The sequence below is a fragment of the Panthera tigris genome, chromosome D1, assembly GCF_018350195.1.
Source record: "Panthera tigris isolate Pti1 chromosome D1, P.tigris_Pti1_mat1.1, whole genome shotgun sequence".
NCBI lineage: Eukaryota > Metazoa > Chordata > Mammalia > Carnivora > Felidae > Panthera > Panthera tigris.
The window spans coordinates 8866618-9154975 of NC_056669.1; the positions used below are offsets into that span (position 1 = coordinate 8866618).

The 288358-nt window shown below is 40.2% G+C and overlaps 1 protein-coding gene and 1 pseudogene across 6 annotated transcripts; both read right to left on the reverse strand.

Annotated features, from left to right (window-relative positions):
- Nucleotides 1-7881: 7881 nt before the first annotated feature.
- ARHGAP20 (Rho GTPase activating protein 20) lies at nucleotides 7882-135363 on the reverse strand. Of its 6 annotated transcripts, none has more exons than XM_042957409.1 (16): nucleotides 135102-135363; nucleotides 116163-116245; nucleotides 58571-58735; nucleotides 49958-50107; nucleotides 46224-46325; nucleotides 43875-43916; nucleotides 42900-42984; nucleotides 39915-39992; nucleotides 37338-37404; nucleotides 34660-34848; nucleotides 22088-22266; nucleotides 20590-20751; nucleotides 16938-17047; nucleotides 14243-14432; nucleotides 12955-13069; nucleotides 7882-12055 (listed from the first exon to the last, which is right to left on the reverse strand). In XM_042957409.1, the coding sequence occupies exons 1-16, from the start codon at nucleotides 135204-135206 to the stop codon at nucleotides 10200-10202; spliced, it is 3678 nt and encodes a 1225-aa protein (XP_042813343.1). In that variant the 5' UTR covers nucleotides 135207-135363; the 3' UTR covers nucleotides 7882-10199. The 6 variants fall into 6 exon arrangements, with proteins under 6 accessions (XP_042813343.1, XP_042813347.1, XP_042813348.1 ...); XM_042957413.1 differs by lacking the exon at nucleotides 135102-135363 and adding an exon at nucleotides 134656-134724; XM_042957414.1 differs by lacking the exon at nucleotides 135102-135363 and adding an exon at nucleotides 127625-127645.
- Nucleotides 135364-231913: 96550 nt separating this feature from the next.
- LOC102960675 lies at nucleotides 231914-232783 on the reverse strand (annotated as a pseudogene).
- Between the last annotated feature and the right edge of the window lie 55575 nt (nucleotides 232784-288358).

Consider the following 288358-nt stretch of genomic DNA (forward strand, 5'->3'; position numbering starts at 1 on the left):
TTTTTTTTTTTTTCCGTAGATTCCTTGGAATTTTCTATGTGGACAATCACATCATCTGCAAATAGTTTTATTTCGTCTTTTTCAATCTGGGTATCTTTATTTATTTATTTTTTTTTTAAGGTTTATTGATTTATTTGGTGGGGGAGAAGAGAGAGAGAGTGTGTGAGGAGGAGAGAGAGGGAGAGAAAGAATCCCATGCAGGCTTTACATTGTCACGGCAGATACCAACGCAAGGCTCAATCTCACAAACTGTGAGTCAATGATCTGAACCGAAATCAAGAGTCAGGATGTTTAACCAATGGAGTCACCCAGGTGCCCCAGGGTATCTTTTTAAATTTTTTCTTGCCCTATCCCAGTGGCTATACCTTCTAGTAGTATAAGAGTAGTAAGAACAGACATCCTTGCTTTGTTCCCAATCTTAGGAATAAGTAAGTACTCTTCCATCATGAAGCATGATAGCTGTAGACTTTTTGTAGATGTGGAGATAATTTCCTTCTAATTTGTTGAATTTCAAAAATCACAAATGGGAGTCAAATTTTGTCAAATGTTTTTGTCTTAATTGATATATTGTGATTCTCCATCTTTAGCTTTTCATAGGGAACACTGACTGATTTTCAAATGTTAAACGATCCCGCATACTTGGAAAATAATTCTACGTGGTCATATCACATAATTCTTTTTATTCACTGTTTTTGGCTTGTTAATATTTTTGTTTTTTGGCATTTAAGTTCATAAGAGACATTAATTGGCAATTTTGTTTTTGTACTGGCTTCTTTTGGTTTCCTTATCAGGGTAATACTGGCCTCATAAATGAATTGCAAGTGCTCCCTTCTATTTTCTGGAAAACATTGTATGTAAATTGGTGTTAATTTTTCTTTAAATGTTTGTTAGACTTCTCCAGTGAAACCATTTAGGCCTAGAGATTTTTCTTTATTAGCTTGTGTGTATGTATTTATTATTATTTTCAGGTGTTTTTAAATTGTGAATTCAACTTATTTAAAGGCTATAGGAATGGTCAGATTTTTTTTTTATCTTGGTTGAAGCTTGGTAATTTGTGTTTTTTGAGGGATTTTCTCATCTCTTTTAAATTGTCAAATTTATGAATGTAAAAATTATTCAGAGTATTCTTTTATTATCCTCTTAATACTGTAGAATCTATGATGATAACCTGTTTTTGTTCTGATAGTGGTGATTTATGTTTTTTTTTCATTTTTTTTGCCATCAGTCTCAGTAGAGGTTTATATACTTTATTTATTTATTTTTAATGTTTATTTACTTTTGAGAGAGAGTGCAAGCAGGGGAGGGGCAGACAGAGAGGGAGACAGAATCCGAAGCAGGTTCCAGGCTCTGAGCTATCAGCACAGAGCCCTACGTGGGGCTTGAACTCACCAACTGTGAGATCATGACCTGAGCTGAAGTTGGGCGCTTAACCGACTGAGCCACCCAGGTGCCCCTATACTTTATTTTTTAAATGAACTTGTTGTTTCCATTTTCTCTATTGTTTTCCTATATTCAATTTTATAGGTTTCTATTCTAATCCTTCTCACTTCCTTTCTTCTGCTTGCTCTTCTTTTTCTAGTTTCTTGAAAAAGTTAGCTTATTGATTTAAGATCTTTCCTTTTATGATGTAAGCATTCAATGTTATACATTTTTCTCAACACTGTTAGCAGTATCCCAACTATTTTGACAGGTATTTTCATTTAGTTGTACGATTTAGAAAAATTTCCTTTAAAACGTCCTCGTTGACCAATAGATTATTTAGAAGTGTGTTTTTTGGCTTCCAAGTATTTGAAGATTTTCCTGTTATCTTTGTTATCGATTTCTAGTTTGACTGCATTGTGCTCAGAAAACATATGCAACATAATTTTAATTCTTTTAAAATGTTAATGTTTTATGGTTCAGGCCATGGTCTGTTCTATGTTCCATGGGCAATTGAAGAGAATGTGTATCTTGCTATCTTTGGGTGAAATGTCCTATAATTGCCAATATTAAGCTTTCAGTTTATGGCATTCATGAGTTTTATATCATTGGTGGTGTTCTGTCTAGTTGCTTTATCAACTAGTGAGAGAGGAGCATTAAAGTCTTCAACTGTAATTGTGGTTTTGTTTATTTCTGTTTTCAGTTTTGTCAGTTTTTGTTTTATATATTTTGAAGCTTTGTTGTTTGTGCATACACATTTTAGGCCTGTGATGTCTTCTTGGCGGACTGAGCCCTTTATTGTTATAGAATGTCCTTGTCGCTGGCAATTTTCTTTGCTCTCGAGTCCACCTTATCCAATTTTAATACTTTTTTTTTTTTTTTTTTTAACATGTTTTATTTATTTTTGGGACAGAGAGAGACAGAGCATGAACGGGGGAGGGGCAGAGAGAGAGGGAGACACAGAATCGGAAACAGGCTCCAGGCTCCGAGCCATCAGCCCAGAGCCTGACGCGGGGCTCGAACTCACGGACCGCGAGATCGTGACCTGGTTGAAGTCGGACGCTTAACCGACTGCGCCACCCAGGCGCCCCCAATTTTAATACTTTTGATCAATGTTTCTTTTGATCAATGTTTGCATGGTATATCTTTTTTATCCTTTTACTTTCAACCTACATAGGTCATTAAATTTTGAAGTAAATTTCCTGTAGATAGGATATAGTTAGGTAGTTTTTTGTTTTGTTTTAAATCCACTCTGTCAGTCTTTGTCTTTTGATTAGTCTATGTAGATTATTTGTGATTAAGGCAATTCTTGATATGTTAGACCTAAAGTATGCCATTTTATTTGTTTTCTTTTCTTTTTTTCTTTTTACTCTGGTTCTTGTTCCTCTTTTTATTTACCTTACTGTGGGTTAACCATTTTTTTTTTAGGATTCCACCATGATTTACTTACCGTGTTTTAGAGAGATAGACTCTCCAAATATATAGTTTCTATAGTTGCTCTAAGTATTAAAATATACATATATATCATATCTCATTTCACTAGTCAACATTCTACCACTTCGAGGGAAATATGAGAACTCCATTTCCATTTAGCTCTCTTTATTTTTCCCACTTTTAAATATCATTGTCTTGAGTATCTTTTTTTTTTGTTAATAAAGTTTACTTATTTTGAGAGAGTGCATGTGCATGCAAGTGGGGGAGGGGCAAAGAGACAGGGAGAGAGAATCCCAAAGCAGGTTCTGCTCTGTCAGCAGAGCCCAACATGGGATCTGACCTGAGCTGAAATTAAGAGTGAGATGCTTAACCAACTAAGCCACCCAGGTGCCCCTGTCCTGAGTATCAAATGATGCTACAATTTTTGTTTCAAGGACTAAATATGATTTATAAAACTCATGAGACTAGTCTATCAAGTACTCTCACTCCTGCTGTCTGCTGTCCTTTTTTCCTTCCTACTGCTCCCAATTTCCTCCTTTTATTACTTTTTGTTTAAAGAACTTGCTTTAGCCAATCTTTAATGGGTATACCGGTTAGTGATAAATTCTTAAGTTTCCTTTCATCTGAGAATGTCCTTATTTACCCTTAATTCATGAAAGACAGTTTCACTGCATACGAAATTCTGGGTTAACAGTTCTTTTCTTTCAACACTTGAAAATTCATGTGCCACTTTCTTTTGGTCTTTGTGGTTTCAAATGATTAATCTGAAAATTAGTGTTCCCGTATAGGTAAGATGTCATTTCTGTCTGCTTTCAAGACCTTTTTTTGTCTTTAGTTTCTAAACATTTAATTAAGACATATAGTTTTGCTTTATCTAGTTTGGGTCTTATTCAGCTTCTGGAATGTGCAGATTGGTCTTTCACCAAATTTGGGCTGTTGTCAGTCACCATTTCCCTGAATGACTGTTTCAGCCTTTTGGAGTTCTTTTTGGAACTCCAAAGATACAAATGTTGGATGTTTTGGATGTTATTACTCACAGGTCCTGGCCTATATTCAGGAGTTGTGGGTCCATGGGCCACTTAATTTTTAGACTCTCTGGTGTCATTGTGATCTGTTCTCAGCCAGAGAAGCCTCTCAGTCCTACAGGCCTTAGATTCCCCTGGCTTGGTGCTTTTCATGGTAGAGGCCTCCTGACCATGCCATCTGGCTGTCTTGGTGTCTTGGCTGGGGGAGGGGAGTCTTATGCCTGCTGGGCATCAGTTTTTCTTTTTTAAAGTTTACTTATCTATTTTGAGAAAAGGAGAGCTAGCGAGCTGGGAACGGAGAGAGAGAGAGAGAGAGAGAGAGAGAGAGAGAGAGAGAGAGAGAGAAAGAGAGAGAGAGAGAGAGATGTTTCCCAGGCCGAGCTGCCTGTTCTGACTGGGTTCCTTTTTCTGTTGTTGCCTGGCCATTCTGGTATCTCCCAGTGGGGAAGAGGGATTTCAGGCCTAGTAGGAAAGGATAACTCTCGCCACGGCCACTTGTTAGCAGGGCATTCATCTATTCCACTTGCGGGTGGTGTCTGGCTTACCTGAAGGTGTCAGAGGGACTCTGGATTGATCATGGGGGAAATGCACACATCTGGGCTGTCTTCTGTTGCCAGGCTGAGAAAGGTAGGCTTTGGTCGCCTTTTTCTATGGGGTAAGGGGATGTAAGATGCTCAATTACTGTGCTGTTTCTCTAGCCCTAGGTTTCTGAACCAATTCACCTTCCCCTTACCACCATTTAGAGTTCTCCTTTGGTAGTCTTTTGTATTATTTCCAGGGTTGGTAGTTGTATTTAGTGGGGAGAAGTAGGGAGACACAAGTCGACACCATTTTCTCTGGAACAAATTTTCAGCTCAATAATTTTTACATTTGTCATAGTTTTCTGAATTAGTCCCAATACTGGGTTATTATTTTTTTTATATTAGATATATCTAGCTGTTTCCTTAACTTTAAATAGAGTTTGGATTGGTCCTCATGCCTATAACTTTTGTCTGCTTTATTACAGAAGAAGTTTTTCTTTTTTTAAGTTTACTTATCTATTTTGAGAAAAGGAGAGCTAGCGAGCTGGGAAGGGGCAGAGAAGGGGGGGGGGGGGCGGGCAGAGAATGAATCCCAAGCAGGCTTCATGCTGTAAGTACAGAGCCTGATGTGGGCCTCTCTCTCACAAACTATGAGATCGTGACCTGAGCCGAAATCAAGAATTGGATGCCCAACAGACCGAGCCACCCAGATGCCCCTGTTGTGGAAGAAGTTTTATTACCATCCCAATTTTAAGGTGAAAAGGTGAGAAAAAAGAGCCCACAGTCAGGCTGATGCTCTAGCTGAATGTACCCACCATACAGGACTACTGTGAGCATTAAATGAAACAATACATAGGATGTATTGATTATCAGTTGCATGCAGGCAACGGTAAGTGCCCAGTGAATATTACTATTAGCTTTCTTCTACACAGCCTAATTTCTTCCTTAGTTGTTTAAAGTTCCTGTCTCTAGGGACTAGAAGAGTACCTGGTAATAACAATTAAACTACCTGAATAGCATTAAATCATTTATGACACCCTCCACTCCCCGCAAGCCTCACTCTTCCCCCTTTTCCAATTTTCTCTGAACTCCTTGTGACTTCAGTTTCTTGCTTTAATTAATGAGCTCATCCACAGCTTTCCTCCTCCTCTCTCCATTTACTGTACCTTCAATAAGTTAGCTTCTCTGTATTCACGTATTTTGATGATTCAGCTTCTCAGTCATCTCATTTTTTTTTTAAATTTAAATTCAAGTTAGTTAACATATAGTGGAATGTTGGTTTCAGGAGAATTTAGTTATTCATCACTTACATATAACACCCGCTCATCCCAACAAGTGCCCTCTTTAATGCCCATCACCCACTTATCCCACCCACCCCACCCAACACCCCTCCAGCAACCCTCAGTGTGTTCTCTGTGTTTAAGAGTCTCTTATGGTTTGCCTCCCTCTCTGTTTTTATCTTCTTTTATTTTTCAGTCATCTCATTCTTGAACAGAGATATAAAATGTTTCTTTTCATCCTGAAAATTTTAGGCGGTAGCAATCACAGCCCCTGTGACCTGGCAGAGTATTTCTTTATACCATCCATGTTACTTGCTCAAAAATGGGTCTATTTCATAAGTTCAGGTTTTTGGCCAATGTATTCACTCTTCAAAGCAGATCAAGAAGCTGCCAGAAGTTCTGAATTTGATTCCAAGTTACTGTAATTTAGAATCAAGCCTATACGTAAATAATATTTAAATCCCTCCCTTCGTGTCTGCACCTTAATACTGCCATGTGAAATAAAATCAAACTCCAGAAAATGTATTTACTTTGCCCTCACAAATTAAATAGGCTGGAAAACGACCCTGAATTATCTACATACATATGTACGCTCTAGTGAACACACACTCTATGAAGTTAGGGACAATATGCATCTAATACCTCCCTCTGTACATGTCTCTTTGAGACTTCACAACACAATTTTCCAAATTATACATCTTCTGCCAATTCTACCATACATCTGACATTATGGAGACTGGAAACTCAAGGAGCTCACTGGATTTTAAAAACCCCACAAACATTGGGGCGCCTGGGTGGCTCAGTCGGTTGGGCGGCCGACTTCGGCTCAGGTCATGATCTCGCGGTCCGTGAGGGCTGTGAGTTCGAGCCCCGCGTCGGGCTCTGTGCTGACAGCTCAGAGCCTGGAGCCTGTTTCAGATTCTGTGTCTCCCTCTCTCTGACCCTCCCCTGTTCATGCTCTGTCTCTCTCTGTCTCAGAAATAAATGTTAAAAAAAAAAATTAAAAAAAAAACCCCACAAACAATAAAGATGAAGGATTTATACTCACAGGTGGCTCAGAAAATGAGTAGGACTCATACTTGGGGTAGACAGCACAGAACTCAAGAGAACTCTTCCTTTCAGCAGGAAACTTAGCTTATGAGATATCCTGATAACCAGAATAGATATTAAAAGAAAGTTAACATCTTACCTAACTTTATTATTCCATTTTTTCTTTGTATTGATCTATGCAGTTTACAAAGACTTCCTCTCAAGCCATTAAAACATGACAAGGTAGGAAAATATCAGTAAAACACTTACTACCATAATTATGATTAAGATACATAATATTCTTAAGAGTTTCTTTTCAACAGACAGAATATGCCAGTAGTTCAAGGATACATTAGATCCTTTCAAATTCAATGTCATGCCATGAAAAGTAGAAAAACACAATGTGAGATAATTCCTTGAATCCAGTTTTCAGTCGACTGAACTCTTTTTTAAAAGCAAAATTATCTGTATTTCTGTAAAATTTAGAGAGAAATTAACATCATTGTCTCTGTACACAACCCAGATATAATCAGTGCCATTTCCAACTGGAGTTGGTAGGTAGTCTTCAGGGTTCCATCAGGGCAAATCACTTTTTCTGGACTAAGGTAGTTTATATTTTTGAATCTCTTTGAAGTGGTGGCTGAACTTGCACAGAGTGAACCCCAATGAATTCTGAGAAGGGAAACATACAGCAGTCATGAGAGACCGGTAGCATTTAGTAAGTTTACATGACTTTATAAGTTCTGATGTCTTGGGGTACCTGAATCCAGACATCTTGGATTGTCTGGATGTGTCTGGGGTCAACTGGGTACTCGGGGCAGAATGGTTCAAATTTGGGTAAGAAGATCTACAATCGATCAAATTGAATTAATGGTTCTTTTGATATGAGAACATAGACCATATCTGATTCCAGGAGCAAAATTAAAACACAATCTCTAAGAAAATGAAGATGATGTGTCTAAAGCAGGACTTATTTGGTAAATGATAAGATTAGGAAAACATAAAAGAAAAAAAAAAAACACCCTCTTTTTCTAGAAAGACTGACCATAGTCTATGACTAAAAGTTCAAAGTTCCAATTCAATATTAAGTACATTTTATAAAATTTCCAAGCTTAAGCAGAAGTTGGGTTCATTAACAATTCTACAAAGGGCAATATTGCTCTGGAGGGACTGTTAACTCTACAGCATGTATATTTTTTATTATTTAATAGACAGCATGGACTTCATACATATCCATTATCAGTGCCTTGAAAACCAAACAACTTTAAAAGTTAGCAGCAGTTTCTGCAAGTACAAAAATACACATTTATTACATTACATATGGTAGTAAAATTTGTCAAGATATATTATACAAACTCAAAGCATTTTAGATAAAGCATCAGTCTAATATATTATAGATTGACAGAGTATAATAAAATGACATGTAGTCTGTCTTCAAATCATACAATATAATACTTTACAGCAATATTAACAAACTATTCACATGAAATATTACAGGAGTATCTAAGGGAACACAGCGAATAGGAATAGTTATTGAAAACCTCAGCATCTATTTTCTTCTATGCTTCAAATTGGGTAGATAATTTTCTACCCACCCATATGAAAGAAAAAAGGACAGAGCTATTATTTTGTAAGTGGAGAAACAATTTCTTCCAGAAAGACACTCCAAGCTGTAAGAATGTCATTCACATCTTGCAGTTCCAACAGTAGTAAGCCCTAAGGGTAAGGGAAATGAATCCCTATTGCCTTTAGATATTATACCACAAAAGATGCATATGGACACTCAGGAGTCTAAATACAGGAGTGGCTGTTTATAAGGTACAATCTACTTCACATCTGTGACTGAGATGGCCAGTGTCATGAAGGAGCTCTTTGGAAACAGAGTTCTGAAAGTTAATTACAATGCTTAGGGCCAACACGGGCCATGTCCCACAGAGGTAGGCAGCACTTACAGCTAATACTGAAAGGACTTCTACTTTACAGAAAACATTATTATTTTTTTTTCTATAACTGAAAAAGGAAACCTTTAGGACAACAGGGAAAGAACATTTGACATGAAAGTTTCCTAGTGGCTAAGAAAAATAATTGGGGATAAGCTAGTTTGTGGGAGAAAGGTCCATCTGATGGTGAATTAGAGACTAAATGGGTTCTAAGCAACTTCTTGTAAGTAGCTGAAATGAAGGGAGATGCACATCCATTCCTGATTCTATCCTTTCATACTGGCTGGGAGGCCTAAGAATCCGTGGAGATAATCCAGGAGATGTACAGGTATGACCTTTAAGGTCAGAGAGGGGAGAAGCATTGATGGATGTGAGATAAACTAATGGGATGTAAACCATGAATCCTCTGGGACAAAAGTATATAAAACTTGTGGAGGTAAGAAAATCCAAAGCCAATGACTGTCTGAGAGGAAGGCCTGACTGCTACTTTGGTGGGGATTCCATTCTGTGACTCTTTGTAAACTGCCAACTTTAAAACCGCTCTCTCAACTGCCAGTGGCCGTCAGAAAGGGGATGATTTACCAGTAATTGTTTCTGGCTGCTAATCAAAGAGGCAGGGCTGTGGAAAAACACCACCCAGCACAGCAAAGAGGAGCCTTCATCGAGTGCATGCTGGCAGCAGCTTCGTGTGGCCCTCTTTGCCTCACTAGGATAGCGGATGAGGTCAGGAGGTCGCCTCCTAATAGGAAAAGTTGCATTTCTGGAGAATGTTCCTAGCACTGGCATCTTTAAAAAGGACCCTGAAACAAGCAACCATTTCCTTCTTCCTCCTCACAGCCCTGTGTCCTGGAGCTTTGGAAGAACAGTGGAACACCAACAGAAAAACCAACCAACACAACCAACAAATAAACTATCATACTCATGGCTCTTGGATATTCTAGTTTATTCCATTCTAGCTGCATCAATGGGCTGACTCCTGGAGTCTTCCTGTGATGGCACGTGACTAGAGAATGTCACAGAAGTGGCTAGTGGCTTGCATTCAGGGAAACGTTTCACATGATTTCCTTCATTACTGGACATACTTTCTTTTTTTTTTAATACTTTGATTAGTGGCCTTTTCTTGCTTAGTTATTAAACATATTCCACGGAACACGGACGTTTCTCTGCACCCTCCCCGTTTCCACAGTCCTTATTCTTCACTTATGATATCCTGGCCTCAGGATATGAATCTCACTCAACACGTAGGCCATATTCTCCCTACAGAAGATGTTTTCTCTGGCCCCCTGCTAGTTATCTCTAAAAACACATGATAGGACCAATCCCATGCTCTAATAAGGAAAAGCCTCCCAAACAGGAGCTGAAATTTGTTAGTCTAAACTTTTTGCCAAATAGTCTCAGTGAAGAGAATTCTTTTGTTGTCCTAAGTGTTAGCAATGATTATCCTTATGCTACCCATCCCACGTATTTTATACAAAGGGGTCATAGTACTCTTGTCTTTATGTCATTATTAGCCCAGTTTCTGCTCTTGTACATATCACGTTCTAACTATGGTTAAACGTCTTTGGTTAAATGCTGGTCCCCAATATCACAAACCACTGTAGGCCCCGAGTCTGGGCTGGGTGCATCATCCACAGTCAAAGAGCTGGGTGAGGATCTCTTACAAGGCAGAGTACCAGGAGAGCGCTGCTCACTGCTCTCTCCTTCCTTGTGTGACTTCACACAAAGCTTGAGTCCATCCTCCACCAGGCTGAATGGAGAGCTACAGTGCTTCTCTGAGTCCTGGCTGGGGTACGAGCTATACCACTGGGCTGTCTGCACAGCTCCAAGTCCTTCCGCTGCCCTTTGGGGCATGTCTTCCTGTGTCTCTTGCAGTGGGCTGGCTTCTGAAATACCAGAAGCATAGGGAGGTGGCTCCATGGGTCCTTTTAGAGAACTTACTTTCTTCTCCTCTGGTCTGGACGCCCTTGCCTTCTTTTTGAGGGACCAGTTTTTCAAACTGGCCACACCATTTCTCAACCATGTGCTTGGGTGAAGAGTTACAGAATGTATTTGTGAGTGCCACTCTACAACATCCTTTTTCGTATACGCCAGGCGGCTGCTGGCCTGCCCTGACGAGGGACCAGGAGTTGCAGAAATGAGGCTGGAATTGCTAAAATCAGAAGCAAGCTCTTCCTGTTTTCTTGGAGCTTGAAAAGTGCAATCTATTGGAGAGGAAGTTTCAGTGGGGGTAAACACAGAGTGTTCCGAAATCTGAGAAAAAGCGCTGTCTTGGGAGCTCACTGACGAGCCAGAGGGGGAAGTGCCTGGGGAGGACAAGCTGGAGTAGCTGGTCCGCGGGCAAACATTTAGTCTTGGGGGCAAGCCCTTCTCGGTGTTCCTGTTTGTGCTACTGCTCTTGCCCACCTCAATCCCCATCACCAAACTCTGGTTAATGAGCTTTTGCCCCTCCATTTGCAAAGACTTGTGCCGCTCCAGATAAGCTTCCTCTCCGTGCAGGAGACCGGCTCCGCAGCTGGTTTTATGCTGTTTCTTTGAATACATTCCCCTGAGATAGGTCAGTTTGCAGTGCTGGTCATCCATGCTGGGCTCCGAGCAGCGCCGGTGCCTCCGCGAGCTCTTGAGGGCATCCGCTGTGTGTGTCGGGGAGTATCCAGATGTGTCTGTGCCGAAGGGCTGGCTCCCGGGATGGTCCTGAGACGACATGTGACTGTAAGATGCCACAGAAATGGCCACTGGCTTGGATTTAGAAAAGAGTTTCACATGATTTCCTTCATTACCAGACAAGCTTTTCTTCTTAACATTTTTATTAGTGGCGTTTTTCTTGGTATCAGTGCCTGTGACTAAACTCTGTTTAAAACATGTCTTACCCTCTTCCTGGAGGGGTTGATTTTGCTTCAGATAATCCTCATCTTTTCGAGAGAGAATTGCATCACAGCTGGACTTGCGTAGCTTTTTCTGATAAAATTCCCTGAGATACGAAAGCTTAGAATCTAGATAATCGATGCTGGGCTCTGAGGAGCGTCGGTGTCGCCTCAGGCTTTTTGGAACCCCTGTGGCAGCTGTGGACAGGTAGCCAGGAGTGCTCAGGCCCGACGGGGCCCGGGCCTGATCCCGCAGTGGGACCTTTGCATACACTCCCGTGAGGTCCACCGGCTTGGGTTCAAGAGGCCGTTCCATTTGAATGTCTTCATCTTTAGAACGGTCTAAGTCAAAGTCGCTCAGGGTTAAGAGGCCTTCCACCTCAGGCTGGTCGAGGTCATAGTCACTGAGAGTTAACACAGAGTCCATGCTTCTGCTACCCTGACCAAGTTTCTTCACCAAGTCACTACAAGGAGCATCGACATCCTCATTTAGCTCATTTTCCAAGCTGTCATAGGAGGAGTCGTTCAGTTGGAAGCAAGAGATATCTGTCAAAAAAATCAAACTATAATTAACATTTTTACTTACCGAAATTGCATGCTGTGTTAAAAAAAGAAAAAAAAATCTATGTTAATTTAATTCTCCTTTCATATAGATTGTTCAAATTCGTACTCTCAAGAAAGAAAGGAACTTTCACTGTCTTCCCAGAATTAAAAAAAAATGTTGCATTATACTAAATTTAACTCAGTTCCTGAAGAAATAGGCTTTCTTAATTAAGATTTCCTCAAAGCAATGAGGACATGTTGTAATACCAAGAAATGGTAAAAAAGACAAAGGAATTCATGCCGGGTGTATCCAGGTTCAGGAGCTGCTTGCTGGTGAGTGCACACGATTTAGTCTCAGAGAAACCTTACTAAGCAAAACTCTTTACCATTCACTACTTTACCTAACCTTCACAACAACCATAGAGGTTAGATATTATGGTTATCTATATTTATAGTTGAAAATATTCATGTTCAGTGGCCTAGAATAACTGGTCAAAGATAACCTAACTAGTAATTCTGGAAGGTTGAATGGTTTCAAAATCGCCCCAGGCCCCACAGTGCTGGTTGTTTCTAAACTGCTGCTTGGCTGGAGTGTCTCTGGGCCGCTCGGAGGGAGGAGGGGGAAGAAGAGCAGGCCTGCCTCTCCCTGCTGGGCTTCTCATGCCAGTTTCAGCCACAGCAGTGGTACTGCAGACATTAGGGACCTTTGTAAAGATTTTTTAAAAGGGCAGAAACATACCAGATGATGCTTCTGAAAGTTTTGGACCTCATCTTACACATTGCTTAACCCCACCAGTGTTAACACTCAGGTGGTCCAGGGAGGAGCAGGGGCCTCCTTCCCTGAGCTGTGGCCCCAAGACAGCCACGGCCCCGGCAAACACTGTTCCAAGCACTCACAGTACCTGACGCATTCTCTTGAGCATCACACCTCACTGAAACCTCTCCTAAGAGGGAAGTGATTTCTTCTCCGAATATCCTACAGCAATTTTCAATCAGAAATTGGATAAGCAGAGAAACCTGCATGAAAAAGGACAAAAACAAAGTGCTGCTTTTCATATATAGCACATCTACTAGTCACATGTCACATATAAATCCTGATTTTGCCAAAAATGAAAAAGAATCCTGAGAAAAATTCATGTCTCCTTTAAAAGTATACAGAACAGTTCCCCCTAAAAGGCAATGATACTTACAAGACTAGTTTTGGCATAGAAATTATTTTTAATTGGTGGACTGAAGTCACCTGTTGCCTTAGCTCAGTGCTAACATACTTATACTAATGCTTGGTCTTTAAAATTAGGGTAACTTAAAACATTCTTCATAGGGCATTTGGGGTGAATAAATAAACTTCATTAAAATTCACAAAGTATCATTATTAGATAAAGACTTATGAAATGTATTTCCTATGTAAAAGGCAGTTGTCAGAAGTGTGGGAATTATGCATCCTCTGTGGGTTTCTTGTAAAGTAGAGAGACAGCTAGAGAACCCTTGCATTCTGCCTCACTAGTCTCTACCTAGGCATTTCCCTCCCTTAGGCTCCCTGGAGGAGCTTGGGGAAGAGGTAAGATTTTACTGGAGAGCTTTGCACCTCCACTGGGATGTACTGGAAACTTTCCTTAGCGTCCTTGCTCCAAGAGACAAGGAAAAGGAGCAGGCAGAATGTTGGGAGCAACGGGCATCAATATCCCTAAGCCCCATGTTAACTACCAGGCACTAGAGGAGTATGATTTGAGGTAACTGAACTAGGTAGTATCACTACCTCCATTTTTTAGATGAGGAAACTGGATCAATGTAATTAATTTCACCCAAGATTGTACATGTGGCAAGTGGTGGGGCTGAGGAATGAACCTTGGCTTATCTAAGTCCAAAGTCCTTTTTTCTATATTAAAATATATCAATTGCTTTCTTATGACTGTAAGGGTGAAGTCGGTCATGGCGTTTTTGCCTCCTTAAAGGGAAAAGAGAAGTAACCCAACTGCTATCACTTTTTTGCTTAAGAGATCACCTTTCTATAATCTACCAGGATAGGTAGGTAGGTATAAAACATAGGTATAAAACACTCAATGCACTCAAATTTCTAAGGAGGTGTATTTAAGTTATTTAAGAAAATGTGTTTCAGAATTAATACCCTGAATTTTAGGTTCGAGATGGGGACTCAATCCCCCAGGGCATAAATATGAGAAACCTCATTACCTTTTTTGTAAATTCATTTTCTAGTTCTGGGCTGCAGGAAGTAGGAGGCCACAGAATGCTTGGAGCTATACACACCGCTAAATTGAATGCAGTCATCTGATTGGACGAGGAACACTGCTCAATGTTGTGTAATATCCCAAAAAGATACCTTAGGAGAACAACATTGGCTCTCGGGAGCTGGTCTAATAGCCTAAAGACAGAAAAATGCACTCTTTAATAAAGACATTCCATAAGAAGCTTGCGTCGATAGGCAACCCTGGGTTTTCACAGGGTACCACGCAAAGCAAGAACCCGGTTCAGATACGTGGGGTTTCAGTTAACATCGCACATGCAAAGTAAGGGCTACCTGTACACAGAGAATGCGAATATGCCCTGGGGATTCATTTATTTATTCCATACACTGTCTTCACAACCCAGCGAAGATGTAAAAGAATGCAGAAAAACAGCTTGTAAAAAAAAATGCTGCCTGAAATATGTACCTGAAATTAGTACAATGTGTTTTAACTCAGGCAGATGCTGTAATGTTTCATGATATTCTCAACCAACCCCCCACCTCCCAAGAGCTTTTTGATGAAATTAAACACTTAAATTTTAGTGGTTCTTTATTTCCAAGTAGCAACACAGGAATGCAGTCCCTTGGTGAGAGCCTAAACCTTCACTACTAAGACTTTGAGATCCATCTGAGAGCTGACGCTCTGCTCCACCAGCTTCCAAGGCCAGATTTCGTCCCAAATATCTTTATCTCATTGGCATCACTTTCACATATATAAGTCAAGCTTATACTAGTACATTTCCTACTGTTTATATTTTGTAATTGATCAGGGATCTTAAGATTATCACTCACTGAAAATTATTTTTACTACTATCCGGTAAAGAGATGTATATGTTGATACTCATGGTTGTTTTTTTTCCCAACAGAAGTCTGAAACCTGGGAGAGAAAGTAAGGCGATCTGACTCCTGCTGCATAAAGAGCCCAGAGGCATTTCTTCAAGTGTGATGGACTGACACTGAGTATGGTTTTGTACAAATTATCAAAGATATTGAAATAAACCAGAAGATTGCTGAGTGTATTCAATGGAGAGTAAGGTATTGTCTAGCATAAGCTTCTGGGTTATCTGATTCCCCAGAGGCCCTATGCCTTTGAGCTATTTTATAATTCTGTAAATTCTAGATTACTGACAGCAATATACCTAACATTTGTCTACGGACTTGACAATTCTGTCTGGTGGCGAGACAAATGATTTATTTGCTTTCTCTTCACACTACAGTAGAAAAAGCCAGTTTTGCATTCATATGTAAATTCATTTCAGCATTTCTGATTCAACTACATAGGTGTGGTAGTCTGAAATCTTTGAACTGATGGTAACATCTTACTGGTTCTCTCATTAATTAAAGAGTTAAATAAAAATTTTCACATGTGTTCATTTTATATTTGTAGGAGTCTTTCTTGAAAAGAATTTTATTTTGTGTTTATTTTTTCAGAGAGAGAGAGAGAGAGAGAGAGAGAGAGACACAGAGTGCAAGTGGGGGGGCGGGGCAGAGACAGAGGGAGACACAGCATCTGAAGCAGGCTCCAGGCTGTGAGCTGTCAGCACAGAGCTTGATGCGGGGCTCGAACTCATGGAACGGACCATGAGATCATGACCTGAGCTGAAGTCAGATGCCCAACCAACAGAACCACCCAAGCGCCCGTATATTTGTAGGAGTCTTAATTTTACCGTTTTTTTTTTTTAAATCATCCTTTAACAGTTTGTAGAATATAAAATTTTAGACAATGGGCAACGAAGTAGAGAAGATGATCTTCAAGATCTCTGAATGGCTTTCACCAAACCATAATGGAAGCATAGAGATAGCATGTGTGATGTGGCTTTGATTTCTAGCATATCAGAAATTGTACTATGTTCTACTGATAGATGTCTATCAATAGCAGTAGATAGGTAATAATTCATATTTGAAAGCCGCTCAAGGAAAAAAAAACTGTACTAAACAAGCAAATGCAAATAAATGATTTTGGGATTCCTGGGTTTTCACAGAACTGGAGTACTGCATTTTGGACACTTCTTTCCTATTCCCTTATAAGGGCAGGAAGCGATCGGAATACCAGCTGTGAGTTCTGCCAGCAACCTCTCTTCGCAGGAGAAAAGACAATGCATTCTTTGTGATAAGACTAAGGCTGTGCAACTCCCTTTTTCTGTGACACTTTCAACAATTAACTGTCTCTCTCCAGTGCTCCCACAATACCTCTTTCACATTTCTCTTATAGCACCCATTATGCTACACTGTGATTCTTGGTTTACCTACCCACTCTACTAGACAGTGAGTTCCTTGAGGGGAGGGAATTTTCTCTGTGTGAATTCAGTTGCTGAATGAGATATACGAGGAGTTGTCTGGTTAGTTAAATATTTACCAAAATTAAGATCACAGATCGTAGATTGAGTCTACAGTATTATTGGTTTAATGGGTTTCAGCTCTATCAGATTCAGATACACAGGAGGTGTACAATGGTCAAGCATTCCATGTGACTAAGATTAGGGGAGAACAATAATAACAATGATAGCAGTTAGCATAAATCTGTTTTCAAACTGGCCCTCATGGATCTGACTTTGCTAGTCATCATTACTTGAATAGACAAGCTTATAAAATAGAAGTTATTTTTTAAGTATTTTTGAGACATGACCAAATTAGAAGAATTACCTTTGAATTGTATTTATTTTCTCTTCATCATTTCCTTGATCCATTACACAGACCCAATGATCATAGAGATCTGATGAAAAAATACTTCCTGGAATATTTCGCAGAAAATCCTTACACAGGAGGAAAAATAAATATTTTAAATCATTATTCTCATGCTAAATATGTACTGGGGAAATCAGAAAGCAAGTGTTTTGTTGAAAAGTTAAGTCCTCCCTTCTTTGGAATATACAGAGCTCTGTGCCCACTCTACTGTCGTGCACACGTAAGAAACACACGCTTTGATTTTTTCTAACAAAAAGCAGAGGCAAATTGGAGTCTGGACCGTAGTGGGAAAGATAAGGACAACCTGTTTGGGCTGAAATCGCCTTTGCATACATGTTAGCATGTGACAGGGGTCTGGCAAACCATCCCAAGTCCTTTTTTCCCTTCTCAAATCTCCAATTCCAAGAAATGCACTGACACATTTGTGAGGTTCAAAACGCCATAGTCCGTCATCCTATCGCTCTACACACATGTGCTCCTGTGTGCCAGGTGCTGTTCGAGGTGCTAGGGATAGAGAGGTGAAGAAAACAAAGCCCAGCTCCATCCAGAGGTACTTAAGAGTTTCCCCTGGCACTCCCTTCCCACATTTGGGGAGGAGGGGAGACAGCATGCCGGCCCAGGCCTGGCCGGGCTCTGGGAGCATGGGGCCGCACCCACATGCCTAGGGACACTAAGCATGTCCCTAGTACATCATCCTTTCTGGCCTTTGAGACTCCCATCTGCTGAGACTGCTGGCAGGGCTGGGTGTGGTGAAACCAGACTATAATGCGAGTAGGATATGACCAAAGGTATTTGTTGTTTGACTTTTGTTTATAAAAAGCTTAAAAATAAATTAAATTTGGTCCTGGTCCTATATTCATTTCTGTTCCCGGCCAACTCTCTCTGTTGCTTTTGGCATGGTATTAACAGGGCCAAGCTTGCAAAGTCTGATCTCTACCTCAGTAAACCTCAGGCAGAGAAAACTCAATTTCATGTCTCAGCACTGCACCCATGGTTGACGAGCCTCCTGCAAGCACCCGCTAACAACACAGAGAAGGTCAAAGTCAGCAACACAGCAATTTTAACTCTGCCTGCAAAACCAAGTCAGAAGCTTCACCCAAGTGCCTACAGAAGGCACACATGTTACTCACGTGCCACGTTTGTTATCACTGATAGGGAGGCTGTGGTATCTAATTGTTACACTTAGGGGATTAGGTGTGCATCTTCCCCAGGATGAGCTCCTCCAGGGCACGGATACACCCTCAACTTCTCCTTGGTGCACCGCAATGCCACACAGTCCCAGACAAAGTAGAGGTCATTACTGAACTGTTGCTAGTTTTCACATGGTCAAATATTGAAAAGGAATAAAGGAAGGCCAACTAACTGTACTTGAGATTCTAAGATAATTTAAAACACCCCTTTGTAGTGATGTTACCTATTATACATTTTTTAAAAAGTGGCTAACAAGTAGGAAGAGATTGCTTCAAAGTCTTTCTCTGTTCTATTACATCTTCCGTAGAAGTGCACCTGCATACGTGTAATTCAGATGTGTCATCACAGGACAGTTATCTCCTTTGGGGTAAAGCTACTGAATTTTCATAATTCCAAACTAATTTTAGTTGCTGCACCTACTTTAAAAGTCAGATTTAGAAGAGGCAAATTTTGTTATTTCAAAGTGGGGCAGTGACAATAGCTCTCTTTTTAAATCTCAGTGGAAAACATACTTATGATCTGTCTTGAAGAAAAACATCATTAAATCTTAAACCTACACTTGAAAGATAATAACTCGTAACATCTCAATGAACTCTGCACAGCTGGCATAACAAGTTACGAAATACGACCACCATCACAGCCGGGAAAGGATGTGAGAGCTGGTTCTGAATTACAATCACCAGCTCACAGCCCTCCAATGAGTCTCCTTCCCTCCAAGAGCAGAGCCCAGGTCATCAGCAGAACTCCCAAATTAATTTGAGATGAGATTTCTCTAGGATTAAAAGGGAACCCTTCCTCAAAGGTTCGAAGGATCAAAGTTACAGTGTCTCAAGCAATTTTCTTCCAATTACAGTTTAAAGAGTTAAGCTTGTATTTAAGCAAAGCCAGCGTAAGTAAAAAATAAAGGAAAACTTAAGTACCACTTCCAAATAGTCTTAAACACAAGAAACAAAACAAACCAAAAGTTGAAAAACTTTTGGCAAAAAGTATCTCCTTTCCTGCAACCACTTGGAAGAAATGAGAGTAAAACACAGTTATGTGATTATAAAACTTCAATTACTTGGAACCCATTTAACCAGATGTTTCAATCATTTGTCTTTTGCTTATTTTGGTACAAGTGTTATTTCTGCAATTGGAGATACAATTTGACTCCTCTAGAATCATATTTCTTGATAAAAGCCTCAAAAATTTAGCACAAAATTTTAAGTGTGGTGCTGTGAAGGAAGAACAGCATGGTAAGGAAAATTTTCTAAAACGTAGGCTTTAACCTCTTAAGAGATGGAAGAAAGCCAATTACATGGTTAAGAAAAAGAAAACTCCTTGTGCCTATCTACCCCGCACACATGCCTGGCTAAGCGCACCACACATACGTGTGTTGTATTTCAGGACTGAAGAGGCGTGACAAACTGTGCAAAGCACATGAGATGACCCTAGCTCCAGCTCTCCAGGTTTTGTGAGTGATGCTTTTTTGCAAAAGCCTACAGCAGGGGCTGAGAGCAGACACGGCTCATGTGCCGGGAAACACGTGACTGTTCCTAAAGTCATGAAGTAAGCAGCTGACCAGGAGGAGGGACAAGGAAGGGTCTTCCTCCCTGCTTGGTCTCTGGCCGGGGCCCCGCTGAGTTCCAGCCGGGCTGGGAGACGGGAGCCTGAGGCGGGGCTGCAGAGGCTGCCGCTGCTGCAGCTGAAGCCTCTGCTCCGAGCTGGTTCTGACTCTAGGTGTTCAAAAAATGTGAGGCGTTTTCAAGAATGTGGGGAGGAAAACATTCTAGAAGAGCTCTAACTCAGCTATGGATGTGAGTTAAGTAACCATGGGGTGAAGGCTAAGAACCATAACAAATGCCAAATGCGGTAAGGGTTTTATAAAAAACCCAGATGTCGGAGTCTTTCCTACTCCACTTTCACTTTAAAAAGGCACTAGGGGACAGGGGAAGCCTTGGTGATTGTAAAAGTGAATGGGATTTTCAGCGGTCTCGGAGAAATTTTTTGTTTTAGTTGTTCGACAGATGTTTATTATGATAAACTCTGCTTCAAAGTTTAATACAGGTTTCTTTTTGAAAATTTGCCTTTATTAGGAAGGTAATGAGACTGTGAAGAAATCATCATAATCAGGATGTTTATTTTGGTAAATATGCCACACGTATTTTGGTGATTTTTAATTTTATTATTTTTGGTATGGGGCAGCACAGTGATGGGGGGAGCGGGGTGGGGTGAGAAGACATACAAGCACCTCTGACACACCAAATCGCTGGCAGTGGCTTTTGAGGGCCAGTGTTGGCTTTGTGAAGTGTTTTTAACACTTCTTAGATTCTAAATCTATTACGGTTCTTTGCAGCTGGGAAAAATGTTGTCATGGGAGGAACCAGTCATGTTTCTCCAGAGCTATGGCAGGGGTAGATGAAGGGAGAACCTTTCGTACCTTTAAGACAGATGCTATCACAAAAATAGATTCACAGTCTAGGTGTACTTCAACTCCAGAATTCAGTTTCTCTTTTAACTCTCTGCAGGATTTCACATTGGCCGACTGTCGGAAGATACCTTTTGTGAGGGGTCCTTTTTGATTAAGAAAGAAAAGCATATCCTATAAGGAAGCAAAGGAAAAAACCAAAATGGCACTTCACACATACAAGCATGGGAACACATACCTGCCCTCTCTGGCTGCCAGCGGTGAGGATGTCCCAGGGGAAGAGTGGTGAAGGAGGAGCTGTAGAAGGACTCAATTGTTTGTTTTTTGGTATCTCTAAATCTTTTCCCTCTGTTTTTTCCTTGCTATATTCAGCATCTGAAATATTTTACTTCACTGACATTGTCTTTTCTTCAATGAACCAACAACAACCAGCCGCTTGAAAATCAAATTTCTCTGACTGCTTCAAGGTCCCTTGTAAACTTGTCTCTCTCTCCTTACCTCACTACCCTTTGCCCTTTATTCTCTAATTCGGACTCTTTCCCTGAATATGGAAATATCCTTGCCAGACTCATTCTCCACTCACTTGTCTTTCTTCCTTATTCTACTTCCTGTATTTACGTCATTCTTTTAAAATTCAGCTAAAAAGAAAAAAAAAAATCACCTTTTCCAGGAAGCTTTCCCCGCTCCACTGCATCATGATCAATGCTTCATTTTGCTTGCTTTCTAGCAAAGAAATTTCCTCTGCTTGCAGTGTAGGAAGGAGGGTGGGTGTTGGGGACAGGCAATTCATGGGACCAGAAACCTGTGTGACCTCTGGTAAACTTGAAGCTTTTATTTTGTTTAATTTGTAAAGCGGGGGCCAGGGTAGTGATACTAACTGCTAACTCTGCTGTGAGGCGTAAGCCCAAAAAGCGGCTAGAGATATGTATGGCATGTTACGAGTGCACAATACAGGGTAAGTGCTATGCATCTTGATAGTGGACACTCAACACAGCGTCCCTGCAGTGATCATTTCACAGAGCAAGGAGACAGGACAGACTCAGTGGTTTCATCTGACCCATTCTATTTCTGGAAGGCAACTAAATGCCAGAGGATGTATATGTGTAAACACCTGAAGCACAAATATGACACACGCCAGATTTTTAACAAGTACAAAAATGGGTAGTTTCTGTTTCTAGGGTGACTAAAGCAAACTTCCAGAACAACGCAGAGTTCAAGAAAGACCGTGAGAGAAATGTGAGGGTTAACGGGACTCTAGCGTGGACTCTGCCTACCGAGCGAACTGTGTTTAGGTGAGCAGACTTGTGTGGCTTTTTCCTGGAACCAGCAGCCGACACGCTCTCTCCCTATTATGTGTTCCTTATGATTCTGCAACAGCTTAATCAGACTTTATTCTATGAAGTAATAATATTCTCAGCCAAAGCCATGGGTGTCTATAATTTTTTTATTTAAGAACAGAGTTCCCTCCCAGAGCTCTCCTTTCCCATTAGTGTCACAGGCCAAAACTCACCAAGACAGGTTTGGGCAGATTGTCGTTCTCACAGATATTTGGCAGAGAAACTCCAAAGAGCTGCCCCGGCAGAGGGGATGTTGGTGACACGGGCAAGTTATCCAGATGAATGCTAGACCCCCGCCAAAAGGCCCAGTTTATGAGAGACCTTCTCCTTTTAAATGTCTTCTGTCCTGAATCTAAGGAAGAAGTGAGATTATGAGAAAAACTCTTTTATTCACTTAACCTTACTTTTATAGTTTCCAACTCATAGTATGTTCATTACTATGGTTCAAAGAGGAAAAAAAATGCTTACAGGTGTCCTTTGTTACTGATAATTCAATCAAAGAAATTTCACTGTAACATTTTATAAATTAAGGAAAAATCAAACATTTAGGTTATTCTCCATCCCAACTTTGGAACATCACTGGTCTGTTTACTTGAGCTTTGGCACTAGACCTTCAAAGACAAAGAAAAGCCTCCCTTATTGAAATATAACAACTTAAAGCAAAAATTGTTTCATATGTACACATATTATCCCATTTTAAAATGAGACCATGCACACAAAGAAGCTGAAGATTAAATCAAACCACAATTAAATGGTGAGAAACAGAAGGGAAGAGGAAGGAAAAGGAGAAGGGAGAAAATGAGAAGGGGAAGAAGGAAGAAGAGGAGGAGGATGGAGAAGAAGGAAAAAAACAAGAGTTGTCTTTATTCAGATGTTCTTTACACATAAATGATGCTTTATTACTTGATGCCCCTCTCTACAGCTAAAAACAAAGACAGGAAGCTAATGCTCTACATTCCCCCCACTTCTTTCCAACTGCAAAGACTTTTTCTAAGGTATCTTTTTAGTTCCTGACTTTAAAAAGCATATTTAAGGCAGCACAGATGGGTGCAAACTTGCGTGAGACTTGCCCTTGCCAAGGTGAAATTGATGATCTAATGGGGGAACAAGTCTGGTGGTGGTGGTGGGGGTGAGCAAGTATATTAATAAATAAAATCTCCTAAGGGAAGGACAAAGCACCAAAGGCATTCAGAAGAATGGTAAAGCACATCTACCCATTAAGAGGGAGGGAGTGATCCTGGAGGCATTTGCATTTGATTTGGATTTTGAATGAACAAAATTTCAACAAGAGCACCTGGCATCACGGCTCGCACCCTGTAAGTACTCAATAAATCATTCTCTAGCAGTAACTGAATTGAGAGATTTAGCCGGAAAGGGACAGCGTGAACAAAACAGGCAGAAGAAAGGTCGACAGTGAATCATGACTGTGAGGTCATAGCGCTAAAACATTTTTGATGTCATCTGTATCTAATTTTACCCTGAAAGTTGATGGATTTGCACACGATCTGATACATAAAAAGACAGCTCTCTAAGGCTCCTTTGGACCCCTCCACTGCGGTTCCCCAACCCCAGCACATTACACATTGGTAACAATGATAAACTCTAGATGAAATTTTAAAATACGATAGCCTACCTAAAGGCAGGAAACAGTGACCAGAAGACAGTGGGTAAGTAAAAGTGTGACGCTTACAAGAGGGGATGGCACAAGACAGCTCTCCCATGTGCACAGCTTTTAGCCTGAGGACAGGCTCCAGGGCGGTAGGGTCACTGAAATCTGTGGAAACCTGCACTCTCGCTGGCTGGAAGAGCTACAGAATGGAGATGGGGGGAACCACAGCAGCTGGAGAGTGTGTGTGTTTGGGGAATCCCAGAAAGGAGAAAAATGAAGAGTGGGAGCCCCAAATATCGTGTCTACGTTCTGCCCTAATCTCTGGCTGGCCCACCAGACACACACGTGTGAGGCAGATTCAAAACGGCTTGTGATTAAGACTCAGAGAACAGAGGTCTGAGGTGGGAGAACCCTCAGGTGGTGCCCACACGACATCGGACGCTATTCTCTCCAGGAAGAGTGCGCGGCGATTAGTCACCTGACTGTGCCGCGGGGCACCACAGCCGAGCAAGCTACCACAGAGGATGGTCAGCTGCTCAACATTGCCTAAGAATGGGACATTTAAAGGGGACTGTCTTTTCAGGGTGGAAAAGGTCGTAAGTGTCAAATACTAATTTCACATATGTGTTTTCTAGAAGAGTTTTATATTGTTCGGCTATTATATCCTCCGAAAAACCAACTTAAAACCAAATACCACAAAAGCCAACTGTGGGAAGACAATCATACAAGTGACATCTTACCAAATGGCCTCAGACCATCGTCCACCGTTGGCTTCCTTAGAATACAGTAAGTGCCTCATCAGTGTACAGATATCCAGGCGCGAAGGTCTGTGGCTCTGGAATCAGGAGCCCAGGGAGACTCCCGGTTCAGATATTTATTTGGGCAAGTTACTTAACCTTATGACCTACAACTCAAAGCCTTGTCAAGAGGATTAAATGTATGTTAAAGTACTGCGTTGCAAGGGTATGGGCCACAGCAGTTTTGATTAAAACTGCAAAGTCCTCCACCTCCTCCCCACAAAGAGGACCCCCTCCTCTTTCCATTATCCATTTAGTGAAACACCCTTTGGGAATGTGCAGACAGAAAGGAATACCAGACTCTGCTTAACTAGAGCACTTCCTGCCTTGACATTCCCAACCTTCACCATTTTAAAGAAACAGAAAAGGAAACCAAACCCATCCTTAAACCCAGGAAGGGGCGGGGGGGGGGGTCCTGTGTTTACCAATGTCAATCTGCAAATGTTTGTTTAATATATATGTTCATATATGTTGAGTAGTTGTACTCAGTGTACTTTCCTTGCATTTAACCTGTTTTTGTTACTTCTAAAACTCTCAGATTTATTTAACTTTTTAGCTTTCCAACTTTTAGGAAAAATTCTTCACCATGAAGTTATATACCCAGCTATCCTATGAGTGTTGACAGAGGATAAAGCAGAAATGGAGTCCTGTACTTCATTATAAATACTTTCAGCTGCGGCCATGCCTTTTGTTATGTACAACATTCGATTTCAGAGTTCATGTTCGCTCTGGGACCGAGAGAAAAACATTTTCATTAAAGTTTATTTTCTTGCAGAGATTTCAATGCATAGCTCTTACTTTCTAAGCGTCAAAGGCTGATGAAAAAACATGCGATTGCTATAAAAAATATAAGGGAGATGTAATTGTAGAGCAAACTAAATTTGAATAGATTGAGCTTTACTGAATAATCCCAGCAATGTCCAAGCTATTGTTTCTTCATGCTTAAATTAGGGATCTGAATGTTAAAAATTACAATTCTTAAAAGTCTGTGCTTATAAATTGTTATAGAAAAATAATTTATTTTTAAAAAAAAAATTTTTTTTAACGTTTACTTATTTTTGAGACAGAGAGAGACAGAGCATGAACAGGGGAGGGGCAGAGAGAGAGGGAGACACAGAATCCGAAACAGGCTCCAGGCTCTGAGCTGTCAGCACAGAGCCCGACGCGGGGCTCGAACTCACGGACCGCGAGATCGTGACCTGAGCCGAAGTCGGCCGCTTAACCGACTGAGCCACCCAGGCGCCCCTAGAAAAATAATTTAAAAGAGCCCTTAGTTAGAAATCTAGCAAGATGGAAACATAGGAAGGTCCTAAACTCACCTCCTCCCACAGGGACACTAGTCTACAGCTAGACATGGAACAACTTCCTCTAAAGAAACCTAAAAATGGCTGGAGCAACGCCTTCATACTGGGAAAAAGAGGGAAACCACATCAAAGTGGGTAGGAAAGGCTGAGGTACGACCTTGTCATAAACTCCACCACTGACATGGTGATCCACAGTTGGGAGGAAATTCAAAATCTGGAGCTTCTCCCTGAGAAGTGCAGCGTTCATACCCCACACATGAGGCATCCCAGCTTTCAAGACTGGCACTTGAGAGATGAGTCCCCAAAATGTGTGGTTTTGAAGACTACTAAGGCTTACACTCACAATACCCACAGGGCGGTGCCCAACTGAGGAATGGCTTTTGAAATGCCCACGTGCAGATTCACCAGCCCCACTGCCCAGTGCAGAAGCGGCTCTTTGTAAAGCACCCATGCTTTATCTGTAAGAGACTCATTTCCTAATTTTAGAGCACTGGTCTGAGGGTTAGGGACCCACCAGGACACTCCAGAGGGATGGAGGCTTCCTGCTCTTCCTCTGCCTTGCTAAAGCTAACAGGTACCATGTATATATATTTCACACACACACACACACACACACACACACACACACACACACACACACACAGTTCCCTTTCCAGCAGGTGCCATCTTTATGATCCTTATGTTCCAGCGGGTGGGCAGCATCTTCCACGCTCTCCCTCTGCCTAACTAAAGCTGGCAGGTGCCATTTTTTCCCCCCTTCCTTTCTTTTTCTTTCCCTTTGCCTTTCCTTCCTTCCTTCCTTCCTTCCTTCCTTCCTTCCTTCCTTCCTTCCTTCCTTCCTCCCTCCCTCCCTCCCTCCCTCCCTTCCTTTTTTTTCCTTTTCCTTTTTTTCTGCTTTTTTGGGCAGGTGCTGTTTTTACACTCCCCATCTGCCTTGCTCCAGCCAGTGGATGCCATTTTCATGCTCTTCCTCTCCTGGAGATACACATGTCTGGTGACCAGTTTTGACAGGTTTTTGTGGATTTCACCCAGGGGATGCCCAATGACTGCCTGGTACTGGAGGCCATGGTGACTTGCATTCCTATGTCTCATGAAACTGTAAGAATCACAGATGGTTCCTGGCAGACTATTACACCCAGAGCACTGAAGACAGCAGACTGAAACACACCCCCATCATTTCTGTGAACGAGGCCTACTTGCCAGTCCTGAAGATTCAGCTTTAGGGACAAGCTTCAGATTTGGCACACATCTAGAGGCCATGAAGGTATTCTCAGGGAACACAGGATGGTGGATACATTTTTGCACTTCCCCTCTGCCTCTTTATAGATCACCGGTGTCTCCCAGAAAGAAGCTTATACTTTTATCTGGAACCCTGACTTTTGCTACTGTTGCCCAGGGGACACCTTCAGATGGCCTGGCTTTAGGGACCAGCAGGTTGTATGCTTGTGGTCCCAAAGGACAGCATATATTTGCATTCTGTAAAAGCTGCTGCCTGGAGGTCTGGCTTCCAATCAGCTTAAATATAGGTGCTGAGTGAGATCCTCCCCCTTTGGAACACTGACTGGTCTTGGAACACCCTCAACTACTGGGAGCTATTGACAATAAGACAGGATGCTTGGACAATCACAAAGGTTTCAGAGACAACGAAGAGCCAGGGCAGGGGTGAATGTTAAGGTTCATCTCCTACACAAGGTCGACACTTAAAGACTGGGGGAAGTAGCTGTATAGAATTTAATCTATAGAAACTTGTACAGAGGGTTAAGCAAAATGAAGAAACACAGGAAGATACTACAAACAGAAGAAAAAAACCTCAAAAAAAATTAATGAAGTGAAGGTAAGTAATGATAAAGAATTCAAAGTAATGACCATTTAGATTCTCACTGAACTCAAAAGAAGAATGGATACACACAGAACTTCAACAAAGAGACAGAAAATACAGGAAAGTTCTAAGCAGAAGTCACAGAGCTGAAGAGTATCATAACTGAACTAAAAAAACACAGTAGTGGAGCAGAGGTGGCTCAGTCAGTTAAGCGTCCGATTCTTGGTTTTGGCTCAGGTCATGATCTAATGGTTGATGAGTTCAAGCCCTGTGTCAGGCTCCATACTGCTGGTGTGAAGCCTGCTTGGGATTCTCTCTCCCTCTGTGACCCTCCCTGCTCTCTCTCAAAATAAACTTAAAACAAAACAAAAGACAATAGAAGGGTTCAACAACAGACCAGAGGAAGTAGAAGAAAGGATCAGTGAACCTGAAGACCAGGCAGAGGTGCTCACCTGATCTAAGCAGCAAAAAGAAAAAGGAATGAAAAAAAAAAAAAGACTAAAGATGGTAAAGGGACTTGTGGGACAATATCAAGCAAACTAATATTTGCATTTTAGGATTCCTAAAAGGAGAGGAAATAGAGAAAGGGTCAAAAAACTTATTTGAAGAAATAATGGCTAAAAACTTCCCTAAGCTGTGAAGAGAAAAAGACATCCACACCCTGGAATCCTAGAGAGTTCCAAATATGATGAATCCAAAGAGACCCACACAAAAACACATAACAATTAAAATGCCAAAATTTAAAGACCAGGAGGGAATCTTAAAAGCATCAGGAGAAAAATCACTTGTTATGTACAAGAGAACCCCCATAAGACTATTAGATTTTTCAGCAGAAACTCTGCAGGCTAGAGGGAGTAGCATGATATATTCAAAGTGCTGAAAGAAAAAAATTTCCAAGGAAGAATATACTACATAGGAAACTTATCATTCAGAATTAAAGAAGAGATAGTCTTCCAGAAAAGTAAGAGCTAAAGGAGTTCATCACTACTAAATCAGCCTTACAGGAAAGTTAAAGGGACATTTTCAAGCTGAAAACATATAAAAATATAGCACATATAAAAATATAACTCTCAATGGTAAAGGTAAATAAACATATAAGATAGTGTATTGATCACTTATAAAGCTAACATGAAGGTTAAAAGACAAGAGTAGCAAAAATAACAAACTATAATAATTAGTTAAGGGTTACATAAGATAAAAAGATGTAAAATGTGACATCAAAAACATAAAACACAGCAGGGTAGAGTAAAAATGCAGAGCTTTAGAAACTTGAGTTACTATCAACTTAAACTAGAATGTTATAAATCTGTTGTATGTAAGTCTCATGGTAACCACCAAGCAAAAATCTACAGTAGATACACAAAAGACAATGAGAAAGGAACTAAGGCATCACTAAAGAACACCATCAAACCAAAAGGAAGAGAGGCTGAAAAGAAGAAAGGAACAGAGGAACTACAAAACAGCCAGAAAACAAATAACAAAATGGCAATAAGCACATACCTATGAATAACGACTTTAAATGTAAATGTACTAAAAGCTCCAATTAAAAGACACAGAGTGGCTGAATGGATTAAAAAAACAAACATAAGAGTCATCTATATGCTACTTACAAGAGACTTGCTTCAGACTTAAGGACATACACAGACTGAAAATGAAGTGATAGAAAAAGATATTCCCTGCAAATGTAAACCAAAAGAAAGCTGGAGAAGCTATACTTATGTCACATTGGACAAAACAGACTTTAAAAACAAAGTTTATAATAAGAAACAAAGAAAGTCATTATATAATGATAAAGAGGTCAATCCACAGAGGAAATAACATCGTAAATATTTATTATGTGCTCCTAAAAGAGGAGCACATAAATATATAAAGCAAATGTGAACAGACCTAGTGGAATTAAATAGATGGCAATATAATAATAGTAGGGGACCTGGATACCCCACTTACATCAATGGATAGACCATCCAGACCAAAAATCAATAAAGAAATACTAGCCTTAAACGACATGGTAGACCAGATGGACTTCACATACATACATACAGAGCACTCCATCCAAACAGAACAGAATACACATTCTTCTCAAGTGAAAATGGAAAAACTCTCCAGGAGAGATCATATATTAGGCCACAAAAGTGGTCTTAACAAATTTAAGAAGCTGAAGTCATATTCAAGCATGTTTTCTGACCACAACAGTATGAAACTAGAAATCAGTTACAAAAAGAAAACTGGAAAATTCAAATACATGAAGATCAAACAAACTGAAAATTACTGAAAAACATGGGTCAAAAAAAAAAAAAATACCACATACCAAAACTTACGGGATGCAGCAAAAGCAGTTCTAAGAGGGAAATTAGCAGAAATAAATGCCTATGCCAAGAAACAGGAAAATCTAAAATAAACCACCTAACCTTACACCTCAAGGAACTAGAAAAAGGAGAACAACCAAAGCCCAAAGTTATCAGAAGGAAGGAAATAGCAAAGATCAGAGCAGTAATAAATGAAACAAAGACTAAAATGACAAGAGAAAAATCATTGAAACCAGGAGCTGCTTCTTTGAAAAGATAAAGAAAATTGACAAATCTCAAGCTAGCTCACCAAGAAAAAGAAGGCTCAAATAAATAAAATCGGAAATGAAATAGGAGGCTTACAGCTGATATTACAAAAATACAAATGATCATGAGAGACTACTGTGAACAATTACATACCAACAAATTGGAAAACCTAGGAGAAATGGATAAAATTCTAGAAACATACAACCTTACAAGCCTGAATAATGGAAGAAACAGAAAATCTAAACAGACCAGGGGAGCCTGGGTGGCTCAGTCAGTTGAGCATCTGACTCTTGATTTTGGCTCAGGTCATGATTTCACAGTTGTGGGATAGGGCCCTGTATTGGGCTCTGCACAGGGCATGGAGCCTGCTTGGGATTCTATCTCCCCTTCTACCCCTTCCACACTCTCACATGCTCTCTCTCCCTCTCTCAAATAAAAATAAAAATAAAAATAAAATCCATTAAGAAAAAAAATAAAATCTAAACAGACAGTTACTGGTAAGGTGATAATATCAGTAATTAAAATCCTCCCTACCAACAGAAGTCCAGACCAAATTGCTTAACTAGTGAATTCTACCAAGTATGAAAAGAGGAATTAATACAAATCCCTCTCAAACTCTTTCACAAAATAGAAGAGGAAGGACACTGTCAAACTCATTTTGTAAGGCCAGCCCTACTCTGATATCAAAATCAGACAAAGACACAAGAAAATAAAATTGCAGGCCAATATCCTTAATGAACATGATGCAAAAATTCTCAAGAATATCATTAGCAAACCAAAGTCAACAATACATTAGAAGGATCATACACCATTATTGACTTATTCCAGGGATGCAAGGATGGTTCAACATTGGCAAATCAATCAATGTGGTACACCACATCACCAAAAGGAAGAGTTAAAGTCATATCATCATTTCAGTAGATGCGGAAAACGCACTTGACAAAATTCCACATATGAGGGAGCAAACTATGCTCCATGGGCCAAATCTGGCCTTACATCTCTTTCTGGACAGCCTTCAAGGTCTTTACATTTTTGAAAGTTGAAAAAAATCAAAAGAACAACAACATTCAGTGACACCTAAAAATTATATGAAATTCTTGCTGGAACACAGCTACATTCATTCGTTTATGTACTGTCCATGGCTGCTCTGACGTCATGCTCAATGGCAGCCTAGTAGTTGTGACAAAGGCCATCAGTGGGGCTCTCACTGATGCTTTGCACTGTTGTTCAACACAATGAACTGCAATGACACATTTACATGTGGATAATACTTTGAGTGCCTTGGGTATCATGATACTGTAAAATTTTAATTTATTACCTGTCATGTCTAGTGTTGAGCTTTTAAGGCACAGAGCAGTATGGATGACTGCGTTATTGCAATAAATCATGCAAGGATATAACAGCTGTGGTAAAAGAATATACTATATGTTGACATAATCACACTAGGAACTCAGCACAATATTCCCAACTCAGAAGAAAGTGATGAGTAGAAAAATGTGGAATATTTAAATGAAATATCTCAGCATTGCAGAATTTCTTTACAAAAATAAAAAAAACAAAAATGAGGCTCCAAAAAATGTCCGTTTCTGAGCGGCTCATTGATGCAGGTAAGGCCATTTACCAGGGGTCAGCTGCTTAAATTTTGTATGCTTCCAGCTGACAAAGAGATGTGTACACAGAAACTACACTTGAGGATATTAGCCTTTTTGGTGAGAACAGCTGCTTGCATAGTTGAGAACATTTGGAGTAACATTAATAGGAAACTAAAAAACAAGGCAAATTATTTTGAGCGACTTTCCTTGGTTCTTGATTAGTTGGCAGATGTTACCAATACTGTTCAGTTGTTTATTTGAGAAGTCAGTGCCTCGTTTGAAGTGACTGAGGTGTTTCAGTCTGCAAGGAACAACTACAGGTAAGAATGCTGTCATAGAATTTGAAAAGTTAATGATAATTCAGTACAACCTCAAGTGGAATCTTCAGATTCCAGAAAAAAGATGTAATTTGACAAATCTGCAAAGCTTGTGAAAATGTAAAGTGTTTAGTATCCAGCGGTATTCAGTGTATAATTCATCAGCAGTACCGCATGGGAAGTATTTGCATCCATCATGGATTACTGGACCAGCAGAGTCCACGGTAAACTTCATTCGCTCTCCTGGACTTACCCATTGCCATTTCTGTGAATTTCTGTCAGAAACAGAAGCTGACTGGCCTGACCTGTGCTATCACATAGCAGCTCAATGGCTCTCCAGGGGTAAAGTTTTATAGTGAGATTTGAGCTCACGGCTGAGATTGAAATTTTTATGAAAGAGAAGATTTTTTTCTAGTAGTGATTGGCTTTGGAAATTAGTTTTCGCTGCAAATTGGATGATGTTTCTTAATGAATTACAAGGCAAAAACGTGTTTAGACATAAAACTTCGGAAAGTTTCATTTTGAAAACAACTGACACTTCATCACGAGTAACGTCAAGGTGTTTCTCCCCTTCTTGTGCTATCAGAAGTTAAAGAAGCAAGATCTCCATTCTCACACACATTGGTAACAGATATATTTTCTGAGCTCCAACTACAGTTGCAGTGCTATTTTACCAACCTCAATGCAAGTGCAAAGGAAATTTCCAGATTCCCAAGATCCTTTAACTGTGCCATTGAGAAGCTTCTGCCCCATCTTCAATTGGAAGTGATTCATCTACAGTGACATGCTCAAAGACAAATATCAAAATTCTACAAATGCCTTCGAAGAGGGGAATATATGCAACTAAAATTATATGCTAGTAGAATGAAAGTAGTACTTGGAACTACCTATGTGAAAAGATATTTTCAAAGACGATAAAATATATAAAATCTCATTACAGATCAGAACATTTTGCATTCAATTATGATGAACTTGGTGCTCCAATTACGCAAAAGGTTATTCCTCCAAAAGAATTCAATTCTTCTCATTACTAGACCTGTATTACATGAAACCGTACTCAATTATTACTATATATTAATTATCATCAATAAAAATGGGTGGCAATTTGTTTTCTCTCTTGTCACATGAGTAGCTACATAATTTCCTCAATTTTGTTTGTTGACCTGCAAAGTTTACTATCTGGCCCTTTATGGAAAAAATCTGCTGAACCCTGATTTAAATTGGTGGTTTCCAAAGCAGCTGTAGCTCTAAATCTTATGTGTTAAAAAATACAGAACTGGTTCAACCGTAAGTTTTTAGTTGCACAGGTGATTCTGATGCCCAGCTTTGTTGGCACCATTGGTCTACAATTACTCCAGCTCTGATCCTCTTATAGCTGTAGCCACAATTATCCTAACTTCCAATTAGGAGAAACAGAGGATTAATAAGCACAGAGTGCCTACAATTTAATTAAGCAAGTCGTTGGCAAAATTGGGTAAAACCCTTAGGATTTTTGACTCCTGATTATTGGTCAAACTAATTAAAATGAAAGTGACAAGGGACACAGAGAAATAATTTTGAAAAACCTGAGAATTAAGGTAGAAGAGCGAAATATTCTTCTCAGCTTATAGAGGTGACATTCCTTTTGCATCTTTAAAGACCAACAAATATTTATTGAGAACTTACTTGTAGGTATGTCAAGCGCTGTTCCAGGTGCTGAGAATAACAAAACAGACCACAATACCTGCCTTCACGGAGCTCACGTTTTAGTGGATGGAAAACTATGACGTCTCTATGATACCCCTTCAAAATGGCCCAAAGATGTGAGCAAACAGCCTTGGAGTCCCCAAAGCTCAATTTACCATCCTAGGAGGGAAGGTGGCCGGCGCACACGCAAGGTTAGGCTTTTACAGCTGTGCTGGCAAGATGGCGCAGCCCCCGATGGAGGGCTTCAGTGGAGTATAAAGTCTGAGGTTGGTCACCACCACAGAGGGACAGGGGGCACGTGCCTGTGTGGGGGAATGCACACAGAAGAGTCGCCGTGTTCACCTGATCCCCCAGCTGGTTCAAAGGGACAAAGGTGTCTAGGGAAATTCGGCACCAACTTTCTGCTCACCCACTCACACTTTCTGTATCATACATTTTCTTCTATTTCCCATACAACCTAGCTTTCAGACTGAGGGCTTAAAGCTCAAACATGGTTTCGGGTAAGTAACGGGCCTCATGTGTTCAAGATCACTTTTATCATTCTAAAGTATTATGGGGTGAGTGAAAGAGATGGCTACGTTGACAGGGAATGCAGATTAGATTAGCAGACTAGGGAGAGATTCCCATGCAGATCACCTTAGTCTTCACATACTTATCTACAGCAAGATCCACAGTCTCCTGAGCCCCGTCACTGACGGACTCCCTCTTATCATGTGACCAGTTAGGGGCACCACACAGGGCGATGTGTTACAGTACAAAGAAGGCAGTGAGGACCTGAGCCACTGCCCGGTGCCTCTGACGCTGCAGCGAGTAGAAGGTTAAAGGGGAAAAGCACAGTGAAGACAGAAGGAACAGCCTGTTCTGCTAACTGCTGAGTACACGCCTACTGCTGATTTATAAAATTATCTTCTAAAACTCCATCTTTCCCTTCAAAACACTTAGCAAATTCAAAAGAAAAAAAAATACCTCATCTGGCTGGAAGTTTGGATCTCTGCCTTTGTACTGACTTTTTTCAAGAATAAAAACTTTTGCTCAAAACAGGCTCCGCGAAGGAGGAGAAGCAACTCACCGCTCAGCTGCTGGGCTGCGGCTAGGCGGCTGGGCTTCAGGATGAACTGGCACTGCAGCTCTCGGGGCAGCTGCTCCATGAGGAAGGACTCCTGGAGGCCGGACGGCGTGCTGCTGTCCTTCGATCCCTGTGTCAGGAGCACAGTGTCCCGAAGATGGCTCATTTTAATTCCATAGGGATATTCATGCCCTACACAGAGAAAAATCTCAATGTAGACTTCAGGCTGACGGGCATCGGGGACATGTGCGCCACATACTACAACGCACTGCAGTTTGCTCCTGGGACTTCGGGAATAAAGAATCCTTTTGTGGACTGAATGATCACTATGCACGCTCTTACGCTTGGAGACCACAGCATAATGCAGGTGGCCCTATCAAAGTAGTTTTAAGCAGGTGGTTGGGGGCGGGGGGCGGGGGGCGGGGAGGGGGAGGTGAGAAAAAAAAATCAAAGGGAAAAGAATCTTAAAAGAATATCTTCTTTGGAATGCACAGATTAGCTTGTGAGTTGCATGATGTTGACTTTTCCTATGTTCGCTTCTGAGAATATTTAAAGGTATTCTAGTTTTCCTTCAACACGAACCGTATCTGTAAATCCTCAGCAAATCCTTGACATCTCTCACCCTTAAATCCATGGATTAAAAAATCACACAGCGATAAGGATCAAATAAGTAAACTTTAATGGTTAATATTATTCAAATAGTAAGAGCAAAGGACTATCTATTTCAAGCATCACTATTATTCAACACAAGATGTCTGTCTGAAAAAGACATTTCATCACTTCTTATTACTTATATAATCAGAGTTACTTCAGAGCATTAAGACTGGTTTGTGTGATTTATGCTTTCCTCCCACTGCTGCCCTCTGAGGGTAGTGTTCACAGGCAATAATCAGAAGGAAGACTGCGGGGTATTAGAAACACAGAAACAGGATTCAAAGAGGAAATGGCAAACACAAACTAAATCCTGGACATCTGATTGCTCTTTAGTCTTCTCGGTGGTTGCATTTCCTTCACTGAAACCTTCAAGTTCCACTGTGCTGTAGATCTGCCTTTTTTTATTTTTATTTTTTTTTTTAAGTACAGAGAATAAGTTCTCTTCTATTTCTAATTTATCACTGGATGTCACCCTGTGACCTCTTCCCTGTCCATCCAGCAGAGGCATGTAATACCAATGTTCCAATGATATCAAGCTCTACAGCTGCTTCCACGGATTAAGGCCAAAAAACGAGTAGCCAGCAGCTACACTACAACCGAAGTTTCCAAGGCACACTGAAATATACAATGGAGAATCGCTGCTAAATCGTGTCCCATGGTTGGTTGGTTGGTTGGTTATTTATTTATTTATTTAGTGTGAGTTAGCAATCAAGCTTGAAGCTGTTTTAAGCCTGAAAGCTACCATCCGAATAGTTTTAATCAATAGATTTTATTAAAACAATTATTTGATTTTTAATCACAACCTCATTGCTGATTTTTACAAAAATGACACCATTAAAAAAGAAAACAAATGCAGTCAATTTTATCCTCAGCTATGTGTATGACAGGTTGCTTTACTTTAAGTCTGAGAATATGTTGGTTTTAGATTATTCAGATCACTTGAAACATCCTGAATTAGAAAGCAGTTATCACCCAGGTAAATGAAAGGATTACATGAGATAATGCATATAATATGCTCTGCACACTTTCTGGCAGCTAGTTAAGCATTTTTTTTTTTATTGGCATAAATCATTATCATCCTTATACTTATTACTGTTATCATCTCAAGATCTGTTACAGATACTGTCCCGTCCCTTATTTGCTCTATTTCTGTTAAACCACCCTGGGTGACCTTACTGATCAAGAAGCATTTTTAGCGGGGGTGCCTGCGTGGCTCAGTGGTTAAGCATCTGACTCTTGATTCTGGCTCAAGTCATGACCTCAGGGTTGTAAGATTCTCTCTCTTCCTCTCTCTCTGTCCTTCCCTCGCTCTCCTCCTCAAAGCAAACAAACGCAAACAGAAACAAAACACCCAAAACAAACAAACAAAAAAGAAGTATTTTTTTTTTTAGCTAAATGGTTTAAACAAGGTGAGATGTAACCTATTCACTTCCAATAATTCCTCAGAACAAATGCTGGAAAATCTTTCTAGAGAAATTGCAAAGTACTGAAGTAGTAGCTTGCTTACAAGTCAGTGAATATTTTTAGGACTCTAAATGGATTAATCTCCTTTTCTTTAGGATGCCTAGGGCAGGGGTTGAATACTCACTGATCAACTAAGAGGCATGACTGGATTACAGATGGTCTTCCACAGAGGCAATGTAGTAGGGAGGAAAGGGAACAGGAAATTCAAGAACTGAAGATGAAAAATATATATAGGGAAAAGGAATACCAATACATGTTGTTTTCTCATGGAAAAAATTTTAAAAAGGTTTGCAAAATAGGTGTTTATAAAGTAAAAAAAAAAAAACAGAAAGAGAAATTTACATTTCTCTTCTCACCTACACCATTAACTGCTTGAGTGAAGAGACACTATTTGCCTAGCCCTTAGGAAATGGTTGATAGGTATTTACTGAATGAATGAATAAATATTATATGAGATATAATATTTGATGGCACTTAAATTCAGGACTCCATGACTAGTTCTCATAGACACTTAGAATTACAATTAAAACACAATCCTATCTTAGATATTTGAAGAAACTTACCAATAAGTGGGTATGGTGCCTCTTCTTTGCCAGAATTGACCCAAAGCTGGTAGTCTCTCTCAGAGCCCTTGGAGATAAAAATATTAACAATAATTCTGTCACGTTTGGTAACTGAATAAGGACATATTTTGGGGGTGGATTTTTATGTTTGGAGAAAAAATGGGGACAATATAAATGCTGTTCAAGTTCATGGGGGTGAATACAGTTTTTGAAGATGGCAATGCTAATTCCTACAATCCATATTCCTGTCTCATCCCTGGCAGAGGACTCAGCAGTCCTGTCCTCTCTTCCTAGTGATGACCAGGGATCCACAGACTGCAATGGAAGAAGGCCCTTATGGTTATGGGTAGCCCACAGAACGTAAAATTATAAGCCCCTTTACAAAGCAGAAAGAAATGTCCTAGTTTTCTAAAAGGCTGATCTCTTCATTAGAGTCCTGACTTCTGCCATGCCTCTGGACTTCTCAGAAAATACTGGACTTAATCTCCAACATGCCCCTGCAAAGACATCCTCGTTATCCAGAAAGCCACAACAATGCTGTGTCTGTGATGAAAAAGTGAAATCTCAAGGGCTGACTGTATTAGCTCAGCAGTTTCTGAGCAGAAGGAGAATGACCAAGAGGCTTTGAGGAGATAGGTGGCTGGCACAGTCTACACTGGTTTTATTTTGGGCAAGTCCAGTCCTGGATACAGAAAGGACAAGAATTCTAGAGAATAGGCCCAGTCATAGAACACAATGAAATTGTTCACAGGCAGAATTATAGCCCAGCAATACTAAAAATCTCACTTGAAAGAAATAATACCAAATTCAATAGACTTTGCTGCATCCTCCAGGACAGGATAAAGGACCAATGTTCTAAATGAAGCTAGAAGAGACTGGCAATATTCAATATTCTTGCCTTTATCTTTGGATTAAAAATCAACGTTCTGACCTTATAATAGAGGGTCCTGGATGCAGAGAATTACTTCTGGCCCCCTCCTCTACCCTATTTGTCACTTCCTTCCCCATTCTCAGCTTAAAAAATTTTATTGCAAATAGGGACAGCAGGCAATATGATAAAAATCCTTCATTTTTTTTGTAGCATCTGAAAATATGCAATAACCCATTAGAAGAGCATAACCAAATAGCCTCCATTCCTAATTATAATGAATAGGAATATTTTTGGTCTCAGGACATGGATTACTTTTCTCAAGGGAAAAGCATAAGTAAAATGAATCCTGTCACTAATCAGTCTCCTTTCCCTTGCCTTAAACTATTCCAAGATATAAACACATGAGCTTAAAAATCAATGCAGAGGCGCCAGCTTTACCCAGTGCACATAAATCTAATCATATCTTAAGTATATTATTAAATGTGACTAAAATAAATGAGATCTCTTACCCTAAATTGTGATTTCTCTGAGTGCCTAGGGGCGTAGGATAGCACTGTGTCCAAGTGAATTGAAATGCAGCTTAGAAGACTGTGACACATCTAAGACGTTTGGCATGTTGCAGCACAGTAACACCCCGCTTTCATGTTCGTAGACAATCTTACTCAAGAAGTGGTGTTGTTCAAGTGCTTCCTCTAGTGTCCGTCCCTCTGAAAGTCACTCCCGTTAACACAAGGCCCACGGTATGCGGTCTATACACTGGCAGGGCGGAGAGGACGAGGATTTTCCAGTGTTCTCCCTACCTCATCCTCAAACACGCCAATCTTCTCCATTAATTAAATTTCAAAAACTCACCTTTGCCCCGCAAAACAGAAAAAAGCAGAAGCTAAAAGTAAAATGGAGGGGAGATGCGGGATGCACACTAAAGCTCTTTAAATCCAGGATCTGATTCAAAGCCTGTTGTGGTTTTTAAAAGTTATTTATTTATTTATTTATTTAAATTTACATCCAAGTTAGTTAGCATAAAGTGCAATAATGATTTCAGGAGTAGAAGTCAGTGCTTCATCCCCTTACTACAACATGCAGTGCTCATCCCAACAAGTGTCCTCCTTAACGCCCCTCTCAAAGCCTGTTTTTCAATTTACCAATTCATTAGAGGTACCAGCCAACTCATCTTCTGGATCTGCAGTCAGTGAACATTGATTCTAGCTATGTGTTCTTCATGTATAAATTCTACTACAGAGCAAATCCTTCAGAATTCACCATCCTAAGACTGGTGGAATCTTGGGATAATAGAATAATGAGGTAGAGGAGAAGAACCAGGAAAGGAGAGAAGAGAAGAACAGTTGTAGAGAGACACGTACATGTGAAGGAGGTTAGAACTTACTCATTAGAATCTTATACCAAGAAAACTCCCCAACTGAATGTGCATACAGCATATACGATAAAAACACATATTATTATCATTCTACCAGTACAGTCTAATCTTACTATGCTTTCCAGCTCAGGTAAGTTTTACAACGGCAGTATAAGAGGAACATCTAACAGTAAGGCTTTCCTGTCCTTATTTCCTCCATTTTGGGGGGGACAAAACATGAATTCGGTATTACCAGTAATCAGCTGTCTTATGATGAAAGGGATAATATTTATATGAACCTACAGAATAAAAAGTTTGCTTTTCACTAAGAGTATGTAGGAGAGTAACTTACAGTTATCCCTAGCATTGGTAGTGACATGTTGATAACTTCATTTGCTGTATCTGAATTCCTTACTGTTATAGTTTTAGACTGCAGAAAAAAAAAAAAAAGAAATGAGAAATATAGTTATAAATAAAGGGTATTAAATCAGGTGAACAAATAAGTACTGTGAAATGATTACCCAAAGGCATCTCTCGATTTCAAGTGTTGACGGCGTAAAGCACTTGACTTAAGGAGAAAACAAACCCTTGATATTCATTTACTTTCATTCCATTATATATTATGGCTTTTGATAAAACACCTATTTCTCTTAATATAAGGAATACGGGGCTCACCAAACAGAAGGCCTTAAACAAGAAAGAAAAGGATTAACTACATATGAGAGAGAGTTGATGGACTACCCTCCCAGCCACAAAAAAGGACCTAGACAGGTTGGTTGACGCATCGCGTCCCTCACACAACCCGTCACGAAGAAGGGAGAGCGCTGCGCCACTTCGCGCTGCGTCCTGAGCGCGGGCTCCGCAGTGCGGGTTTGACACGGTGTGGGTCCCGCTGTCATTTTCTCCACATGGCAAAAAGTGGAGGTAAAATCAGAATAAAAACTGGCTACACAAAGACATTTCAAGTTTAGAATTTTTAAAACCACTCTTCTTTGAAGCACCTTCTATATGTCAAACACTGTGGCTACTGGGATTTCCAATGTTGAAATCTGCAGAGGCCTTAAAACCAGTGGGTCTAGAACTGAAAATTTCACAAAGCTCAATTCTGTTATCAACTCTGCTACTGAAGAGGATATCCGGAATAGCTCTGTGCTAAATTACATTTAGAAGTTACTACTTAAAAATAGAAAGAAAGTTTGCAGCAAACAGAAAAGGGATTAACAAGATTTTGAGATATCTATATAGAGTTCATAGAATTCCAAGACACTTAAATATAGGACAACGCTATGCTAGCAAAAAAGAAATATTTACTATGCACATAGGATTTATGTGTTATAATTATCAGATGAATCAGCAATGAGGGCTGTGTCCCCCATAGGGCTTAAACGGTACAAATAAGTAGTATAAATGGAAACAAAATCCCATAAAAATAAAAATGATATAAAAATAATGCTAAAGTGAAATCCACTGACAACTCACCACTTATCCTTCCATTACAGTATTTTTCTTTCTCTATGAGCCAATTACTCAACATGACAAACTGCCTCTTAAAGTTGTTTGCTAATTGATTTCAAATTGTGCTCCTTGTAACTCCAAGGATTATGCAAAAGTGTCTGAGAACCCAACAGGCAGGGCTTTGAGCACCAATCCCAGTGTCTGTCTTCTACCGGAGTGGCACAGATGTTTTACAAACTGGGCTTTAACCTGAGATATAATTTCATGAACGGCATCTGCCTTTAAAAATTTTCAGTCCAAAAACCCATCCTTAAATTAAATTTTAAAGAAATTCTCTCATGAAGTCTTTTGTAAAGTGAACAATCTATCCTGTAATACTATCTCCCAATGTACCTGGTTTCTAAGATAATGATTTTTCTTAATATTAGACATATGTTCAAAACAGTAATTATAAAAAAAAAAAAACAGTTAATTGTAAGATGTGTGTTTTCCCTGGCATGCCTTTGTGGCAGACAAAACAAATGAATTTCGGCAGATAGTCCTCTCTGGCTAATAAACAAATAAAAAAACCAGACAAAAATGAAAATGAGGATTCCGCCCCCCCCCCCCCCCCACGTTAGCAGAATTCACCGACCGGTTGTATATAACTAAAGGCCGAGGATAAAGAATGTTTTCCATACACGCATGCCTATTTTGGTGGCAATCACTCTTTCTGGAAGCCGGGCCTCCCTGAGAGGAGACTCTTGCCATGAAGTAACTTCAGAGAGCAAAGGATAGTGTGTCATATCATTGAGTTAACCAGGGTACCGTTGATAAACACAGAGCATCCAACCTGACATCTCCTGTCTTTTCTTCCAAAAAAGAGTGGGACTCTGGTCCTTTGTCAAATACATGCTTTCCATATACTGAAAATGTTAAAAAAAAAATTGCAGGGGATTTTCCATGAAAATCCTAAATGTAACCAATTGCCACAACAATTAAATCAAGACCGGCAGAAGGTGGGTTTTTGTTTGTTTTTTGCTACTTTGCTATAGTAGATCTCTGTGTTTCACACCGTAAAAATTTGAGTATTTCCCTCAAGCAGTGACATCTGGCACTCAAGTCAGAACATTTGCATAACTTTGGCCTTTGGCCAAAGCATAACTATTTTGTACTACATCCTTTTCCAGTGTGATGTAGAGTTGTTGTGAAGTATGGCAACGCACAATGTCATAAAAATATCCACAAGTGTCCATTTTATTCGTTGTTGATAACATCTTGGCATTTATTCTCTATTTTAGTCATCAAATTCTACATAATAACGAGGGATAAGTAGACTTAATTTTTATTTGACCAATATGATAAAAACTGTGGGGTAGGAACATGCTGATCCCTTAAAAATGTCATCTCTCCCAGCTCATACATTTATTAAGCCAATGGATTCAATCCCTAAAAACTCAGAGAATGAAAAACTCAAACCACCTTCTACTTAAGAAGTGACAGGTTAGAAAAAATTGCTTAATACTAATAGGAAATACATCCTTGTGGAAATGGCTTTACTACAAGCTGCTGCAGCTGCTACTGAAAGGATCCAGAGAAACATTAATGCCAGAGGGAGGAAAGAGACATCTGACAACCAATATTCTTTCCAAGTGTAAATGTTAAACACTGTTGTGAATAGGAATTTCTCTGGCTTCTCTTTCTCTAGGGTTTACTTTTCACATATACAAAGACATACATATACCCAGAAAAATGCATTTTCCCCACAACGGTACTTCTAAATGTCTACCTTCCATAGCACAAACATAGCCTGTCTATTTGTTTGCCTGTCTCTGTTTTTATCCACAGTGCTCTGCTTTATGCAGGGAGCTGGAATTTAATTTTCTGGCTTAGAAACACTTACGTAGGCACAATTCCCAACGTCCTTGGCGAAGATTTTGAGGGGAATGGTCTTCGGGTAGTCCTTCTCTTTCTCTAGATTGATGTACCTAATCAAAAGCAACGACAACCCAAAACAACACTGAGTCAGATGGATTTCGCTAATGGCTTATCTTAAAATCAATCTATTTTGCTAATATTTTCAGTATACTTATATGCTATTTTTTAAAAGACAGATGGAAAGATTCGGCAGAATCTGATTGCATTATGGGTTGAAAGATCATTTAAAAAAATTCTCAGGACATTAGGTACAGGCACAAAACGAATGGGGGATCTATTTCACTTGAGGTTTGAGGAGCACAGTCAGGTTTAGGCACCTCTGGGTGGTGTTTTATCTTCCAAGTTTTCCTACCTTCCCTGGAGAGGCCTGGAATCTTACTGACAAGTACAGTAACATATATAATACCTTACTGCACCAAACTAAGTGGCCTTTTAATTCTCATTTAGCTCTCTTGTTGAGTGTCTATCTTCCCTTAGGAAGGCAGAGAGGGGAGAAGGGAGGGAAGGGTTATAGAAATAAGAGATGAACCTCAAGTTGACCACTTTTCGTCTGTATGCTCAAAGGTGGAGATCCTAATTGAGTTCTGAGGTGCTCAGAAAACCCTCCATATTTGGAAACTTAATACACGCTTTGAGGAAACTGTTAGCTCCAAATGGTAGGCTCGGGAGATGCGAGAGATTATGGACTAATTTCTGTCTAGAATGATCTAACCAGACCTCAGTTCTCCCTCCTAGGAAATAAGGAATACATGTAATGAAGAGAACATTATTTACAGTAAGTAGTAGCTGGTGTACAGTTCACACAATAGTTTATTTTGAGGACAAATGAATAATTTCTACTAAGAAAAAGGGGAATAGCTTGGGGTATATCTCTGTGGAGAAGAATTTAATTCTTTTAACTACAAGTTAAAGATTAAAAATATGCACATGGAAACAATACCTCTGAAGGAGAGAGAGCCATTTGTCCTTTTGTTCTGGAGAACTGCAATCAAAGAAAATAGGAGAGAAAAATTAAACACACAACACATTTATGCTAACATATCTGAGACTGTCGTTCCAGACAAACTATCAGTGGCCTGTCGCTGGGGCAGCCACATACTCCCACAACTCTGACAGAGCTGCGTTCTGGGGAGTCCTCAGCTGGAAAATCCCCACCAGGAAAAACTATACGATCGAGTTCACTTTTGCTAAAACCTCTTGAGTAGATCCAAGACAGGGCCACTTTCCACTTTATGGCTTTTTTGCAAGTATAACTCTAATTTGATCTGGAATCCAAACACCTGGCTGGTCAAAAACATACACAAGCTATCTGATCACGAGCAAATCACTTCTCATCTCTAAGCTTGTTTCCACATCTATAAAATGGGGCTAGTTGTCTCAGAGTGTTTTTGCAGCTTTAATTGGTACACAAATATAAAGTATGCTCAATTAAAGAGAAATTTGGCATATTGATGGACAGATCTTGGGCCAGAAACCAGTTTCCTGTCAGGAAAAGAAGTATTTATACATGTAAACAGCATAATTTAGCAAACTGGTTCTCATAAAACGTCTCCTTAATTACTATAATCTTCTAAGATCAATTAGTTTACAACTAAATCATTATTAATAATTTTTCTGAGGTTACTGCTTAGCTTAATTCTTAAGCTAAGAAATAATTCAATGTTTATTTCTATATGGTCTTGTTACTCACTATCTTGTAAAGTCATATTTCTAATCTTCTTAACAAACTTGGAAACCCTAGCTCTTCTGTTCCAGAAAAATACACTTAACAAATATTTGTAATTTGTTTCTAACTCTGTTGCTTAGCAATTTTCTCCACCCGCAACCTCCTAAGATCAGTTATCAGAAAGTGTATGACATCTCTTTTACCACTGACCATACAATTTCCATCTTCCACAATTCTTTACAACCTTTTGATGTATTCACCTTTCTTAAACAGAACATTTTCTACGTTCATTTGTGTCAAATCTTAGACTTATTTACAAAAAACTGTGTTGAAAAACAGGTGAGTTTTCCTTAGACCTGTGAACTTTTTTCAAAGCAGTTAAAGAAAATTGCCCCTTTAAAACACTTAGTATTTTTTGTTAACTTTTAATTTTTTATTGATGTGAAAGGCACAGAAAAAACTATATAATGCTTAAGTGTACAGCTTGAAAATTTTTTACAAAGTGAACACACCTGTGTGATTGAAATTCAGATTACGAAACCTCGGGAAGACTCTGTGTGCGGCTAACTTCTAACAGAACTGGATAGTTTTGTTTTCTCTATTATAAATGTAACCAAACAATATGTACTATTTTGTGTCTGGCTTCTTTCCTTCCACATTATGTTTATGAGACTTAGGTATATTACTGTTCTTAGAACATTCATTCTCACTGCTGTATTGCGTTCCATTGTTTGAATATACAGCATGAATTACTTCAAAAATGAACAGTTTATGAAGTGTGCAAGTTAACTCACTGAGATTGATTTATATAGTATTCCTGTGTTTTCCCCTTCACCTAGCCTGTGTAAGAATCCAGACCTTCTCTTTCTTCAGTGATTTTTAATCTCTGGCACTTCTACAGAAATAAGAACAAAGTTATCTCAGAGTTTCACAAACACCTAAGCTCATGTGATAAGAGCAAGAAGAGGAGAAAAGAATTATATCTTAGAGAAGGAGAAATGGCAGGGCAGCCTGGACAGATTCTCTCAAGTTTGGGAGGGGACAGACTCTGTTATCCTTGAGAGTGCACAGGGACCCGGATGTTATTTGGTTGAGGTGCCTCAGGAAAGAGAAAGACCCCACAGGAAATGACTGCTGGCAGTAACTGGGGAGGCCTGTTCCTAAGTTTTTATATCCGTGAAAACAGCTGCATCCCACACGCGGCAAGGAGTCAGAGCATCTCTGAATGTAAAGGGCGACTCTGGGCACAGAAAAAGATAATGTCAGCAGTGACCACAACAGACCAAAGGTCAAAACCTTTCATCTGTTTGGAAGACATCACAGAAACCTCCTGCATTCTGGTTCTACTCTAAGAAAACAGGGTTCCAGTAAAGAAGAAAATTTGATTTCCTAACAGTCTGGCAAATGGAGGCTCAAGGTGAGTTTTAATTTGATCTATAAATAAACAGGCTTTTCTTGACTACCTGAGTTTGTAGACTGAGATCCACACTAGGTGCTTAAGTTAAAATATTCTTCCTCTGATTCTTCTGACAGATAGATCCATGTCAGATTTAAGTACTTCCTGTGTCTTTTGAATAATGTTCTCATTACTGTGTAGTTATCTGTAATATCAAGGCACGGTACCTGTTTTTCTGGTGGATATAGATCCTAGGTTTGAGGATCAGGGTACAAGAGATATGAAATTCCTTCTGGTCTTTTTTGAGATGTGATGATGTACTCTGTCTCCTAAGGTAAAGCATGAAAAGTTCAGTGTTGGCTCTTCCCCTAACTTGACACAACTGGGAATTCCTCACTGATTCTGGCAGTTGTCAGTCCTAGATTTCAAAACCAACAGTCTTTACCTTTTGGTTTCTTTACAGACGTTATAGTGACTGGCTAGGAGAGACTGCTTCTTGAGCTGCTAGCCTGATGGTATTTTAAACTGATCATGACCTAGATTTTTCTTAATATTTATTTGATATATACCATTTCTGGCATTCTTCAACCCTTCCTAAAGATCCAAGCTTCCCTCCAGTATCATTTCACTTCGGGCTGAAAAACTTCTGTCAGCATTGTTTTTTTTTTTTTTTTTTTTTTTTTTTGGAACAAAGTTCTGCTGGAATAAATTTTTAGAGTTAAAAAAATCTCTATTTTACCTTCATTTCTGAAGGATATTTTTGCTGGACATAGTATTCTAGTTTGAGAGTTTTCCATTTCCATTCCACTGTCTTCTGAAATTACCCAAGTTTCTGATGAAAAAACCACAGTGGTGCAAATCACTGCTCCCCTAAATGTAATGTGCTGTTTTTCTCTGGCTGCTATTAAGATTTCCTCTCATCTTTGGTTTATAGCAGTTTGTCTATATAACATAACTAAGTGAAATTCCCTTCATATTCCTGTTTGGGGTTCAATGATTCTGTACGTTTGTATCTTTCACAAAATTTGGAATGTTTCCAAACCATTATTTCTTCAACTATTTGTTCGGTCCCATTTCCCTTCTCTCCTTTTCTGGAGTTCCAATTACATGTGTATTATATCTTCTGGTATTTTCTAACAAGTTTCTGGTGCATTTTTCATTAAAAAATGTCTTTGTTTTCTCTGTTCTGCACATTGGACAATTTGTATCAATGTATCCTCAAATTCACTGACTCTTTCCCCTTTCATTTCTATTCTGTAACTATTAATTTAAGATATTGCGGTTTTCAGTTCTAAAATTTTAATTTGGCTCTTTTTTATATTTTCTCTTTCGCTGTTGAGAAATCTTTTCATTCATTTCACTTGGCTTTTTTCCTTTTACCTAGAGAGCACAATATAAAGGTTGCTTTAAAGTTCTTTTTGGGTAATTCCAACATATGGATCATCTCAGGATTGGCCTCTATTGGTTATCTTTTCCCTTTTCTGATTCTTTGTATGTCAAGAAATTTTATACTGTATTCTAGACATTATGAATATTTTGTTTTAGAGACTCTGAGTGCTGTTATATTTGCAAAAGAGTATTGGTGTTTTTGTTATTAACAGGTAACTAACATGATTACACTGAAGCTGCAAATTCTATCTTACTTGTGGTGAACAGAACCTTGGTTCCATTCTTTGATCCTCAGATTCAAGCTGTTTTGAGTCTCTTCCATGCATGTTGGTTCAGCAATCAGTCAGAGACTTGGGTAGAGTCTGTCCGCAAAATCTGAGCCTTCCCTTCTCTGATACCATCCTTTTTGAGACTCCTTCCCTCACGATCTTGTGGCTGTGGCTGACTCAGGCTCTTATTCTGGTTGTTCAGCCAGAAAGACTGGGGGTTTCTGTCAGTTTAGTTGCCCTGCACCATGACAGGACTGTAGCCTGCCCTTAGGCCAATGCCTTAAACATAGGAAACTCACCCAATGCTGGTGCCTCCTTCCAAGTTTCAATTCCTCTCCAAAATCTGCCAACTTTTGTTCACTTTCCAGACCCTTTAGGTGGTTGTTGTCTGTATTTTATTCAGAGTTTAGAGTTGTTATCTGTATGGTGGTCAGTCTATTAAGACCTCACTCTGTCTGCTGTATCAGGGACAGAACTCGTCAACACAACTTTTTTAAATTTTAAATACTATTTTAAACTTGAAATAAGTTTAGACTTTCAGAAAAGTTGCTATGATAGTACAGAGGGTCCTTGTATACCTCTCACCAGTTTCAGTTTCCTAAAGTTATCCTCTTATATTATCATGGCACACTTGTCAAACTAAGAAACCATTACTGGTACGTTACTATTAACTAAGTTCTTGACTATTCAGATTTTACCAGTTTTTCCATTAATGTCCTTTTTCTGTTCTGGGACCCAAACCAGGATAACACATTGCATTTAGTTATCACATCTCCTTAGTGACTGGTCTATGACAGTTTCTAGGTCTTTTCCTGCTTTGTTTTTTTTGGTTTGTTTTTGTTTTTTGCTGTGATAATCTGGAGGAGTGCTGGTCAGCTTAACCTACAGAATATCCTTCAATCTGGGCTTGTTTGATGTTCATCTCATGCTTGGACTGGGACTATGGGTTTTGACGAGGATAATACAACGGTGACCTGCTCTTCTCATCACATTCTATCGGGGGGCACATGACATCATTAGTCACGTTAACCTTAATCTTTCTGGGTAAGGTACTATACTTTTTGAAGAATACAACATACGTAAAACTTGTTTATACATCTGTACTTCTTCTTATAACAAGTTTCATAAAAACCTCTTAATTAAACACCTCATGTAGTCTTGTCCCTCTCTAGAAATCCCTTCCTTTCACCTGTAACTCCAAGGAGATTAGGCAACGGAAAATGATACTATCTAGAGAAATCTGTCATGGAAAAGAAGATATGCAGACAATGATATACAAACATGTTTCTTCCAAGTAAGTTCTTAAAATCTTGTGGTAGGCCAATAATGCATAATAGAACTTAATGACATGCCTGTTTTTTATTAGAAGATTAACAGCTTGGAAATTTTGAGTTATCTGGCTTTAGGATGATATCTGACATGTCTGGTGGTAGAGGGGAAAGAAGAGACCAAGAGAAAAACGTGTGCATGTGATGAGCCCAATTCTTTAAGTGTAAAACAAATACCGGACGTGAGGGTGCAGCTGTTCGAAATCACTGGTGTGAGGTTTTGTATGCTCACCTGGACCTGAGAAGTGCCAATGTGGCACGTTAGGGTTAAGAGTACAAAGATTCTCTATTTATACATTCTCCATCCCCATCCCAGTCACAGGGTGAGTCTTAGGAAACTAACTTTTACTTCTTGGGTCATGAATTCATTTTTGATTGTCACATCTCTATGCCAAATCAGAACCTGATTGTACAGTTCAGGTACCCCCATTATTTCACAACATTAATTTTATTTCTATCATTAAAAACTATTTCGTTAGAAAATCTGGGAGTATAAAAGTTATTCAAGCTTAACTGGACGATTCTATACAATTTTTCAGTAAAAGTCTATTTCAGTGGGTTGAAAAGATCAAGTCAAAAGCTCACTATGTAAAACAATACCTGAACATGAGCAAAGGGGAGGTTGGAGAGTGTGGTCTCTGCGTGAGCCTCTATTCCTCTCCCCCAGCCCCGAGGTCTTTTAGCAGAGCCCCTCTAAAAATCACTGGTCAAACCAAGATAGAGGACTCCAGTGTTCTCACTATTTACCATTACTCTCCACATATTTTAATAAGAAGCTCTTGGGGAGAAACACAAGGCATACGAGTGTCTTTATTGGGGGCATGTCAAAAGATGACTTCAGAATAAATCAGAATAAAATATTTCCCTTTGAAAAATCAATAGAACAAAATTGGATTAACTTTTTCTTTTTCATCCTAGAAATTACCTAGTTGACTGCATTTAACATGTAAATACAGGAGACGCTATGGTTCTTACCTGAAAGTGGCCACGAAGTTCACTGTGGGCCAGCCCAAGACAAACGATTTCAGGGCATTGGTGTTGCCTTCTCCCACTTCGTCCACACAGCTTGCTGTCCACATGTCACTTAATTTAATTTTATTTTTTATCTTAAAGTTGTTGTTATATCTAGAAAGATAAAAACCACACAGGACTTCTTGTTGTTTTGTTTCCTAAATTTTATGAGAGCTCTTGTACTTGTGACAAGAGGACAGTTTCCACTAATCATAGGCAAAGAGTGTCTTATTCACTGTTTGTGACTTCAGTGCCTACAGCAGGAGACTGTAAGATGGCTGGTTACCTGGGACCCCAAAGGCTCTGGAAACATGTGTTGTATTAGTCCTTATGCCTGCATTTATGGGCAGCAAACGGCCATAAACTATCTATATTTTTTTTCTAAGTTGAGCATTACATTTGGATCAAAAATCTAATTTTAAATTTACTGCTGTACTAAAAAATTAATGCACTGATTATTTATAACTTCCTTACTTCCAAAAAGATTTGAGTGGATGAACAAAAGGTTAAAATACACATTACTTATTAAAATATTTATAAAATTTTCACCTTAAGAGAGAGAGATGCACATAAAAATTATAATCTGGAATTAGAGGACTTTGCAGCATATTTCCAACTGAATGCTTACAAGTTTTTCTAGTCTTTACAAGCAAAGGTTAGTTAAATTTCTTTAAAAAAAATGTTTTTTCTGGGATGCCTGGGTGGCTCAGTCAGTTAGGTGTCTGACTTCAGCTCAGGCATGGTATTGTGGTTCTGGAGTTCAAGTCCAGTGTTGGGCTCTGTGCTGACCGCTCAGAGCCTAGAACCTGCTTTAGATTCTGTCTCCCTCTCTCTATCTAACCCTCTCTCACTCAAGCTCTCTGTCTCTCAAAAGAATAAACATTAAAAAATTAAAAAAAATTTTTTTCTTTTAGAGAGCAAGAGAATGAGCAGGGGAGAGAGGCAGCAGGGGAGACAGAGAGAGAATCGCAAGCAAGCCCCATGCACAGTGCAGAGCCCAACATGGGGCTCAATTCCATGACCCTGGGATCAAGGACAGAGCTGAAGTCAAGAGTTGGATACTCAACCAACTGAACCACTCAGGTGCCCCTAAATTTCCTTTCTTAAAAGTTTGTTCATATCATTTCCCCTTGTATTCTGGCTAAAATTGAAAAACTCTAGCTAAAAACAGACCCTTAACTAACCTGGAAAAAAAAAAAGGCAGGAAGTACTACACTTAAGTGGAGTTAACGCAATTAATATTTATCTCCAAGGACCCAGAAGGTAATCTACTTTAAGTTAGCATTGAAATCGCTTCTTGACAATTTCTACCTAATCTTCCTTAGAACCTAATATTGAAACCACCGTTATCTCTTGACCTAAATTCACAGATTTCATGCTCATAATGGACCTGAGACTTAGTTAGAAGGCACTGGGAAAGATAAAGAGAATGCTTAGGGAAACTTGGACACTTCCTATCACTCAGAGCCATTTGTGGAAACAGAAAAAAACTGACATGAAATCAAAGACACTTCATATGGCAGTATTCCTAAAACTCCTCCATGGAATATTTAAAGCCAAAACTCTTCAGTTGGATTTATGAAATGAAAAAGGATCTTGCAGGAACTACGCATGAAGGATAACCTAGATTCAAAGCTTCATTTATACTTCCTGTGGGGCACACTCACTGTAAGTGTAACAGAAAAGCACCTTGTGCCATAATAGCGTTTTTCTATATTTCATTTCAATATTTTTTTCATCTCGTTGCTACAAATCTTTGGATTAAAAAATTTTTTTTTAACAATTATTTATTTTTGAGAGACAGAGTGCGAGCGGGGGCGGGGCAGAGACAGAGAGGAAGACACAGAATCCAAAGCAGGCTCCAGGCTCTGAGCTGTCAGCACAGAGCCCGACGCAGGGCTTGAACTCACAAACCGTGAGATCATGACCTGAGCCGAAGTCGGACGCTTAAGCAACCGAGCCACCCAGGCAGTCCCCAAAACTTTGGATTTTTAAAAATCAAATAGACACCGAAGATAAAATTTTATTTCCTTTTTTAAAAATATTATTTTTTGAGAGCGACTATTTAGGTAATCTAAAACTGAAAGTACACATGTTTTTCAAAGAAAGGTATGTTTCCGTATCTCTTGTCACACAGTTTGTGTTTTCTAATGCAGGTCTCTCTCTATATCAGATACTTCAGATACCAGGTGGGAGCTGTTCACATTTACGGCCCTGAAGAAAAGTCATTGCGATGATTTTTTTCCCTAAATCAATAAAGTGCCAAGATTACCTACCTTCTGACACAAAAAATAAGTTGCCTAAAAGTGTAAACAATCACTTCCATTCTACTAGCTATTATTTACTGAGAATTTCCCATTTGCCATCCAGTCATTGTGGTAAACACTTTACACATATTATTAGTTTTATCCTCAGTTTACAGATAAGGAAAAGGAGTTATGGAGAGATTTAGCTAAGTAACTTGCCAAAAGTCACACAGCTTAATTAGCATAGCTAGAATCTGAACTTGAGCAGTGTTGACTTCCTAGCTAATTTAATGCTCTTAACTATGTATTTATAAAAAGCCCTGGATGTTGTCAGTCTTATAAAGCATCTGGATGCAAGTATTTTACCATGAAGTTCCCTTCAGCTTTTCTATCTTCAGCCTGTTTTTTATCTCTCTGTACCTCCATGGTTTTCTGATGGGACTGTCACTACAGAGGTGGAGAGGAATCTCATACCCACTCATGTCTGCAAAGATAAATGGAGTAGTTTCAAAATATTTAAAACCTGTGTTAAATAAAATTTTTATATTAAGATGGATAGTTCTGGGGTCATAGTGTGTTTCTTCAAAATTTTCACTCTCAATTTCCAATAGTATTAGACTATTCTAATAAAATTTACAAAGTAACAACCCAAAAAGCAATTCTTTATTTCCACAGTGTAGTCCCTTACTACAAATTTATTAAGATGAGAGATGTATGTCCTTGTTTTTCTATGCTCCAGTCTTTGTACTAGAAGGAATGCCAGGAAACTGCTGAAATACACAGGATTCTAGGGAGATGGCCCTCCAGTCTAAGATGGAGATGTTTTACTAAATACGTTTTGGGGTAGAGAACATGGTATATTCCACAAGAATCTGATGATAATTCTACTGATAATGAATACATGATCAGAACTTTTTTTTCTCATCATCTTTGTGACCTAAATAGAACACATCATTATTTCCCTATTTATATAGGAAATTAATATGAGAAAAGCTATGGCTTAGGAAGGTACAAAGTACCTAGTCACTTCCTTTTAGTAAATTCCAAATGGCTGCTCTATAGTTATTAATGCAATATTAACTTCCTTCTAAATACTTTAAAGTTTTTAAACACTGCCTTAAAAGATGGAAAGCCATAATTCTATCAGAAAAATAGCTTTTTATTTAGCTTTTGAAGGAATATGAAAGTAGTCCCTAAGGTCCCATTCAGTTTTAATACTTGTTCTAATTGAGTATGGAAAAGAACGACGACAAACTCAAGGTAATTTTAGGTAAACATTGTCAACATTCAGCATAAAGTGAATAAAATACCTTAGCCAATAAAAGTACAAAAATTAAAAACCATTTGTATTATTGCATTCACTAAAATCACTTAGTTTCACTAAATAAATATAAATAAATACGGAACAGCTGGTCAACTAGTTACCCCACCTGAACTTATTTCTACAGCATCAACCTAAGGGCTGAAAGCAGTTCCCAAATGGAGCCTGAAGATGAGCTGAAGTAGTATTGAACTTGAGGTAGTGAATTTGTTTACTAAGCACTAAGTAACTCCTATCATTTCAACAAATGAATTGATTGAGGGTATAACCCCATCTTCTGTCACAGGGTAAAAAGTGGCAGAGATCTGGTATTACAGGGGCTGGTTCTTCTTGGTTGCCGTTTATTTCAGGAAAAAGTATTAAGTTCTTATTAAGAAGGATCTGTGACTATATCAAATGTTATCTACGAGAATGACCATATAATGATAAATTGTGGTCAGAATTTCTGCAAGGTGGCAGTATTCACAAACCATGATTATCTTCTCAAATCCTTATGTCCTCTCTATGGCAAGGGTCTTGGGCTCATGCCCCTCGCCCCAAATTAACTTTGATCACTCACACTTTTTAATATCCTCAATAAATGTAGAAAGTACTTAAAATAATCTTTCATGAATTGACTCTCTTAAATAAAAACAGAATTAAATCAACTGTTACTAGATTTTGTCACTTAATAAAAACATTTAGGTAGACACAGACAGGTATCCCAAAAGCAGTAGGTGAAAAAACATGGTGTATATCTTATGCGAGAAAGGGACAATCAAAATAAAAAGTCAGCTATACAAGTAGATGATGGGCACAGATTTGGCAGTATATTTAAAACAGCAATTTTCTAGTGGTAAAGAAACTATATAAAAAATTTTTTCAGCAAAACACTATATAGGTTACATAAAACCACATAATGTCTACATTAGCAATAACCAGAACAGTAAGTGACAGGTAAGAAAACAAGTCTTCTACTCTAAATATTATCATAATTGTTGAGGGAAAAACATCCAAAAAAGGTGAAGGAAAATACTTTCCTTCACAAGAACTGAATACATGCTATAAGTAAATAGTCTCTAAGATCCTAAAGTATAGGAGATGGATTACTGTAGTAGGTTTTTGTTGTCTGCTTATCTCTCTGCAGGCTGAGCACAAAACCATGCACATAATGAGTAAAATGGGGAACAGTACAAAGGGCCACCCACTGGAAATAAGGCCTAGATTAAAATCCCAGTCCACCACAACTCCTGTTACATGACTTTGGGACAAACCCCCGAGTCTCAGTATTCATGACCTAAAACAACTCTTATCTTGCAGGATTGTTAGGAAAATGTAATAAGATCTTTGTGACCCTGTTAGAGTATCGAGCATACAGAACCCATCCAATACATTTTATGTAATGAAACGGCAACTAATGTACATTAAAAAAATGATTTGTTCCTCATTTGACAGCACATAGCTTCGAATGGACCTAATACAGAGGCTTCCATGGACAGACTTTCCTTTCTCTATATTGTTATATTGCTATCTATAACAACAAATCCACTTCCAAAACGACATCTGTAGGCATCACTTGTATTCAAAATATGTTTTAATCTTTGCTGATTTTGAGTTTCATTCCTCTGTCATCATAAAAAATATGTGGTAAGATTTCAACCTTACTAATTTTGTTAAGACCTGAGCTATTGCTGGTCAGGAGGGCTTTTATTTAAAAAAAAGAAACCAAAAAAACAAAACAAACGCAAATGACAAAAAGACAAGTGTCGGTAAGGACATGGAGACACTCCAACCCTTGTGCATTGTTGGTGGGAATGTGAAATAGTGCGGCCACTATGGAAAACAGTATGGAGGTTCCTCAAAAAAAATAAAAGCAGATCCAGAAATCCCACTTCTAGGTATTTATCAAAGAAGTGAAATCAGGATGTTGAAGAAATATTAACACTCATGTTCAGTGCCGCACTATTTACAATAGCCAAGGTGTGGAAAGAGCCTAAATGTCCACTGGTAAATGAATGGATAAAGAAAATGTGGTATATACGTACAATGGAATATTATTCAGCAGACTTTAAAACGAAGGAAATCCTGCAATATGCAACAATGCGCATTAACCTAGCGGACATTGTGCTAATGAAATAAACCAGTCACAGAAGTACAAATACTGTGTGATGCCACTTACAAGAGGTATCTAAAATAGTCAAACCCATAGAATCAGAGTGGAATGTTGGTTGCCAAGGGCTGAGGGGAGAGAGAAAATGAAGAGTTTTGCTAATTAACAAGTATAAAGTTTCAATTATGCAAGATGAATACATTCTAGAGATCTGCTATACAACACTGTGCCTATTAGTTAACAATACTGTCTTGGACACTTAAACATTTGTTAAGAGGATTTCCTGTTAAGTGTTCTTCCCATAATAATGAAAAAATACATTCTGAAGCACATTCCGAAACAGTTTTCTTATCTTTATCCTTGCCTCGAACTTTCAAAAGAAAATATCAATGGTTCACTAAGCATTCTAGCGAGACAGCAGAACACACACTGGTTAAAAGCAGACTCTGGGGGCATCTGGGTGGCTCAGTCGGTTAAGTGTCTGACTCGAAACTCGGGTCTCGATCTCAGGTTTGTGGGTGTGAGCCGTGCATTAGGTTCCATGCCGGATGTGGAGCCTACTTAAAAAAAAAAAAAAAAAAAAAAGCACAGACCTAGGTTCAAATGTGGGCTCAACTAATTACTAACTGTGATGTTGCTGAAGTCACTTAACTTCTCTGAGTATCAATTTCTTCTTCAAAAAGAAAAAAATAGCATCTGCCTGACAGAACAGTTATACAGGTTAAAGTCTCTAGAAAAATCCCTATTATACAATAAGATCCAAATAAATGTGAGGTCTCTATTGTTGTTAGCACCACTCAGACTAAATACACTGCTTTGCAAACTTAGTATTGAGCCTTGTCCATGTCTTCTTTACGACATGGTGTAACTTAGGTGTATGAGTGACAATAGTAGAAAAAACTATTTACTGTTCTCTGGTGACTAAAATCTCGTTAATGTTACTGGATTTACTGAAACACTCTGATCTTTTATTAGGTTCGGTAAACAATGAGAATGGAGGATGAAGCAAGGAGCAACCACCAGGTCGCGGGGGCACTTAGTATTGAGCAGAAAGTCAATTCTTCCGGCTACCTGTGACATACATTCCAAGTATGTGTGTATCCTTCATTTAAGTGCCACTTCCCCACATAAACCCTCACTACGTTTCATCAGGACTACTATAACCTCCTGTCCAGTCTGCTTGCTTCTCTTCTCAGGCCTACCCTCTAACCCGTTACCTATCACAGCCAGAAACAAGATCTTTTTTTTTTTTAATTTTTTTTTTTTTTAACGTTTATTTATTTTTGAGACAGAGAGAGACAGAGCATGAACGGGGGAGGGTCAGAGAGAGAGACACACAGAATCTGAAACAGGCTCCAGGCTCTGAGCTGTCAGCACAGAGCCCGACGCGGGGCTCGAACTCACGGACCACGAGATCATGACCTGAGCCGAAGTCGGACGCTTAACCGACCGAGCCACCCAGGGCCCCCCTTTTTTTTTTTTTTTAAATTAAGTTTATTTATTTTGAGAGAGAGAGGGAGAGAAGGAGGGAGGGAAAGAGGGGGAGAGACAGAGAGAGAGAGAGAATACATCCCAAGCAGGCTCCACACTGCCAGTGTGGAGCCCGACACGGGGCTCCAACTCACAAATCATGACCTGAGCTAAACCGAGAGTCGGGTGCTTAACTGACTGAGCCACCCAGGTTCCCTTTCAGAAACAATAGCTTAAAAATATGAACTCCTCTAACTGAAATCCCTTAGAATAAACCCAAAGTCCTTATCACAGCCTCTGTTGTGGCTGGCCTCCGAGAGGCCGCCAGTGATCCTGGCTTCCTGGCATCCACACCGTCGCACGGGTATCTCCCATGCTGCACTCCCGTGGGTCTGTGTGGCCAACAGCACGTCAGAAATGGCAGCACACCACTTCCAGGATCGGGTTATGAAAGACTGTGGCTTCTAGTTTGGGTGTTCTCTCGCGTGCTTACACTGTGTCCCGCCCTCCTTTGAAGGAAGCGATACCCTGTTACGAGCAGCCCTGTGGAGACACCCACGTGGCCAGAACCTGCAGAGCCTGGCCAACAGCCAGGGAGGAACTGAGGCCTGCCAGCGTCCACACGAGCGAGCGGGGAAGTGGATTCGCCAGCTGCCATCAGGATGTCAGATGATTCTAACCTGGTCAACAGCTTGACTGCGACCTCAAGGGGACTTTGAGCCAGAACCACCAGCCAAGCCCCTCCTCAGTAGGAGAGTGCTACGGATGACGTGAGTCTTCCTGAGTCCTCGATGTGTGCAGGTATAAACTGGTTTTGGGTGACTTGTTACATGGGAGTAGATCATTAATACAGCCCAAGAGGGTCCCGACAACCTGGTCCTCATCGATTTCTCCAGTCTCGGTTCACAGTCTCCTGCCCATTATGCTCAGCTTTCCTTTAGCTCCGACAAGGGGCCAAGCTCTTCCCACCACCTGCTCTTGCGTCTCCCAGAATGCTCCTCCTCCTACCGCCTGAATGGCTGGTTGCTTTTCAGCCCGAGATGATTTTTCCCCCGACTGTACCTACCAACATATATCCTGTATTTTACCTCACCCAGCACCCTATTTTCTTCACAGCACTAACCACAATCTGCAACTCCTCCACATGTTGGAACAAAAGCGCCAAAAACACAGGGACCGTACCTGTCCCATTCTTCACCATATTCCCTGTATGTGTTCAGAACATGGCACTGAGGGGGGCCTAAAATGAACACTTGTTGAATGAATACACAACAACCGAAACTTTTTCTTTGCAAAAATAAAACAAAAAAAACATAAAAGTTACTTCAAATATTAGCTCTGGTAACAGAAGCCAGACATTCTTTACAGTAAGCACTGGACAGAAAGGCTACCCTGTTAGTGGGAATGCAATTGTATAAGGGTAACTGGGAGAGAGCTCACGGTGTACTTACTTGATTTTGGCCACAACAAACAGATCATTGAACAGGAAAAGATGCCGCTCCTGTCTCTGCAGGCCTCTTTTGAGTTCTACCCGGCCATCAATTAGCAAGGTCCTACTGGAGCACACGAACGATGAGAGAAATGTACACGTGTCCACGCTGGCAGAAGGGCTTTCCCTGTCACAGATCAAACACCACAGATCTTTAGTCAAATGATCAAATACAGGATGGAGTTCTATAAAATTATAGCTTCTGGTTGTCAAAATAAATAAATAAATAAAGCTCTCTGTATCTTTTTAATGCCATGACAGTTTCCTAACTGGTCCCTCAGTCTCTCTCTAACACAGTCGTCTTTTACATTTCATTATGAAAAATTTTCAAACATAAAGCAAAGTGTAAGTTGTATAATATACCCCCAACCTAGATTCTACCATGAAAATTTACTGCACCTGCTTTATCATGCATCCATCGAACTACCCATCCTTCTATCTGTTTAATAATCCGTTCCATTTTTGGCCTTTCAGTGTTAACTGAAACACAGCAGTATGTCTCCCCTTAAATACTCCGGCATGGAGGTCACTGACTAGGGTTCAACAGTTACTAACAATTTAAAAAACATGAATGCACAATGAAATGCACAAACCTTAGATGTATATTCACTGAGTTCTGACAAAGGTATTCACCTGTATAGTCTAAACCTTATCAAGATGAGAACATTATCATCACACCAAAATACTTCCTCTTGTACCTTCTCAGATGTTTTATATATTAACTGAAGATGGCTTCTATGAATTGGCTTTTGGGTTGTTCATTTCTTCACTGTAGGCTGAGACCCATCAGCTCAAAAGTCTACTGGCACCAAACTGAAATTTTTATACACTTGATTATTTAAAGAATAGTCCAAACAAGCAGATTCTTAGCCACTTGTAGCTTGCCTGCTTTGCATATGCCACGTAACTACACCCAATATCGGCTAGCCTTGGTAAGATAGAGTCTAATGATTCTAAGACTCTAAGACTTCCCTTCAGAGTTCTCTGACCCAGAGATTCCCTGCTGCACCAGGGACCTGCATCCCTGGACAAGGAATCCCCAGAGACACTCTATGGTCTCCGCCACCTCAGGAGCTCCTTTGCCCTCCTCTCCTTCTGGTTGGTGGTCTTTAGGCCCCAAACCTCAAGACAGTCTCATGTTATGAGGGACTTCCTTTCTGATGCAACCCTGCCCAATGAGATCTTTTTCCTTGTTTAGCCCCTAAGTCTCACAAATTCCTTACAACAGTCTATCCCCACCCCATCACCCTCAAGGCAACCACTATTATGACATTTTTTTTTTCCCCAATGAAGACGAGTTTTGCCTGTTCTGCAATTTCACATGGAGCTACCATATGTACTTCTTTGTGTAAGGTATTTTTTAGTTAGCATACTTTTTTTTACATTAACCAGTAATCTATTGCTTTCATATGGTTGAATAGTATTCCGTGACATAAATATATCAAAGTTTGTTTACCCATTCTCCTATTGACAGACCTGGACTCTTTCCAGTTTTCAGCTATTATATAAATTAAACATTGTCCTGGTCTTTTTGTGACCTATGTTTTAATTTCTTTTGAATAATACCTCAGAATGGAATTGTTGGGCCACAGAGTAGGTAGATGTTTAATTAAACAAATTTTATTATTTAATAAATAATAAATGTTTTTATTTATTTTTGAGAGAGAGAGAGAGAGAGAGCGAGCGTGAGACAGCACGAGCAGGGGAGGGGCAGAGAGAGAGGGAGACACAGAATCCGAAGCAGGCCCCGGGCTCTGAGCTGGCAGCACAGAGCCCGATGTGGGGCTCAAACTCACAAACCGTGAGATCATGACCTGAGCTGAAGTCGGATGCTTAACTGACTGCGCCACCAGGTGCCCCGGTGGATGTTTAATTTTAGAAAAAAGTGCCAGTTTTCCAAAGTGGTCACCCCAATTTTTATTGCCAAGAATATTTCTGGAGAGGTCGGTTGCTCCACAGCCCTGCCAACATGTGGTGTTGTCACTCTTTCAAATTTTGGCCATTCCAGTGGATACATAGTAGCATCTCATTAAGATTTTAATTTGCACTTCTATGGTGACTAATGATGTTGACTCATGTTCTTTTTGGTCATTTGTGCATCTTCATTTGTGAATTATCTTCAAATATTTTGCCTATTTAGAAAAATTGGGTTAGGTATCTTTTTGTGGATGAGTTATAGGAATTTTTTTTACATATCCTGGATAAAAGTCCTTTGTCAGGTATGTTTTGCAAATATTTTTTTTTTCCTTGCCTGCTGCCTGTACGTTTTCTTAATTGCGTTTTTGATGAAGTTTTTAAATTTTGATGAAGTCTAATTTATCATTTTTGAATGGTATTTATTCTTTGTGACCTTTCTAAGAAATCCTCACCTACTCCCAAGTGGTTATAAAAGATATTCTCTAATTTTTTCCACTAAAATCTGTATAATTTTAGTTTTTACTTCTAAATATATGCTCTATGTCAAAATAACTTCTTTATGGTAGAAGGCAGGGGCTAAGGTTCATTTTGCTTTTCTATATGGATACCTTATAATTCAGCACTATGTGCACAAAAGACTCTTCTTCTATGGATTGCTTTGGCACCTTTGTTAAAAATTACATGAGTATAAAGCATGGGTCTATTTCTGGGCTCTCTGTTCTGTTCCACTGATCTATTTGTTAATTTTTATGCCAGAAACACACTGTCTTACTATTTTATCTTTATAGTAAATCATGAAATTAGGTAGTATAACTCTACCAACTTTTTCTGTTTTGAGATTGCTTTGGATAATCTGAGTCCTTTGTCTTTCCATATACCTTTTAGCAAGTATAAACATGAAGAACACAAGAGAGAAAGTCTATTGAGGCTGGGGAAGAAGAACTGAGCTCAGTTTCAAATACACTTTGTTTGAAATTATCAGTGGACTAGATGGCATGGGGAAATGAGGCAGGCAGCTAGCACTCAGAAGAGGGGTCAGAATGAGATGTAGAACTGGTGATCATACAAAGACACGTGCATAAATAATACTATGGGAGTGCTAGAACTGCCTAGGGAAGGAGCACAGTATATGAAAGAAAAGAAAAAAAGGCAGAAACAGTTCCCTGAGAAAAGAGGTGATTTGAGGTGGCGAGGAAAGGAGAATCTGTGAAGGAGATGGAGGCTGGTGAAAAGCAGCAGAGGAAGAAGAATGAAAAGCAGAGGAGGTCTGGGGTGCTGACACTGGTAGAAAGGATAACGGGCTGAAGCTTGAAAAGATGTCTGGGAAAAAAAAATCAGTTGCTCATTAAGACTTTCAAGAAAACAGTTCCAGGAGAAGGGACAGTAAGGTTCTGCAGAACTCAAGTGGCCTGGGGCATGAGGAGCTAAGGAATGAAAAGTAAAGACTTAAAGGCTGGTTCTGGTTATTTGTTAGCAGCTAAACGCTAGAAGGCGACTTTAAGAGGAAAGGCAGGAAGAGTTGAGAAACAATCAGCCCTGAAGGCAGGTGTTATTATCCCTCATTTTACAGATTTGGAAGCTGATGTTCAGGGCAGTTAAAAAACACAGCTGCTAAGTGAAAGGGATTTACAAGTAAGCATGGTTTCAAAACATGTACTTAAAAAAATTCCATGTAGTCTTTCATTCACGTTGACTCATCTCTCATCCACCCATGGTAACTGAGCTCAGCAGTTTAGGACTTAATGGGGGTGGGGGAAGAAGTGGGCTAATCCAAGCTTTTCTGCTAAGTAGTGTAACATGGGGAGTTACGTGGTTGCCTCAGTTTCCTCATCTGTAAAATAAAGTCAGTTGGAGTAAAAGACCCTTAAATTGTTTTTATAATTTGTATATGGGACTAAGTATACAAACCTGTACTCAAAAGGTGGAATTAAGATTACTGATGAGAAGGAAATAGATAATGGATATGGTTAGCAAGCAACCCTAACCTACAGTTTATAAATACAGGGATAAGCATACTTGAGAGTCGCCTCAGGGAAACAAGCTGGAACTCAAATAAAATAAAAACCAAAAAACAGTAATAACAAAAATAGCAATAAGAACTGAAAAACACTTCCTTATTAGTCTAATTTTAAAAAGGAGCTCAGAGAACAAGAATTTGTCAAGGTCTCCCATCAAAGTATCAGGTGGAAGAGGCCATGTCCTGTCATCCTGAGTATCTGGTCCATGTGGTGGCCAGCATAGGTGGGGATTCTGGGTTATCCACATTTCTTGGGTTGGGACAGTGTGGCTCATGGCGTCTGAGCTCTCCTGGGTACACTAAAAACCCGAGTACGCTCTGAGAGAATGTCCAAGTGGTCAGCCGTCCCTTCCCCTGCTACAGCTGTCCTCAAAGTGTGAGGCCGGCAAGCAGCATCAGCCTCTTAAAAATGCAAACTCTCAGGACCACCTCAGACTTAAACAGAAGCTTGCGGGAGGGGGTTGGCTCAGCATTCTGTATTTTAGCAAGTTCTTCAGATAATTCTAATGCACACCGAGGTTTGAGAACCACTGCGCTCCAAGACCCTGTAACACACTCTGGTTCTAACCTTAGAAAATTCTACAACTCTGTGTTCAAAGTAAGTTAAGTATTAGTAGCGTCTATACCTACATTTCAGGTAAGGTGAGCTTCTGAGAGCTGTTCCATCTTTTCCTGCCATTTTCGGGCCACCGTTACCTCTCCGAAGAAGTGAATTCCATTATGCTCACTAATTACTATTTAAGCACATACCATGTGTAATTTAAAGACACGTGTAAGTGAGGAACAAAGCAAGTAAACCAAAGACCTTTGAAAGAGAAGGAAAAGGAAGCTTCTATGTTTAACATGATAGACTGAAATTAGGCAGTGAGAAAAGGCCCATATTCACCATCATAGAAAAAAATCCTTTCTATTTCAAATTCTTTTGGGATGGGGAGTGGGAGGAGACATAATGGTATCTTTTATCATCCTTTATTATGTAGTGATTTTCAAGTTTACAACAAAAAAAGAATGAAACTTCACTCGCTGTTATGAGAATTGAGCAAGGACAAGGCTAGCAAGCCCTGGACAGATGAAGGGATGGTTAACACCGCATTCTACGTAGCTGTAGTTCTGTTAGTGCCCGACAGAAGCTCTTCTCCGGGAGAAAACTCATCTGTGGCATTTTAGTTTTAGGTTTAATAACTAACTGCTTTTCAATTATAATTATAAACCATTAGAGAGCAGTATGGCTGAAAATAGGGATGTTCAAACTACTACTCAAAGGTTCCAACAGTAAATAGTTTAGGCTTTGCGGGCTCAACTCTGCCATTCTGGCTCAGAATCAGCCACAGACAATACCTACACCAACAGATGTGGCTGTGAGCTGCTTATCTGGGTCATGGTTTGATGACCCCCGATTTAAACAATAGTTCTAAAACATTTAGTTTTACTTATTTATTTTTTTAAATGTCCATTTGTTTTTGAGAGAGAGAGAGAGAGACAGAGGATCCAAAGCAGGCTCTGTGCTGTCAGCAGAGAGCCCAAATGTGGCCGGAACCAGCGAACCATGAGATCATGATCTGAGTCTAAGTCAGACACTTACCCGACTAAGATACCCAGGTGCCCTAGTTCTAAAACATTTAAATACTTATAAAGGCTAATATGAAACAATTAGGGAATTAGAATTGTCTGTTCGTTTGGGATTAGTGTAGGCCAAAATTTAATTAGGGCACTAAAAAAATGTTTTGCATTTTAAAGCAACTCCGAAGGATTTTCACATGTAATAATTCATTTTCCACCTTACAATAATACTTTCAAATAAGTAGATTTGATAGTGGTGTGGAGAATCCACAATGAAGTTAAAATATTTTTCTTTTTCAGTGTGGATTTATCCACATACACGTCTGCAGTCTGTCATTTTGAAGATCCACATGTAAGTATGGCACGAGATACCTCATGACTTTAGCAAGCTAAGCGTTGGTTAAAAAGAAAAAAAATACAACCAACATTTATGCAGTAGTCTAGGGTAAAGATAAACATCTCAGTACTCACATAATTTAAAATGAAAAAAATCTGTCCCAGAAGGAAACAAAAGCACAAATAACCTTTGTGTTTTTAAAACTACAATCTTAATCAGTGTTTCCTACTTAAAAATGTATTTCTCAATTATGTGAGTCTGAAGTGTTTATTTTTATTCTGAGTGCAATGTAGATGTGTTTATTTTAGTCTTTTAGAGTATGGAAATGGGGAGGAGGGCAAGACTGTAACCTTCTATTTAGCCTCTTAATATAGCCTGATTAGGATTTACAAGTTATAATTAACAGAACTCTAAAATGATCTAACAAATACAAGCTGAGTCTAAGAATTAACCTGCTGCCGGCTTCTTACGTATGTATTAACATTCCATTTTCAAATATGTTTGTGAATCCATTTCTAAAAGGCAAAAAGGAATTTTTTAACCTTAGTGATTTTTTTACTAAAATTAGATAATAGCTTTCATGAAACTTGGGTCACCGTAATACCTCTTAATACTTATTACTAGGGCTCATTGTAAAAGTGAGTTTACTTTTAGGTACAGTTTTAGAGGAGGTCGTGCTTCATCCTTAATCACAGAAGAAAATAAACTAAAATTCAGAATACTTCTTGAAAATTTCTATGTTTATAACCGGTAATTAATTAGTGATTATGATGACAAGTACTAAATAGGATCTTGATAACCTCAAACCCTAGCACATGGTCACCGCTCATTCCAAATGCCATCTCTTCCATGAAAATTTTATTCAGTTGAATTCTTCATTGGTATCTCTTATCTGATATCTAGGACTTATATCCTGCCTTATACCTCTTAAATATTCTCATTCAACATGTATTGGGTCTATGATCACCACATGACAAATTATTACAGTGATAAGGGTCGCCTTTGGTGGGTGCCTGCCATGGACCAGGTGCTGGAGATAGGCATGGTCCCTAGAGTCAGGGAGTTAGTGCTACAGATACATCAGACAAGTAAACAATGATAAACTAGACAGGTAAGTGCCACTAGAGAACTTCATAGTACAGGGGCACCGAGAGGAGCAACCATAAGAGCCCCTACGTGAGACAGGACTGCTTAGAGAAGTTTCTTGGAGGAACCAGTCTTAAAGGATGGACGGACGAAGGCTGATGGGCAGGCTATGCAGAAAGAGCACAGCACACGTGCCGGGTGCTGTGAGTGCCCGGGGGAAGTTCAGGAAGATGGGTGACACAGGTCTGAAGAGGAGCAGCAGCGGATGAGGAAGGGGCCACATATTGGATGTTTCTTCTATCACATTTGACTTTATGTGAAAGCACTAAGAAGTGTCAAGCGAGACATCGTGTCTTGTAATTTCCTGAAGAAAAGAGACGAGGGCAAGCTTAGAGGAAGGGAGACCTTCAGGAATTCACTGCAGTGATCTAAGGCAAGAAAGGTCATGGACCAGATTTGGCAGTGAGGAAAGGACAGAAGATACAGGAAAAAAATATATTAGAGAGATATTAAAAATACACATTGTTGAAATCTGCAAAGTGATTAGTTATGGGGGTGAGACAGAGATAGAGCTAAGAAAAAAAATACTAACTTAGCACCCAGACTCTATTTATTTATTCATTTTTATTTTTCATCCAACAAATGTCTGCTAAGCCTCTGTATGTGTCGGCTAGGCCTGCTGCTAAATGTGAAGAAATGGGGTAAGCAATCCTCTCCTCTGGTGAAACTCTCAGTCTAGTTAAACTGTCAGCTAGGTTCTTGACATCACCCATCATTTTTTGCTCAGTTCCGTTTGCAGCAGAGGTTGAAAACCACAGGCCACAATCGTATTTTATTTGGCCCACCCAGAGGCCTCAACAACATTTAGTTTTGAATACCCAGTTCACCACATTCCCTCTCTTTCCACTTTTTCTCCCTCTGTTTACTGCACCTCTCAGGGACCTGAAAGCATTTAAATCTGTGTGATTTGTGTCCTAGTGTTACTTTCTTTTACATGTTTATAGCTTAATTTTTAGTTTTTTTTTTTTAATTACGGGAAAACACACATAAAAGTTATCATTTAAACCACTGTAATAAGGTATAATCCAGTGGCATTTACTATATTCGCAGTGTTGTGCAGCCATCACCACTGTCCAGTATCCTCATCATCCCCAAAGGAACACCTGTGCCTATTAAGCAGTCGCTGCCCGTTCCCCACTCTAGTCAGTCCCTGGCAGAGACTAACATCTTCCTGTCTCCATGGACTTGCCTGTGACAGACATTTCCTATCATATGACACATGGCCTTTTGTGACTGGCCTCTTTCACTTGGCATAATGTTTTTCAGGTTCATCCACATTGTAGCATCTATTGGTACTTCATTCCTTCATACTGATGAATAACATTCCATTGTATGGACGGATCACACTTATTTATCCATTCATTAGTTATTAGTTGATGTTCATTAGGGCTGTTTCCACCTTATGTCTACTGTGAATAGTGGTGCTCTAAAAATTCATGTACATATTACACTTGAACTCTGTTTTTTTAGGTTTTTTCTTTTTTTTTGAGTGTAAACCCAGGAAGGAAGCTTCTGGATCATACAGCAATTCCATGTTTAAATTATCAAGCAACTGCCAAACTCTTTTCCACAGTGGCTGTATGATTATACATTCCCATCAGCAATGCATAAGGGCCCATACTTTTGACTGTTCCCTCTTTGGTCTCCACATAGAACCACATCTTACCTTCTAAGGATATTCAAACTAAAAATAAAATCTTCTGAGTCTAGATGCTCACACCCTCTCCTACGGTTTGTAACGAACTCCTAACTGAACTAACTTCCTCGCTCTCCCTTCTTCAATCTATACCACCAGCTTCTAACTTCCATCAAATCAGTCTTTCCAACGTACATGCCAATGATCACACACGGCATGGGCACTGTCGAAAGAGGCAGCCCAACTCATTAACCTAGCTTTCAAGTTCTGACATCTGTTTACCCCACCTGGTTGATGGAATCTCAGGTTGGAACTCTCTATACTGCCTGTGTAAAAGTAACCCTGGTGAGTCTTAACAGATTAAATTAGTCCAGAAACACTTCAGAACAAAAAGAGATGACTGTTGAAATGAAGCCACAAAAACCACTATCGACATCAAAATTTTATCTTAATCAGCAATAAAAATACGTCCATCAGGCGCTCATGACTATCTCAGATGTGTCAGCATTGAAAGCACATCTTTAGGAAACCTAGTCTGAAGCAATAATCTGTCTTACTGATAGGATAAAACATGGGAAAGCACTATGACACTTCAACAGTCATCATCTAGGAAAAAAAATCACATCCAAATTACCAAAGAAAACTGCATACAGATTCTAACATGATGTGGCTGTACACAGTAGGTGCGATCATGTCCACTTCACATTAACATTAGAGACGCATCATGTAGCTCATGTTATACAGTTGAATCCTGACTTGGAATTATAGAACGGAGCCTAGTGATAACGTTAATGGCAGGATCAAAATGAACTAAGCTAGGACAAGGGTTTGTAAGTACATGAATGAATGGTTGGATAAATAGCGTGAGCAAGGCCTTAAAAACAAGAAATACACAATGGAGAACTTTTAAATTACCAAAATGCTGACTGGAACATGCAGCACAAGTGGTGTAACAGCAGTCTTATAACATCAGTGTTAATATTTAAAGAGCAAGCAGGGGTGCCTTGATGGCTCAGTCAGTTCAGCATCTGACTCTCAGTTTCAGCTCAGGTCATGATCTCACTGTTTGTGAGTTCAAGTCCACATCGGGCTCTGCACTGACAGCACAGAGCCTGATTGGGAGTCTCTCTCTGTGCCTCTCTCCCTATCCCTCCCCGACTTGCATTCTCTCTCGCTCTCAAAATAAATAAATAAAACTTAAAAAAGACACAGAGTAATGAAAACATAAACATTACATAAGCAAAGACAGAACAGCAATATGGAAGGAGAGAGTGAAGGACCGAGAAGGACACTAATGAACATTACACTAACAGCACACGATCATACACAAAGAGACATTACTTCCAAAAACGGGACTGAACTACATAACTTCTTTAGAGCCTTGACAGAAGATGCTTAACATCTATTAGGAATTCACTTAGGAAAGTCTTGACAAGTCTTGTCCTTGACAAGACATTATAAGGAAGGAGAGAACAAGATCACACATTTTAACTTTGAGAGTTAAAAAAACAAAACAAAACAGTTTACATACAAATGATACACAATGATGTAGGCCCGAGTGGAGAAAAACCTGAGTTTTAGAACTACAAACACTCCAGTGAAAACGGCAAGTCTTTGAGAACAAATCTACTTGATTATGAAATAATCAGTAGGAACAGAGAGATTCCAACCAAGGACTGGAGAAACCAATTTAGTCACTTGTGTGGCTTATTGACTTAAAAATACTGTATATCTTAATTGCCAACTAAAATTGGTTTGGGCCATCTTGAATCAGATACGAATGCTGAACATATTTATAAGCTACTCAAGGAAATTTATACGTGTAGTGATTACAATGTGATATGCTTTATATGTTGTTTACTGATTCAACAATGAGCCAGGTCACCAATACGCTGACTGGGCACTCCAGTGGCTTGACTAGCTTGATTCAGGCAATAATTATACAATTGTACACTGAAAAGAACAAAAGAATCATACCTGAATAAAGGCAGTTCTATCTACAATTTTTGGATCTGCTAAAGTTAAAAAATATCATCAGATAATTTCTAGTTAGAAAATTAATATAATATATTAATTATATAAATATAATATATCATATTATACCGGTGAATTAGAAAGTTCTCAATGCAGTAAGCTAAAGGCAGTGACTTAAGTTATCTGCTACCTCCAGCTCACTTATGCCAAAATGTTAATATTGTTATTAATATTCTGTTAATACTCATTTAAGTGAGTTGATTCAATTAGCTGATTTATAACTAATAGAGAAGTGTTAGCTTTGATAGCAAACTTTGTTACCAAAATACCTACATATTTTGGAGTAAGAAAGAAACACACAACAGATACTTGCTTTATCACTTTATTTTTTATTTTTATTTGAGACAGAGAGAGAGAGAGAGAGAGAGAGAGAGAGAGAGAGAGAGAGAGAGAATCTTAAGCAGGCTCCATGCTTAGTGCAAAGCCTGACGTGGGGCCTGATCCCATTCCTGGGATTATGATCTGAACTGAAATTGAGGGTCAGACACTCAACTGACTGAGCCACCCAGGTGCCCCAGGACTTTTTTTTTTTTTTTTTTTTTTTTTAAGATACAGCAGTGAGGGGGTGCCTGGGTGGCTCAGTCAGTTAAGCATCCGACTTCAGCTCAGGTCACGATCTCACAGTCTGTGAGTTCGAGCCCCATGTCGGGCTCTGTGCTGACAGCTCAGAGCCTGGAGCCTCTTCAGATTCTGAGTCTCCCTCTCTCTCTGCCCCTCCCCTGCTCATGCTCTGTCTTTCTCTGTCTCAAAAATAAATAAAAACATTTAAAAAAATATTTAAAAAAAAAGATACAGCAGTGAGTTGAATGAGTTGAAGTCTCTTAAAGAAAAAAAAACTCATGAGAAGTTCTGCAATAAAATTTTGAGCACATTCTTGGTCTTGATAAATTTATTTCAAATTAAGTCAATTTGGGAAATAAAAGAGAAAACAGTTTTTTTAATGTTTATTTATTTTTGAGAGAGAGACAGAATGTGAGCGGGGGAGAGGGGACAATGAGAGAGGGAGACACAGAATCTGAAGCAGGTTCCAGGCTCTGAGCTGTCAGCACAGAGACTGATGCGGGGCTCGGACCCACGAACTGTGTGATCATGACCTGAGCCAAAGTCAGATGCTCAACCAACTGAGCCATCCAGGCACCCCCCAAAAATAATGTTTTGAGTGGATGCTAAATAGTTCAATATTAAAGGAATATTTTAATCCAACGTATTGTTTTTCTATATTGAGATGACAGAACTATTTGATGAAGTTTAACCTTTATTTTTTAAATCCTCAATCCTACTTCATATTTACAAATAATTTGCTCAGTGACATATTAATGATTGCCTGCAGTGTATTCAGCACTATTCAAGGCACTGGGGATATAACAGCCAGTGAAGTAGCCACAGGCCATGCAAGAACTTCACCTTTCATTCTGAGTGACACAGGAAGAGGGGATGGTTTAGACAGAGAAGTGACAGAATCTATATGGTAAAGGGAACAGAGGAAGACAAAATTGGAAGCAAAAGTTGAAGCATATAATGCTTGCTTAAAGAAAAATTTTAAAAAAATCATAGTAATGAGTAGGCTGAAGTTCCTTAAGTAAAAACTCATTAGAGGCTTTTTGAAAAGTAGTAACTTAGGAGAGAAATAATGGTGGTTTGGTAGTTGTGGAGGTGGTAACAAATAGTTCTATTCTGGAAATACCTGGAAAGTAGAATTTAATAGGATTTGATGATAGACTGATTTTTGACATAAGCAACTGGACTAGGACTGGGATAAGGAATTTGCTTTTGGATATGTTAAGTTTGAAATTCTTATTAGATGTCAAAATGGAGATTTTAAAGCCATGAAAGAGATCAGGCCATCTAGGGAGTTAATATAGAGAAATGGCTCAAGTACTGAGCCCTGAGGCCAGCCAACTTTTAGAAGTTTGGACAGAAGGAGAAACCAGCAAAGTAGAATGAGCTGACTGTCAGTGAACAGAACCAAGAAGCCTAAGGAAGAAGGGAGAGACTGGAGTGACCAATGCCAAAGAACGGTCAAAGAAGGTCATTTGACCATTGGACCTAGCATTACGGCATTCACCAGTGACCCTGTCAAGAATAATTTTGGTGGGCATTTATGAAGAAATGACTCCAGTCTGGTTAACATCAGATGTTTGGTAATTGATGATTCTGCAGTCACTGTCTAACCTGTCCAAAAGCACATTCAACATTCAACTTTTGAAAGAAAACAGTTAAAAAGATATCAAATAAAACTGAAAACACACAAAACAAGTATCTAAACCCAAGGAAGTACTTATAAAATGGTCTTGGTCATTAGTTGGGAGGACTATCACAAAGCTCCAACAGTAGGCTCTCACTATAATAGATAACACAGCTAAACTGAATGGAACATATAAGCTATCTCATAATTAGAACAGATATTTTCATATGTTCCAGAAATTTCTCCCTCACAGCGCTAAGAAAGTACTTTCCCTCTGAGAATGCAAAGCATGCTTTCTTGTGCTTAGTGGCAGTAAATTCTATCAAACACTAGCAGCTTTTCATAAAATTGGTACTTAAGTCAAGGATCTGTTAGTATGTTATAAGGAAAAGATGTCAGAACTTTCTTTGACAGGCATTTCAGTTTACAAACAGTATGTTTTAAAACTACTCTGTACACAAAAGGTACCTGAATAACTACCAAAAAGCCTGGGATGCTGTTTCATTCAACTTCTGGGACTGAACCAAACTCTGTCCACCAAACTCAGTCATACAGATGACTGAATCCTTGAAAACAGGATTTAACAATTGGTAAGGACACCAGTAATTATAATTCCAAAAAAAAAAAAAAAAAGGCTCAGAAGTCCCATGCCATAACATGAAATGATTCTTAACTAAGTACATCTCTGCTGTTGGCCTGCAATAAAATATTCTCATTGGTCTCCTTTCGATAAAAGTACCCAAAATTCAAGTAACTGAGCTTTCCAGGTGACCTGATTGTTTATTTTACTGTACTAAAACCTTACTTACTGCACAATAAAAACAATAACATATTAAAAAGATGCTGTGGTTTGTGGGAGTTAGGGCTGACTTAATATATCTCAAGTGTTTCATGCAAGCAGATGCTGGAAAATCTCATGTTGCTGTTACTAACCTTTTATTTTTTTTATTTATTTATTTTTTTAATGTTTATTTTATTATTTTTGAGACAGAGAGAGACAGAGCATGAACGGGGGAGGGGCAGAGAGAGAGGGAGACACAGAATCGGAAGCAGGCTCCAGGCTCTGAGCCATCAGCCCAGAGCCCGACGCGGGGCTCGAACTCACGGACCGCGAGATCGTGACCTGAGCCGAAGTCGGACACTTAACCGACTGAGCCACCCAGGCGCCCCTGTTACTAAACTCTTAAAGCATTCAAATTCTAACATACCTTCCAATTTCAAACAAAAGTAAACCCAAACCATAAAATAAGCTTTATGTAGAACACAATATTTACTGTCAACAAATGTTGTGCTACATTTTTTTTTTAAACAAAGAGACACAGGTATTGTGTTTACTACTGCATAAGAAACTATCTATTTTCCAACTACTGATCCTTTTCACCTGGGACTCTCACCATCGGTACAAGTATCTGAATGAAATATGATGTAACATACTGTTACATATTGAAAGGCCTGGTATTTTAAATAAATCCTTTCATCTGGTGCAATTTTAACATCTGTCACCAGAATAAGAACGAAGACAAACGCAAAAAATCCTCTAAATTGCCCAGGGGTATTTTGATTGACATCTAAATGCGCTGAAAACAGTGTAATCAGATATAAAAAAGATGCAACAAAAGGCCACAGAAAAGAGGTATAACCTCCAGTATTAAGGGAGTTTGGGAGTCAGGAAGTGTCCTTCAAGACAATGAAGTAGCAGAGAAGGAAGAAGAGGGATGCGCAAGGAGAAAGACATGAGACTGGGAAAAGTTTCACAGAGGAGTCAGCATTTGATTGGAGGCCTTTGGAGAGTTATGTTTTTGACAACTGAGAAAAACTTCAGCATAAAAAGATCAGGTGATCTGCTAAAGGTCACAAAGCTACTCTTTGTAGAGTCAGGCCTGGGAAAATGGTTTCTCAGTGCCCAAAGCAAGTAGGCTTTGGACTAGGCATTAAACTTGGGACAAAAGCAGCAGTTTTGGTGGTACTTTTCACATAGTTCTTCTCATAATAAATGATCTTTACCTACTTCCTGTTTTTCTGGCTGAAATAAGTCACAATAAGAAAGGTATTAGCAAACATTTGGCAAAAAGGACACCGAGAACAGGAAATATTTGTTTATGTAATTTACGTGATAATCCTCTTCTCTAAACACAGAAACTATATGAAACCTTTTGTAAAAATGTCAGTATCCTGGTAGGTTAGCAGTATCTGACTCATAACAGGTTATTATAATTATTTGCTGACAGAACGTACTACAAATGTGCTACATGGCACTTAATTATATATTATCTTTTGTGCCCTCTACTTATTTCCTATCTATATGCCATGTCTCCCCAGCTGGATGGCAAGCTCCTAGTGAGCACTTTATATCCTGCATCAAGGTAGGATCCGTGTCTTATTTTTAATCCCATTTCTAGAACTGTGCCTCATACAGAAGCCTCAGATGTTTTCAGGATGAATAGTTAAATAGAATATCCTTAGTTTCTTAATTTCTTCTCCCCCTACAAAACAAGTTGAGAAATCACTCAATTTATCTGGATCATTCAGAAATCAAGACCAAACCCCAAAACCACTTTGCTCTGAATCTGCGTTGTTAGTAATGCTTTTCAGCTGGAGTAGGGTAGGGGTGGCTTCTGGCTGATGGTTATCACGGTTCCAGTAGCCCAGTGGCCCAGGGGAGCACTGGGTAAAGAACGAAAGTGACTCTCTTGAGGGGAGGCAGACCCATTTGATTGTTTGCTTCTGTTCTCTACCTTACTTCATGATTGCAGTCACACGCCACTCTATTTCTGGAATTCTCTTCCATCAGTGCTCCTAAATTAAAATAAAAGAGGAGGGGGAAAGAATTCCAGAAAGATGAATATTTGACTTCACACAATTTAGTTCAGAGTGGTGGGGCTTTTTTCCCAGTGATCAAAGCATTCCAAACAGTGAGAAAAAGCTAAAAGCTATTAGAAATAACCTAAGCCAACTGTCTCTCTTGCCCAAGTTCACAGACTCTAACTCAAACTCAGCCACTCCAAGACTTGGGCTGCGGTGCACATGTGCAAAAGCATGCACTGTGATGCTCAGCATGGTTCTGAAATTCTAACCCCTGATGCAAGGGCAGACTTTTCAATTTTGCTCTTTACAAAATACAAAGCCTGGCATACACTCAACAAGTGTTTGCTGAACTGAAACCCAGAGTAAACTAGAGACACCCAAGAAACATTAAAGTACTCTCTAAACGGATCCCAGTCATGGGGAACCATCTTATTAAAATCATATTAAAAATCCTCTTGTCCTTCTCAAAACTTTTTTTTTTCTCATGTTCAAGTTATCAAGAGAGGGCTCACAATGTTCATAAATGAATGCTGAATAACACATGTCTTCATTTCTATTCCACTCGAAGTCTTTAAAAATGTTAATAATCAATGGAACCCCCAAAAATGCCTGCTGGTGTGTGTTAAAGTGTGAAACCGACATAGTAAAAGCTAGACAAAATAACACTCGACAGCTCAACTAAAACCACACCACATTTCAAGTCATTTTTTGCATACCTAAAGTGACATCATTGCCTTCACAAAGCAAAAAGCATGCACTGCGTCTCTGTTGGTTGAGCTGAGCAAACGCACATGTGGCCCGATTTATTTGCAGACTGTGAACATTTTAGTGCGCTGCTAGAAGGTGCCTTCTCAGACCGATGGGCACAAGTGCTTAAGCAATACGCCCTGTCAGAGAGGCCTTACTGGAAGCAGAGGTTAGTGGGAAGTGCTCTACCGTTTCCATCATTCCCAATAAAATTACATTGGAAAAAAATTCCAGAGGGTTTGGAGAAGACTGGAGAATAAATTTTGAAGTAAAACGCGATTAAATTCTAATGGAAGTGTCATTCTCCTGATTCCTCAGAAAAAGCTTCTCCACTGAAACTCAACTCTGGATATTTACATAAAGTGTTAGTATTCCACAAAAACAGAGTCGAATTAACTACATTTCTAGAGCTGCCTAAATTCTATTCTCCTTTTTATAACCAGGAAGCTAAGTAGATTGACTCTTTGGAAAGAGAAGAAAACGGGTGGTGATGGTAGGGGTGGAGGAGAGAGGGCAAGACTTCTTCTCTTCTAGAACCAGAGCTTCATATGCCCCAAATACTCAGAACAAAATCAGGGTCCCTGTCCTCCTTGAGGGCAAGGGTTTCTGTCTGTCTTGTTCACTGCTATGTTCCCGGCAGTGCCTGGCCCCAGGAAAGCCTCAATAAAATATCTGCTAAATGAATTATGATGATGAATGCTCATCTTGTTATGACTGCTATAGACAGTTGTGGGGCTTTTTTGAAGGTGGCATATATTGTCAGGTTTAGTGATGTGGGAAGGAGGCAGGTCTCTGAAGTGGGCCAGAGTGCCCAGCTCTGCCTTCTCACTTTTTCTTTGATCTGCTGTCTTATAAAAGAGCTCCTTGGGGTTGGCACTGAGATGACCAGAAGAAAGGGAGGAAAGAACAAGTCCTTACTTACAAATGATATTTTCTGATGGGATGATGTTGTCTTTATTTCTTTTAGAGCCCAGCGTTTCTCTGAGTTATCTCCCATGGGATGTTAACAGGTGTCCAGCTCAGGGAAGACTGCTGTGAGTACTCACCCTAGTTACTCCCTCTCTAACTGCCCCGTTTTGTCTTCTCATACAAGGTACTAGTTTATTTTTTTCTTTTTTCCTTTTTTATTATTTATTTTTTAAGTCATCTCCACGCCCAATGTGGGGCTCCAACTCACAACCCTAAGATCAAGAGTCACATGCTCTACTGACTGGGCCAGCCAGGCTCCCCCTGGGTACTACTTTCTAATACTCTCATTTTTTATATTTTGCTATCCACATCCCCACCCCCCCCCACTAGAATGTAAACTCCGTGAAAGCAGGGACCTTACAGCTATATCAGGCAAATGCCTAGAAATGCCTAGAAAGTGTCTGATACAAAGCTGTCACTTAATTATTTGTGGAATGAATTAACAATTGCTAGGCAATGTTCTAAGAGATGACACCAACAAAATGCCTGTCTCTTCTCGAGTTTATTTCCCATGATGACATAACATCAGGAAAAAGAAGCCTGAGGGAAACACCGGATTGAAGATGTTTCTTTACATCCCTATTTCACAGAGCTTTTACTATGCTATACATACAGTGTAAACTGATGAAAAACCTTTCTTCTCCCCAACTGAACCTCTGACAGGAGAAATGCTTCCCATTTGCATTGACACACGTGAGAAATGCAGCCCTGTGTCTTGCTTAGGTAACCCCATTTAGACTTCCTTGGCTGTGGGGCTGGCTCTAAGGAAAGATCCCTGGATTTCCTCTTGGGCCAGTCTTATGTGGTGATATCAGGGATAACTGGGGAGAGATGCTCCATGGTGTTTGCAAAACAAGGGCTAAGACTGAATTGAGAGTTCCAGCTGTCCCTTCCCCACTTGGATATTCTCCCTCCACTACCAGTGTAAGACACCCTGGGTTTTATTTATTTAGCTTGAGAGTTTCTGAGGACCTTCATTAATTTTGTAAAATTCTTGGCCATAATCTTCAATTATTTTTTCTACCTCATCTGTCTCTCTTCTTGGACATAATTACATGTACGTTAGACCACTGGATATTGTTCCACAGCTCCTGGATGCTTCACATTTTTCTCCTTTGTGTTTCTCTTGGGAAAATTTCTACTTATCAATCTTCATGTTTACTGATTCTTTCCTTAGCTGCATCAAGTCTGCACATAAACATATTGAAAGAATTCTTCACCTTTGGCATCACATGTTAATCTCTAAGATTTACATTTGACTCTTTTTCTGTTTCTTTCTCTCTGCTAAAATTTCCCATCTGCTCATGAATGCTGTTCATCTTTTCTACAAGATCCTTTACATATTTTTTAAAGTAATCTCTATGCCTCATGTGGAGCTTGAATTCATGACCCAAGATCAAGAGTCTCCTGTTCCACCAAATGAGACACCCAGGCTCCCCTAGATCCTTTGTGTATTAATCATAGTTGTTTTCATGACCCTGACGGAGAGTGCCAACATCTAGCTCATTTCAGTCTGGTTGGTGCTTTTTTTTTTTTTTATGTGTAAAAGTAGCATTCAAAGAAAGTTTTAATTTCAATTTTAGTTAACATGTAGCATTATATTAGTTTTAGGTATACAATATGGTGATTCAATAATTCCATATATCACCCAGTGCCCATCATGACAAGTATACTCCTTAATCCTCATAACCTGTTTCACCCATCCCCTCACCCTCCTCTCTTCTGGTAACCATCAGTTTGTTCTCTACAGTTAAAAGTCTGTTTCTTGATTTGTCTTTCTCTTTTTTCCTTTTCCTCTGTTGTTTCTTAAATTCCACATATGAGTGAAATCATGTGGTACTTGTCTTTCTCTGACTCACTTATTTCGCTTAGCATTATTCCCTCTAGCTCCATTCATGTTGGTGCAAATGGAAAGATATCATTCTTCCTTATGGCTGAATAATATTCCATTGTATGTACATACCACATCTTTATTCATCCATAGACGCACACTTGGGCTGCTTCTGTATCTTGGCTACTATAAATAATGCTGCTATAAACATAGGGGTGCATGTATCCCTTTGAATTAGTGTTTTTGTATTCTTTGGGTAAATACCCAGTAGTGCAAATGCTGGATCATAGGGTAGTTTTATTTCAAATTTTGTGTAACCTCCATACTGTTTTCCACTGTGGCTGCAACCCCTTTGCATTCCCACCAACAGTACATGAGGGTTCCTTTTTCTCCACATCCTCCTCAACATCTGTTGTTTCTTGTGTTGTTGATTTTAGCCATTCTGACAGGTGTAAAGTTATCTCATTGTAGTTTTGATTTGCATTTTCCTGATGGTAAAGGTATGATGAATATCTTTTTACGGATCTGTTGGCCACCTTTGAGAAACATCTTATGTCTTCTGCTCATTTTTTTATTTTTTTATTTTTATTTTTTTTTTTTTAACGTTTATTTATTTTTGAGACAGAGAGAGAGACAGAGCATGAACAGGGGAGGGGCAGAGAGAGAGGGAGACACAGAATCTGAAACAGGCTCCAGGCTCTGAGCTGTCAGCACAGAGCTGGACGCGGGGCTCGAACTCACGGAACGCGAGATCGTGACCTGAGCCGAAGTCGGCCGCTTAACCGACTGAGCCACCCAGGCGCCCCTCTGCTCATTTTTTTAATTGTATCATTTGTTTTTTGAGTTTGAGTCGTTTAAGTTCTTTATATATTCTGGATACTAACCCTTTATTGGATATGTCATTTACACATATATTCTCTCATTAAGCAGGCGGACTTTTAGTTTTGCTGATTGTTCTTACACTGTGTGGAAACTTTCTATTTTGATGTAATCCCAATAGTTTATGTTTGCTTTTGTTTCCTTTGCCTCTGGAGACATATCTTGAAAAAAGTTCTACAGCTGTTGTCACAGAAGTTACTGCCTGTGATCTCTTCTAGGATTTTTTGGTTTCAGGTTCCACATTTAGATATTTAACCAATTTTGAATTTATTTTTGTGTATGGTATAAGAAAGTGGTCCAGTTTCATTCTTTTGTATATGGCTGTTCAGTTTCCCCAGTATTATTTGTTGAAGAGACTGTCTTTTTCTCACTGGATATTCTTTCTTGCTTTGTTGAAGATTAACTGACCATATAACTGTGGATTTATTTCTGGGTTTTCTATGCTGTTCTACTGATGTGTCTATGTGCCAATACCATGCTGTTTTGATGACTACAGTTTTGTAACATAACTTGAAGTCCAGAATTCTGAGGCCTCTAGATGTGCTTTTCTTTTTCAAGATCATTCTGGCTATTCGAGGTCTTTTGTGGTTCCAAATACATTTTAGGATTGTTTGTTCTAGTTCTGTGAAAAATGCTGTTGGTATTTTGATAAGGATTGCATTAAATGCATATGTTGCTTTGGGTAGTATAGACATTTTAGCAATATTTGTTCTTCCAATTTATGAGCCTGGACTGTCTTTCCACTTCTGTGTTACTTCAGTTTCTTTCATCTGGGGTTTTTAGTTTTCAGAGTACAAGTCTTTCACCTCTTTGGTTAGGTTTATTCCTAGGTATCAATTTCTATTGTTTTTGGTGCAACCGTTAAGGTTTTTCTTTTTTTTTTTTTTCTTTAAAAAAAAAATTTTTTTTTATGTTTATTTATTTTTGAGACAGAGAGAGACAGAGCATGAACGGGGGAGGGGCAGAGAGAGGGAGACACAGAATCTAAAACAGGCTCCAGGCTCTCAGCGGTCAGCACAGAGCCCGACGCGGGGCTCGAACTCACGGACCGCGAGATCATGACCTGAGCCGAAGTCGGACGCTCAACCGACAGAGCCACCCAGGCGCCCCACGTTAAGGTTTTTCTAAATTTCTCTTTCTGCTGCTTCAATACTGGTGCATACAAAAGGAACAGATTTCTGTACATTGATTTTGTATCCTGTGACTTTACTGAATTTGTTTATACGTTCTAGAAGTTTTTTGGTGGAGTCTTTCAGGTTTTCTATATAGAGTATCATGTCATTTGCAAATGGTTAAAGTTTTACTTCTTCCTTACCAATCTGGATGCTTTTTATTTTTATTTTTTTGTTGTTTGATTGCTGTACTTCTAGTACAATGCTGAATAAAAATGGTGAGAGTGGACATCCTTGTCTTCTTCCTTACCTCGGGGGAAAAGCTCTTAGTTTTTCCCCATTAAGGATTATGTTAGCTATGGGCTTTTCATATATGGCCTTTATTATGTTGAGGCATGTTCCCTTTAAGTCTACTAGTTTTATCACGAATGTATGTTGTGCTTTGTCAAAGGCTTTTTTTTTGGCATCTATTGAAATGATCATATTGTTCTTATCCTTTCTCTTACTGATGTGACGTATTACACTCACTGACTTGCAAATAGTGAACCACCCCTGCAACTCAGAAATAAATCCCACTTGATTGTGGAGGACGACTGTTTTAATGTATTGTAGGATTCAGTTTGTTAGTATTTTACTAAGAATTTCTGTATCTGAGTTCATCAGAGATACTGGCCTGTAGTTGTCTTTTTTAGTGGAGTCTTTATCTGGTTTTGGTATCAGGGTAATACTGGCCTCATAGAATGAATGTGAAAGTTTTTCTTCCTTTTCTATTTTTTTGGATAGTTTGAGAAGAATAGGTACTGTTTGGTAGAATTCACCTGTGAAGTCATCTGGTCCTGAGCTTTTTGTTTGTTGGTAGTTTTTTGATTACTAATTCAACTTCTTTTGCTGGTCATCTGTCAAAATTTTCTTTTCTTTTTTATTAATGTTTTATTTATTTATTTATTTTTTTAAATTTTTTTTTTCAACGTTTTTTATTTATTTTTGGGACAGAGAGAGACAGAGCATGAACGGGGGAGGGGCAGAGAGAGAGGGAGACACAGAATCGGAAACAGGCTCCAGGCTCCGAGCCATCAGCCCAGAGCCCGACGCGGGGCTCGAACTCACGGACCGCGAGATCGTGACCTGGCTGAAGTCGGACGCTTAACCAACTGCGCCACCCAGGCGCCCCTGTTTTATTTATTTTTGAGAGCAAGAGCGCACAAGCAGGGGAGGGGCAGAAAGAGAGGCAGACAGAGGATCTGAAGTGGGCTCTCGCACTGACATTAGAGAGCCCAATGCAGGGCCTGAACTGTGAGATCATGACCTGAGCCAAAGTCAGATGCTCAAAGATGCCTTAGTCTGTTCAAATTTTCTGTGTCTTCCGGTTTCAGTTTTGGTAGTTTATATTCCTAGGAATTAACCACTGCTTCTAGGTTGTACAATTTTTTGGCATATGGTTTTTCATTATATTCTGTCATAATTTTTCATATTTCTGTGGTGTTGGTTGTTATTTTTCCCCTTTCATTTGTGATTTTATTTCAGTTTCTCTTTTTTTTTCTTGAGAAGTGTGGCTAGAGGTTTGTCAATTTTATTGACTTTTCAAAGAACCAGCTCTCGGTTTCATTGATACGTTCTACTGTTTTTGTTTTTTAGTTTCTGTTATAATTTATTTCTCCTCCAATCTTTATCATTTTCTTCCTTCTGCTCATGTTAGGTTTTGTTTATTGTTCTTTCTTGAGGTAGGTCTGTACTGCTATAAACTTCCCCTTTAGAACTGCGTTTGCTTCATCCCCAAGGTTTTAACCATTCATTTTCATTTGTTTCCAGGTACTTTTTAATTTCTTCTTTTATTTTACGGTTGACCTCTTGACTGCTTAGTAGCATGTCATTTAATATCCATGTATAGATGGTCTTTCCAGATTTTCTCTTGTGGCTGAGTTCTAGTTTCATACTGCTGTGGTCAGAAAAGATGCATGGTATGACTTTTATTTTCTTGAATTTTGCTAAAGCTTGTTTTGTGGCCTAATATGTGACCTATTCTGGAGAATGTTCCATGTACACGTGAAAAGAATGTGTATTCTGCTGTTTCAGGATGGAATGTTCTGAGTATGTCTGTTATATCCATCTGGTAGGGTGTGTCATTCAAAGCCATTATTTCCTTGTTGATTTTGTTTAGATGATCTGTCCACTGATATTAAGTGGGGTGTTAAAGTCCTTTACTATTACTATATTATCATCAATCAGTTCCTTTATGTTTGACTGCCTTATGTATTTGGGTTCTCCTATGTTGGGTGCATAAATATTTACAACTGTTATATCTTCTTGTTGGATCGTCCCCTTTATTGTTATATAATGTCCTTCTTTGTATCTTGTTACAGACTTTGTTTTAAAGTCCATTTGGTCCAATACAAGTATTGCTACTCTAGCTTTCTTTTGACATCCATTTGCATGGCAGATGTTTCTTCATCCCCTCACTCTCAATCTGTAGGTGTCTTTAAGTCTAAAATGAGTCTTCCCTAGGAGTATACAGATGGGTCTTATTTTTTTTTTCCAATCATTCTGATGTCCTGTGCCTTCTGATTGGAGCATTTAGTCCATTTACATTCAAATAAATTATTGACAGATATGTATTTATTGTCATTTCATTATATCCTATGGTTGTTTCTGTAAATTTTCTGATCCTTTTTTACCTTTCTTTTATGATTTGCTGATTTTCTTCAGTGATATATTTGGGGTTATTTCTCCTTCTTCTTTGCAACATTAGTGGTTTTTGGTTTGTATATACCATTTGGTTTGTATATAACATTTTCTGTATAGAGCAGTCTGTATTAAGTTGATGGTTAAGTTTGAACCCATTATTTACTCCTCTCCTCCCCACATTTTATGTATATGTTGTCATATTTCATATTGTTTTATCTTGTCAACTGATATGTTTTAGAGAAATATTCATTGTTACTGCTTTTTTGTTTCCTACCTTTATACTGTCACTTTTGGTCTCTCCTTTTCACTCAAAGAGTACCCTTCAATGTTTCTTGCAGGGCTGGCTTAGTGGTCATGAACTCCTTTAGTTTTTGTTTATCTGGGAAACTATCTTTCCTTCTCTTCTGAATGATAGTCTTGATGGATAGAGTATTCTTGGCTGCAGGTTTTTCCCATTCAGCATTTTGAATACATCATGCTTATTGCTTGGAAAATTTCTGCTAAAGAATGCCCTACTAGCCTTATGGGTTTTCCCTTGTATGTTACTGTATTTTTTTCTTTTGGCCTTTAAAATTTCTTATCATTGTATTTTGCCAGTTTAACCACAATATGTCTTAGGGTGGATCTGCTTTTGTTGTTTCTGATGGGAGCTCTCTGTGCCTCCTAGATCTGGATTATCTGTTTCCTTCCTCAGATTAGGGAAGTTTTCAGCTATTAATTCTTCAAATAAATTTTCTGCCCCCTCTTCTTCTTCTGGGACTCCTATAATACGAATATTACCATGTTTCATGGAGTCACTGAGTTCCGTAAGTCTATTCTCGTTTTGCATAATTCTTTTCTCTCTCTTTTGTTCAGCTTGGTTACTCTGCATTACTCTTTTATGTCATTAATTTGTTCCTCTGCTTCTTCCAGGCTGCTGTTCATTCCATCAAGCATGTTTCTCATTACATTTTTTTTTTAAATTTTCTTTAATGTTTATTTATTTTTGAGACAGAGAGAGACAGAGCATGAATGGGGGGAGGGTCAGAGAGAGAGGGAGACACAGAGTCAGAAGCAGACTCCAGGTTCTGAGCTGTCAGCACAGAGTCCGACGTGGGGCTCGAACTCACGGACCGTGAGATCACGACCTGAGCTGAAGTCGGATGCTCAACCGACTGAGCCACCCAGGCGCCCCTCTCATTACATTTATTGAGTCCTTTATTTCTGCCACGTTGTTTCTTATCTGTGTGTAAAGGGTCTCAGTCATGTCTTCTGTTCTTTTCTCAAGTCCAGTGAGTATTATTATGATCATTGCTTTGAATTCTCTGTCAGGAATGTTAATTATATCTGTTTCGCTTAGATCTCAGGCCATGCATGGCCTTGTCCTGTTCTTTTATTTGGGTTCAATTTCTCTCCTCATTTTGTCTGCCTTTCTATGTCTGTTTCTGTGTGTTAGGAAGGTCAGCTATGTCTTCTCTTAGAAGTAGTGACTTTATGAAGAAGAGGTCCTGGAGTACCCTGCAGGGAAGTGTCCCTTTTCATCAGAAACTGGCACTTCAGGAGAGTATCCTATGTGTGTCGCTTATGCCCTGCTGTTTTGTCTGAGTCACTTTTCCTTTCAGTGCAGTCATCTGCACTGACTTTCTGCCTGTTGTGGGCTGTATTTGCTCTCTGTGGTGTCAGTGGGACCCAGGCAGGCCAGCTCTGTTGGGGCAGCATGCTTGCTGGGGAACTTGGGAAGTGGGCAGCAATGTCAGCAAAATTTGCATTGGGCCACTAGTCTTACGCCCGATCCCCTGAAGTGCTGCGGTGGGTTGGGGCTAGGTGCCAGGGCACCTGGGGGGTGTGAGGCTGGGCATGACAGGCACATGATTTTAACAAAATTTGCCCTGAATCCAGGGCAGAGGTTAGCAGGCTTGGAGTGGGCAGATCCTCAGGAGAACTCATGGGTGTGGCGCACTCGCTAGAAGGTCAGGTAGCAAGGGCCTGTGTAGTTGTGCCTCCTTTGTGGCAGAAGGCTTTGTGTTTATGCTGGGGGGTAGGGGAGGAAAATGGCACGCGCCGGCTCCCTTGTTTTCACAGAAGTCCCCAAACACACTCTGAAATCAGTATGAACATATCTGCCTCCCATTTGCCTCTGGTATTGTACAAACTGCCATTTTTACGTTGCCTCTCCATGCAGGCTGTTGTCTCTTTAAGGGCAGTAACCCAGCCGTCACTGGCCTTCCGTCACTGGCCTTCCCGGCTCACCCAGTGCTGAGTCAGCTGACTTCAAGGTCCAGGCTCCAAGTCCCACTGGTTATACTCAAGGAATTCAGCCCCTCTCGTTTTCAGAGCCAAACGTCATGGGAATTAGTTCTCCCTGTGTGAGCTCCCTGGTACAAGGGTCCATTTCTCTCTGCTGTCCATGCGCACGGCTCCCTCCCTCCTGTGGCCAGCCTCCCCTCATCTTTCTGATCTTCCTACCCTTTCAGAGGCAGCTTCTTCTCTACACTTAGTTGCAGAGTTTATTCTGCCAGTCTTCAGATAGCTCTCCGGTTTATGACTTGGAGGTGGATGACATCTAGTCAGAAACGTGCAATGGGGTGAGCTCCGGGCTGTCCTATCCCGCCATCTTCCCAAACTCCTCCTGACTTCTTCATCTTGTGTCAGTGGGTTTTTTTCTTACTACGTGATGTGTTGGGACATTTTGCCTGAACACCGGACGTTGTGATAGAAGAAGAAGGGAGACTGAGGTAAACAGTATGTACTCATGGAAACAGGCGTGCCTCTTCTTCTGCGAGGACGTTAGCATGAGACGCTGTGTCCACTTCATCAGCTGTTGGGCTGGGTTTGCATCTTGTTGTTGCCGTCTTCGAACCTCAGTGTGCCACAGGCTGCAGATCCGTCTGGCGGTGGACTACCGCTGCCTTGTGCTTGGTGCGAGGCTGGAGTTTATCTCACGGTCCCTGCTCTACTTCCAGCTTTCAGCAGTCCGTGAATGCCTGCACTACAAGGGGGTCTCCTGCCGAGTCCTGCTCTTGCCCTAGCAATAGAATCCTAGTGCTTGTTACTTAGCATTAGGCAGAGCCTACGCACCCAGGCCTCTACAGCGGGGTTTTAAATTTCTGCCCCTCCTCAATCTCCACAAAGGCCAAATTCTGCCTTGAATTAGTGACAGCTCTTAGGCAGAAAGAGTTCCCAGGTTCTCCCCAGTGGTGGCAGACCTCTGGTTTTTATTGGTGCAGAATCCTGGGACCAACAGGTGTTTCTGTCCTTCCCATGCAGGCAGAAGGTCCAGAAGCAGTGGGTACCTGTGAGGTGTGTAAGTAAGAAGTTCCTTTCCAAGAAGCAGACGGGGTCGGCTTCTTCCCCTCCTTAGGAAGCAGTGGATCTTCACTTGGGCCCTGGGAGTGAGAGGGTCGCTGACCCTCCCCTTGTGGCTTTAAGGCCTTTGCTTAATGCAATAGAAGATTCTGATGAAGAAGGGGGTGTTTCATGCCTGTCTCCTGGAGACAACCAACCAACTCTGGCATACCTGTGGCACTCATGTGGGCTCCTTTCTATCTCCTGACCTACCTCTAATCTTTCTTGTGAGAAAACCAAAGGAGGCCCACGAAAAATAGCCAGCAAGTGAATGGGAACCCCCTCTGTGTTCTGAAGGTGAAACAGCTTGTGTATCCCATCTCTGCTCAGAATGCTCAACACTCTGGAATTAAATTCACTTGGTTGTCTTACAAACTCAGTTCACCAACTTGTTCAAGAAAAGTTATAAATTGAAGATTTTATGGCCTTTACTCATGATTATGATGGGAATGATGGTCGCCTGAGTATTGATTTTACTAAGGAAAGCAGCAGTTATCAGACATTTGGTACTTCTTCAACCCCAGTCCTTGAAGATGTGAGTTACATCTTTTCTTTTTTGTCAAGTCTCTTCCACTTCTAACTTCGTCAGATTCTGAGACTATCACGGAAGGGAAATATAAATGTAGGCTGGAGCTATGAGGAAAGAGAATAAGAAACTAAATCTGGCTCTGAGGTAGTCACTGGCCATTGAGAGACACAGACACCTAAAAAAAGATCATGTTACAATGTGTTACAATGAGAAAGATACAAACTAGCTTACATGGAAAATCATGATGGGAACTTAGTGCGAGGAACTGGGGGAGGTTGGAGAGGGAAGAGGAAAATCTGGCCAGGAAAACTGTAACAAGGTATAAATTGAACTGAGTCTTGAAGTAGTTGTTTAGTGAGGAAGCAGGAGAGAAGGATATTCAAGGAAAAGAAAGGGAAATACACCACAGCAGGGTTTAGGACCGGTGGTGTGGGGAGGGAGTGCGGGGAGTCTGAGGAGAGGAACAGAGGCTGTGGACTCACACACACCTGAGTTTGAAACCTGGTCTGCTATTTCAAGACCGTGGGACTTTGGACAGGTGGTAAAGCCCTTTAAACTGCATTTCCCAGTCTGTGAAATCAAAGTATTCATGCTTACCTCTCAGGTTTGTTGTGAGGATGAAATGAGATAATCCACCTACAGTCTAGCTAAGCACATCTGGAACGCATCTGTGCTCCATACATAACGGCTGGTCATTTAGGACTTTTCTAGAAGTCTTACGAAGCCTAGAGGGTCACCTGTTTTAGGAAAACAATTGTCTCCATGTGGCCTGAGTATAAAATCCTCTTCTTCCTTAAGACATTACAGTTCCTATCTCCTTTTTGGCACAAAAGCCAGAATACATATTTAAAAGTAGCTCAGAGTCCCTCCTACTGGAAACCACAAGTAACAATTTATGCCTGGCAAGCGGAAGAACTACTAATTTCATCGGTTTCACTGTGTCGACGTAGGAGGGAAAACAGATTTAAAAAAAGCACGCACTCAAAAACCATTCTTATGTACAGGCCAGAGTTAAAACTCAGGTTCACATAGCGCAACTAGAGCGAAACACAGATATACTGCTCAGCAATGACTCCATTCCTGTACTCAAAACTAAGGATTAGCCCATGTCTACAACATCCAAGACTCAAGCTGTTGCTGTTTGTTTGTCTGCTTTTGTCTTGGGCGACCAGAGCCTGCGGCAGCTCTCTGCAGACATTTAGGAATCCCGAAGAGGTCTGGAAATTGCTTCCCTAGTGTTGCTAAGAATTAACTATATTCCGTGAATTTCACTCCCTGGGCTATACTCCCTGGCTACAGCTTAACCGCATCATAGAGTAGGACTTCACCTAGAGAAAGGCCTAGGACAGTGCTTTTCAAAGTTTAGCCTGTATCTGAATCATACGTAGGACTGGCTAAAACACACGATGCTGAGCCCCGGTCCTGGAATTTCTGATTCATGATGGAATGGGCCCTCGAATTGGTATTTCTAGAACATTCCTAGGTGATGCCGATGCTCCGGGTCCCAGGACCACACTTGGAGGACCACTGCCTTCAGAAGTTTTTGTCTTCACAGAAGGGGTATCGTCTGCTTGCCTGAGGCATGTGTTTTAAGAGTCCACTGTCACTGGCTCATCGAGACAACTGTACCAACGGGATACAGTGAATAAATAACACAGGGCAAGGCAAGGGCAGAGAAGAAAGAGAGGTCAATTGTTCTTCCATCAGTTTTTAAAAGGGGCTGAAACCTGAGGCTTAACTTTGAGGTTGGTGGAGTGTTGGTAGGTCAGCCTTTTTTTTCATATTATTTTTATTAGATCTGGGGGCACAGAACCAATTTATCCAAGCCCATTAACATTTGTTCCATCCTACTTAACACACCGAAGTGTAGTGGATAGTCTTAGGAACAAAATCACTAAGGCCAATTATCCCCATCTTTCCCCAGAGGTCACTCCTCTCAGAACTAAGAGACTTTACTCACATTTCTGGGTACCTCTTTTAAAACAACCAGGGACTTCTGATTTTTTTTCTTTCTGACTGCCCTGTGCTTGATTACATGGGTCTCTTTTACATCCACTTTCTTATTCGTGAGGTCAGATAGGAGAGAACAAAGGAGCTAGAGCGGGGACAGTGAAGGCTTGGGTCCTAGCGCCAGCCCCAGCCCCAGCCCTTACTCCCTTGACTGCGTAAGTCAATCCTTCTGACTTTCAGCCTCCTTATTCCTAAAAAGAACTGGTGGTGGAAAGAGCTATAGGATTATTTTAGAAAAGTCTTTCCAATTCTGAAACTCCAAGATTCCATATTTCCTTCCCAGTATGAAAAGAGGGATATTTGTATCTGAAATGAAGAGACACAATAAAGGAACAGTGAATTCTATGTGACTTTGTAACGCATCGGCTCAATGCGGTACCTCCTAGCCACACATAGAACACTTTCCTCATCACTAAAATACTACTTGTCAGCACTGCTTTCAAGGTCTAATCGTGAAAGAGTCAACGGTTCTCTTTCCTTTTCCACTGAGGCACATTTCTTTCCTCTTTTCTCCTTCCCTCACTCCCACCAATAAAAACTCTGCCTGGAATCATTTACACGTTTGCCTTAATCTTAACTTTATGTTATAGTTGTAACTACAACTATACATCAGAAATATGTAACTTTATAACACAATTCTATTTCCAGAATAGAAAATGATTTTTGCCAAGAAATGAGTTCTTTAGTAGTACAATAGCCTCTAGAAATCCTTAACACAGCACAGCTTCTCATCTGCCTAGAATAGTTTAGGTATGATTCTGCTTTGAAGCTAGGGATACCGCCTGTAATGTCACATATCTGAGGCATAGATAACAACCTTCAGAGCTTACCCCTCGTACTTCAGGGTTCCCACCTGTATCTTCAAGAGACTTCCTTTCAACACCTTGTGTAACGGTCTCTGTAAGTTCTCCCTTTCTTTCTATAAGCAGTGCGGTCAAGAACATGGGTTCTGGAGTCAGATAAACCTGAGTTTAAATACCGGCTTTGTCATTTATTAGTTGTGTGCCTTAACATTTAAATTCTAGGAGCTTAAACTTTTCTATGAATGGGGATAATTAAGAGGACCTATCTCATAGCACTGTGGAAGTTAAAATGAAGAAATGTATTTAAAAGCACTAAGCAGGTAACAAATGCACAAAAAAAGTTAGCTACTGCTATTAAAGATCACATGAAATTCAAATTCTTGCCCAGAGAACAAGACATCTGGTAAACTGTCCAAACTATCAACTTGCAGATTACTTTCTAATTGCACCTTTACAAAGGATATCAGATCGCCTTGGTCACATATGACAACATGACATTATGTACTTCCTGAAGTGATGCAGTATGAAATACAGATTCTTGCACAAAATGATGACTTGGGTACCATCAAGCAGTTAGACACAACTTCCAGTTTCTAAGAAATATGGGTGTAATAAAGGAATAAATAAAATGATAACACAAAGAAACGAGACAAATTTGGAACATGGGCTATAGTGGCCAGGCTCTAGGTTGGCATGCCATGATAGCTGCCTATTGGTATTTATACCCTCTTATCCCCTTCCACACTGTATTAATGTTGGTTCTTATGACCAAGGTAATATGGCAGAAGTGACATATGTCACTTCTAAGACTATGTTATAAAAAATAATGTAGGTTTCATCTCTTTTGTGTGTGTGTGTGTGTGTGTGTGTGTGTGTGTGACTTTCTCTTGGATCACCTACTGTGGATGGAGTTAGAGGCCAAGTTGTTTGCAACCCTATGGAAAGATCCACATGGCAAAAACCAAGGCCTCCTGGCAATAGTCATGTGGGTTCCCGGTGGTGGATCCTAAAGCATCAGTCAGGCCATAAGATGACTGCAGGGCCAGCTGACGTCTTGATTACAACCTCATCAGAGATTCTGAGCCAGACACACTCAGCTAAACTGCTTCTAGACTTCTCATGCTCAAAACCTGTGTGAAATAATGTTTGTTGTTTGAAGCTTCTAGGTGTGGAATAACTTGTTACACAGAAATAGATAATAAGTCAGCTGTCCCATAGACAAAACCAGAAGTTAGGACTAGTTCCTTAAAAAGTTAATAGGAATTAAAAAAAAGACAGTTGCAGGTACTTTTCTATATTACAAGAAGGTAAATACACATAACAACCAAATTGTGAACTCTGATTTAAATCCTGGTTTAAAAAACAGTAGCTGTTAAAAAATGTACTGACTGTTAGGGTGACTCGAATATACACATGTGTTAGATGATATTAAGGAAATTTTAATTTTCTCAGGTGTGATAATGATTTCGACTTTGTATGGAAGAATGCTCTATTGTTAAGAGTTTTGTGCTATTTTGCTGAAAGCACTATGTCTGCAATTTAATTTCAAATGCTTCATAAAAAGTATAGCTTATACAGGTACCTAGATAAATACAGATGAAACAAACAAGGCAAATGTTAACAATTATAGATAAAATACAGGTAGTGGGTATGTAAGAGTTCATTGTACTACTCTATTAACTTCTTTGTTTACAATTTTTCCTATTTTAAAATGTTAAAGAGTACTGGAATGTCCCCCCTGCCCCCATTATAGATAATTGTCTTTAGATTAAAAAAAAAATTCAGCCCTATGGGAACGGAGTCCAGATTTCTACACAACAGACTGATATTCAGTTCAAACGTTTGCACAATTCCAAAACAAGCATATCAGAGGACTATTGTTGAACCAGTCGTTCCACTTAAAAGTTGCCCTATCTGTCCAATGTTTGCTGGAGGTTAAAAAATTAGAAGTTGGTACTGATTACTTTGTCCTCTTTTCCTGTTTTCATCTTACTTCCTTTCTCATAAAAAAAGCAGACAATTACGAAGTCCAAGAGGAATTAGTCCATTTCAGTATCCAGGTGCACAAACATAACCATAAGCTCACTTTTATATAATAAATGAAGAACTTATGTGTTTATCCAAAACACAGGGGGGAAAATCACAGCGGGGGAAAAACAGCAGGAGGACAAGGAATTCACATCCAGAAGTTAACTGAAAAAGGTTCTTTAAAACCAATGAGTTAATCTGCAAGTTAAAAAATTTTTATTACTGTAATATTGATATGAAAATATTATCTGGGTGAAATTTTACTTACTGTAATACCAATATGAAAATAGAAAATATTACCTGGGTAAGCTCTCAGTTAAAGAACAATTCACTGACACTCTCATCATCAACACATCCAAATTATACTTAAAAAACTGACATAGCCACTTTATAGTCAAAATAATTCAGCATTTTTTATGTAAAGAACATTTTATATTTCTATACTGCATGACGAGTTTTGTTTTTATGTCATACACTTCTAATTATGCTTCCATGGCAGAGTAAATATTTTAAAATTTACTTCACATTTATTTATTGTAACATACAATTTAATATGTAAGTTTTACTTCACACCAACAGAAAATTAAATGAAAACTACCCTGATCCCAGCACATGTACCCCCATGTCTATAGAAGTGCTACTGACAATAGCTGAAGTATGGAAAGAGCCCAAATGTCTATCGACTGAGGAATGGATAAAGAAGATGTGGTATACATACATAATGGAATATTACTTGGTAATCAAAAAGAATGAAATCTTGCCATTTTCAACAATGTGGATGGAACTAGAGTGTGGTGTGCTAAGTGAAATAAGTCAGAGAAAGACAAATATCACCCGATTTCATTCATATGTGGAATTTAAGAAATACAACAGCTCAACATAGGGGAAAGGAAGGAAAAATGCGATAAAAACAGCAGGAGGCAAACCATAAGAGACTCTTAAATGCAGAGAACAAACTGAGGGTTTCTGGGGGGAGGTGGGGAGGATGGGCTAGACGGGTGATGGGCATTAAGGAAGGCACGTATTAGGATGAGCACTGGGTGTTATTTACAAGTGATGAATCACTAAATTCTACTCTTGAAATCATTATTACACCACATGTTAACTAACTTGGATTTAAATAAAATTTAAAACATTAAAAAAAAACCCAAACTACCCTGATCCCTCACATCAACATACACTGTTAGCGAGGCTGTGGCGAGAACAGGAACTCATCTACCTCACTGGGGAGAACAGAAACAGTACAACTTTTACGAAGGGAAAATGTGGCAATATCCAGCAAAATTATGCATGGCAATCCTAGTTCTGATAAGTATCAGATTTTCACTGCAGGTTCATTTACAGAAAAAGAATGGAAACAAAGTAATCAATCATTCATAAGTTAAGGGACTGGCTTATGGTACATATAAGCAATGGTTTACCAGGAAGCTGTAAAAAAGGAAGAAAAATATATCTATATACAAGTACAAAGTGATCACACAGATATATTTTTATGTAAAAGAAGTGGGGTAGAAAGCATATAGTATATTATTGTTTCAGAAAGAGGATAAATAACATATACATTCACATTTGCTTATATTGGAGTTTTTCAAAATTACTAATGGGAAAGGGAAAAAAAAACAAAGTTGAAAGAAACTAAAGAAAAATAAACTAAACTTGTTTGACTATATCTTGTCTTAACAGATTCAACTTGTGCCATGTAAATATCTATGTAATTATAAAATTGTATAAATGTATAAAAAGTTCGTTTTTATACAAAACTATAAAATGGTAAAATTGTAATATATAAAACAATAAACATTTTGTAAAATTATAGTTTTAATTTATAATAAAACTTTATGAAATAAAAAAAAATAAAATTAAAACAAATTAGCCAAAATAATCACCTAGAGAAAAATTATTCCAAGTTATTTTAAAAAACAATAACTAACTATCACTGCTGGGATATGCCACAAAGATAAGGAGTCACACTATTTTCAGTAATCTGAAATTACTGAAGTAATTCTGAAACTGTTGTATATTTATATATTAGAAGATAATGTGATTATTCGATAATCTACTTCCTACATTCCTGGAGTCACTGGGAGTGGTATTATCAGCATGAAGGAAAGGAAACATGAATATTAACAGCAACTATGTTAAGTAAAACACCTGAATCTGAGTTGGAAACTGACTTATATTCAGTTACTACATATTTCGTCTCTAAAGAAGATACAGTTTTCTTATGATATCCATTGAAAAAGACCTAAAAATGAAAAATGATGACCAACCTAATAGCAATGTATGTGCCAAGTGCCCAGATTATAGTCTTGAAGAAATACCTGATTCTGCGTCTGAAGCAGGAAATACACAAGATATACCAGGAACATCTTGTCAAAACTGAAAACCACACCTTTTTAAACAACCCATTTATCAGAGGAAATAAGTCAAAAGGAAAATTAGGAAGTGTTTTCAACTGAGAAGGAAAACACTGCATATCAGAATTTGTGGGATGCCACTGAAGTAGCACTTAAGGAGGCATTTATGCTGTTCATTGCCTATGTTAGAAGAGAACAAAGATCTTAAGTCAACTACCCCAACTTCCACCTTAAGAAACTTAACAAAAATAGCAAATTGAACCCAAAACAAGAAGAAAGTAATGATCAAGATCAAAGTGGAAATCATTGAAATATAAAACAGAAAATTGGGAAAATTAATGAAGCCAAAAACTGGTTCTTTGAGAATACTGATAAAAATTGTTAAACCTTTGGTAGGCTGATCAAGAATAAAAAAAAGACACTAATATTACTATTATATAATATACTAATATTAGAATTATTAGTATCAGAAATTTGAGAGGAAATATCACTACAGATTCTACAGATGTTGACAGAATTAATAAGGAAGGGTTATGGAGAATTATATGGCTATAAATTAGACAATGCATGATGAAATGGAAAAAATCTTTAAATTACATAATCTACCACAGTTTACTCAAAAAGAAATAAATAACCTAAATAGTCCTATTAAAGACATTGAATATGTAGTTGAAGCCTTCCCACAAAACAAAATGTTATGCCTATGCAGCTTCACAGGTAAATTCCCAAACATTTAAGAAAGAATACTAATCCTACACAAACTCTTCCAGAAAAGTAAAGACAAGAAAGATCCCAACTCAGTCATAGAGGTTAGCATTACCCTGATACCACACACACACCAAGATAGTGTAAGAAAAGGAAACTAAAGACCAATATCTCTCATGAACACAGATGCCAACATTTAAAAAATACTCTTCGGCAAACTGAATTCAACAATATCTGAAAAGGATGTTATATCATGACCAAGTGGGGTTGATCTCAAGAACGCAGAGTTGCTTTAACATTCTAAAACCAAGCAACATAACTCACATATTAACAAATTAAAAATAAAAAAATCATATGATTGTCTCACTAGATGATAAAAAAACGTTTGACAAAACTTAATATTCTTATAACGAGTCAGCAATTTAGGAATAGAAGGGAATTTCTTTTTTCCTCCTAATGTCAGGAATAAGACAAAGATGTCCACCATCATTACTTCTTTTTAACACTGTACTCAGGCTTTGGCCAGAGAAATCAGGCAAAAAAGGGAAATAAAGGGCATCTAGATTGGAAGGAAGCAGAACTATCCTTGTTCACAGACAACATGATCATCTTTGTAGAAAGTTCAACAGAACAAACAAACAAAAATCTATGAAAACTAATAAGTGAGTTTAGCAAGGTTGCAGGATAAACAATGCACAATGTATGACAATCAATTGTATTTCTACATACAGGCAACAAACACTTGAAAAAAATAAAAAAAACACTTTATAAAATATGAAATACTTAGGGGCAAATATGACAAAATATGTAAAACATCAGTAAACTAAAAAAGATAAAACATTGCTAAGAAATACTAAAGAAGACCTAAATAAATGGAGAAATACATATTCTTAAAACATCAATCCTGTCTTGATTGATCTATAGATTCAAAATCTTCATTGGTAATTTGCAGAAATCATACAAAGAATGTTTTCCAATTACCACAGAATTAAAATTGCAATCAAAGACAGAAAAACACTGGTAAAGCCCAAAAATACATGGAAATTAAATAGCACAATGTAATAACCATGTGTCTAAGAAGAAATTACGGGGAAATTGAAAAATATTTTTGAACTAAAAGAGAATGTAAATACAACATATCCAAATTTGTAAAATGCAGCTAGAATAGTGCTTAGAAAAAGTTTTTCATTTTTAAAGGATGAAAAGGTTAAAAATCACTAATCCAAGCTTCCATTTTAAGAAGTTAGGGAAAGAAGAACAAATAAATTCCAAAATAAATGAAAGGAAGGAAATAATAAAGTTAAGGGCAAAAGTCATTAAAGTAAGAGATTTCTGTTCTCAACCATGCTAGAAAAACTGAAACCACTTAAAAAAAAAAAAAAAAAAAAAAAAAAAAAAAAAAAAAAAAAAGCAAGCAAGCAAGCAAGAAAAAGAATGGAAGAAAGAAACAAACCGACAACCATTTCAGAAGTGGACAACAGGAGCACAGAACAGTGAGCCCTAAGAAGAGAGAAACAAATGAGGTGAGTTCGAAGGTTACCCCAGACCTCTGAATAGAGATCTAATCCACAGTGCAGGGAAGAGGAAGGCAAACTGACCCCCGCTTGAAGAGAAAGAGTTAATAATTCAAGTAGGCCACAGTGGCTAGAATTCACAAAGTGGAGGAACCAATGAAGAAAGAGCTGTCTAGGGACAGAGCTCAGAGATCTGCTAAGGGTTCCGCTCAAGTTTTCATATGAGAACTGACCAAAGCATATGTGTGAGGAAGTGACCTGGGGCCAGGGAAATGATCACCAGGAAAAAGGAGGTAGAACTAATACAGGGGTAGAAAGAGTTCATGTTTCCAATGGCCAAAGCAGAGGAACCTCATTAATATAAGGGGCTTTGGGTGAAAGATGGTATGATTATTTATGGAGAAAGTCCTAGTGAATCTACCAAAAGAGTGCTATTGGAACTAATAAGAAAATTTAATAAGGTTGCCAAATACAATTACTATGTGATTTTTCTATATATTAGCAATGAATAATTGGAAAATTAAAAATTTTAAACTGTACCACTTATAACAGCACCAAACAATTTACAATTCCCAGGGATAAATTTGACAGAATATATGCAATACACTGAAAACAATAAAATATTGTTGAGAGAAATAAAAACAGACTGAAATAAATGAAGAAATATTATGTTTATGGATGGTAATACTCAATATTGCTAAAATACCAATTTTACCTATACTGATATCAATGAAATGAAATCAGCATTAAAATTCCAGCAACGCTGCCTACAAGAGACTCATTTTAGACCTAAGGACCTGCAGATTGAAAGTAAGGGGATGGAGAACCATGTATCATGCTAATGGCCATCAAAAGATAGCCAGAATAGCCATATTTCTATCACACAAACTCGATATTAAAACCAAGACCGTAACAAGAAATGAAGAAGGGCATTATATCATAACTAAGGGGTCTATCTACCAGGAAGATATAACAGTTGTAAATATTTATGTCCCCAAACATAAAGAAACTCATCGATGATAATACCATAACAGTAGGGGACTTCAACACCCCACTTACAGCAACGGACAGATCATCTAAGTAGAAAATCAACAAGCAAACAATGGCTTTGAAGGACACACTGGACTGGATGGACTTAACAGATACATTCAGAACATTTCATCCTAAAGCAGCAGAATACACATTCTTTTTGAGTGCACAAGGAACATTCTCCAGAATAGATCACATACTGGGTCACAAATCAGCCCTCAACAGGTACAAAAAGATCGCTATCATACCATGCATATTTTCAGGCCACAACACTATGAAACTTGAAATCAACCACAAGAAAAAATTTGAAAAGACCACGAATACTTGGAGATTAAAGAACTCCTACTAAAGAATGAATGGGTTAACCAAGAAATCAAAGAGGAAATTAAAAAGTACATAGAGCCAATGAAAATGAAAACATGACAGTCCAAAACCACTGAGATGCAGCAAAGGCAATCATAAGAGGGAAGTATATAGCAATCCAGGCCTTCCTAAAGAAGGAATAAAAGTCTCAAATACATAACCTAACCTTATACCTAAAGGAGCTGCAAAAAGAACAGCAAATAAGGCCCAAAAGCAGCAGAAGAAGGGAAATAATAAAGATTAGAGCAGAAATCAATGGTATCAAAATTTAAAAAAGAAAAGATCAATGAAAGAATTAACAAAATTGATATACCCCTAGCCAGATTGATCAAAAAGATAAAAGAAAGGACCCAAATAAATAAAATCACAAATGAAAGAGGAGAGCTCACACCTAATACCACAGAAATACAAATAATAACAAGAGAATATTATGAACAATTACATGTCAACAAATTGGGCAACCTGGATGAAATGGACAAATTCCTGGAAACATATAAACTACTAAAACTGAAAAAGTAAGAAATAGAAAATTTGAACAGACCCATAACCAGTAAAGAAATTCAATCAGTAATAAAAAAATCTCCCAATAAACAAGAGTCCAGGGCCACATGGCTTTCCAGGGGAATTCTATCAAACATTTCAAGAGTTAACACCTATTCTTTTGAAACTGTTCCAAAAAATAGAAATGGAAGGAAACTTGTGAACTTATTCTACAAGGCCAGCATTACCTTGATTCCAAAACCAGACAAAGATCTCACTAAAAAGAACCACGGACCAATTTTCCTAACGAACATAGATGCAAAAGTTCTCAACAAGAGACCAGCAAACTAGATCCAACAACACATTAAAAGAATTATTCACCACGATCAAATGGGGTTCATTCCTGGGCTGCAGGGCTGATTCAACATCTGCAAATCAATCAATGTGATACATCACATTAATAAAAGAAAGGACAAGAACCACATGATCCTCTCAATTAATGTAGAAAAAGCATTTGACAAAATACAGCATCCTTTCTTGACAAAAACTCTCAAGAAAGTAGGGATAGAAGATACATACCTCAAGATCATAAAGGCCATATATGAAAGACCCACAGCTAATATTATCCTTAATGGGAAAAAAATGAAAGTTTTCCCCCTAAGGTCAGGAACACAACAGGGATGTCCACTCTCACTGCTGTTATTCAACACAGTGTTGGAAGTCCTAGCCTCAGCAATCAGCCAACACAAAGAAATAAAAGGCATCGAAATCACCAAGGAGGAAGTCAAACTTTCACTCTTCACAGATGACATGATACTCTACATGGAAAACCCAAGAGACTCCACCAAAAATCTGCTAAGTCACAGGATATAAAATCAACATACAGAAATTGGTTGCATTTCTACACACCAGTAAAGAAGCAGCAAAAAGAGAAATCAAGGCATCGATCTCATTCACAATCACACCAAAAACCATAAAACACCTAGTAACAAACCTAACCAAAGAGGTAAAAGATTTACACACTAAAAACTATACAAAGCTTATGAAAGAAATCGAAGAAGACACAAAGAAATGGAAAAACACTGCATGCTCATGGATTGGAAGAACAAATACTGTTAAAATGTCAATACTACCCAAAGCAATCTACATACTTTAATGCAATCCCTATAAAAATAACACCAGCATTCTTCACAGAGCTAAAAAGAAACATTTCTAAAATTTGTATGGAACCAGAAAAGACCCCGAATAGCCAAAGTAATGTTGAAAAGAAAACCAAAGCCAGAGGCATCACAATTCGAACTTTGAACTAAGCTGTAATCATCAAGACAGCATGGTACTGGCACAAAAACAGACACTGGCACAAATGGAACACAATAGAAAACCCAGAAATGGACTCAAAATGATATTGGTCAACTGATCTTTGACAAAGAAGGAAAGAATATCCATTGGAAAAAAGACACAGTCTCTTCAGTAAATGGTGTTGCGAAAACTGGACAGCATCATGCAGAAAAACGAACCTGGACCACTTTCTTACACTATACACAAAAAATAAACTCAAAATGGATGAAAGAGCTAAATGCAAGACAAGAAGCCATCAAAATCCTAAAGGAGAAAACAGGTCACAATCTCTTTGACCTCGGCCATATCAATTTCTTACTTGACATGTCTCTAGAGGCAAGGGAAAGAAAAGCAAAAATGAACTACTGAGACCTCATCAAGATAAAAGCCTTCTGCACAGTGAAGGAAACAATCAGTAAAACTAAAAGGCAATCAATGGAATGGGAGAAGATACTTGCAAGTGACATATCAGATCAAGGATTAGCATCCAAAATCTATAGAGAATTTATCAAACTGAACACCCAAAAACCAAACAACCCAGGGAAGAAGTGGGCAAAAGACCTGAACACTTTTCCAAGAAGACATCCAGATGGCTAACAGACATATGAAAAGATGCTCAATATCACTAATCATCAGGGAAATACAAATCAAAACCACAATGAGATACCACCTCACACCTGTCAGAATGGCTAAAATTAAAAACTCAGGAAACAACAGATGTTGGCAAGGATGCGGAGAAAGGGGAATGTTTTTGCACTGCTGGTGGGAATGCAAACTGGTGCAGCCACTCTGGAAAACAGTATGGAGGTTCCTCAAAAAACTGAAGATAGAACTACCCTATGAACTAGCAATTACACTACTAGGTAATTATCCAAAGGATACAGGAGTGGTGATTCAAAGCGGCCCATGCACCCCAATGTTTGTTTATAGCAGCACTATTGACAATAGCCAAAGCATAGAAAGAGCCAAATGTCCATCAACTGATGAAATGATAAAGAAGATGTGGTTTATATATACAAGGGAATATTACTTGACAATCAAAAAGAATGAAATCTTGCCATTTGCAACAATGTGGTTTGGAACTAGAGTGTATTATGCTAAGCGAAATAAATCAGAGAAAGATAAATATAATCTCATTCATATGTGGAACTTAAGAAACAAAACAGATGAACATAGGGGAAGGGAAGGAAAAATAAGATAAAAAGAGAGAGGGAGGCAAACCATAAGAGACTCTTAAACACAAAGAACAAACTAAGGGTTGCTGGAGGGATATTGGGTGGGGGGATGGGCTAAATAGGAGATGGGCATTAGGAGGGCACTTGTTGGGATGAGCACTGGGTGTTGTATGTAAACAATGGATCACTAAATTCTACTCCTGGAATTATTCCACTATATGTTAACTAACTTGGGTTTAAATTTTAAAAAATCCCAGCAACATTCTTACAGAAATTGTCATACTGATTAAAAAATTTCTATGGAAGCTTATAGGACCTAATACCAAAGCAATTTTGAAAAATAAGAACAAAGTTGAAGAACTCTCACAATCTGATTTAAAAACATTTTAAAGCCACAGTTACCAGGACAGAGTGATACCAGCATGAACAGTGTCCAGAAGTGGACACAAATTTACATAGCCAAATGATTACCTGACAATGGTGCAAAGATAATTAAGTGGGGAAAGAAAAATCTTTTCAAAACTGATGCTGGAACAACTGGAGAGCCATATGAAATAAAAGTATTGATGCTGATCGCATATGATATACAAAAATTAACTCAAAATAGATTGTCGCCCTAAATGTAAAATCTGAAACTATAAAAATTCTAACATAACACATAGGAAGAGATGTGGACCTTGGGTCTAGGAAAAAAAACTCAGTAGTACACAGAGTGCACAAAAGTGTAAAAGAAAAAGAAATGATAGATTTCATCCTAATTTGAAACTTGGCTCTTCGAAAGACATTGTTATTGAAATGAAAAGGCAAGCTACATACTAGAAAACAATAGTCACAAAACCTAGGGCTCAACAAGGGACTTACATTTAGAATGGTACTGACAACTGAATTTTCAGAGATTAGGGAAATACCTTGTTATCTGCACTAACAGGTAGCCACTATTCATATGTGACTAAGTGAGCACTTGAAATGTAGCTGCTGTGACTCAGGAACTGAATTTACAGTATTCAGTTTAAATTTACACTGCCAGTGGCTCCCGGCTACCATACTGGGCAGCACAGATCTGGATTTTATAAAGAATACTTAAAATTCAACAGTAAGAACCCCCTCCCCCCGCCCCCGCCAATGAAGTGATGTGACCTGACACTTTACCAAAGATGATATATATGGATAGCAAATAAACTCGTGAGAAGATGCTCAAGTTCATTAGTAATCAGGAAAACACAAACTGAAACCACAAAGGGTAAAATATATTCCATAATGACTAAAATTTTAAAAAATGACCATACTAAGTGTTGGTGAAGATGTGGGACATCTGTAACTTTCATATACTGCTACTGGGAACCTAAAATGGTATAACCCTTTTGGAAAACACTTGGGCAGTTTCTTACTACATCTACCATACAACCAGCCATTCTACTTCTTGGTACTTAGCGAAAAACAAAAACATATGAAATAAAAGTACACACAAATACTGTACATAAATGTACAAAGCTTTATTTTTAATCACAAAATTGGAAAATACCCTACGAGTAGATAAAAGGGATATACAACTTGTGGCATACCCACATATGATACTGTTACGATACTGCTCGGCAATAAAAAATAACAAGGTATATTTATATAAAATCTGCAGAAATGTAAACTAACCTATAGTGACATCAGGAAGTTCCCTGATTGCCTGAGGAGAAGTCAGCAGGGTAGCAGGAAAGTATGAAGTACAAAGGCACATGAGGAAGCTTTTGGAAGTTATGAAAATGTTCATTATCTTGATTGTAGTGGTGGTTTCATGGACATAATATGCAAAAAACTCATCAAACTGCACACTTTAAATATGAGTACTGAACTGTACATAATTAAACTCTAATGAAACTTTAAAAACAAAAAAAATCAATGAAATAAAAAGTGAACACACAGTAGGGAAAAGCAATAAAACCAAAAGCTGGTTCTTTGAAAAAATAAGTAAAATTGTCATGGCCCTAGTTAGACTGATCTAGAAAAAAAAAGAATTCAGTAATTACTAATATCAAAAATTAAAGAAGTAATATCACTACAGTTCTTACAGACATTAAAAGCATGAAAAAGGTTATGAATAACTGCGGTGAATAAGCTTACAAATGGGATGAAATGCATACTTTCCTTGACTTTTTAAATAAACAAATTAACAAAACTAACTCAAAAGGAACAGAATACCCAAATAGTTTTATCTTTGGTAAAGAAATTAAAATCATAATTGAAAGCTTTCCTCCCCAAAATACCTCAAACCCTAGACAACTTTACTAGTGAATTTTACCAAGCGTTTTAGGAAGATACAATGGCATTCCCTTTCACACCCTTCTTGAAGGAAGAAGTAGCACTTCCCAACTCATTTTATGAAGCCACCATTACCCTGATGCCCAAACCACACAAAAACGGTACAGGAAAACTGCAGACCCCGTCTCTAATGTATATGGACTAAAAATACTCTATATACTCTTTCTAACTACACATAACCCTTTCTTACTATAAGAAAACATCAGACAAACCCAAATTGAAGCACTTTCTACTAAATGCCTCAAAACTGTCAAGGTCATCTGGGGCACCTGGGTGCCTCAGTCAGTTAAGCCGCTGACTCTTGATTTTGGGTCAGGTCATGATCTCATGGTCATGGGATCAAGCTCTATGTTGGGCTCTGCGCTGACAGCATGGAACCAGCTTGGGATTCTCTCTCTCCCTCTCTCTCTGCCTCATCCCTGCTCTCTCTCTCTCTCAAAATAAATAAATAAACTTAAAAAAACTGTCAAGGTCATCAAAAACAGAAGTCTGTTCTTCTGTCATAGTCTAGAGGTGCTTAAGGAAGATGTAATGACTAAATCTAGTATTGTATTTGGAATGAGATCCTGAGATAGAAAAAGGACATTAAGTAAAAATCTAATAAGTATGTCCTTTAGTTAATAATAATGTATTAATATTGGTTCATTAGTTGTGACAAATATCCTGTAGTATTTTAAGATGTTAACAAGGAACACTGAGGGTACCCATAAACTCTGTAATATTCTTGTAACTTTTCTGTAAATCTCAGATCTATTCTAAAATAAAAGTTTATTTTAAAAAAATCAATGTCATTCACTATATTAAGACTAAAAGAGGAGAACAACAACATATGAACATTTGTTTTTGAGAGAGAGTGACCACTCATGCAAGTTGGGAAGGAGCAGAGGGAGATGGAGAGAGAAAATCCCAAGCAGGCTCCATGCTGTCAGCACAGAGCCTGACGCGGGGTTCTAGCTCAGGAACCATGAGATCATGACCTGAGCCGAAATCAAGAGTCAGATGCTTAACTGACTGAGCCACCATGGTGTCGCATCATGTGATCATTTCAAAGTTGCAGCAGAAGTATGTGACAAAATTCAATTCCCGTGCATGATAAAACACTAAAAAGCTGTTAGAATAAAAGGGTACTTCCTCAATTTAATAAAAGACATGTACAAAAAGACTCTGTAGCTAGCTAATATCACATGCCATGGTGAAGGCTAAGTATTTTCCTGCCTAAAATGAGGAAGAAAAAAGGTCAAGTCTCCTCATACCACTTCTATTAAGCAATGTACCAGAGATTCTAGCCAGTACATGAAGGTAAGAAAATAAAATAAAAACAGATCAGAATGGAAGAAGTAAAACTCTCTTTATCCACAAAGGAAATGAATGTGTATACAGAATATCCTGAGAAATCTATATTAAAACTAATAGAATTTTTTAAAAAGCTAACAGAATAAGTGAATTTAATAAGATCAAAGGATTAAAAGTCAACAAACAAAAAATCAACTGTCTTTCTATATATTAGCAATGATCAAATGGAACATGCAATAGAAAGTTATAATATCAACAAAAACCATAAAAGACTTATTACAAAGTTCAGTAATGAAAATTTTATAGTATTGGTAAGGACAGACCTATAGACTGATGGAAAACAACAGAATTTAGAAGTAGATCTACACAAGTTGATTTTTGAAAAAACGTTCCAGAATGAAGACCTATGTCCTTTTTTTCCCAATTGGCAAAAGAAACTCTTTTCAATCCTTGGTACTGCTACAACTGGATATCCATAAGTAAAAGTGATAAACCTATACCCTTCCTTTATGCCATATATAAAAATTGATCATAGGCCTAGTAGAGAAGAAAACACAGCATACTATCTTTGAGACATTCAAGTATTCAAATATTTCTTAGATAAGACACATAATATATAAGCTGTAAAAGAGAAAATATGTTAAATTAAACTTCATCATAACTTAAAACTTTTGTTCTTCAAAAAGCACTGTTAAGAAAAATGAAAAGACAGATTTAGAGGAAATATTTTTACTATATGTATCTGACAATGGACCTATCTACCTAGAACATACAAAGAACTTTTATAATTCCCTAGGTTTACAAATAAAGAAATGTGCAAAAGATTTAATCAGGTCACTGCACAAAGAAAAACAGGCAATGATTACATGAAATGATGCACAGTATCTTAGTCTTCAGGAAAATGCAAATGGAAACAATGGTGAGATACCACTACATACCCACTTACCAAAATGGTAAGGATAACCATTTTGAACAGTCAATGAGCAAGTTTTGGCAAGGATGTGGAACAACTGGAACTCTCATGCATTGCTGGTGGGTATGTAAAATACTATAAACACTTTAGAAAATAGTCTGGAAGTTTATTTTAAACTTAAACACTTAACTATAGGATCCAGTAATTTAACTCTTTGGTATTTACCCAACAGAGTGAAAACATTAAGATCCGTATTCAAATGTTCACAGCAGTTTTCTTCATAATAGCTCTAAACTGCAAACAACTCAAATGTCTACCAACACTAACTAAGGAAGCTAACTGTGGTATATCCATATGATAAAATATTGCTTGGCAATAAAAAGGAACAAACTTTTGATATATGTAACATAGACGAATCTCAAAAACATTCTGTTGAGCCAAAGGAGACAGGTACAAAAGAAATAAATAGGACAAAAGAAAGGTATTTCCACTTGATGAAAGACAGAACTGTCCTGAGCTTTATGGACCTCACAATATAATTTCAAAACACATAAAGCAAGAAACGAATACAGTAACATGAAGAAATGTACATATCCACAGCTGAAGTGGGAAATACTACACAGCTCTTTTAGGGAGTGACAGAACAAGAGGACAAAATACTAGGAAGGGATTGATGATTTACATGGCTACATATTTTTCAACATACATGTAGTGCTTCAAAAATCTATGTATCAAGTCATAAAGAAAATTTAGAAATCATATACCATACAACCATATTCTCTGGTATAGGCCATAAATTTAGCTATTAACATTAAAAATTATAGTCAAAAATAAAAACAAAACAAAGTTATATAAAATGTAGTATATAATATTTCAACTTCCTGCTTTATACCAGAAAATACCAAAGCTAAAAGGTAAAAAATACCCAGATGTTCATCAATTGATGAGCAACTAAACAAAATGTCTCCAGCTATGCTTTTTTTTTTTAATTTTTATTTTTTAACATTTATTTATTTTTGAGACAGAGAGAGACAGAGCATGAACCGGGGAGGGTCAGAGAGAGGGAGACACAGAATCTGAAACAGGCTCCAGGCTCTGAGCTGTCAGCACAGAGCCTGACGCGGGGCTTGAACTCACGGAGTGCGAGATCATGACCTGAGGTGAAGTCGGCCACCCAACCGACTGAGCCACCCAGGCGCCCCGATCTCCAGCTATGCTTCTAATGGAATACTATTTCACTATCAAAAGTAATGAAGTACCAACACAGTTACACTGTGAATGAGCCTGATGCTAACTGAAAGAAACCAGCCACAAAAGAGCACACAGTGCACGACTGCTTTTATATGAAATGGCCAGATGAGGCAAGCTATAAGAACAGAAAGAGGGAAGTGGCTGCTTAGAACTGGAGACAGGGGAAGATGGGACATGGGTGATGAGAAAGGACCTCTAGCTAATGGTTATAGGGTTTTTTGTAGGCAGGATGAAAATGCTTTAAGATCAAGGTAATAGCTGCACAATTCTGTGAATATATTAAAAACCACTGAATTGTATATTCTAAGTGGGTGAATTAAATGGTATAAACTGTGTCTCAATAAAGCTGTTTAAAGAAAAAAATGATGTCATCTGGCCCCCTTCCCAACAAATTACATGATCTGGAAAATGAGCGTTTTCATTTACAAATGGAACAGGTTTGTTTCCATCTTTTCACTTCTAGCTATAAGAATACATAAAAGGTACATGGGAGAAACATTCTAGAAAGTTAGTTTCATAAACTGAAGATGACTAGTGGTTATCTATCGCTGCATAACAAACTACTCCGAAACACAGCATCTTAAAACAACAAACATTTATGATCTTGCACAGTTTCTATTGGTCAGGAAGCAGGGAGTAGCTTCGCTGGCTGGGTCTGGCTCAGAACTCTTATGAGGCTGCAGTTAAGCTAGGCCTGCAATCCCTGAAAACTTGACTGGGGTCAGAAAATCCGATTCTAAGCTCACTCATGTGGTGGTGGTTAGAGGCTTCAGTTCTTCCCCTATATGCTGCTCCATGGGACCTCTCAGGACGTGGTTCCCTCTGACCCAACCCCAAGCAGGTGATAATAGAGACAGAGAGAGCATGAGTGCAATCAAGATAGAAGCTTGGCCCTTTATAATCTTAAAAGTGATACGCCATCATTTTTGCAATATTCTACTGAATACACAGATTGATTCTGATATAATGTGGGAAGGGATTAGACAAGAATGTGAATACCATGAGGTGGGAATCACTGGGGCCATTATGGAGGCTGGCGAGCAAAATAACATTATGACAATAAACAGACCAAAGATCCCACACAAGCAAACGTTTGACTTGTACAATGAAAGGGGACAGACGGGATACATATTCCTTTGCAGTATGACAGATACACCCTTGGAGATGGAAGAGTTGTGATAAAAAGGTTTGCAAGGAGCATTCATACCATTTTCCATTTTCCATGTGGTGGAGTTAGGATTAGCGTAAAGAAACAAAACTGTGGAGTCAGGGACTGACGGAGGAAGTACGTAAATGATCTGACTTAGTCAACCTCACTCTCTCCTCCTCCCTACCACTGACAGATGAACAGAGTCCAGGTTGCAGAAAGGCAAGGTGACTCTACCAGGGTCATATGCAGTGATAGAGCAGGGACTAGACTCCATTCTCTGTGTCTTAGTACACCAGGAGCTGTACATCAAAGAACCAGTGGCAGTGAGTCTTAGTACAGATGGTATGTTACACAAGCGAGCATTAAATCCACATGCATTAAACAGCTCGTCACTCCAGAATTGGTATTTCTTTGTGTGGTCTTTTGACGCCGGCTGCATTCCTTGATCAGGCAGTTGTGGACTCTTACCCTTCTTTCCACTCCAACTGAGAGTTGCCCTACTTAGCTGGGGGAAGGAAGGAATCACTCATTCAGCTCAGCTAATATTTAGAGTATCCGTTCCACACCCAGCACTGAACGTGTACATGCGAAGAGCAGCAAACATGGTCCCTTCACTCAAAAAGCAGTCAGGTGGAGAAAACAAGGCCTAAATGTGGACTACTAAGACAATTACACATCACATGACAGGGCGGCACAAGGATTTATGTATTTTAACAGTTTTATTTAGCAAGAAACTTCTATAATACTTACAGTGTGCCAGATACATTACAGTATTAACTCTCTGAATCTCCTATGAGGTTATCCTCATTTTATAGATGAGCAAAGTGAGGCCTTAAGAAGTTAAGGAACTTGTCAAAGTTCTCTCTCCTGGTAAGAAGCAGGGCCAGATTCTAAGGTAGGATGGCTGCGGGTCCACACTTTCGTAACCACGATACCATGAAGCTTCTCAATAATAGTGACAATCATTCTTCTGCCTCCCTCATAAAATCTTTTCTCAGGGTTCTGAAGGAGAGTCAGTTCTGAAATTCTGAAGCTCCTCTGTGAAATCCTAGCTTTCAAGCTGTACAGGGGAAAGGGATGACCTAGCCCAGTACAATAAGGATGTCTCAGGACAGCCGGCTCACCCTGTGGAAGGGGTGAGGAAAGGCGAATAAACATTCACTAATGAGACAGTGCTTTCCTGGTGTCAATATGAAAGATAAAATTGAATCATAACTGCAATTAGCAAATTAGGCTATAGTTGGAATGAAGAAACTAAATGGATGCACTGTTTTGCAATTGCAAAACTAAACTGATTGACCCTGTCAAAGCCCACTAGAATGTGGACAGACTTAATATGATCTTCCAATGATTTTCTCCAGGAATCATGCCATAGGAAAACAGCACAATACACCAGGACCAGATGTATTTGATCATTTTTAAGGAACATGAAAAGCAGTTTGAAAAAAAAAAAAAAAGTGATCTGTAGGTCTGGGAAGCCTTTTGCTTAACAAAGCAATGAATTCAATTTTGGTAAAAATTTGTCAACTTTGCCACTTTATAAAGCAATAGCTGTCTCTTTCCTTTACAGTTGAATTTTACAATTTTAGAAAATATTCCTCGCAAGGAAACAGAGATCTTTCAGGCCACTGGCAATCTTCATGTATTAAATTTCTACTTTGTTCTTCTGATCATATACCTTGAATTATCTATGGGTCTCTCAATTAAAACCCAAGGATGTATTGTCCAAAACTGTAAGAACAGGCCTTATGTAGAGCCAACTGGCATATAATGCCAGGCAGCACAATGGACAGTATTTGGCACAGGCTTTTTTTCTAAGATAACATGTCTATATAACTTAGTATAATTTTGTAAAAGTATTAAAATTTTTTTCAAAATTCCTCTAAAATTCAAGTTTTTATTTCAAAGTCTTGTACCAAGAAATTGTACCTAGGTGTAGAAGGTTTGCAGAATTCCAAAAGAAAATCTAGTAACTTCTCTTTCAAACTGACCTTTCCATCAAATTATATCAAAGTGCTACCACAACTATCTTAGGGTGTGCAGTATGAGAATGGCCTTCATAAGGTCATTCAATTCATTCCAGTTACTGTATCTGGAAAGTTCACATTAAACCATCACAGGTAGAGGTGGTTTTCATATTGTGAGAGTAGATTTGATCACAGTCCTCAGAAAACTACTCCAGAATATAAATATACTCCTTGCATGTGAAGGTACGATAAGTTATCATCTACTTTAGACTAGTGTTAAAATTATAATGCTAACATAACAGAGAAACAAGGAAATGGGATGATGAGAAATTTGTAGAACACAATGGGGATAGCCTAAGTAAGGCAACGTTGGCATGTGTGTGTGTGTGTGTGTGTGTGTGTGTGTGTGTGTGTGTGTAGTTATGCACGACAGGAGTGAATTGACCAAAAGGAAAGCCAGTTAGCAAACAGCTGCTTTCCCAGTTCTCCAATGCCCTCTGATATGGCTCTGTCACCCTAGCATCCTTATTCCAAACTAGCCAATTCTACCTGTGCCTTCCATTGACTCATAGCTTTGGCACATATGGATCTCCTAGAGACTCTTTGCCTTGAGGAACTGAGCAAACCAGGTAAATCTTCCCTGTTTCAGGGCCTTATTTTCCAGAATCATTCTAGGTGTACTTCAAACTTCTGCCTACAGAGATATCAAGAGTTGTCAGGGTCTAACAAGAATAAATCCAAAATGTTCTGAGCTAACCATGCTTCAGGCCAGACCTAGAAATATAACTGTCTTGCTAAAATGAATTTAGTATTAGAGTCTAGCTGGCTTTTATATGGCATCTTTCATCCTTTTTATTTCTAATCTGTTATGCTCCTCAAAGAGTCTTTCTGTGAGGATTATGTACTTCTATTTCTGTTGTTACTATTGCTACTACTACTAGTAACAATAATAATAGCCTTCATACATATAGCACTGACTATGTGTTAGCAATTACATTAAGAAATTTACATGTGGAGCGCCTGGGTGGCTTGGTCAGTTAAGTATCCGGCTTTGGCCCAGGTCACGATCTCACGGTTTGTGGGTTTGAAACCCACGTCGGACTCTGTGCTGACAGCTCAGAGTCTGGAGCCTGTTTCAGATTCTGTCTCTCTGTCTGTCTATCTCTCTCAAAAATAAAATAAATATTAAAAAATTAAAAACAAAGAAATTTACATGCAAAGACCTATTTAGTCTTCCTTACAACCTTATGAGATAGATTTTGTTATTATCTCTGATTTATAAACTTACCAAGATCACACAGCTAGTCAGGACCAGTATCGGGATTTAAAACTGCCAATTTGGCTCCAGAATCCATGCTTTTAGACACTTTTGTTTACGTAATGCAAAGAATATACCATGAAGACCAGGGGGACTGGGGTTCCAGTCCCGTCTATAAAGCTATAATAAACTGTGTGACTTAGGGCAAGTCTTCGACTCAATTTCCACTATACAATAAGCCAGGCTCAATGATTTGCTCCTGGTTATACAATGCTTTGAAGATAAAGTTGATGCTTTTCATTAACAAACTTGAGTTTTCTGGATGAGTCAGGAGGTTTAAAGCTTGAAAAATGAAAAGTGTCTGAGGGAAGGAAAGAGGCAACTAATAATAACTAAGTCAATCTTCTGAGAATTTTCACATTCCATATTCCAAGCATGAGATTCAGATTTTACAGAGGAAAACATGGAGTCTCAGAGATTAGGTGATTATTCCAAGGTCACACAGAAAGACAGGGTGGAGAGCCAAAGCCCAAGCACTTCCTGTCTCACCATCCACCGTGCGTGCCTGGCGTGGCCTCTCCTCTCAGCAGCACTGAGCTGACGCTTAAAGGTAACATATAAAGTACAGAGCACAAAGTCCTGCGAACCACACATAAATTAATTTGGAGGTGAGGAGATAGGTGAATATGAACTTAAAAGTGCTAACAGATTGTAACTTAAAACAAAAGTGGGTGGGTATATTTTTGTGTAACTTCTACAAGGTGGGTTGGGTACCTATCCAAACAAGTGAATTTCTGGAGGGAAAGTCTGGAAGACTTGAGTGTACCCAAGTAAAGGATGAAGAAATACCACAAGCTATTCATGTGGTATTTCCAGACCACATACATGGGTTCTTGAGGTATTCTGCTGCACGATATAACCTCCTAGCAATAACTCAGAATCATTTTGTCAAAAGGAACCTACCTTTCTCCTTAGCCAGAATTTCACAAATAATGCCAATAAACAAGGAAGGTCTCTTAGGTATTGGATACTGAAAGGAGGGCAGCAAAGTCAGAAACTACTATGCTTACTTACTAAATTCCTATTTTGGTTTGGAAATGGGAGTCACTTGTTCTTTCACCAATCATCCAACAATAATAAATGAACACCAGGTATGTACAAAGCATTATTTTATCAATCAAAGGCACGGACATTAAAGGGAACATGACATAAATGGTGATGCCAATGCAGTGGCATGAGTGCTTAGGATTACAAGAAACACAAGGAGCTCCGGAAGCATGAACGTTATTTATGATGGGTTAGAGGAGTGCCAGAAGGAGGTGACACCTGAGCCAGCGGTAGAGTAGAGTGAGTTTAGGAAAACTGGCTATAGTTCAGAATGATCAGATTTCAGAGCATGCATAAGGAGATCTGTTGATTTACTGAATTTCACAAATCATAATTATGTAGCTATAGAATTAGAAGGGTTTTATTGGATAATAAGTTCGACACTGTCATTTTACATTTAATGAAACTAAGCCCTCAAATTAGGTGCCTAGTGTCCTACCAAGGACGTCTACTGCATGAGGTGAGGTTCTCTTTAAACACAGAACTGAACAATGTGATGTTTGAGAATAAGAACAGGTAAATGCAGCCATGCTGGCAAACCACTAACCTCAGTGTGAAAGAGGTCTGTCACCTGCTATGCCACATAATAAAATAATTACTTAGAGAAATCACCTCCAGCTGATCTGAATGGTATCCACATACAAAAAAGAAAAGTTACAATCTATAAACCACCTCTCCTTCTGTACTGTATGTGCTGATCCACGAACTCTGGATATAAAACTGTTTAACACATAAATACAGTTAACTCACCAACTAACCTAAGTCTTCCCTCTCTTTTAAACCTAGCTCTTGTTCATTAAATTCAATAAAAATTGAGGTGCAACAGCTGTTAAGCGAAGGGATTCTTTTAAATCCCCTGTAGATGTTTGCTAAACTTTGGATAAAAACTTTATCATCATTAATTACTAAGCAACACCTTATCAGGAAGTCACAAGAAGAAACATCAAGGTTCTATCACAAAGCCAAAATCAAGTAAGGGTATAATTCAAGAAATATGCAATGTTATGATGATTGTATTTCATCCAAGAAATGTGAAATGCTAAAGTACTCTATTCTTTAACAAGTTAATTCCCATGATATTACGTGTAAAGAAATAGTAAAGATTCTTTTTAGGTACTAGAATTCTGTTGTACAAAGTTCTACTTGAAACAGGTGTGCTATCAGCTTGGACTTTAGAAGTTTTTCATGTTTTCTGGGTCTGATAGAAAAGCCAAATTCTTGAATTATGAAAATGAGTTATTTTTAACAACTTTGGAAAAAGAAATGATTCACTTTATAAAAAAATTCACTATAGGATTTCTTTAAAATAGCAAGTTCGTTAATAGTCTGATTCATGTAACTTTTCAAGAACATACATTATATATAGGTGGACAAAATTCAAAGGCTTTCTCAAATGGTTGGTATAACAGGATTTGGTCTCTAACTACAAAAAAACCCTGAAGACTTGAAAATGAAAAGAACTTATACAATTATGTTAAAGTGGGAATTTAAACAGTAAGGAAGCAAATAAACATTCTAATCACATTTGCATAGACAAGGGTTTAGAGGGACAAACAAGTGATTAATAGTGGTTACTCCTGAGGAGCCTGTAGGGACTTTGTTGTTTTATAATGTCCACATTGTTTGTTTTATAAGAAGTATATATTGCAATTCTGTACTTTCTTAAAATTCAGTTTCAATATTCATTTTTTAAAAACATTCTTTTGGGGGGGGGGGAAAGGATTTTTTTTGTAGCTTGCCATAGTGGTTTTCCTTCAAGAGTGTATCAGAATCAGCCATGAAGAGTTTCTGACGATTATGCAGCTACTTGGGTACCTCTGCAGAACATTAACTTAGAAAGCTCTGGAAACCACCAGACCAGATGACCTTTATGATTCCTTCCAGTCTGGAGATTTCATTACCTACAAATACTCTGTACACATTCAACACCCAACAGCTTTCTTTTCATACACATTAACCGCCCAACACTGCACAGAGGACAAGCATTATTTCTATAAGATGGGAGAAGGCCCTCCTCCCCGGCTCTGTGCACTCACTTTACTGTCCTAGAGAAACTCATAGGAGACAAACTGAAGACTAAAACACGTACAGCTTCAACTCCAATAAACTTTTTTCCTGTGGCTATTTTAACACAAACCCATCATATTTCGCTATCTCAGGCATAAATCTGGGAACTGGCTCTAATGTAAGCACCAGTTATTGCAGAGGTGATGGGAAGACAGGAATGGGGAAGGGCATGGCTGTGTACTAACATTATTGGTTCTCAAACTAAAAACAGTCCCATAAAGGGGCGCCTGGGTGGCGCAGTCGGTTAAGCGTCTGACTTCAGCCAGGTCACGATCTCGCGGTCCGTGAGTTCGAGCCCCGCGTCAGGCTCTGGGCTGATGGCTCGGAGCCTGGAGCCTGTTTCCGATTCTGTGTCTCCCTCTCTCTCTGCCCCTCCCCCGTTCATGCTCTGTCTTTCTCTGTCCCAAAAATAAATAAAAAACGTTGAAAAAAAAAATTTAAAAACAGTCCCATAAGGTGGGTAAGTGTTACCATTTTCTCTAGCCTGGCACTTCATCTCTGTCAGTTCTCAATCCTATTAGACCCAATTCCCCTTTGTTATATTAAAGTCTACACATATATATTCATTTTAGTTCCTCCTTTTCTATCCTGAAAAGAAATTCACAGATGTTTAATAGAATTTCAAAAAATATCATCAAAATACCCTAACAGCAACATAAAAGAAAATGAAATAAAAGTAATTAATAATAAATTATGTATTTCAATATGCGTATGTCCTGGCATGACTATACTAAAATACAATGAAGTAGTCATATGCTTACACTACTTACATTTAATATATTTAAATTTAACAGAAGCTGGATGATAAGAAACTATGACATACAACAAATATAGGAAAATGAAGTAAAGTCACGTGATTTTCTGAAATGGTTCCAAACAATATAAAGTACAGCTATCTTTGATATGCAAGATCGTGGCATTTCTGGAAAATTTAGTGTTTATTAAAACAGATAAAAATATGTAAAAATATTTTGTATATAGAGTTAGGTTACAGGCATGGACAATCATATAAAGTTTTCTAGTCCCCTTCACAAAAATGCCATACATGTGATATTCAAGGCTATGTAGGAACCACACAATTCTTTTATATGTAGGATGCCCTGTGCATTACAGGATGTCTCCCATCTCTGGCCATGGTCCACTAAATCACTGAGACAAACTCAAATGCTCCACAAAATTCCAAAATGTCCCCTAGAAGTTAGTGCCACCCCAGTGAGAATCACTAGTATACATGAACTTCAAATATCTACATGCATAATATTATAGGTTCTCACACTGGCCTAGGGGGTAAATGGGCCACTACTGACCCCTGATCTTGGGCTAAAGATTCTCTGATATAAGGGCTACTTGTAATTGAAAAGCCTAGGATACATCTATCCCAGAAGCTTCCAGTAAGAAATTATACCTAAAACTTTTTTTTATCTGTATTTTTAAAAGTAGATAATAAAGCTATTTTTACATGTAGAGTATATCCATATACACAGTTGTACTAATAATTCTGTCTCTTCTCTCTACTTTCCCTGAAAAAAATACTTTCTCCTAAGTTTTCTAGGTAGTCAGGGTCAAACTGAAAATATTACCATTCCCTTTTTTCCATACTAATGCAGAGATACATTAATGAAAATAATCCAAAAGTCATTTACAAATGGCACTGAAATGTATTATTTATTTGGAAGAAGAACATCTTCCTACTTAAGTTTTGATTAGGCATCTATTAAAAGTTATTTTCATTTCCTGATCAACCCAACGACTAAAGCGTGTCTTCTGGTGGCAGGCTGAGGAGTTGCCTGAGTCTGAGAACATGATGAGTCCTAAGAGAGAGACTGAAGTATTTTGAAATTTTCACTAACTGGGATTTGGTTATATAATTTCTTTTTGGCACTGAAAAAAATTCATGCCTCCATACAGATTTTATATTAAATTAGCATATCATTCACAGAAATACCAGATATACCCTCACTTTAAGTAAAGGGGATGAGGACTTCACTTTATATAAAAGGATTCACAGATTAGAGGAAATCATCACAGGATTCTTTTGAACATAAAAACTCCTGGTTAAAATGCCATTTAAAGATTAACGAATAAGTTAATGATGAAATATTCATTCAATTTCTATACCTTATTAAAGACTTTCTTAAAATGTCTATTGAAACGGTATTTAGCCTCAGTAGGTGAAATGGCCCTTTCAACAGCTAATTAGCCTGTTTTTCCACTTCAAATTCTGTTGATTAATTCACTAATTAATTTAATAATGCACACAAGAAATCAGCATTCCGTTTTTTATAATCTCAACTTGGGTTATCTTTCTTCATACCTAAAATTGGTAAAAATTTACCTTATGCCCATACACAAGCATCACCTTATTATAAAAAAAAATAAGCCAAAGTTCATGTGTTACCAAAGATATATGGTGATTAAAATAACTCATCTTTTAGTATTCTGATCGCTAATTGTTTCTATAAATAAACTTTACCAATACACGGAGGCCTGCACATTTGTGTACTCTGTGCTGTGAGATTCTTGCATCTGATCACAGACCACCTCTAAAAGGCTTTATGATTCACATAAAATACAGACCTTCTTAAATAATATCAGAACAGAAGTCATATTTTCTATTATTAAACAGAGAATTCTGGTGCTGATAAAAAACAAAAAAACCCATACATTAAAAAAAAAAAGATAAACGTAGCACTTGCCAAATGTGTACTACAGAGCTATTTACTTACTTGGTACTGGGCCTTTTTTGTAGGGCTTTATCCAGGATAAGAGATGGCGCACTCCTCCTCCTTTCTGCTAGTGTTTTCATTTTCTGTTGAGAAAAAAAAAAATCAAAATGAAGACCGCGTGACGTCTAAAGCAAGTAAATGCCAACTTTCAAACCAATCCAGCAAATTTTGTATTGCCGATCCTTGCCTCTCCAAGAGTTTGCAGTCTCATTACAGAGATAAAATAATCACATCTAAACTAGAAGAGTACGTGTCAAGAAGTGGAACAGGCAGTAAATATTTTTTATGAATAGACAATAAGGAGGTTAAATGTTGATCAGAGTATTTGATCATAACCATTATCATCAATTGCAGCTAACAGACAATATTACTTATTATGTACCTGGCCCTGTGCTAAAAGCAGGACTGGATTATCTCATTTATACCCCTAAATGTCATCTGAGTAGGGAGGTTCCACTATCTCTATTTCATAGGCAGGGTAGGCCCCAAACTGGGCTTCAAGGGGAATCAGGATTTGAAAAGGTCAAGTAAAGGGAGGAAAAAAAAAATTAAAGCAAAAGAGACTAGATTCTTACACATCTCATAGACCTTTAAATTTAAATATTTACACATCTGGGAATCCCTTCTTCCACACAGACTTTTTTTTGCTGGAACTTAAAAAAAAAAAACCAAAAGAACACTTTTTTTCTTTTCTAAGTGGTATATAAACATAGGATTAACTGGATAATTCAAGTACTCTGTTTCAAGGACCTAAAATTTATGGTAAATGGGGATTTATTCAACTGGGATTATTCAGATAAGTACCCTCTAAATTCAGTCTTTTATATTTAACAAGTCTAGATAGAGTCAGAGGGCGTGCTGCCAGATACGGATGAGTAAAATCACCAACAGAGTCATAACGAGCCATAAGCAAGGCACAGGCTGTGGACACTCTTCTGTTCCCCGCCCCGTCCTGGCCAGAGGGCTCACCGACTGCTGGAGGACCCAGGCCAGCCATCCTGGGAACTGGGTATGCTCCAATAGGAACCATAGAAAACGTAACTGGCTCAGTGGCAGTACCTCATTACATTATTCATAAAGGAACTACTTCTTAGCTAGTAAAATAAAACCTAGATCCTAGCCTAGGAACACAGGAAGAATAATCCAGTGAGAAGGGGATACAATTCTTATCCCCCAAATTCACCATGTCCCAGGATCTCTCCCCAGTTACTGTTGTCACGAGTGTCATGCCTCAGTGTTGCCGATCCCCCCCCCCCATTAATCTTTTGGTTCACATGTGGAAACTCTATGCCAAATCCTCCTTAATATGGCTCAGATAGCAACTGAAATAATAAACCATGAATAAAGGTAAAGGACAGGAAACAAATGGGTAAGAAATATAGAATACCATTCTTCTCAATCAGAAGTTACTAACCATGAATGGGTTTCAGGGAGGGTTAAACTGTTTAATTTTCTTTTTTACACAGTATGTATATAGTGCCTTCCTTCTGGAGAGAAAGCCCACGATTTTCATTAGGTTCCCAGAAAAGTCTGTGATTCTGATAACCTACTTTCTATCTTAAGCTGTAAGCCCCATCCCACTGTTTCCATTACTCACATCTCTTGGGAACCTAACTCTCCTGAATCCACCATTCCGAGGCCAGTGTGACCGCAGAGGTGGCAGGAAGAAGGAAAATCTGGGAGACAAGTATTTGTGCCATAAGGTCCAGTGGCCTGTCCTGATGTGAAGAGTCTCAATAGTAAAAGACTGGTTGATTTTACTAAGAAAGGTAGCAATCTGTTCACATGCAGATTTTCCACAGGATTCTATTTCACCTTTAGGTCTGGGCTAGATTCATACTCCCAATCTTCCTGACTCCCTTTATTCAGTATCTATTTACCATGCTTCGAACTTTGAAATGTGCCCGATCCTTTAAGTTTTACCTGTGCTCCTTATCCTCCGTTTTGACCTTAGGGTCTGCCTAGTCTACCTCAGTGGGAACCACATTCCTGTATTTATCTCAGCAGACTTACTTCTGAGGCCCCTAACCCTCTGACACCACTGTCCCCAGATCCAAGCTCCTAACAAAATCTTCATTAATAAACGATTTCTCATTCTGAGCTCCTTGCCTTTCAGGTTTACAAAGAATTTGGAAAGGATTCAAAAGATAGCCATAAATATGATTTAAAATGTGGGGGGAAGAAGAATCTGTGAGAAAGGCTAAAATGACCTGAAATTCTTCATTTGTAAACAGTAATAATCTCCAAATTAATGCAGTCATAATACAGAGGATAGAAAGCATCATCCAAGGAAGATAAAGCAAAAAGAAATCCAGTTTGGTCTTGGGTAGTGGTTCTTTGAGGAATTTACAAAAGCTGTGAATTAAGTTCTGAACACAGTTTTTCAAGGGGTTCAGCAACCCACATAAAATGGATTCCTTGGGGATTCATGGACCCCAAATTTAAAACCTTCTGACATAAGGAAATCTTCCTGAGAGTGATGGCTGCTAAACATGAGAACGAATAGTCAAAGAAGGGTGACAAATTTTCTTCCGTGCTTTTAAAATAGGAGTTTTTCATGGAGACTTAATGTAGAGGACCATTCATACACACACTAATTATACTGTGTTTTCTTAGTCATAAAATTGTCAGATGTATGAGGAGTCCAATGCAGAGTGTGTCCACCTCATCTAGTGGATTCACATGCACAGAGTGTGATCAAACCACAGGAAAAATATTATTTTTGAGATCCAATTGTTTGTAGTGAGACTCACTCTACCGCTATTGAGAAATGCAACATCCAAGGCAATTCAGTCACTCCTCTGGGCATTTCATTTCCCAATCCAGAAAATCAGAAAATCTGGACTACATAGGTTCTTAGGTCCCTTCTATTTTTGACATTCTCATGTTAAGTGTCCACCAAAGATTTACCTTAGATATGCATGGAAGTAAACATCACATTTGCCAATTTAAGATTCACAGGATTCATTCCTCTTGTAAGTAATTAAAAATCTTAAGAATGGCCAATATGAGCTTAATAGATAGATTTAGGTATCAATTAGTTAAAAATACACAGATCTCTTTCTTTGGCTCAAAAGTGTAGCAAAACAAAGGGCCAATGGTGACTTCAAAACAAATTCACTTATCTATCAGAGACTCTGTTCTCAGGCAATAAAGACTTGGATTTTCTTTTTGTTTATAACAACTGCGTGAAAGACAATGCATGGAAATAGAATGAGACTACTGACTCCTTTACAAATAGATTACAGTGCAAACTTGTCAGGACAGGTTGAGGCTATACTTACCCAACATCAACAAATTTCAGTTGTTCAATGACAGGAAAAACTATGATTCTTTGCCTCACAGAAAACAGGGTAGGTTTAAGACAGTGCTTTTTGTTGTTAGCTTAAAAATCACAATTTACAGCATGATTTTTCAGAATGCCCACGTGCTTGATGTTCCTATCATTATGATGACCTCATAAATACTGGATGTCATTCTGAAAGTGAGTATTGTAAAAAGGTAATCTTTTGGGGCGCCTGGGTGGCTCAGTCGGTTAAGCATCCGACTTTGGCTCAGGTCATGATCTCACAGCCTGTGAGTTCAGGCCCCGCATCGGGCTTTGTGCTGACAGCTCGGAGCCTGGAGCCTGCTCCAGATTCTGTGTCTCCCTCTCTCTGACCCTCCTCCATTCATGCTCTTTCTCTGTCTCAAAAATAAATAAACATTAAAAAATAAACAAATAAAAATAAAAAGGTAATCTTTTTAAAATATAAAATACATATTAGGTTAAAAAATAAACTGCATTAATCTTTTAGGAATGATTTTCTTGATAGTGTACCATTTACCTAGTATTCAAGAGCCCAAAAAACTAAACAAGAATTTTGTATGAGCTAAAAAACAAACAAACATGAAGTAGCATTTATTTACCCCTCCACCTCTAATTGGGAAAGATAAAGAGGACCTTGTGAGAAATTGTAAAAGGGAAGAAATGCAATTAAATTTTAAAAATGGCTCTTTTTACTAACAGCAATTAGGGAAATATAACACGAACACAAGAAAGTAATTAGATCTTTGGTTTCCTAAGCTGTCTCCTCTACAGTTATATTTAGTAAAAAAGGGAAAAATCCATTCTGCCAAAAGTGAAATAGAGATCATAATTGAAAATAAGAACCAAATGCCTGCAATTCATTTTTTTGGTATTTCAATAATGCACAACATTAACAGCTAATCTACAAGTTGCTTTCCATCTCAGTTGGATTCACTATGTGTTCAATTCTGTGTTCCTATCTTGCTTCACATATTGCACCTCAGTTATGGCATCTCGTGTTATACTATTTATCTCTCTGCCACTTTCTAGAGGGTAGGGATTATAACCTCTTCCCAACTTTTTCCTGTCCTTCAACAATTATTTACTGAAATTCTGCTCTGTGGTAGGTCTATCTCTGCATTCCCCAAGCCTATTACAAAGCCTGGCACAAAGTATGCACTCAATAAATGAAAGCTTTATATGAATTTTAAAACCTACTATTCTCCATACCTATATCGCTATCCCTAAATACACACTCGCAGAAAAACAAATAAACCTTTAAGGGGCTCTGCTGGAATGCTATCATCAAGCAAATGTAAGCATTTGCTGTGAGCTGTATAGTTATGAGCCATCCTTATACAACACAAACTACATCTTTTGACATAGTGTTGTTGACGTACCTCTTTGAGCTACATGGTAAACATCTGCTGATTAAAGTTATTTACCTGCCAACAAAAGGTACAAAGACACCTGGCTATGCACATGCAAAAGAATTAAGTTGGATCTTACCTCATACCATATATAAAATTAACTCAAAATGGATCAAAGATCTAAAAGAGCTGAAATTGTAAAAAATTTTAGAAGGACACATGGGCAGAAATATTTGTGACTATGGATTGGGCAGTGGTTTCTTAGATATGACACCGAAAGCACAAACACCAAAAGAAAAAGAACAGATAACTTGGACACTGTCAAGATTAAAAACTTCTGTGCTTCAAAGGTCACTGTTAAGGAAGTGAAAAGAAAACCCACAGAATGGAAGAAAATTTGACAAAGGATTTGTATATAAAGAATTGTTACTGAATTGCCACAATTCAATAAAGATAAATACTCCAATTTTAAAATGGGCAAACAATATGAATGGGCAGTTCTCCAAAGAAGATACACAAATGGCCTATAAGTATATGAGAAGATGCTCAACATCATAAGCCATCAGGAAAATGCAAATCAAAACTATGAACTATCATTTTATACTCATTAGGATGGCTGTAATAAAAAAGACATAAGAAGTGCTACTGAAGATGTGGATAAATTGAACTCTCATAAAATGCTGGTGGGAATGTAAAATGGTGCCGTCACTTTGGAAAATAGTTCAGAGGTTCTGCAAATGGCTAAACACAGAGTTACCATATGATCCTGCTATTCCTCCAGGTACATACTCAAGAAAAATGAAAACAAATCCACACAAAACGTGCACGTGAATCTTCACAGCAGCATCATTTATAACGGTTAAAAAGTGGAAACAACCCCAGTGTCCATCAACTGATGAATGAATAAACACGATGTGGTATATCCATATAATGGAATATTACTTGGCAATAAAAGATGTACTGACATGTGTAACAACATGAATGAATCTTAAAAACATTATGCTAATTAAAAGTCAGGTCCCAAAGGACCACGTATCGTATGACCCCATTTATATGAAAAATCCAGAATAAACAAATCTACATACTTAAAGTAGATTAGTGGTTGCCCAGAGTTTGGGGACATGAGGTGACTGGGATGTGATGATGAAGGGGCGTGGTGTTCCTTTTTGGGGTAATGAAAATGTCCTGAAACTGACTGTAACAATGGATTCACAATTCTTGCAATAGACTAAAAGCCACTGAATCATATACTTTAAATGAGTGAACTGTATGGTATGTGAATTATAGCTCAATAAAACTATCAAAAAGGAAAAAAAAAAGAGCTAAATACCAAACTACTAAAACACTGGGTTCCATCCCAGCAAACTGGTTCACAGCCAAGAGCCATAATTTTCATTTGTATAAGAATCATCCGTAGTAGCATATAAGAAAATGAAAATTGTTTGCATTTTGTACTAACTGTTTGAGTGGCTTTCCATTTGAATTCCTCAGAGATCTGAGGAGTATGCCCACCTGTCTACTGGGGTTTGCCTCTGGCCCTCCCCCCCTCCTCTCCCCTCCCCTCCATGGTGCCCTAGCCTTACTCACTATTTTCATGCAGTAAAATTTCAGTAGCAGTATCTGAAGTCAGCGACTTAACACTGCCTGCATGAGAGTTCAAGGTGGTAATACAAGCATGTCTATGTAGGAAAATGAAATTGTAAACAGGTAACTGAAGAAAAAAAGTTCTGTTCTTTTATTTTCAACAACTCAGAAAACACTGTTTACATAAAAACCTGCATGTAGTCCCTCACTTGAAGTTTAACTTCATATCAACCAAGAGATACCGTATGAGTTTTGGACCTCTAAATCACTCCGAATCTGGTCATCCTTAGTTCTCACAGAGATTACAGGAAAAGAATGCCTTTCAAAAGAAAGGAGCAGGATGAAAGATTTAAGTCAGATAAACTGCAAGTTTTCATACTTTCTTCTGTGACAGTCACTTTTATAATGAAAAAATCCAAGCATTTCCACTGAATTTAAGTCAAATGTGAAGTCACTTTCAAACATTTAAAATGACCATAGCATCAAAACAAGGGCTTTGAGGAAAGCTTTTAAAGAATTTAAGTTTCAAGGCTAGAAAAAAAAATCAAGTTTACAAATTAGCTTATTCGAATTTGACAAAGCTAATCCTTTTGTGAATGGTCTGTACAATTTTGCAAGCAATAAACAGTTTCTTTCTGGTCTTCCCAACACACAGGCAGCTTTTAATTTGTGGAGACGTACCTCAAAGACACTGGCTCTGCAAGGAAACAAGAACATTAATTTTAACCTTCTGCCTTGCTTCTAGGTCCTAGTATTACAACCATGTTTTGACCGCTGGGTGAGCTGAAGCTTCTCGCTACTGGCAGTTTGGTCTCTGATGTGAATGACCTTCTATTTACTCATAATCATCCTACCCAGAACCAATGTGAGCATTTGATTAAAACAAATGTCATCACGGTAGACTGTTGTACAAGAATAGAAGCTCTTTTCAGAGATTAAGTAATGTTTTTACTTTTGGCTATATTTCTTCTTTCTAGGAGACAACCACTTTGAAATAAAACAATAAACATGAGAAGCTATGTAATGTAGAAGAATGGGCTCTGAGTTAGGAGGCACTGGACCTAAATTCTGCACCCTGTTTCTAGCACTTAACCTCTGAGTCTTCTCTGTAAGATGACATAACTGTCCCACCTACCACAAAGAACAGAATAAGATTCTATGTGCGAGACCTCTGATTGGAAAGCACTGTGATGTGACACTGTAACATATAGAGGAGTGCTTTAGAGTGCATACGTACTCTACATACATAAATATGAGGACGGCAGGACTCCCCTTACACATTATTCTTTGTTCCTCTGCCTCCACCGGACCCATAGGGCTTCTGGAGTATCAGTGAGGGCCCTGAAGTTGGCTGGACATTCTTTTGTGGCAAAGTCACCAGTTTCAACCTCTGGTCCGACGCATTCCTTTTCGGGAGCATCCCGGAGTAGACAGGGTCAAACACCAATGCCCTCTCCCTCATAACCCCTTACAAGGCAGGGCTTCACTACATCTTTTCCATACATCATACACATCATGGCCCATACAATGTGATATTATTTACACATCCATGGCACACTGTGGTAAACAAAGAGGTTCTGCGGATGCCCTGGTACCCATCTACCTGCCCAAAGGCTAAGGGGCTGAGGGTATCTCACACAGCTCTAATGGTTGGCTCTACCATTACAGCCTCCTCTGACTTTTCTCATGCACAGGGGAAGAGTATAGTAATCAAGTCCAAAAACCATCATAGTAAAAACAAAACAAAACAAAACAAAAAAACCAAGAATGTATAAAATGAGAATAGGAAACAGGCCCAGGTCTATCTAGATTCAGACAGAGAATAACCAGGTAATGACTATTGCCAAAGCTGAGGTTCAAGAAGACGAATGCAGGGGTGGAAGAGAAAATACAGACACTCTCCTAGGTGTAAATTAGGACCCAGGTAAACAAGGAAGGCAAAAGGCCACAGAGCAGCTGGGTTTTCCAGATCTCTGAAATGTGAGCTGATGTGGGCACACATATGTTCCATTTTCAGAGTCCCTACACAAGTGACCAAACATCCAGAAATAGGTGTTACCTTTCAGTTGTGCCATGTGACAGCTGTCCGTCAAAATTAGGTCAAGGCTGCCCAGCACAGCGCTGACATACAGCGCTGACAGGCCTATTTCTGCTGCTGGTCGGATGTTTCTAATCTAAACTTGTCCTAGATAAGGAAAATCAGACTGAAACAAAATTATAAAATAAACTGGGCCGTGTTGCCTGCAAGCCCCATTATTGGTGGCTGACAGGGGGCAGCTTCCTCTGCTCCCTTTCCAGCTCCCACGCTGTAGCCAAGTCTTCATAAGTAAACAAAGGCTGAACCCCACCCCCATCCAAGGTTGCTTCAGAAAAACCGCTGCAGTTGCTACTACCGAACTGAGCATTCACCCCGCAGGCTTTCTGCACACACCGGCATCTGCAGAGTCCCTGTGATCTAGAACACTTGAGATACCAACAGGAAGAGCGGGAGAGCAGACGTTCCTCTCAACAAAAGTTTATCTTAGAGGCAGGATGTTCAGGATACTATAACAAAATAACATAGACCTGGTGGACTGAACAACAGACACCGATTTCTCATAGTTTTGGAGGCTGGGAAGTCCAAGGTCAAGGTACCAGCAGATTCAGTTCTTGGTGAAGACCCTCTCTCTCTCGTTTGTAGAAGGCTGTCTTCTAGCTGTCACCTCATATGGGGAGACAGAGAAACACACAGAGAGAGCGAGCTCTCTGGTCTCAGTAGGGCACTAATCCCATCATGAGGGTTCTGCCCTCGTGACCTCATCTAACCTAATTATCTCCCAAAGGCCCCGGTGTCTAATCCTGGGGGTTAGCCTTCAACATGAATTTGGAGAAAGGGCACAAACATTCACCCTGTAGCAGAGGTTTTTGCTAAATGCTCTGGAGACATGAGAGGTATGAGTCATGAAACTCCAACAGATCACAGTAATGTGATGCACATACATTTCTTCAAAGCACTACGTACACGAGTGTGTGTATACATGCACATACATAACCCTGATGCTATATACCCACTTATTTTTGTGACACTGTAGTTTATAACACGTTAGTGGCAATTTAAATTGAAATCTAGTACATTTTCAGCTACGGATAACTTCCAGGAAGGCAAGCTGTATAATCACATATTTTGGTTATGTTGTCACGTGGTCCTTTAAGGCAGAAGATATCTTTACTTTGCAAAGCACAGCCACCAAGTCCTGGAGGCAAGATAAGAACTATGAAGGAATTCAGACACCTCGGTTACTCAAGTCCCATTTTCTGCAGGCGCCATCAGCCGTCTCACCTCTCCTGGTCCACGGAACGTGTTCCACCTTCTGTCCACACACATTCCACCAAACCACACCCGGGACAAAACGGACAGTGAGAAACTGCTTCACAACAATCTTCACTTCACTACTGAAAGCAACAACTGCACTATTTAGGTATCTGTGACTTGTGAATACTCAAGTCCATTAAGTTGCAACTCTCCAGATTGACTATTTTACTTTAAATTGGTAATTACTTTTTATATCAATGTGTAAAAATAAGATTGTCCTAAATTTTATTCCATAAAAACATAATTTATTCTGTCCTAACTACGAATGTTAGATTCAGAAAAAAAATAATTTTTCTTTTGCCATGTCAAATTGCAATATTGTGCTCACATTTTAAATAAAAACAACTATAGAAGCATAGTTATAGGAAGCATATGAAATGGAATAACCAGAAAGCATATGGAATGTCTTCCTATACTCAAGATTCAGGACATAAGGGGCTCCTGGGTGGCTCAGTAGGTTCAGAGTCTCACTCTTGATTTTGACTCATTGGATTTGATCATGATCCCACAGTCTGTGGGATGGCACCCGGCATCGGGCTCTGTGCTGATAGCATGGAGCCTGGTTGGGATTCTCTCTCTCCCTTACTCTCTCTCTCCCATACACATGCTCTCTCTCTCCTCTCACTATGCCCCTTCCCTACTAACATGTGCTCCCTCTCTCTCAAAGTTAAATAAACATTTAAAAAACGATTCAGGATATAAAATGTTTTCTGAATTGAGAGAGTTTCAACTGGGTTTCCCAAACATGTTACTGTCCATAGTGGAATCATCTGAGGCACAGAATTCATTGCACCCACACATAACTTGGAACTGCAGTTCTAGAAGTTTGGGGAATATGCCAAGCTTTCCAACAGTGAGCAAGACTGATAGATCAGTGTGGCAAATAGGCCTGGCTGAGGAACTCCGGAAGTACAACAAGTGCCTTAAATAAAACTTCTGAAAATGACAGCTACCAAGGCATAAAAATTACACATTTCCAACGTAATCAGACCAATGACTGTAGCATTGATTGTCACTATTGGTTCACATTTATTGTGATGATTTACTTTATCAGTCAACTTGATTGTCCACAGATTCCCAGATTAAACATGTCTAGGTATGTCTGTGAACTATTTCTGGATGAGATCACCATTTATCTCATTGGATTCAATAAAGCACACTGCCTTCCCCACACTGAGTGGGCACCATTCAATCTCTGGAGGGCCTTCATGGAACAAAGAGTGGAGGAAGGAGAAATGTGCCCCTTTTTTACTGCCTCACTGTTAAGCTGGGACATCTCTCCTCCTCTTGACTCAGGAAAAGACAGTGGTGAATTAAACTACACTTTTCTGGGTCTTTTGCTTACAGATGGCAGATCATGGGACTTTTATTGGTCTGTTTCTCTGGAGAACCCTGACTAATGCATTTACCTAACGTTTACCTAAGGCAGCAGTGAACATAACATTCAATGGTAGATGGAAAAACTGGAGACAGACTCTGCTCCCCAAAGAATGAAATTACCTCTCAGGATAAAAACCTCTCAAATGTGCTTTTCTCAGCTGGTTACATAGAATTCAGATCTACTCTCTCTTATATCTAATATTATAAATAACAACAACAGCACCTATAATCTAGTTAGGAAGAGAAATAGAGTTTGAAGATCTGGTTCCAATTTCAGCTTTGCTGCTTACTACATGTAGCCTTGGCAGAGCTCAGCTCCTTCTTCTGCAGAAATAGGTTAATAATTCTTACCTCATATCATTGATGTGTATTATATACAGTTAGGCATTCACATAAAGAGGTTTTAAAATTTTTACTATCCCATACATTATAAACATTAAATTCTTATCTTTCTGCTCAAGTTTCCATCTTATTTGACATTTATGACCTTCAAGGGTGACTCCTTTGAAAGACAGTGTTATGGACTGAATGTCCATGTCCCCCTCAAATTCAGATGTTGAAGCCCTAATTCCCATTGTGATGGTATTAGGAGGTGGGGTTTTGGGGAGGTGATTAGGTTTAAAGGAGGTCATGAAAGTGAGGCCCCTGTGATGAAATTAGTGCCCTTATAAGAAGAGACCAGAAGTAACTAGTTCCATCCTCCTCTCTCTTCCTTTCCCTGATTCCCCCAACCCTTCCCATGAAGACACAGAAAGAAGATGGCCAATCACAAGCCAAAAGTAAACTCTCACCAGGAACTGAATTGGCCGACACTGAGTTCATGGGAATTCGGAGCCTCCAGTACTGTAAGAAATCAATGTGTGATGTTTAAACTACCCAATTTATGGCATTTTGTTATGGCAGCCTGAGCCCAATAAGACAGCATTCACTCATTTGCATGTAAATATTCTTGTATTAAATTCAATGAAATAAAACTCTTTTTATTGCTTTACCCCTCCTTCCACCTGCTAAAAGATACTAATTGGCTTCTTCAGTTTTTTCAAAAGTGCAGAAAATACTTTCTTCTTTTGACCCATAAGAAACAACCTTGAGATATACAAGACATGGATTATCACCACCATTTTACAGACAAAGAAACAAAGTACATTCACAAGTTCAGAGTTCACACCAGTGATAACAGAGGCCATTTTTCATTAATCTAATTCAGATCTTGATACTTCCAGACTCCTCTCAGCCGAAACCACTTCATGTACCTGATTTTATGAAATTCACTTTGTGAATAACACCGGAAAAGGCTTCAGTAGGATCCTGGTTTAACCACAAATACAATATTTTCTCAGTATTACAGAGTAAAACTAAAGCTTACTCACCAAGATGTTTCATTCAAACCCCAGCATAAGACACACACACATGGCCAAAGTTGGCTCTCGTGGGTGTTCTACCATGAGCTGCTATAAACAGATCTGGACCCAGAGAATGCAGAAAGAAAAGACAGAATGAAGTGTACAACAACAGCTGCCACATTTTAAAATGTTGGAGCTATTTTAAAATCCTATTGCTTTGACTGACTTTCTGCGCCTGTAAGTCTGTCTTCTGTATCCCAACACCCATCTTATTTAAGAAGTTTTCAATTAACACATGAAACCCAAGAGGGTGCTTGAGTATGACACAAGTGATCCCTAACCAAAATTATTCTAATATGTGCTTCCATTTCATTTCATAAAAACTGCTCTATCCCAAATGTAGATATCTTTAAAGATACATTACCCAGAAGATTTATACAGAGTTTTATCGAGAATTCATTATCCAGAAGCATTATATATATATAAGTATATATATACATATATATATTTCTATTATCTTTTAGAACCATATTTTTAGAAATTACTATACAAATCTATTGTGTGTCTTCTGAAGAGCCTAAGTGACAGAAAATCCTTGCTTTCTAGAAGTAATCAAATTATCTGACTAGTGAATAAAGGTGGATAAACCAGGTAAGAAATTCTGCTTCAGGTTAAAATAATAAATGTGGCTATTAAAATAAAGAGAGTAGCTTCTAATACAGCATCTACAGACTGGCTCCTGAAATGCATCAGACTCTTTCCTGCTTCAGGATCTTTAAATAATTGCTCCCACTTTTTGAAATCTTTTTACAGCATCTCGTTTCCACTCATAAAAGAGTAAAGCCTCACTTAAAAGAGGCTTTCCCTGAAACCTTAATTCTAGAGTGGCCTACCTGCACATCCATGTTTGTCTAAATTGGCATTGCATTTGTTGTTTTAAATAACAGTTATCACCATTTATTAATTTGTTATTATTGTTGTTTTTGTCTCTTCCTCTCAACCTGTGCTTTCCAGTATATTCTCCACTAGACTCATGTGGCAACTTGAATTTAAATTCAAATAAATCATAAATAAGTAAAATTAAAGAAAATGACAAATTAGGATTTCATCAAAATTAAGAACTCAGTTCCTTGAAAGACACTGTTAAAAGAATAAAATGACCAGCCACAGGACAGGAAAAAAGCATTTATAAATCACATATCTGACAAAGAACTTGAGTCCAGAATACACAAATAACTCTCAAAACTCAATAATATGAAAACTGAAAATCCAATTAAAGTTAGGCAAAATATTTGAATAGACACTTCACTAACAAGAACACATGGATGACAAGTAAGCACATAAAAAGATGCTCAACATGGGTCATTAGGGAAATGAAAACCAGAACCATAGTGAAATACTACATTATACCTTCTAAGATGACTATAATCAAAAAGATAATTAAGTGTAGGTAAACATGTGGAGAAATTAGACTCATACACTGTTGGTGGGAATGTAAAACCACTTTGGAAAACAATCTGACAGTTTCTTAAAAAGTTAAACATACACCTAAAATATGATGCAGCCATTCGACCTCTAAGTGTCTACCCAAAGGAAATGAAAGTGTAGGTCCATACAAAGACTTGTACATGAATGTTCACAGCAACTTTATTTGTAATAGCCAAAATGTGGAAACAACACAAATACCTATTAACAGGTAAAGGGATAAACAAACTGGTTTCTCCACATGATGGAATACTACTCAGCAATGAACTGAACTGCTTACATATGCAAAGACATGGATGAATCTTCAAATAATTATATTGAATTAAAGAAGCCACACCAAAAAAAAAAATACATAGTATGATTTCATTTATATACAATTACTGAAAATGAAAATTAATCTGTATTGACAGAAAACAGACCAATGGCTGCCTAGAAATGGGGAGGAAACTAAGGAATTAGAAAGGGGCACAGATGTTAGGGGATGATAAATATGTTCATTATCTTGACTGTGGTGGTGGTTTCACAAGTATACACATATGTCAAAGGTTATGGATTTATATACTTTAAATGCGTATGGTTTATTGTATGTCAATTATAGCTCAATGAAGCCATTAAAAATTTTTTAGTTCTTCAGTTGTACTAGCCACATTTCAAGTGCTCAACAGTCACATGTAGCTGGTGGCTATCAAACTGGACATCGTAGATCAAGAGCAGTTTCATCAGCACAGAAAATTGAACAGCAATGATCTAAGCCAGGGGTCAATGAAAAAATCAACAGCAATGATCTAAGCCAGGGGTCAGCAAACTATACACCAGGGACCCAACCACTTGTTTTTCTAAGTAGAGCTTTATTGGAACACAGTTATGCCCACTCAACTACATACTGTCTATGGCAGCTTTATCTGCTATAACAGCAACGTGGATGGCTGTAACAGATATCTTACGGTCTACAAACCTATATTATTTACTATCTGGCCCCTTAAGAAAAGGTTTGCTGAGTCTGGTCTACATAAAAAACTCTGAACACAGGGGCCATATCTGTCCTGTTCATGGTCGTACATAAACCAACTAATGTTTATTGAGTACCTAATATGTAGCACTGTCCTAAGCAATGGAGAGGCAGCCTTGAACAACACAAGTAAGAGCCTTATTCTCATGGTTTTCACAATCTGGTGAAGGGATCAGGTAACATAACAAGAAGTAAGTAAGCAAATAGGTAAGGATGAATGCTAAGATGACAATAAAACAGAAGGTAGAGGGGTGCCTGGGTGGCTCAGTCAGTTAAGCTTCTGACTTAAGCTCAGGTCATGATTTCGTGGTCCATGAGTTCATGCTTCACGTCAGGCTCTGTGCAGAGCCCGGGGCCTGCTTCAGATTCTGTCTCCCTCTCTCTCTCTGCCCCTCCCCCTCTCAAAAATAAACACTAAAAAAAAAAAAAAAAAAAAAAAAAAAAGCAGAACAACAACAACAGAAGGTACACAGAATGACTGAGAGGGAACTTCCACTTAGGCAGTCAGAACAGGCTTCTAGGACCTAACACGTGAACAACATGAGGAAGTCAATATTGCAAAGACCTGTGGCAGAAGCAGAGGTAATGAAGAGGAATGAATATGAAGGTCTGATGTGTGAAAAAGAAGATCCACGTGGCTGCAAATACACAAGATAGAAAAGGTAGATAAGGTGGGAGAAATAGAGAAAGCTAAGAAAAGGAGTCTGAATTTTATTCTAAACATGATGGAAAGCCACTACAGAACTTTAAACAAGTGAGCAATACAATTTATGTTTTTAAAGTCCTGGCGCTGCTAAGTGGAAATGGGGCCAGGGAAGAACAAGAAAGATGTTAGACAAGGTTAGGGAGTTTCTGCAAAGGTAGAAGGGAGAGATGGTGGTGGTTTGGCCTGGACGACAGCGGCAGCAGTAGATGTGAGGTGGAGAAATTAAAGATAACGCTTTGAAATAACAGTTGACTGGCCTTTCTGAAGGTTGCTGTAGAGTAAGGAAATGAGAGGAGTCAAACATGAATCCGAGATTTTGGCTTAAACAAGTGTCACACAGTATACTACAAATTTGGGAGAAACTTCAATTAGGGCTAATACTGAATGCTTATTATATGACAATATTCACTCAATTTGACATTTAATATTCCCAACAATCTTGAGAAGGTAGGTACTAACTATTGTTATTTTCATTTTACAAATAAGAAACTGACGGTTAAGTTTAAGTAATTTTCCTAGGTCAGAAAGATAGTACCAACACAGTAGAGACTTGAACCTAGGTCAACACACTCCAAATTTCACCACATTGTATGAAACTGCCTTCTTGACAGTTAATTTCTGGGAATGTGAGCCATATTTTAGGCAATGCAGTACACTGGATTAAAAGTCTCTCAGGATGACTAGCATGCAAGATGCTATTGTTTTGTTTGTGCTCTTATTCAAGATCACCTTATTTTCATAGAATAATGGATACAATTTCCATCTATATGCTTTTCAAAGCAGTTTCTGCACCATTACCCTTTTGATTCCCATTTTACAAATGAGGACAACGAAACAAGTTAAGTGATTTCCTCAAGATCATTAAGAGAGCAATAGAACTAGAAAGAAAAGCCAGGTGAACTGATTCCCCACAGTGATTTGGCCAATAAACTTGTCTTTAAAAATTTTGACCAATTAGAAAAAAACACATTTTACATTACTACCCAAAATACATATACATGTATGAAATAGAGAAAAAGAAGTACTACAAAACTGTACTTATCATTACTAACTTGCTACCATTTTCCTAGTTAATGTTTTATAATGTTGATTGTAACTGTCAATTTAAACAACATTGATCCAAGCCTTGGAAATTAACACTACAACCGCAGAGTAGACTTTTTTAGAAGACTTGTGACTCACTAAAACTACCAAACACCAAAAAGGCAAGATGAAACATAAAAAAGATCAATCTGTTGGATATTTGGGTTACATGAAGACTGGAGTCCACAACAGTATAAATGGCAATGATTCTATGAGCTACATTTTGGAAATGTTTATTATTATTATTCCTTTCTATTGCTAACATGGAGGTCTGGAATCAAGGCATGCCTGTCACTATTTAAAATATGCAGAGATGCACTTTTCTGGAAAAAAAAAATTAAATGCAAAATAAAACAGTTCTTCAACCTCATTTCTGCCCCAAAGGGAGTAAAAAGCTGTAGAATGACCAGGTTAGCAAAATCTATTTCGTTTAAGTTAATAAAGAAAAAGAAAAGAAAAAAAAACTGCTGGTAATGTGACAACCCATTATGATGTATAATGAAGGACAGCATCTTAAGGACAATGGCTTAAGACTGGAGGCAACCTTTCATTTCTTCAACAAGTACTACTTGATAAATGATCAAGCTACTCCAAAGCCCTTTGCCAGTATGCTTAATTTCCCTTAGTAAAAAAAGGAAGACAACTGTCCAGGAATATAAATCTTCGAATTTTCCCAATTCCTTAAGTTTGCAAGAATAAAAAAAAAAAAATGCTTTAAAATCTGTGTCAATTACTTTGAACATTCATTTACCTTCCTGAACGTGGCGCTAGCCTGGTAAATTCTCTCTCTCTCTCTCTCTCTCTCTCTCTCTCTCTCACACACACACACACACACACACACACACACACACACACACACACACACGCTATCCCGGTGTCTCATCTCGCAAGGGGAAGAGCGACAAGGACAAACCATAGCCTCAATACATCAAAGGCTGGCCAGCTCTACAGCCCATACATAAATCACCAAGTTCATGGGCACTCCTAGGTGGCTCCGCGACACGGTCAACGTCCTTGGCAGCTCCCATTCCCTTCGATACTCCGGAGCACCACCTCAGCTCTCCTCAACTGACCTTCAGCCAACCCAGGACCCTGCTGGGCAGACTCAGGAAAGGCTGTGAGATCCGCACCAAAGGAAGGCCTGAGCAGCCCCTCCAGGCTCTAATATAAATGCAATGCCTCCAGGCATTTCTCTGGGAAGAGTTCGGCGATCTCCTCTAATCCCCGTGTGTTTCCACAGAAGCTGGGAGGGCACCACCGAGACACAGGGCAATAAAAGGCCAAATACCAGGAGGTCCTGGGAGGGGGGAGGAGAGGAGGGCGAGGGCTGCTGCCAGACACCCCCAAATCCAGTCCCCGGAGAGCCTTGCAGCAGAGGCCGGGGGCTCGAGGCCACGTGCACTTGCTCCGGGGACCTTTCCAAGACGCCGGGCCGGGTCGGTACCGGCACGCAGCATAGCGGCCGGGTGCGCGGGAGCGGAACGCCACAAGTTGTCGCCCGCGTCCCCTCCCGGCTCTGGCGGGGCACCCCCGCGCCACTCCACGCCCACGCCCGGGCCCCACTCCGGCCCCGCCGCGGCCCGGGGAACCCGCAGGACGAAGGCCCCTGTGCCCGGCCCCCGCGACCCTCCCCGCAGCCCTCCGGCCCCACCCAGTCCGGTTCCAGGCCGACCCAAACCACCGTGTCCCCGCTTTGCAGACCGTTAGCATCCCAACCATACCTGCGGGTCTGACCACCAACCACTCCACGGACCCGGAGCCGCGGCGGAAGCTCCGCGCGGGGCGCAGGAACCGACCCCCCCCCCCCTCCAAAAACACCCCACAAAACCCCGCGCAGCGGCCGCGCCTCAGCGTCCAGGTGAGGGGCTGAGCGCCGCAGCCCGCCCTCCTACCTTCCTCAGCGCGGGCCCTGACGACTCGAAGCTGACCCGTCTGCTGGCGGTGAGCGGCCGGGGGGGGTTTCGCGGGGGGGGGGGGCGGTGGACGGGGGACAGGCGGTGCCCCAAAGCCGGCCCGCGCGCCCCGACTGAAAGAGCAGCCGGGCCGCCAACCCCGCGGCGGACGGACGCGGGGAGGGAGGCTGCGGGGCCGCTCCGGGAGCGATTACGACTCTAGACGCTGAGGGCCCGGGGGGTCTCGGGGTGACTTGGGAGACGGCGGCGCCGTGAGGGCGGGGAAGGCGGGAACGTCCCGGGACACACGCAGCGGGCCGCGAGCCTCGAGCGTTAAATCCCCGAGGCGGTCGGCTCGCGCGCGGCGGTGGCGGCGCGGAGGGCGCGCGCGGGGAGTGGGGCGGCGGCGGCGGCGGCGGGCGGGGGGCGCCGCTCAACGTCCTCACCTTCTTGGTGCCGGGGCCTCCCGCGATCCGAGACACTCCTGTCAGAGAAGAGGAGCGCCCCGGCTGCCCCCCTAGAGTCTCCTGCTGGGGGGACATCGCTTCCATGAAGAAGACTTTCCCGCAGAGCCCAGCCCAGGAGGAGGCTACGCGGTCATGTCCTCGGGACGGCGGCCAGAGCGAGGACGCGCGGGCCCGAGGCGGCTGCGGCGCTCAGGCTGGGAGCCGGGCTCCGGGTGCGGGCGGCGCGCCTCCCGTCGGGGCCATGCACCGCCGCTGCGCTCACCACCGCGGGCTGCAGGCGATTGCGGCGGCGACCGCCAGTCCGCGCCGCGGCCCGCCCCGCCTCGGGCCCGCCCCCTCCGCGCCGGGCGCCCCGCGCGGGGACCCGCCCCCGGCCGCCGTCCCCGGGCCGCGGCGCTCCCAGCGGCTGCCTCGGACTGCGGCGCGCGGGGCCGGGCGTCTTTCTCTGCAGACACGGCTCTGCTAGGGGTACAGGCGACCGACTGACCTTGCCAGCCCGCGGGAGCTCACCGGCCCGTGTCACGAACGGGGACCTCTAGGGCACGGACACGCGCCTCTCCCGCCGCCCGGCCCACGCGCACCCGACCCCCATTCCTGTCAGCGCTGCGCCCGCGGGGGACCGCGACGCGGCGGCGCGTGCGGCGGCGCAGTCGCGGCGACCTCAGCCCGAACGGAGGAGTTGCGGTGACTCCCGCCTCGCTTTCGGCGGACTGCAGAGGGGTCGCCCCCACCCGCACCCCCACCCCCACCCCTACTCCACCCGCAAAGCCTCGGGATGGAGCTGCGCGTCGCAGGGTGCCGCGTTCGCGCACACTGAGCAGCCCCCGGTGTCGCTTAACCTCTGGAGCAATCCCGAACGTTAGCCTGTTCGCGTAGCCCTCGTTGGCTTCTGCAGCCGCAGGTCAGCAGACCCTGCACAATTTGCACCGGCGGTTTCCGCTGTCTGCGGCTGCAGAGACACTGGCATTCCGAACGTGAAAGCGCAGTTAAGGAACATGCAGGCAAGAGAGAGCACTCTGAAATTTGGCTTAGCCCTTGAGAAGGCTACAATATGTGGAAGTGTTTATCAGATATCTGCGCCGAGAGCATAACTTCCTGACAGCCCAAATAGTGGCAAATTTTTTTAAGGCCAAAGAATAATCAGAGGGAGGGGATTTGGAGCCGACCCGGGTCGAGTTGAGTGTTGCTGCACTTTGCAGGACCAACTGACTGGTGCGGATGATTCGGTAGGTGGCATTCTTCCCTTGGAGTCAGGACTACAGAAAGGGCGGATTAGTAATGAAGGACACCACTACATGATACTATGTGGTTGAAGGGGGTTTATTTGTTTTTGTGGTTAAAAAAAAAAAAAGATCGAGGTTCCTGTGGGGTTGGGCTGTTATCAGGACAGGTTGTAGAAGAATGGGGCTCTGGCCGGCTCTGTTCCAAGCAGGAGATGCTATCCAAAACACAGACACACACACACACACACACACACACAACCCCAAACTCCGGAATTGTTTATTATGGAAGTAACAGGGAGAGAATGTTCCAGCCCATTTTAAGGCTTGTCCACATCACATTGTTCAAAGCAGACTTATACAGGCTTTATAAGTCTTGATTTATATAATACATGTGTACATAAATCATTCTAATATATATATGGATATATGTGTGCACAGACACAGTTTTTCAGGGGTGGCTCCCTGCTTAGACCCATGTGTAATGCCGACTTCACCCACCATAGAGTTTGTCATGAATTTTATATCACAGAGGGCTTTGCAGTCCTTTCATTCCTGGTTGAAATCATGCTGTTGTGTTTCCTATCATGAATGGACAATCCCAATTTTCCTTACTCTGCTTCATTTTTTAAATTTCAATAATACTTATCCCCTTCTAATATTTCCTTAAATAGGAAATAGTTATATTTATGAAAATAAAATATTTACGAAATATGCATTTCATTTAATATTTCATTTATTATGTTTAATGTGATTTATGTTTGTCTTCCAGGGGTCAGAAATCTTGTTGTTTATTGTTGTATCTCAAGAGCCTAGAGCCCTGTCCAGCACAATAGATGTTTGTTAGTTGAATGAATGAGTGAGACACAGAAAGGATATGAGATAGATCCAGAAGGGCCAGGCCTGAGTTGGTTATTTTAGGCCGAGATAATATCTCATGCTCCAATCAAAGTATTATTTATACTGCACATGTGGAAAACTCACTTTCAGTTCCGAATTTGTAAGTGCTTTTATTTCAAATTCCATGAATTTTGATTTGCATAAAAAATACCATTCCACTCAGGAGTTTTGAGGGAGGTCTCGCTTTGTGAAGAAAATTGTGTTTGCTCAGATTAATATCACCAGAATAATGTTGTGAGAACACAAATCTGATCACAGTCACTCCCCAGCTTAAAACCTTCCTTGGCTCCTAAGTCTATGTAATCAATTTCAAATGCCACAGTGTGACATACAAAGCTGCCTACAATCTGAGGCCTCAATCCCACTTCTTTGTCTTCTCTCCTGCCCTACTTCAACCCTCACTCACCCTGTTCTCCCTCACACTGAACTATTTGCACTTCCAAGAGCGCCTGGACCTCTCACATCTTCATGCCTTTGAACCTGCTGTTCCCATTGTCTAGGAAGTTTTCCATCTATATGTTCCAACCTCTGTTGTTTTACATGTATTCATCTAGTTCCTGGTGTATAGTAAATACCTGATAAGAATTTGTTGAGGAAAGAAATCTTTATGTCAATAATTACCTCCGGAAAATCTTTCTGAATTTACTTCTCTTTACCTAGCTAATTTTTAAAAATATCTATTTAATTATTTGGGGGGGGGGGAGGGGCAGAGAGAGGGAGACAGAGACTCCCAACCAGGCTTCGCGATGTCAGTGTGGAGCTGGACACCAGGCTCGATCTCACAAACCAAACTGTGAGATCATGACCTGAGTTGAAACCAAGAGTCGCACGCCTAACCGACTAAGCCACCAGCGCCCCTGCCTAGCTACTTCTACACAGCAACCACACACACAGGGTTAAGTGTACCTTCTGTGGTAGTAGCATGACATTTATTGAGTGCTTACTTTATACCAGATACTAATCTAAACATTTTACACCTACTAATTCACTTAAATCTTAATAGTAATCCTACAAGGTAGATTCCCTTACACCCCATTTTACAGTTGGGAAAACCAAGCCACAAAGATGTTAAATGACTTGTTCAAACAGATGGTAAGTAGTGAGACCAAACTTGGAAACTGGGAGCTGTGTTCCAGAACCAGTTCTCTGTCTCTCTCTCTTTTTTTTTAAATTACAGTTTATTTTTAATTTATTTTGAGAGAGAGAGAGCACACAGGGGTGGGGAGAGGGACAGAGAGACCCCAAGCAGGCTCTGCACTATCAGTTAAGAGCCTGTCGTGGGGCTCTATCTCACATGACCTGATTCGAAATCAAGAGTCAGATGTTCAACTGACTGAGCCACCAGGCGCTCCCAGAACAAGTGCTCTTAACCCCTTACATATACTGCCTTTCCCGTGTGCCTCCTTCTCTTCATAGCACACATTACATTACACTATTATCATCTATTTTACCTGCCTTTACATGCTTATGCTTCTTGAAATTAAAGGTTGTGCTTTGTCTTTTCTTCTTTGTGCCAAGCAGAGTTACACTCTTAATGATTTTTTTTCAACAACTTTGCTTTGAATGAATGAGTGAAGTAGTAAAAACAACCATTTTCATTAAGCTATACAGTTGAAGGAAGATGCTCTGATGGGGGAGAAATAACCGTGGACTAGTCCTATATCATTCCTTAGACCGTGAAAGAATTTTGCCTGCACTGGGAATGTTATGTTGCAGAAAAGGATGATGCCAGAAAATAAAAGTGATGACAAGGCATTTTAAGGAGTGTGATGACCATGTCTGACACAAGCAGGATGCATCCAGAATATTTTGAAACAAACTGTAAAGCAAAGTACTAAGAATAGCAAAGTGAAGCAGCTGGGAAACACCAATAGCAGACCTTTAACAGGAACTAGTCTAAGAATGAAACCAAAATGTTTAGCCAACCATTAGAATGAGTAACAGTGAATAAATTTAACTATGAAAGGGGATGTCTGTGCAACTCATTCATCGAATGTATATTTATTGTGTGCCTGCTATGTGCCAGACACTGTGCCATGGGCTTGGAATATGGTCAAGTTGAGTCCTCAAATGTGATCCTTGTAAGCCCCAAGATGCACACAAGAATCATGGGCAGTGCTATCTGAATTTTCTAGAGCAAAGGTTGCAAGCTGAGGGGCCACAGAGTGAATTCAGGTGTGTTTTTCAACATATAAACCTTTCTTCTTTTTTTTTCAAATTTGTTGCCAACCTTAAAAATCAAGATATTTCACATAGAAATCTGGGTGAAATTTCTCCAAGCAACAGTCAGCTAAAACTGAGTTGCAGCTGCGTTATTACATTTAATGCTCATGACAACTGTATGGTTGTCATAGTCACCACTGTCTCTAGTGCTGGGTAACTACTAACAGTAAGGTAGTGGAAGATGAAAAACTGGCAAGAGAGGTAAAGAGACCAGAGAAGAATGAGAAACACCAAGTGAGTGTGTATGTGTGTGTGTTTTAAAGTGATACAATTTTTCAGGAAGAGAAAAAGTTGACAGTGTCTTATTGCTGTAAGAGATCAAGCCGTCCCCAAGGTGACTATGAGCCTTGATATAAGAGAGGTTTTGGCTTAGTTAATTATCGGGGTCAGATACAGGGGCTTCCTTTCTCATCCCTTGCCTGGAATCTCAAAGGGGGTTATTTCCTTAAAGAACAGAATCCCAGATTTAAGAGTAGAAGTTTTATGAAGTGGGAGAAGTTAGGGAAAGCAGAGAAGGAAGAAAAGAGGAAGGGGAGCATAGAAGGAGGATGTTAAGAGCTGAGGCTGGCAAAAGAGCTTGGCCAGACTACAAAGGACCTTGGATTCTATGGTAAAATTTGGACATTGTTCTCTGAGGAAAGTGGTAAAAATGACTGGCATTTGTTGAATGCCTGCCATGTGTTAGATGTACATTACATGCGTTATCTCATTTAACCTCTACTGTCACCAAAGACGTTGGTGTTCTTATACTCATTTTAAATATGAAAATCAGGCTCAAGAAACTAGCAACTTTCTGAGGTGACATAGCCAAAAAGTGATGGAGCCAGGAATTGAACCCAGATCTGACTGAGTTTAAAGGCTATATGGTTATGATGTCACCATATTATAATAATAATAGCTATCATTCATTGGGAGTTAACTTTGAAGGATACGGAGATATGTATTTGGTCATCAAACACTAAGCTAAACACTTTACACACTGTCATAATCTTTGAGACAAGCCTAATGTTTTGTATTTTTATGCCTACTATACAAATGAAGAGCTCAGAGAGATTAAGCTACTTATCAAAGATCATATGGCTACTGAGTCCAAGAGCCAGAATTAAACCCAGGACACCAAAACTCATGCTCTTAACTCCTGCACTTGATGGTCTTATTTTTGTTCCTTGTGACTGAGGAGTATCATAAATTGTGTTCCATTCATTTCATGGGAGATAAAACCAGATATGACTCTAAACCCTTCCACTCAGTTCATGGTAAGCTTGCTTGCTGGTCAGAGGCTTAGCTTAATTATTTTTAAAGTGTAAGTTATATTACAAAACAACTTGATATTTTAATAAGAAACAGCAAAAAGGAGAAATGTCTGTTTTCCATCAGAGTTTTAGGTTGCTCTGTGAGTCAGATCACATTAATTAACTGATTATCATTTATTTTCTACCACATGCCTTATGCTCTTGCCCTTTCTTCAAGGGTAAGCACAATCTGTGCTATCTCTCCCCCCACAAAGCCCTTTAGGTTTCTTTTCCTTTTTTTCTTTGTTTTTCCTAGGCATTTCAATTGACATGTTTTTAGCTCTGTCTACATGTTTATGTTACAATCTTCCCTGGACATTTGTGGAAACTAGCTCTCCTAACTGTGCTCCTGTTTCACGGCTGTATCTGCTGCGAGGTGATCATTGTCTGTGCTGATACAGTACATGAGTAGGTTCAGTAAGTTGTGCAAGATTACTCAGCTAATAAACGGTGCAACAGTGTTCCAGTCCAGTTCTAACTCTCAGAAGTATGAAACTTAAATCCTTCCCCTTAAATCTTATGTAAATTACATATGAAAATCAATTATTGCATACTTGCCATAGGAAATAACAGAAGATGATATGGTAATAAAACAAAAATATGTTGATTGCAACATTATTTATAGTAGCCAAATTATGGAAGCAACCCAAGTGTCCATTGATAGATGAATGGATAAAGAAGATGTAGTGTCTATACAGCGTGGAATACTACTCAGCCACAAAAAGAATGATATCTTGCCATTTGCAGCAACATGGATGGACCTAGAGGGTATTACACTAAGCAAAGTAAGTCAGTCAGAGAAAAACAAATACCATATGATTTCACTCATACATGGAATGTAAGAAACAGAACAAACGAACAAAGTAATAAAGAGAATCTCCCAGACTCTCAAATATAGAAAACAAACTGGTGGTTGCCAGAGGGGAGGTGGATGAAATAGGTGGTAGAGACTAAGAGCATACTTATCATAATGAGCACTGAGTAATATAGAGAATTATTGAATCATTATATTGTACACCTGAAGCTACTATATAACACTCTGGTAATTCTACTTGAATTAAAAAATAAAACAACAAAACCAAAAAAAGCTTTATTTTTTAATAGTGTTTATGTCAACTAAAAAGAAGTTAGATATAGAAATTCTAAAAAAATTTTTATTTTAAAGCATATTTTCCAAAGCATGTTGTATGCAACACTAGTCCCTTAGGATTAAAAGGAGGGGTTCTATAGTCAAGGGTTCTATGGGAAATACCACTAATGTAATAATGTACGTATAAAATGTGGTATAGTAAATCTTTGATGAATTCTGTAGTTAAGAAAAAAAACGTGCTTAATCTTTTTCTGCCTCTCTGCGCTCAACATGTTAATACAGCCCTGTAAGAACATTGCTGGGTATGCAATGAATTGTAATGCAGTGTAGATGGGAGAATGGGGCCTGTTACTCTTTAGTCACGTGCTCTCCACGGTTTCTTTCTCTAGATGTACAGTGCACTCACATCCTTACAATTTTAAAATAAAACTTTCTTCTATCATGCTTTCTTCTTGAAGTATCACTTACTACCCTCCCCTCGCCTTTCTTTTTTTCCTCATTACCAGATTTTGGAGAAAGGAATCCATATAAACTACCTCTGCTTTTTCATTGCCTTCCCTTCTTGCATCTATGAGATCCCTTTCATCATTTCCCAGTGAACAAACACAATAGCTTCTATTATCAGTTCCAAGATGACACTTTGTAGCATATGTCCTGCCACTCTTCTCTTGGCAGCCATGACACTACTCTTGCATTCATTCATTCATTCATTCATTCATTTTACCAATATATATCAACTACCTAGTTATGGTGGGCACTGAAGACACAAAATGAACAATTTAGACATGCTTTCTACTCTTCTAAAGCTTATTTTCCAGTTACTCTATTTTTCTGAATTCTCAAAGTCACCTTCACTGGATCCTCTTTTCCTACTCACATGTTTAATATATGCATCTCTCAAGGCCCTGTCACTTCTCCTTTCCCAGCACGCACTTGTGTGGGCAGACACACACACACACTTAAGGTGTTGAAGAGAAGAGTTGTGACTTTTGATCCCACAAATTTTGAATAAGTGACTTTATGATTTTCCAAATACTAGGTATAACTATAACACTTATACTATTATTTTTATTCAAAATAAAGATTGTTCTATCACGCATGAATGAAATGGGAAGTTGATGTTTTTCCTCTGATAAATAGGTGTGTGTTGAATGAAGGAAAGAAGAAGTGGATTTCAGAGGACTGCATCATACATATGAAAAAGACACATAAGCAATTAGCAAACAGTTACTGAGAACTTCTCAATTTTATGTTAAGCAGTGATTAGGAAGATGGCAGGTTAAAATTTTACCATACCATAAAATCTTACCATCAAATTTCTCCTGAAATGCATATCCACAAAATGAACAAAAAGAGTTTTTAAAAGTCACCTACTGCCACCAGAGAAGGAAAGGAACAGAACCTAAGCCTGCAGTTCTCAAGCTTAGTCTCAAGCATTGAAAAAAAATGTTTCACCTTGGGAACCTTTCAACATAATATTGGGGCATCTTCTACAGAAATTCTAATTTAGTTGGTCTGGGGTGCATCCTAAATGTAGAATTTTTTTAAAGCTTCCTACCTGCATTAAACAATACTGCATTAGGTTAAACAATACTGACCTAAGTAAAACATTCCAAAACATGTTGTTGGAAGTTGGGGAGTGGGGAGTGTGAAAAAGTTTCCAGAGAGTAGTAAAGAAGAGTAGTGATGGTTTATGTTCCTTATGTCACTCAAATCCTGGAGGGCAAACTTTTCTCCTTTTCTCCTGATCAATGATTAGCAGAACTGCTGCTAAAAAGAAAATGGTGATAATGAAAGGAACAATGAAGCTGCCTCTTTCTTATGGAAAGGGGGACTTTGGAGCTACAAGTCAAGAAATGATCTAAAGCTTGAAGGTCTTCCTTTATTGAATGGTGTACCACCCTCCACCCCAGCTACAAGCAAGCAGAGAGAAGCAGAGAGTCTTAGTATAGAATATATAATAAAATCTCAGAAGAGATAGCAGGGAATGAGCAAGATGAAACATAAACATGTCATAAAATGACATGGCAGTGATGGAAAAATACTATAGCACAGCATGGAAGCCATGCATTGCATGCAAAAGATAGAGTCTAACCTAAATGAAAATATGAACTAAAGGAATAGAAAACAATTTATAAATGCTGCATTCTGTAGAACATAATGAGAACCTGTATTGAATGAATAGGAACTCAAAGCTGAAATGACAGATGAAGAGAGGTTGTAAGCTTAAAATGAGAATCAAATCAAAGTCATTACAAAACAAATAAGCAAACTAGATGCAAAAACTTAATTTTAAGATCAAAAGAACATCCTATGTTCTTGGTGAATTAAAAACAGAATAACTAGCACAAGGATACACCCTTAGTAAACTATTAAACTTCAAGGTTCTGCCAAAACGTAAGTTCTGTGAAGCCATGAGTTTGTTTTGTTCACAGCTATATTGTTAGTGCCTAGAAAACGTTGGGCAAGTTACAGGTGTCCAGAAAATATATGTTGAATGAATGAAAGCGTAAAGGAAGATTACTTCACTTATTCAGGCATGAAAACCAAGTTATCTAATTTCTAATTCCACTTATAAGGAGGTTGGAAGTCGCCAACAGAGCTTAAAAAGTAAAAAGCTGAACAGACTGAAAAATTAACCATTCTTCTTGGATCCATAGGATGGGAAGACACAGGGCAAAGTGCTGCACCTAAGGTTGGAGAGACAAGCAAATACAGGGAACCTGGGCTTACTGACGTGGAGACTCAGAAACAGAAGCTGTTGCAGCCCCAGCATGGGAGAACCTGAACTGTAACTGATGAGTTGCTGGAGGCTCAGTGTGGACAACTTGAAAGTGAAAATCTCCAGGGGGACCCAGACATGGTGTAGGGGGTGTACCCCAACATTGTAAGATTTCTAAGGTACTAAGTAGTGGAGGAAAATCCCTAGGTCTTCCAACTGAGACAGGGGGAAAAGAACCATTTTGAAATACACCAGAGCATTCTGTTTTTCTAATTAAGGCCTGCTCTTCAGGGAAAACTAGTTCACCAGAGTTTAACCTGGGGTATTATCAGAGCTTAAGTGACCTGGAGAAAGGAAATATCCAATCCCGGCCCTCATTAGCCATCCTGTCCCACCCAACAGGGGAGAAAAAAAGCTGAGAAATCCTTGTAAAGTTCACAGTCCAGGAGCATAGGTTCATGAAAACACAGACCTAATCATAGAACTATCAACCCCTGTCCCTTCTCCCACACCTCACCAGCACATTATTAAAGGCCTATTTATAGAAGTTCCTTTAACCTAGTGTCTCATGTCTAGCTATCAAGATAAAGTTATAAAGCGTAACAAAAGGCAAAAAAAAAAAACCCACCACAATTTGAAGAAACAGGGTAAGCATCAGATAATAGCCATTAGATTTATCAGACTGGGAATTTAGAACAACTATGATTAATATAATAAAGGATATACTGGATGAAGTGGACAGCATGCAAGAACAGGTGGACAGTGTAAGCAGAAAGATGGAAATTGTAATGGAAAAAAAAAAGAAATGCTAGAGATTAAAAAAAAAACAGTAACAGAAATGAAGAATGTCTTTGATGGGCTCATTGGTGGATTGGACATGGCTGAGGAATGACTCTGAGCTAGAGGATATATCAACAGAATACCTGAAAAGACCAAAAAGCAAAGAGAACAAAGGCTTACACATAATGACAATACTCATGAGAATACCCAGTGATAAGGAGAAGAAAGAGAAAAAGGGACAGAATAAATGGTTTGAAACAATAATGATGGAAAGTTTCTCCAAATTAATGTCAGACATGAGACCACAGATCCAGGAAGTCCAGAACACTACATAGGATAAATAACAAACAAACTACACCTAAGTGTATAATTTTCACATAACAGAAAATCAAAGATGAAATAAAAAATAGTGAAAAAATCTAGAGGTAAAAAAAACCTTACCTAAAGAGGAGCAAAGGTAATTACATGTGACTTCTCAGAAACCATGCTAACAAGAAGACAATGGAGTGAAATATTTAAAGTGTTGAGAGAAGGGCACCTGGGTGGCTCAGTCGGTTGAGCACCTGACTCTTGATTTCAGCTCAGGTCATGATCTCATCATGGTCGTGGGATTGAGCCCCATGTTAGGCTCTGCACTGGACACGAAGCCTGCTTAAATTTCTCTCCCTCCCCCCTGCTTGCACACTTGCTTGCTCTCTCTCTCAGAATAGAATAGAATAGAATAGAATAGAATAGAATAGAATAGAATAAAACAAAATAAAATAAAATGAAGTGTTAAGAGAAATAAAAACATCAACCTAGAATTCTGCACCCTGAAAAATTACTATTAAAAAGTGAAGGAGAAATAAAAATGTAGATAAAAATTGACAGAATTGCTTGCTAATAGACCTGCCTTGCAAGAAAAATTAAAAGAAATCCCTTAGAAGGAATATAATACACATTAGAAACTCGGATCTACATAGAAAAAAGGAAAAGCATCAAAACAAACAAGTGAAGATAAAATTTTTTTTCTTATTCTTAACTGCTCTAACAGATAACAGTTTGTTAAAAACAATAATAGTGGCCAGTGTATTTAGTTATGTATACATATGTATATGTATACACACATATGCAACTAATATAATACTTAATGGTGAGAAACTCAAAGCTTTCCCACTAAGATCAGGTAAAAGACAAGGATGTTCCTTTGCATCACTTCTTTTCAACATCATACTGGAAGTCTTTGCTAATGCAATAAGGCAAGAAAAGAAAATAAAAGGTAAGTGCACATGGGTGGCTCAGGTGGTTAAGCATCCAACTCTTGTTCTTAGCGCCAGTTTTGATCTCAGGATTGTGAGTTCAAGTCCCACGTTGGGGGTGAAGCCTACTTAAAAAAAAGAAAAAAGAAAAGAAAAGGTATACAAATTAGAAGGAAAACATAAAAGTCTTTTTTCTTTTTTTTTCTTTTTCATCTTTTCCTTTTCCTCATTTTTTTTTCTCCTAAATGGCACAGTCATCTATGTAGAACATTGAAAAAAATCAAATAACTCCTGGACCCAATAAGTGATTATAGCAAGGATGCAGTATACAAAGTTAGTATACAAAAGTCAATTGCTTTCCTATGTGCCAACAATGAAGAAGCGGAATTTGAAACTAAAAACACAATAACATTTCCATTACCATCCAAAAAAATAAAATACTTAGATATATCAAAATGTACAAAAGATCCATACGATGAAAACTATAAAATTGTGACAAATGATATTAAAGAGGAACTAAATAAATGAAAAGATATTCTATGTTAATTGATAGGAAGACTTAATGTTGACATGGTATCTATTATCCCCAACCTGACCTATGGATTCAATGCAATCCCAATCAAATCCTAATAAATTATTTTATGAATATTGATAAACTGATTCTAAAATTTATATGGAGAGGCAAAAGACCCAAAATACTCAACACAATATCAAAAGTGAAGAATAAATTTGGAGGACTGATGCTACCTGATTTCAAGACTTACTGTAAAGATACAGTAATCAAGAGTGTGATATTGGTGAAAAGCAGTCATATAGATTAATATAACAGAATACAGAGCCCAGAAATAGACCCTCAATAAATGCAGTCAGGTGATCTTTGATCAAAGTGCAAAAGCAATAGAATGGAGTAAAGATAATTTCTTCAACAAATGGTGCTGGAACAACTGGACATCTGTATGCCCTCTTCCCTCCTTCTACCAAAAAAATGAATCTAGACACAGACCTTAAACCCATCACAAAAATTAACTCAAGATGGATTATAGACCTAAATGTGGAATGCAAAACTATGAAACTCCTAGAACATTGACATAGGAGAAAACCTGGGTGACTTTGGTTATGGTGATGCATTTTTAGATGCAACACCAAAGAAATTACCCATAAAAAAAAATTAATAAATTTAAAACTTTTGCTCTGCAAAAAACATTATCAAGAGAATTAGAAGAGAATATACAGATTGGAGAAAATATTTGCAAAAGACACATCTGATAAAAGATAGTTATCCAAAATGTACAAATAACTCTTAAAACTCAACAATCAGAAAACAAACACACTGGTTAAAATATGGGCCAACAACCTTAAAGACCCCTCACCAAAGAAGATACACAGATGGAAAATAAGCATAAGAAAAGATGCTTTGCACCATATGTCATCAGGAAAATGCAAATGAAAACAATGAGATGCCACCACATACCTATTAGAATGGTCAAAATTCAAATCAGTGACAAAACCAAATGCTGATGAGGATGTAGAACAGCAAGAACTCTCAAGCATTGCCGAATGGGAATGCAAAATGGTACAGCCATTTTGGAAGATAGTTTGGTGTTTTCTTACAAAATTAAATATATTTACCATAGGATCCAGTAATTGTGCTCCTTAATATTTACTTAAAGGAGCTGATACCGTATGTCCACATAAAAACATGCGTGCTGACATTTACAGCAACTTTTTCATTAATTGCCAAACCTTGAAAGCAACGAAGATGCCCTGCATCTTGACTGGATAAATAAACTATAATACATGGAGGATCAAGACATGGAAGAACTTAAGTGCAGAGTACTAAGTGGAAGGAGCCAGTCTGAGAAGGCTGCATACTGTATGATCCAACTCTATGACACTCTGAAAAATACAAAACTACAGAAACAATAAAAAGATCCGTGATTGGCAGAGGGGTTGGGGGAGGGAAGATGACTAGACAGAGCAAAGAGGATTTTTAGGGCAGTGAAAACACCCTGCCTGATATTATAAAGATGGATATATGTCATTATTCATTTGTCCAAACCCATTGAATGTACAACATCAAGAGTGAACCCTTAGGTAAACTTTGGACTTTGTGTGATTATAACATGTCAATATGGTTTCATCTTTAGTAAAAATGTACTATTCTAGTGAATGACATTGATCATAGGGAAGGCTATATATATGGGGGGCAGAGAGTATGTGGAAAATCTCTGTACCTTCCTTGCAATTTTACTGTAAACTTAAAATTGCTCTAAAAAAATAAAACCTTAAGGGGCGCCTGGGTGGCTTGGTCGGTTAAGCGTCCGACTTCGGCTCAGGTCATGATCTCATGGTCCGTGAGTTTGAGCCCCGCGTCGGGCTCTGTGCTGACTGCTCAGAGCCTGGAGCCTGTTTCAGATTCTGTGTCTCCCTCTCTCTCTGCCCCTCCCCTGTTCATGCTCTGTCTCTCTCTGTCTCAAAAATAAATAAACGTTAAAAAAAAAATAAAAAAAAAAAAATAAAACCTTAAAAGAAACAAAAACAAATTACCTACAAGGGGAAAGAGTTGAGACTGGCTTTAGGCTTCTCCATAGCTAGAAGAAAACACACTAATAACTGCAAAGTTGTAAGAGGGAAAGTGACTCAAGAGTTTTACCCAGCCAAAATGGCACTGGACCAGGTCCTTTGCACATTATCTCATTTAGTCTTTTTTATTAAAAAAATTTTTTTTTAACGTTTATTCATTTTTGAGAGACAGAGATGGAGCACGAGCAGAGGAGGGGCAGAGAGAGAGGGAGACACAGAATCGGAAGCAGGCTCCAGGCTCTAAGCTGTCAGCACAGAGCCCGACGGGGGGCTCAGATTCACAAACCACGAGATCATGACCTGAGCTGTAGCCAGACGCTTAACCGACTGAGCCACTCAGGCATCCCTATCTCATTTAGTCTTAACAATGAACCTATGACAGAGGTACTATATTTTTTCCTGTTTTTAAAAATGAGGAGTCTGAAGTTCTGCGACATAAAATCACTTGCCACGATTCTGTGAGCCCAGAATCCAGGCATTCTGACTTCATATGCCTTTATAGTAATTCTCTCATTTAATTCTCATCATAATTCTCTGGATGATTTTCCCCCCTGCTCAGATTAAAAACAAAACAAAACAAAACTTAAGTACTAAAAGGTGAAATAATTTTCCCAAACACCTGATAGGGCTTTAATTCAGGCCTATATAATTCCACCAGTCATGGGCTTTCCAGTGTGCCAACCTTTAGAATTTTGTGTGTATGTTCATGTGTGTGTTTGTGTGTGGGCTTAATTATTAATTTCATCTGAGTCTACCCACTCCCATCTCCTCTTCACCTTTTCTTGGAAAACATGCTGTATAGAGAAGTCCTGATTCCTATGACTCACTTAACTCGATTTTATGATCTAGTAAACATGCCCTTGGCAATTTTTAATTCAAGATCAGAACTGAACTTTGTGGCTACAGAGCTTATGTTCCAGATGTGCTTCAGAAGCCAAAGAAATTAGAGCAGGGCCGAGAGTGGTGAGATTCTCACAATATAACTAAATACTATTGTTCTACTGAATTCCTTCGCCTGGAAACAAAGTTTTCCTGAGGAAAACAAAACAAGTCTATAAGCTCTAGTTTCTCTGCCTGTTAAGATAGTTCCTTACTTGTCCTTTCTTTTCTTTGTTTTTTCTTCTTCTTTTTTTTTTCTAAGGATATATATCTATATCTATATATCTATATCTATATCTATATATCTATATATCTATATATCTATATCTATATATCTATATCTATATCTATATCTATATCTATATCTATCTCTATATCTATATCTATATATCTATATATCTATATCTATATATATATTGCTTTAGAATGAAAGTTCCCAGTTATGGAGTTACTGTGAGATGGTCACATGTGGAGATGTTTTACAATATGATTCTATGAAGCAATCGCCAAATACTTGTGTTCGTGAATTAGAAAACAGAAAACCTTGAAGGAGCAATTACTTTGGCGTGGGTTATGTGAAAAGAAGTATTTGATATGTGTGCAGAAGTATGTAACACTTCAGGGATGAGCAACTCAATTAGTATAGGTTTTATTTTTGTGTAATAGACCACATTGTCAGTAATTTATGCCCTGATTTTATTCTACTGTGTTATGAACTCACATTCTGAGGTAGTAGGCTGTGGACAGAAGCTTCTATCATGCTTTGAACTGAGCTTTTAGTTTCTTAGATGGAATGGTATGCCCTGTGAGAATCATGGAATCATGGATGAAAAAAAATCCATAGATGCTCCTCTGAAAATTTACAAACACAAGACACCCTTTTAAAAAAGTTCCTCAAGCAAAATAGTACGTTTTAGATTATCACGTAACAGATCCAAAATGTAGATAATCACAAACCACAAATGAGGCAAAAAGTAATTTATAATTAGTTTAAGAATGTGTTCACTGTGTTTGGTAATATTAGTAGGGGTCTTTTGTGTATACGTTAACTGTACCATATTTAGGGTAATGTTACAATTGAACTAATTTCCTAGAATAGTAAATGTTGACTGGGTGATTCAGGGAGGCCACTGGTCTAGGATTATAGCTTTGCAAATGTATCTGTCTCTGGGTAAGGAACACTTAAATAGCACTTAATCCTGAATCTGTTCTCTTCGTTCCTTTTATGCCTAGGTTGGGTTAACAAATCATTTTATGGGATGGCTATTTGAAGGAACCTTTTATAGTGGATTATTTACAGTATGAATCCTAAAAGCTGTTTTATTCCAAGAGAATCAGGAAGACCTGCAATATTTATCCAGGGAAGAGCAAGTAGCTGCTCCATAAAAATATTTTAATCTCCCAAGCATATTTACATTATCTTTTGTGCTCACTTTATGTTTCTGGCATTTTTAAAAAATGTTTACTCATTTTTTAAGAGAGAGAGAGAGAGAGAGAGAAGAGAGAGAGAGCAAGTGGGGGAGGGACAGAGAGTGAAGGGGACAGAGGATCCGAAGCAGGCTCCAGGCTCTGTGCAGACAGCAGAGAACCCCACTCAGGGTTTGAACCCATGAACCACGAGATCATGACCTGAGCCGAAGTCGGATGTTCAACCCACTGAACCACCCAGGTGTTCCTCCTGGCATTTTCATGCACAATGTGAACATCCCATAACTCGACTACCTAGCATTGTATTTAAAGTGGAAACTAATTTATTCTTAAAAATAGAAAGTAAAGAAACATCTAAGATGGGTGAAGATGGCCAAAAAGTACAAACTTCCAGTTGTAAAATATTAAATCCTGGGGCTGTAATGCATGGTGATTACAGTTAATAATACTATAATGTATATTTGAAAGTTGCTAAGACTGTCATAGGTCCTAACAATGCTCATCACAAGAAAAAAATTATAATTGTGTGGTGATGGATATTAACTACACTTATTGTGGTGACCGTTTTGCAATACACACACATATAGAATCCTTATGTTGTACACCTGACACTAATTTTGTATGTCAATTATATGTCAATTAAAAAACCTTACCTAAATGTATGAATTTGCTTCTGGTACTTCCTTTAAGAACCATTAGCACAAAGTATGGAATTAAGCGGAGAAATTCCATCTGGAGCCAGGGCTCTAAGTTTGTTTCCTGGCTCCACTTCCCAACTGTGTAAATATGAGCAAACTCTGAACTTCAATTTAGATACATTTAACACTTACTCAAGGGTTTGCTGGCTTGGCAGGTATGAGATGTAGGTAAAGCATGTCAAACCATGTAAAGCACCACAGAAGTGGTATCTATTGTTCTCTTCAGTTTAGTTCAGACATGAGATTCCCTGAACCTTTGCTCTAAGGTGGGAGCCTTGGGTTAATTCTGGAATTTCCTGACTCTCTAAACTTGGTGACAGGCACTGACCTTTCCTGAGAGGACAGAGAAGAAGGGAGTGGAGAAATGGTTTTTCCATTCATCTTTCCCAAGCCATGCAAAAAAGGCCTTATAAACCAGAGACTATGCAAATAAGAGTGAAACAATAGGAATTCAGTGCCCTGTAAATTCAATTTGAGAAGAGTTTTCTTTTCTGTGTGAGCTGATCATTAAGGCACTGAAAGCTGTTTTCATAGTTTCCGTGATAAAATATTTCAATCTTAAATTACTGAATGATGCCATAACTCAGAACGGAGCAGGAAGAGGAGAGTGAAGAGAAAAGAATATGCTTATGTTGACACACAGAAATGCTTTAGTAATCAGCAAGGAATGGAAGGGAATAAAGTGCACATAAATGTTTAATGGGGTTTTTAGGCAATTAAAGTTTGCAGAAATGTGCTTTAAGCATGTGGCATTGCTTAAGGGCTAGCCCCATCAGGTCAGGCGATCAGTCTTTTGTTTGCACACTGTGTGTGGCAGGGAAGGGAGAGAAATACATATTGGTTCTCTGAGGAGCGTGTGATACATCTTTCTAAGTCTTTTGGTTAAGAGGAAACATGAGGCACCAACTACACTGGATCCAAGGACAAGGTGAGAATATGATGCTTTCTAGAAGGAAAACACCAAGTAAAGATCTCTCCAGTGTATCACAGACTGCGTTGCTAAAGGCGTACTGTTGCTCTGTAGGGGGATATCAAGGGGGGACAAGATAAAATTACAGCTGATGCTGCATTTTTATGTTATCTTGGCAAGAATAGCAGCAGGGCTTAGCTTAACAAAATATTAATACTCTTCCCAAATGCTAATGAAATACAACTAGAGAAATTGGGGGAATTCTGAATTTAAGCATTTTATTGGCTGATGCTTTTACACATTTGTGTTGTGTCTTATTTACGCAGGCACAGACGCAGAATTGGAGACAAGTGTCTCCCTGGCCCACACAATCACATTGCATTAACTGTCATAGTCAACTTGCTGACCTTCAAACATCCAGATCTGTGTTTGGGAAAGACAGGGAGAGAGAGGGGGGTGGAAGGAGGGAGGGCAGGAGGGAGGGAGGGAGAGAGAGAGAGAGAGAGAGAAGAGGAGGGAAGGAGGAAGAAAGGAAAGAAGAGAAGGGAAGGAAAGGAAAAGAAAAAACGATAAATTGTATGCAAAAAATTTAGATTTACCAAATCTCTAAGAAGTATGTGAAGGACTTACCTAGGACTGGGAGGTAGAAAAACATTAGGCCTTTCACTGCATTCGATAGAAATACCTTATGATGGAGAAGAAACTCACCCAAGTTCTTATACCACCTATACAGTGTGTTGTGCAAATTGATTAGAATAACTTTTGTAACTACTGTGGCCACCTTTCCTAAGGAAGGAAATCTATTGCAGGTAAATAGCTTAATGTCCTAAAAGAACATATGAAAGAGGGGCTCAGCATAATTAAATTTTTTAAAATTTTATTTATTTTTTTAAATTAAATTAACTTTTTTGAAATTTAATTCCCAAACTGTGGGTGGAATGAGGAAAGTAATTCATACCAGAATACACTGACTTGATTGAATTGTCTTATGGAGTCATTTTCACATAGACTGATCTGGTTTGGATGCCTCTGATAGCTGTATACTATTGAAAAGTCTATTTTTTTTTCTCTGCCAAATAAAGATATTCTACTTTGACTTCAGAAAAAAATTTTTTTTTTGAGAGAGAGAGAGAGGGAGAGAGAGAGAATCCCAAACAGACTCCATGCTTTAGCACAGAGCCCGACACGGGGCTTGATCTCCTGACTGACCGTGATCTGAGCTGAAATCAAGAGTTGGATGCTTAACTGACTGAGCCACGCAGGAGCCCCCAGAGAAATACTTTTTTTAAGAATCCTTTGAAGCAATGGTCTAGTATGGTAAAGATTTTCTTACTCATTTTCTAAGTCTCTCTACCTGGTAGATTGTACAAATAGTACCAGCCCACTTGACTTTTTGAAAGAACAGAAAATGTTATAACGATTGATCATCTCTCAGAGCATTCCTGCTAACAGGCCTCAAATCTGGAGTGGGAACGATGAAGAGAAGAAACTCTGACATTCTATTATCCTTCCATTTGTAGTCTGGTGAAACTCACTCTTTGTGACTTCATAGGACTTGTGTAAGAAAAATCTATGAACGAGGATCACTGAAGGGCTGACTCTGCCCACTCAATTTAGATGTTTTCCATTAAATATTTTATTGTAACTAGATTTCCTTGAGGCATACACTCAAATACAACACATTTAAGTGGGACTCTTCCTCTTCCCCATTATACTGTTCCCCTTCTTTCTCTCAGTTGTACCACCTGTTTATCAGTTGCCAAAAGTGAATGTAAATCTCTATCTCCTCCATATGAGATTTCTGTATGGATTGAAGGAGGTGTACCTACATCAGGGAGGGCAACTTGCTTTACGTAGACTATACGTTTCGATGTTATTCTCATCCAAAACCACCTTCACAGAAATGCCTAGAATAATGTTCAACCAAATATTTGGGCATCCCATGGCCCAGTCAAGTGGACACATGAAATTAAAGATCACTTATAAACCTTCTTTTGTGACATGGCATCTAGTAAAATTTTTTGTATGTTTTAAATTTGGGTTATCTTTTGTTATTGATTTGTACCAGTTTTTACATGCTCTGGATAAAAGTCTTATACACACACACACATATATATATATATAATGTTATATATATATCAGCTGAAGTATATGCTTATTTTAAAATAATGTAATGATGTTTCTTTAGAGCAAAAGTTTTGTATTTTCATGAAGTTTTTTTTTTTTTTAAAGTTTTGTTACAGTTAGTGCTTTTGCATTAACTAAGAAATCTGTTTAAGAAATCTGTTTATATCAGGGTGCCTGGGTGGCTCAGTTGGTTGAGCATCTGACTCTTGCTTTTGGCTCAGGTCATGATCTCATGGTTCATGAGTTCGAGCCCAGAGTTGGGCTCTATGCTGACAGCATGCAGCCTGTTTGGGATTCTCTCTCTCTCTGCCCCTCCCCTGCTCTCTCTCCCTTTCTCAAGATAAATAAATTAATTAAAAAAAGAGAAATCTGTTTGCATGAAGTTGAAAAAATAATCTCCTATGTTTTCTTCTGGAAGCTTTGTAGTTTTAGCTTTTAGATTTAGGTGTATGATCTATCTCCAATTAATTCTGTATGTAGTGTAAGGTAGAGGAATTGAGGTTGTATTTTTTTTTAATGTTTATTTTTGAGAGAGCACAAGTTGGGGAGGGGTAGAGAGGGGGGACAGAGGATCCGAAGTGGGCTCTGCACTGACAGCAGTGAGCCACATGGGGGGCTTGAACTCATGAACCGTGAGATCATGACCTGAGCTGAAGTTAGTCGTTCAACTGACTGAGCTACCCAGGTTCCCCCGTATTTGTTTTTTAATATATGGTTATCCGATCGTATGGAAGATTTTCCCCATTTAAACTGCATTAATATTTTTGCTAAAAATCAATTATTATTATATATGTGGGCCTATTTCTGGATTCTTTAATTTGTTACATTGATCTATTTCTCTATCTTTATGCCAGTAGAACACTGTATTGACTACCATGTCTTTATAGTAAGTCTTGAAATCTTATAGATAAACCTTTCAATGTTGATTATTTTCCAGATTTCTTTGACTATACTAAGTCCATTGAATTTCCACAAAATTTAAGAATTAGATTTTCATTTTCTTTTTTTTATGTTTATTTATTCTGAGAGAGAGAGAGAGACAAGAGTGTGATCAGGGGAGGGACAGAGAGAGAGGGAGACACAGAATCCAAAACAGGCTCCAGGCTCTGAGCTGTCAGCACAGAGCCCGACGCGAGGCTTGAACCCACAAACCGTCAGATCGTGACCTGAGCCAAAGTCAGACGCTCAACTGACTGAGCCAACCAGGCACCCCTAGATTTTCATTTTCTAACAAATAAACAAACCCTGCCTGGATTTTAATTCCAGTTGCATTGGACCTATAGATCACTTAAGGAGACTAGAATTAATCTTTTAATAATCTTAATTCTTGCAATCCATGAACATGGTGTTTCTTTACCTTTATTTGGGTCTTATTTAATTTTTTCCCGGAACATGTAGTTGTTTATTTATTTATTTTTTTTTCAATTTCAGTATAGTTAACATACAGTGTTATATTACTTTCAGGTGCACAATATAGTGTTTCAACAATTCTGTACATTACTCAGTGTACATCATGATAAGTGTGCTCTTAAATCCCCTTCACCTATTTCACCCATCCCCCACTCCCCTCCCCTCTGGTAACCATCAGTTTGTTCTCTATGGTCAAGAGTCTGTTTCTTGGGGCGCCTGGGTGGCTCAGTTGGTTGGGCATCCGACTTCGGCTCAGGTCATGATCTCGCGGTCCGTGAGTTCGAGCCCCGCATCGGGCTCTGGGCTGACAGCTCAGAGCCTGGAGCCTGTTTCGGATTCTGTGTCTCCCTCTCTCTGACCCTCCCCCGTTCGTGCTCTGTCTCTCTCTGTCTCAAAAATAAATAAATGTTAAAAAAAAAAATTTAAAAAAAGAGTCTGTTTCTTGGTTTGTTACTCTCTCTCCCTTCTTTTATTTTTTCTAACCTTTGTTTTGGTTCTTAAATTCCACATATGAGTGAAATCATATGGTATTTGTATTTCTCTGATTTATTTCACTTAGCATTATGCTCTCTGGCTTCATCCATGTTGTTGCAAATGGCAATATTTCATTCTTTTTTAGGCTGAATAATATTACTTATATAATATATATATATATATACTGCATCTTCTTTATCCTATTCATTAGTCAACGGGCATTAGGGCTCTTTCCATAATTTGGCTATTGTTGATAATGCTGCTATAAACATCAGGGTGCATGTATCTCTTTAGATTAGAGTTTTTATACTTTTTGGGTAAATACTCAGTAGTGTGATTACTGGGTAGTTCTGTTTTTAACTTTTTGAGTAACCTCCATACTGTTTTCCAGAGTGGCTATACCAGTTTGCATTCCCACCAACAGTGCTAAAGTGTTCGTTTCTCTCCACATCCTGGGAAGCACTTGTTGTTTCTTGTGTTTTTTAGGCATTCTGACAGGTGTGAGGTGATACCTCACTATAGTTTTGATTTGCATTTTCTGATGATGAGTGATTTTGAATGTCTTTTCGTGTGTCTGTTGGTCATTTGGATGTCATCTTTGGAGAAATGTCTGCTCATGTCTTCTGACCATTTTTTAATTGGATTATTTGGGTTTTTTTTTTTTTTTTTTTTTTTTGGTGTTGAATTGCACAATTTCTTTATATACTTTGGATACTAACCCTTTATTAGTATATCATTTGCAAATATCTTCTTCCATTCCATAGGTTGCCTTTTAGTTTTGTTGATTACTTCCTTTTCTGTGCAGAAACTTTTTATTTTGATGTAGTCCCAATATTTTTGCTTTTGTTTCCCTTGCCTCAGGAAACATATCTAGAAAAATGTTGCTACAGCTTGTGTCAGAGAAATTATTTGCCTGTGATCTCTTCTAGGGTTTTTATGTTTTCATGTCTCACATTTGGTTCCTTAATTCCTTCATCCATTTTGAGTTTATTTCCATGCATGGTATAAGAAAGTGGTCCAGTTTTATTCTTTTATACCTTGCTTTCCAGTTTTCTAAGCACCATTTCTTGAAGAGACTTTGTTTTTCCCATTGCATATTCTTTTCTCCCTTGTTGAAGGATTAATTGACCATATAATTGTGGTTTTATTTCTGGATTTTCTATTTTGTTCTCCCGATCTATGTGTCTATTTTTGTGCCAGTACCATACTGTTTTGATTACTACAGCTTTGTAATATGTCTTGAAATATGAAATTGTGATAACTCCAGTTTTGTTCTTCTTTTTCAAGATTGCTTTGGCTACCCAGTGTCTTTTGTGGTTCCATACAACTTTTAGGATTGTTTGTTCTAGTTTTGTGAAAAATGCTGTTGGTATTTTGATAAGGATTGCATTAAATGTGTAGATTGCTTTGGGTAGTACAGACATTTCAACAATATTTGTTCTTCCAATCCATGAGCATGGAATGTCTTTCCATTTCTTTGTGTTGTCTTCAGTATCATTCATCAGTGTTTTATTAGTTTTCAGAGTACAGGTCTTTCATCTCTGGTTAGGTTTATTCCTAGGTATCTTATTTTTGGTATAATTGTAAATGTTTTCTTAATTTCTCTTTCTGCTGCTTCATTATTGGTGTATACAAATGAAACAGATTTCTGTACATTGATTTTGTATCCTGCAACTTACTGAATTCATATATTGGTTCTAGCAGTTTTTTGGTGGAGTCTTTTAGGTTTTCTATACAGAGTATCATGCCATCTGCAATAGTGAAAGTTTTACTTCTTCCTTACCAAGTTAGATGCTTTTTATTTCTTTTTGTTGTCTGATTGCTATGGCTAGGACTTCCAGTACTATATGGAATAAAAGTGGTGAGAGTGGACATCTGTGTCTTCTTTCTGACATTGGGGGAAAAGCCCTCAGTTTTTCCCCCTCTAAGGATTATGTTAGTTATGGGTTTTTCATATATGGCCTTTATTATGTTGAGGTATGTTCCCTATAAGCCTACTTTGTTGAGGATTTTCATTGTGAATGAATGTTGTACTTTGTCAAATGTTTTTTTGGCTTTTATTGAAATGATCATATTGTTCTTATCTTTTCTCTTATTGATATGATGTATCACGTTGATTGATATGCAAATATTGAACCACACTTGTAGGAATAAATCCCACTTGAGCGTGGTGGATGATTATTTAAATGTATTATTGGATTTGTTTTGCTAGGATTTTGTTGAGGATTTTTGCATCTATGATCGTCAGGAGTATTGACCTGTAGTTCTCTTTTGTAGTGGTGTCTTTACCTGGTTTTGGTATCAGGGTTGTACTGCACTCATAGAATGAATTGGAAGTTTTTCTTCCTTTTCTATTTTTTTAAATAGTTGGAGAAGAATAGGTACTAGCTCTTCTTTGAATGTTTGGTAGAATTCACCTGTGAAGCCATCTAGTCCTGGACTTTTGTTTGTTGAGGTGTTTTTTTTTTTTTTTTTTTTTTTTTAACTGACTCACTTCTTTGCTGGTTATCATTCTGTTCAAATTTTCTATTTCTTTCTGCTTCAGTTTGGTAGGTCATATGTTTCTAGGAATTCATCCATTTCTTCTAGGTTGTCTCATTTGTTGGCTTATAGTTTTTCACAATATTCTCTTACAATTATTTATATTTCTGTGGTGGTGGCTACTATTAGTACTCTCTTGTTAGTAATTTTGTTTACTTGAGTCCTGTCTTTTTTTTTATGAGTCTGGATAGAAGTTTATCAATTTTGCTGATCTTTTCAAAGAACTAACTCATGGTTTCATTGACCTGTTCTATTGTTTTTTGTTTGTTTGTTTCTGTATCATTTATTTCTGCTCTACTCTTTATTATTTCCTTCCTTTTGCTGGGTTTGGGTTTTGTTCGTTGCTGTTTTTTCTAGCTCCATTAGGTGTAATGTTAGACTGTTTATTTGAGATTTTTCTTCCTTCTTGATGTAGGACTGTATTACTCTAAACTTCCCTCTTAGAATCACTTTTGCTGCATCCCAAAGATTTTGGACTGCTGTGTTTTCATTTTCATTTGTTTCCATGTAATTTTTTATTCCTTTTTTGATTTCTTAGTTGACCTATTCATTGTTTAGTAGCATGTTATTTAACCTCCATGTATTTATGCTCTTTCCAGATTTTTTTCTTGTGGTTGATGTCTAGTTTCATGGCATAATGCACAGAAAAGATGCATGGTATAACTTTGATCTTTTTCACTTTGTTGACACTTATTTTGTGGCCTACTATGTGATCTGTTCTGGAGAATTTTCCATGTGCTCTTGAAAAGAATGTGTATTCCACATTCTTTAGGGTGGGATGTTCTGACTACATCTGTTAAATCTGTCTGGTCCAGTGTATCATTCATGGCCACTCTTTGTCAATTTTTTGCCTAGATGATCTACCTGTTGATGTAAGTGGGATGTTAAGGTCCCCTATTATTATTATATTATTAGCGATTTGTTCCTTCATGTTTGTTTTTATCTATTTTTTGTATTTTGGTGTTCTGTGTTGGGTGCATAAATATTTACAGTTGTTACATCTTCTTGTTGGATTGTCCCCTTTACTATTATAAGTGTCATTCATTGTCTCTTGTTACAGTATTTGTTTTAAAGTTTACTTTGTCTGATATAAGTATTGGTATCCTGGCTCTCTTTTGACATCCATTTACATGACAAAGTTTCTCCACCCCCCCCCCCCACTTTTGATCTGCAGGTGTCTTTTGGTCTGAGATGCATCTCTTGCAGGCAGCATATAGATGGGTTTTTTTTAATCCATTCTGTCACCCCATGTCTTTTAATTGGAACATTTAGTCCAGCGACGTTCATAGTCACTATTGAAAGATACGCATTTATTGCCATTTTGTTACTTGTTTTATGGTTGTTTTTGTAGTTTTTCTCTGATACTTTTTTCTCTTTCTCTCTTTCATGGTTTGCTGGCTTTCTTTAGTGATATACTTGGATTCCTTTCTCTTTATTCTTTGCATGTCTATTACTGGTTTTTGATTTGTGGTTACCATTTGGTTTGTATATAACACCTTCTGTATATAGCAGTCTATATGAAGTTGATGTCACTTAAGTTTGAACTCATTCTTTACTCCTCTCCTCCCCACATTTTAGGTGTATGGTGTTACATTTTATCTTTTTATTTTGTGAATCCCTTGACTTATTTACACATATACTTATTTTTACTGCTTCTGTGTTTACTACTTTTTATACTCTTATTTATCATCTTTCCTTTCCACCAAAGGAATTCTCTCTAACATTTCTTGTATATTTAGTTTAGTCTATGAACTCCTTTAGTTTTTATTTGTTTAAGAAACACTTTATCTCTACTTCTATTCTGAATGATAGCCTTGCTAGATAGAGTGTTCTTGGCTGCAGATTTTTCTGTTTCAGCACTTTAAATATGTCATTTCCACTCCCATCTGGCTTGCAAAATTTTTGATGAAAAATCTGCTGATAGCCTTAGGGGTTTCCCCTTGTATGTAATTGTTTTCTTCTCTTTCTGCTTTTAATGTTTTTTCTTTATCACTACTTTTTGCCATTTTAATTACTATGTGTCTTGGTGTGGACGTCTTTGGGTTGATTTTATTGGAGGATCTCTGTGCCTCCTAGATGTGGATATCTGTTCCCTTCCCCAGATTAGGAAAGTCTGCAGCTATTATTTCTTCAAATAATTTCTTCTGCCCCCTTTTCTCACTCTTCTTCTGGAATCCCTGTAATGTGAATGTTACTACACTTGATGGGATTACTGAGCTCCCTAAATTATTCTCATTTTGCATAATTCTTTTTTCTCTCTTTTGTTCAGCTTGATTACTTTCTATTACTCTGTCTTCTAAGTGATTAATTTGTTCCTCTGCTTCCTGTAGCCTGCTCTTTTTTCTATTGAGTGTATATTTATTTTTGTTTTTAATTTTTGTTAATGTTTATTTATTTTTGAAGGAAAGAGACAGAGCATGAGCAGGGGGAGGGGCAGAGAGAGAGGGAAACACACAATCCAAAACGGGCTCCAGGCTCTGAGCTGTCAGTGCAGAGCCCAATGCGGGGCTCAAACTCACAAACCATGGGATCATGACCTGAGCTGAAGTTGGTCGCTTAACCAACTGAGCTACCCAGGCGCCCCTAATCGAGTGTATTATTAATTTCATTTATTGTGTTCTTCATCTCTTATTGGTTCTTTTTTATCTCTTTGTTAAGGGTCTCACTCATGTTTTCCACTCTTTTCTCAAGTTCAGTATTTTTATGATCATTACTTTCAATTCTCTATCAGTCATATTACTTACATCTGTTTTGTTTAGATCTCTTGCTGTGGTTTTGTCCTGTTCTTTCATTTTGGACTTGTTCCCCTGTCTCCTCAATTTGTCTAACCGTCTGCATCTCTGTAGGTAGGTAGGAAAGTCAGCTCTGTCTCCCGCTCTTGAAGGTAATGGCCCTATGAAGAAGAGGTCTTGTAGTGCCCTTTGTTTTGTGTCCCCTGCGGGACCTGGCACTTCAGGGGGTGTCTGCTGTGTGTGTTGCACGTGCCCTGCTAGTGTGTCCTGGCCGCTTTTCTCTTCAGTCTAGTTGTCTGCAGTGGCTCTTCTTGCCCGTCGTGGGCAGCGTTTGGTCCCTGGCCAGGGTGGTGTGTGCAGCTTTACCAAAGGGCGTGCTGGTCTGCTTGTGAGATGAGACCTGCTGCTGCAGCCAGGCCTGGGGCTACACGGGCCAGGTGTGCGCTTTTAACAAGGGGTGCCTCAGCAGCCTCTGCTGCGCCCGGACCGATCGATGCCCCACAAAATGCAGGCCGGAGGGGACACAGTTTTGGCCATGTCTAGGCGGGTCTTCTGGGGGAGGGGATGTGCCGCTCTGGGCCTGAGGCAAGGGTGATTGGAAAGGGCAGATCTGCTGAAGCGGGATGGAGTGTGGTGTAAGCAAATTAGGTAGTGTCTGCACTGTGCTGGTTCCGCAGGTGGCTGGCTGTTTATGCTGAGGCGGGTGGCGAGGAAGTGGCACCTGCTAGCTCCTGTGTTTCTGGAGGGTCTCCCTGGGATACCCGCCTCTGGGAACATGCTCTGAGATGAGTAAATACCTGTGCCTGCTGTACACCCCAGGCACTTTTCAAACTTCTACTTTTTTGCTGGGTCTCCATGGGCTGTTTGTCATGCTGTCTCTTTAAGAGTGGGGACTCAGCTTCCAAATGCCCCCTGGGCTCTCCCAGGGCAGCCCTCTGATTTTTTAAATTCCAAGCTTTAGGACTCACTGGTCATCAGAAATGGTGACATTTGCCCCCTTTTGCATTCAAAGCCAAATGTTTTGGTGGTGTATCTTCCGGTGCACAGGTTTGGGCTCCCTGAGTAATTGTCTGTTTATCTCTCCTCTCCATGCCCCCAGGCTGTCTCCTGGCCACAGACAGCTGGGGCCCTTTTAGCTCCCCTGCTGTGTCTTTGCCCTTCCGACCCTCTTGGATGTGGCCTCTTTTCTACCTTTAGTCGTAGAGTTTGTTCTGCCAGTCTTTGGGTTGGATTCTGGGTTGTGTTTATGCTGATGTAAGTGTTATCTAGTTGTAGCCAAGGGAGGAGGTGAGCTTAGCGTCTCCTACTCTGCCATCCTCCCAGCTTCCTTCTACAACATGTGGTTTTTATGTTACAGTTTTTATTCTTCAAGTCTTATAATATTTTGTTAAATTTATTTCTAAGCATTTCATTTTTTGTGCGACTGTAAGTGGTATAATTTTTTTTATCTCTTTTAAACTAATGGCTGCTACTATATAGAAATACAATTGGTTTTTGTGTTTTGACCTTGCATACTGTGACATTGCCGAATTTAGTCATCGGTTTTGGTGGCTAGTTTTAGGATTTCTTTGGATTGTCTATATGCTCAGTCACGTACGAATTAAGTTATATGCCTTCATTTTTAACATTTATGCCTTTTATTTATTTTATTGCCTATTTCACTGGCTAGGATCTCTAAAAGAAGGTTGAATGAAAAGTGGTGAAAACAAACATCCTTTATTTCACCCTGAACATGGGAAGAAAGGGTTTGAAATTTCATCATTTTTTCTGATGTTATTTGTCGATTGTTTCATAGATGCCCCTTATCAGATTGAGAAAATTTCTTTCTATTTCTAGTTTGAAAAAGGTTTTAAAGTCATGAATAGGTATTACATTTTGTCAAATGCTTGGTTTTTCTTTTTTTCATCTTTTGAGATGATCACATCATTTCCTCCTTTATCTTTTATGTGGTAAATTATACTTACTGCTTCTTTCAACAGTAAACCAGTCTTGTTTCCCTGGGGCAAATTGCACTATGTCATGATTTATCTTCTGTCTTATTGAATATTTTTAATTGAAATTTAGTATTTCCCCAATTATGATTGTAGGCAATAAACCATAGTAATATTAACAATACTTGTGATATATTCACCAGTACAAATGAGATATTTTCATATCTTATTACTGTTAAACATATCTTAAATATTGTTTACACTCACTATGGCACCAAAAAGATGGTGGTTACTAGGCCCTCTGCTATATCATATTACTCAGTTAAAAAAACAGTACCTTTTATTAAAATATCATAGGTATTTTTTATATCTGCTAACTGGGTTTCAGTAAAACTTATTTTTTTGCAATACTCCGTATTTTTATTTTATACATTTAAAAATGTTATCCTGTGAAGGGGTTCCTAGGCTTCATCAAAGAGGTTCAAGGCACCAAAGTTTAAGAATTCCTGAACTCGGGCTAGAAATGTCAAAGTCTTTATCTTAAAGCATTTGGGACTAGATGGGACCACCTAGAGAGTGTACATAGAGAGGATTAGGAAGTGGAGGACAGAATCCTATGCAGTGGAAATGAAATTTGAAAATTATGTATTTGCCTTGTCCTCAACATTTGGTATAGTTTTCTTCCTTTAAATTTTTTTTTGTGGTAAAATACATATACCATAAAATTTACCAACTTAACCATTTTTAAGTGTATAGTTTAATGGTATTAAGTGCATTTATTTTATTGCTGTGCAAACATCATCCCCATCCATCTCCAGAACTCTTTCAACTTGCAAAACTGAGACTCTATACCCGTTAAATAGTAACTCCCCATTCCTTCCTTCTTCAGCCCCCAGTATAGTTTTCAATTATTTCTAAGAATAAACAAGATAAACTAGTACAAAGGTGACACAATCAAATAACCAAAACTGTCCATTTTTACCCTTGCCCTGTCGACATCTGGCTACATTACTTTGTTTCATTTGGATTTGGGGATTGCATCCTAACTCTCATTTTATATAGTTGTGTTTTCTTCTAGATTCAAATCACCTACAAACTGTTATTGTTGGTGGTAATGGTGGTGGTGGTGTGGTGTATTGGGTCATCTATATGTTGGTAAATAGGGCTGAAGAAATGCCCCAGGGCCGGCTCTCTCACTGTGCTGAGATCCTTTGTAATGAGAATCACAGAAGCTTGAAGCACTCACAAAGGCCAACACTCCTAAATTGGCTTGGGGGAATGCCCCCAGGACTGCTGGCCTCCCAGGCTGGTATCACCAGCTCCAGTGAAGGAAGAAGCCTCAGCTTGCTTGAAGGCAGTGTAATAATTTTATTCTCTTCATGTCCCTGGAGGCACTTTGCACAGTGCCTGGCCTATGCTTGATGTTCAGAATCATGATCTTTAAGTCAAAATGAATTAAATACAGACTAGGGACTGTAACTATTAGCTCTTTGGAAAAGCATGTTAACTTTCTCAAATTTATCTTGTATTTCCTTATAGCAATAATACTCAAAACTCTTAAAACAAGAGGATTTGTGTACTAGTCCCTAGAAATAACAAAAGAACAGTGAAACTGCATTTTACTCTGTATCCAGTCTTTTTTTTAATGTTTATTTAATTATTTTGACAGAGAGAGAGAGAGCAGGCAAGGGGCAGAAAGAGAATCCCAAGCAGGGTCATCCTTGAGCTCGACTTGGGGCTTGATCCCACAAACCATGAGATCATGACCTGATTCAAAATCAAGAGCTCGATGACTGACTGAGCCATGCAGGCACCCCTACTCTGTCGCCAGTCTTGAATGAAGAAGGGCATCATGGAGAAAGTGAATGGTGGTAGAATTTAACTTGGTAGGTCAAGAAGATGAAAAAATATATAAAACTGGTAGGATTCAAGAGGTTGCCAAGAACGTATCCTCTACCACGATAAATGTGTCGAAGGGACAGTCAGGGCCTTTGCCCTAGAGCCAGCTACTGGAAATCTCCTTGTAAGTAAGATGCTGGCCCCTTAATAAGTCCTCTCTGAATATGATTATTTAAATGGTTCCTTATGGGCTTCCTTAATCTTATTCCTCAAGTTATAAGAGACCTTGTAAAATAGCCTGCTATTGTCCAGATTTGCCATATTTTTGACACTATGGCTACATATTCCTTTAAAAAATTTAATAGGTATATTTAGAAATATTTACCCAATAATTAGTGAGTATATATGGTTGATTCTTGTTATCGGTGGTAGTTATGGTCTATAATGTCCCAACAACTCTTTTTTTCCATTTAAAAAATATAGATCGAAATAAAATTGACATACAATGTTATATTAGGTTTCAGGTATGCAACATATTGATTTGACAATTTTATACATTACTCACTGATCACCACGAAAGTGTTGTCACCATCTGTCACCATAAAATGTTATTGATTATATTCCCTATGCTGTACTTTTCATCTCTATGACTTATTTATGTTATAACTGGAAGTTTTTACCTATGAAAACCCTGTATCTATTTTGCCCCTACCCACCTACCCTCAACAACACTTAATTAGTGAATACTGGAATCATTGGTCCAGGGAGAAATACAAGGATAAGTTCCTGTAAGCCTCTGATCTGACATTTTTATCGTGATCAGAGGCTTACAATGATCAACAATACATAACCTTATTTTATATGTATTCTTTTTAAAGACACCTTATTTAATGTAAACTGTTGACTCATTAACACTAAGCTCAATGCCAAAAGCATTCTAACTCATACCTGAGTGAAGCTTGTCTCATGCATGTGTTTTCTCCATAAGGCACATGACAGCTTTCTTGTACTTAGAGACTCCACACAGTACTTTGGCACCATGGTCATAGGCCATGTTAGAGAGAAGGATCACCCTCAAAATGCACAAAAATACAAAAATGTGACACTAAACAGATTGTGAAAAGGACACTTCTTGAGAGTATGCGAGCTGAAAGAAAAAGGCAGGGTGTCACCTTGTTCGACCTCAATTGAGAACATGCACATTGGGAAATTCCCATTTTTCACTGCTATGTGAGTATCCATAAATGAATGCATAAGCACCATAAGTATTGAATTTGGCATTCCAAATAAAATTTTAGTGAGTAGGTGAATTCACAAATATGAAATCTACAAATAATTAAGATCAACTATGTTTTTCTTAAGCACACAAGAAGAATTTACACATATTGAGCACATTCCAGGCAAAAAAAAAAAAAAAGGCACCAAAAACCAAACAACAAACCTCAACTATCAAGGGATCATGTTCACCAATTATATTATGTGTCTACAGTATAATTGAAGTATAAGCTAACCTTTCCCCCAAAAAACTTAGAAAATACTTAGAACTAAATAGTAATGAAAATAATATGATTCAAAATGTGGGGGATATAGGTAAAAAAGTGGGTATAATTTTATAGTTTTAAATGCTTTTATCAAAAAAGAAGAAAGTGAAATTTAATGAGCTAAGGATAAAATTTAAGTTAGAAAAGGAACAACAGAATTAATCTAAATAAAATAAAAGCAATGAGATAACAAAAGCAGAAACTTGAAAACAGAAAATAAATATACCATCATTTAGATCAATATAGCCAAAAATTAACAGGCACAACTTTGGTGAAAGTGATCATGAAAAAAGGTAATACTAACTCTTAGGAATGAAAAGTGCTCATAATACAATACAGCAGACTTAGGTAGAGAATAATATATTTACATTTTGCCCACAAAATTTAAACATATACAAAATGGATATACTCCTTAAGGAGAAATAGAAAACCTAAATAGTCCTATAATTTTAAAAAAATCCATCAGGGGACTCCTGGGTAGCTCAGTTGGTTAAGCGTCTGACTCTTGGTTTCTTCTCAGGTCATGATCACACAGGTTTGTGGGTTTGAGCCCTGGGTAGAGCTCCACCCTGACAGTGTGGGGCATACTTGGGATTTTATCTCCTTTACTCTCTGCCCCTTCCCCATTCATGCTTGCTCTCTCTCTCTCTCTCTCTCTCAAAATAAATAAATAAACTTAAAAAAAAATTCCATCAGTAATCAACAGCCTTCCTAGGATAAAAACATTTTGTAATGATTTTATGAGAGTTTCATCAAACTCTAAGGAACAGATTATTTTAGTCTTACACAAAGTCTTCAAAACAAAACAATGGGAAAAATAAACAATAGGAAAAAAATTTCCAACTCATTTTATAATATTAAATAACCTGTAAAAAATATTACATAACCAGGGCACCTGGGTGGCTCAGTAGGTTAAGTGTCTGATGTTGGCTCAGTTCATGATCTCATGGTTCAGGAGTTCAAGCCCTGCATCAGGCTGTGTGCTGACAGCTCAGAGCCTGGAGCCTGCTTCAGATTCTGTGTCTCCCTCTCTCCCTGGCCCTCCCCCACTTGTGCTCTGTCTCTGTCTTCTGTCTCTCAAAAATAAATAAACATTAAAAAAAGTTTTAAAAATATTACATAACCTTTATAACAGTAATAACCAAATCTAGACAAAGAGAATAAATAAAATTAAATTAAATGACTATAAGTAAATAAATAAATCACTAATCCACTTTATTTCCCCTTTAGAAAATTAGAGTGCTATTTACCTTTACTTCTTATAGCTGCTAAAACTCCTTCTCTACTTTAGAGTTCACTAGTATGGGCAGTGATTTTGCCTGCAAAATTTCTGACTTCCCTGGTTTTAATCCACTGGGGAACTTGAACTCACTAGGAGTAGGCACATGATTTCCTATAATCTCTGTATCTACCTCACCCATTTTATTCTATCCTTTTCAAATGGAGATAATTTTCCCTGCAAAGGCAAAAGTAAAACAGAAATCATGCTCTATATATTTTTTTGTTATCCATTAACATTACACCATCATTCTTAAGTTAATGCCTGGAATTATTATTATTATTATTATTATTAATAACCCATAACTTAATAAATTCCAAAGTGTGATCACATACTTGGCAGGGAATAGTTGTTGCAATTTAGCAAAGAAATATCCTGGATAAAACTTGAACCAAAACCAAGTAGGACAGATGGTTTCATTCATTTATTCAACAGCTATTTATTGATTGTCTGTTATATGTCAGGAATTATGCTAGGCACTATGGACAAAAAGTTCTGACCTAGGAGAGCTCAAAATTTAGGAGGTGAGAAGGGTGCGGGGAATGGGGATTTGGAGAGATGGGATAATCATTAGGCATTTTATTTTATTTCATTTCATTTCATTTCATTTCATTTCATTTCATTTCATTTCATTTTATATTATTTGAGAGACAGAGAGAGAGAGAGCATGAGCTGGGGAGGGGCAGAGTGAGAGGAAGAGAATCTTAAGCAGGCTGAACACTGAGCCTGGAGCCCGACACGGGGCTCCATCTCATGACTGGGAGATCATGACCTGAGCCAAAATCAAGAGTTGGATGCTTAACTGACTGAGCCACCGAGGCACCCCCTATTAGGCATTTTAATACTAGAAAAGAAGGTGGTGATTGTCAGGAGTCAGAATGAACCATGAAAAAGGATTTATTTCCCTTCTCTGATAGTGTTATTGAACTAGTAGAGCAGGGAGTACTATACAGGGAGTAAATGTCTCTTGACTTTAACAAAATACTCTAGGGGCACCTGGGCGGCTCAGCTGGTTGAATGGCCAACTTTAGCTCAGGTCACGAGCTTGTGGTTTGTGAGCCCCACATAGGGCTCTGTGCCGACAGCTCAGAGCCTGGAGCCTGCTTTGAATTCTGTGTCTCCCTCTCTCTCTGCCCCTTCCCTGCTCTGTTTCTCTCTCTCTCTCTCTCTCTCTCAAAAATAATAAACAAATGTTAAATAAAGTTAACAAAACACCATAGTTTGTTACCCAATATGGCACCTCAGTTACATATTCTGGTGAGCAAAACTGGAAAACATGGACTGAATGATCCCACAGTGAGGTAAAACTTATAATTGGTTGCATTTCAAAAGGGTGATTAATAACTAGGTATTAACATGAAAGGATATCTTTCATGGTGCCATGGGGCTCTGTACATGACCTTGTCCTCTTCAATAAACCTAGTGAAGATATGGAAGGTATGCTCATTGAATCTACCAAAGACAAAAATGGGAGGGAGAGTGATGGCACGCAATGATGCTTAGCTTTAAACCCATCCAAAAGAGTTGGAATAATATACTTAAAGCAGATGAAATATTATGCAGAAGAAAAAAAAACACATAAAAATTTGATTGCATAGTATAGGAAGGAGAAGACTTCAATAAGCAATGATTCCTATGACAAAATCCAGTAGGTTTAGTTGACCACAAGCTCAATTGTAGCCAGTGATTGTATGGCTTGTAAAAAGTTAATACATTTGTATGCTACACTAGAAAAGTATACCATGAAAATATGGTTGTACATACTGCTAATTATTTGTTTAGTGTTTCTTCTGCTAGATTGTGAAATATTTAAATGTAGGGATTGTAAATTGTTTATTTACATATTCCCAGGATTAGCTCAGTTCTTGGAATATACTGAATGTTGAGGAAATAACTGTTGAATGACTAATGAATAATAATTATGTGTAGAGACTGCCATAAACATTTTAATGTAATTACCTCATTTTATCTTCCCAATGTACCTATTGAAGAAAGTATTATTATTTCCACTTCATAGATGAGGCCTCAAAAGTGGTTTATGAAATAGGGAGGCTAGAGAAGCAAAATACACAAAAACTCTCAAAATCTCAACATAGAAAATAGTTTCAAACTTCTCTTTTCAGGGCTTTTTCAAGACACAAGTAACTTGTCCACGGTCACATGCCTGTGAGTGGCAGAGGTGAGAGTTGAATCCCTGAAGTTTAGCTCTTAAGGTTCAGTTCTTAACCTTTCTGCTTTACTGTAGTGTCTACATAATAATATGCGATTGGACAGCACAGCTTAGAGCATAAGGTCCAAGGGTTAATGGGGATTCTCGTCCTTCCCTTCTTCCTTTTTCCCTCCTCTTTTCTTCCCTCATTTTGCTTACCCTTTTATCAAAAAGATTTAAATGGGCTTATAAAAATAAATGTAACAAAATGAAAAAAAAAGCAGAAATTCCAACTAAGGGAAAAGAAGGGTAGATAAATAAGATGAAGCCATGATAAGGTTAGTACACAAAACACTTACAGTGAGGTCCCATCTCCATGAAATTCTCTGTGACTCCCTGACTATATTTATAGCCCCTTTCTTTCACCTTCTAGTGCATTTGTCTACATGGTGCATTTGGCACTTTATAATGGACTTCTAATAATTTTGTGGGTATAACTTACCCCCTCAGTAAGACTGTATACATCTTGAGGTAAGGACCTGGTCATATTATCTTTAATATTCTTTTGGCCGCAAATAGAATGCTACATTTATAGTAGATTCTGTAGAAGCAACTACTGAATTAAAAGAACTTTCCGTTATTGGGGTTAGTGCCTACTTCTGGACTTTCCCCAAATCCTTGTTTCCTTTCTTTCTCTTTCTGCCTTTCTGGAACCCCACAGTGCTCCTGCAAAAAGCAATGCTCTTTATATTTCGACCCTAATACTTTGACCTACCACTTATGTGTCTGTTGCCACCTGTAGCTTGTGATCTATTTTTGGACATTATTTGTGTTCATATTCCACTCTGAAGTTAGTTCCTAGTAAATCATAGAATTCACTATATAAATATGGGAAGGAAGGAAAGAGGAAAAGTGGAGAGGAAGGATTCTTTTTTTCCTTTTGTCCATTTGCTTGCTCATCATCACCAGAAAGATGGTAGGAGAAAACACTTCAGTGACAAAACTGCATCTGGAAAGAGTCCTAATGAGGGGGAAATGGTTGAAATTACTGTTATCATGAGATTTTGGAACTTGAGTCTTTTGCTTTCCCATGCCCTGTTTCTGTGTTTCTGTGAATGAAGAGCCTAACAATTAAGAGGACAAAACCGTACTATTTGGATTCAAATGCTAGCACCACTACTGCATAGCTGTACGACCTTGGGCAGGGCATTGATTTCTCTGTGCCCCAGCCTCATCATATATAAAAATGGGTTTAATAAAAATACCAACCTCATAGTGCTGTAGTATGAATTAACTAAGTATGTGTAACCAGAAATAATTTAGGATGGTGCCTGGCACATATCTAGTACTGTGGAAGTGTTTGTTATTATTGTGATCCCTGTTTTTGAAAGATTGAATTTCTTGTCTTGTAAGTTTGGAATGCCAGCTACTACTAAAGCATCAATTTCCCTGCTAGTACTGGAAGATTCCAGGACTCACTTTCAGCCAGGGCATTTGGTACTTCCTAGAGCAACGCTGGCTACAAAAAGCAATGCTCGTAGAAGATAATGAAGTACCGTATGATTGCAAAGTCAAGAATGTCTAGCCCCCAGGAACGCCCAAAGAAACTTGGTTTCTATTTGTCCTATGCTCGAGAGCATAACTGGCATGACACAGGCAAAGGTCCAACTAATGGGTGGCCCAGTGCAGGGAGAGGAGATCCTGGGGACGGGAGCATGTCCCACAGAACACCCTGACTCAGCTGTGATGTTCCTGACAGCTGGACTTAGGAGCTGTCTCCAGGATGTGAATCCAAGTTCAGAAATATTTTAAATTAAAAGAGATGGAGCAGAGGCAACTGAAGCCATGCTTCATTTTTATCCTTATCACACCAGCTTAACTTGGTGTAGTCTTTTGAAGTTTGCAAATAGTCTTTCCAATACATTCTCTAATGAGCTACCCCCTTAGCCTCGCTGCTCAAGCTACTCACCTGTGAGGAATAAAGGCCAGATATCTTCATTAAAAGTTCATAACATTAAAGTAAGTATTAAGGGGAAGATACAAATGCACTTATTACCTCCAAAGTCATTTCCAATCTTTCTCCTCCTACAGTTTTTCTTAAAGAGATAGCACCCTGAGTCTAGAAGTAGAGAAACAAATTTGGGCAAATGGGATCAGTGAAAGGGTCATCTCTGCAGTCATCTAGGTAAGAAGAGGAGTAGTGACAGGAGAAACCTGGCTCAAATGTCTTAATCTGCCTATACACCCTCAGCCTGTACAGAAGGTCATGGCAGATACAATTCCTCCAATCCTATGGTTTGCTGCTTCAACTCCATCCAAACTCTTGATTGGAATCCGGTTCAGATTCCCACTTGCCCAAACTGCCCAGCTGTGCTCAATCCAGATAATCTGAGTAGGAGGTGGTAGTTGAGGGGCAAATAGGGCAGTTAAATTGAGTTCAACATATATTTATTGAGCTCCTTATAATATGAATTACGTGAATGTGCTAATCTGTACAAATGAACTAGGTTCAGGGTTAGAGACTCAAAGAAATTAATCAAAGGTATTCCTGCCTTCAAGGAGCTCACAATTTAATGAGATAGACTTACATAAAACTATCAGTAAGGACTAGACTGCAGGGTGTCTAATAGGAGACATATTAAATGAGCTATGAGCGCAAAGAAGAAAGTGGTCATTTTTTATGGCGAAGACAAATGCCCTGGAATACAATATCTCATTTAGTCCTGTGAAATCCTTAATGTGGAAACTGATTATATTCATTTGAGAGATGGAATAAGTAACTGAACCTGAGGCCAGTTGCCCAAAGTTATGCAGGAAATAAGACAGCAAACTTAGATTAGAACTCAGGTCTCCAGAAGCTAACGCTTGTATTCTGTTCCACATGTTTCGCTGATTATCGTAATGTGATTAGGGACCTGAAACTCCCCTTGTAGGACTCCTGGGCCCCCACATATTCCATGGGGAGCCAATACCCTGTCCGTGGATGGGTCAGGGACTACCCTGATGTTATGGTGAGCATTGTAACATCTCAGTGGACTAGTACAGCTGGATTATCAAAGGCTAGGTGAGGGAAATATGTATCCATAATTGGAACATACCTGATGAGAGAGAGGCAGAGAATCCCAGAAATCAGCCCAGGAGTGGGCTCCACTTCCTGCTCTTACACAGCGCTTCTGTATCTGCAACCCCTGGGGAAACCCCCAGCACAGCGGCAGCCTGGGAAGTGATTTTTCTCAGGAACAAAGGCGTACTGCCGAACTGTGACTGTTCCAGAACCATCGTTCTGCAGACTCTTTATTTGCAACACTCACCTTGGGAAGCTAATGCTTCTAAATGATGCCTAGGCAAGCTGCCAGTTGTTTTTGCTTACCATTAATATGTGCTGCGGATCTGGTTGCCATGGTTACAGGAAACTCCAGCGTTGGCTTACACTCAAATCAAGGGTCCCATCTTTTATCCAGGGTGAATGTGGAACTCTGATCCAGCATTCCAGTCTGGTCCCATCCAAACGGGGGCCCACATCCCTGTGTGCTGTAGCATACAAGGGCAGGCGTTCGGGTGAGGCATCCTTATTATTATTTTTTAATGCTTTATGGGGTGCTTTTATAATTAAAAATGCTACTACTCCCTGAAAGGAAAGCAGGATATTTACTCCTAATAGGAGCTTGGGACCTGCCTCAGGTAAGGGCCATTTACCTCCAATGAGCACATTCCCTCTAAAGGGAAAATGAGTTTTCCTTGCATTCCTCCCCCAAACTAATCAGAATTCAACAGAATCAGTCTCCTTCATCCCTACATAGTGGGGGATCCCAAGTATCATGATTGGTCTCGACTTTGTCTACCACTACCCAAGGCAGAATCACCAGCAGCCTGTGAAATTACTTCCCACGTTGGCGGGATGACCTTTGGAGCTGCCAGTCTTCAGGAAAGTGCCTGGGGAAGCCTCAGCCCATTCCCCTGATCCGTTGCCTAACTGCCTCTGCCTGTGATAAATGAGGCACTCAGAGGGCACCAGCTAACATACTGTGAGCCTTAAGAGAGGCATATACTTTACGCATCCACAATCAGCTTCCCCCTTCGCCCCTCTGTTCAACCCGCTCACACAGGAAGTTGAAAATCGTTGGTAGGACCACTAACGTATTCCCTGCCCCCTTTCAAATCTGTCCCTGACATTAATTTTTCACCACTTGCGTCTGCACACAAGTGCTGGGTAGCACAGGTAAAGGGGCCAGTTAGAATGGTTCCCGTCCCAGGACCTACCATTGGCTCTTTGGTCACAAAAAAAAAAAATGCTCTTTCTCATCATACATATTATTCTGATTCATACTGTTTGCAGTGGCTTCATTTTGTTCTTTCTGGAAAGGATTACAGAGAATTCTTTTACTCTGGGTCTTTAAAATAGGAACCCTTTATTCGGCTCCCCTAAAACCCAGGCAGCAGGCAGCGCTGGCAGTCCCCCAGAGCAAATAATGACTCGGTATTTCAATATTCATTCTGAGCACTGTCTATTCCCCCGGGCGGCCAGGCACATGGCCCTCTGGAAATCAAACAGCAATAAAATCCAGTTTGAGCTGGTCAACGTGAAGACATTTCAGGGAATTTGGGTTTGTTTTTTCTGCAAGCATAAATCTGACCACACCACTGTCTGTAGCTTCTCCTCGAGGACAACAAGTAAAGTTGCCTATTCAGGGAGGGATCTGACTTACGAAAAAGGGTTCAAATTAACTATGTGCTTGCTTGATAACCAAAATGTTCCCCATAGCCAGAGTCCCCTAAAGGATACCTAAGGAGGAAAGAATAGGTAACAATTCTTATTCGCTTGCAATTGGCGTACTGGCTTCAGCTGGAGAAAGTTTAATTTAGTGCTTGTGTGGGTGGGCATGTGCAAATTTGCAGAATAACTCACATTAACTGTTTATTTACTTGTCCTTTGGAATTTGGCATGCAGCCTGGCAGCGAGTCACTAGCCAACACTTAGCAAAAGTGGAGAATAAGGAAAGTTTATTTTAGACAACCCTACTGCCTCTTTCTCCTTCGTTCCACATCTGCGGCTTCCCTTCCCCCAGACACCCTGAACTATTGTGTTCTCTCTCTCTCTCTCTCTCTCAAAATTTGCTCTGGAAAGAATCTGAATAACTCATTTGTTCTAAGTTATGAGACATCATCCCAGTAGGGCAATAATGTCCTTTTTATTCAGCAGTATTAGAAAATGAGTCATAAATAAAATATATACATAAATAAAATTTCCAGATAAATGAAAATTATATGTGTTAAGTGCCAATTAAAAGAATTAATTGGCTTGGATAGAAGCATTTAAAAATGCATTGTGTGTATCCCCATCTTCATATGCTGAGGATATTAGAAATAATAATTGACCAATTGTGCCGCATTTTACACATTACACAGTGCTTTCACATACATTTCCTCATTGATTTTGACAGTTTTTAAAGGAAGACATTGGGCTCATGTTCATAGTGTGGGAATCATTGTTTCAAGTACAAGTTACTATAGTATAATTCATACCACACTGTGATACGATGATGTATTTCATGCCCATTCATGGGTCAGCATCAGTTGCCTCTTGTTAAGGTCCTCATTTGTTTGCAATGCTTTCTGGGCCTTTGTGTCTCCCACCTCTGCAGAGACACCTCCTATTTCTCATTGCTGGAGAAGCTGTATCCAGCAGTTTGAGCTATCCAACCTGGCTTACTCTTCCCCCTTCAACTAACTGCTTCTAACCTCTTGTGGGCTGGGACGCCAGATGATTAGCCTATTAGAAAAGTGTCTTCAAGTAAGACCAAATAATCTATCCATTTTTGTCAGCTTGGCTTTCAGAGTGACTTTATTTGCAAGATTGAGAGCTTTGAAATTCTCCTCTCTCACCACATTTTTTGAGACCACGACCCTATTCTGGTTTTTATATACTTCCTTATACAGACTGGATCTCATTGTGAGCCAAGCCTATGACACTTACATTAGGATCCCCACATCTCTTCACTTCTGGGGAAGTCCACTGATGAGGTTCCTCTGATCCTGCCCTTAGGCTGCTGAACGTTCCCAGAGAAATTTCGGAAAACACGTTGAACGGCACATCAAAATTTTAAAACTTTGTAAAAGTAATATATTATTTATAGACATGTGAAAGACAAATTTTGAAATGGTCTCTTTCCCAATAAAGGAAAGAAATCACTAACCACCTACGATCCTGTTCTCGAAAACGAGCTCTGTTTGCCAGTTTTTTTCCCCCTCCAGTCCTTTCTCTATGTGTGTATGTACACACCCATGCGTGCTTGTGTGCATTTAGGTAACACTTTTAATCCTGCATTCTTCTTTTTTCACATATGTGTATATCATTGGCATGTTCTCTTGTCATTGTATACCTATTACAGCCGTCATATTTAATGATTTAGCAATATTTTGTCAAGTGGTTATAATCACAAATATTTTCAATGTTCATCATAATTCTATTATTATATATTCAATTTCTTTCCTTTATTACGGTTTGTGAAATTGTAAGTAATGGCACAAAAAAAAACCCTTTTATATGTATACATTTTCTCTTATTAGGATTATTTCCTAATTAATTCCTAGAGTTAGAATTGCTGATGAAATGGCAAGAACATTTAAAAAACATGAAGCCTCTAGAATCTAAAATCTTTCCTTCTTCATTTCAATTTTTATCTTTTCCTATTAAATATGCTCACTAATCGAGCATTTATCTTGTGTCTACTTTGTGTCGGGTGCTGGAGAGACCAAGAGGAATAACACATGGTCCCTAGCCTCAAGGGATCCTCAGTTCAAAGTGATTCTGTGATTGGTGCCACAGTGAGGTATTTTCCTGGTTTCTGGTGACACAGAGAATGACTAACTCTTGACAGAGGAGACCAGATGTTTGCATTAAATTTTGAAGAGCGAGAAGCAATTCACCAGGCAAAGGCACAGGTCCCCGAGAAGCATGTTGTGCTCAGAAAACTGCAAGCACTTCATTTTCATTTGAACTTAGTGGGGGACGAATAAAATAAGAACACCTGCTACAATTTATCGCAAGCTAGGTATCGAGTACTCACTAAATGTTTTATAGACATCATCTCCATCAGTCTTCACAACAACCTGTGATGTAGGTATTATTAGCCCCCTTTTTGCAGAGAAAGATTACTTAGTCACTGAATACTGATAAGCGGTGGAATGTGTATTTGAACTCACATCCACCTGACGGTACAGCCAGTGACTCTAATCATCATGTTTCATTCTCAGCTGGATGCAAAGGAGAGCAGTATGGGAGATGAGGTAAGGAGAGACCGGCTCACAGAGGTCTTTATAACTATGCTAAAAGAGTATGGCTTTTTATTTTTCATGGAGCTGGACTGGTTACTCCCTCTTGTGTGCTCATGTCAGACCTATATACCCTTTTCTGCTTGTTTGTGGTGTTTGTTTGCAAGTATGTATATCCCATTAACCTGAGATCCTCGGGTGGAAAGCCTATGTCTTATTTATCATTGTCTTCTCAGTAACTAGCTCAGTGCCTAGCAAAGTGCAGAGATGAAATCAATGTGAACGAATGATTGAATAGATGTGGGAATTTTTAAGTTTGATCACCGAAATGCTGCTGCAGCAGGCTCTTTCTGGCTTGCGGTTACCAATCATTACATTTTCAGGAATTATGTGAACTTGTTAAACACAACAGTTACTAAAAGTTAGAGTATATAAATTTACAACTAAATGCATTATATTACAACAAAAGAAATAAATTGTCGAAACTGAAACTTTTTCATTATTTTACAGTATTTTACTATTTTTTAATGGTTATTTATTTTGAGATAGCGTGTGCACCTACTTGAGTGGGGGTAGGGGCAGAGAGAGAGGGAGAGAGAATCTTAAGCAGACTATGCACTGTCAGCAGAGCCCAGAGGGCTTGATCTCATGGGCCACGAGATCATGACCTGAGCCGAAATCAAGAGTCGGACGTTTAACCAAATGAGTCACCCAGGTGCTCCTACAGTAGTTTACTATTATATATGCTATTGAGTTTATTTTATCTATTGCCTCTGAGTGGAAATATTCTATAATGGTGAGCTTCTCTTCCAACTCTGCATTCACACTGGTAACTTAAAATTGACCATAGCTCTGACCTCCTCTTCTCTTTTGAAACTCCTCCTTAGCTTTTGTGATATTCACTGTGTCGATGTCCCTCTTTTACTATTCTTCTTTCCTTTGCTTGTTCCTGTCTATCTTCCTGTCTTTTAGAAGTTCTTCCTTTGACCCTCTTAAATTGTACTTTTTGTGATTTCACCTGCTTCTCCATAGAACTGACTTTCGTTTATATCTCCAACCTGAGCTTCACTTTTTGACTCTGAATGCATTCTCCTTTCCAACTATCTGCTGGTATGCTGACCTAGGTATTCTAGAATAAGTCTCATACAGCACCCATTACATTCCTGAGACAGCCCGCCTGCTCCTACCCACTCCCCCATGGCCGTTCTGATTTCCATGATTGTATTGACGGCAACTTCTTCATTTTTACTTAGTTACCTGGGCGTGAATACCTACAGCTGTCTTTGTTTCCTTCCTCTCATTTCCCCTGACATTTTCCTTAAAATCTTCACCTGATAGTAATCTACCTTAAGTTCTCCTTTCTACTAAATGTTGTACAGTTGGGTTAGCTAGACCACATTTTGCTTTGTACTTCATTTATTTATGCCCTTGTCTTTTATTTCTTAGAGAGTGAGTCTTGTAAAAGGCAGGAACTAATTTTTAGGCTTCTTGGTATTCCTTAGAGCATCTAGTAATATTATATATAGTAAATGCTTTATCTTTAGTCATTGAACTTAATTGAGTGAAAGCCTGAGGGAACTCTCTTATGATTAAATTGTATGGACTTTATGAATATATTTTGGTGCCTTATTTTTTGACTGATTTCCAGTTCTCTGCTAAAGCTTGCATGACTGAGATTGACAGATAAATAACTTCAAAGTTAAAGTTTGTAAGTACAGTAGGCTGAATAATGCCCTCCCCCAAAGATGTTTACATCCTAATCCCCAGAACCTATGAATATGTTATCTTATGTGGAAAAAGAGGCTTGACAGATGTGATGTTAAGGATCTTGAGATGGAGAGATTATCCCCACACTGGATTATCAGTGCATCCAATATAATTACAAGAATCCTTATAAGAGGGAGGGAGGAGAGTGAGGGTCAGAGAAGGAGATATGATGACAGAAGTAAAAGTTGGGGTAATGTGGAGCCAGGATCCAAGGAAAGCAGGAATCTTCTAGAAGCTGCAAAAGACAAGGAGATGGATTCTCCCCTAGAGTCTCCAGAAGGAACTCAGATTGGCTGACATCTTGATTTTAATATACAGAGAATAATTTTGCACTTGAGACCTCAAGTACTGTAAGATAGTAGAGTTGTGTGGTTTTAAGCCTCTATGTTTGTGGTAATTCCTTATGGTAGCAGAAGGAAATTGATACAGGGGATTTTGCTGGAATGTACATTTTAATATTAGGCAAAGCAAGGAATCAATTCTTTAATGTTTATTTCTGAGAGAGACAGAGACAGAGTGCGAGTGGGGGAGGGCAGAGAGAGAGGGAGATCCAGACTCCAAAGCAGGCTCCAGGCTCTGAGCTGTCAGCACAGAGCCCGATGCAGGGCTGGAGCTCACAAACTGTGAGCTCATGACCTGAGCTGAAGTTGGACACTTAACCAGCTGAGCCACCCAGGCGCCCCAGGAATCAATTCTTAATTGTGGAATTTCAATTATCTGTAAGCTAGTTGGAGGGGGTAGGCTTTGGCTGATACATCGAGAGGTTATGAGGCTGGTTGGCCCCATGACAAGTGAGTCCTAGTGAAGTGTCCAGGGCAGAAAGTATTCAAGTGTACACATGATGTTCAGATATGGAAAACACTCATCTTAACCCCAGGAGTCAAATTAGCCTTCAGAGAATGAGAAATCCAGGAGCCACAAGCTTCCCAGATAGGGCTCTTTACTGTAGAGATGGAGACAGCAGAGACAAAGTGTGTGAAGTTAGCCTACGGTGCAGCTCCCCCATGACTGTTCTGGGAGCAGAGCCCAGGTTGCTTCAGCCCTCACCAGCATTCTCTCTCTCTTCTTCACCTGAGCCACCATTGGTGAAAAGTTTCACCTTCCATTCTTTAACCGGATTTGAGCTAATGTGACCGTGTGAAGTAGTTATCTTTTGCTGTGTAACACATTACCTCAAAACCTAGTGACTCAAAACACGTTTATTGGTTCTCACCATCCCGTCAGTCAGGAGCTCAGAGGTGGCCTGACCGATTGTGTCTGGCTCATAGTCTCCCACGTTGTAGTTGGGGTGTTGGCTGGGTTTGCAGTCATCTGAGCGTTGAATGGGGCTGGACTATGCACTTCGAAGTTGAAGTTAGTACTGGCTGTTGGTGTAAGGCCTCTGTTCTTTCCAGAGTCTGCTCGAGTATCCTCATAACATGGTGGCAAGCTTCTCCTAGATCATGAAATCCAAGAGAGAGCAACAGGTAAAAGCCTTCCATTTTATAGTCTAGACTCAGAATTTGTCTAGCATGACTTCCCTTGTATTTGACTTAATTAGTAGTGATTCACTAAGTCTGGCCTGCATTCAAGGGGTGGAGGATTGGATTCCACCTTTTGGAAGAAGAGTGTTAAAGAATTTTTGGACATATTTTAAGACCACTGCATCATGCCTTAAAAACATGATAGTTTAAGCAATTATCAACAAATATATATGACATTTTGCATGTCATGATGTATTTTTATATACACTATCTCAATTAAACCTCACAAATGCTTTGTAAAGTGTTATTATTATTACCCCAATTTTATAGAGAAGGAAAGTGAGATTTAGAGACCCGAAGAAGCTTACCAAATCTAATCTTTGTGGCTTCAAAACTAGTCTAGTGCTCTGTTTCATCCTCTATTTTGACTTTTTGTTTCCCAGTACCAGTGTCCCTAGGAAACAAACACAAGAAGGATATAGAACATGTCCCGGTTTTTCTACATACTTTTGTAGCTAATTAAGAAGAAGCATGCATCAAAATGTAATACTTTCACTGAATGGATCAACATAATTTTGATATTCAGTCCACTTCCCACCTTTACCTTATCTTGTTCTCCTGCCCTTCAGTGCACAGATGTTCCAGTGAGATGGTCAGGCAGAATCTTGCAACAGCTTTCAACTACTGGAGACAAGGAGTATGCTTATTAACAGGGCACCGAGGCTTCCTCCCCCAATGCACAGATGTGCCTGGTGAGAAATAGATATTATCGCCATTTTAATTCACGTGGTCACCTGCCTCTCCTTAAAGTCCAGTGACTCTATCAAGGGTGAAGAAAGGAAAAGCAATGATTATTGATCATCTGATACATCCCAGATCTGGTGCTAGTTACCATACGTAGTAGTGAGCTCCTTGAGGGTGAGACTTACTTATTTCCATCTATTCCTTCTCATGTCCCAAATTCTAAACAGTGGTGTTCTATTGGGCTTGTTTTATGTACTTCTTTTCTTTTTGTGCGCTAACTCGTGGGTGATCTCATCCTCTCTTGGCTTTACATGCCATCCCTATCCTGAAGGCTCCCACATTTATATCAGCAGCTCTCATCTCTCCCCACAAGTCCATGTGCACATACCCAGATGCCTACTGGATATCTCTGTTTGGTGTCTTCAACCTAACCTGTACAAAACAGAACTGTTGATTTCCTTCCCCTTACCAATCACAGTGAGTCATGCTAATGTTCAACCACTTGCTCTGACTGTAGTCCTCTCACACCCGTATCCAATACCTCAGAAAATTCTACTAGTTTTATCTTCAAAATCTACCTCAGGTCTTGTGACTTCTCAGCACATCTGTCACTGCTCCCTAGTCCTAGTCCTTGTCCTCTCTCCTAACCTGTCCTAGCTTCATCTGCCTCTGTTCTCATCTGCTCCCTTCCAGTCTATTCTCCATGCAACTCCACAGTGATCCCTTGGTGATATAAATCCGTATCTTGTCATTCCCCTGGTCAAGACCCTCTGGTGGCTTCTCACAACTCTCAGAACTTATTCTGGTGTTTCTAAGACCCTGCCACACTCACCCTTGCCCACTTTCCTTCAGCTGCAGGGGCAGCGAAGCTTTCGCTTGAACATGGCAAGTGTGCTCCCACAATAAGGCACACATCTCCTCTCCTCTGTGCTGGGATGCTCTTCCATGAGATAGCTACTCGGCTTGCTCGTTTATTTCATTCCAGTTTCTGCTTACATGTCCTCTCCTCAGAGAGATCTTCCCTGGCTACTCTATTTAGAGAAGGCCTACACCTCCCCACTCAGTCTCTGCCCCCTTAGCTCTGTTTTTCTTTATAGCATGGATTAATTGTGCTATAAACACATTGGACATATGTGTTGGGTCGTGTGTTTTTTCACCTATATCCTTCAACAGAACATAAACTGTTCTATTTTATTCATGAGGCTAACAGTAGGTACTCAGTATGCATTTTCAGAATGAATGAGTGAGTGAATGAATGAATGGATTCATCTTTAAGTCCTCGGTATCTAATTACAAATCTGGAACATAAGAGCTGCTTAATAAGGTCTACTTGAGTTATCTCAATTAATTTTACTAACTTGAGATGTAAATAATTTTCTCATTTTGTAGAGACACTATATAATTGGCCTAAGGGCACCCAGCTGAGCAGAAATTTGATTCCTGGTCTCTTCAACTTTAGAACCTCTGTCATTTCCACTTTCCCCTAGGGTTTCCATTTCCTTATGCTGCCTCGGAGGTCTTGGAATGGCTCAGATGACAATGCATTGTATTTGTATGATAAAGGTTAGGGGAACTCTGATGTGTGTGATCTGGGTCTCCACAGTAACCCAGAAAGACACTCTTGGCATATTGCAAGTACCGTGTCTTCTCACGAGTGAGGGCAACGGCATTCTTGCCCCTTCCCTCCTCTAAGAGCTGTTCCAGAGTGTGTTCTGTGAGTTTTTCCTGGGCAATCGTGTGTTCTGTGAGTTTTTCCTGGGCAATCAACAAAACACCCAAAAATAGTGGTCGGAGGCCAAGTCTAGAAAGCTTCAGAGCCCATATCCTGTGGCAGTTCTCCTTAGGTCTCCGGAGAATAGATGGTAGAGACACAGAGTCAATGTTAAATGACACTCTGCATTACCACATGTGCCTATTTCAAAATCCTTAGGAAACTGTGGGTGGGAACAACTGTGGTTCTTCATATTTATAGGAAGCGTTAGTGAGCCAAATCGGTTACTCTTCCAAAGGTCTTCATGTCCATAAGCCTTGCAAATCAGGAAATTTAGGGTACCAATCATTTCCTTTGTAGCTATTGTTTTCAAGGCTACTCAACCTCAAGGGCTAGTTTCTCCATAAAACTACCTTTAGTTTACTGCTGCCCCAAATAATCAATCCATCACTGGCTTCTGGTTTTCTGTTTTGTCCTTCAATTATAAAGCTTTTCCATGCTGTTCATGACTCTTTAATGGGTGCATGGCTTGGCTCCCTAACAGGATTATTAGCTCCTTGAGGGCAGGGACCAGAGCACATGTCCCTCTGTTGTCCCAGAGCCCTTTCCTTCCCCTTCCTTAGTCACTGTAGCCAATGAAGAAGCCCATCTCTGTGGAGGTTCCTGAGACAGTCCAGGCCAAGGTAAAGGGTGCATTAGGAGACTTCCTACCCCACTGCCCTATATCCCATCTCAACCAGGTTTTATATTCTAGAATTTATTGTGCTACATTGACACATGAATGACCTGCCTGGAGGGAGCTCTGGGCACTTGCCCATTTAGCCCATAATCTTCCCTGAAGGCGTACTACATGGGTCACATCAGGAGTCAGACTTGTGCTTTGGTTTCCTGCTCAATAGTCCATTTTCCCACTGGGACAGAATCTCCTTCCTGAAGCCTAGTGCATAATCCATGGCCAGGCTGGCCTCAGTCCTCCACTTTACCCAACTTCTGAATGGGATTCTGAATTGACAGAGCTGGTTTGCTTCTACCCAGTTGAATGTAATAGGACCTCTAGCTGGATTCCCCTGCCACTGGGCCCATCCACTGCTTTGGTTCTAGAGTATCCTGTATTTTTGAACACTGGCGTTGAGACAGCAAACTCAGGCCTCAGTCCTGGTTTCCATTTCCCACCTTTCTCCTTGACCTGTGTGACTTGGTTCCTTGTATGCCTTTCATCTGAGCTCACAATTATGACCGCAATGAAGCACGTCCTCAGTAGTGCTAAGAATAAAGAACATGCATTTCACTCTCCAATCTTTTCATATAACAAGAAATATTGGTGATAGAGATTGATGATATGGGCTTCACTCTACAGAAGAGAAACTAAAGCTTTCCTGAGCAGAGAAAGAAGAACGCTAGAGCCATCAGGATCCACGCTCTGCTTCCTGGTACCCTGTTGCCGCCAAACTCATCCACACTTCCAAACCTTTCAATGCCTCTGACTTAAGGCCCTTAGAGGTCACCTATCAAGGTACTTTAGATCTTCATAGTCGAGAGTGTCATGGAACAGTTAAGATCAGACTACTTAGGCCGTGTTCACTTATTGTCTTTCCTCAGAACATACTGCCATTTAAAGCCCTTTCCAGAGGTATTAAGTGATGACCATTCTCTCATATAAAAAGTATAGCTTGGGAAGTTCACATTTATAAATAAAGATGGTACTCCTGACCTTAACAGGAGAATATGTACTTAGAGTCACCTCTCCAGGAAGTCTGGTCTCAGCTCCATACATTGTCTCACCCAGAAGTCTGGGGGTAAGGAGAAAAGGACCTGTTGTTACAAGACTTTGGCCTGAGGTCCAGTTCCCTTACTCACTGACCCTATAACTTTTGGCAAGTCAGTTAACCTCTCCTCCAGTGTCAGTTTTCTCTATCTCTTGGGGCTGTTGGTGAAGATTAAGTGATGCCGTGTATATTGAAGAACTTGAATATAAATTTGCTTACTATATTTTTAGATATTTATAAGGTAATAACAATAACCAAGATTAATAAGATAGCTACATGTGGTAATGAAATGGAGTTTTTATTTTGTGCAAAGCTAGCTGGCTCATCTGGACATTGAACCCTAACTGGTATAGCATAAAGGAAAACTCTCAGTGTGGATTTTTCTGTGGAAGTAATCCCTAAGACAAGGGTTCAAGTGCAAATGCTGTATGAGGGAGAAGATCCCATGAGACACCAGCAGGGGAAAAAAGGAAGTGATACAGGAAAGGGAAGGCAGTGAAGAACGGATGTGTTATTAAGCCAGCTACCAAAGTGGGTGACTGAAGCTTATTCTCACGGGAAAACTCTAGGAAAAGTATAAAACACATGCCTCAGAATTATCCCACTTGAGAGTTGAGGGAACTGGGGATTTTATGCACTCATTCCTATCGCTCATTGCTTGAAGACTGTGAGGAGTTGGGTGGGGGTGTACTTCCAGCCTGTTTCTGTGTGGGTGAGAGGGTGTGGTGTGTGGCTACCAGTGCAGCCTTCTGGAAAAGTCCATCATGGGTGGCAATATTGTAATTTATAATAAGAAGTATGTATTTGGTCTTCTTCCCTGTTTCTGGCACAGAACTCTTAAATCGATTGGAATTTCCTAAGTACTGAGAGTGATTAAGGTGTCTTTTGTTATGTTAATTAGGTGACTTTTGGATCTTACCTAAGTAACCAGAGGATGGGGACTGGTCACTAGTGGATCCAACCACATGATTGGGGAGAATTTTTAGTCGCATCCTCTAACCCTTTCTGGGGAGGAGGTGAGGCTGGAGGTTGATTCAATCACCAATGGCCAATGTTTTAATCAATCATGACTATGGAATGAAGTCTCCATAAAAACCCAAAAGGACAGGATTTGGAGGACTGTTCTTGAGTTATATCCTTTCATAATGAACCAGTGATCTAGTAAGTAAAATGTCTCTCTATGCTGTGAGTGGCTCTAGCAAATTAGTTGAACCCAAGGAAGGGATTGTTGGAACCTTCGCTCTATCTATAGTTGGTGAATCAAAGGCACAGTTGACAACCTGGACTTGCGACCAGCATCCGAAGTGCAGGGGGTTGGGTGGTGGGGACAGTCTTGCGGTACTGAATCCTCACCTGTGGGATCTGACACCCTCTCCAGGTAGATAGTGTCAGATTTGAGCTGAACTGTCACCCAGCTGGAGTCTGAGAATTGCTTGGGGGTGAGGGGAACACCCCCACATTGTAATTGGGAGCAGATTCTTGTTAGAGGTTGTGGGGAGTAGGCCAGGCAGGATAGTGACAGATTCTGCTATGGAATTTATTTGAGGTACTTGCATTCTCTGTCAGGCACAGTATTCAGTATTTTCACGTACAGCACTCTAAATCACTGATGAAGGACCCACGGCTCAGTAGGGGTCATATCTAGTTTTGTCCTGAAATACAGTCCTCTTGGGATGAGAGATTGTTTCCTTTAAAAAATTTTTTTTAAATATGAAATTTATTGTCAAATTGGTTTCCATACAACACCCTGGGCTCATCCCAACAGGTGCCCTCCTCAATACCTATCACCACCCTCTCCCTCCCACCCCCCATCAACCCTCAGTTTGTTCTCAGTTTTTAAGAGTCTCTTATGTTTTGGCTTCCTCCCTCTCTAACCTTTTTTTTTATGTTTGTTTATTTTTGAGAGAAAGAGAGAGCGTGAGCAGGGGAGGGGCAGAGAGGGAGGTAAACACAGAATCTGAAGCAGGCTCCAGGCTCTGAGCTGTCAGCACAGAGCCCAATGGAGGGGTCGAACCCACGAACGGTGAGATCATGACCTGAGCCGAAGTTGGGTGCTTAACTGACTGAGCCACCCAGGTGTCTGGAGATGAGGAATTGTGACGCTTATCTCGTAATTCTCCACGCCAGGCTTTGGACTCCACACCTAATGGAACTCCTAACTGTCTGAGCTCAATAGTTATGATGATAATTTACACAAAGTCAGGTGGTTATTGAATGAATTAGGAATCATATTTTTATATTCATTATTTAATTATGTTTGAGTCTCATAGTAACTGTATGAGTTACTTATGAGGAAATATTGTTATCATCAGCCAAATTCTACAGATAAGAAACCTGGCATTAAGTTATGGGGTAGAATGATCTATATAAATAGCAGAAAAGAAAGAATTAACTCTTTTGATCTGGAATGCATAATTTGAAGAAAACTTAGAGTAATGCTAAAAGTTAATAGGTGGTTAGTTAAAGAATAATATAGTCAACAATGCCAGGAAATGAGAAACAAAACTCCTTTTTATTTAGTAAAGGGCATTTAATGTAACTTCAAAAAATGGTTATATGTGTGCTAATTGTTCTTAAATTGTTTTCAGAAAACTTTTGCTACATTTCCAGTATTTTTATGGAAGCTTGAAGGGAAAAAATTACTCTGTGAACTTTTTTTTTTTTTTTTTTTTTGCTGAGGCAAATAAATAAATAAAGATGAAACTTTGTGCCTGCCTCTGAACCCCAGATAAGGGTTCCTTTGTGACTCTCACTAATATAGAAAACTCTATTTAAATTTTCTCACTTCCCCTTTCCTTTCAAACCTGATCCAGTTAGCCTTGGCCCCCACCCCCTTTCCCCAGTTATAAAACCAAATGGAATGTTTGTACTGAAGGGACAAGTCTGTGCCGTGACTCAGAGGAAACACGCGTTTATAAATCGTGTTTCCCTAAAGCCTCAGCACAAACATGGCTGTGGCCCAATTCCAGATTGGCCAGGGCAACACTCAGCAGTGTGGCCCCAGCAAAGCTGAGCATTGGAGGGGTCCAGCCAGAGACCAGGCCTGAGCTACACGTGGCCTTGAGGCAGCTCCACGCCTTGGAGATCTTTCATCTCCAAGAGTCAACACAAGAATGGCCGAAATGAAGTCAAAGAAATGTTTGGGGGTTTTGCGGGAATGGACTGTTCTCTTCGAATTGTCAATGTAGTTTGGTCTGGCTGCAGCTTCCTTGCTGCACAAGCTGTCTTCTTTATGCAGTATCTTTGCCCTAGAGCCTAGGCTGCCCATATCTGCCTGGAATACATACAAGGACAGTTTGGTTTTAGTTCTGAAGTCAGTCAGATCTAGTTTTGAATCCCAACTCACTACTTCGTACTTTCACTTGACAAATATTTACTAAGGGTTTATTCTGTGCCAGGCACAGTTGTAAGTGCTGAGAATGTGGGAGCCAACAGGATAGACAAGGGCCCTATTCCCCTGGTTTTCTGTTCTAATTGGAGGGAATAGTGAAAAACAGAAACAAAAATAGAGATGATCTCAGAGTGATGGCAATAATGTCATGAAAATAAATTAGGGAGGTAGATTGGGTGACCAGAGAAAGTCTCCACATGATGGTGAGGAGAGGGGCTTCTATAGAAGTGAAATTAAGGTGAAACGTGAATGACAAGAAGGGTCCAGGAGTTAAGATCACTCCTGGCATAGGCACACATAAAGTTCTGAAAGAGGAATAACCTTGTCCTATTGGAAGAACAGAAAGAAAGCCTGTGTGGTTAGAGCACTGTGAATGAGAGAACAGTAGGACCAGGGGAGGTTGGACAGTTTGGCAGATAAAACCAAGATGGCCGCCCATTCTTTGGGATGCTTCCCGTAGAGAGGTAGGTCTGTTTCTCTTCCTCTTGGATCTGGGCTGGCCTCTGACTGTTTTGACCACCAGAGTATGACAGAAGTGACAGAAGCACCTTGCTGTGCAAGTTCTGAGCCTAAGCTTTAAGATGACTAGCACTTCTTCCTTGGTCCTCTGTGGTCCTAAACTGACAGGTAAGGGGGCTGATCACCCACTGAAGAGACCACAGGGAAAGGCCCTGAGAATACATAAAAAGGATGAGACCCAGCTGAGTCCAGCAATTGTCTTTGCTAAGGTACCAGACAAGTGATCTTGGACCAGCTTAGCTCTCAGCTGAATACACCGAGTGACTCCCATAAATGCATCATGAAACAAAAGAACCATCCAGCAAAGCCTTTCCTGAAATCCTGACACACAAAATTATGAGTTATAATTTTATCTCCTCAATTTTAAGCCACTAAGTTTTGGAGTAGTAGAGACAGAGTAGAGTCAGGCTACTTTGACCTTGGGCCAGGAAAAAGAGTTTGGCTTGAGCTGGATGAAGTATCATGGGAGGGCTTACACAAGAGGTGTAGGGCTTATAGGAGCTACATTTTACAACTAACCTTGACTGCTATTTGTTTCTGATTTCCTAGTTCTTTGCATTGTACAAGTAAATGGAACTATCCTTGGTTTCTAACTGTAAAATGAGAAGAATGTCTACGTCATAGGATGGTTTTGGGATTGCACACTATAAAATCATTAACATAGTGCCTAGCACCCAGGTAAGGGCTCAAGCAATGGTAGCTGCCATTGTTACTCTTTTTCTGGCTCAGCTTCCACCTGGGGAACTGAGGAGTATTCAGCTACACTCAAATTCCTCTCACCTAATTCAGGAAGCCCTTAGGAGAATTGTGTATATATTCACTTATAGAGTCCTTTGACATTCCAGTTTGTGCCTCTCGTATCCGTCAGAATTGGTCATCAAAGCTGCCACTTGTATCCTCCATGGCCACCTCTCCTCCTCTGAGGTTGGTCCCATGGATCCTCCAAAATAACAAGCCAACTGGATAGTGGCCCAGACTCTGCAGTCCTCTCCATGGCTGCTCTGTCCCCTTCAGCATGGGATGTGCCAGGCCTGCTGCCTCTCAGGCTGTCAGTTGGTGGCCTCCAGCCATGATCATGGTCAAGGGGGCAAATAGCCTCACTTCCTCCTCCTTGGAGAAGAAACTGCCAAAAGAGTGATTCTTTGACCTCCTGGATTCCTGCAGAACTTTCAGTCATAAAAGTATATTTGGGTGCCTGGGTAGCTTAGTCGGTTGAGCATCTGACTCGATTTTGGCTCAGGTCCTGATCTCACGGTTTGTGATATCAAGCCCCACGTTGGGCTCTGTGCTGACAGTGTGGAGCCTACTTGGGATTCTCTCTTTTTCTCTCTGCCCCTTCCCCCCCATAAAAATAAATAAATAAACATTAAAAAATTTTTAAAGTAGGGGCACCTGGGTGGCTCAGTTGGTTAAGCATCCAATTCCAGCTCAGGTCATGATCTCATGGTTTGTGGGTTCAAGCCCTGTGTTGGGCTCTGTGCTGTGACAGCTCAGAGCCTAGAGCCTGGAGCCTGGTTTGTATTCTGTGTCTCCCTCTCTCTTTGCCCCTCCCCCACTCACACTCTGTCTCTCTCTCTCAAAACTAAATAATCATAAAAAAAATTGTTAAAAAAATTTTTAAGTATGTTTTGCTATGTAATATATTTCACTAATACCTATTATGAGGTGACTTAGTCTATCCACAAATGACTGAGCAAGCTTGCTCAGACCCCCAGAGAAGCTACCTTCTTGGCATCGGGTGCCCTTCCCCTCCCGCAGACTCTGCTCTCCTTGCCCAGACTCTGCTTCTCCAGTTTGTCCATTAGATTGGTTTTTCTCAACCCCGTGTTGGAAGACCTCAGTTTATCTCTTAAGACATTCCCCATAAAAAGAAAAGTGTTCTCCATTAAAGACCTTCTTTCCACCTCTCCATTTCAGAGACTCGGGGTGCATATCTGTGTATTAAGACTCTCAGACACACTCCAGCAAGAAACTCTGTCTCACTTGGCTTAATCCAGTATTTCATAAACCTATTTAATCATAGAACTGTTTTGAGTTTCTCCTATGAAGAATCTCCTATAAAGGAATGTTTGAAAGATGCTGTATTTACTTCCTTTCCTGCTCCCAGGGACTGTAAGCCTTCTTTTCTTTAGGTTTCACCCTGCCTTTTTCCATTATAGCAAATGCCAAGTGCCAGAACTTTTTGTTCTGGTTATCCAGGCATTAGTTTTGTTGCGTAATGAAAGTAGACTGCCTGGGTTTGAGTCCTGAGTTTATTACTTACTAGCAGCATAACTTTGGGCAAATTAATGTGTCTGTGCCTCAGTTTCCTTATATGTAAAATGAAGATAATGACAGTACTTACCTCAGTAGGGCTGCTGCGTTGATTACATGATCTCATGCCTAAGGAGTGAGGTCCATATTTTCTGCTCACAAACATTAGCTAATATAATATAGTTAATGGAATATAATTAATGTGATAGAGTTATTACTACTATTACTGTTATTTAAAACAAAGAAGCCAACAACGAGGGTCTATACATCTTGCTTTTACATACATTTGTCAGGCTTGAACTGAAGTCATCCTGTTCTGTTTGGATCACCACTGCTCTACAGCAACGTGTGACTTTAGGACAGGTGTCCACAGGTACTATATCCCCGACATCAATATGATACGTGTGTTAACCAAATGTTTTTCTTCTCCCACTCCTAAATCTGTGTAATACTTCATAATAATCACGTTTGCTATCTTATTAGTGCTAATGCCATACTAGGAAAACCCACCATTGATAGTATCATTTAAAATGTAGTCATATGTGTTTAGTACATCTCGGCCATTAGACATCAAATATCCCTGCAAGAAAAGTTATTGGGGAGGTGGAAGCCTCATGTTAGAAAATCATTTCTTCTAAGCATTATGAGTTTTCTCAGCTCATCAGTTCTCCCTGCGTTTGGGAGGGCCTTGCATGATGTGGTGAGGAATCATCATTGATCCCGTTTTCTAAGTGAGGCTTTCGAGGCATGTGGAAATTTTATTTTTGTATTTCTTCTGGTGGAACCAGAAAGACACAGGCTAGCTATCAGGATGGAGGACAGCATGATTAGGGCCTTTCTGGGATCAGCAGACACTATTAAGTGGCTTTTGTTTGAGCGGTCAGAGCCAGCCTGAGGAATGGGACCAGCATCCCTCTGATTCTAGTCTCTGGGGAGGGGGTGCAAAACGGGATCTATTGACTTCATAAGGGAAAGTTAAGGCCAGTGTTTGCTCTTTGAAGTGAAGTAGGGAAGATCAGAATTGAACTGAACAGAGATAACTACAGTTTATCATAAACTAAGGCTTAGTGATAAAAAGAAACCCCGTGTTAATGGGTTCCTTCGATCTTGTTATCCATAACAGTTTTCCTTAAATTATATATATAATCAATAGGAAAAAGTGGGCTAGATGCTCTGTTCAGCTTCCCACTCTTTGCCCTGCAAACAGCTCTCCCAATAAGGATTCTGTTTACGGGAAAATAATTCTAGAAGACTGTCCTTGAAAACTTGGGCTCACACTAATGGCCAGTGTTCATAGTACAGTACATTTAACAATCAACTTTACTGACCTTGAAGCCTCTCAATTTAGAAGCAGTGAGCTTTCAGGCACATCTTTTGACTAATGTAATGACAGAAGTGATTTTATAATGTAAAGCACAAGCAGTCCTTACAGAATTATTATTATTAACATTATTTCTGGAGGCTTTCTTGCTTGCATTCTCTCTATTCTTGGACAGAAGATGATTTTCTTATAACTGGGAAGGGTGAGAGTCCTGAGAAGGTCATTTAATAGGCAGAGGGTGGGGCTCTGCCCCTTGTTCCCCACTGTCTGTTCAGGGCCGAACACGGGCCTGGTACCACGGAGTGTCAGGCAAGAGCATTTGTTGGGTGAATGAATGGAGGAGTGAGATTAGAAGGTGTTTTCCCCTTGAATTATCCAAGCAAGCCATTTAGAGTTCAAATCACTGGATACACTGTTCAGTTCTCCACTCTGTTCTGGCACTCATGAGTGCTTTTTAAAAAGTCAAAAATCAAAGTGGAGCAGTTTTCAAGAGCAACGCTTCCTAGAATCCAAAATATGATGCCAATATGAAGAGATGTCTCTTTTCCTATCCATTGTTGTCTTCAAGACAATTTCATATGTTGCCAAAAGCAAGAAGACCAGTGTCTCTCACATGCAATGCAGACAAACTATCTACTGCTATTTAATGAAAAGGAAACAAAATTGATCTCACTTCATACTTTTATATAAATAAAAATATTTTTTTAAACCCTTAGGCCAGAAAACTTCCCTAGAGCAATACTGTATGATTGCTTGGCATTTATTTCTTTACAAAAATATCAATACCAGCTTTCCAGTGTATGGGTTTTCATCCTATTTTGTGCAAAGTCAAACCATAGAGTAATTGTTAACGTATATGATAAACATAGCCTCTTTTTGCTGGGGGATCATCTCAAAAACTTGTACTCTTCTATGTCAAAGTGAATAGAAATAAAGTTTTGCAAATATTTCTATTGGCAATATATTTTTTCCCGCTGTCTCCCAGGACCAAAAGAGTGAGAAAAAAAGATTCACTGAGAATGCATATGCTAGTAATTTACACATACAGTGTCTTGGAATATTTTTCCTACAGATGACTTTACATTGAGGATGAATCTTACTACAGCTTCTAATTCAAACCAAGTGTTTTGGATTTGATATTAGGATTCACTCTCAACTATCTTGCTTGAGGGACAGGGAACAGATCAAGGATCCCTCTAATAATACTATAATGTAATTATGAAAAGAAGAATCAAAGCCAAGAGAAAGATGTTGCCATAGAATTCAACATCGGTCATATTGGTATTAGGCTTGTTGCCCTGAATGTCTATGAATTCAGGTTAAAAGGTTTGCTCTGAAAAAGAAAGAATCCTTAAAACCCCAAGAAAAACCTTATTTCCCAGCTTTTTTTTTTTTTTTTTTTTGCTTTGTCTGATTTGTTTTCCAAATCAGAAAACATAGAGCTTATGGAAAAAAAATAGGAAAGTTAGTGGGAAACATACTGGTTTTAAAGCAATTTTCTGTAACGGTATTTTTCTATTTCTTACCCTCTCATATGGAAAGTGTACGTAAGCCTTCCTTAAAAATATACCAGGAGCTCACTTACTGAACCCCCATTGTGGACCCGTCATGGGCCGTGTACTGCCTTGGGCCCCGTGAGATCTCTGTGAGATCCTGGTGCTCAAAGAACTCCTGGTCTGTTTGAGGTGAGTGGACTTACAGAGAACACTGGCGAATGGCAACAGGTGCCAAAATAGGAGTCAAATGCCAAAGACCCAGGTATAATTTCGAAAGGTGTGCTTTTCTGCTTCTCTGTCCTCACTCATGCTTCCCCCGTCCAACCTTATGGAATGCCATCTTTGTCCTCTGGAAATTACCTTCATTAGAATCTGGCCCCTTTAGGAAGCCCTTCCTTACATTCTAGTCAGAACCGGTCTCTCTCAAACTTGGAGTCCTACATCATTTCCCTCCCCTCCACCCCACCAGTACTGATCCTATTGGAGTTATCACATGAAGGTTCACATTGTAATTATTTATGTACCTTAAAAAAAAAAAAAGAAAAAAGAAAGCTGTTCCTGAAGGGCACAGACTAGATCTTTTGTGTCTCTGGATGCTCCAGGGCATGGATGTAGAACAGTGTCATCCATTCACTGAATAGGTGCTCAGTATATGTTTATTGAGTGGCTGACTGAATGACCAAATGACTGAATCACAGGATTTTGCATGAAAGCTCTAAGGGTATTTGTATTGTATATTGCAGTTTACCAAGACCTTTCCTGTACATTTCCCATAATTCTCTAAGGCACTTATTATCATCATCACCTTACAGACTATTAAACTAAGGCTCAGACCTTTCCTTTCTTCAGAAAGCAGTTGTTTGGCCCTTCTTTATCTTACATTATAGGCATTTCTTTCAAAGATCAAACTGATGTGCACTAATTAAAATGCTCCCATTATTTAATATATTGGTTAATTTTGTTATAAACAAGGCTCCGTACTACAGCTTTTTTTTTTTATTGTATATTACAGTTTTCTAAAATTCATCAGAACAATGGATACCTATAGATGCCTTACAATTCAGTTTTGGGTTCCCTTTTAGCTGCTGGCTACAAAATAATGATGTCTATCTACTTGAAAGGTAATCTGGCAAATGGAAAAACAGCTTGACTTGGAGTCAGAAATTGTGAGTCAATTATCCTTTCTTTCATTTAAACTAGCTGTGTGATGCTGGGCAAATCCTTATTGTATGTGGGTTTTAGTTTCTCCGTCTGTTAAATGGGGAGATTAAAAGTCTCATTTCAGGCTTCTTCCAGCTCTAACATTCTAGGATTCATTTGGTCTGTTGTTCAGTAAGAAAGCCCCATGCTTCTTAATGATTATAAGAGGATTAATTTTATACAATCAAGGCATCTCTGCCATTGACTACCTAGGTGAAATTGAATAAGTCACTTGAGCTCTCCCTTGGTTTACTCACTTGTAAGGTAGGGATAATAATAAATACCGTGTAATATTTTAAAAAGACAATTTACGAGAAAGACCTTTGAAAACTTCAGTCTACTGTACAAATATCCTTGGACCTCTGCTACTCAAATGTAAAATGTTATTTTCTGATATAAACAATCTGGAGCTATCAAGGATGACAGTTTTCACAATTCTTCCTGTACTAGTTTTGTAAATTAATTATTATATAAATTTTGATAAATTTATGAATTTATGAAATTCATGAATTTTGATAAATGATGATAATATACAATAATACGTATGTAACATATGTTTAAATTTTGGAGTATAATAATTAAATGAGCATCTACAAACCCACCAACCATTCTAGGTACTAGAACATTCTTGATGTCCTTGAAAAAACCCTTCATGCTTTTCTCTGATTCAACTCTGCTTTCCCTTTAGAGTTTGTGTTCTTAATTTTTTAAAATAGTTTTACCATATATGTATATATCCCTAAACTGTATATTGTTCAACAGTTTTGCTTGTTTTTGAGTTTATAAAAATGACACCATACTATATATAGTCTCTTGAGACTGCCTGGTTTTTCCCACTTAATGTTATATTTTTATTATTAAAATTATAATGTTAGTGTATTAACATTATAATATTAATATTATTAGATTAAATACATATAATTTGTATATTACTATGTACTAGTTCTATAACTTACAGATTTATATAATTTATGTTATGTTTACATATAATTGTATTAACAAAATTATTACTATATTAATATACTTTATTAGAAAAAGTATATAAATAATACATATATTTATAACATATAATTAGTGATATATTTTAAATTTTAATTAATATATAAATTACATATACATTACAATGTTATATATTAATTATACTATTCATGTTGTAGCTTACAGTTTTGCTATTGCATAATGTTATATTCTATGAATATGCCACACATCATTTATCCATTTTCATGAAAATGAACATTTGGGTTGTTTGCAGCGGTTTTATATTAAAACTACAAAATCAAAGCATCAATGAGCAGTCTTATATTTTCCTGATGTACGTGAATAAGAAGTTGTTTCCTCTTTCATGCATGCTTAATTTTTCTCCTTAATATTTATCACTAGCTTGTATTGTGCGCGTGCACACGCATGCACGTGCACACACACACATGTGTCTTAATTATTACCTGGATCCTTGACTGGAATGTAAGATTCTATTTTTTCAATGCCATAGCCTCAGTACCTAAAAAAGTGCATATAGGAAGGGCTCAGAAAATATTTGTTGAATGAATGAATGAATGAGTGAATGGATGAATAGGGTTTTATTGCTTGTTTGTTAAATAAATTGTCCTGTCTGGATTTCCTATTGATATAGAAATCAGTGCAGAATGTTGAAAAGAGACTGACAACACTATTCTGGGTTCTGATTCTAGATCTGCCACTAACCACTGTGAAACTTTTGGGAAAGTTACTAAACTTTTCTGATTCTGAGTAGCAACATTTATACAAAGGGAATAATAGTAATTTCTGGGTGTTATTAGTTATGTGGTGCTTATACAAACATTTTATAAACCACACATTCATGAATATATGCTAGTAGTCATTCCATTTGGTAAAAATTCCACACATTTTTACAGAGATTCAACCAAAAATGAATAAAACATAAAATTATTTGTTTTGTATCAAGAATTTGTGAGGTTTGGTAGGGAGCCTGAAAGAAAATAACAGACTAGAGAGAGTGAGAAAGACCAGTTCTGGGACATAATCAGATACTTTCTATGTTGGATGTGTGGTATTAGGCTTTTGCTGCAAAATCAAGCTATTTTTAACCTCAAGAAAGCATAAAGAATCTCTTTTTAAGTAGGGCAACCCATATAGGGCGTTACCCTTTTCAATCAGCTTGCGTAAATGAAATATTCATTTTTGTGTCAAAATAACAAGGGCTATGTATAGTTGGACACTAAGAAGGGATGGAGTCATCTGAAGGTAAATCCTTACAGCATCCTGGATATAAAATAACTGTAGCAGAAACATCCATTTATATTGAATCAAGGTTCTATATTCTAGAAAATCAGTATTTTCATTTTTCTTCTATCTTGGTCTCAATGGACGGGCAAAGACGGAGGTGATGCCTGGGGGAAGCTTTTCATCCACCTGTGTCCAGAGTGGCATATTGGAAAAGATTCCTGGATTTGGAGTTGGCTTCTCCCTGTGTTGTCCAAAATTTATAGCATTGGCCTCTGTTTTATCTGTAAAATAACAGAGTTATTAACAATATTGTCCCACTTTGATGGTTATAAGAATTAAGCATGGTGAGTGAAAGTCTTTGTAAACTATAAAGCATGATGTTGATGTTACAAGATTTGTGTTTTAAGGTTTAGTGTCACGAGACTGAAACCCAAGGCAAAAGTGTTTGTGTGGGGGCGCCTGGGTGGCGCAGTCGGTTAAGCGTCCGACTTCAGCCAGGTCACGATCTCGCGGTCCGTGAGTTCGAGCCCCGCGTCAGGCTCTGGGCTGATGGCTCGGAGCCTGGAGCCTGTTTCCGATTCTGTGTCTCCCTCTCTCTCTGCCCCTCCCCCGTTCATGCTCTGTCTCTCTCTGTCCCAAAAATAAATTAAAAACGTTGAAAAAAAAAATTAAAAAAAAAAAAGTGTTTGTGTGATCAGAACTAGACCCTAGGCAAAAATGTGAAGTGAGCAGTTTAATTTTGCCCTCTTCTTGTCGCTCCCCCGATGTTTATTATGTGTTCTTTCTTCCTCCCTAACCTTGTCTTTCTCATGGGCTCTCAGCACTCTTGCTCAGAGGCTGCGGAGATGAACTGGGACAAACATCCCTGTGCCCTGCACATCCGTCCTGTGTCCCCTTCCCTTCTGTTTGGGCTCTGCCCTCTCCTTCCTAAAACAGTTCCAAGGTTTAGCAGAGTGGCAGGAAAAAAAGGACTATTTGGCTTCACGTTCATGTAGAGCCTCAAGGCCTGAGTTTTGTTCTGATCTTTGGATGAGGTTTATTTGGTCACAGAGAGATCCACTGACAGGACCGAAGAATAAAAGGCCCACTGGGAAGCTTTAACTTTTCTATGACTTGCCTAAAGGTGTTTTGACATTTTTACATATACCAGGAACGCACTGGAAAAAGCACAGACCTTTCTCAACCTTTGACAAAATCTGGGTGACACAGTTAATATGAGATCATTGTTAATAGATGCTCATGGAGTAGTATCTATGGTTTTAATTCTGTGTTTCATATCCACAGTGAGAGTTTAAATGGGTTGGTTAGGAGAAGAAACTTAGTGAGTACCTTAAGGAAAAAAGAGTCATTTATAATTTTTTAAAAAATTAAATATATGACTATGCATGGATTGGAGCCAGAACAGAAAACCAGTTCTAGAGTCTTTTTCATCTCCTTGTTTCTCTCTTGTGGCCTATTGTATAGTTTCCCTCTTGTCTTAGTTTCTTTGCACATTCTTCTCCATTCCCTTCTCATTCTTTCCAGGTCAAATCCCGGAGGAACTTCGCTCGGCTAGCTTGGCTCACCATTACTACCTTTGTTGGGTGAGGCTCTTTGAATTAATGCACCTAGTGGGTTTCTCGTCCACTTCACCTACCATTGATTCAACTGGCAGCCAGTGCTTTGCAGAGAACAGCCCAGCTCTGCCTCCCTTGGCAGGGGCAGGTCTGCAGGTTCCCAGCAGAAGAGAAACTTGACTGACAGATCCAGGACACCTAAGTGTCAGGTGTGTGAGTATGAGGGAGGGAAATTGCCTTGAGCAGATCAGTGGCATAGCCTCAGAGGCCTCCTATGCTCTCATAGTTGCAAAACCCCCTCATCATTTTACCTTTACTATGAACAAGATTTTCTCTCTCATATATATATGAAGTGTATATATATCCAGTTCCTCAGAGACTCCAAAAAGTAGTAGCAAAGAGTTCTGGTCTTGGGGTGGGGTGGAAAGGCTCATAAGGGCAAAGCATTTCAAAGGATTTCTCTTAAGATTGTTGAAATTTGAGCCTACAGTTGAATTTCATTTTCCTTCTCAAATCCCAGATCCCATTCTGCCACTTACCAGCTGTGAGACCTTGAGAAAGTGTATTTTGTCTCTATAATGGACATAATGCTCCATTATATCTACTTCCACACTTTGTGAGGATTAAATGGGCTAACATATGTAAAGTGCTTAACCCAGTTCCTGGCACACAGCAGAGGCTCTGTATGTTTTAGCAATTTTTGTATGCAATTACTTGATTGCTGTGCACTTACTTAATCAACGTTTATTCAGAGCTTATCCTGTGTGAGATATTTCTCTAAAGTACTTAAGGTACCCAAAATGATTTAAAATTTTAAACACTGAAGTGATACTTAAAAGTTTAACAACCATCCGAGTTATACTACTAACTTTTTGAGCAAATGCCCCCACAAATGCAGAATCTTCTAGGATCAATGAGTTTGGGTATTGTTCTAAGCTACAGACCAAAGAAATTCTTTCTAAAAAGTTCATGACAGTGAATTGACGTAATTGAGGTGGAATTTTTCTTGAAAGCAAATTTTTAAGTAATGATTAAAGTTCATAGTATTTAAATAGACTGGGAAATTAGGCCAAAAGAGACACCATCAAGCTTCAGAAACCATACACTGCTTAAAAGTTTTGAAACTGAATAATTTTTTACATGACATTTCTTTTCAAAACAAACATTTTTCCCCCTTGAATGAAAAATGCTATGCTAACTCATATCCTCCCCAAACACTCCTTGCCCTGCAATAACTTATCAGTGTGTGCACAGGATGGGGAAAAAAAAAAAAAAGCTAAGGAAGTAGTTTTCAGTTTCAAGTTTCCAAAGGGTGATTATAAATAACAACCAGTGTGTTTGAACAATGGTGTTTTCTAGTTAATTTAATTTTTTTGTTTACTTGGGAATTAACTCTGATACCCTTTCCATTTTGATCCATGTTGAAATTTACTGTAGGATGGTGAATGGTGCGGGGTCATGAGCAGGGCTGTTAATTCTTACACAAGGCATTCGAGAAACATTTGTTGAGTGTACTGAACTATAGATGTACACGGTATAGAGGACTGGGCAGATGTGTTGACTCCAAGATATGCTCGAGGAGTCTTCAACCCCTTTTATAGCAACCCCCAGTAAAAAGATACATTTTATATTGCAAACCATTTACCAACACACACACACACACACACACACACACACACACACACCCATATAAATAGTTGAAAGAAAGCTTTTGCAAACCTGTACTTACCAGCTGCAATGCTGTATTATTTTTACACTAATCTATTTCCTTTTTGAAAAGAATGCTATCTGTGACCTACCAAATTGATTTCATGACCTGTCATTGAACTATGATGTATAGCTTGAAATACTCTGTTTTGAAAAACAATTCTCTTATGTTGGCCTGTTTTGTTGTCATTTGCATAATTCACCTAAGCATAGTACTCAGGAGGATAAAGCTTTTCTAGTTATTTCCTTTCTCTTTAGAAAAACTGAACCAAATTTCTTGTTTAATGCTATGATTTCAATTTGGATTAATTTAGCTTTTGGTTACTATTACTTCAGTGACAGCCTATTCCTGAAGATTTGACCTTAAAGAAATTGCTAAATTTGATTTACCAAAGTATCCAAAACGGAGAGGATTCAATGGTTAATGAAAATTTTTGAAAATAAGAAATTGTAATATTACAGTAAAATAACCTTGAAGCACCTGACATGAAATTAAGATTTAAAAAGAATCTAAGAAAGAACGCCCCATCAAGCCAATGAATGACCTGAATACATTCTAGAGTCCTTTCTTTTGTGGTCTACTCATTTTTGCTTTTTCCTGGCATCAGGAATCATTACTGTGATATCCTGGTACGATTCCCTGTTACGGGATATGCAGTGCATATGTTTTTCAAAAGAATTTTTTTTAACACAAACCCAGTATGTCAGAGCCTTGAGATATGGAGAGCTTAAAACCTCATATATGGACAAAAACAGCTTCTTCCACTTTCTTTGGCTCTTTGATTAAAGGCTTAATTTGTCATGGGTGGGGAGGCGACGGAGGGGTGGAACAGAGGTGGTTTTCACAAGCAATGATGTGGCTAGTTGTCCAGGGTGGGAATGTTCTATCAAGCAGGCAAGCTCCCAGGTATTTATTGAGTGCCTGCTGGATTCTTAGCCAGCCTCATGCTGCTAAAACCATTAAGTGCTAAACTGTCATGGTACACATTGCAAAACCTCCAATTTCTTTTCCTACAGCTGCCGTGTGGCTCTTTATATAGCCCAAGGGGCGTGTTGTGCAACAGAATCTGGCACTCCAGGCATTGTGTTCCTGGTGCCAGAGGAAGCGATGGGGCAGACCTGAAGGATCATGGAAGCAAATATTCAGTCCACATTTATTCCCAGTCCTGACTCAAAAGGGCTGTGTGATTTGAGGAATTACCCCAGCCGTGCTTCCCTATTCCCAGAGCGTCAAACCACAGGGCAGTTGGGCTGATGTGTTTGCACCTGCGTGGTGTCTGTACCATTGTTACTGTCACCCTGAGTCACTGGGCGTTAGTGACCGCCTTGTGGGCTGCAACAGTGTAGGTGGGGGCGTCGGTCGCCGTAGGGCTGGGGTGGGTTGACTTTGGTTCATATTTTGATCCTGCCACAGCACACCAGCTCTGTGACGCCCGACACTTCACTGGAGTCCACCAGGAACTGGTTTCCCTAGCTATAAAATGGGGCAACAGTACCTACCAAGTAAGGTTGTTGAGAAGTTAAAAGAAAATTAAAAATATGAGTTACCCTATATCTAATGCTTACTCTGTGCCTGGCTGGCACAGTTCTGAGGGCTTTTCCCATTACACGTATGAGCTCACTCAATTCCCAGCCTGACCCTATGGGGAAGGTATTATTGTTTCCATTTTCCAGAGGAGGCTGAGTTGGATTTGTGCAAGATGGCACAGGCAGGGAGCAGCAGAGCAGGGATACGAACCCAGGCAGCCCATCTCCAGAGCCCACACTCTTCACACAGAGTATTGGTGTGGACCTCAGGAACACAAAACTGTTTTGAAAAGGTTCCGCGGCATCCCAGATTCATTCCGTGAATAGTCAACACAACTTTCCTCGGTGCCACTTGGGTGTGAGGCCCTGTGCTGGGTGCTGTGGGAAAGCCCAAATAGTACGTTGTTGTCACATATAATGGGTTTCCCTCTAAGGGAGGGAGCTAAGTGGAGATGGCTACATTAATTTTGGGGATGAGCAGGGACTGGGAATGAGTGGTGGAGGCTGCTGATTGGCTAAGGGTGAGGTAGAATGAAGGGAGGACTCAGGGATACTGCCGAGGTGTCAGGCTTGGACGTTAAGAGAATGGAAATGCCATTAACGGCATGGGGAGGTGCAGTGGAGCCTAGCACCCTGGGGAGGGGGGGAAGGTAAGGGGAAGGTGGTGCTGGTCACGGTGACCTTACTTCTAGTGTTGGTTGTCAAACAGAACATGCAGTGAACACATTTGTTCCTTGTTAATTTACTCCACAGATGTTTAATGAGCATCTATTTTGCGTCATGGGCTCTTAGGCAGGCTCTGAAGTCCTTCCCATCCCAGAGCTCACATTGATTGTGAATTTGTAGCAAAAGGCTTTAAAACTGTTAGTCTTTTGTGTGTGATTTCCCCTCTCAATTTTATTTGCTGTCTCTGTCTTCACTGATAGCTCACATTAGCACCTGGGGCGAGAGCATAAATAGGGGTCTAGGTACTCGTCATTGCACACCCCTTAATTTTTTAAGTTACAGTCAGGATAACAAACTGTTAGATAAAAGACATTCTATCTTCCTACTTGGACAAAAGTACCCCCTAAGCACTTGGGAGGCCAGGTTTGAGTTAACCATAGTTACTCAGCTTGGGGTTTTCTGTACTGTTTAGATAGCACAGGCCTGTGGCCCCTCTTCCTCCCTGCCTCAGGCACTAGTTGTGCGACCTTGGGGGCACACAAGGGGACGTCCTTCCTTCATGTTTAAGCCTTGTTCACCTCCCACATGCCACTAGTAGCCACTTGGTGGCAGTCCTTTGGGCCTAGCCCAGTCTGCCCTCAGGAGAACTGACCCAAGAAAGAGCTGCAACTGGCCCCAGAAGTGGGATTGAGGCCATTGGTTTAGGAAATTCTAGAGTTCCAAGAACCTGGAAGTAGGGACACAGGCTCTGTGGACTTTTTGCCTCGTGCGGAGGAGCCGATAGCAGAGGCCTGAACGTAGCCTCTAAGGTGTGGAGCTGAAGACAGGACCCCACCTGCCTTATGTCTGGGATGTTATTGCTTTATTAGGATCTTGTTGTTTGTGCTTTGATATTCTACCCGTAAACAGCACAAATATGTTCCTACAAGATTAGTGTGAGCCCTTATCTAAACTTTAATGCCTGTCATAAAATAAAGTTTTTCAGATATTTATTTTTGTAAACCTTGCCCAGAAAGCAAGCAAACAAGCAAGCAAGCAAGCAAGAAAAAGAAATGGAGGGAGGGAGGAAGGAAGAGAAAGAAAGAAAGAAAGAAAGAAAGAAAGAAAGAAAGAAAGAAAGAAAGAAAAGGAGAAAAGAAAATAAAAGAAAAGAAAAGAAGAAAAAGAAAAGGAACAGCAAAAAGGCATTCATGACTCTGGTCTTAGTTTTAGCAGCTGCTAAAAAAAACGTTCTCGGGTATTTAACAACCAAACCAAACTGAGACAGACGCTGCTCCCTTTGCTGTAACTTCTGCAGACGTTGTCGTTCCACATAAGTTCAGGGAAGCCCCTGATTTGCATTGTTGCAATTTTCCGTTTACTGCAATTTATCTCTCTCATGATTCCTCCTAATAGTTAATTTCCTACATTTGTAATTTGTTGCCCGTTATCAAAGCTGCTTCACAGCACCTCATTGTTTGCCGAGATTTCAGTCTGAAAATCAGAAAGCATCACCTTTAGATGTTGTTAACGAAGAGTTCATTAGTTCTCTTAAGTTCAAAACCATGCACTCCACCCATTGTGCCAGATTTTGTGTTTGCCCGTAGAAAGAGCTGAATGGCTGGGACCTGGTTCCTCCCTTTCAAGAGCTCACAGGCTGGTGGTTGAGACAGACGTGTGAACACATCAATTACAAGAACACACAACAAATATTACTACAGGGGGAGCTCTGTGGGGAGGGAGGACTACGGCATTGACACTTAGACCTGGGGGATTCTGAGAAGATCTCACTGAGGAGTGGGCATTTCCGTTGGGTCTTAAAGATGAGTAGGAGTTGGCCGGACAAGTAAGACAATCATTGTTGTCCATTTTCCTTTTGAATTATTATTTTTTTTTTTCTACTTGTATATAATTCATGAGATGTCTGGATCATCTAATGCCGTTGCTCATGAATTAGATTTTTCTGTGTTTTCTTATTGTTCACCCAGTGTCTCACGTATGGAACAGAGTTTTGTGTATAAGTGTCAGTGTTATCATCTATAAAATGGGAACAACTAGTACCTACTTCATATAGTTGTTTTGACGATCCCCAAAAATATGGTGTGTAGGTGCTTAGCACTGTGTCTGTGTGGGAGTTAGACTTGTGTTTGGTTCCTAGAGCTCCAACTCTCATGGCTTAACCAAGTCGGGGTTTGTTTTCCTGGCGAATTAGGAAGTCCCGGGGGAAGCAGTGCAGGGCTGGTGTAGAGACTAGGATAGTTCCAGTGTCCCAGAATCCTGTGAACTTTCGTCTCTGTCTTCCTTAGCATATGGCTTCCTTTTTTATGCTTGTTAAGTCATGATAACAAGATGGCCACTCCGCCTCCAGCCTCATGTTCTATTCAGGAAGAAGGAAAGAAAAAGGAAAGGATAATGCCTGTATCGGGAAAGCCAAAACTCACCCAGAAATCTCTACGAGACTTCTATTTAGATGTCACAGGCCAGAACTTTTCTCATGGCCTCCCCTGACTGTAAGGGAATCTGAGAGGGCAGATATTTCAATCCACCCATTTTGACATCATAAGCAGGATTGAGGGTCTCATAGTAAAGAGAAGGACCGAGGATATTGTGCAAGAAGCCAGCAGCCTCTGCTATCCTCAACAGTTGCTATTACCTTGCAGAAGACTCTCGATAAGTGTTTGTACAGTTGGATTAAGCCATCACTCTTCCATTCTGGTCCAGGTCGCCATCATCTCTTGCTACGGTAAGAGTGTCCTAACTGATCACTCCCACCTCCATTCTTCCCTTTCTACAGTCCATTTCTCACTGGGGGTCAAAGTGATCTTTTAAAAATGCAAGTTGAACCAAATGTAAGAGCTAAAGCTATAACATTCCTAGAAGAAAAAATAGCGTTAAAGCTCATGACGTTGGATTTGGCAGTGATTTCTTGGATATGTATGACAAAAGCATAGACAACAAAAGAAAAAAAAACAGATAAGTTGGACTACATTAAAACTAAAAACCTGTGCATCAAAGGGCATAACTGAATAAAAGGCAATTACAAGAATGAGAGAAAATATTTGCAAATGATATATCTGATAAGGAGTTAATATCCAGAATATATATGAAGAGCTCCTACAAGTCAACAACTAAACACCAAACAACTGAATTGAAAAATGGGCAAAGGATTTGAAAAGATACATCTTCAGGGATGATATACAAAAGGCCAACAAACACATGAAAAGCTGCTCGATCTCATTAACCATTAGGGAAAAGCAAAGGAAAACCACAATGAGACCCCAGCTTACGTTCATTAGGATGAGTGTGGAAAAATAGAAAATAACAGGTGTGGTGAGGATATGGAGAAATTGAAACCCTCACGCACTGTTGGTGGGAACGTAAAAATCATGCACCCGCCATGAGAAACAGCATGGCAGTCCCCAAAAATTGGAAACAGAGTTACTTATGTTCCGGCAATTCCGCTTCTGAGTATATACCCCAAAGAATTGAAAGCAGGGTCTTGAAGAGATATCTGCACACCCATGATCGTAGCAGCAATATTCACAATAACTAAAAGGTGGGAGCAGTTAAGTGTTCATCAGGAGATGAATAAACAAAATATACACACAAGGGAATATTATTCAGTCTTAAAAGGAGGGAGATTCTGATTCAGACTCATGGTGCAACAAGGATGAGCCTTGAAGACATTTTGCTAAGTGAAATAAGTCACAAAAGGATAAATATTGTAGTATTCTATTTATATGAGATTAGGTATCAAAAGTGGTCCCATTCATAGAGCCAGAAAGTGCAATGGTGGTTCACAGGGGCTGAGGGAGGGAGGCAGGAGGAGTTTTTTGTTTTTTGTTTTTTTAGTGGGTATAGTTTCAGTTTTGTGATACGGAAAAGTTCTGCAGATTGGTTGCACAACAATTGTACACTTAAAAATTAAGACGGCAAATGGTGCATTTTGTGTTATATGTATTTTACCATGAAAAAGTAAGTCAGATCACAGCATTCTTGCATAGAATCTTCTAGTAGGTCCTCACTGCACCAGCATAAAATCCAAATGACCCCTTTTGAACTATAGGCCCCACTGACTTGTGAACTGCCTACCTCCATGGCCTCATGTAATAGCACTGTCTTTACATGGAATGTGCCAGTGTCACTGATCATCTGTCTCATAGATCAGACCTGCTAAACTCCTTCCCGCCATAAGGCTTTTGCTCTGCTTCTGTCTTTGCTTGGAACATTCTTTTCTATTTCCACACAGTTGGCTCCTCACCATCCAGATGTAGGGTCAAATATTTCCTCTTCAAAGCAATCCTTCCCTAACCCTGTCTAAGGGAGCCCTCCGTCACACCTTAGTCACCATCTATCATATTGCCTTGTTTAATTTACTCATAGCCCTTTTTTGCTGTGTGAAATTATCTGATTTGTTTATTACCTGTCTCCTTCAGCAGAATCGTAAAGCCAGATGAGAGCAGAGACTCTGGTGTGCTGCTGCATTCTCAAGGTGGACACACATAGGCCCTGAATAAATATTAAGCAAATAATTGAATTCAACTAACATTTATTGGGTTCTCATTATGTTCCAGGCAGTGTACTAGGCACCAAGCAAAAATAAACATTATGTGATTGGCTTCACAATGATCTAGCAGTAGGGTAGAACTTTTCTTAAGACCGGAATCTCAAGGACCACCACCTGTTGAGGACCTGCCTTAGAAAGAAAGCAGACCTGTGTGATGTAGGGAGACCCCGATGGCTCAGTTGAGTCCCTGTTTCAAGTTTCATCCGTGGTTAGCACCCTTAGACTTTTTAATTTCATGAGCCCTTAGATTCCTTTGTATGCTTCTGCCAGTGTGAGCTTGGTTTCTGCCCCTTGCAGACCAGAGTCCTGACCCATAAATATGTAAGAGAGTTGTTGTGAAGAAGAATGGGTTCTGTGCATTGTGAATGTAAGTGGACGTACATACAGAGATGGAGACAATTGTATTTTCTAGTTCCTCTTAGGAAGGACACAGCATTTATTTGAGAAGGAGAGAACTGAGATAGAGAGTTAGAAGTTGAATTTCTTTACATGTGAGAGAAAAGAATCCCCTTATTAATCCAGTAGAAGAGGAAGGAGGAAGAAGAGAGGAGGGAAGGGGTGATGTTAGAGGTCATGAGATGCTGAAATTAATTCAACCTCATAATCCCTACATCATCAATAAAGTCGTTAAATCTTCAATGCTTGGGTATAGGCGGATTTGTATGGGTGGGAGGTCCAGGGAACATGTTGCAGGGGCTGGACTTTGTAGTCTGGGTGGACAGGATATAGGCAGTACAAAGGGAGGGGTAGAGGAAGGCCTGATGAAGGACGTCCCAGAAGTCATAGAAAATGTAGAGGAGGCGTTGGAGCCTCTCCAGGCTGTGGATTTGGGCTCCTGTTACGTTGCTCAGGATCTCCCAAGAAAGTGCGAGGGGCCCAAGGTGATGTCTATGTACATGTTTTTTGCTTCTATTAAATATATTCTCAGTACCCTGTATTTCATTCATGTGCTAACATAAATAGTTATGTATATACATATTACAGTCTTTTGGCCGTATGTTTATTTTTTATTTTATGCAGAACTTTTCTTCCAAAGCCTTTCAGGCTCTTTTAGAAGTTTCAATGTATTTTATACATTTCAACCTATTTTAGAAGCTCCATCCTTCTGTTCTGTGATTGCCATAGGGTTGCTGTGATCATCCCACTTCGAATGCTTTCACAGGAATTTGTTTTTCTTCTAAAAACATGGCCCCCTGCCAGAACCTGATTATAGAAATCTGAGCCAATGGTCAGTGTCAACTCCAGAAGGAAATGTTATGAATTTCCAACATATTGTATAATCCAGCCTTTCTGAAATGAATGATGCCATTTTAAAAGCAAAAAGTAATCACAGCACATGCTGTGCTCTGTGGCTCATCATCATCGTGGATACGAAGACAGACCCTGGACGGATCTTGTACCTGGGACCCAGTCAAACAGGACCCGAGGACAGAGCTGCTGTCCTCCGTGAGGAGAAGCTCATGGCCCTCGGGCTGGAGGATGGCAGTGCCTAGGGATGCTGGTCACACTGCTCTCACATCCTTGTCATTCGGTCCTTTTGGCATCTATACCATTTGCTACAGAGAGTAAATAGATGGAGGTGATAGGAAGCAGTTAAAGATAGGCTCTGGTTCAGTCCTAGTTTCCTCTACTTGAAGCCTCTTTCCTCTTTAAGCCTCAGTTTCTTCATCTGTAAAATTATGCTAGTTAACACCTGTCCTGCAGAGTGTTGTAAGGATTAGGCATGGATATGGCATACAAAGCACTTAGCCTGGGGTTCGTACTTAGAAGCCTCTCAAAGGGAAGCCATTAAATGTTCTTACTATCATCAGTGCATGGAGGAAAGTTTTCATTGGTGTGAAAAGGCAAATGTATGGAAATAATGAGAGATTGGCAGTAAAAACAAACAACGGGTAGCAGAAACATCTACACAAAATGGGTTACTTTACTAATAAGAAAAAGAAAATTGATTTTGAAAAAAATTCAGTTTACTAAAGCATCTCTGGGGGCGCCTGGGTGGCTCAGTTGGCTGGGCGTCCGACTTCAGCTCAGGTCAGGATCTCACTGTCCGTGGGTTCGAGCCCCGCGTTGGGCTCTGTGCTGACGGCTCAGAGCCTGGAGCCTATTTCAGATTCTGTGTCTCCCTCTCTCTGACCCTCCCCCGTTCATGCTCTGTCTCTCTGTCTCAAAAATAAATAAACGTTAAAAAAAAATTTAAAGCATCTCTGGTGGCCTTATAGCCCATAGTCATGACTCTGAAGATGTATATTTCTTCCAATATCTGACTGCACTAGAACAGATGGTTTGAAAACAATACAAGCTAAATTCTAGGAAATTCTACATATTTGGGGGATGATGATGTGCAACATTTTGAAATAACGGGTAACAGTGCTCACCTGAAACGACCTTGAAACTTGACAAAGCATTTAAAAATAGACTGAACCAAATTTTAATGTTCTGGAAATATGCAGCATTATGAGGCTAGAACAAGTTGTTCGCGGATTAGTTTCATGTCCTGTTCTGGGACTTTATCTATTTATTTTTTTGCACTTAATACTACCAAATGGTAACTTGTGTTATTCTCTAGTGGTATCATGTGTTTTCATTTTATCACAGGACGAGATTATGTTGTCCTTCAGAGCAGGGACCAGGTCTTAAAATTCTTTTGCCACGGTTATAGTACCTGACTGTGAGAGAGTTCAGTATGTAGGAGGCGCTAAGTAAACACTTGAAAGAGAGATGTTTCATCTTTCTTTCAGGCTTATTATCCAATTAATTCATTCTCATTCCACATGAAAACCCTAAAATGTCTTCATTATTGTACTAGGAGATAAAGTGTAGAAGGAGCTGGAGAATTCTTAATCTCAAAATGTTTAGTTATTCCTGCAGATTAAAAAATAAACCTAAGCTTCTCTTCCATAATCAGATATAGATGTTTATTACTCAAAAACAAAACAAAACTTTCTCACTGATTTAGTGGCTGACAGATCTCACACTCTATGGTGCTAATTGCCCTATTTATGTCTGTTTTTTTTTTTCCATTTGAAACAGAAGTACTGAAGCAAATGCATGACCAGACTGAAGGATGGCTGATTTCTGTATCAGTTGCTATACTCTGATGTCTTCTAGAAGAGAGGAGAGTGAGACAGGAGGCCACTGGAGTATCTCCAACAGGTAAAGCCCATGTTCTGATAGGGCAATGGTGGTGGAGATAAGAGGTGGGGCCAGTTTCCAAATCTGGATTGAGTTTGTTTGGTTGGAAAGACAGAATTTGTCGATGGCTTGGTGCGAAGGAGAAGGAAGAGTGGAGGGTGAAGCCAAGATTTCTAGCTTGGGGGACAGGAGACTGGAAAGACCACCCACAGAGTCAAGGACAGAAGGAACAGGTTGAAGCATGGTGAGGAACTGGGTAAAATAATTCATATAAGGACACGTTGGGTGTGAATTCATTCTGAGACTTCTGTGGTGTGTGAATACCCCACCTCTTGGTTTTCTCACCTGTAAGGGGTATCATCCCTCCTCGGGCTTTCCTCCACACTCCTCCCAGAGGGTGGAGCCGAGCTCTGATCTTAGCATCCCTTGATTTTTTTTCACTTGGCTTGAGTGTCTACTTTCTTCATCTTCAAGATTTATTAGAAAGATTCCAAATTATCTGCAGCCTCTTCCTAAGGACATTATCTTGGAAACAATGTTAGAACATCTGTTTTTCCAACTCAGTATGTGATCTGAGTATCTTCTATTTCCATCTACCTGGAAAGGTTTCAGATTGTGCTTACGTTATGACCTCCTTGAAGGCAGGAAGACTCTCTCTCCTGACAATTGGTTTGAAAGTCTTGCAAGCAAATGGAAATTGTATTCCAAATCAGGGGAGCATTTCATCGAGATCCTGGGGCACGAGAATAAATCCAGTGCTGTAATAGGCAGACCCCCAGAGTGAGGCTCAGAATAATCTGATTTATTGCAGTTGCTCTGCTTCTAATTAGTTGCTTAAATTATTTAATCTCTCCAGGACTCAGTTTACTCAATTATAAAAGTAAGGGACAAGATAATCACAAAAAAGCCCCAATATAGTTAATATGTTATAGTTAATATGTTAATAGTTCTATGTTATAGTTCTATGTTAATAGTTAATATGTGTATAGATTACTTACTACATGATAGGCACGGTGCTAAGCATATACATGATCTCACTTTCTTATCAGCAACCCTTTGAAGTGGGTACTATTTTCACTTTCCAATTGCAGATGAAAAAACTGAGGCTCAGACAGTTTAAACAAGGTACTGAGGTTCAAAAGCTAGCAAGCGTTGCATCTGAATTCCAATCTGGATCTCTCAAACTCCCAAGCCTTTGCCCTTATCCACTGGATCACTTTTTCTCAAGGTCCCTACCACTTCCTTCTGACATTTTCAAATTTGAAACAACAACAACAAAATTGCAGTGAACAGAATCATGGTGATTTCTTCTCCCCTTGCCCAAATCTAACAAGACTGCTGGAGAGCCAAAAAGTCTTTAAAAATGTGAACAAGGCCAGTTCTCGATTTTAATTGATCCTGTAACATGTCGGGAGCCTAGCCCTGTACCCAGGGGAAGATGGGAACCACACACCTCCCTTGTTAGCTCTGAAGGCAGGCCAGGAAGTGCATGAGTGTTTATCATAAGCTGCCACTGTCCTTGCCTCCACGTACCGCTGTGATTCAGAGGAAAGCACTGTGGACAGGATGTAGATATCATAGCACTGCTCTGAAGCTTCGGTGGGTGCCCTGGTGACTGAGAACTGTTGCCTTGGGAACATTCCCGAAGTGAGTTTAAGACATTGCTTGTAGTTACTTGTTGGATGTTGGTTAATGATACCTGCTAGTGCAATAGAGTCTAACGTCTGTGTCGAATCAGTAAGTTTAGAAAAACCACAACACCCTCCCCCCACTATTAATGCAATCCCTAAGCACCTCCTCGGGACCAGTCGCCGGGTAGGTATTGAGGACACAAAGCTGCACTAGACATTGAATGTACCCTCGGGAGCCGTGGGGAGGAGACAGACACACCAAAAATACAGCCCTGCTGAGGGAAGCACAGTGCACTGAGAACAGAGTAGGCTGAACCTAAAATAATTCCATGGAGGAGTTAAATTTGTGGCTGAAGGTCCCTAAATAGAGGTTCCGTGTCCCCTTTCTGGATACTCATCACTGAACTAGATACAAATCTATAGCAACTTTTATGCTGCTATCTAAGAGAGAAGCTGATGGATAGATGTGGCTGGAAAGTGAAAAATATGCAATCAAACCAGAGAAGACCCTTCAGGGTCTTATGAGTGCCCGTGGAAGGCTTTCTGTCAAGAACCATGTATTTTCAGAAACTAGGCCACAAACACTGGCGATTTTTAATATAACAAGACTGTAGAAATGGAATGCAGGACTGTTACCTCAGCCTTGTTCTTCAGTCTGCTACAGCATGTAGCGAAGCGCAGATAGTTCCAGGTGGGTCCGAGGACTGTGCTCTGCAAATGACTTAGAGGCCAAGGTTGATGGAGGCTCCACCCCCTTTAATACATACTTTCCATCATTGTCCCGGGCATACATATCTGGCCAGGGTAAGGGGAAAGAGCATAGGGGATATTACATAAGAGGATTTTACAGGCTAGGCTGACCGGGAAGTGATACAAATCACCTCTGGTCACATTCAGTGTCCAGGCTTACTGCTAAGTGGCCAACGGTGGCTGGGAAAGGCAACCCACCCATTCATGATCCCAGGAAGAGAGGAAATAGTTGGTGGATAGCAAACAGTTTTTGCCACAACCATGAATGGGGAATGGAGAACTAAGCCAGAGAGGCTTCTGGAGACCCACCTGAGAGAAGAAACAGCTGGAGGGAAGAGAACAAGATACCCTCTGCTGAAACAGTTTGTGTTCCCCACTTCCTCTCCCAGGGAATAAGGCCGAGTCAAAAAGCAGCAAATGCTTCCAGAATTTGCAGCCTGAAGTCGTCTAGAAACCTGTGTGTCTATATGCAATTTATACCTTTAGTGTATGCTATGAGTATTACATGGTGTATTCTGATTATTATGCTCCTTGTTAGGAGTTCAAATGTCACTCATCCCTTAACCATAGCCATAACCATAACCATAACCAGAAGAAGAAGGAGGAGGAGGGGGAGGAGGGAGAGGAGGAGGTGGAAGGAGAAGAGGGAGAGGAGGAGGAGGAGAAGGAGGAGGGAGAGGGGAAGGAGAAGGGGAGGGGGAGAGGAGGGGAAGGGGGAAGAGGAGGAGGAGGGGGAAGAGGAGGAGGAGGAGAAGAAGCCATAACCATAACCATAACCATAACCAGAAGAAGAAGGAGGAGGAGGGGGAGGAGGGAGAGGAGGAGGTGGAGGGAGAAGAGGGAGAGGAGGAGGAGAGGGAGGAGGGAGAGGGGAAGGAGAAGGGGAGGGGGAGAGGAGGGGGAGGGGGAAGAGGAGGAGGAGGAAGAGAAGAAGAAGAAGAAGAAGAAGAAGAAGAAGAAGAAGAAGAAAAGGAGCTATTAGATATTGAACTGTCATTGGCCAAATTGAGTTTTCTCAACAAAACAATCAAGTAGCTACTATTATTATAAAAATTTTGCAGATGGGGGCGCCTGGTGGCTCAGTTGGTTAAGTGTCTGACTTCAGCTCAGGTCATGAGGCCGCAGCTTTTGGGTTCGAGCCTTGCGTTGTGCTCTATGCTGATAGCTGGGAGCCTGGAGCCTGTTTCAGATTCTGTGTCTGTCTCTCTCTCTCTCTCTCTGCCTCTCCTCCACTTGCACTTTGTCTCTCACTCTCTCAAAAATAAATAAACATTAAAAAAAAACTTTTTAAATTTTATATAAATAAATAAAACAAACCTAAAAAAAAGAATTTTGCAGATGAGGAAATTCAGGCTTAGAAAAGTTGTATTATGAGCGGTTAATATAAATCAGATAATGTTACTCTTATGCTTAAAAAATTTAGTGGCTTCCTGTTGTAATTAGAATAATCCAGCCTCCTTACTTTGGCCTCCATGCTTTCTATAATATGGCCCAACTTATTTCTGTCATTCCTTTCCTTCTTTCTCTATGCTCTAGTCTCAAGGGGCTTCTTTTTGTGTGAAACCCCAAATTAATCTTGCCTTAGAGCCTCTGGACTTTCTTTTCCCTTGGCCCCGGATTCCTCAAATGCCTAGATTGTTTTTGTTAATCGGATTGCAGGTCAAATCCCATATCTTGAAAAAGGCCTTCCCTCACTATTCTATTTAAATTAGCATTTTCTTCTCCCGAATTGTTCTCTGTCATCTTCCTCTGTATCATTTTCTTCATGGCATTTATCTCCCTGCAACTATTTTGGTAGTACATCTAGTTTGCTCTCTCCCCTCTCACTGTAAAGCCCCCAAGAATGATGCCCCTGCCCATTTTGTCCGCTGCTGTGTTCCCAGAGCCTAGAACAGCACCTGGCACAGAGGGCACCTAGTAACTATTGCTGAATGAATGAAGAAAAGAGTAATGCAACCCATGTTATAAGATTAGCAAGGGACGGAGCTGGTATTCAAACTCTGTTCTTGCTTATGTTCAAAGCAGTTTGTGACCGTCTACTATAAAGCCCGCTAGGCATTCAGTAAACACTTGTTTGGACCCAGCAGCAAGAGAACTTGACACATTTAGCGCCATTAGTGACTGCTGGTCAGGATGCCCCATTTGCGGGCTCTGTCATTTGCGACAAGCTACACAATCCTCCAAGTCTGAATTTCTCTGTCTATGCAAAGGGGTAAAAATACCACTTACCTCATCCGTGTGGGGATTAAATGAGACAAGCATATGAAAACTTCTCTGAAGACTTTAAAACATGATGTGAATGTTTATTTTTGTCAGGAAGAAAAAGAAATACACATTGTCTTTCTCAGTCCTTTCCATGGCATGTTGTAGGAGGGCAGGAGGATGTGGTGGGAGGAGGAGGGGGTGGGAAGGGAGACGCTGAGCTCTATTTGGACCATCTCAGACCAGACGGGTGCACCGAGGTTGGGGCTGAGTACAGTCCTGTCGCAGCGTTCACGTCCGCTGATGCTGGCCACAGTTTCCGTGGGGTAGACCTGCCGAAGGGAAAATTAGTTTCCCTGAGAACATGACCCCACCAGTGGTTCACTCCGTAGTTGGAAGAAGCCTCCATGTCCCAGTGTGCAGACCCAATTGCGCCCAGTAGGGATATGCTATGGGGAGGGTAAGTGATTGCATTTTGTGACACCAGGTTCCGGTTTACCGCCACACAGCTTGAAGTGAAATTGGTTTTTTTTATTTTTAAAAATGTTGTTTATTTAAAAAATGTTTATAAATGTTTATTTATTCTCTGAGGGAGAGAGGGGTAGGGGGAGAGAGAGAGAGCAAGAGGGCCTGAGCAGGGGAGGGGCAGAGAGAGGGAGACACAGAATCTGAAGCAGGCTCTAGACTCTGAGCTCTCAGCACAGAGCTTGACGTGGGGCTTGAACCCACAAATGGCGAGATTGTGACCTGAGCCCAAGTCGGATGCTTAACCAACTGAACCACCCAGGCACCCCCTGAAGTGAGTTTGTAATAGCAGTGAAGGCGATACAGAGCGGGTGGGATTTTGCCAGATTTCTCTAGCGATTCTTTGAAGACTTCAGTACACTGAATTGTCTTTGCTACCTTTTACAAGTTTGAGAATACACAAGCAAGGTGATTAATTTCTGCTTTAAACAGATTCTTAACTTGTTTTCCTGTGTGTTGAGGGGGAGTGGGCAGGGTCCTAAATGATCTCTCCCTCTTGCTTATTTTACAAAGAACACAATGAGATGCTTGTCTAAGCTTAGGAAGCTCTTTGGTGGCAGAGTTGGGACTAAGACTCAAGTCCTCTGACTCTCAGAACAGTGTTCTAGCCACCACATACACATATGTTCCACTAAATGTATGTTGGAACACAGTGGGTTTTTTGAGCTTGGACTTGTTCCCTTATTTGTCTCCTGTCACATGCGGTTCTTCAGTTTAACACTGCCTCCGGCAGAAAACTGTGGACACCTCTGTCTTGTAAGCCTCTGTGTATTCCCGTTTCTGAAAATCATCACAGATTTAGAGGTTTGCTTGAAGAAAAGTCCAAAAGTTTTGGAGCTGCTACAGAACTGGGGAGCTCAAAGTGTAAGTGGAAAATATGCTAAGTTTCTCCCTAGTAGTGCTTTTCAGCTGAAGGAGGCAATGACATTTTATTTTTTTTCTATTTGTTTTTCCTTTTTTATTTTAGAGAGAGAGAGTGAGAGAGTATGAGTGTGGCAGAGGGGCAGAGGGAGGGGGAGAGAGAGAGAGAGAGAGAGAGAGATTCCAAGGCAGCCTCTATGCTCAGTGTAGAGCCCAACGCGGGGAGACACCAGGACCCGGGGGTCACAACCAGAGCCGAAATCAAGAATCAGGTGCTCGGGGCGCCTGGGTGGCTTGGTCGTTTGGGCGTCTGACTTCGGCTCAGGTCATGATTTCATGGTCCGTGAGTTCGAGCCCCACGTCGGGCTCTGTGCTGACAGCTCAGAGCCTGGAGCCTGTTTCGGATTCTGTGTCTCCCTCTCTCTCTGCCCCTCCCCTGTTCATGCTCTGTCTCTCTCTGTCTCAAAAATAAATAAACGTTAAAAAAAAATTAAAAAAAAAAAAGAATCAGGTGCTCAACTGACTGAGCCACCCAGATGCCCTGAGGCCATGACATTTTAAAGAATGACTTCATATCTTCTATAAGCTTGAGTTAATAGAATTTCTAAATTATTTGCGTTGTAGACTTTCTTTCTCCTGCATGAATTGAGAAGCTAGTATTTTTTTTCAATTCAAAAATTCTAATTGTAGTAAAATACACGTAACATAAAATTAACCATTTCAAGTATACAATTCAATAGTGCCAATTATATTCACGTTATTATGCAGCCAATATCTAGAATGTTTTCATATTGCAAACCTGAAACTCCATACCCATTAAATAGCAACTCCCCATTTCTCCCTACCCCCTACCGCCTGGCAACCACCTTTCCACTTCTGTCTCCATGACTTTGACTACTCCAGGTACATCATGTAAGTGGAATCATACAGTATTTGTCTTTTTGTGACTAGCTTATTTGACTCAGCTTAATGTCTTCAAGATTCTTATATGGTATAGCATGTGACAGAATTCCCTTCCTAAAACCGAGTAAGATTCCATTGTCTGTGTATAACACATCTTGTTTCTCCATTCCTCTGTTGATGGACACTTGGGTTACCTCTACCTCTTGACTATTGTGAATAATGGCTTCTATGAATATGGATGTATGACTATCTCTTCAAGACCCTGCTTTCAATTCCTTTGGGTGTATACTCAAGGAGAGGAGTTGCTGGGTCATAGTTAACTCTCTATTTTATATTTTTGAAGAACTGATAGGCTGTTTTCCATAGTGACTGTACCACTTATATTCCCACCCTCAGTGCCAGGGTTTCAATTTCTCCACATCCTCACCAACAAGTATTTTCTGTTTTTTTGTTCTTTGTTTTTGTTTTTTTTGCAAGTAGTCATCCGAATGAACATGTGGTATCTCACTGTAGTTCCTATTGTATTTCATTAATGACTAGTGGTGTTGACCATCTCCTCATATGGTTACTGGCCATCTGTATATCACACCTAGAGAAACATCAACTACAGTCTTCTGCTTGTTTTAAAATCTCGTTATTTATTTTTGTTGATGTTGACTTGTAGGAGTTTTTTATGTACTCTGGATATTAATCCTTTCTCAGACATATGATTTGCAAATATTTCTCCCATTCTGTGGGTTGCCCTTTCACTCTGCTGATTGTGTCCTTTGATGCGCAGAAGTTTTCATTTTTCGTGTGATCCATTTTATCTATTTTTTTCTTTCGTTGCCTGTGCTTTTGGTGTCCCATCTAAGAAATCATTGCCAAATCCAATGTCATGAAGATTTTCTTTGGTTTACTTCTAGGAGCTTTGTAGTTTTAGCTCTTAGGTTTATGTCTTTCAATAATTTTGAGTTAATTGTTGTATAGAGTAGAAGGTAAGGATCTACATTCACTCTTTTGCATGTGGATCTCCCAGTTTTTCTAAAACCATTTGTTGAGACTGCCCTCTCTCCATTGAATGGTCGTGGGACCCTCATGTAAAGTCATTTGACCGGGGCACCTGGGTTGCTCCGTTGGTTAAGCGTCCAACTTCAGCTCGAGTCATGTTTTCACAGTTTGTGGGTTCAAGCCCTGCATCAGGCTCTGTGCTGCTGGCTCAGAGCCTGCACTCCTGCTTTGGATTCTGTATCTCCCTCTCTCTCTGTCCCACCCCCACTCACGCTCTGTCTCTCTCTCCCTCAAAAATAAACATTAAAAAAAAAAGGGAAGTCATTTGACCATATATACAAGTATTTATCTCTAGGCTGTCTGTTCTATCCTATTGGTCTATATACATATCTTAGGCCAGTACCGTACTGTTTTAATTGCTGTAGTTTTATAGTAAGTTTTGAAATCAGGAAATGTGAGGCCTCCAACTTTGCTCTTCTTTTTTCAAGATCGTTCCCATCTCCTCAGAGTCCCTTGAGATTCAACATAAATTTTAGGATGGATTTTTTTCTATTTCTGCAAAAACGCTGTTGGGATTTTGATAGAGATTGCATTAAATATGTAGACTGCTTTGGGTAATATTGACATCTTAACAATAGTCTTCCAGTCCATAAAAATGGATTGTCTTTCTGCGTCTCTGTCTTTAATTTCTTACAGCAATTTTTGTAGTTTTCAGTGTATCAGTCTTTTGCCTCCTGGGTTAAATTGATTTCTAGATATTTGTGTGTATGTGTGCTATTATAAATGGAATTGTTTTCTTTTTGGATTGTTCATTGTTAGTGTATAGAAATACAACTTTTGTGTGTGTGTTGATTTTGTGTCTTGCAACTTTGCTTGGTTTATTAGTTATAATAGTATTTCTGTGGAATCTTTTAGTTTTTCTACAGATGAAATCATGTTATTTGCAAACAGAGATCATTTTGTTTCTTCCTTTCCATGTTGGACACCATATGTTTATTTATTGCCTAACGGCTCTGTCTCGAACTTCCAGTGCTATGTTGAATAGGAGTGCTGAAAGCAGCCATCCTTGTTACTGAATAACACAATTATCCTGTGTCAAAGGAAATAGCAATATATAGCACACTGATTTCAAAGGAGAATATTGAAGCTGATAAAAGCCAGACAGAGGGATTTCTGTAGGGATGTTCTTAGACTCACATTGCTTTTCACCTCCCTGTGTGCTCCAGCAGGGGCAGTGACCTAGGCCATAATCATATTCATCAAATATTCATGGGTGAACACATGCTAATCTAGGCAGTGAAGGTTTCGGGAATAAGACATAAAAGTCCCTGCTCTCATGGGGCTTACAGTCTAGTTTGGGCATATGTGTGTGAGAGAAATAAACTATAAGGAAAACTTGGGAAGTGTTAAGTCCTACAGAGAACATGCAGTGGGGTTGATGAATAAGTAATGACTTGGAGGCAGTTAAGGGCATCTTATTTGGAGAAGTGACACTTGAGCCACGATGTAAATGAAGCCCCTGTGGCCTTGTGACAAGCGGGAGGCAGCGTTCTAGACAGAGGAACCACAAGTGCATGAGTTTATGGCAGGAACAAGTTTGGCATGCTTGAGCAGGAGAAAGAAGGCCAGTGAGGCTGGCACAGAGTGAGTGAGGACAAAGTGACAGGAGATGAAGTCAGAGAGGTTGGCTGGAGCCAAGTCCTGGAGGGCCTTGTGGAATAAGGGAAGGATTTATTCCTAGAGTGGTGTGATTGGAATCTACATTTAAAAAAATTTTTTTAATGTTTATTTATTTTTGATCCAGAGAAAGACAGAGCATGAACAGGGGAGGGGCAGAGAGAGAGGGAGACACAGAATCTGAAACGGGCTCCAGGTGCCGAGCTGTCCACACAGAGCCTGACGTGGGGCTCGAACTCACAGATCATGAGATCATGACCTGAGCTGAAGTCGGACACTTAACCGACTGAGCCACCCAGACGCCCCGGAATCTACATTTTAAAGGTGTTCTCCATCCATGTGCTGCCGTACAGAGTGGGTATGAAGATAATGGATCGTACCCATGTTGTTCTCACACCTTCCCTTGCCCAGTCGTTGTCATTCATTGAGCACAGGGCCCTGGCCCAGACAGAGGCTTGTCTTTATTCTCATACCAGGCATGAATTTCCAGCCAGCTTTCCAGGACTGCAGGGGTGATGAGAGAAGAATGGAAACAGAGACAGTGAAGAGGGAAGACCAAAACTCAGTCTTCAGACTTTCTTTGACTAGAGGTGAAAATACAGTCGACACCGTCAGCACCTTGTCCGGAGGCCCTTAGCCCGCACCACCCTGTGCATTCCAAGAGCTTCATGGACTTCCCTTGACTGAAGGCAGGCCAGGGAGACATTTGCCAGGAAGCAGCCCTCTGCCAATGACCGGATGGGAGTTTCAAGAGGAATATTCAAATTTTCTTGTCTTTCATGTGGGAGAACTCAGATGTGTTGTATCTGGTTTTCAGAATTCCCCAGCAGGATTGAGCCCCAGTTGCCTACAGAAGAATCTTGCTTGATATATGCCATTTCTGTCCCATTTCCTACATCCCTGGCCCTCATGTTCTTGTCTCAGACTGTGCTTCTGGGGTAACCCAACCTATGATAGAGGATATCTGGCCTGAATCCTGCTAACAGTTATTACTTTGGCTATTGGGATCATGTCAGAGGATCCATTTGTTACATGCTTCCTGAACATTTTTTCTATGAACTTCTAGACATGGAAGCTTGAAAGCTTTAACTTGTGAAGAGATTTTGTAAATTACAAACTGCTCCTGCAGACTGGATACAGGGAAACAGAGTGAAATGAAACATTTTCTTAGTTTATATCTCCAGCATTTAACTCAGTGTCTGACTCTAGTAGGCACTGGAGAAATATTTATTGAATGAGTGAGGTAGAAACTATGGCAACTATCCGAGATGAGATGAAATGTACATACTTTGGTATTTCTTAGATTCTTGGGAAATCCAAGGTAGCAGAAAACCTTCCTTGATTCACTTTCCTTTTTTTTTTTAATTAAAAAAAACTTTTTAACGTTTATTTATTATTGAGAGACAGAGAGACAGACCATAAGCTTGGGAGAGACAGAGAGAGAGGGAGACACAAAATCCAAAGCAGGCTCCAGGCTCCAAGCTGTCAGCACAAAGCCCGACGTGGGACTGGAACCCAGAAACCGTGAGATCATTGCCTGAGCCGAAGTTGGATGCTTTGCCGACTGAGCCACCCAGGCACCCCCTTTTCAAAAAAAATTTAATGTTTATTCATTTTTGAGAGACAGAGATGCAGAGTGTGAGCAGGGGAGGGGCAGAGAGAGAAGGAGAGACAGAATCCAAAGGAAGCTCCAGGCTCTAAGCTGTCAGCACAGAGCCTGGCGCATGAACTGTGAGATCATGACCTGAGCCGAAGTTGGACGCTCAACCGAGCCACCCAGGCGCCCCAGTTGATTCTCCTTCCTTTTATCTCTCTGCACGCAAACTACAGCTAGGAGCTGGGAATGAGGTGTGCGTCGGGCTGTAACATTCACTTAATTTTTCACTGCTAATTTATCTGAGCTTAACTTTCATCTAACTTATTAAACCAATATTATCCAAAACCTACTTAAATGTCAGGTACTCCAATGAAATATGGGAATACATAGCGAAGAGAGACAATTGCTTCCCTCTGGGAACATAAAGATTGTGGGGGAAAGACACTGCACCATTTATTACATCATCTACTTTTTAATTCTAATCGTATTAAGTACTATAAAGTAAAAGTACATTGTGTCATAGAGCATACAACTAGAAACTTGATCCAGTCCAGAAACCTAGAAGGAGTTTATTTGAGAAAGGGACATTTAAACTGAAAATTACAAAGTAGAATGATTGAATTAAATATTTTGCTGTTTCCTCTTTGGCTTTGAAATCCTGGGACCATATTTCCCCTTTAAACACTGTTTAAATTCTTATGCCAATCTCTGGGCACAGCGGTGGGTTGTGGCTTTAAGCTCTGAAGCCGACTTCTTGTACCACAGACGACTCTGTCACGAGAGGCACACAGGTTCCAGGCCGAGATCACCCAACACTGTTCCCAGCAAGAATGTCTTAAGGATTTTAAAGACACGAGGTCATGGTGTATCTGTACTTGTTCAGTCAGTTTTTCTAATTTCCTGTGTATTCATTCTTATTGGCCTGCCTTGCCTCTTCTGTTAACCCATCACCACATCTCTAGTTTGAATACTGAAAGGATATGACGGGGGACCAAATGCACACTTTTGGAGATGGAGACAAACATGATTCTGAATTTGAAAGAACAGGTTCAGAGAATTCTAGTGGACAGTCTCCATGTACTGGTGAAGATTCAAGCAGCTGTAGAATATGTCACTTTTCTGGACTCCCTTTGTGTGTGTGTGTGTGTGGGGGTGATCACACAGTATTCACCATCACAGTAACTGGAGGACACTAAATTCTTCATCTGCAGATACAGCTCTTCTATTTTTTTTTTTTTCAACGACAGAGAGAGACAGAGCATGAACGGGGGAGGGGCAGAGAGAGAGGGAGACACAGAATCGGAAGCAGGCCCCAGGCTCCGAGCCATCAGCCCAGAGCCTGACGCGGGGCTCGAACTCACGGACCGCGAGATCATGACCTGGCTGAAGTCGGACGCTTAACCGACTGCGCCACCCAGGCGCCCCCAGATACAGCTCTTCTAGATCTATTCTCCTCCAGGGCCCGGGCAGTGCAGCCTAGAGGTGCTGTCCAGCAATTGTGGTGAATCTTCGTGGCATTTTGTTATGAAATCTTGGAAGAATAAGGTATCTTAATCCAACTTTCACGGATTTTTAAATTTTCCTTACAATTTGCTGACGAACCAGTACTTCAATAAGCCAATATAGAAAGCTCATCGCCTCTGAGGCAAGTGACTCATTCCATTCTGCCAGTGGCTCTATCCCTGTGCTCAACTGATATCTGTGTCCCTATATTGCTTTCTCCATTGCTCCTGTGTATTCTCTGTATTCTGCTCAAACTTGGGTCATTTTACGCGTGGCGTTTGAACAACACTGAGGTCTTCTCTCCCCTGGCATGGTCATGCCTAAAACAAACAGTCCGTCCACACAAATTGCGCAAACAGTAACTGCCTGGCATGCTAGAAAAGTGCAATGAAAAGAAGCAAAACAAAAACAGAAATAAACAAAAATCACCACAAAACCAAAAATACCACCTCAAAATCACCAGAAGAACGTGCCTTTTCACTGCAAATATTTTAACAGGGCCTGCCTTCTGCCCAACGGCAATCTTAGGGAGCCCTATGTTCAATGCCCAGAGCAGATCGAAACCATGCATGGTGAGCACCGAACACAGTGGTTAGTGGAACCAAAGAGAGAAAGAAAAGCCACATGTGGGTATTAATTATGCTGAACTGGCTGCCCTCCTGGGGTCATGGTGCAAGCAGAAAGAGAGGTACCCTTCCTAGGAGAAATAACTAGGGCAAGTGTCTTTTTAAAAGCAAGAAGATTCTCTCTAATGTCAGTAGGAAGTAAAAGCATGTTTGGTGAGAAATAATTAGCTGTGCCAAATATAGGACATACTATACAAATGCTCGTACTTCAGAATGGCTGTCTAAATACCGAATGTACATTAAGTGTAACCATTAAAACAAGAAAGTATAGAAATAGAGACAATAGGGGGCGCCTGGGTGGCTCAGTCAGTTAAGTGTCTGACTTCGACTCCGTTCATGATCTAACGGTCACTGAGATCAAGCCCTGCGTCAGGCTCTGGGCTGATGGCTCAGAGCCTGGAGCCTGCTTCGGATTCTGTGTCTCCCTCTCTCTCTGTCCTTCCCCAGTCACGCTCTGTCTCTCTCTGTCTCAGAAATAAACATTAAAAAAAAATTAAAAAAAAAAAGAAAGTAGAGTCAGTAGATGCCTGTGCATTAAATATAGCTTAAGAAGTTTACTTTTTTGAGCAATCTAGCTCCTCAGCACTAGAGGGGCAATGTTTGCACTGTAAACACCGGTTCTTCAAATGAATCTTTGACCCATATGGCTGTTCTGAGGATCGTGTTAATAGCTAGCAACTATGGGCTGATATCTTTACACCATCCCATTTAGCCCTCAGCCCCAAAAGGCGGTAGAATCGTTTTCTCACTTTATAAAGGCGGGAACGAAAGTTTTATGAAGTTAAGCAAATCGCTCAGGTTCACAGGATCAGCAAGTGGCACAACCAGACTTTGAGCTCAGGTGAGGTGACTCAGAGCTCAGGTGTGGGATATCCCTCCACATCCAGTTGTCCAGTGAGTAAGGGAGACCAACGGGAGGAGGGAGGAAAGCAAGATGAGGTGGACCCTGCGTCTCTTATAAGGACAAACTTGGATCTGAAGGGAGTGGCATCTGAGATGAGATGTCCTTTGAAGGACAAAGAGCAGTGAGAGAGAAAAGTCAGATACTGGTGGGAGCTAGAAGACAGGGGAAGATGCTCCAGTCAGGGGAAAAGTACGTGTAAAAGCATGGAGGAAAGAGAGTGTATGTGGCACTGTGATGCATCTGTACGGATGGAGCACCGTTATGAGGCTGGGGACGCAGGAGTGATGTCACATCTTCTGTCCTGCATGCTCTTCTACAGCTTTTCCACAGCCCCCATCACCAGATGGGGTCTCCTCCCCTCCCCCCCCCCCGAATATGGCGGCTTGTGACACCTTGTACTGGTATCAAGTGACAGAAGTACCTTAAGTGCTTTCTGTGACTAGGTCACAAAAGGTGGTGCAGCTTCTTCATTGTTAGCTAGGACACCCACCCTTGGAGCCCTGAGCTGCCTGGTAGGAAGTCCAGGGACCGTGAGGTTGCCATGCCGTAAGGAAGCCTGGGCCCATGGAGAAGCCATGTGTAGGTGTTCTGACTGAGAGTCCCAGATGAGATTACAGCCAACAGACACGTGGAGATGGAGACACCAACCACTAGACATATGAGTGGAGGTGCTTCCAGGTTATTCCATTGTTCAGCTGTTAAATCACTCCAGCCTTTCAGTTCTCCCAGGTGAAGCTCCACATGTCATACAGCAGAAACAACTGGCTTTCCTGTGCCCCGAGCTCCTGACCCAATCCATGGTTGTTTTATGCCACTCGGTTTGGGGGTGACTTGTCACACAGCCTTACTCACCGGGACAGACGGTTGTGTTGTGCAAGCAGCTGACGAAACATGTCTGCAGTTCAGAAGAGACATTATGGCTAGTGATATGGCCCCCCAGGTTTTCTGCATTGTAGATGATGGGGGACACCCTGGGAAGTCATGGGGCGATCCAGGGCAGTGTGTAGAAGTAGAAGAGGGTTAGGAATGTCACTCTGGGACATATCCACACTGAATGCTGAAAAAGGACAAGGCATGAGAAGGAGGCCCAGAGGGAGGCATCGGAGGAAGGAGCAACACCAAGGGAGAGGGTTATTAAGGAAGGCAAAGGGTGAGCAAATTTTATGAAACGTGCCGAGATCAGTGCTCTCAGATGCCACGGAGAGAGCGCTGGGAACAACAGACAGGTGCCCTTGTCCAGAGCAGTGAGGGCAGTGAGGATGAAGGGTAGACTGAGGCGTGCTGAAGAGCGGTGGCAGGTGCCTAATAAATGTGTATTGAATGAATCTGAAGTGATAAAATAGAGACAAGTTGGTTGTAGATGGAAGAGAGACATAGGTGACAGAAAGTGGAGGGCCTGAGTCTCAGCGAGGGGGGGGCGGGAAGAGAAGTTGATGAAGCCTGTGTGACGGGAGCTGCTGCACATTCCTCCCCCAGCAGCCTCCCTTGCTACCCTGGGCCACCCTTGTCCAGAGCCCGTCGCAGGCACCCCACAGTGGCCAGAGCTGCTCTCTGCCTCCAACCTGGGGCTCTTTTCGGCCCATCACAGCACGGTTGGGATGACGGGGCGTGGCTGCATCGTAGCCAGTACTTTCCAGAACCTGCAAGTCTTTTGTTTAATAAGAGCGGGGAGGAGAGAGCAGTCAGCCAACTATAAAATAGGTCACAAACTGTGGACTTATATACAAATGCCACAGAGAGAGTGAAGTACAGCATCTTTTATTCTGACAGCACCTTCCTTCTTCCAAGAGCCTGTAACACTTTATAATTCAGATTCGTTCCCCTCAATCACCCAACCCAGCAGAAACATGCCATTTCCTTTCTGAGTATCCTGGAGGGGTCAGGAAAAGGGGGGAGGGAGGCAGGGTAGTCCTTTCAGACGATTAATATTCTGATTTTTCACTTATATCCAGGTTTAGAACCAAAGACCTGTCTGTCTTTCCCCCGTAAGTCTGGCTTTTTCACTGACTTTATGGTTTCTGTTTTATATTGTCAATTTAAGCTGGTTATGAGATAAATTTGCCTGCCGCAGGTTCTTGACAAGTGGCTTAGGGATGAGTTATGTCAAAAACCTGATGTTTACTAAGTAGAGGGAATCCTTGTGTAAATATACCTGGTCATGCAGCATTAAAGGGGTAGTACAGTGGCCCCCTGAACAACGTGGGGCTTAGACATGTCATCCCCCACCCCATGCAGTCAAAATTCTGCACATAACTTTTAATTCCCCCCAAAACTTAACTAGTAGCCTACTGTGGACCAGAAGCTTTACCAACAACATAATCGGTTGACTAACATGTATATCGTATGTTATATGTGTACATACTGTATTCTTACAATAAGGTCAGCTAGAGAAAAGAAGATGTTATCAAGAAAATCGTAAGGAAGAGAAAATACATTCACATTACTGTACTGCATTTATCAAAAAATAAAAATAAAAACCCGTGTGTAAGCTGGCCTGCCCAGTTCAAATCTGTGTTGTGCAAGCATCAACAATCTTTCAGTTCAGTGGGCATTCAGGCTCTCTGCTGGTTCTCTGTTGGGCTGAGGTCTGTCCCGAGCTGGAGGAATTCTAGGTCAATGGAAAATTATGATTGCTTGAAGCAAGTTAGGAAAATGAGTGAATTATGGATCTTTGCCAAATCTTGTGCCTAAGAGGCCAATTCAGACAAACCAGGACAGCAAAAATCCTTTAAAGAAATGATCATTGAAGGACCCCTGCCTTACATCGCTTGCCAGATCTTGCAAGGGGATAGACTCCTTTAGGCTCTTTTATTCGGAAGCAGCTTCTTAATGAGAAATGGTTAGAGTATCCATTAACATCAAATAATCAACTTGTTCTAAAGAAAAGTCAGCCTTTCAGTCTTCTCCGTGCCCTGGGACCTTATTTGCAGATGAATGTCTGAAACTGGTGTCCTCTTATTATGCCATTGAAGCCAAGTCAAGAAGCTGTCAACAGCCTGCTGTTTCTCCTGCCAAATCATTGTGAGACTTGTTTCCAAGTTTGCCTCTCCACATCTCCCCACATTTATTAACCAAAGAACCTAAAAATGCTCCAGAACACTTTTTTTTTAATCCTTTCTATATTTCTTCCCATATGGACAATGGCTTCATTCAAGAGGAATGTTAAAGTCAAGTCTAGGGCTTGTCAGAGTGGCCTCAGCCTCAGTCATGTTGGGCTCCAGAATGGGCTCTGGACACCTGCTGAGATAGGCTCCAGTTTGTGTCTGTAGTGACATGCTTTCAGAGGCACACCTGCTGAGAACCTTCCTGCTTCCTCAGGCCTTGTGATGGTTAACTGTATGTGTCAACTTGACTTGGTCAGGGGGCGCCTAGATGCCTGGTTAAACATTTTTCTGGAGTGTATCTGCAAGACTGTTTCTGGATGAGATTAACATTTGAATCAGTGGTCTGAGTAACAGATTGTTGTCCTCTATGTGGGTTGAGGTCCACTGAAGGCTCCAATAGGACAAAAAGGCTGCGTGAGAGAATTCACTTTCTCCGCTTGAAGATCTTCAAGATGGGACACCAGTCATCTCCTGAATGTGGACTCAGACTCAACCCGGGACTTATAGTATCAGCCCTCCCTGTTCTCAGGCCTTCGGATTGAAGATCTTAGGAATTCTCAGCCTCTATAATCATGTGAACCAATTCCTTAAAATAAGTAAGTAAGTAAAACCTTGGTCTGCGAGCATAATTTGTTCCAGAAACATGCTTGTAATCCAAAGTGCTGTATATCAAAATGAATTTCAAGAACCATTGGCTCAGTTGTGATCATGTCACATTTGGTGTCACATACTACTCGTGTTGCATGACATAACTTATTTATCAAGTTAAAATTTGTTAGAAATGTTTGCTCGTCTTTCAGAACACTCCTAGAACAAGTTACTCGCAATCCAAGGTTTGACTGTAAATAAATATCTCCTATTGGTTTTGTTTCTCTGGAGAACCCTCGTTGTTACATGCCTCTTGTCGTGCTTTATCCAGGTCCCAAAATTCAGGTCACACTAAAAGACAAGATGGATATCCTGACAAAGTCATTGTCTGGAATTGCGCATTGCGACCTCATGTTTCTCTCACATTGGGACGCTCTCTCATTGCACTGAGTGGGTGCTTCTCTCCTGTAACTCAGATGGTTGAAAATGGTGGGGGGCGTCACGTGTTACCTGATAATCATATCACCCCTGCCCTCTCTCATCTTTTCTTGGAGAAAATAACAGTGCAGAGCAGATGACCAAGAAATATTTCTTCAAAGCAATTTTAAATTCTTGACAATCCTGGGTCTGGTTGGCTAGTTTGCCAATTAGTTAGGCTCTTTAATACCAATATCTCCAGCTCTCACCTGCCTGCTGGTGATTTTAGTGCTAGTTCACAACTCAACTGGAAGATGGTCCTGGAAAAGAATGAAAGTTGGAGTGGTTCATGTTACTGCTCTCCTTCCTTCTGGTTTGATGGGGGTAAGACTGGGTTCAGAGATTATACCTGGGTTTTTTGGTGCCTTTTACTGGGAGCAAAAGAATGGGATATGCCCCACCTCAAAACATCGGTTCCCACTCCTTTGTTGTCACCATTTAGGAGGCATGCATGTCAGCAAGTTTGTTAAAAATGGCACCTGGTAATTTTGTATATCCAAAAAGAGCTTGAGTAGAGAGCCTTGAGTGAGCCTTCAAAGGAAGGATACAGTTAAAAAAATACATGGCTCAGGTACTCAAACACTTAAAATTTATGTGGAACATATGAAATATTTCCACCAGAAAGTTTAAATAAACCTCATAATAATGATCAGACTGACACAGACTGATGTAGTGGGTAGAAATCACAACGAGGAACTGGGAAGATGGGGCAGTGGTCTTATTTTTGCTGCAAACTTGCTGTATGGTCTTGGGCACATCCCATCACCCCTCTGGGCTCTAACTGTCATGCTATCACATGAATAAAATGAGAAGATGTGTGGTTTTCAAACTATGTCATGGTGTCCTGCTTTCTGCAGAGGTGAGGATAATCTGAGTGAGGTTCTGAGTCCCTGCTTCAACTGAGAAGTTCTATTTTGATCAATTTCATGTACACGTAGGGCTTCCATGTAAGATTTCATTTGAAGAAAAGTGTCCATCGCTTTAAAAAAAAACAACAGAGCTTACAAACCTTTGACCGGATGATCTCTAAATTTCCCCTCAGTGATGACATTTTGTGTAATTATTTCAGTGCTCTTCTCAAAGAGGGCGATCCCTGATCTGTCTGTGGGGCTGGGGTGGGAAGGGAAGAGACAAATCTACGTGCTTACAGGTGGCTGTTTTTTGTGTCCACTCATATGCACACTTTCCTTTTTCACTCACTCACCCTACTCCCAACTTTATCATATATTTATATTTTTCTTCATGATATTTCCCCCCACTTACTTTGTTAAATGGTTGACTTTATTCTGTAGTATCCAGAATGCCCAGATGGGATATTATTTCGTTCAGAGAAAACATCCCAAAGATCCCCAAATCAAAGGTAAATGTTGCGGATTTTTTTCTTCACCATTTGGCAAGCTAGTTAGCACACGTGGGAGCCAATTCACAGAAACTTTGTCTACAGATCCCAAAAATCACATCTTGTACACAGTGTCTCACTGGGGATAACTCAAGATCCTCATAAGCCTTCTCTTCTCCAGGTGGGGTTAATCAAAGTGCTGGGTCTTGCTGAAGGGCAGAAATCTAAATCTTATCTTGCCTGACTTTTTCTTTCTTTCTCTCTCTCTCTCTCCTTTTTTTTTTTTTTGCCATAAAAATACTTTAAGATGTTTTAACAAGTGCAGATTATTTTAACCTTGGTGTCTCATCCAGTCTTTATTCTGTTGAAGTTTATTTCTTTTAATGTGAATACAGTCTGTTAAAGAAATGGATCATTTTTTAGGGTCTGTAAAGCCAGGTCTGTGTTTCCAAAGGGTGCTTTCAAATACATAGTGCCAAATGACACCACTACCTAAAAAAATAAGAATTAATCTTGTTGTTGTTGTTGTTGTTTTAGCAAGTGGTTAGTATTTAAAATATATTTTAATGCGAACACTTTCTGTCTTTAAATAAAAATGATTTACATTTTTAGGGGCGCGTGGGTGGCTCAGTCGGTTGGGCATCCAACTTCTGCTCAGGTCATGATCTCACGGTCTGTGAGTTTGAGCCCCGTGTTGGGCTCTGTGCTGACAGCTCAGAGCCTGGATCCTGCTTCAGGTTCTATGTCTCCTTCTCCCTCTTCTCGTCCCCTGCTTGTGTTCTCTCTATCAAAAATAAATAAACATTACAAAAAAATTTTTTTAAAGAAAAAAATGATTTACATTTCTACATATGAAACTGCTCTGGCATTAGGACTTAACTGCTTCCTGATCCACAGGATTTATTAGATGCCACCACACCACTAATCCCCCAGTGCTCTGGATGCACATGTCAGACATGTCCGCCTCTGTCGGAAGTCTTTGTGGCACCTTCAGGGGATTGATTCTTACCAAATGTTTAACCACTTTCAGTCTTGCACTCCCTGAAGGGATATCCTTGTGAACTTGAGGAGTATGTGCTTTTTCTAATCCAAGCATCTTTATATCTTTTCCCCAATATGGACGTCTCTTTGTACTCTTTATTCTGGTAACAATACATAGTTTATGAGGGTGCTGTGGATCCCCACCATAGTTTTCATGATCTGCAGGTGAAGGCTGAAATAGTTGATCTGGAATTCTTGGTAAATTTGTGACGAATCCGGTCTGTACAAATGAGAGACTCCACACCTTTCGTTACAGTTTGGAGTCCATCTGGGGGCCTCTGAACTATTGAGCTATTGAGCGCAAAATCCCTGCCATGACTGTGGTGACTGTTCTCTTCAAAGGCGAGGGAAAGCAGAGCAGACGGGAGGCCACATCGTTGTTATTTTTTTCAAGTACCCTAGGAAAAACTCATAAGGTAAAAATGTTAGATTTTGTCCTCTAGTCTTTTAAATGATTTTCCTTTTTACATCCAAGATTCTATGATACTGTGCTCACTAACCAGGACAAAAGTGGGACAGATTCCTATATGCGTAGTGAGGGAACTACCTTTTATCTGCTTTCAGTAAAGTTTGAAGAACTCTTATGCCAAATGTCTATGAAGGAAATTACCTAGCAAGTACTTAGTCAAGCATGACTGTCGATAGACCTGTTTTTCTGGCTGAAACCCTCATTTTCCAACCTCATAGCCATGTCCATTGTCATCAAAGTAGTGGAGACCAAAGCTTTATTTGCAAAGGCCACTCATCAGCAAAATTAATGTGGGACAGGGCATTCGGTATCTACATCTACATCTATATCCACAGCTCCACCTACATCTGCTTCCATACCCACATCGACAATCTATCTCTGTCGATCTCCACATCTATCTATCTATCTGTTTGTCTATCTATCTATCTATCTATCTATCTATCCATCTATCCATCCATTTATCCACTGTACTGTAAACCCCCAAAGCAGAGGGACTGTGTTTACTCATCACTGTGTGTCCCACAGCACGTCACCAGGGAATCAGACAATTTTTGAAGAATGAATTACATAGCATCCTTTTCCACATCTCTAAAGACCAATGTCCAAGGTACAGAGAGATAGCCAGTAGGTTCCTAAGCCCCATTGTCACCCTTTCTAACCAGATGAATTAAAACAGATACATTCCCAAGAAATTATAGCAATCATAACAAGCTATCACTTGTACAAGTTGCTACAGTTTTTTAAAAAGCAGGACAACAGACTTTACCATTTGATCTTAATACTGTGGCATGAACATCATCCTGCTCATCTTACAAATGAGGAATCTGAGGCTCAAAAAGATTAAGTGGCTGGTCTTAGATTACACAGCTAGTGGGTGCTTAAATCAGGATCATCTGCAGACTCAGTGTTCTTATCTGCATAATGCCCAAAATGAGATAAGGGGAAAAACAATTCAGTCAGTGTCTTCTATGGTCCCAAATCCATATAGATATCTTACTGATATAATGCTTCCTTCCAAAAGTCTGGGCATCAGAAAACCAACGAGTTTTTCTGAAGTCGATAAACTGTGAGCATAGACGTTTCTGTGGGGATCTGTGGCTCTGCAATAATTCTTCACTCATGAGTGTCTGTCTGGCAACATCCTAGGACTTGGCACATTGCAGCCTGTCTACTCTCTTTACCATTTCCTTCCGTTTGGAATTCTGCAGCGACTGGAACCAGATTGAAAGAGGTTTGGACTTTTGTAAAAGTATCTGGAAGAGCCCTGCTTCCTGGAACCTAGACAACATGGCTGTATGAAAGCACACATTCCTTGGGGCGCCTGGGTGGCTCTGTTGGTTAAGCATCCAACTTCAGCTCAGGTCATGGTCTCATGGTTTGCGGATTCGAGCCCCGCATCGGGCTCTGTGCTCACAGCTCAGAGCCTGGAGTCTGCTTCGGATTCTGTGTCTCCCCCTCTCTCTGCTCCTCCCCCACCCGTGCTCTGTCTCTCTCTCTCTCAAAAATAAATAAACATTAAAATATTTTTTTTAAATGTTACACATTCCAAACTTCTATTAGGACAAGACAAAACAAACAATCTTGGAATAGAGGGTTGATTCTCTTGATTCCTTAAGGAGATAAGTGGCTACCAAAAAAATATTAGACCAGTAGTTAAACAGTAGCTAAAAAGAGAAAACAGCAGACAAATAGAAGTACCTTACTCCAAGAGAAGAGAAGGTGGCCCCTGCACCTTCCCACCACACCATAGCAGTGGAGCTGGACTGCTCTTGGGTGTTTGGGCTGTGGTATTAGGAAATCTATTCCTGTCTAGGTTTCTCATGGAATTTACTGTTTTCTCAATGATGTGTCTTAAATTTTGGCACAAGTAGACTAAACTAACTGACCAGTCAACTGAATATTTAACTGAGCCTGAACTTGATTTTTAAAGACTAGGAACAAAGGCAAACGGGACAAAGGATCTTGTAAAGATCTTCCTGGGGTGACTTATTTCAGTTCAAGCAAAAGACGAAGCCTTTCAGCCACACTTCTTCCATAAAACAACACTCTGCTTCCTCTATATGGTCTATGCTCTCTGCTTTAGAGGATTAACCTCTGTAAATATTCTCCCTGACAGAACGGCCACTGGGACTCCATTGCCCCCGGAATAAAAGTCAAATTCCTTCACAGAGCATTTTAGGTTCTGTGCTTCCAGGGCTCAACCTACCTTCCAGCCTTATTCCCCCTTCCTTTAGTCATATTCCAAGCAGAAGAATGATTTTTATTCTCCACACAGGCGCTCCCAACCCCATACATATCGTGTGTGCGTGCCTTTGTTGTACTGTTCATTCTGCCTGAAAATACCACTTTTCCTATCTCTGTATCTCTAGATTTCTACCTTTTCTTCAAGACCCGCCCACAGCACTTCTTGATGAAGGCTTCCCTGATTCCCAGGCTGACACTAACCTACCTACTCACCTGTACATTGGAAATTCTCTCCTCCATCTGGATTCTGTTATTTTTTATTTATTTATTTTTTTTTTTATTTTATTTTTGGGACAGAGAGAGACAGAGCATGAACGGGGGAGGGTCAGAGAGAGAGGGAGACACAGAATCGGAAACAGGCTCCAGGCTCTGAGCCATCAGCCCAGAGCCTGACGCGGGGCTCGAACTCACGGACCGCGAGATCGTGACCTGGCTGAAGTCGGACGCTTAACCGACTGCGCCACCCAGGCGCCCCTGGATTCTGTTATTTTTGTACATGTTTTATCTTTCGGGGCCGGTTGTCTGTTTGCACCACCCCAACCTTCACCCAGCTGCACTCTGTGCCTTTCTCTACCTTGTTCCATGCTCTGGGATACTGATCCTCAAACACTTTGTCAGCTGTTTCCCTTGTTGGCCAGCTTCCACTTGACTTCAGTTCGTGAGAGGTACCATTAGGAAGATCAAGGTTGGAGAGGAGTGCCCTTCCTTCTCTCTCCCTGCATTAGCACTGCATCTGTGCCACTAGCTGCCTCCCTCCAACATTGCAGCTTCTGCCAAGTGGCCCTTCTTTTACTCCTCACCTGTCATCAGGCTCCAGTTACACTCCTTCCTCCCTTTGCTCATTCAGCTGTAGAACTAGTGCAAGTGGCTTACCATTTGTTGCTGCCGTTTGGATGCCTCAAAAGCCCTTGTTAATTCTTGTAACACACTCACACCTCTGTATGTAGTCTTTCCATCAAAATCTTTTCATATGCACCATCTAGAGTGAGTTGTGTTTCCTCCTGGGACCCTGACTGATGGACTCCTTTACCTGATACTCATCTTGAAGGCACTGTTTGCACAGCACGGGGAAGGGCCAGGGAGCAGGTGTTTTGCGTTGCGGTCCAGCCCTGCCTTTTACTCCCTGTAGAATACTGGACATTCCCTTCCCCTTTCTTTGCTCCCATTTCATAATTTGCGAAAAGGCAACTACACAAGTAATCTTGCATGTTTGTTTTGAGGATCCCGTGAGACTGTATGCAGGAAAGCACTTTGTACATCTCTGTACAGGATTCGGTGCTATTATGACTCATCTTTTAATCCTCCGTGATGTAGTAAGTGCTTAATAAGTGAGCCATTTCATATTGATCTGTTGGATGAATGGATGGAAAAGATCATTTTCCATGTATTTCTCAGGGTCAGCTCTCCAGACGTGTAGGAAGCAGGGCATCCACTTAGCAAGGATTCAGAGTAATCGAACGCCAGCATGTGTTACACATAGTCAGTAGAGGCCCGAATAGGGAGTTTGCTGTTCCAAATCTATTTTGTTCACATGTTTTGTAGCCGTACTAATTTTTAATCTATTTGTTCTCATGATTTGCAAGAAAGAAAGTATTGCAGAGATCTGTTTTGAACTTCAATAGTGGAGGAAGTGATAGAAAGGAAGAGGCCTCTGTATGTTGACTTGGCCTGGGGTGAAACTAAACGGGCTGTGGAGAAGTCTTAGCCTTCACCCAAACTTTGAAACCAGCTGGATCCATTAGGGAGACTCTGTTGCTGCCCACAGAGACCTCTTAGCTAACCTGTCCCAGTTTTAGAGCCACCAGCATCTCTAGCTCATTTTATCTGCAAAGACCACACACACCTTTCTCCGTGAGTGTGCAGAGCCAACCATGGCAATTTGGTACCAGGTCTGCCTTGGGTTCAAAATGGCCATGTGATGTCTATGGTGAACACGTGAGGGTGAGTGTCAGTTGTGTGTGGAGATTTGTCATCAGAATGTGGGATGTAGTGAGTTGAACGGTGGCCCCCCAGAGAGCTGTGTCCATGTCCTAATACCCAGACACTGTGCCTGTTACCTTATTTGGAAAAAGAATATTTGCAGATAGAATTATATTAAGGATCTTGAGGTAAGATCCTCGTACATTACCTGGGTGGGACCTGAGTCCACTGATGAGTGTCCCTGTGAGGGACAGGAGAGGAGAATAGACACATACAGAGAAGGCACATAGGCTGAAGATGGAGACTAAAGGGTGTGAACAGCCACTAAAAGCTAGAAAAGCCTAGGACAGATTCTCTCCAGAGCCCCAGAGGTGTGCAACACCACCAGCTCCTTGCTTTTGTACTTCTGGCCTTCCCAACTGTGAGGCAATACATTTCTGTTGTTCTTAGCCACCAAGTATATGATAATACACAGAGTAAATCATGTTTACAAAAACCCCAGAGGAAAATCCACGAAAAGCCATTGTCCTCAGGGAGGGGAGGTTTGTTGGAACAATTTAGACCATGAAGAGCACCATTTTGTGACCTCCTCAAGGACTCCTGAAGCTCAAGAGCGTAACGACTGCTTCCTTCAATCCCTTGGGCAAACAGGAAAGAGAAGCCACCCTGAGTGTCTCAGGGAAGAAGACTATCAAAACAGTGCAGGGGACGTGGGGCACAGAGAGGAGACCAGACCCTGCTACCAGGGGAGAGAAGTGGCCGTCCTGTCATTTGGGAAAGGTGGCTTCACAAGCTACTTACTTGGACGTGTTTCGTCGTAAAATAAACAGGCTTGGGAACTAAATGGCCCTGCAAGGAGAGCTGAAACCTTTGAGGAACACCTGAGCTGAGGGACCAAAATGAAGGCGAAACCATCCTTTAAGCATCTGGAGAAGAATGCCCCTGAACACTCAGGGCCGCTCTCTTCATGGACAGGAAGTGCTAACATAGTGCCTAGTAAGAGCTGGAACCAGCAGCTTGGCAGTTTATCATTTGTGTGGAAAAAAAAAAAAAAAAAGTCCCAAGCACATTCCACTGAATGTCTCTAGGAAGGTGTTTTGTGGTTTGGAACCACTGCAGTTTCTGGGCATATTTCTTACTTCCAGGGGAGAGCTAAGAAACTGTCTGTCATTTACACCTCCTCAGTCTCCCTCTCACAAGCCAAAGATAATGCCTGATGGGATTTAATCCATTTCCCCCTGCAATAATTTACCTTTAGAGAGCCTCAAATATTCCTTTGATTGAATAGCAATGCTCTGTAACAAATCTGCATCTGTCCAAACCTCTTCTATTAAGACTTCTCAGTATTGACCCATCCGTGAACAGAAGCCTTTCTTCTTTCTTCTTTACCTTCTCTTTGAAATTCCTGGTCTTCTGAATTCATAACCAAGACACCAGTGTTGTTGTGTTCTTACTGTTAAGCACATTGGAAAAATGGCAACTTCGAAGGTGTATCTGGAGTCAGGGGTGGGGTGCGGAGGCATTGAGTCTGATTCTCCCTTGTAGGGGACTGGATCAGGGGGCATCCTTGAGACCACGATTGGTTTTAAGGACACTGGTCAGCCAGGAGTAGATCCAAGTGGAAGCTCATGTGAAAGTCTGCTGAAGAGAAGAGTGGAGGATTTACAGTCAGGAAAGCCATTCCCGGCATTCAGTCTGAAAGCGGAGAGCAGGGCAAGGGTTCAGGGGCTACATGAGGGCCTGGAGAGGATAGAAGCTTGAAGCGAGTTGAGAATAGGGCATCCAGGACTCATTTTTATTGGGGGCTAGCTGTGTATGAGCAAAGTCAGAGCAAACAGGACCAGATCTGGGCAGTGTCCTGTCCTGTCTGCGTTCAAGCCTCACACAGTGAAAAATGATGCTTCTTTTTTTTTTTTTCTTTTAATTCGCTGGAGTATCTGCTGTATTAAAGATTGATTAAGCAACATTAATTAATCGACTTCTAAACTTTAAGCAATAAATGATGCCTGGTTTGGGGACTAAGATAATAGAATTCATTTAATTTTTTGAGAATTCATAATCCATATGGTATCATTCAATTAGGGACATACAGTTAATGAGAACTACCTACTAAGTGACATCATTTACTTTCCAGGCTAGATCATAGGTGCCTACTTATTGTTATTTTACAAGAGTACTTTTAAAAGCTCTTCCCATTTTGCCTTTTTACGTAGATCATCTTTGAATTCTAAGTAATGGCCAACGAATCTTGGCTGATTTCTTTTTTAAAGTGCAAAATCTCTCTCAAACCCCCAGACAAAAAAATGCTTTGTGTGACACCAAAAGATTCTTTTACTATTGCTGTTGTTACCTTTGCCACATGTTCTGACCCTGACTTTCTGCGTACCTTTGAAATGTGATCACCTCTGACACATCAGAAAAATAAAAAATCAGGAGACATCTCATCTATGCAGCCTATTCCTGAAAGGTTCCCCAGAGACACTGAGCATGCCTAGATCCAGATGGGGATATATCATCTGAACTGCCGGTGAGGCCAGGCATGAATAGATCAAGCAGCAAAGAGAAGGCAGCTAAGCAAAATGATTCATGACATGTGGTAGAGAGAAGGCCGTAGCGGGGGCGCCATGGGGCGTCGCACCCTAACTGCTGGAAGCTGCTGTGCAGACCGCAGTTACTGAAAGAAAGCAAGGTGTCAGATCAGACCCACAAGCACAAACAAAAGACAAAAACAAAACCCCCATTCCTGGGTGGAGGTGGGCGGGTAACACTTTGAGCTGTAGAACTGCCTTAAGCAAAAGAGAGTTAATGAAAAAGAAACCTTCTGGAGCTGAGTTATCCTAGGCAGGATTTCACACGGAGGCACCTGCAGCGAAAAGATCCCAGATATTTCTTTGGATTTCATATTCCAGAGGTCTGGATGCCCTTCAGTTGAGTTAGGTCCCGAGTCTTACAAAACCTAAGGACCCGATTATTAGAGTGATTATTAGAGGACCCGTCACTTGGCTTGCATAGCACCCATTACAGTATTGGCAGAGGCAGTGGCTCCTTTGTGAACAGTGTAGGCAGTGTGGTATTCTTTAAAAAAAAATGCAGTAAGCACCATTGAATGCCTACTATGCACCAGGCCCCGGGCTACACTCTGGGAGTATAAGTGTAAGGCATTTGAGAAGCTTGTAGTCTGGAGCAGGGGAAACACAGAACAGGATATTAGAGGGAGATTTGCTTACCCTAAGAGGAGGTACAGAGCGGAAAATCAAAAAGCAGACCCCGAAGCTACATTCCTGGTCTTGCGTCTGGGACTCTATCACTTTTAAAAGGTAAATTTCTCAACCTCTTTGGACCTCAGTTGCCTTGTCTGTGAAGTGGGGATAGTAATAATACTTCATATAAGCTGGTAAAGACAATGGATGAGTTAATGCACATAAAACACTCAGAACATGGCCTGGCACATAGTGAGCATGTAGATGTTAGTCTGATGGAGTTACAAATGGGTGTCATGGAAACACACGCGAGGAGGCAGAGCCCTTTGTCATGTGGGTGTCAGGGAGGGCTTCCTCCAAGAAAGTGACATCTCAGTTGAGAGCAGAAGGGAGGAGGGGTTAGTGGGTGGGCGGGGCGTTTGGAGCCCGGGGAAGTGGGGAGGACGTGTGTAAAGATGGAGAGGAGGGTTGTTGGCACACATCCCCTTAAATAATTTAACGTTCTCATGTTGCCTGATTTGTTTGGCAAGAAAAACAGGTTCACAAGTTTGCTGCCTTCCCCAGATGACAGATTATCATTTCTCCAACACCTCTTCTGTGAATTGTCCCTGATAAATTGGGTTCGCCGCTCTCCTTGCTGTATTTCCATATCCCTTAGTGACACTAGTCACATGACACTGCACTTGTTGACTTGTCTGTCTCCCCGATCAGGCTGTCAGCTCCAGGATGGCTGTATCTGCTTCTTCCTCCTACATCCTGGTGTTTCCAAATATCTAGAACAAGACCTGGTTTATAATAGGTGCTTGGGGTGGGGGCGGGGGGAAATGTACTGAAGAAACAATGTGACTTTGGGACAGGACAGAGACTCACTCTGAAGTGCCATGGTTTCTTGTAGCCCTTCATCAGAACCTAGTCTTAGTTTTTCCCCCCTTCCAGATGCTCTCTTCTTTCCAGATAGAGCATTTATTCTTTGAATTATTGCAGGTACAAATGTGTGGCGGACACAACTTTTCCATCCAAAATTAAGCAGCTAATTTCTTTTGCTGCAGTGCAATGAAGTAAGCATTATGAAAGAAAAACAATTAACATACCTGATATCAACAGATGCCGAAATCCTGCGAAACTTGCCATTCACGAGGAGATTCTCACTGTGCAGCAGCAATGCAAAGTAAACCCCACACTGAAGCCTCTTGTTAACTTTGCCATCAAATTTGGGACCACTCCCTCAGCATTTCTTAGGTTTTTCTCAATTAATTTCCATTATGCACTTTCCAAAGGCCTGTGCAAGAAGCCCATGGACAACTCGCATGGGCATTTATCTTCTTAGTCCTTCTCTGTCCGCCCTCTTCATGAGGCTGGAGGTTGGGAGTTGCAACATGCATTGCACTGCTAGCCAAAGGACACTTTTTGCCTCACTCAGAACCATCAGCATCTTTTTCTTTAAAAATTTTTTAATGTTTATTCAGTTTTGAGAGGGAGGGAGGGAGGGAGGGAGAGAGAGAGAGAGAGAGAGAGAGAGAGAGAGAGAGAGAGAGAGAATGAGTGGGGGAGGGGCAGAGAGAGAGGGAGACAGAATCCGAAGCAGGCTCCAGGCTCCGAGCTGTCAGCACAGAGCCCGACACAGGGCTCCAACTTGCGAGCTGCGAGAGCATGATCCTGAGCCGAAGTCAGCTGCTCCACCAACTGAGCCACCCGGGCACCCCAGAACCACTCAGCATCTTTACATGGTTCCCTGAGAGATCATCTGAAGTGCAGGGACATCCCTCATGCATAATTTCGAAGTCCGTTTCCACATCATAAATACCAGATCTGGTGACATGGGAGCAGGACACATACTTGACTTGTTGACTCTTTGGACATGCACTGAAACAGGACAGGAAAAGACCCTCTAAGACCTTGGAATGGGAGGCTTGGGGACAGGAAAGTTAGGTTGTCCATGCCAATGTCCTCCAATATCATGTGGAGGACCCCTCAGACCTGCCATGGCCATGGCCTTGAAGAATTCATGGAACTCCATGGAATACACAAGAATTATTGATTCATTTGTTTAGTCAACAAGGATTTATTGGGTGTGTACTCTGTGCCAGACATTGAGGATATAGCATGTACAAGATAGACAGGAGCACTGTCCTCATAGAGTTTACATTATCATGTGGAGAGACAGACAACAAACAAGCATGGAGATGAAGAAGATAATTCCAGATAGTGGGCAACTGCTCTAAGGACAGGAAAATAGTATAGAGAATGATTAGGCTGGGAAGGTCAGGGAAAGCCTGTCTGTGGGGATGACATTGCACTTGAGGTGGAATGTTGAGAAGGATCCAGCCATGGGCAGGAGGAGAACGTTCCGGCAGAAATTAGCGACAGATCAAGGGCCAGCTCTATGGTTTCCCTATTCCTGCAAGAGTCACCAGTCACACCAAAAAATAAAGAAAAAAGAAAAAGAAAAAAAATCACCACTTGGTCACAGGGCCTCTGTGCAACATAAGTCTGTGCACACTCATGTACACCACACTCTGATGCCTCTTCCTCCTTTCTGAAGGGTGTGAGAGCAAAAGGTGTAAGGCAAGAATGGCCACCTTGTTGGAGGACAGAAGAGAGGGCTGTTGTGGCTGGAGCAGAGCAAACCTGAAGGAGTGCAGTTTGCTCTGCTTATTATTGTCAGGACACAGAGCGTAAGAAAACTAGCCAACGTCACTAAGTCTGGTTCTCTTAAATGCGTTATCTTACTTGCTCTACAAAGTAAATGATGTCATGTCCTCCTTTTGTAGATGAGGACACTGGAGCTTAACAGAGCTCAGTTGTTGGCCCCAAAGTCACAAAGCTCCCAAGTGGTGGGGTCAAATCTGTGTGTGCCCCCTCCAGAGCCCAGTCTGTTAGGTGTTGTGTCATACTTTGCTTTTGAGAGGTGCTGAATATGGGAGCCAAAGCCTCAGCTCCTTAACATCCACAGGGGCCTGGATGGAAGAGTGAACATCAGCAGAGATCTGGTTGTTTACATGTTCCCTCTGGCCATTCTGGAAGAGGAAGAGCAAGCAAACTGATTTTTCAGGGTGTCTTTTCCTCACCAGTAGAAAGAAGGAAAGGGTCTCCAAAGACCATTAAGAATAAGAAGCAGAGTTTACGGAGCAAAAATGGGAAGACCATGAAGAAGCAATTGCAAGTCATAAAAACAGTAAGAGTCCTGACTTGCCCTTTCATTCTGAGTTTCTGAAAGTTCTTTTCCTCTCTAAGAAGGACTTTCCTTTAAACTAACCATTTCTGTCTTGAAGCATGGGAATGAACCAGGGTGGATTGCACTTCCTGACATTTGATTTGATGGCACTGACAGGATCCCACACAACATTTTTTTTTTTTTTACCATCTTTGAACTATATATGATCCTGCATAGTGAACCTCAGGGGATGTCACTTTACTGGAATGGTATGATTGGAAAGAACTCCCATCGGATCGTTGAAGGGGTGATTATTCTGTGTCATTTGGTTATGCATTTTGACAGCTGACATAGGACCTTATCTCGGGAACCCTAGCGTTCCTCAACCCCAAGTTTTCTTTTTACTGAAGGGGAGCTTCAATTATAAGAAAAGACCACCCTCTAGACTCCAAGAGCATGTGGACTGCATGCCAAGGCCCAACCTCACCGTAGAAGGATCTGGAGGGCTCTGGAGGTGCCTGGAAGCAAGAAAACTCCCAAGAAGTTGCTTTGATAAACCTCGATAAGGACTCATCCACGTTTAACCTCTGATGAAAGAAAAGGATTTCGGGTAACCAAATGGCTTGGCCAAACTCTGGCCTCGACTTGGGACAAGGACATTCCACTGGTAGCCCTTAACCTGTAGCACTTTTGCCGCAACAAAGGAGAAAGTGAGCGTCAAAGAGCTGCGTACAAGAATTTTAGCAGGAGGAGATGCCATGGGATGCGTTTCTTCTCGTCTTACATTTTTAATCATTATTCGTGCATGCTTTAATTAGTGGTCCTTTTCGCCTAACTTACCAGAGCTACAGGAACATTAAAAAAAAAAGAAATGAAAACTTAATTAAACTCTTTCAAAGAGCATATGAGATTGAGTTTAACCAGTCTGATGCTAGAGCAAATTAAAAATTTTATTTTAATTCAAATAAATATATTTGCTTACATGAGTAGACTTATTTACCTATAGAAACTCTTTTCTGCCTTCAAACACTGATTGATTTGAAATGATTTTTTTCTTATTTATGCAGCATGTTTTACTCATTTCCCCCAGAATGCCTCACATGTAGCGGGAAATTCTCAAAAGAAAAGGAAAGCTAAAAGTGAGTCCCGATGCTTGAGTGACATGCTTTCTGAAACTGCAAAACCGGGCACATATTTATATTTATGTAAATTATATATACTAATTCTTTTAGCTTTCATAGCTCCTCTATGGCATGAGATTCTTGAACCCATTTTATGGATGAGGACCCGGAGACTCGGTGGATTCCAGAATTTTTCTGAGCTCTCACAGCCAGTAAATGGTAGAGCCAGGATTTCAGGGGGCGCAGTCTGGCTCCAGAACCTGAGCCAGCCATCAGTATATGAAGTTGCTTCTCAATGTCATTCCTTCTCTCTCTGCTCTACCACCAAAATATTTGACATTGTGCCTCTCCTAGACTATCTGGAACGTATTGCCACACTACTGAAATCCTTGCCTTAAAAAAATTTTTTTTAACATTTATTTATTTATTTATTTATTTATTTATTTATTTATTTTTGAGAGACAGAGAGAGACAGAGCACAAGTGGGGGAGGGACAGAGAGAGAGGGAGACACAGAATCCGAAGCAGGCTCCAGGCTCTGAGCTGTCAGCACAGAGCCCGACTCGAGGCTCGAACTCACGAACCGTTAGATCATGAACTGAGGCGAAGTCAGACACCTAACCGACTAAACCACCCAGGTGCCCCACGAAGAAACAATTTTTAAAGGATTTTACTGGTGATGGATTTGACTGTTCATTTTATCTATGTCTTGTTATTTATTCCCAGTGATTATCTGACGATCTTGTTCCCCTTTGGCTGTCCCTCCCCACCTACTGTTTCTCACTGTCTGGACTGCCTTCTGCAGACGACCTGAGACTCCCCTGCTGAGGCAGTGACTAGATGTGGTCTCTTTCTCACCCTTATCTTGACGGTTCCTGAAAACTGAAGACCACGTGGGTGTTGTGTATGACGTGGATGTTTCCTCACCGTGCAACACAGAAACTGAACTGAGGAGGCTCATATGAGATCACATCCAACACCGCCACACGTTTCTAAGCAGGGGGAGTTTGCTTTTGATTGACATTTTGATGAATTCGCTGGAAAGTTTTAGTATTTTAGAATCAGAAGACATCTTAGAGATAATCTAATACAAACCATTATTTTACAGATGAGAAAGCACACACTCAAAAGCAATGCAGAGGAAGGAACACATCCTTGGGCATCAGACAGATAGAAGTTTGCATCCTGTCTCTGTGTGCAACTCGTTGGCTATGCAGTCTTGTCAGTCCCCTGACATCTGCTGAGCCTCGGTTTTCTTTTCTATAAACTGCAAGGATCATTACACTTTACCCCACTGCCACTGCCACCGCTCTTTCTAATCTAAACCACTGTAATCCCCTGTGTGGTTTCTGAATAGCCTCCTGACTTTTACTCCTTGTAATCTGTTCTTCACTCAGCAGCCAAAGTGCACTTTCCTGAAACGTAAATCAGATCAGACTTTCTTTTCATGAGTTCTAGGGTGAAATACTACAAAGCCCAGCATGAGCTGACCCATCCCTTTCTGGGCTTTGCTTCATTTCTTGGCTCCCCTCCAGCCCTCCAGAGGCTTCCGTTCTCTTCCAGGAACATGCAAAGCTTGCTCTGGCTCGAAAGCCTCTGCATTAGCTGTTCCTGTGTCTGGGATACTGCCCATGGGGTTCTTCTCTGGATAGTTGCATTTCATTCTTCATGTCTGCTTGAACACCCACCACGGTCACTCTATAAGAAAAAGCCCATATATTGGCCTTTGTATATCACATAGCACCTGTAAATTTTTTTCCCCACAGCATTTATCATCATCTGTAATTATCTTGTATTTACTTATTTAAATCTATTATTTTATTTTATTTTTTGTCACACTTTGTTGAAGTTGCATTTATTTTTAGTGCTTCTTTGAAAACTACAAATGTTCCTACACCTGTAAATACGAAAATAATACAGAAGTACAAGAACTGGAACATCCAAGCCCTCTTTACTGCCCGGCAATAACCAGCATTAACAGTTTTGTATCTATATTTCCAGACACACATAAAAACATTCACATACAGACACACAGTGTTTTATTTAACCCAAATGTAATTATGCTGTAATATTGTTCCTGCCTTTTTTTTACTGTCTAGTTTATCTGTACATGTGGACCTATGTAATTTTTTTGACATCTTAATCATATTATTTAGCTATGTCATAATTTGTTTAAACCATTCCCTTACTGATGGATACTGAGCTATTTCTTCTTTTTTGCTTTTACCAACAACGCTGCACTGAACATCCATGTACACATATATCTATCTGTGCATGTGCCAAAAAACAGTCTGGAGGAGAAAGAATAACATAATTTCTGGGCCGAGGAGAATAAGAATTTTAAATCTGAATAGATATTGTCAAATTGCCTTTCATGTAATTATCTTGCCTTTACAAGAAAATGGATTAAGCTTAAATTATCTGTATCTCTTCCCAAAATATAAGATCTGTGAAAATAAAGTCCTTACTTTGCTAGAACAGCTTCTGACACACAGGAACATTTCTCAAAATGACAGATATTTTTATTAGTAACAATAATGGCACACCTATGCATTTGATGTGAAATCATAGAGGGTAGCATCTTGTGGCCATGGGATTTCCTTTGGGCTAGCAGAGTCAAACGTTAGGCTTTTTCTGTCCGTGGGACTGGGCAGACCAGCTCAGGGTGGAGAGGGGGGAATGCCAGCTGGGAAGATAGAAGGAAGTGGGCTGGAAGAAGTCTGGTGGGCACAGCCAAGGTCAAGAGGGTCAATGGCAGTCATGGTGAGTACTGCCAGGGTCTGGAGTCTGAACTGTGCTCAAACACTGCCTCATCCCCAACTCTACCCCAGAAAGTTAGACATGCAGAGGACACTGCAGGACCGGGAAGGCTAAGTATTACTGTCTGGGGCTCTCAGTGACCAGGTGCTTTTGACTTTGGCTAGCAAAAGGTGTAGGCATCTTTCTTCAGGGCACATTAGACCCTGGGACTCTATCACCAAGTCACCCAGGAGGCTTGTCCAGAAAGTAAGAAGAGTCCCAAAATAGCACGTTCATAGAACACAGGAGCTTTTGAACTCCTCTCTGCCTGCTGTAATCTCTACCCTCCAGCACTTTGGTGACCCAGTTGCAAGTCCTTGCTCAAGCCTGACCTCTTCCTGCTTAAGCAGGTCTGAAAAAGTAGTTAGCAAAAGCAGAGAAGAACTGCTCGACCCAGGGCAAAGGCTGGCAACCCCAGGATCTGGAGGTAGGCAGTAGGGAGATGCCCTGTTGGCAAGAGGACGGCCTGTTCTGCACCTTCGGGTTAGGCGCTGACCCTCAAGGGTTGGACACATCCTCCCCCCAACCCCAGCCAAGTTTCACTGAGATATGATTGACATAACACGGTAATGTGTCAATGTGATGTAAAATGTAAATATGTAATGATTTGATATATGTGTATATTGCAAAATGATCGCCATAGTGCATCCAGTTAACACCCATCACCTCACATACTTACAAGTTGTTTTTAAATTTACAAAGAGAACTTTTAAGATGTACTCTCTTAGCAACCTTCAAATATGCGATACAGTATGATGACTGTAGTCACCATGTTGTACATTACATCCTAGAACTTCTTTCTCTCATAACTGGAAGTGTCTACCCTTTGACCACCTTCACCCATTCTGCCCACCCACCAACCCCACCTCTGGAAACCACCTATCTGTTCTGTATTTATGACTTCATTTTATTTTGTTTTGTTTCATATAGATTTCATGTATAAGTGAGATTGCACGGTATTTTTCTTTCTCTGTCTTATTTCAATTAGCATAATGCTTTCAGGGTCCATCCATGTTGTTGCAAATGGCAATATTTCCTTCCTTTTTTTTATGGCTGAGATGTATATGTATCTCCCATTTTATTTACCCATTCATCTGTTGGTGGGCGCTTAAGTGGTTTCCATGCTTTGACTATTGAAAATAATGCTGCCACGATCATGGAGGTGCAGACATCTCTTTGGGGTAATGATTATTCCATTCAAATATATATGCATAAGTGAAATTGCTGGATCCTATGGTATTTATATTTTTAATTAAAAAAATTTTTTTTAGTTTATTTTTGAGAGAGAAAGAGAGAGAGACAGAGCATGAACAGGGGAGGGGCAGAGAGACAGGGAGACACAGAATCCGAAGCAGATTCTAGGCTCTGAGCTGTTCAACACAGGGCCCCACGTCGGTCTCAAACTCATGAGTCATGAGATCATGACCTGAGCCGAAGTCAGACACTCAAGTGACTGAGCTACCCAGGTGCCCCTATTTTTAATTTTTTGAGGAACCACTGTACTGTTTTCCATAGTGCCTATACCAATTTACATTCCTACCAACAGTGCACATCCTCACCAGCATTTGTTGTCTCAATTAAAAAAAATATTTTTAAACATTTATTCATTTTTGAGAGAGAGAGACAGAGTGCAAGCGGGGGTGGGTCAGAGAGAGAGGGAGACACAGAATCCGAAGCAGGCTCCAGGCTCTGAGCTGTCAGCACAGAGCCCCACGTGGGGCTCAAACTCACAAATCGTGAAATCACGCTGAACCGAAGTCAGACACTTAACTGTCTGAGCCACCCAGGCACCCCTGATATCCTGAGCTTTGACTTGTTCTTGACTCTCTCTTCTCTCCAGTGAAATGTGACTGCCTTGAGACTCATTCCCACAGAGCCTTAGTTATTGCTATCAGGCAATGCATGCTAATGGATTAGCAAACATAAAATAATTCAGACTTACACCTCCCCCTCACACACACAAAGAACGCTCAAGTCTTTGGAAGGCCCACAGATGAGACACTAAGGACAAAGATTCCATTGATCATGACCTGCTGGTGAGAAGACACATCTTAATAGGCAGGCTCATTGGTGTACAAAGTAAGCTCTCAGCAAGAGTTACAGTGGCAGATAACACTTTGAACGCTAGGTACTAGGCTCTCTAAATGTCGGATAGGCACAATGACTTTTTTGAGGTGGGTCTTCTTATTCACATTGCGCCTATGACAAAACAGAGGCTCAGAGAAGTTAACCAAAGTCACACAGCTAATAAGTGGCCACGCCAGGGTTTCACTACAGGTCGTTAGACCGTCTCTTGTGGAGGATACCAATGATACTTCCTCCCAGGCTGCACCGTAAGTGTTCGAGTGCTTGCTGCTCTTGAGTCAAGTACATGTTTCTGCCTAAGAGCAAAGCTAATTTTAGTAATGTCTTCAATTGCTAGCGAACTGACAGAGGAATAGGGAGCTTTATCTCAAGACCAACCTAGTTTTCTATAACTAAAATCCGAATGGACTTGATGTATCCAAGACCACATAAGGATATCTTGGGGGTACTCTGAGTATTTCTTTCTAACTTAATGTCATCTTTTGCTTTCAGAAGAAATAGTTCCAGAATAGCTTCAAAAAAAAAGTTCTCCTGCCTTTCTAAAAGTGAAAACTTTTATTTTTTTGTTTATTTTATTTTTTATTTTTTTTTTTATATATAATTTATTGTCAAGTTAACTAACATACAGTGTATATACAGTGTGCTGTTGGTTTTGGTGGTAGATTCCCATGAGTCATCACTCACATATAACACCCAGTGCTCATCCCAACAGGTGCCCTCCTCAATGCCCATCACCCATTTTCCTCCTCCCCCCATCAACCTGTAGTTTGCTCTCTGTATTTAAGAGTCTCTTATGATTTGCCTCCCTCTCTGTTTGACACTGTTTTTCCCCTTCCCTTCCCCCGTAGGCTTCTGCCAAGTTTCTCAAGTTCCACATGAGTGAAAACATATGATATCTGTCTTTCTCTGACTATTTCACTTAGCATAATACCCTCCCTTTCCATCCACATTGTTGCAAATGGCAGGCTTTCATTCTTTCGCATCGCCAAGTAGTATTCCATTGTATATAGAAACCACATCTTCTATATCCATTCATCTGTTGATGGACATTTGGGCTCTGTCCATAATTTGGCTATTGTTGAAAGTCCTGCTATAAACATTGGGGGTACATGTGCCCCTAAGGATCAGCACTGCTGAACTTTTAAATTGACTTAGGTCACATTAGAATCATATCACTTCTCAACTACTTAAATGTCACATTCTATTACCATCTCTTCAGTCCTGTTTCATTTCTTTTTACCTGGATAATGTTGGCCTTAGCTCCCTGACACTTTCATCTCCAAGGTGAAAAACAGGACAAGTAAAAAAAAAAATCGCTCTGTAGTTTACCAGCTTTTCCCCATGCCTGTTGCTCCTCAAAATTCACATTCTACAAATCTCATTTCCTCTCTCTTTTTTTTTAATGTTGAGTTTTTATTTTAGGGGGCAGAGGGAGAGGCATTTTTCAAAATTGTGAAATGCAGGGACCTCTCTATACTCTCTTTGCAACTTCCTCTGAATCTATAATCATTTCAAAATGATTTTTTGAAAACCATGAAATACACACATAAAAGAGTATATTAAAGGAAAATGTGTGGCTTAAAGTTAATACACATGTGCCTGCCCCCCTGATTAAAAAAAATAATAACATCTCCAGTGCATTGGAAGCCCACCACCCATGGTGCCATGTTCCCCTTTCTTTTTTTTTTTTTAAGTTAATTTATTTATTTTGAGAGACAGAAGGAGCAGGGTGAGGGGCAGAGAGAGAGAGAGAGAGAGAGAGAATCTCAAGCAGGTTCTGTGCACTCAGTGCAGAGCCCAGTGTGGGGCTCGAACCCACAAACCATGAGATCATGACCTGAGCCAAATCAAGAGTTGGATGCTTAACCAACTGAGCCACCTAGGCATCCCCAAAGTACCCCTTACCAGTTGTATACCCTTGTCTCTTCCCCAGATGTACCACCTTCTTGACTTTTAATGTTTACCATATTTTTTTCTTTACTGATTTACCAAAAATGTTTGTATCTCTAAATAATGTTGCATGTTCATTAGTTTATATAAATGGAATAATTCTGCATTGTGTGAACTCTTCTAGGATTTTTTTATTCCTGAGATTTATCCATTTTATTGATATAATTGGTTAGGTTATTAAGGGAACATGTCCCACCATTCCCTCAGCAGACCCATTTCAAGGATGCATTCTTGAGAGTAAGGTGTCATTGGAACCATCTGTATGGTATACATGTCTGAATCTCAGTAAGGCCTCTACATCAACTTTTAAGATTCTGGTGGGAAGGTGTGGAGATCTACTTGTCTCACAGCTGCTCAAGACAAGTCTCATGTGTGAATTCCCTTGCCTGTTAAACCTTCTGCCTACTGAACTGGAGTGGTTCACTTCTTTCTTTGGTCTCTCCTTGCCCTCTTTGAACAGGGGCCAGATTGTGAACTAAGAGTATTTTACTAATTTTCACTGCTGTATGGTATTCCTATTGTATAACTATCCCATCCAGTCTACTTATGCTTAACATTTGGGCTGTTCCCATTGTTCACAATGGTGCTTTAAATATTCTTGTACACGTTTTTGAATGCACACAGACAGCATTTTCTCTAGTGTATTTAGTGAAGAGTGCAAGTAGTGGATCATAACATATGCACACATTCAACTTGGCCAGGTGATACCAAACAGAAATTCGAAGAGTTATACCAATTTACTCTCCCACCCATACCACATGAGAGTTTCCATTCCATTGTTCTATAGCCTCAACAACACTTGATATTGTGGCTTATTTTTTTTTCTCTATCTGACGCATGTGTAACGATGTCTTATTTTTGCTCAAACATATATTCATCTGGTTACTAACAAAATTGAGCATCTTTTCAAGAATTTATTGACTATTTGAGTTTCACTTCTTTTGAGTGCCAAATTTTATTTTTTCTTCTGTGGATAAACAGTTGCCTCAGTATCTCTCTTGGAAAAGTTGAAAAGTCTATCCTGTCCTCATTACTTTGATTTCCACCATAGGTTAAGTGTACATTTATGTGTGGGTCTGATTCTGGGCTCTTGGCTGTGTCCCATCAGTCTTTTTCTTTTTCTGTGCCAGTTCAACACTGTGTTAATCACTGTAACTTTATAATACATCATGAAAGACAGTTTCCTCACCTTTGTTCGTCTTTGAGTGATTTACCTTTCTTGACCTTTTTAATTATTAGAATCAGATTATCAAGTTCTATTTAAATTGTTTTACAAGAATTGATGTGTTTTTGATTATTGAGTTAAGTTTTGTAATCTAATCCTTGAATTTGATCATCTTTTTTTATTTTTTTTGAGGAGACTGTAATGTCTGTAATGGACAGGATAGGCCAGGTTATGTTGTGGTTACTGCCCACCTCAAAACCTCAGTGACTTAGCGTGAGGTTTATTTCTTGCCTCTGCCACCTGTCCATTGTAGGTCAGCTGGGGATCCCCTCTGTGTCATCCTCACTCGGCAGCCTGAGCCGATGAAGCATCAGCATCTGGACCATTGCTGGTTTCAGGGGTGGTAGGAAAGAAAGATAGCTCAATAGCACACTGGTGCTTAAAGCTTCCACTCATCTTCCTTCACTCAAACCAAGTCATGTTGATAACACCAGAAGCAGGAAAGTATATAGGATGGAAGAAAACCAAACATCGTTGTGAACACCAAACCATCTCTCTGTCAACTTTTATAATTTTCTCTATAAGTCTTGTTATAGGTATTCCTAGATACTTCATATGTTTGACAACGTTGTAAATGGTTACAACATTTAATTTTCTGTTTGTTCCTGGCACATGAAATGCAATTAATTTCAGTATGCTGATTTTTATTCAGCAACTTTGCTAAATTCTCTTATTAATTTTAATAACTTGTCTGTAGTTTATTTAGTATTTCCATGAACTGGATCAAATAATTTGTGAGTAATAACACTTTGTTTCTTTTTATTTCCATACCTATTATTTTGTTTTCTTGCCTAACTGCTCTGGCTAGAATTTCTAATACTAATAGATACTAATTTCTAATACTAATAGTAGCAGCCATCATTGTCTTCTTCCAATCTCAAAGACAAAGCTTTTTACTTTTCATCATTAAGTATGATGCTTCTTGAAGTTTTGTTTTTGTTTTTTTTGTTTTTGGTAGAAACTCTTTTAACAGATTTCCTCCTATGCCTAGCTTTTATTTTTTCTGTTGTTGTTTTTTATATCCCCATGACTTATTTATTTTATAACTGGAAATTTGTAGCTTTTTATCTCCTTCATCTATTTCACCTGCCCCCCATCCCCCGCCTCTGGCAACCACCAACCTGTTCTCTGTATCCATGAGCTTGGTTTTGTTGTTGTTGATAATGCTTAGTGTTTTTTTTTTAATTTAATGTTTATTTATTTTTGAGAGAGACAGAGAAAGAGAGAGAGAGAGAGAGGAGAAGGGGCAGAGAGAGAGGGAGACACAGAATCAGAAGCAGGCTCCAGGCTCTAAGCTGTCAGCACAGAGTCCAACACGGGGCTCAAACCCACAAACTATGAAATTATGACCTGAGCCGAAGTCAGACTCTCAACCAACTGAGCCACCCAGGCACCCCAATAATGCTTCATTTTTTAAGAGTTAAAAAAAGTCATGATTGGGTGTTAATGTTGGAACTGCTTTTGCTGTATCTGTTGGGATAATTTTATTTTTTGCTCTTCTTTCATTTTTTAATGAAGTGAATTACATTAACTGAAAATTACTGAAATTATATTTTTTTATTATGAAATCAACCTTGCATTCCTGGGAGAAACCACTTTCATCTTGATGTGTTATCCTTTATATGTTTTTCTGCATTTTGCTTGTTAATATTTTGTTTAGGATTTTTATACTTGTATTCATGAGACAGACTGGTCTGTAATTTTCCTTCTTCCTATACATCATTGTCAAGTTAGGTACTGAGGTCATACCATTACGGTATAACTAACTGGTCAAACCATCTGGGCTTTTACTTTCTTTGAGGGGGATTTTTGTTAACTCACTAAAAATGTCCTTGTTTCAAATGGATTTTTAAATAAATTCTTGATAGTCTTCCCTCTTCTTTCTTTCCCCCCATTCTTCTTAGGCTTCACTTTTGGTATTTAATGTTATAATTATTAAAATTTAAAATGCAGCAAAATACTTGTGTAAGAAGAACTATGCACAGAAAACCTATTTTATTCAAGGGAGAACATGAGAGACAGAGGAGACTATGGCTAACGTGTATTTGGACTGATGTTAAGTCGAGTGAATTTTTTACAACTATATGATAATTAAACTGTATGATAATTGGGATAACTGATTAATAATTACAATATAGTGATTGAGAGCAGCTTTGTTTATGGAGACCTCACTCTGTTTGGAACAGTGCCCTGCAGGCATGATCTCATTTGCTTATGTGGGATACTAGCATAGACCAATTTATGGATGGAGGGACTAAGAATAAATGACTCGTCCAAGGCCACATAACTACTAAGTGCCAAAGCCAGGAATCAACCCAGGCCTGGGTGGCTCCCCCAAACCTCGACCTTAATGTCTGCACTATACTGTTTCTGTCACACCTCAGCTCACATGCAACAAACAGTGGAGGGTCCCATTCCATGGGTGACTCAATTTCAACTCCAAATCTTCTGAAGATTTAGACAGAAGCTCCTACTTTACAGGTATTTGTTTTTTGTTTAACTCTAGATTCAGTTTAGACCAGAACGTAAAAATGGACCAGCCAGAAGCAGGCAGGACTGGTTAGTTTGAAAGCCAGACCTCTCAAGAGCCATAGCATTCTATCAGGCAAACGCTAAAGAATTAGCTGAAGCAGTGGGCAGATGGTATGAACCTTTCAGGTTTATGTTTGAATTTAAATCCCTGGTACTAAGAAGCAGCTTCTTTCGTGCTTCATGTAATTTCACCCTCAGTACCTTTTTCTTCTTGTACCTATAACAGACCTGCTACTATAGGTATTTGGGTGTGATGGGGGTGTGGATAGGCAGAGCACATGGGGGTTGGTAGATGTCCTAGGTGTCAATCATTTTGAAAATTCATTCAGTCGTTAACTCTCAGCTTTGTCTGGATGTGAGGAGCTCCTTGAAGAAGAAAGAAATCATTGGGACTGGCAAACCTGTGTGCCCTTTTTCCTCAGAACATTTATTGTAATAGTCCTGCAGCTCTTTACCTCTCATATTTGTGATGTAGGTTTTATCTAATGATTCTGGACATCAGGGAGGGGTCTGTGATTCTGAATGATGTCCCCTCATTTTAAGAAGCTGGAGTGCCTTGACCCTAATAGGGGATGACTTATTATTGCCACAATCAAAAGAGGCCTCTGAAGACAGCCCTCTCCTCCCCCCTGCCCCAAGATAAACTATTCTAATCTGTGGTAATAGTTACATGGAGAAACTCAATCATTTTATGTCCCCTGACATCCCTCAGCTGCTTTCCATTGGAAGTGGGTTACTTTAGAGATTGTGAGGTAGGGCAATGGTGGGGCTAAACCAAGATGGCTGTGGAAAGTGAATAGGGGAATAATTCTTAAATACCTGGGCTAGAGATATTGCATCGTGTGTCCTCTGAATTATTGGTGGGAATCATGAGATGAGTAAAATTTCTGAAGATTCTTTTTGCCAGGTTGGTGTCTGTATTCAATGTATTATTCCATAATTTCACGTCACAACTGTCCCAGCTTGTGTGTGCATGTGTGTGCACATTAGTGTGTGTGTGTGTGTGTGTAGGGGAGAGAGACATGGAGGACACGCGTTCCTATGACAGCAGATGGATGGATTTGAAGAGAATTTCAGCCCATCACAGTATCCTAATTTACCTCTGTAATAGATCATTTTTTATGCCAATGTTGGGGATAATTCAAGAACAAAGGCCAAGACTGCTGAAATGTCTCTCTCCAAGTCTTGCCCCTCAGGAGAGTCACTGGTGAACTTTCACCGGTAAAACAATAGGTGTCTCCGATGGGTGGCAGCATGGATCTGGGTGGATCTGGACCCACAGCGGTCTGAAAGGATGTCAGGATCATCTTGTAATTTTATGGTGGAAATCGTTTCTGAAGGTGTCACAAAGAGGCATATCATTAGAATAGTACTGGATGGGGCTTACCCTCATCTCTCCATGCTGGGCAAGTGTCCTAACACATGGCTTATAATTAACATGAAAGGTAATGTACCCCTGAGCTCCCTTCACCCTCACCTTGTCCCTTTGAAACAGTTATCTTCTTACCTGTTCAAAGTAATTGAGTTGTACATGCTTTTGATTCGCGAGTGAGAATTTGTGTGAGATAAAGCTGGAAAGAGAAATCGAGTCTGAATCTTAGAAGGTCTTCAATGCCTTCTTGAGAGTCATTGTGGGTTCTGGAGAAAAGGGACAATTGATCATAGTACACCTTGGGAAGCTTGATGTGCCATGGACCCAAGGGGGAATTGGAGGTGGAGAGCCTAGCTAGGGTGCTTTCAGAATACCCTAGAGAAAAGATTAAAAGGGCTTCAATTGGAGCAGAGGGAATAAGAAAAAAAAAAACAAACATGGGAAATATTAAGAAACAGAAGAGGCAGAACTTGGAGATATGGAATGAGTGAAGCAAACCCAGCATTTACTTTCTGTTTTATTTCTTCCCAGTGAATTCCCAGTTTGGAATGTACCTCTCCTTCACATAATCCTGGCATTCTCAACATGGGGAAGGAAGCTGACTCCATCCCAGGCACCAGTGAGTAGATCCTGCTTAGCCTATAATTGTTTGCCAGGGATTGGTTTAGAGGTGGGCATGCATCCAGTTCTAACCAGGGTGATGTGAGGTAAGCTGTCCTGGGGCTTGGGAAAATGTCTCATTTACTTGTAAGAGGAAAGCACCATTACACATGTCCCACTTTCTGCGTCTGAATGTTGACATGTCTGGATGTGATGTCTGAATCTGTGCATCGCCATCTTGGTATCAGGCAAAGCCTAGAGGGTGGCAGAGCCAAGAGAAGTTGGAGATGTGACGATGGAGCCTTGAAGATGAATCTTTTCGTTTCTTGTCATGTGTGATAACACAGTTCCTTACTGCGGAAGCTCACTGGAGTCGGGATTTTCTGTGGCTGGCAGCTGAAGCCATGTTGGTGTAGCAAGCGAGTTGAGAGGTTTAAAGCGAGGGTACGGTCTCACCTCGGAGACTAGGACGATGGCGATTCTCTCGTCTTGAGGTGGGCAGCGCTTAGACTTTCGATTCTGGAAGGTATGGGTGCGAATGGCTGTTCTTCCACTTTCACTCTGCGACTTGGGAGAAACTGTTGAACTCCTCTTAGCAGGTTTTCTCTTTTCCAGAAGTATAACAACATGCACGTCCTCACAGGGTTATTGGGAAGACTCAGCCACATGATGCGTATGAAGTGCCTGTTGCCAGTAGGCACTCAGCCAGTTTTGGTTTCCTACTTCCCCATCGGGCATGTGGTTCCAGAAGAGTAGTTTCTTCCTAAACCAAACCTACCAGCCTATTGTCATGGACCCTGGCCCTTATGCAATGCTCACACAAAACAAGTGATCAAGAAGGTCTGAACTGAAATGAGCCAGAGGTTAGGGAACATCCTTCCGTGTGGTGGGAAGCTGGAACCAGGGGAGCCCTCGAATTTGTGTTTGTGGTTAAAGCCTTCATGTTCAGGCTTTTCCTGGCCAATCTCCATGCCCAGCGGAACCACAGTAGGTATATCATACATCCACTGCCACTGCAATAAATATAAATTGACCTCACTTGGTCATTGCTTGGGTGTAGAATTTCTGGATGCAGAAGGACAGATTGAATACTAAAACAAATTAAATGACAGTTTTCAACGCTGTAATCATATTTCCTGGTTACAAGGGCTTGGGTGGATTTTCTGCCAACTGAATAATTCTCATCTGAAAAACACAGATGTATGTTGGCAGGTCCTGTGCTATCCCAAACATACTGTGAGAAACTCAAATATAGTTATTTAAATTACCGGATGAAAGCACGAGTCCTCACCCAGCTCAGCTGTCGTACATGCTAACGAGATCAGAGTGCTTGGCCTGGGCCTTGGATCCTAATCCCAGAGGCAGGTGAGAGGAGAGTTATAGGAATGCAGGTCCTGGGAGCTGGGCATACGTGTCAATGCTTCTTCACGTCTCCTCTCTCTAATAAAGAGGGACGTTGGGTAACTTCCACCGTGGGATGGGGCCTGGTGTCTTCACAAAACCATGGCAAGCATCCAAAGCAATCCTTTCTTTGCAGAGAGCAAGGAACCTCTGGCTTCCAATGTATTGAGTACTTGCTAAGTACCAGTCACTACACTTTACACAGTTTATCTCATGTAATCCTGAAAACAAAACAAAACAACAACAACAACAACAAAAAAAACAACAACCCTGGAAGGAGAGGCTGTGGTTGTCACCATACCACAGATGAGGAAGCAAAGGTGAAGAGACATTAAGTACCTTGCCTAGCACAACATGGACACTTAAGTGGCAGAGCAGGGATTTGAGCCCAAACTCAGGCTTTTCGTAGATTCCAAAGCCAGCATTCTTTTTCAAAAAAATTTCAGTGTTTATTTATTGAGAGAGAGAGAGAAAGACAGACACACAGAGCATGAGTGGGGGAGGGGCCGAGAAAGAGGGAGACACAGAATCTAAGGCAGGCTCTAGGCTCCAAAGTGTCAGCACAGAGCCCGGCGCAGGGCTCCAACTCGTGAACCATGAGATCACGACCTGAGCCGAAGTCGGACACCTAACTAACTGAGCCACCCGGGTGCCCCTCAAAGCCAACATTCTCAACCCCTAGACTAAAATGTCCTTAGCCCATTGCCAGTGACTGCGTCATGTCGTAAAAGCGAAGATGGCCAATAACTCCGAGGCTTTCGGGAATTCTGCAGCACTGGAAGATAGATATTTGGAAAGGGGCCATGTGGCTTCCTGAGTGAGAGAGCTGTAGTCACAGGGTTAGCTTAATAAAAAGATTACCTTTCATCCCTCACACGGGGATAATGAAATAATATGGACTATGAGAACTCATCACCTGCTTGGCAAAAATCCCTACAGAGTTAGCCAGAGGAAACCCCAGGTGTTTTGGCCTTGAACAAGGCACATGGAACAATTCTGAACCTGTGTCCAGTGCTGCTCTCTGTACAGGCCTACTCATGCTCAGGATGACCAGGGCTGTACGGATGTATTTTCCTTCCCAGCACTGTTTTTCCTCTTGTCAGGCACAGTGTTGGGTTCTATTCGCACCTAGACCACAGTGGAGAATATTTGGTTCTCCCCATCTGGCAACAAATGGTTTCCTTTTGCTCATTCTCGAGAAGTATAAAGAGATCTTGCAGAGACCCTTCAATCACCCTAGATTGGGTCCTTTTGCCTTATATGCTTCAGAAAAGGAGATTCCATCATTTTCCTTGTCTTCCATGCTATGGTCAACACTCTTTCCGAATCCCAACCTAAGTTTGTCCTCCTGTGGTTTAAGCTCTTTCCTTCTTGTCTTTCTTGCATTATTGTTGGGCAGTGGGGCGGCTGGAGGAAATGGAGGTTCTTTGTGAGTTTACCGAATCCTGACCCAGGCTGAGCTTTGTAGAAGTTGACAGCCGCCCTGCTTATTAAAGAGACTATATTCCCTGTATGTCTATTTTTATATCCTCTGAGCACTAGGAAGCCTTTGTTGGAAGGGAGGTGATCTCTCTCAAGAGACTGAGCAGCTTGGAAAATAACAGCGGTTTGCAGGCTTTTCAGGTGCCTAGAAATTGCTCTCTTTTAGAAACAGCCTTTTTGCTTTTGAAACAGTTAATTGAATAGCGTTTACATTCATAACACGACAAGAAATCATCCAACCCCATGGGCAGTTGTGACGGCTGGAAAGTATTTTGCAGTCATCTTCGTGCATCAGACCTTACGGAACCTCTGTTGCCCCCTTCCTCTGTCCCTATAAGCCTATAAAATACATTTTCTTCTGCTGACACTGCAGCATGAACTCTCCATAGCAACTTATTCCCATACCACCTGTTAATAATGCCAAGAGTAATGCGTTTAACTCCCTGCATACTGTGCCAAAATGTTTACACAATTCAGCTTATTTCAGACTTTAAAGAGCAGACATGAATCCTAAACTAGCCGTGTCCCTTCCAAACACTCAGGGACTTGGTTGCAATGTTTTTGTGGGTAGAATTGGGCCGATTTTTCCCAGCTATTTTTTAATAAAAAGTAAGGTACTCCTTTGGGGCTACTTTGCTAACTGTTTGGGGGTACTCAGAAATGAGCTGCTTTGCAGAACATTGTCAAATGTAAGAACGCACCTCTTCAGTTAAATATCAGCTTTATTGGCAATGTTCTTAAAACAAAACTAATACGTCTAGATGAAAAATTTGTCCATGTAAATATGTGATGATAATTTTCATAATGCATCACCTGAAATAATGATGATATGAATTAAGATTTATTTTGTATTTTACTGTTTATAATTTCAATTTCCTTTTTTTTTGCTGTTCTTATGAAAATTCTGTACTGTACTGATCAAAATCTACATTTTACACCGACAGGCCTGAGACTGGAGGCAGTCTAGGAGGCAGTCTGCCTAAGATCACACAGCTGGTAGGAGACAGAGCTGGGATTTGCACTCTGATCTGTTGCTATAAAGCTAAGACTTTGCACCACATGAAAACTTGCTAAAATGGGTTTCTAGAAACATCTCATGAGGAGATATTAAGAGGCATGTCTCTAAAAGATTGTCCTGTCATTAAGGAATTTCCCTTTGGCAATTTGATACTGTATTCTTCTCTTTGGAAATTCACGATGCACAAGTACACGTAAGGCTCTGATAAGTTTTGCAATAAAGAAGCCTGCTTAGTTCTGTGCAACCCAGCAGTTTCCAGGCTTCCTTGAGCATGGTGCACTTTTTCCTTCGCACATCTATTAACACTCAGAGGAACATGGTCCGTGGAGCACAGGGTGAGCGACATTGCACTCTGTCAGCCTGCTTCCCAATCAACGTTGAACGCTCAAGGGTACGGCACCCCTGTGGTCTTTGCTCAGTGTCCAGATGCCTCTGAAGTGCCTTTTAAAAAATACATATGGGGCACCTGGGTGGCTCAGTCAGTTAAGCAGCTGATTCTTGGTCTCAGCTCAGGTCTTGATCTCAGAGTTGTGAGTTCAAGCTCTGTATTAGACCCCATGTTGGGCATGGAGCCTCCTTTAAACAAATTTAAATAATTAACTAATTAATTAGGTAAATAATTAAACAGGACACACATAAGACTATTATCTTCCCTCAGCCATTCCTTATTCATTCACTCAGGGTCGCTCCCTCTTGGCAATACGTTAATCCGGCTTCCTGAAAGGGATAATTTTTCCACATTTTTTAAACAAATAACAAAATAAGGCCTGGATTCATCGAAGCTGAACTGGTTTGTCCAGATCCCCAGAGAGTCAAACATCATGTTTTCATCTGAAAACCTTTAGTCAGCCTAGCAGAACTCTGTGCCCGAGCAAACATGTTCATGAGACCCCACATAATGACAAAGCCAAATGAATCGGTCCTTCAGAAAGTGCTTACTATCCTGCACACATGGTCAAAATCTAAAATGATGTCACTGCTGGGTAAATGGTCCAATGAGTAAAGAATTAGTAAATCCCAAGATTGTAAATGAAAACTTTTTCATGAAAGACTGTTGTCTCCTTAATCCCTAGCACTTAAAACTAAAAACAAAACAAAACCAAAAAATAAAAAAACACAAACAAAACATCTTGCTTACAATCAATCCAAATATTTGAAAACCCCTTAAGTTCTAATTGGGATGTTCAGTTTTCTTGCAAATCCCTGGCATTGTATTGCTATAGCCAGGAATTTTCAATCACTGACTAATTCATTCCTTTCTGTTCTGTACCTCCTCCACTGCATATCGTTCTCGTCTGGTGCTTTCTATTATGTTGGCAATCTTATTATTGTTAGTTGGCTCTATGCTGAGACCTTTAGCTATAAATGTTAATTATTTTTTTATCTGCAAATGGATAAAATGGGAACTAGGCAGAACCAGGAAGAAATCATGTTCCTCTTGAAAGAAATCTGAGGCTAAAATCCATGGAAGTTTGCTGAATTTCTGTCTCCTTAGTCTTTTCACTGTTATCCATCTAAAGCTATAATGTGGGGTTGTTTTTTTCAAGAGACCCTGAAACAAGATTCAAAAATGAAAACTTTAGAATCACGGTTTGGAAGATGCCTCATAGAAAAATCACCGGAAACTGTAGACCCCATATGACAAGAGCAATTTGAAACCATCGAGGGGAGAAGTAACCTGGCAAAGTAAGGTATCAAAGATTTTGGATCCAGAGTCACAGATGAAAAGGTCAAAAGCTTGCAGCTAAGGATAAAATGAGGAGTTAAATAAAAAAGTTGCTCCTCTGCATTGGATTCTTTCCAGGTCAACAACTACTGAGTCGTTAGGAAAAACTAGAGTCCAAGAGTTCCTGATCGCCTGTGACAGGCCTCCCTTCCCCAGATGGAGTTCGCGCACTGCCCTTGCCAACAGCGCTGACTCACCCTCCTCCGCAGGGCGCGGACACCAGCTCCGAAGAGCAAAAGCAGAATCTGGCTGCATCCGGTTGTGTTCCTGGTCAGCTTGCATTTTCGACCTCAGAGTGAGGGGCTATGATTTAAATGTGGGCATTCTCTTAAAGTTCAGTCCCTCCAGAGGGTTTGTGAAAGCCCGAACCGCAGAGCCGTGATGATTTTCCTACACCAGGAACAAAATTAAATGTTGTCTATCAGCTGGCCTAGCGGAAACAAGAGATCCAAAGCCACCTAATACGCTGTTAGCATAACTACCTGCTATGGTAATCACCATGGTCACCTCAGCATCGGGGTTGCAGTGGTTGCAGAGTAATGAGGTTGTACCCTGCTGGCCATACTCTTGGGCTGACCGAGTGATCATCCTCATGATTAAGGGCCTTGTAGAGCTTGCTCTCATTGGATAGACCTGCGTTTGCCCTCTCTTTGGAGAGCGGCATCTGTGAATACGATTTTCCTCTTACATGGGAGTCTGTCTCACTTTCTGATGCACAACTTGCAGAATTCTGCTGTCATAGACTCCCAGAGCCAGCCGGGTCCCTGGGGGTCATGGAGGTTGCATGCGCATGCTGCACACAAACGGGGTCAGGACGGTCACATCTGGCCATTGCAGCAATTTATACAGCTGGGATCCAGAAACATCAGTTTCACTGTGCATGCTGTGCTGAGCACCCCACAGAACCCTGGCCTCAAGGAGATGTGAAGGAAGGGCTCTGTCCACAGCGCCGGATTCTACACACCCAGGCTGCTCCTGGGTGGACCAGGTGACGCTGTGTGTTATGATTTTGGAGAAACCAGCGCTGGTGTCCTCAGAATCTCCCCATCTGTTGGCACTTTGCCTGAATTTCCAACCATCAGAGTCATTCCTTCGGGTGAAGGCAATGGTTCCCGACCTTTTCTTTTTTCTGTAGTACAAAGAACCCTTTTTAACATCAAAAAATATTACAGATATTCCACATTATTAATAGCTATATTTTCAGTTTCCGATGATTGAAAAAAGTTGCAAAACAAACTACTAAAATCTCAGTGGTGCTTTTACATGGATTCATATGTAATAAATTATAATAACACCCTAATATGAGGAAAAATACTCACCCGTGTATCTATGAGCCCTATTATTTATCAGGTTTAGAGATAATGCTTTGTAAACATATGAATTCATGGTAGGTCCTCATTTTTACTCCCTACTCTCCCACTGGGGAGCCCGTATCCCGTGCTTTATCACCAAGATTTATGGCCCATGGAATGGGGCCACTGAGTTAACCAGGATTTTATAAACATGTGTTCTCTGGAACAATGTTGCAAACATTGTTTGCAAAATAAACATGCAAACAAAAAATTGGTGAAAGTTGGGTTATATGGAGTCAAATAGTTTTCTTTACCGCAGGACTTCTCAGAGCCTTAACTGCTGACATGCATTTTGGATCGCTACGAAGGAGGCACTGATTTCAGAATTCACTAAACTCTTTGACCCATGGGTCCTTTTTCCAGGCATAGTTATCGACATACCTGGGAACAGTGTTCTGAAGATCACCACTTTGGGTTAAAACATTATTTCCGAAAGATCTCTGTTGAATATAAACATATAACCTGGGACACGGAAACCAGTAAGCCTTTTGTCTCCACTAGGATATTACCAAGATTAGCTCCTGAGAGAAGCTGTTGAACTGCCAAGGGAATGTCCTGAAGGAATAGCTTCTCACACATCTCTCTTCTAAGGAGCCTGAAACATGTGAACAGCAAGCTTCTTGTGTCACGTGACATTTATAGCTATACTTAATATCTCCTTAGCTTCCTCCCTCTCTTATAAAAATCACAGAGGCCAAGCGAACAAATGGCTGTCTGTCAGAAAATCAGGTAGCACCGTGCACTAAAACATTTTGGTACCACAGAGATAAATGTCCTCGAGATGTTAAATGAGAAAGTCACATGCAGAATTTCTGTCTTTAGACTGAATCCAGGTTTTGTTTGTTCTGTGTGGTGTTCAAGTTCCACTTCAGTGACAGAGTGGAGAAGCCTGGTTCCGTTAGAGGCTGTGTGTCATGGGTAGATGTGGGCTGGCTTGAGGCTGCCTTCTGATGACTGCACCAAGTGTCCCCAAGCCTGAACTCGCCTGTGATGATCCACTTTCTCTCACCACTGTCCCCAACAGAAGCTGAGCCCCACACTGTACCTATTAGAGCTCCGTACTCTTTACACGTAAGATCTGGGCTCCTGTTGAGATTCTGACCTCCCTGGAAAAGTTACAAATTTATTTATTTATTTAAAAAAAATTTTTTTTTAACATTTATTTATTTTTGAGAGGAAGAGACAGAGCATGAGTGGGAGAGGGGCAGAGAGAAAGGGAGACACAGAACTGGAAGCAGGCTCCAGGCTCTGAGCTGTCAGCACAGAGCCCGGCACAGGGCTTGAACTCACAGACCGCGAGATCATGACCTGAGCTGAAGTCGGACGCTCAACCGACTGAGCCACCCAGGCACCCCGAAAAGTTACAAGTTTAAATGTATTAGTCTTTAACAACCTGAGTGTGTCATGGAAAATGGGATTGGTGACTTGTGTCTAGAAAGGTGGGGAGCAGTGGGGTACTGGGGACAACCCAGTGGCGCCACTTAAGAGAAGGCCTCTGGATAGAGAGCCAAGACTCCCGAGGGAGCCTGTTTGGTCCCAGTTAAATGGGAAGCTTCAAGAGCCAGATCACTTGAGGTAAAACAAAGGGCAGACCATCTGTGCTTGCAGACACGGCTGCACTAATGTGAGGGGGGAAATAAGAGCAATCATTTAGAAATTTTAAAGCCTCAAGCAATTCTTCCTCAATCAAGTGAATATATCAGGTTAGAGTGATTTTTGGACTTGAGGTTACCAGCAGAATTGTTTCAATTTGTCATTCTTCGTTCATGTGTAGACACCGCTAATAAGCACATCTTTGCCTCTCCCTTATCTCAGTGGAGACATAATTTTGTTTTATGGCCCTTTCACACGACATCGTGTTGATCAGTTAATAATTTATCAGGAACCTCTAGCCAAATATTAAAACAAATGTGTGCCATAACACATCACTAGATCTTTCTTTTGAGCCATTCAGAGGGACAGGCATAAAGTGAAATTACAAAACATCTGTGCTTCTTCATGTTCTCATTATAATGGGATTTTAACTTTCCATGCAATTACAATGAAAACCATCCCAATTAAAAGGTTTGAACCAATGCCGCGTCCCTATTAAGGTGTTAAAACATTCATTCTGTCAAATAGGGGGAAAAAATCGGTTCCCTTTGAGATTTTCTCCATTAAGCTAGTTTCCTAATTGCTACATGCTATTTAAATAGCTTTGACTGCACTTACCTCAAATGATACAGTTCAATTAGCCTGTAAAAGAATTTAGGGTCTCTAGTGAAAAGAAATCTCACAAAAAATCCCATCTATATCAGAGGACACAGATATCTATTAAACTATTCTTGGTAGCTTCCATCTTTACTGTTTTTCTCTTTATGATCCCAAATTCAATTCCATTCTATCCTCTGAATATGAGCTATCATAATCAATATTAATAGCAGCATCAACTATAATTTACTAAGCATCTCCTAAGTATCACCCATATTGCATGCATTTTCTTATTTGGTTGTTTTAACAGTAGTCCGATGATATTATCTGTGTTTTATGGATGAGAAAATGAGACGGAGAAGCATTTAGAGAGCTTTTCCACTTACTCAATCAGTGTCCAAAGTGAGATTTAAACCCAGGTCTTTATTACCAAAGTTCTTGTTCTTAACCATAAGACCTATTGTAATCTTTGTTGGCTCTTTAAAAACAACAATCATTCAATGTGATTATTCTTTCCTTTAGTTAATTCAATAGCAAATGTAGGATTAAAGAACAATTGTCCTTTATATTATGAGTTTTAAAATATGTACGTAAAACTAGAGGAAATAGTATACTGGATCCCCATATACACCCAATGGTATGTGATCCTCTGTATACATGTCTTCGGTTTAATTTATCTCTTCACTTCTATTTCAGGAGCATTTAAGGGCACACTACAGGCATTGTGTCATGCCACTCATGAATAGTTCAGTACGTATCTCTATCTGGAGACATTTTCCAACATAGCCACCATGCCGTTATCATGCCAAACAAAGTTGTGATCTAAGCACATAGTCTGCCGTCCTGGTAGTCAGGGTCCTGGTGGGAAGCAGACGGCTCATCCAAAAGAGATAATTGAAGAGATTTAAATAAAAGGACTATTTACAAAGCTGTGGCCAGGGTTAAAGAAAATCAGCAAGGGATGCTGCAGGGCCTGAAGGCTAGCAGTCGTGAAATGCTGTATCCCCCGAAGGGCCAAAGAAGGGAGGGGTGGCGGGTTACTGGAAGCTGGAGAGAAGCTGGCCTGAGGGAAAGAGATACAAGAATAAATCCTTTAATCTCTTTCCTTTCACCCTTACAGCTCTTCTTGGTGTCTCCCGCTGGCCACACTCAATCTGAATTCAGAGGACAAGGGATCCCAAGTCATTAGTACAGGGGTTGGCAAGTCTTTGTTCTGCAGAGGACCAGACAGTTAAAATCTTCAGCTGTGTGGGTCACATGCACTCTTTCTCTCCTGTATTCTTTTTTTTTTTTCTGTTTGTTTGGTTTTTTTTACCCCCGTATAACCACCCCTTTCCCAGCTTAACCGAGGTAAAATTGGCAAAGAAAATTATAAGACATTTATTTGTTTATTTATAAAATTGTTTATTTATTTCTTTTGAGAGAGACAGGGATAGAGAATGGCAGGGGCAGAGAGAGACGGAGAAGGAGAGAATCCCAAGCAGGCTCCACACCGTCAGTGCAGAGCCTAACCTGGGCTTGATCTCACCAACCATCAGATCATGACCTGAGCCAAAATCAGGAATTGGCCACAGAACCAACTGAGCCACCCAAGGCACCCCCACATTTATATTTTTAGCTTACAGGCTTTACATAAACAGGTCACTGGCTAGATTTGGCCCACAGGTCATAGTTAGCTGATCCATTTTAGTTCATAAAGACTAGTAACCTGGGGCAAAGAGAGTCAAGTAGGGTATAGAGTGGTTCTGGAAAAGCAAATGGAAATTATCTAGACACAGTCATGTTCAAAGATGGTTTGTTCAAATGAAGATCCTAAAAAGATCCACACATTTAGCGGCATTTAGTAGCTATGTCTATTCTATAATCTCTTCTCTTTCCTTTTGGATAAATGCTACTGATTTTGGGGGGAAATGAGTTGTTTTGTCCTGTAGACAAAAGATTTGACTACTTACTTTCCTGTAGTAAACTTCAACGTGTTTCTCTCTATTTCCTCTAAACTGTTAGAACTTGAGGCTTGATTAGATTCAAGTTCAAACTTTTAAGAAATAATGAATCAAAGTTGGGACTATATGCTTCCTGTTCCATCATATCATGAGGAGAATGATGTTTCTGACTCTCACTTTTAGGGATGCCAAGGTGATTGGTGGGTTCATTCACCATCAGCTCTGTGTCTCCATTATTACATTTCCCATTAAATGTATGCCTTCTGCTTTACAACATCCATTGATGATTATTTCCTAGAACCATTATTTCATGACTCTGGATAATAGTGACATTTTAATTCCATAATTCTTTCTGCATTTATTAGCTAGCATTCTTCTGTAACGACTTTCTTGACCTTATTAGTTATTTGGTAACCCTGAAATATAGTCTGTGTTGGAAATGCAAGATAAACACTTCATTCTTCTCTCTACCAATTTTAACTTAGTGCCCTACTGATCTCCAGTTACAATCATGAGCTTTTTAAAAAAGCATTATTTTGAAATTTTAAAATAAATATTTCTATTATATATATATATATATATATATATATATATATATATATATATATATATATAAAATATATAGACAAATCCATAAATTTAAAATAAACACACACATATAGCATGTCACCCTATTGCAAACATCATTCTTTGTGTTTGTTATATTGTCCCATTTTGGGCAAATGGGCACTGTGTATGTGTATGTGTGTGTGTGTGTGTGTGTGTGTGTGTGGCTCAAAACAACAGAAATTAATTTTCTTATAGTTCTGAAGTACAGAAGTCAACATATGTAGGCACTACCACATTATCTCTAGAGGCTCTTGGGAAGATTCCCTTTCTTGTCTTCTCCAGTGTCCAGTGGCTGTTGGCGTCCTTGGGCTTGTAGATGCATCACGCTAATCTTCAATTCTGTCTTGACAATGCCTTCCCTTCTCTATGTGTCTCTGTGTTTCTATTGTCATATGGATACTTGTCATTGGATTTAGGGCCCACCTGGGCTATCATGAATTTTTTAAATTAATTACTTCGGCAAACTCTCTTTTTACAATTAATATCACATTCAAAATTTCCAAGGATTAGAATGTGGACATATGTTTTCGAAGGCTACCCATTCAATCCATGACAGATGTCTTTGTGATTTTTGCGATGATTGATCTACTAAACAGAAAATGGGTTTTTGAGGGCCATTAATGTATTATAAGCTATACTATTGCAAATATAGAAACACTGATTGACACTGTGTTTTATATCAACATGAAACATAGTAAAAGTTTACTAGTGAACTACAAAATATAAAATTATCAAATCGTTGATAATAAAACAGGAAAACTGAGAAAAATATACATTACTTTTGCTAATACAATTATTTGGTGTTCTGCCACACTTTGGTTCTCTATGTGTATTTTTGTGGCATGGAAGAAGGAAGTAGGGTCAGAAGTTAAAAAATAAAAGAATGCATCAAAGGGTTTTACTCCCATTTGATCACAGAAACTTGTCACATCTTTGAGGATTCACTTTTACTCTCTGTAGTAAATTTCCTATCCCAATGGTGTTCCTAACACTTTTGTGTAGTAGTAGAATGGATTATCTATTCTGTAATAGCACGAAAGAGCTGGGAGGCACAGAGGCACAAGGTGCGTTTTCTCTGTACCTTTTGGAAAAGAAAAGGTAGAGAAAGTGTTAATTGTTTTTGTTTGAAATTTATGTGCCTTTGTTTTGAAGAATCACTGTTTCTAAGAGAGAACTCTTGGTTGCATTATAAGCATTTCAGATAGAGGCACCTTATGTTGTCAAAAATCTGCATTTTATTTACCAGTATCATGTAGTGACTGCAGGGTAGGCTCCTGTGTCCTTTGGTAGCTTTCTTCCTTCCTGGTAGGAAGGTAGATGAGCCTTCCTCAGGCTCATCTTATGCATTTCCTGCCCTGCATCTGGAATCATCTGTTTCTCCCAGCAAATCCTGTTTTCTTAGTAGGAAATGATATTGAAAGACTACTACATGGGTGCTAGCGATCCTCCCTCTAATGGGCAGTCATTGTTTTCTAGGCTTTATTTCCCTTAAAAATTAGGTGTCTGTTGTTTATTTTCCATCTGATTGGGTGAACTCACACCTAACTTGGCTAGAGACAGTCTAGGTTTACATCTATTCACCCAGCACTGCCAATGGTACCACTTAAAAGTATCCTTGTTCAGATAAGTTATATGACATTCTACTTACACATGACTTAATCTGAGTCAGTTGGTAGAACAGATGACTCTTCATCTCAGGGTTGGGAGTTCGAGCCCCACCTTGGGTGTAGAGATTACTTAAAAATAAAATCTTTAAAAAATAAACAAGTGACTTAATCTGGTTTTATCAGGTGCCCAAAGGATGTTTCCCTTACCTTTAAAGTTCTGTAGTTTCACGAGACTATGTCTTGGTATGGCTCTCTGGGTCAATTTTCTGAAATAAATACATGGTGTGCGCTTTCAATATGTCAGCCTGAGTCTTCTCTTATTTCAGGAAAACTATCTTGTTTTTTAGTTTATAGGGGTAGTTCTGTGTCTGGATTTGTCTTGGATGATTCTAATCATACATATTGAATTTTTCTTATCCATTTTCTGTATCTATTGTTTTCTTTTGTACATTCTTATTTTTCTTTGATTTCTGCATTTTCTTCTTTCTGCCTTCCATTTTTCTTACTGTCCACTCTCTCTTTTACCAAGTCTCTTATGTTTCCTTTAGTTTCAGACTTCATTCTGAAGTGAGTTTTTTTCCCTTTTTTTTTTTTTCATAATTTTTTTCCTAAACTCTGACATATCCTGCTGGCTTTCATGCTGTCTCATTTCTGGTATTTTCTACTTGTAAGCTATGCTAAATTTTCATAGTTTCCATACCATTCTTACCTTTACCGTAACCCTTTTGTAATATTACACTGTGGTTTTCATCAGCCTCATGGTCATGGTTTTCTGGTATGTATTCATCAATGATTACTTTCTTTTTTCTTCATACAACATCCTTATATGGGGCTTTTTCATGTTCTCTTGTTTATTTGAGATGCCCCCCCCCCCTTTTTGCCCCTTCTTCTTTGAGAAGGAGATTCCCGTGGAGAAAGGTCATGGTAGTTTCCTAGGGAAGTGGTTCTAAGGCTCCCCCCACCCCATGTTGTTGCCTTGAAGTATTATAAAGAAGATGTAGTTTATATACACAAGGAATACTACTTGGCAATGAGAAAGAATGAAATCCTGCCATTTGCAACAACGTGGATGGAACTGGAGAGTATTATGCTAAGTGAAATAAGTCAGTCAGAGAAAGACAGATATCATATGTTTTTACTCATATGTGGAACTTGAGAAACGTAACAGAAGACCATGAGGGAAGGGAAGGGGAAAAATAGTTTCAAACCGAGAGGGAGGCAAACCATAAGAGACTCTTAAATACAGAGAACAAACAGGGTTGATGGGGGTTGGGGAGGAGGGTAATGGATGATGGGCATAGAGGAGGGCACTTGATGGGATGAGCGCTGGGTGTTGTATGGAAGCAATGAATCACAGGAATCTACTCCTGAAGCCAAGAGCACACCGTATACACTGCATGTTAGCTAACTTGACAATAAATTATATTAAAAAAATGCAGCTTTTTAGCTCAATGGTCCTACTTCCTCTGGACCCCCTTTTCTGCGTAGGAGTTGAATTCTTCTCTCGGTTTTTCACCATTGTTTCTACACTGCTCTTTTTTTTTTTTCTGTATGCATAGCAATTTTTCTCTGAGTCTGTCTCTATCTTCCCAGAAGGAAAGGTTCCGGCTACTCCTGAGGCCCTTGGGGGATTAGGCTGCCCGGGACCTTGAGATTTTCTCACAGGTGTCAGTGTATCTTGTTTGCTCTCACCTACACACTACAGCTGTGGGGATCTCCCCGATTTTTACCAATTGGTTGTTTCCAGGTTGGCTTGCCCAGGATTCCACTGAGAAGGAGCTCGTTTCTCGTTGGGAATGAGCATTTGATGCAATTCCAGTGTTTCAAGTCTCTTGAGACCATCAGAACTCTCTTTTCTGTCCTGTCCACCGCCTCCATGAGTGCTGGTTCCACACTTGTCCTGAGGGGGTTCTGTCGTGGGTTGTGGTTTGGCATTAACCACTTTATGCTCCGGGGTTTCAGGGAACGCCTTGTCATCTCATTTTGTTCAAGATGCTATCCTTTTTATTTTTAAATCTTGCTATTCTAGTCTACCTATCTGCTTTGTTTTGTTTTATGAGAAGATTTAGGTATATTTAAACAGTAATATTTAAACAGTAGGTATATTCAAACAGCTGCCATAATGACTTTGTTCTGACTGGAAATTTGAGGTCACTTTTAAAAAACTGACCTGACATAGTTAAGTTTGGAAGCATAGAAAATAAGACAGGACCTCACAGAATTAAGTCCCATGCCACCTGGGGAAAAATTCAACCTCAATCGGGAAGTAGCTTTCCCTACCAGGCCCATCCGTCTGCAGCTGCCATCAGTGCTGCAGGCGAAATGGCAATGAGGACACCATTTGTTTCTGCCTACCTCAGTCACAGATGTGCCTGGGCCAGGGGGCACAGGGGCTTGGGTCTCCTGAGCCTTGCTTGTATGCCATTACTAGGTAGACCTGAGGGGATATAGGCCATGCATTCAGAGTCAGGCCATGTCAGGCTAAGTCAAAAAAGTTGGAATTAGATGAAGGCAGAGGGATACCATCTGTGAGCCAAGGTACAGGCCAAGGAGTCCACAGGCAGAGCCCCCCAGTAGCTTTGGAAGAGTTGAGGAAGCAGGTGCCCAGAATCAGAACAACAGGAGGGGCCCTGACAGGCAGCCATCCAGGCTGAGGCCACCCAGCTTCCTATTTGGCCCTATCCTTGATGGCCAGACCTGCCACGCTTAAAATGTTTGCTCACTGTCTGTTGTTTGACAAGGCCATGTTCTTGCATGATACTAGGGAACACAGTGGAAAATCTTCTCCATCTGGAGTCTTAACAACTGGTCATGAGTTATGCCCCCATCAATGGAGTTGCCATTCTTATTGCAACAATTACCTCGCACACAATGCTATTATAATTTGAAAATTCTCATGCTCAGTGTCTGAGCACAGATCAAAACCATTTAAAACAAGTACCCTTGTCTACCTTCTCCTTTCCTCAAAAGGACGCCATCTCTGCACCAATCTTTTTGACCCTATTGGGTCAGAAAAAAAGGTCTCTTTCTCACCATAGCTAAAAGCTCAAGTGTTCTGGAGAAAAAAACTACCCAGGCAATGTCCAGTGGAAACACATTGGTATCTTTAGCTAAATGCTTATTATTTGCTAAGCCCCGTAACATGAATGTTACTCACATTATCTAATGTAGTTTTCACAGAAATTTGCGTGGTTGGGGTATCAGTTAAGCTTTACTTGCAGGTTACATAAACCGCCCTCATTATTCTAAGTAGGAACAGATTTAAAACAGGGAATTAGGCGCTTAAAAAATCATTGAGAGGGTTAGAGAAGCAGGCTCTAAGCTAGTCCTTCAGGAATGCCTCCCGGAAAACAAGACAGAACTGACCATGTAACCAAATGTGTCAGATTGGTAGAACCTAAATTACAATAGAAATCCTTGCTAGAAGGAAACCATGGACATGCAGGTGCAGGTTTTGGCTTTTCTGGCCTCAGTAATATACAGACAGGCATACTGGGAAGGCTCTAGTCCCATTCACTGATGAGGAAATGGAACTGAGCTCTGACCACGGGAACCAGTCATATGACTAGAAATGGAAAATCCAGGATTGAGCCCAGACCTAAACTCATGTTCTCAACCACATCACTCTTCAGCCTGCCCAAAAAGGCATCTGTGGTCAAAGAGGAGTGAGAAAGGCTACTTTATAAGCATGATCAGGACTTCCTTATCAATGAGCATCTTTCCTTGACTGTGCCATCAAATTACCAATCACCGGTTCCACCAGCACTTTTTATCCTCTCCCATCAAACTTCTCAAACGTGAGAGGAATCTTCTAGGATCTCATCATAACTTATGAAAATGACCGTCCTAGCTTTCGGTCTGCCACACATGGACAGGTTCATACTCTGACTAATTCCACTGGACTGTTTCCAAAGGTGATAAATTCTATTGCTTCCGTTTGTCATGGGAAAGTAGTTATTTATATTAGCAAAAATTAAGTTTGACTCGAGATGAAATACAATGAAAGTACCAGTTCCTTCTGTAAATGGGCCGCAGAAAGTTCTAATCTGTATCCTAATGCTCCAGGTCATTCACTCATTCATTCACTCATTCATTCACTCATTAATTCATTCACTCAGTTCTTAATATCCTAATTCATTGGACAGTTATTTATTGAACATCCATTATGTGCCAGGAAGACAGTGACATATAAACCTGCACTGTCCCTGTCCTCCCAGGGCTTATAGACTGACTAAACATGAGGACAAACATTCAGTTAGTATGTAAAGAGATTTGACACAAGAGGGGAATGGTACTATGGGAGTAACAGCAGAGGGGTGAGCATGTGGCCTCCCTGGAGGAGTTTATCTAAGCTGAAACCTGAAGGGTGTGTAGAGTTTAGCAAGGCAAGGAAGGAAGGGACGAATGTTCTAGTCAGAAGGTGGCCGCAAAGCCAAAGTCTTGGAGAGGAGAGAAAGCAGGGTGCACTGGAGATAGCAAATGAAGAGCAGAGTGGTTGGGGTGTGGGGTAGGGAGGGCAGTGGACCAAAATGAGCTGTAAGGATGGGCATGGAGGGTCATTTGCAGACTTGACGGTTGGTAGGTTGATTTAGCAGAATGAAACCCTCCATGCTGTTCACCGTGGTCATGGGAGGTTGCTGCTAAGCCATATGGAAACACATGCTGAAAGTGTAACGATCAATAAGTTAACAGGTTCTTGTTAGTAAAGAGAAGCAGGTTGTACTGGAATATACGTGCAATTAAAACATCTTTTTTTTTTTTATCATGTGTTGCATATTTCTGACATTCAATGAATATTCAGAGCAGTGACATAGAAAATTATCACCTTTTAAAAATACACTCATAGTTTTCAGTATTCCAAAACATCAGGCCTTAATTGTTCAATGATAGAGAATAGATATTTCCATTTTTAAATAGTTAAATTTTTGTCTTTCATGTTTGTCCAAAGATTTCCTCTATGAATTGATGAAAGGTTGATTCTTTCATGATAATTTATTATTCAAACAGGAACATTGTCATGGTAATAATTAACTATTACTTTTAGAGGGGAAAAAAAGAAAAAAGGTGTCTCTTTCCCCAAAGTTTTGAGTTTTAGGGTATCCCAGTGGTGGAGGAAGTGCTGGTGACTGGGTGTGTGGTGGGGGTTGTCCTAGCTGTGGGCAGTGGGGTAGCTGGAGGCAGACTATGCAGACAGGTGGGGTGAGGTCTCAGCAGAGTGCGCCAGCCCACATGAGGCAGTAGCTAGGCAACCATTGGTATCTCTGGGCCATGGAGGGAGCCCTGACCTATAGCTGATGTAACCTTGAGGTTACTCCTTTGATTATCTGGCTCCCATCGGCATGGCCATGACACCAGAGCAGGTTAGAAGACCTTAATAAGGTCCATAATAAATTTACTCCCACATGTGTGAGAATGAAATGAGTGACAGTCGAATGGTGGCAGATGAACACACAACAAAACCATGCTCTGAGGGAAGTCTTGTTTCCACCTTCCAGCGACTGGGTGAACTTTTGCTGCTCTCTCTTCCATCCCAACTCACTCACTCTCTCAGAGAGTGTCTAAAGAGCCCCTCCCAGGCACCAGGCTCTCTGCTAGGTATTGGGCCAAAAACAGTTTATTAAATCATTTAGCACTTATTTCTTGAACACCAGTTATGTGCCAAGCAATGTTCTGATCCTTGGTAAACAAGGCAGACGAGGATCCTACATTCAGGAGATATTTGAGATGTAGAAAAGTGCTAAACAGAGAATTCAAAATAAGGTAAATAATTATAACATGGCAGCTATTTTACTTTGGATGGTAGGGAAGTCTTCCTAGAGGAGGTAACCTGTGTGCTGAGATCTGAATCTGAATAAGAAGAGTAAATCCTATGAAGATCAGCGAGAAGAGAATTCCATACAGGGGAATAGTTCATGTAAAGGCCCTATATCAGGAATGAATGTTGCATGTTGGAGGAAAATGCCAGTTCCAGTAGTTGGAGCTTAGTGAGGGAGAGAGAGGTATAGGAAAGGCTGAGCTGGTGGAGGAAGATATTTGGGGCCTCATAGGTGAGTGTAAGATGCTTGATTTTTCTGAGTGCATTAGAAAGCCACTGGAGATTTTTCTTTTTCAAAATTATGTATCTGATCTATCTCTATCTATCTATCTATCACCATAGAAAATACATTGCTTTGTTTGCTGTTGCATACATGACATGTTACTCTAGGTATCATTCTGCACCTTGCCTTTTTCGCTTGATAATATGCCTGGAAATCTAAGCCACTGGGGATTTCTAAGCAGGGAAATGACATGATATGATTTATATTTTTAAAAATATGACTCTGGCAGCTAGGGGGGAAATGCATGATATGTGTCTTTGTTTCAGATGCTATAACAAAACACAATAAACTGAATGGCTTAAACAACAAACATTTATTTCACACATTTCTGGAGACTGGGAAGTCCAAGATAAAGGTGCTTGCAAATTTGGTGCCTGGTGAGAACCTGCTTCCTGGTTCATAGACAGTTCTTATTGTGTCCTCATATGGGGGAAAGGGCAAAGGAGCTCTCTGAGGTCCCTTTTATGAGGATACTAATCCTATGCATGAGGTCCCTGTCTCATGACCTAATCATTTTCCGTAGAGCCCCCATCTCCAAATGCCATCACATTGGGGATTAGCTTTCAATGTGTGAATTTGGGGGACATAAACCTTCAGTCCATTGCAGTATGAGAATAGCATTGTATGGAGTATTGAGAATGTAGAATGAGTGAGAGATAGGTCCCTGCCCTCACAGGGCTCATAGTCTGCCTTCCCAGCACGTTCAATCTCGGGGTTAGTATAATTGCCTGTGTACTGGCCCTTGGTCTCTCATGCTGAACTGTGGGATCTCTGGGGGCCAAGCCAGTGTCTTTCTTGTTCATCTGTGTGTCTCAAATATCTAACCAGGTGCCTGACACTATACAAGATGATCACTGAACGTTAGTTGGATGGGCGAATTAACAGGTCTAGGCAGTTTTATTAATAACTCACTTTGCTGTGAACAGCATGACTTTCTTCCCATGATTAGTCAGTATTTGTGATGGAATATCAGTATGGATGTCTTAGAGAGACACCTTTATGTGACAACAAAATGAAAACCAATGATTAGAGAGTTTTGTATTATCTCTTTGGGATGATGGGCAGCATTCAGGATGGTGAAAAGCAGAGAAACTAATTCACATAAAATGACTAAGAATACTAAGGGCTATTGATGCTGGAGAAAACTTAGGGGAGCATGGCAGCTGCATTCAAGTATGTAAAAGACTGTCATATGGAAGACAGTGTACTTGAGGGAAAGAGACGGGAGCGCAAGATACGTGTCTCAAATAACCAAAAACAATTTTCTGAAGCTACCCTGTAATAGAATAGGTTTTCTTGTGAGGCAATGAGCACCTTGTCTCCAGAGATATTCAAACAGAAATTAGATATTAATTTGTCAGGGATGCTGCAGAAGTGACCCCTGGATTTTATATAATGATAACAATAGCTACCATGTCTTTAGCCCTCAACCCTGCTCCAGACAGTCTGCCAGAGAGCTTTACAAATGTTATCTCATTTACTTTTCATAACAACTCTATGTGATAGGAGTTATCTATTTTGTAGATGCAGAACCTCAGGCTTAAAGAAGTAAAGTGATTTTTACAAGGGCACACAGTTAGGGAGTGGAAGACCCAGAATGCATCAAGGTCTCTATGGCTCTAAACTCTTTGTTCTTTATCATCCAGGCGTAGGCATGCCTGGGAGGTTTCTAAACCATGGCCTCTTTCTCAGTCCTCCCCAGGGTTAGGCCATGGCATTTCATTCCTCTCCATGACCAAGGGTAAGTGGTGCTCAAGGAAGGGTAGGGACATTTACCAGCTACTGTTGGTGGGTGTTCAAGGCTAGATGCAGTGGGAAGAGCCCTTCTGTTTCTTCTCTCCATGAAGCTGGATGGAGAGAGTTCTGGGATGACTCTTCCTGAGAGAAGCTCTCGCCAGTTCTCTAACGCTATGGTTTCCTCTAATCCCTTCTAATTCTTGTTTCCACAAGACAAGTCCCTAGGTTGGCATCTACCAGTACTGTCTGAGGGTGCCAGCACTGGGTCGATTGCCCGTAGAGACCTCACAGGAGAGATAGCTCGTCAATGGCAGGGTTCAGAGACTCCTGAGCCCCAGTCCAAAGTCATCGTGACCTTATTCCAGCACCCTCAACGTCTCCTGAATCCTCCGACAGTTGAGTTTCTTCCATATTAAGATTTTAATATTCTAATGCTCTTGGGGCCATAAGATAATTTCTGTTGAAGATTCAGAAAGGGGATGACAGTTACAGACTCAATGTTTGTGTTTCCCCCAAATTCATATGTTGAAGCCCTATTCCCCAATGCAATGGTATTTGGAGTTGGGGCCTTTAGAGGGTAATTAGGTTTAGATGAGGTCATGAGGGTAGAGTCCCCACGGTAGGATTCGTGTCCTTCTAAGAAAGAGAGATGAGACCTTTCTTGCTCTTTCTCATTTTGTAAAGAACACGGAAAGAAGGCATTGCCAACAAACCAGGAAGTGGTTCCCACCAGACACCAAATCTGCCAGCACCTCGATCTTAGACTTACCATTCTCCAGAACTGTGAGTGATAAATGTTTGTTGTATAAGCCGCCCACCCTATGATGTTTCGTTATAGCATCCCAGGCTGAAGACAGACAGGAAGTGGTTTTTGCTTTGGTTTGTTTGCATTTATGGAAGGGAATTGTTGGATGAAAGGACTTTTGTTTTTTGGCCTCTGTGGCAGAGAATGTAACGTTTATGTCCACAAAGCCAAGGAGAAGTCATATTTGGATCTCTGATGAAGCAGCAATTCTGAAGCGCCTGTCTAGTATTCATGCATGATTGACAACTTGGTGATGAAATCAGCATGGTACCCCTTCCTTTCCCATGCTGTCCAGAGCCCCACATGGGCAGTGCTGTTCCCAGGGCAGCTCTGGTAGAAGCCCCATCAGAGAAGTGCTTCACTTATGAGTACTGGAACAGATAATCCCTGCAGCCAATGAAAACCAAATAACTAGTTTCCCTCAGTCTAAAGAGGACCCTGCTCAGTGTATAACAGTGAAAATGCTACCCAGTCATGTACCTAAGGAGAAAGATGTATGGCTTTCCCAAAGGAGAGAGAACTCTTAGAAAGTGGGGACCCATGGATTGCCCTGTGAGATCAGGGAAGAGAGGTTGTAATCAATTTTTATGGAGTGGCTACTCAGTGTCAGGAGTTTTACAGGTTCAGACAACATAACACCCCATAACAACCCTGAGAGGGTGTGTTGTTCTTTACTCCAAAAGGTTAATGGGCGCAAACCATGTGTGAGGTTCCACTGAGGACACAGTTATAAGTGAAACCCACAGAGCCCCTACTTTCCAAAGGCTTACCTTCTTGAGGATATAATAACAATGCTAATGTTTAATGAGTAATGGAGTACCAGTTCTATTTTATGTGCTTTGCACACACTATTTCATTTAATTATTCAAAACCTCACAAAGGAGGGAGTAATATCAGACCCCAGTTTGTGACTGGGGAAACTAAGGCACAGACAGGCAATTAACTTGCCCCCATCATAATCTGGTCAGTGGCAGAACTGGTATTCTAACCTGACCCAAGGGGCCTGGCATCAGAGCTCGTGCTCATGACCTCATCCTTTACCACCTCTAGGATAGGAATATGCTCCAGAGGAAGAGGGTGGAGCCCACATGGCCGGTGATTGGCCAAAGTGGGACTTGCACCCGGGTCTGTCTGACTTTAAAGCCCATGCTTTCTCATCAGGCCACTCACTGATGATGGTAGAAATCTGCACATCACTGTAATAATATACCCTTCCTTCCTTCCCTCCTCCCTCCTTCCTTCCAACAAATGTGTAGTGAGCTCCTTCCAATTATCAGGGACAGGACATTGCTAAAGACTACATTCCTGATGTAGATTAAAAGTCTCTTTAGATACTTTGTGTTTGGTTATCAAGGGTGGAGTGTGCAGAAGACAAAAATGCATTCACTCCTCAGTGATTTAGTCAATCATGCATTCAGTAGGTTTGAAAACTTTTCTTGGACATTAGGAAAAGATGATTCTGTTTGCTCCCATCGCAGTTATTTTTAAGTTGACAGATGTTACTTTTCTTTCTTTTTCTATCTCTTGAATGTTTTGGAATGTGCACAAGTCAGCAAAACTTGGGTTTCTTTTCTTTTCTGTTCTATTCTCAGAGAGGTTTTACCCTGGAGGGCAGGGCCTGGCATTCTGGGGCTGGGATTTCCCCCTCAGTATGTGTTTCTTCAGCTGGTCCTGTCACTTCTGAGCGCACAGCAGTGGTGTGCCCGGCCTGGTCCGAATCAAGTGTCGACTGTGTTTTCCCTCTTATCATGTTTCCCCTACGAGCGGACTGATAAATGGAGACAGTCTTTCAATCCCGCCTGGTAGGCGCACCGCGAAAGCAGGGACCTGGGGGGTGAAGGAAGTAAGAAGGCTGGTACTCCGCAAAGCGGTTGGCCTCACAGGCACTCACACAGCTCTGCCGTGGACCTGACCATCGTGTAGAGGAGAAAAGCCACAGACACATGAACACAGGAGAACATGGGCTCTGTTCCATATTCCCCACTCTGTCTCCTAGCCCTTCTGGGAAGATCTGGAACAGGATGGGGAATCTCATCACAGACTCTCATTAACCTGTTTCATGAACACAAAACAACAACAGTCTGACAGCTGTTACCTATGACTTGTCAGCTCTGCTCCATATGTACACCTTGCTCAGGATGGCGGCAGATCTGGAAAGGCCTTCTGCTCTCCGTCTGTCATTGACATGTGCCTGGCCTTTCTGAGGTCCTTCCCCTGTCTCTGGAAACCCACAAGGCCCCCGGAGTTGCTGTCTGTCATAGCTATTTATTTATTTTTATTTTTTTTTATTTATTTAAAAAAAATTTTTTTTTAACGTTTATTTATTTTTGAGACAGAGAGAGACAGAGCATGAACGGGGGAGGGGCAGAGAGAGAAGGAGACACAGAATGGGAAGCAGGCTCCAGGCTCTGAGCCATCAGCCCAGAGCCCGACGTGGGGCTCGAGCTCACAGACCGCGAGATCGTGACCTGAGCTGAAGTCAGACGCTTAACCGACTGAGCCACCCAGGCGCCCCTGTCATAGCCATTTATTAGAGGTCCCATCATCTGCTCACAAACCCCACAGAGTTTTATTTTATAACTGCAAGTGCTTTCCTTGACTCTGAGCCCTCAGGTCTCCCTCCAGCAAAGCATTTATGATATTTGTGTATCTCCAATCCAATTGAGTGCATTTATCCAGTCTCATTAGGCTGCTGTTCTTTCGGTCACTGTTTGGGCTCCCAAAGACCAGTTAGTCTGTCCTCCTAAGTCACTGTTCAGGTCAAATCTCTGTCTGTCTGCACGGTCTCTCCCCTCCCTGGTTTGGGATGGTCAAAAGCCAATTCACAACTGCAGTAAAACCACGAAAAGGCAGGTCACATCCTAGGGCTGGTCAGGACTTGGTGACAGTGTGAATGTGGAACTTAAGGGGAGGGAGGAGTCAGAGATGGCAGCTCGAGTCGGATCCCAGGTGGCCTGGGAATGACGTTTCCACGCGCACCCACAAAAGGGCAGACATGGGAGACACCGGTAAGAGGAAGAAGAGTTGGTTTACGAAACGGAAACCTGTGACGTGATAAGTTTAGGACACAATGAGTTTGAAATACGGGCCGGACATTCCAGTAGGACTGCAGGTCCGAGGTTTAGGAAGAGATCAGGACATACAGATTTAGGGTTCATCTGCACAGACATGATGGTGGTTGCTGCCAGATTTGGGCATCATTTGAGAGGAATCACTGAGAGAAGAGAGTCAAGCCCAGCTTGGACCAGCACCCCATGGAGGAACGAGAGAAGATTGGAGAGGCTGGGGATGAGCCAGGGTCTCACCAGGTCACTGAAGACAGGGACAGGAGAACTTCAGAACGTCTAGATCAACTGTAAAAATGGACATTTTGTTGCGAGGTAAGCAGAAGAACAAAAAAGGTATTAAAAAACCCACGTGAAAGAACCAACAACAAGAAAGCAGCTCTGGAACTCTTGTGGCCTTGGATGTCTCTACATGTACCCAGTGCAGGCCACAAACAGAGGGAGCCTGAAGCGTAACCACGCAGAAGGAAACAAACAGCGAGATGAATCACACACACATCAATGGCGTGATGTGACGGTCCACATGCCTGGGACACAGCGGTGAAGAATGCCTTGTTCAAAAGAGCCACAGTTCACAGACGGGACCAGGAAGATGATCACACAGCAGGACCATTTACATCAGATATCTTTCTGACTGCATCACTGAACGTGTTGATCACGCCTTCACTTCCTGATTTAAGGAACCCGAAATTTCTTGTCTGAGGGAGCCAATAATATATTATTATTTCTAAGTGCAATTTGAGTTGTCGGTCCTGTCATTTGTAATTGAATGACACCTCACTGATATGGCTTTTTATTTGGTCTTCCTGATTTTAATTCTCTGGCCTCCCTTCTACTACAAGGTCTCCGGTGTCTTCTTTCTAAACCATACGTGTAACAATATCACTGCCTTGCTTAAACCCCGCTACAGGCTCCTCAGCAACTCCTGGATAAAGTCCAGACTTCCTTGGGTGTTATACAAAATCCGTTACCTGGTTTCAGATGACTTGTCTCTTGCCACTTCTCTTAGATGAGAATTTAAGTGACTGAACTCTTTCGTTTTGAAAAGTTCTATTTGGTTCTTTTCCAAACTCGTCTGTTTCATCATGCTGTTATCATCTTTCGTGTTACTAGCTTGTTTTAGCCTCTAGTTTATAATTTTGTGGGGTGAGCTTGTCTGCAGGAGGGATGTTTTTCTCTGGGAGTCCCACACATACCAGGTTGTAGACACTTCCTTCAGAATGGTCATGTGTTAGCTTCTGCTAGCGTCTTGTGGACTCCAGTAGCCTAGGACCAGATTTTACGTTAATCTCTTTGCTTGGGGTTCTTGCACAATGGGGGTAATTATGTTTGACTGCATCTATTCATGAAGCACAAAGTTGGGGTTTCTTCCCTTGAGAACCATTCTTTTCTACCCATGTACTGTCTCAGACAGGCAGAAAATTTCCTTTTTTCTTCCCTGGCTTGTGGAGTAGAGGGTGGTGTTAGTTTCTCTTTCACAGTCAGGGTAGCCCTTTGAGGCTCTGTTTTATGCAGGGGTTTCTGTTCAATCCTCCCCTGACCCCCATACTTGGGTGGGTCCAGACCACGTTTCCTGTTCCTTTATATGCACTAAAGCCTTACCTCAGGGCCTAGAGCCAGTATACTTGTCTGACACCCCCAGGGCTACAGCAGCACCAGAGCTCTTTAATTCTCCATCTCTGGGTTCCTTCTTTATTTCTGGCATATGGAATTCCCTTGATTTCTTCTCCACCTTCCTCCTCCTTCCCCTCTACTCCTTCCTCCTCCTTCTCTTCTTCTCCTGCCCTTCCTCCTCTTCCTCTTTTTTCTTCTTACTTTGGAATTTTTTCCTGGATTTTTGCATATTCATTTCAATTCATTTTGTTTCAATTCATTTGTAGCTAGAGGAGAGTCCTCTCATGTAAATACTTTTTTTTTTTTTAAATCATATCCTACCTCTTTAGCCAGGTCATACTCCTCACCATTTTCCCTAATGTGTTACTTGCACTGTCCATTCATTCACCCACAAATACACATGGGTATTTTTTTAGTGTGTACTTTGTACCAGGCACTGTTCTAGGTGCTTGGAATATAGCATTGAAAAGAATTAGAAAAATATTCCTGAGCTCATGAAGCTTACCTTCAGACAGGAGGAAACAGAAATGTGATGAACTAGAGCTCCATGGATGAGTATGAACAAGTATCAGAAACAAACAGTTGTATAAAATAGTAAGCTTTCAAATAATTTGTGCAGCATGATATCCATTTTATAATGTTAAATATGTGTAGCCCAGTATTATTTCTGGATACGTCATAGCCAGTAAACTAAAAGTATGCAGAGGAAGGAGATCCACTATGTTTAGGAAGTGGTTGCCTCCAGAAGGAAGGAAGAGAGGACTATGCGGGATGCATCATCTACTTCTCTAATGTTTTGTTTTGTTTTGATTTCTTTTAAGCTTATTTATTTATTTTGAGAGAGAGAGCACAAGTGTGGAAGGGCAGAGAGGGAGGAAGGGAGAGAATCCCAAGCAGGTTCTGTACCACCAGCGCAGAGCCTGATATGGGGCTCGAACTCATCAACCGCGAGATCATGCCCTGAGCTGAAGTTGGACACTTAACCGACTGAGCCACCCAGGCACTCCTGTTTTGTTTTGATTTTAAAGATTTTAAGTAATCTCTACACCCAACGTGGGGCTCTAACTTACACCTTGGAGATGAAGAGTCATAGGCTGTACCAACTGAGCCAGCCAGGTGCCTCTCTAATGGTTTAAATATCTTTTTAAATTACATATGTGAAGTAAAAGTAACAAAACGTTAAGATTTAACAAAACTGGGTTGTGGTTACACATATGGTTATTATAATAGGCTCTTCATTTTCTGTATGATTGAAATAGCTCATAATAAAATGACAAGGCTAAATGACTTTTAAAATGAGACTTAAAAAGAAGTCAATAGTAATAAGTGTAAGTAAATAAATTACATAGTGTGTTGGAAGGTGGTAAGTTATATGGAAAAAAGAGAAAAGGTAGAGCAGGGTAAACGGTACAGGGAGGCGTGCGGGTGGCAGACAGGCTGCGAATCTGGAGTAGGGTAGCCAGCCTAGTGTTCACTGAGGAGGCATTTTTGAGGCAATTGTGAGAAGATCTTAGTGAAGAGATGACCTTCTTGCCTGTCTTAGATATCATTTACTCTACTGAAACCAAGATAGTAGCCCCAGGAGAAGCTGGGTGGGCGTGTTACAGCCATGAACTGGGAGAACTCAGTGACAAAGATACGGAGACAGTCTAGAGTGCACGGCAGGTGGGTGTTGCTACCTTTCAGCAAGACAGGCCATGTGGGAAGACAATCAGGTTCGAGAAGTCTTCAGTCATTGAAGGGAAGTAAGGTTTATCTTGTAATTAGGTCAAAAGGAAATTACCTAGGGAACAAGAAGCTATATGTGGGACATATCTGCAATCATATTTTTCCAATAAATGCACAAGTTTATTTTTGTATGGATTATCCCCTGTGTAACCTGAGAACATAATAGAAAATAATGTCTGTAAAAGTAATTTGCACAGATCCAAGACCATATCATTTGAATAATTAGCCTTTAGCTACCTCTCAATCTAGGGATACATTTTTTAGGACTTAGGCTTGAGGCCAGGATTACAGAGTGATACCAGTTATGCCAGTCAATGTGGCTTTGATTTCCTGCATTCCACCCAGACCTCCTTCTCCATCAGACCACTCCCTACCTAGTTCTCTCTCTGAAGCCTCGTGGACTAGGTGCGACCCATCTCTGCATAGCAACTCTGAAGTGTTTGAGGACAGTTACCGTAATTTCCCAAGTCTCTTCTCCCGGAGAAGGGGCACTCATTCTTCCAACCAGTCGTCATGTGAGCCATGGCATGTTGTTCAGAGACAAACCCCACCACCCCCACTGGCCACCTTCTTGCAAAGATATCCCATCGTGTCAATGTCTGTCTTAAATGCCAGATGTGCACAAAATGCACTGATCCCTGTTGCTATTAATGCAGCCCAAGATTATACGAATGTTTCAGTTAACGCCAGTGTACAGTTTTCACATGGACAGCTTACCATGTCTGCATGCTTATTCCAAACTTCACCATTATTTGGGTCACGTTTGCATCTTGTTTGCAGAAAAAAACATGAAAGAATGTATCAAGTGTTTCAGTTAAGTAAAATAAACATTTATATCGTCCCCCAATCTACTGGAACCTTTTTCATAAAGCAGGTAGAACAGTTTTATGAGTCTCCTTCCTAATAATCCATGCTGACGTCATGTAATAATCCTTGCTTTTCTAAAGGCTCACACACCACATATTTTAAAGTCCATTTTAGAATTGGATTCAGATTGATGTCATATTTAATGATCTATAGTTTCTGGAATTTATTTATCCTCTCTTTTTTGAATTCAGAAATACATTTTTCCCCAACTTTCACCACTGTGCGTTACCACTGGTGTAGAAGGAAGGACAATGCCCTGGTGGCCAGGGACCGGTGGGTTCAGACCAGATTTGCTCCTAGCTAGCTGTGCAACCTTGAGCAAGTCGCTTGACTCATTTGTAAAAATTAATGTTTGAGGCTGTAACCACTCTGATTGCCTCTTGCTTACTTTTTAAAAATATGTTTATCCTTTTTGATAATAAATTACCTGTATCTTCTGATTCCAATGTATAGTCTTAGAGTGAATTGCTTCCCCTTGTTAAGAATACATGTGCCACACTGAAACATAGTTCAATAACCAGGTTGATTGGGCTCCTTTTGTTCTTTTTTAAAAAAATATCTTTATCGGGGCACCTGGGTGGTTCAGTCGGTTGGGCGTCTGACTTCGGCTCGGGTCATGATCTCACAGTTTGTGGGTTCGAGCCCTGCATCGGGCTCTGTGCTGACAGCTCGGAGCCTGGAGCCTGCTTTGGATTCTGTGTCTCCTTCTCTCTCTGCCACTCCCCAACTTGTGCTCTGTCTCTCTGTGTCTCTCAAAAAATAAATGTAAAAAATTAAAAAAAAAATATCTTTATTGAAATGTAATTCACTTACCATACAATTCATCCATGGAAAGTGTACCATGCCATGATTGTCAGCATATTCACAGAATTGTACATCACCACAATCTAAGTTTAGGACATTTTCAACCCTTGTTCTTAAGTCACCTCGAGCAACAGCTTACCCTGTGGTCTGTACATGCTGGGGTAACAGACTAAGATCTGGGGCTCAGAACCCTCTTTCGATTGTTTTCCCCATTCCTAAATTGTATTTCCTCATTCAGAAGTATGGCTGGTACTTAGAACAGCATTGGCTTGCCTAGTATGAATGAAAGCCTTGGGAAATGCTTATATACCTCTTCATTGGCCCACCCACTAAATGCGTATTCACTATGTTTTCCCGAGGTGGTAGAAATTACATGACTCTTTCCGTAGCCTAAAGAAATGGACTCTTGGTACCACAGGGACCTTCCCCCATTCCTTAATCACCAAAACACACTTAAGTCTCTCAGTTCATGAACAGTTATTTTTTGAAGCTACCATGTACCAAGTTCTGGACATTCAAGGCTCTAGAGATTCAGGAGTGAATAAGATAGCTATTGTGGCCCCTGTTGGAAGAGAGAATCAGGAAACAATGATTAAATTGTTATAGTTTCAGATAGACATAAGACTGTATATAGTCCCCATAACAGTTACAGGAGTAACAAAAACATCTGTTGAAAATTAAATTTGTTGAAGGCAAAGGGCCAATTACTTGATCCTCAAAAGTGGGAGTTCATGAAAGACTGGCCTCCTAATGGAGAAATCACCTGGGTCAGAAGGAAAAGTCCCAAGAGCTGTATTCCCTCTAGCAAACAAAGAAATGGAAGTGAAGAACCTGCCTGTGCACCAAATAGAACTGTCTATCAGGGAACACGTATGGGCCATTCACTTGCTCTGCGTCCATAGAACAGAAGACTTGCCAGATAAAGTCTCTCACTGGGAGACTTTGAGTGCAGTAGGTAAGTCAAGTTCTAATGGGACACAAATGGAAGGCACACACGGGGATCACTTGAGGAGAGACTTGAGTACAGACATAGGTTTTGAAGGCAGGGGAGGGTGTGGGGAAACCGCCAGAGATAGCAGAAAGTACAGGGGCCTGAGGCTAGTCACAGAGGGATGCTGTTATTGCCCCCAGACTGAAGAAATGGGAGCCTTGAGGAGAGGGCTGCCCTACACGAGATGTGACTGTTGCCCTCCCCAAGAAGAAGGGATTAGATAACTTTCCTCCTCCCTCCGCCACAAGTTGGCACTTTTTTCCCAATGTTCTCTGATGGCTGAACTCAGCAGGAAGCAAGAGGGCAAGGGTGCTCTTTTGTGTCATCCTTGCAGATCAGTCTCCCAGGACACAGCAGGGTGGAGAAGGATGGAGAGTGGATTTGGAAGGGCAAAGGGAAGACATCCAGTCCATGGTGGAAATGGGGGAAGTTACATCCTGGCCTCTCCCTTCTTCACAAACTCCCCTTCCTCTGCTACCCTCCAGTTCCTTAACTAGGTACTTGGTGTGTTATGGAAGGAAAAGCAAGGGCAGCAAAGGTCTGGAATCTGATACTCAAAGATTCA

Coding starts and splice junctions, on each gene's coding strand:
- ARHGAP20 (XM_042957409.1), bottom strand. CDS start 135,206: ATGGAAGCGATGTCCCCCCAGCAGGAGACTCTAGGGGGGCAGCCGGGG. Junction 37,405..39,914: donor TACCAATGCTAGGGATAACT/GTAAGTTACTCT, acceptor TTTATCTCCAAG/GGCTCTGAGAGAGACTACCA. Junction 14,433..16,937: donor AAAATAAATACAATTCAAAG/GTAATTCTTCTA, acceptor TTCTGTCTTTAG/GCTATTAGACCAGCTCCCGA.